The 288,358-nt window shown below is 39.8% G+C and overlaps 3 protein-coding genes across 8 annotated transcripts in view; 2 read left to right on the forward strand and 1 right to left on the reverse strand.

Moving 5' to 3' along the window:
- LOC111156558 (family with sequence similarity 13 member A) overlaps nucleotides 1-95,107 on the forward strand; it is a 335,168-nt gene extending 240,061 nt beyond the window's left edge. For 2 of the 3 annotated variants that reach the window (XM_022517539.1, XM_022517545.1), the window contains 17 exons: nucleotides 13,145-13,186; nucleotides 29,418-29,459; nucleotides 32,345-32,524; nucleotides 38,356-38,542; nucleotides 50,780-50,856; nucleotides 51,250-51,292; nucleotides 61,891-62,038; nucleotides 71,935-72,145; nucleotides 72,584-72,722; nucleotides 73,515-73,596; nucleotides 74,353-74,573; nucleotides 75,210-75,293; nucleotides 83,224-83,319; nucleotides 85,200-85,283; nucleotides 90,806-91,002; nucleotides 91,583-91,684; nucleotides 93,994-95,107. In XM_022517539.1, coding sequence (XP_022373247.1) covers nucleotides 13,145-13,186; nucleotides 29,418-29,459; nucleotides 32,345-32,524; nucleotides 38,356-38,542; nucleotides 50,780-50,856; nucleotides 51,250-51,292; nucleotides 61,891-62,038; nucleotides 71,935-72,145; nucleotides 72,584-72,722; nucleotides 73,515-73,596; nucleotides 74,353-74,573; nucleotides 75,210-75,293; nucleotides 83,224-83,319; nucleotides 85,200-85,283; nucleotides 90,806-91,002; nucleotides 91,583-91,684; nucleotides 93,994-94,120 — 2,062 coding nt within the window. In that variant the 3' untranslated portion in view covers nucleotides 94,121-95,107. The remainder of the gene's footprint in view (nucleotides 1-13,144; nucleotides 13,187-29,417; nucleotides 29,460-32,344; nucleotides 32,525-38,355; nucleotides 38,543-50,779; nucleotides 50,857-51,249; nucleotides 51,293-61,890; nucleotides 62,039-71,934; nucleotides 72,146-72,583; nucleotides 72,723-73,514; nucleotides 73,597-74,352; nucleotides 74,574-75,209; nucleotides 75,294-83,223; nucleotides 83,320-85,199; nucleotides 85,284-90,805; nucleotides 91,003-91,582; nucleotides 91,685-93,993) is intronic. The other variant, XM_022517554.1, reaches the window with a different exon arrangement.
- A 26,597-nt stretch (nucleotides 95,108-121,704) lies between these two features.
- LOC111153353 (HECT and RLD domain containing E3 ubiquitin protein ligase 3) lies at nucleotides 121,705-242,443 on the reverse strand. Of its 4 annotated transcripts, none has more exons than XM_022512340.1 (26): nucleotides 242,384-242,443; nucleotides 239,687-239,748; nucleotides 229,897-230,164; nucleotides 188,445-188,604; nucleotides 184,191-184,267; nucleotides 182,936-183,157; nucleotides 181,641-181,732; nucleotides 180,635-180,765; nucleotides 179,710-179,870; nucleotides 177,439-177,515; nucleotides 173,476-173,600; nucleotides 171,639-171,698; nucleotides 168,969-169,080; nucleotides 168,164-168,353; nucleotides 166,179-166,342; nucleotides 165,929-166,042; nucleotides 157,693-157,716; nucleotides 157,510-157,599; nucleotides 156,547-156,717; nucleotides 154,349-154,492; nucleotides 153,256-153,422; nucleotides 150,741-150,807; nucleotides 150,167-150,249; nucleotides 125,751-125,934; nucleotides 125,440-125,542; nucleotides 121,705-123,430 (listed from the first exon to the last, which is right to left on the reverse strand). In XM_022512340.1, exons 3-26 carry the CDS (start codon nucleotides 230,120-230,122, stop codon nucleotides 123,222-123,224), a joined length of 3,153 nt encoding a protein of 1,050 aa, XP_022368048.1. In that variant the 5' UTR covers nucleotides 230,123-230,164; nucleotides 239,687-239,748; nucleotides 242,384-242,443; the 3' UTR covers nucleotides 121,705-123,221. The 4 variants fall into 4 exon arrangements, with proteins under 4 accessions (XP_022368048.1, XP_022368057.1, XP_022368074.1 ...); XM_022512349.1 differs by lacking the exon at nucleotides 242,384-242,443 and adding an exon at nucleotides 241,438-241,467; XM_022512366.1 differs by lacking the exon at nucleotides 182,936-183,157 and having other exon boundaries at nucleotides 242,384-242,438.
- LOC111153376 (nucleosome assembly protein 1 like 5) lies at nucleotides 140,816-141,391 on the forward strand. Its single transcript, XM_022512372.1, has one exon. It carries the CDS (start codon nucleotides 140,816-140,818, stop codon nucleotides 141,389-141,391), a length of 576 nt encoding a protein of 191 aa, XP_022368080.1.
- Nucleotides 242,444-288,358: the final 45,915 nt, after the last annotated feature.

Raw genomic sequence — 288,358 nt, forward strand, 5'->3', positions numbered from 1 at the left:
CTAGATTAACTTTCCATTAGCCACTAACTCAGTTTATATCCACAACGAATGATGATGGAAGATGAAGTTAGGAACCCTAGTGATTAATTTAGATTCCTTTGGTTTTAATGCATTGGTATCTGCTTTCATGTGTTAGCATACTATTCTTTCCCTGGTTTACTTGTCAAAGTAGAAACTGAGATTAAGAACATTTATGTGAAAGTTTCTTGTTCATTACTCCATCTATCAGATTTTGGTATTCAATATATATTACTGATTCCTTCTTTTATGATGGCAAAATCCATCATAATTTCAAATTGCAATGGCTCTTTTGAGAAGACACAGAGCAACAGGGTTAATTAGCACGTATTAGGGACCCAACAGGGGAAAACTTCACTGAAACCTCTCATCAGCGGAATTCATCTGTTATTAGAATAACCTTTTGCAAACAAGAAAACTGGTAACATGGGGATGATGTGGGAGTTAACCAGGAAACACCCCAAGTAATGATGGTCCTGCTTGTGTATCTTCTATGTAGTGTTAGAGAGCCCTCTACTGCCTGTGGTGACACCACCAGTTAATTTATCTCTAAACCTGTATTATTACTAACTTGACACTTGGATAGCACTCCCAGCCTGCAAACCAACCCCCCGGCCCCATCCCCTACACAGAGACAGTCTAAGATGGAGTTAAAAGCTGCCCCACATCAAATCTGGGTTAACCCTTATGGGGTTGTGTATCTAAACTTAGACTTCACTAATCTAGTCTATATTGGAAGAAATAAGATCTCCGTGGGCTCTCTCTCATAGGACAGTTATAGTTTCCCTGGAGTCTACATATTTGCTAAGTACTCCAAATAAAGAAGATATTTTGAACTAAGATGAGAACATTTTTAAATTTTACGGAGATCACCCTGTCTAACCATGGAAAAAGTGGAGGTGTTGGGTATTCAGCACAAAGCAGTGGGGAAAGCAGTAGAAGGGTAGTAAACTTGCTATCATAAAAACGTACTCAGATATTGAGAGCTAGTTAGCCATATGAATTTGGTCAGGTCATTTTCTTCAGTCTATAAAATGAGATGATAATACGTGACATACTTATGGGGGCAATTTTAGAGTTAAAGAATATGATAGCTCTTTGTAAATGATAAACCTATTCAGACTTAAAGAGTAGTATATTGCTGGGACGCCTGGGTGGCTCAGTTGGTTAAGCAGCTGCCTTCGGCTCAGGTCATGATCCCAGCGTCCTGGGATCGAGTCCCACATCGGGCTCCTTGCTCATCAGGGAGCCTGCTTCTCCCTCTGCCTCTGCCTGCCATTCTGTCTGCCTGTGCTCGCTCGCTCTCCCTCTCTCTCTCTGACAAATAAATAAATAAAATCTTTAAAAAAAAAAAAAAAGTAGTATATTGCTTTTCTCTTGTGTTTTTTTTTTCTTGATTTTTATACTTGCAATGCCTTTCAATTCCTTGAATGCAAGACTGTTTAACACAGTGAAGGTGATGCTCTAGCATTACATTCCATTTCACTGGATGAATATTAGAAAGTGACCTAAAGAATGGTTTGTAGGAAGTGTCATTACAAAGTGTCATTAAAATTGGGGTGCCTCATGGCTCAGTAAGTTAAGTGCCTGACTCTTGATTTCAGCTCAGGTCATGATCTCAGGGTCATGAGATGGAGCCCCACGGCAGGCTCCATGCTCAGCAGGGAGTCTGCTGGAGATTTTCTCTGTCTCTCTCTCAAATAAATAAATCTTCGAGAGGAGACGAATGGTGGGGAAGTAGGAGGAGGCGCCCTTTCAACCTGTACCCTAAAGTGAGCTGATTACCTTTCAAATAAATAAATCTTTAAAAAAATACCATGGAATCAAATTTCTTGAAACTCTCAAAACCTTCTATCCTGCTTTTTTTCCTATGATAATTATATATTTATGTGATGATCAAAATGAATGGCCAAGAAATAGTTTGTACTATATAAAACTTTTTAAAAGGATTATTCTTTAAGAAGAACTGGAAATTAAACTTTTTTTGATAATAGCATTATTGAGATAAAATTCACCTGCATAGAGTATACAATTCAGTGATTTTTGGTATACTCATAAGGTTGTGCAACCATCACTACAAGCAATTTTAGAATATCTTCATTACCCAAAAGAAACCCTGTGTTCTTTAGCTGTCAAACCCTATTGTGGGCTGAATGTGTCCCCCAAAATTTACATGTTGAAGTTCTAATTTCTAATCTCCAGTGTGATGGAATTTAGAGGTGGGACTTTTGGGAGCTAATTGGGTTTGGATGAGGTCATAGAGGTGGCATTTCCATAACAGGATTGGTGTCCTTATAAAGAGATAAGGGGGCCAGAGTACTCACTCCTTCCCATCCCCCCCACCCACCATGGGGGGATATAGCAAGGACTTGGCAGCCTTGGGAATTCTTGGGAGAATTCTCACCAGAACCTGACTATGCTGGCACTGTAATCTTAGACTTGCCTTCTCTAGAACTGTGAGAAGTAAATGTTTCCATTGTTCAAGCTGCTCATCCGTAGTATCTTGTTAGAACAGCCCAAACTAACTAAAACAACTGTCAATCTCCCTATAATCCCCCTATCCCAACTCTAGGCAACCACTAATCCATTTCTGACTCTAAAGATTTGCCTCATCTGGACACTACATGATAACCCTTAGGCAGATGTGGAAACTGCTTTTACTTCTCGCGTAAGAATGGCATGTGAACGGGAAACAGCTGGGGAGGGATGGGGAAGGGAAGAGAGGGAGGGAGGAAGGAAGGAAGGAAGCAAACAAGCAAGCAAGGAAGGAAGGAGAAAACAGTACAAAGCCCAAGAAGTCGATTTTTTAAATTAAGATACCTAACTAAAGAAGGAAAAATACTGGGCAGTAGCGGAGAGCAGAGACACAGGATACATTTGATAAAAACCTTTAAGGTTTGGGGTCAAGAAATCATGTATCTTCTTATCAGCTGTAAGAACAAAAATCAGAAAAGTTGAATTCAATGGAAATTAAAACAACTGAACTGCCTTACTCAGATCATATTCAGTGAATTAAAATGCTAGAAAAAGTTAAGGGTTTCGAAAGAGCTTAAAGTGATACATCAGTATTTTGCTGTCTGCAAAATGATCATGGAAAGAAATATAACTTCGCCGTCTAGATTAAAATAGCCCCTGAAACCGAGATTAGGAACCAGCAGCCAGCCAGAGCAGACCATTGATACACTGTGTAGTATTTTTATCAGTGACTCTCCTTCATTTTCAGTTCGTTGACTTAGCAGAAACTCCAGGGTGCCTGGCCCGGGGGCCTCTCTGGCACACACCTGCTACATCCACAGTGCTGAGCTCCCTGCGTGCCACCTCCTGCCTTCGTACAGTGTCTTCTCTTTGTTAAGGAGTCCCCTGTCCATTCTCGTCCTCCTGGTAATGCCTCCGTGACCCTCAAAACTCATTCCCAGTGTCCCTCATGTCACCTAACCTGCCAGAGTGCTTGGCGCTTGAGTGTAAGGTCCGGAGCTCTGGCTTCCACACACTTGGATTTGAACCCCACCCGTACCTGGCTCTCCGGCCTCCCCCTGGTGAATTACCCTTTCTAAGACTTGTTTTGCTTATCTGAAAAAAATCCAGTTAGTGATACCTCTCTCAAAGGTGTCTTTGAGGGTCCACTAAGAAAATGTGTGTGAAGCTCTTAGCCCAAAGCCTTGACTTGTTATGCTGAGGCCTCAACGCATAGTAACTGTGTATCCTTTTCTCATAGTCATTACCAAATTTCAAGTTTCTGTCTCTCCCTATAAATTCTGTAAGGATTTAGGCCATATCTTACTAGCCTGTGTATCTGCAGCACCTCTCATTGGCTCTGATGCATGGTAGCTACTCAAAAAATGCTGAATGAGCCCTTGTATCTGGCAGAGGAGGTTCGTTAGAGGAAAGATCAGAGATAATTTGCATTGCTCTCTGCATATTTTTGTCTCCCTCGAGAAATCCACTTTCAGACTCTGGGGAATTAATATCTGTTAAATAAAAACTATATTAACAAACCATTAATAATTTTGTAATGGTAATTTTTTTTTTTTAAAGACTTCATTTGAGAGAGAAAGTGCACTAGCAGGGGGAGGCGGCAGGGGCAGAGGGAGAAGCAGACTCCCTGCTGAGCAGGAAGCCCGATGTAGGGCTCGATCCCAGGATCCTGGGATCATGATCTGAGCCAAAGGCAGACACTTAACCAACTGAGCCATCCAGGTGCCCTAACGGTAATTATTTTTTTTTTAAAGTTAGTAAAAATAACTTACTCTTTCCTTATTTCCTCCTGCATGTATCTTCATATCTTTTAAGTCTATTTAACTAAAGATTAGGAAATATTTTAACTTACTTATTCATGTTCTAAAAATATTTTTTCATCTACTAATATCAACTCCACCATAAAGAAAATGACTGTACATAGATTCTAAATTATTGCCTCCCGAAGGCAATCAGTGATACACATCACTTTTCTGAACAAGAATCTCAAAGACAAATGAAAGCTTCCAGCTGCCTTGAAAATAGCTTTGTGACTAAACCAAAAAGTTCTTTAAGCCCAAACAACCTTGGGGTTTGCAGTGAAGTGAAATAATGTTCTTTTCCTGCTCTCAAGCCAGAACAAACAGATAGAATGTGTGGCCAGGCCCTATTACCTTGCCTGAACACATCCGTTTCTGGGTTCCCTCTACACCACAGAAAGTACAGCGTTTACGTTACTGGCATAGTGGCAGAATTCCCACCTCAGTTGTGCTGCTGAAGAAAAGAAATTAATTTCTTGTTTTTAAGGATGGGAGAAAACCCATGGCATAGTTGTGATTTCACTAAGTTTTGAATAGAAGGGAATAGGATAACTTAAAATAATCAACATGCACATATCTGAAAATGCTCCTAGCTGGCCCAGTTAATTTTACAAATAAGAAACAGTGCTTGTTTTCAAAATAGTGGGTGCCTGGGTGGCTCAGTAGGTTAAAGCCTCTGCCTTTGACTCAGGTCATGATCCCAGGGTCCTGGGATCAAGCCCCATATCGGGCTCTCTGCTCAGCAGGGAGCCTGCTTCCCCCTCCTCTCTGCCTGCCTCTCTGCCTACTTGTGATCTCTGTCTGTCAAATAAATAAATAAAATCTTTTAAAAGAAAGAGTGCATGTTTTCAAAATATTATATCAAGCAGTAGCATTAGCACTCAGCAAAGTCTTGACGATGCTAATTTTACTCACCATTGACTGAGCACCTGGAGTGTTCTAGTACCCTGCTGGATGCTTGAGATGGTTCAAACATAAAGACATATTCAGGAGGTGAGGCACGCGTCTGAACTCACAAATTCTGGTGTTGTGTTGCTCACTTATAGCTATGAACAGTGTATCAGAGCCTGGAGGAAGAAGCATCGCCCTCTCCAGGGTGCCAGAGATGGCTTTCCAGATTAGATGACACTTGAGCTGCACGAAGAAATATTCACCAGGCCAAGAGAGGTGGAGGAAGCATTTAAGACAGAGGGAACAGCATGTACAAAGAGGAGGACTTACAAAAGTGTAGTGAGTGGTCTACAGGGGTATGCTAGATTAGGAGGGACCTTGTGTGCTAGACTCAGACTTTTGGTTTGTATCCCAAAGCCATGGGAAAGTGGCAGAGGCTTTTAAGTTAGGAGTGTGAAGCTGGTAGAGTATTAACAATAAACTGGTATGGGCGGCAGGGAATTATTTTGTTTTGGTTTTTTGTTTTTGTTTTTGTCTTGGTTTTTTGGTGGACGGGGGTAGAATAAGTACAATTTGGTGACTGACCAAATGTGGGACTAGGAATAAAGTTCTTTAAGGAGAGTCCGTTCTATGACTTCAACACATGTCTCCAGCCGAGACCCCCCACAAAGTGCAGTGTGAGCCTCCCGGCTGCATCAGGCAGTCAGCATGTAATTCTGCTTCACTCCGGACTTTCTGAGTGTAACGGGAGACACAACCGAAGATAAAGGAACCTCCCCCTCCCTGATGAGGAGCTCTTTCCTGACGGTGCACACCCTCCCCTCCATCCCTTCAAATATCTGAATGATGTTCATCAGAAGGGAATCCAGAGATGGAAGTAGTTAGGTCGATGGGAGTGAAGTAGAATGAGATGTTCATTTGTTCCCTCCCCGTCTGTTTTTTTACTCCAAAGACAGGACGCAGGCTGATAAAGAATGTCACAGTCATAAAACCGGGAAGAATCCAAAGAGACTATGTGTTCCTGAGTCAACCGGGAAAAGAATCTTTAAAAGAGACTTGGAGGTGCTTTGTCAACTTCCCCAAGGCTTTCTAGAACTATGTTGTCATGCCCACTACTGGATTTTTCTGGGACCGCTTCCTCTCTGCTTATCTGCCATCCAGACTAGACAAGTTCTGTACTTCTTTGGCCCAGAGCTGACTCTGGCAATGGGGCAAAGAAAGAGTGTTTTGTTTCCGTCCAGTGGGAACATAGATCTTAATTCAACAACATTCATTGAGCGTGCATTATATATATCAAGCAAGAGAGAAGTGTAGTTGGCACAGTGTTTTAGAACAGTGTTTTTCAGCTGTGGGTCATGACCTATTAGTAGTCATAAAATCAATGTAGCAGGTTGTGACCAGTATTTTATATAATTTTACATAATAAAATGTAACACAATAGAAAATATCCAAACAAGGGCACCTGGATGACTCAGTTGGTTAAGTGCCCAACTCTTGATCTTGGCTAAGATCTTGATCTCAGGGTTGTGAATTCGAATCCCCAGTGTTGGGCTCCAGGCTGGGCGTGGAGCCTACAAGAAAGAGAAAGAAAAGAAAAGGAAAGGAAAGGGATGGGAAAGGGAAAGGGAAGGAAGAGAGAAAAAGAGAGAGAGAAGGAAGGAAAGCAAGAGAGAGGAAGGAAGGAAGGAAGGAAAGAAGGAAGGAAGAAAGGAAAAAAGAAAAAGGAACTGTCCAAACAAAGGATAATTTCATAAATTTTATGTCCATTCTATGGGTATGAATAAAGATGTAAAATGTGTTTCTAACTGAAACATAGCCAAAAGTTTGTCTTTAAAAAAATTTTTTTAAATATTGTATCTGGACTACTTATTGAAGATAGTTCATTTGAATGGGAGTTTACTACAGTCCTGGAGATCAAATCCCCATGTGAATGTTAAAAATCAATTCTAGTCATAGCAGATCTATAAAGGAATTTTCACAGACAACCTTTTTGTAAGATGGAGACAACTTTGTTAGGGAGGTTCTTATTTCTGAATTTAGGGGAAAAAATTTTGGTAGATGTATTCATTTTCTAGGGCTGCTGTTGCAAACAGAGGGGCTTAAAACAACAGAAATTTATTGTCTCACTGTTCTGGAAGCCAGAAATCCCAAATCAGTGTGTTGGCAGGAGCATGTGCTCTCTTGAGGCTGTGGAGAAAGATCTGTTCCAGGCCTCCCTCCTGGCTTCTACGGGTTCCTTGGCTTGTGCAGACACAACTCTGTCTTCACACAGTGTTCTCCCCGTGTGCATGTCTATGTTTGTGTCCAAACTTCCTCTTTTTAGACGGGTGCCCATTATACTGAAATAGGGCCCACACTGATGATGTCTTTAACTTGATCCCCTCTGTGAAGACCTTTCCAAATCAGGTAACATGCTGAAACACTGAAGGTTAGGGCTTCCCCATATCTTTCTGAAGGGACACAATTGAACCCATAACCAATATATTCAGATTTCCACTAGGCGATCAAGAAAGTGGTAAAAACATTTTCCTGTCTTATTGAGAAAAAAGTTCTCAATTTTGCAAGCTTTTTGTTTGGTCTGTTTATTTTGCCTCAAAAATAATAGCTCTTAGTGTTGGCTAAATATTCATGTCCTGTGACTATTAACAGCTTCAGCTCTTTGCATTAACCCTTTGGTCAGGAAAACTGATTTGCTCTTATGCTTCAATAATTTGTTTTTATTTCTACTGGAGAAGTGTTGTGTTCTTAGTCATAGCATGCAAATAATACAACTAAACAAAACTTTTTTTTAATTTTTTTTTAAGATTTTATTTATTTATTTGACAGAGATTACAAGTAGGCAGAGAGGCAGGCAGAGAGAGAGGAGGAAGCAGGCTCCCTGCTGAGCAGAGAGCCTGATGCGGGGCTCGAGCCCAGGACCCTGGGATCATGACTTGAGCCGAAGGCAGAGGCTTTAACCCACTGAGCCACCCAGGCGCCCCCTAAACAAAACTTATAATACAGTATCCTACATCTACAGAAATACCTCCCAGAATTATAGCTGCAAACACTTAGCTATAAACCAGCCTGAAAGCATTTACAATTGTTTCCCAAGAAGAACAGGGAGATTGTTTTTCTTTTCCATATCCCTAAATGGGGCCAAACCAAAACTCTAAGCACACCAGCTGCTACATCACTCCCCTGTTGGAGTGGTCCATGGTTCATGTCTGGGACTGGGCATAAATTAAAAGCTCTCAAGGAAGTGTGGCACTTGAGGCTTCGCAGAGAAAGGAAGGAAGGGAAGAAAATGTGCTAATTTCACTCACCTCATCATTCTCTAAGAAAATTCTCAACATGAAGAAAAACCTTGAATTCCAGAGGGAAAAAATGCTTACTTAATACTTTTAATTGTATCCTTTTGCTCCCTCACTTTTTTGCTCTTTGTTTTGTGTTAGCTCCCCATGGATGGTTTTTCCTAGTTTCTTCCATGAATAGAATCCTTAGCATTTACCTGATTTTTTTTTAATTCTCCTCAGTACTCAAGGAGCACTTGCAAACTATTTCTTCTAGCTCAAATAACTTGAAAATTCAAACTGTGTAACTAAATATGCAGATGATGTTCATTTTTTTTCTTTTTCTGGTAGCCAGCCACAATGACCAATTAGAACATTGGACTCATTGGAACATTTATCAGAACAGTTCAAAAGGGAATTGGATGGAATGGTGATTTGATCCAGCTGTGGAAGGTCCCTTCTGAATACTACACTCTTAGGATTCTCCCAACAGTATTTGTTTTTTCTCAAACATAGAAAGCGCTACACATTTTGTGATATCCATTAGCTTGCTGTGTAATTAAATTGATAAGCATTATATCCCGTGCCTTCCAGTTAGAAATTAGTGCAACTCATGAAGAAACTAAGTCTAGGTGTGATTCATTTCTATGCATTTACCAGTATTAAGCCCTATAAATAAATTCTATTAGGACCCCACTAAAAACATTGTATCTGTTACTGCCCTTCTCAATTGTAGCTTCCTAGATTTGGACTGTTACTTGGGTCTATTTGATAAATGCTCTTCCCAGAGGCCATTGTTTTGAGAGCATATATGACCACATGCCTGAAGATGTTAAGCTCCTGATAATGATTGCCTGACATGCACAAATTGCCTGCCCAGATCTCTCAGTGTATGTTCAAATTTTTAAAAAGAGAGAAAAAAAAGATAAACTGATTGGTTGCTTAAATTTGGCCATTATTCAGAGTTAGCAAACAGGAAATAATTAAAACCTGGGGTTTATACTAGTAACCAAGGAGGAAATTGAATGTATTCCAAGTTAGTAGAGTTTGTCATTGACTTAATTTCATGACACACACTCGCTTTTTCATTCACAGTATTTGTGCTTATTTTAAAAAATTAAAAATGAGTCAGAATTCTCAATTTAAAATTTAGGCCAAAAATTATGACTAATTTAATGTCATTGCACATGCCATTAAATTAACATACATCCAGGAAGAGGAATACCTAACTTCTATAAATAGATACTTGGGGGTCTGTAACAATAGTAAAATATCCATTTTGTACAAATGTAGAAATGGTGACTTTTTTCTAAATGTAAATTTTGTGGAAAAGTTCATTTCTCAGTTCTATTTGGAAGAATTGTCCTTAGCCATTTCTTCTTAAAATTGCCTTTAAAATCAGTGCTTTTGGGGCACCTAGGTGGCTCCGTCATTACACGTTTACCTTTGGCTCACTCAGGTCATGATCCCAGGGTCCTGGAATCTAGCCCCGCATCCAGCTCCCTGCTCAGCAGGAAGCCTGCTTCTCCCTCTTCCACTCCCCCTGCTTATGTTCCCTCTCTCACTGTCTTTCTCTGTCAAATAAATAAGTAAATAAATAAATAAATAAATAAAAATCTTTTTAAAAAATAAATGATTAAAAAATAAATCAGTGCCTTAAATTGATTTTTAGAATTAGTTGACTTAATTTGAAGTTAGTGCTTCAGTTTTGTTTCAGTATTTTTTTTTAAAGATTTTATTTATTTATTTGACAGAGATCACAAGTAGGCAGAGAGGCAGGCAGAGAGAGAGGAGGAAGCAGGCTCCCTGCTGAGCAGAGAGACCGATGCGGGGCTCGATTCCAGGACCCTGGGATCATGACCTGAGCCGAAGGCAGAGGCTTAACCCACTGAGCCACCCAGGCACCCCTGTTTCAGAATTTATACCCTTGTCAAGTTACAAAAACCCAAGGAAAGCATACTTTGATATAAAGGAAAAGGAGAAATATGCAAATTAACTATCAAAATTGATTTATTTTCTTTTTCTTTTTGAATTCTATTGTTCTTCTTGAGTACTGTGCATGGGTCGGTGCCCTGTTGACTGCTGCTGATTTGAGTAAATCTACTACTGAGTCTGTTTTGTTTTATGTAAATTGCAGTATTTACACTTTCTTTTTGGGAACATGTAAAATTAGTCAAACTGCAGAGACATACCCAAATTAAGAATTTCTGATTTCATCTTTCACTGACAACTTTACCTTGTTTTCAGGCAGATACAGCCTGAAAAATACTTGCTTAAGATTAAAAACTTATGTTTCTATCAGGAGATACTCTTATACGGCCAGTACATTTTAATGAAACAGGCACTTTACACATGCTGCCCATCATCATATATCGTGAATGGACTAAGTTTGGTGAAGAGTCATTATAATCAGAAGCATGATATGGGGGATATAAACTCCACGAGATCTTGCTAAGGGCTGATGCCATGAAGACTGGCCATCACATCAATTTTCTTCACCTATTCACCTCCCCCCCCCATATTCTGATAGCTTAAGACTGAAGGGAAGATGGTAAATGACAGAAGTGGACTAACTTGTAATACAATAACTCACACATCACTGGCTGTGTGACCTGCACCTGTTAGGTGCCCCCTCTGAGCTTACTTACCTTGAGTTGAGGAACAAGTACCAGGAAGGGTTTTGATAAGGATTTACACGAGTTAATTAATGGGAACACCCAGTAAGTAGCACCTGGCTAATGAGTACATGTGTGAGGGAGAAAAGATGTAAGAGAATAAAGGATTGATTTTGATTGCCTCTGTTTGCTACAAAGAAATTTAGCACATGTACACAAAATAAACATTAGCCAAAACATACCAACAGCTGTGTTTAGAACTCTGCACCATCTAAATCATCTCCCAAAAGCACTTCTAAGTTCCAAAGAAACCAACCATATTGCTAATTGAATCTTCACTAAAGTACCCTTGTTAAATTTCATTAAAATGTGTTGCATGTTAGAGTTAAGGATCTGTTGTGGGCATAAAAATGTTTAGAACACTGCCCCTTTTATAACCCATAGAGGCAATGTTCCTATAATAATAAAACCGTTAGAGGTTCTTAGTTGCAGCCTTTTTGCATACTGTTGGTCATAATTAGTACTTTTTGACAGTGAATCCTTGATTAGGAAAGCCAAATCCAACATTTTTTATAGTTTGTTTTGTTCAGTGTTCTCAAGGAATTTTTTGAAACCACTGTGTAAGCTCCTTGTACCAGTTTTGCTTAAAGAGTTCCCCTCCTGTAATAGCCCTGCTCCCAGTGGACATTCCCCAAATGTCACTTCTAAGGCTTCAGCTGTGCAACCTGACTCTTCAGCTGTGTCCTCAGTCCCCCCACATTAGAGGCGATAACAAAGCTGATCCATCGTTTACCCACCACTTAGGAAGAATTGGCACAACTGGTTACAAGCGTTGAAGTCTTCGGCAACATGAACATTAGAACAGCTAAGCTATAATGAAATTGGAAACCAAAATCAGGCAAGAATGAAAAATAGTGTGTCATAGTTTATGTGCCATTTTCCAACTAAAATGTTAAGACCTTTTCAACTTCTTGGACAGGTGTGTTTGTGTGTATGTGTTTTACAATATAACCGTGTAGTGAGATTTTGCCAGTATAATATTACCAATGGAAGCAAACTTTCCTCTTTTCATCAGTGATCCTTTAGAAAATAAAAAATAAGCCAAGAGAGGGAAAACCGAAGTTATCTAGTTGCTTCCCCAAAGGTGGTGGACACCCCAGGTGGTGTATAAGATTAATCATGGGGTATAAGAAGAAATACTAGGTCTTCTTTTTGCCTTTATCTAATAGTTTATTTTTCTACTTTTATCTCTTTAATGATGTACGTAATTAGTAGAAATAGATACTTAGTCATATATTGAGGGGAGTGCTGTTTAAAAGTAAATTTTATGACTGTGTGATCACTTCAGCAGACACTAAGGGAAAGAGACTGATTCTTTGCTTTGAAGTCATTTATCAGAAGAAAAACATATGTTAAGGGAAAAAGTATTGTATATATCTTACATTTTTAAAAATACTTTTATATTAAGCTTCATATTGTTGTGTTTGAAGAACGTACACTATTGTGTTGGTTGAAGACTGTAAACTAGTTATATAATTTCAGTTATGTCCTTACACGTTATCCATACTCGTTAATACTTAGAGTAACTACAGAAGACACCGAGCCAGTGTTTGCTGATGCGGCTTTCATTGCTAGGGCATCATTCCTGAAGTGGTTCACCCTTAACAGGAATATTTTGTTGTCTGTTTCTTACTTTCATCATCATGGTAATGAGCTATAATTAACTTTATTGAGATAATTGAGTATGCAATCATTTTAAGGGTTTATGTATAATGTGTGGAACTTGGATGGGGCCTGTAGAAATAAAGTAGTAAAAAGCTTCTTTTTGAAAAAGTGATATGACTGACTTTTGCCTGAGGCTAATCTTGAGAGAAACCTCTCTTAATGGTCTCCCATGAAGAAGTAATTGACCTTGGCTAGGTCCAAGGTAAAGGATGTTTTACTAAGTTTACTCCATTGTGAGATTAGCTCTCATGTGTCAAAATAGAATTTCTGACAGGAAGAATAGAGTTTTAGTAAAATTGATATGTTAAAATATTAACAGAAATTAATACAAAATTTATTTTCCTTTTAGTTCACAGGAAGATGAAAGACCTATGTCACCTTTCTATTTGAGGTATTTATTTGATTTTTGTTGTTCTATTACAGGGAATGAAAGAGGGGTAGGGCTTCTTTGTGTTTATTTGCCCATTTTTATTCTTTTCAATAGAGTATTCTACACTGTGGCCAAACTAAGCTTATTGGAACCCTTCATAATATTCTTCATGCAGTGTTTTTCTTCTCTTTGGTTTAAGAAATCTTAAATTTAGTAGAGCTAAAAAGATTACAATAAGATATTTTAAATTCAGAAATGTCAAGGTACCTATTTTAATTTCAGAAATTGCCTAATGATTATGCTGTTACCTACATCTTAAAAACTTCTGTTCCATGCATAGATGAAGGTGGGGGAGGGGTGTGAGCACAAAGCTTCAACTATGTTAGATCATTTTCTATACAGTAGTGGATTGTGAAACTGAGTATTCACCAAGTTCGTGGAGTGTAGGGTTATTTTCTAAAGCTTATGAAGCCAGAAAAACAACTATTAAAACAGGTGAGTTTACAGAATTCAAAGTAGATGTTAAAACTCTTTCTGCAATTTTGAAATCTACTTTCTTTAAAAGATGTCAGGATTTGAGATACATAGTTTGTTTATTTCTAAATCTGATTTATGATAGTCCCAGAGTTAGAGTTAGGCTTTAATTCAACCAACAATAGTTCAGAAATGTGTCATAAGACTTTAGTCTTAGCCAAGTAACTGCTTTTCAGTACTGTTCTGCCCTTCAGCGACTCAAAGCATTTTGCATAATCACATTGTGGCAAAAGAGAGAACATCTGAGGTTTTAGTCTGAGACAACATGGTGGTCCAGTTGATTCACTTTGGTTTCCTGCCAACCAAATCAGCATATTTTGGTTTGTAGGCTACCTCAACTATACAGCTACTGTAAACACATGAGGATGTTGTTGCCGAGTACATGGTGACTCTGGTATTCATCATGTAAATACACACAGAAATATCAAACAAGTGGTTATCCTATATTAACGGAAATAAAGTTTTACATGGTACAGAAGACTACAGCACCAGATCATGCCAGCAAATGAGAACTGTCCTCTGTCTTATTTTTTTTTTAAGATTTTATTTATTTACTTGACACAGAGAGAGAGAACAAAAGTAGGCAGAGCAACAGGCAGAGAGAGGGGGGAAGCAGGCTCCCCACTGAGCACAGCCCGATGTGGGGCTCCATCCCAGGACCCTGAGATCATGACCTGAGCTGAAGGCAGAGGTTCAACCCACTGAGCCACCCCGGTCCCCCACCTCTGTCTTATTTTTATTCCTCTAGGTAATATTAGTCTATGTTTTACATGTACTGAATTTTGTCTTTTTAACAATTTTAAAAAGCTGATTGGGAAAAAAAGGGTTTATAAGTTTTAAGACCTTAAGAGACACATAATTGTGTTTTCTAATATGATGATTTTTTAAATTGTTTAAACTAATAATGTGTCTTGAAAAAGAAATTCTGTACTATAACACTTGGTAGAAGCTATTTGAGTCATAAAAACTAAAATCTTATGGAAGTAGTAAAAAACAATGAATATGCCTACTAACCCACATGTACAGGAGAGGTAAATTTGCAGAAAAAGGAAGTTACCAGCAGGCACTCCTTTGGAAATTTTAAATAAGTGGAGCTATTTCATAAATGAAAAAAAATAATTATTATTTGTCCTGAAATTAAAATCTCAAATATAGTTTCTTTTTCTGAATAACACTACATGGTAGTCTTAGAAATTATGTAAGAAGTAAATTGGTACAAGTTAATTTAACTTTTTTTTAATTATCTCCTTGACAAGAAGTAGGGAGAATCTTTTTGTTTTGTTTTGTTTTGTTTTCAAATTATTTGCATGACTGCTTTGAGATTAACTCTTCCTGGGTTATTCTAACGCACAGAATTTAAGTGGAAGAAAAAATACAGGATTGTTAACTATAATTAAAGTTCTTCCAGATTTTTGAACTAAAAACATAACATGTCCACTGACAGTTTAATTTATAAATTAGTGCACTTTTGCACTACCTCTAGTAAGAGCAAATGAGAGCCTAAATGTTTTAAATGTACTTATATTTCTGTGGTCTCTGTCTTCCATTCCTTTTTCTTCTACTTTATTAAGATTCCCTTCCTACAATTCTCAGAAAGGCCAGTTATTCCAAGACTCATGAATTTCATAACAATTTGTCAACATGATAAAAAACTAAATTGGCTCTTTTAAAATCTTTTAAAAAGATTTTAAAATCTTTTGCTGCGGCTTTGGAAAGTAAAAAGTGATTGGTAGTTGGAAAATGATATTTTTCCTGACTGGGAATATTGAATATTGAGTGCTATGTATTATATTTTGACAGCGTTGACTGGTCAAGGGTTTTTTGGGTTTTGATTTTGGGCTTTTTTGAGGTGGGGGGTGCCATTTAGACAGAGAGGAAAGGTCCAAACAAGAGATGAGACACATTGGTTGAGAAGTAGATCTAGCCACAGGCAGACAGGCAGAGGAGATGGGATGGGGCAGCTGGTCAGAGGTGGGATATTCAGAAGGTAGTTTATTCTGAAAGGTCCAGCATGAGGTAGAACAGCAAAACTCAGTGTCTGCAGGTCTGGGAGTGGGCAGTCTTCAGGAAGACTGGATCAACACAGAAGATAGATCACAGCAGGGCTCCGGTGTCCGAGGGAGGAGAAGAGATGATCCATAAAGGAAATCAGATACAGGACATCAGACAAGCATCCAGCTTTTGGAGTGGAGACAAGGTGCATTATTTATAATAAAGATAGAGTCTGTGTGGTAGAGGATAGAGATGGAGAGCAATGCAGAGAACTTACAGTGCACTAGTGGAGGTTCCAGGCCCTTTCTTTGGCTTGGGGAAGGCAGGTGGAATCCAGGAACCGGGAGCCACAGAGGCCATTGCAATCATTACCTTGCTCCACTTTTCACCTTGTAGAATTCCAGTTTCTGTGATTACGATTCTCTGTTACAAGCAGTCATGTCTGAACTACATGGCAGTCTACTATACATTTCAGTTGCCTTCAGTTTTTTCTGTAGTCAGGCAGGACATACACTCATATATTCTCATTCTAGATTAAATATCTGCTGTGGTAAGAACTCTGTCTTCTGTAATTTCAGCACTTCCCCACCCTAGCCTAACTCACCAGAACTATTTGTCCTTTTTTCTCCCCAAAGGAAAGAAACAGTAGCTACAAATCTGCACTTGCTGCCGTCTCAAGTGGCAGGATGCCTGCAGCTACAGTAGCTCAAAGAGCCAGTATCATTGTTCCCTCGATGCTCATTAGAGATTAGCACCCTGTTGAAGTGATTAAGGAAATGAAAGGGAAAAACAGGTTATACCAAACCCTTAGCAAGATTGCTACAGAAAAGACAAGAACCTGCAGACTTCAGGTGAAGAACATCCTTGGTGAGGATGTCCATACCCTGGGCTCTCATGGGCTCGGCTGGACTCCCAGAAAGGCACCTCTACCTCAATTGCTCAGATTAGCAGCTTGCTGTAGGTGTTCTGTGCCACGTCCAACCTGCTATTGTCTGAATTCTCTTGCCTGTCTTCCAGTCCGATCTGGCCAGGATCTGTTGCTAGTTCCACTTTTATTTGTCGGGGCCTTCACAGTCTGCAAACTCATATTTTGACTTCTGTGTTTATTTCCACTGGGACTGAGGCTCTTAATCTCTACTTTCTATTCCTCCATATCTCTGTCCTCTCCCGCCTCACCCATACTACCTTCACATTCCTTATGGCCGGGTTCAGGTCCTACCCTGATCCCATCCCAACCTGTCCTGTTCCATCCAACTTCTACGTTTGAATTCCTTTTTCTTAAAAAATTTCTGGATTATACATACAGTTTGTATACATGGATGATACATACAGCCTGTATATGAGGCCTGTCTCTGCCTGCACTTTATCAAAATCCTAAATGTGCTTTAGGGGCTACATACCTGTAACCAGTCTTATTCCTTGGCTCTAAACAGCTCACCTGGCCTCTGAGTGGTGGCTCCTTGCTCACCTAACACCTACCTTTTAGCCCCTGCCCTAATCTTCCTCTGCTTTTTCTTTCTTATTTTGTGCTCCATTAAAACTCTTAAATTGACCATCTTTATCAATTTCAGCCCTTGAAACCAGGAGTCATTAATTTGTGAAAGTCTTTTAATGGTAGATTTACATTGAAGAAAAATTTAGCTTTGGATAAATTGAGATTAAAGCATTACCTGACATTAGATGGGATCTGAAAACTATGTGAGACCACTCCTACCCTGATATGTAGAAAAGTTTTTGTAGAGCATTTATGAATAGCTCTTCGGGGATTACCTTTCCAAACAACTTGTGCTAGAATTTGTAGGTTTATGATTTTTTTTTTTTGGTCACGCTTTATCAAACGTTAATAGTTTCTTTTTCTTCTTAACTCTCTTGTATGTTTTCTTAATTATCATTTTGAGGTAAAAATCTCTCATCAGTTGGGATAGTTTAGAAAAGCGTAATATATCAGGCATTATATTTGTTGTTGAGTAACAAGTGCAATGAACAAGCAGGCTGTTTACTTGATTATCTACTTTTTTCCCACCCTAGATATTTGGGTGTCTTTAGACACAAATAACTATATATTAACATTATTTGTTTCCTTTGTCCTTTTTAACTAGAACAGTGTTTCTCAACTAAAGAAGCACAGCATCTCTGCCTTTGGAGCTCTTTTTGAGAGAGGGGCGGGAGGGTAAATACAAACAACAAAATATAAATAACATAAAATTTATCATTGTAACCATTTTTAATTATTTTTTGATATCAGTTCACCATCTTAACCATTTCTAAGTGCATTTCCACTAATGCGTGAATCCAATTGCTCCATGTTTTTCTTAACACTTGTTATATTCTGTTTTTTGATAACACCATCATTATGATACATACTTTGTATACTTTAAAGATGCTGGGATCTCACTGGCCAAGATTCTGAGCCCTGAGTGGTGTCGGGTGTCCATATTTTCAATAAGTATCATGAGATAGTCTTTTCTAGAATAAGTGCTGGGAAAATGGGATACCCACATGCAAAAGCATGGAGTTGGCCTCTCACCTAATATCCTATAGAAGAATTAACTTGAAACAGATCAAAGCCCCAAAGGTAAGAACTAAGCCTGTAAGAACTCTTAAAGGAAAACATCAGGCAAAAGATACACAACCCTGAATTTGGCAGCGATTTCTTAGCTATGACACCAAAGGCACAGGAAACAAAAAGTAGACAAATCGGACTTCATGAAATTTTTTAAAGTTTTACAGATCAAAAAAATAAAAGACTATCAACAGAAAGGAAAGGAAGAGTGGGGGGAAATATTTGCAAATCATTTATCTGATAAGGGATTAATATCCAGAATGTATAGAGAACTCCAAAAAATCAACAACAACAAAATGATTTTTAAAATGGGAAGATAATTTGAATAGACATTTCTCCAAAGAAGTTGTACAAATGGCCAATAAGCACATGAAAAGATGCTGAACATCAGTAATCATCAGGGAAATGCAAATTAAAACTATAATGAGGTATCACCTCACACCCATTAGGATGGCTGCTTTGAAAAATAAAAATAACAAGTGTTGGCAAAGAAGAAGGGAAATTGAAAACAGGGTCACAAGGTCCCAAAGAGATATTTGTACATCCATGTTCATAGCAACATTATTTGTAATAGTCATAGGGTGGTTGCAACCCAAGTGTCCATCAGTGGATAATGGATAAACAAAATGCAGTATATATACACAGTAGAGTCTTATTCAGACTAAAAAAGGAGGAAACTTCTGATAGACACAACATGGATGAACCTTGAGGACATTTATACCTAGAGAAATAAGGTAGGCACAAAAAGACATCTGTATGTTCCCCTTATGTGAAGGACAATGTAGTCAAATTCATAAAGTCACAAAGTAGAATGGTGGTTGCCAGAGGCTGGGGGAAAGAGAATTGAGAGTTACTGTTTAATAGGAATAGGGTTTCAGTTTTAGAAAATGAAAAGAGTTCTGGAGCTGAATGGAATGAGTTTACAGTGTGAATATACTCAGTGCCACTGAAGTGTACACTAAGAAATGGTTGAAATAGTGAACGTTATATGTGTTTTGCCACAAGAAATTTGAGGGGAGAAAAGTGTCATGTAAGAGATTTTAATGCATACCCCTAGCTGAAAACCACTAAACCAGACAACTACTGCAAGTACTATTTTATACCGCAGAATGGTTATAAATTTACATAATGTTCATCATATAATTCTCTAGGGATTCAATATTGAGTTCTTGATATCATATTTTTTTACTTAGTAAGAGACAAGTATAGATTCTGAGTTTTATTCTATCTGTTAATTAAAATATTAAGCATATTTGTTAGGCTATACTGATAAAGTATATAGATTTTTATGGTTTTTATGCTTCTCCTCATGTCTTTCTTCCGCATGATAAAGCAAAGGGAAAACTGACGGACCGGGAATGACACCTTTATGGCCATTCTATCTAGAGCTCTTGTTGTTTCATTCTTCAGCCTTCTTGCCTTCCTATAGATTTCTGTTTATAAGAACTTCAGGTCTGAATAAAATATAAACCTTTTATTTAAATAAGTAAAAGATCAGCTTTACCTAATGTAACTACCCCAGGCTTTCCATTTAAATTCTAATGATGATATCACAGACAAAAACTAGAGACAGCTTTGTAACAACAATAAACCCATGTATCAAAGGTCACATCACTGGGATAGGCTGAGAAATGTATTTTCACCTTACAGACTTCAGTTCCACGATCTAGACAATACAGATGACCACAAAGAGAGAATGAAGGGGATGGGGGTAGGGAACTAAGTTGGATTCCTTCCTTTGTCTACTGCACCAACCAGAAAAATGAGTGACATTCCCCCTACTGAACAGAAAGTTACTTTCTGAACCATTCAGAGCTGAGCTGCATATTCTTTTTCACCTCTCTGTCCCCCATTAGCTCTTTATGTCAACATCTATTCAAAGACTAGAACATTTAGTATACAAAACTATCCCCCTGGGATGTTCAGTTATAAAGCATTTGAGAAGAGGATAAAAAGGAAGGAAGATTACCGGACATAATGAGTGCTTTCAAGAGTACACTGTACAAAAACAAAGTACAAATTTATTCCTGATTCTCCAGCTTAATCAGAAAATTGGACCAAATAGCAAGTGCACCTATTTAAGCATCATAGATTGTTCTAGGGCAGACTCATATATTGGCCCTTAAAATCTAAATTCATGAGCGGGCATCTGCATACAGCCAAGGGATGATGAAATAAACAAGAACAATCTACCCACCCAGGTTTTGGTAATGACCTGCCTGAATTGATGGATTCTCCTCAAGAACCACAGAACACAAAGAGCTATTTGGAACTTATAAAGAGAAATTACAAACTAAGAAAAAGGATGACTAACCCTGAGGACTCAGTGTAAAAACAGATTTCAGAGAATTGCTTTTTACATGATTCAAAAGAAAACTTGAAAAGGAATATTACTAATCTTCTCCCAAAAATGCTTAAGGACATAACTAACCCTCTCTGAAACATTAAATGGGAACCTGCAAGGGCAGAATAGGTTTACAATTACAAGGCTAGAGACATAGAAGAATAGCTGAAAAGAGGAGGGAAAAGAGAGCCAAGAAATGTATTAGCAGAGATTTCAAAAACTATGTAGGAATCTGTAAAGAGCAGAAATTATTAAAAATAAATCAAGTACATGATGAGAAAGAAACTTGAGAAGCTCCTCCAGAATGAAGAGCAAATGATAAGAAAAAACTGATAGAAATAATGTTAGATATGAAGGTCAGAGATTAGAAAATCAACCTAAAAATTCTAATTCCAAGGAAAAAAACATACTAGTAGAAATAAAAGTAGAAATCAGGGCACTTGGGTGGCTCAGTGGGTTAAGCCTCTGCCTTTGGCTCAGGTCATGATCCCAGCGTCCTGGGATCGAGCCCCACATCGGGCTCTCTGCTCCGTGGAGAGCCTGCTTCCTCCTCTCTCTCTGCCTGCCTCTCTGCCTGCTTGTGATCTCTCACTGTCAAATAAATAAATAAAATGTTTAAAAAAAAAAAAGAAATCAAAGTTTATGTCCAGCTAATTGAGAGATGAATTTTATAAGAAATTTTTTAAATTAAATGGTAGAAACCGATTAGAATCCTAGGTGAAGGGACAAAGAAAGTAATAAAATTCTGTATCTTTTGTCTTGCATGGAAGGTAGGAGAATAGAAGCAGGAGTCAAGAGTTTTGAGGTTTTTTGTTTGTTTTAGGGGTTATTGTCTTAGTTTTAATAATTAGACATATATGAGTATAAGAAGCAACCACCAGTAGAAATTTAAATCTCTTCAGAATATAAGAGGAAAGACAGAAATCATACGAAAAGGAAGCTCCCACATTAGAAAACATAAAGCAAAGCAAAAGTGGAATAAATACATCAACTATGTCAATAAATATACATGGCCAAATTCTTTGATAAAAACTAAAATTACAAAACAAAACTTTAGCTATATTTTGCTCCAAAGAGCCATACCTGAAACAAAATGGCACAAAAAGGTTAATAATAAAAATCTAGAATTTATATCTGACAAATGCGAACAAAAAGAAAGCAGAGAGAGCAATATTAATACCAGGACAACTAAAGTTCATATTTGTGAAACAAGACAAACCTGGACTTAGTAAATTTAGTATGGGCTAAACACATAAAGGCTATAAATAAGCATGTGTAAAATAGCACAGCTTCAAATGATAGAAGTTTAAACTCTTAACAAGAGTAAACAGGCAAACACATTTGAAATATAGAACTTATACATCTAACTATATGTCTATAATAAAATTTACAAAATAAATAACACTGAGAATTTTATATAATCAATGAGATTTAAAATAAATGAGCATTACATACTAAACTTTGCACCCTTTAAGTAGTGCACAAGAATTCCTCCTACTTTCTAAAAAATTATTCAGCTGTATCTGGAAATTCTTGAAGAGTAGAAATTTTAGTGTTGCCTGGGTGGCTCAGTTAGTTAAGCATCTGCCTTTGGCTCAGGTTGTGATGCTGGGGTCCTGGGATCGAGCATCGGGCTCCCTGCTCAATGGGGAGTCGTCTTCTCCATTTCCCTCTGCCCTCCCCGCTTGTGCTCTCCCTCTCTCTTAAATGAATAAATCTTTTTTTAAAAAGTTGAAATTTTAGCAGTCATGTATTCTGACCATGGTGTAATTGATACCAAAAAATTTCCAATCACCCAATGAAAGCTCACCTAAAGGAGGAAAAAATTCAGAGAGGAAATAAAAACTAGTTCAGACTATTGATAAAAAAAAGGGGAAACATACATACCAAAATTTGTGGATCTAAGCTCTTTTTAAGTGGTGATTTCACCTTCTTAAGAATGAAAATAAATGAGCCACCCAATCAGAATTTAAAAACTATATAAAAGAAGAAAAGCAACCTCTTAGAAATTTAGAAGGTTTTGATAATAATAAGTGGAAAAGAGAGCAGAACTGATGTCTGAATCCAGAAAATTGTTCTTTGGGAATAAAAATGAAAATTATAAAATAGAAAAACCTCTGGTAAACTTAAAAAAAAAAAAGAACAAAACTAATAATCAGAACTGAAGTTTGTGGTGGAGGGATATAGTAGTTTTTAAAAGATTAAAGATTGTTCAGGGTGCCTGGATGGCTCAAGCTGTTGAGGGTCTGACTCTTGATTTCAGCTCAGGTCCTGATTTCAGGGTCATGAGATCAAACCCTTCATGAGGCTCCACACTAAACAGGGAGCTGCCTGAGATTTCTCTCTTCTTTCCCCTTTTTTCTCCCCTTCACTTACTCCCTCTTTCTCTCTCTCAAATAAATAAATAAGATATAGACCCTCAACTCTATGGTCGAATAATCTTCGACAAGGCAGGGAAAAATATCCAGTGGAAAAGACAGTCTCTTTAATAAATGGTGCCGGGAAAATTGGACACCTATGTATGGAAGAATGAAACTCTTATCTCTTACACCATGCACAAAGATAAACTCAAAATGGATGAAAGACCTCAGTGTGGGACAGGAATCCATCAAAATCCTAGAGAAGAACATAGGCAGTATCCCCTTTGACATTGGCCACTTCTTTCAAGACACGTCTCCAAAGGCAAAGGAATCAAATAAATAAATAAATTTTTAAAAAATAAAAGATTAAAGACTGCTTGATAGAATTTTATACTAATAAACGTGAAAATCTAGAAATAAAAAATTTTCTGGAATGTACATTTTGAAAAGAAAATTCCATTTGAACCCAAAAAAGTACTTTGAATAATCTGCTCTAAGAAAATAACTAGATGTATAGCCAAAGGTTTATATGAATAGCAGCATTATTTGAGAAGGATTGTGTCCTTATTGAAGCCAGATTACATGAGATAGAATCAGAACTGTGTAAACTTGAATGAGATATTAAACCTCTCTGAACCTCAACTTCCTCATCTTAAATGAGTATACATAGTGAATTATTTAATTTCATTCATAATTTTCCTTTACAAAGACCTTAGTCCAAAAACTAAAACTCTGAATTTCTTTTTTATGCAAAAACAGCTAAATATGTAAAACTGAAAACTCCATAATTAGGGACTGAACAAAAAGCTATACAAAAAGTGAGTATTTTGATATTTTAATAGGCTCTATTTAATTTGTTAGAAAATATTTGATAGATCATCAAAATGATTTTAATAGATCATCAAAATATTCTAGGAATGAAGAATAGTTTTTTTTCTTAAAAACAGTCCTAATATTTAAAGGAATATGAAGTGTGAGGTTTGAAAAGTTTGAGGATAAACATTTTCCTCCTACTAATATCCATGTAGTATGTTTTCAATTTATGTTCTAGTATTCTATGCATAGCATATGCTTTTTTTAATGCATAGTATATGCTTTAAAGCCAAACTCTTAGGTTTTTTAGATCCAAACTATCTATAACACTACCACAAAAAGGTAATACAATTTTTGTCAAAGTTTGAATACCTATAAATGCTCCATTAAATTTCTGTATATCATAATCATAGCTAAAAGTTAAAGTGAAGTAAATATTGAAAATCAGGGGTATTTCTTTGAATGTATGACATTGTCCATGGAAGACATGGTTTTAATGAAAAAGTTTTAATTAGAAATCTGTTATAACTGTAATAAATAACACTGGATTCATCTTATAATGTTGATGCTGCATATCAACTTTTAGTATTTTAAAATAATACTAAAAATATTCTGTTAAACAGAGAAATTAGGAGCTTCATGCTATTTTGATAATTAGCTACACGATCTTCATCTTTGCCCAAATTAAACATCACACAACTGTCTTTTAAATCCTGACTTATTTTTTTAAAATCTCACTAAATGTAAATATTCTAGAGGGGAAAAAAAGGGTAATTCTGTTCCTAACAGTTCCTATTGAAACAATAATACTTTACCACAATAATATTTATATACCACAGAAGAGAACATACTGAAGTAAGAGAATGTATAAAAAAAAGAGAACACAAGATGGGATTGGGAGGGAGACAAACCATAAGTGACTCTTAATCTCACAAAACAAACTGAGGGTTAATGGGGGGAGGGGAGTTGGGAGAGGGGGTGGGATTATGGACATTGGGGAGGGTATGTGCTATGGTGAGTGCTGTGAAGTGTGTAAACCTGGCGATTCACAGACCTGTACCCTTGGGGATAAAAATATATTATATGTTTATAAAAAATAACATTAAAAAAATATTTTTCTAAAAAAAAAAAAAAGAACACGTGCCTCTTCAAGATGTCGGATTTTAGTAGACTTGAAATTTCTTTCTTTTTATATGTAGATTTCTTTATTTCAAATTGAGAGTTCTAATTAAAGAATCACTTGTCAACAGGCATTCTGTGCATCTTATCACATGCAAATTTATAGACTAGTATTGTTGAGCGTGTGGGGCTTCCAGAAATGTAGTTTGGGTTTGGTTAATAGAGATGCAGACTAAATATATTTAAGTATACCGTAGAATATATCGCAGAGTAGGCTCAATCTGTTCTCAAAGACTGTACCAATAGTGAATGCAGCTGCGTCCTCACTCACAGGAGGCTTGGGTCATGAAGTTGACCCTAGCTCTGTAGTCTGCAGAGAGGCTTATCTTTTTTCAGTTTTGAATACTTGCTTTATCAACATTAGGAAATGATCTCTTCCATATTCAAGTGTTTATACTGCATAAGTAGGAAACTTTGTTATCAGATCAGTCAAGGGCTCTGAAAAAAATTCATTTCCCTTTGCTTTCTGCAGAGGATAAAAAGCAAGTTCCATTGTAGACGAAGGAAATCTGTATTTTTCACTTTAGCTTATTTGCTTATTGCCCTTTTGTCGTTTTTCTTAGAATTACCTTCATGAGTGAATTATAGCTATGGAAATAGCCTCTACTTCTGTCATTAAATATTCTTAGAAATCTTGCTATTGGTGGATTATTAAGCACATCCCACAGGAACTATACAGGTGGCTGGATACCTGACCAAAGCTATATTGGTATTTAATAAACCATAACTACGTCTGAAACTGTCATAATATGCAGTTATAACCTTTTGTAGTGATTCAAACTTTAGGGCAGTAAACTTTTAGAGCTAAAAGAAAACCACAGGGACCACTAGCCAAGTCTTTCATTTTCTGTGTGAAGAAACCCACCCAGAGCAGCCAGGCTAACCAGCAATCTGTAATTTCAGCTAATTAACTGCGGAGCGAAGACCAGAACTTCTCTTTTCTGATTCCCAATGGAACATGTTCTCTTCTCAGAATACTTTCTTTAGAGAAATTCTGCTTAAAAAACATGAAAATATGGACATGTTAAGTATACCAAAAATTGTAAAGGACTATTAAAGAAACGTAAAACTATAAATTATCATAAATTTGACCTAAGATCAACATTTTAACAAAATTGAATATGATTTAATTCCTTGCTTTTGTCATCAATCTGTTCATTTATTTTGCATTCTGAAAATGGCTCAGATAAGCCTCTGCCTTTAGCTCAGGTCATGATCCCATGGTCCTGGGATCAAGCCCCATGTCGGGCTCCCTGCTCATTGGGGAGTCTACTTCTCCCTCTCCCTCCACCCATCCTCCCCACTTGTGCTCTCTTTCTCTTTCTCAAATAAATAGATAAAATCTTTTTTAAAAAATTTAGATGGCTTAGGTCATTTTTCTTTAAGCTATGAGGAAATCTTGATGTGTTGCCTTTTATTCACTTATGCTAGCATAAATTTTCCAATGCATACCCTCATTACTTAGATTAGAATGTTTAAAAATAGCTATTGTGATATCTAAGTAATTGAAGTCTTGAAGACTCTTAGTTTCAGGGAATTACAGCTTTGCTAATCAGTGTCTTCCACAAATCAACAGCATCAGAATCACTGTAGAATTTGTTAAAAAGGCAGAATATCAGCTTCACCTTCCTGAGACCTAGAGGTGCTGAATCGGAGCCTGAGAGAACGAGATCCTGGATGGCTTAGATATGCTTTAGGATTTGAGAAGCACCAGCGTGGCGTTAGTTATCGCAGATCCCATTTCTACTTGAGGTCATTTTCTTGTCTCTTTCTTCCTCACCTTCTGTGTGTGTGTGTGTCCTGCCCCCTACCCCCCAAAAAAGAAACATAAAAATATCAGTGTGTGCTTTAATAAGCAAAAAGAAGTTCAGGTCAAAGTGTGTATAGAAGGGAAAAAAGGTGGGGCGCCTGGGTGGCTCAGTGGGTTAAAGCCTCTGCCTCCGGTTCAGGTCGTGATCCCAGGGTCCTGGGATCGAGCCCTGCATCAGGCTCTCTGCTCAGCAGGGAGCCTGCTTTCTCCTCTCTCTCTGTCTACTTGTGATCTCTCTCTCTGTCAAATAAATAAATAAAATCTTAAAAAAAAAAAAAGGGGGAGAAAAGGTGTACATCTACTCATTCTGAGACAGCGTGGAGGACTAACTGACTGCTTATATTTCTATGTCTTTGGAATATTTTTAGCATCTATCAGATCAACGTGTTCCCCTCTTCTGTGTCCCCCCAGAGCCATCATTCCCAATGGGCTCTGCTCCCCAAACTGAGGCTGTGTAACTACATTGAGAAGTGAAATACAGAAGTTAATTACACAGTGTTGACTTTACAGAGGGTGAGCCACAAAGCATCAAAAGCAGGGACTGCCTGTTCCAGTTAAGGACAGAGAAGAGCAAAGGATATATTATTGGTTGTGTAATCTGGGAACCACTGTGAATAACAGGCATTGTGAGGCAGATGAGAAAAATGGTTGTGATTAAAAGCAAAGTAAAATACCTAAGTCTAGGCCTCCATCTACAAAGATGATTCTAGTGAGTTTTTCTTCTACTGAGTGATGGATTGAATGGCTAGTGTAGTGATTAAGAGCTTAGACTCTGAGCTAAAACGTTCTTGGTTCAAATTCCAGCTCATCTACTTGGCTCTGTCACTGTGGGCAGGTTACTTAACCTCTAAACTCTTCAACTGAAAATTGAGAAAACAATAGTACCTACCCAAATGGGTTATTATAAATAGCAAACAGGAAAATATATGTACAAAATACTCGACATAGTGTCTGAAACATAGTAAGTACTCAGCATTAGAATGTATTTATTTTTTCATTTGCTTTCATTTATAAAGGTTTTTCTCATCAGTTTCCCTTGTGAACAGTAGCATTATTTTATGTGGATCTTCTGGGATTTGGCTGTGGTTTGTGGCCGGGACAAAGAGCTACCGCTCTTTTTCAAGGAAATTCTCTGGGCTGAAGAGTGAGTGTGTGCTGATCACCTCTGGTATAATGTGGTAGGCTGGGTCTGACGGTGGTGATAGTGGTGATAACAGTAGAGAGTATAATGAAAGAAAAAGAGAAATAGCATACTTGCCCTTGAAGCACTTAGATTCTGGGTGGAAAGAGATGAAATACCCATGTACGTGGAAGAAAAACCCAGCAGATAGATTAAAAAAAAAAAACTAAATATGTTCTTATGTTCAAAATTGCATGGTAGATACAAGGCTGTTTGGGGTGATTGGAAGGCAGCCATCAGCATCAGTCATTAACACCTGTCGCTTTCTTCAAGTGTTTTCTACAAAGAAGGAGGAGCAAAGGAAACTGTTGTATCTATTAGGGAAAACTATAGTGTGACAAGCATGGAAGATTTTCATTTGAACAGACTTTTGAATCTTGATTTAGAAGTTGACTAAGCGCTGGAGGGCAGACCGTGAGAAAATCTTGGTATTGATGCAGCTGAAATTGCTGCTGAACTCAATCTCATTGTGGTTATATGAACACAGGGGGCAGGCAAGAGTGCTTATCGCAGAGTGCTCTATAATTTCACTGTTCTGCTTTAGGCTGAATACTTTGTAATGCTTTTGAAGGAATTCAGGTTTTGGAGGAAACAGAAAAGTGGAGGAAGTTTATAAGTGTTCAATAAAGGGGCCGTAAATTAGGTGTTGAGATGAAACATAGCACTTGAAGGATTCTTCATCTCGAGGAACTCGGGAAGAAAGGTGGCTTAGAAATAGTTGTGTAGGGGCACCTGAGTGGCTCAGTCAGATAAGCGTCTGCCCTCCGGTCAGGTCATGATCTCAGGGTCCTGGGATCAAGCCCCAGGTCGGGCTCCCTGCTCAGTGGGGAGTCTGCTTCTCCCTCCACCCTTCCCCCTGCTTCTGTTCTCTCTCTCAAATAAATAAAATATTTTTTAAAGATACATTTAAAAAAGGAAAGAAATAGTTGTGTAGAACCCAGAGTTGCTTGCTTGTTCCCTGTCCCCTGTGGTTCCTGCTGCTATCTACCTGTTCTGAGCAGTTTTAGAAAGTTGCCTCTGGCTGCAGGTCTGGAGGGAGTGGACGAGGAGGGAATAGATTTGGGCTGGGGAGAACAGGGAATGGGTAGAGTTGGTAGCAGGAAGACAGTCAGTGGCATTGTAGTAATACTTTGAGTAAATGAAAAGACACTGAAGGAGCTCAAGGGCCAGTAGGGGGAGTAGAGATGGTTTTTAAAGGTCGCTTTGAAACAGTCCATCACGGATGTCTTTAAAATGGAAGGGGAGGGGGGGACACTGTTCAGGAGTAAACACTCAGTACTGACTCAGGAGTAAACACTTAGCATTCTCTAATTCCAGAAACAAGTGAAAGTCAGCGTCTGTCAGTGGATGGGTTAAACATTGTGCGTGGGTCACTGAGAGTCTAGCTAATACTTTCACTCTGGAATCCCCTTCAGATGTTTGGTGCACAGTCTCATGCTCTGTCTAATCTGACTTTCTTTGTGCTTCTTTCCCACAGCACGCATGTATCCCAAGTCAGCAATGTTTCAGCAACTGGAGAGTAAGTTATTTGGGTTTCCCTTTCCCACTTAGCAAACAGAAAAAAAAGCTACTCTAAAGGTGTATAGTATTGGACAATTAATACCGTAAGCAACCTATGATGATCTTTAAAACCACTGAGAGAAGAGGACTAAAGAAGGGTTCCTGTTTGAGCTTCTGTGTGGGTGTGTGACTAGAGACAGCCTAACAATTTGAACATACAAGATTTTTGTTTCAGTCAAAATAATGTCAGAGTCCATTAATGTTTACAAAATACGTGTCTGGAGAGAGATCTTTCAGTGGAGGATGCCATTAAAGGTTAAAGTAGTACAGTGTCTTTACTTCTTCCTTATTTTTAATCAACCTACATTTGTTGAATAACTGTGATATGCCAAGGGTAGCGTTAGGTGTGTAACGTCAAGTAAGCCTCCGGCTCTGCCTTCAGGGACTTTACCATCTAAAAGGGACACAGAATCAAAAGCAAATCAGTGACGTCAACAAGTCCTTTTTCCACAGGGCAGGGACAGTGCCCTACTGATGATGCCTGTCACGTGTCTCTTTCTTCCTAAGGCTACCAGCTGCACGTAGACTAAAACCTAAGCTTCAGTTACCTGCCCCTGCCTCCTTCTCTGACCACATTGCTCCTTAGGCTTCAGCCACGTGACATTCTGTTTCTGGAATAGGCCAACCTTCTATTTGCCCCAGAGCTCTTGCACTGTCTGTTTCTCAGCCTGGCCATTCATTTTCTTATCATTTACTTTTTTGTTCAAATGTCCTCTCTTCCAAGAAGCCTTCCCTGACTACCCACAGCCCTTCTCCAATTCCGTGCATCATTTTGGAGAAAATTTATCACTATCTGAAAGTTCATGATTTGTTTATTACCTGTCTTGCCTCATAGCGATGTAAGCTCCATAAACATGGGGACCTTGTTTGTCATTTTCATGGCTGTATCCCTAACACCTAGGAAAGTGCCTGGTGTATATTAGGCACTAAATAAATGTTTGTGAATAGTTTCTTGCTCAAAGATATTCCATCACACCCACCTCTCTTTCTTCCTTGCTGAGATGTAAATGGACCTTTTTAGGGCATCTTCCATCAACAGGGATCAAGAGGAAGTGGAGAAAAGGTGTGATAATGTAGAAGAGAGAATAATTTAAAGAAGCACTAAGTAGGGTGAATTTGGATCTAATAGAATGAATTGGGAGTTTTTTTTCTTCTTTGTTAGGTGAGGAAACAATGAGAGAGCTGGACCGACCTCTCTTAGCTCTGTGAATTTTAAAGAGATTCCAGAATTATACCGAGGCATATTATATATGTTCCTGCTTGTGTATTTCCTAATAGCTTTTACCTCTTATCTGTCTGTATAGTTTGGAAAAGGTGTGGGGATTGTTTGTATACGTTAATTCACTCACATTCCTATAGACCACTTTTAGGGAATCTTGAATCATTGGGATGTGGAGTTCTAAATATAAAAAAAACTCTCTTTTTTTAAAGATTCATTCATTCATTCATTTGTTGGAGGCAAAGGGGCAGAGGGAGAGGGAGAGAAAGTCTTAAGCAGACCCTTTGCTGAACACAGAGCAGGACTTGGGGCTCGATCTCACAACCGTGAGATCATAACGTGAGCCAAAACCAAGAGTTGGGCACTCCACTGCCCATCCACCCAGGCACCCCTAAATATAAAAGTTGTAATGTCTAAGTTAGACTATATTTGTTCATTGTCTTCAAGTAGTTTTAATGAGATTACCATGTGTCTGTTATTAAACTACATTTGGAAAATCTAAACTTCTTAAATTTTTTAAAACCCATCTGAACATTTTAAAAATAAATATGTGGTTCTTTTTAAAAATTTTAATACCTTTATTGAAGTCTAATTAATATGCAAAGAATTACACATACTTAATGTGTGTACAGTTTGATGAGTTTGGATGTGATCCTTTTTTCAAGTGCAGAAAATTATGATTTGAGGAGTATATGTTTAGAATTTTCCCTGCCAGCTTATCCAGAATTAAATAGTGTGGTGATAAAAGAATGGAGGGTACATATTGCATGGAGCACTGAGTGTGGTGCATAAACAATGAATTTTGGAACACTAAAAAAAAAATTAAATTAAATTTTTAAAAAAAAGAAGGCTTAGACACATTAAAAGATTATAGAGCTTTAAAAAGGATACCTTATCTAACTCACCATGCACTCTTTTCAGCCCCTGTGCTTAAGTATTTCCTCATGTTAGATGAAGTAAATCTACCCTGCCATCTTCAGTAACACATATTAGTAGCACATGTTTGTATGAATACAGCTTCAATTATTTACATCACAGTTTAATTGCATGGAGGTTTAGAAAGATTTTCCTGTTCTAAGTAGTCATTGTTCTGGTGAGGTGTTCCATTTTAATAGCATTATTGCCTGTATAATTTTATCTTAAAGGGATTCTAAATAGATAATAGGCATCATAAAATCATTTGTGCCAGTTTGCTTTGTAAACTATACTGCCTTCCTCTGCAGAGCTGGTATGAAATCTGACAGAACTCACCTTTGTAAGAATAGGTCTATTATTATTCTATGAGGAAAAAGTATTTCCTCGTTCTGCCTTATATTAAATGACCCTTGTTTCCTGAGTGCCTCTGATAAATGTTGTTAGGCTTGCTGTGAGCATTTCAGTCATCCTGGACCTACGAAGATGAGAAACACAGTGATCAAACTGGTAGAATTTGTCAGGTTTTTGGTTTTATTTTTAACACACGATACAGATATTTCGAGATGTCTCATATGCTGTCTTTGCTCATGAAGCTGTGGTAGATCTACCGTTGGAAATGCTGATATTCCAAAATTATGGATACAAGTTTTTAGAAGGCAATCACTGATAAATTTGATTGCCTGATGGACTCTGTGTTCTGCTTTCATTAGACTCTTGGAAAGAACCATCCGGTCAGCAGTAGAACAGCATCTTTTTGATGTTAACAGCTCTGGAGGCCAAAGTTCAGAGGATTCAGAATCAGGAACGTCATCAGCATCTCCGGCCCTGTCTGCCAGACAGCGCCACCGCCAGTCCAAAGAGCAGGATGAAGTCCGACGTGGCAGAGACCTGTGAGTTGGCATTAGAGCTTTATTTGCATTTTCTCCTCTCCTTTTAAAAATACGCACCTGAATTAGTCACCGTGTTATAGCCATTCCCATTTCAGTATTCAGGTTAAAACTATACAATTTCCTTTCGACTATTCTGCACTTCACGAACATTTGGAAACGTGTAAGGGACTAAATGAACATTTCAGTCGGGTCTGGATGTTTTGTGTTGTCTAGATGTGTGTTGTTGGAAGCCACCTCTGATTTAATACATTTCAGGGCTTCCTCATGGTTATCTTCTTTAGAGGGATGCTGAACCACTGCAGGAAAAAATTCCCATATGCCTGTCCAGAGGTCGTTTTGTTTTTTTTGTTTGTTTTTTTGTTTTTTTTAAGATTTATTTATTTATTTGAGAGAGAGAGAGCGTGTGTGCGTGTGTGTTGCGGGTGGGAGTGGGGGCTAGAGGAAGAGAGAAGCCCAAGCCGACTTCCTGCTGAGCAGAGATTCTGACAGGAGCAGAAACCAAGAGTCAGGTGCCCCGCTGACTGCACCCTGGCCCCAGCCACCACAGGGTGATTTCTTTCTTATTAGACAACATTCATTTGGTTGTTAAACTAGCTTATGAAATCAACAGATTTCCCTACTGTATTAGCCTGATGCAATACTAGAATATCACTGTAATACTCTAATAGTTGACTACACCTCAGTATCAGAATGGTGGAGCTTAAGCCTAATCAATCAGAAGAGGAAATGCTGGGGTGCCTGGGTGGCTCAGTGGGTTAAAGCCTCTGCCTTTGGCTCAGGTCATGATCCCAGAGTCCTGGGATCGAGCCCCACATGGGGCTTTCTGCTCAGCAGGGAGCCTTCTTTCTCCTCTCTCTCTGCCTGCTTCTCTGCCTACTTGTGATCTCCTGTCTGTCAAATAAATAAATAAAATCTTTAAAAAAAAAAAAGAAGAAGAGGAAATGCTCAAGTTCTTTATTATCATAATGACTAATTTTAAGCTTTCCCACAACGTGAATTTCAAGAATAGTATCATAAGGAACTTTAGTCTCCATTAGAGGATTTGATAAAATACAGATAAACAATTACTCTTCTGTATTTTTCAGTAGTCCTCATTTAAATGTCAAGGAAAATAAAGTTACATTCATTTATTTTTCCTGAAAGTTTTAAGTTTATTTTTATCTACTATAGCATTTAGTCTCTATAAAGTTACTGTTTTGAACTCCTTATGAAATGTCAAAGAGTAAATCAGATCCTAGTCCCCCCTCATTCCTTTTCACCTGGATTCATAATGCACATCAAAAATCTTAGGGGTGGGGGGGGAAGGAAACTTCTTTGTGCTTAAAGAAAGACGCCAAAGATAAGTGGTATAAACACACACCGTGTTGCATATCATGAAGCTGTTTAAGCGACATGCTAGCAAGTGTAATTTTAGAAATAAAGCAGTATCAGTGATATAGACCACTGACTTTTTAAGTGATCTAAGCAGCACTTTAAAAAAAAAAATTGCCTTGGGGCTGGTGGATAGGAGGGAGTGCTATAATATTACCTTCAGAAAATAGAAAAATTATAATACAGGAGGTGTTTACATTCAAAATTAGCTCCTGACTAAGCTTTACAGAAAATGTTTAGGAGTATAATTAGCCTATGTACTGCCTATATTGTGCTACACAGCAAGTACAAATTATTTAATACTGTTCTTATCCTCTGTCTCATTTTTTGCCAAATAGTATGTGGCAACACATTGCATTTTTAAAATATCCTTAGTGTGTCACGACATCATGCTTTCCACCCTCTTTGTTTGGACAGAGGGATAGCAAGCAGAGGTTGAAAGTGGTAGTAAGCACAAGAGAGAGAACAGAGCAGACGGTGGTACTGTTGATGGTGGGTGCATGGCGGCAGCAGGGAACAGCACAGTGGGGTAAGGTCCAAATGAACAGGCAGCAGAAAAATATGGAACATAGAGTAACCTTTCCTGCAGAATTCAGAGTTTCCCATGTCCGGGTATGTTTCTATTCTAAGTTCTCTTGATCATATTCTACTATCAATATCAGGAGAACAAAAGGAGACAAAAGAATGGTAGAAACCAACTAATCTAACAACCTGTGAAACTCTAAACTTCCCCTTTTTTTTTCTTCTCTTTTCTTCTTTTTTTTCTTCTTTTTTTCTTCCCTTTCTTCTTTTCACTGCTCATGCTGGTCACTCACTATGGTCAGACTAGAGTTGGACACTAAGTGAGTAAATCTCGGGCTGCAAACTGTGTGTGGCCTTGGTAACTTACAGTCTCACTGTTACTTTTTCCTTGGTACGTGGTCTGGACACTCAGAAGTTCCCTTCCTATGCTCCCTGTTGGCCTCAGCCTTCTAGGCATATGGTGTCTTCCTGACCTGACATGCTAGGTAATTAACACGCCTTGAAAGTCCTTTCTTTTCAACTCCCAGTCCACACTGAACTGCCTCTCTGAGCTCACCAGGTCTGTGGGGGAGCAAGGCCCTTATCTCTGAGGGCTCCAGACCTTACTACTTTTGTCCCCCTGAAGGTCCTCTCCAGTATGTCCCCAGGAGATATAATGACATATCACTGATTGTGCAGAAGTTGAGAATCATTATCATAGCCTATAGTAAGTATGTTTTTCCTAATATATACCTACATATAATTGATTCATTTATCAAAATTTTCATCAGGCTTTGCTTAAAAGGTTAAGCTAGGCTTTATTCTAGTCAAAATTGTTAACTGTATGGAATGGTTCAAAAGAGTTTTTAAAAATTAGAAATTTATTGTATTTTTGTCTATTATTGTGCCTCCTAACAACTTAAAGCTGCAACCAAGTAAAAAAATATATTCTTGAAGCCAATGATAACCATATTTCAGAGTAAGATTAAGGTCAGTGAAGTCTGTACTAAAGTAATCAGAGCAGAGTTTTGAAATAAGTACAGAAGATAGACTAAGACTATAAATATTTCATTTTAGTGCAAATGATTGATCAGGCTTATTATTTGCTATCATAAAGATATCAGAGTTTAAGCAATATATTCATTATGCAGAGGGGTTCAGTTTATTTATTAAAAAACTTGCCATCTGCCAGGTGCATGGAAATGATGACTCTTGGTGATGGGTATATTGAAATTCATTGTGATAGTGTCCCCTCTGTATGTGTGAAAATTTTATAATAAGTATTTTTCTTAAAAGCAAAGGGTAGTTAGGTGAAAATGGTTTCAGCTGTCCAAAATACAATAAACTGGAAATTTGTACATATTTGCTATATAAATACTATACTAAATTCCTACTGCAAAGTAAAAAAAGAAAAAAGAAAAAGAAAAAGAAAAAACAAAAACAATGCTGTATTAGAGGAATGGTAAATAGTTGAGTATAGCCAGAACATTAAGTGTGTCTGTAGGGGTGGGGAAGAAACTCTAGACAAAAGTGAGAGGCTCCAGAGATCTGAATTCATGTCAAATTTCAGTGATGTCAAGGGGCGCCTGGGTGGCTCAGTGGGTTAAAGCCTCTACCTTCGGCTCAGGTCATGATCTCAGGGTCCTGAGATCAAGCCCCGCATCGGGCTCCCTGCTCAGCAGGAAGCCTGCTTCTCCCCCTCTCACTCCCCCTGCTTCTGTTCCCTCTCTCACTATGTCTCTCTGTCGAATAAGAAGTAAAATCTTTAAAAAATATATTTTATCTATTTCTTTGTCAGAGAGTGAGTAAGCACAAGCAGGAAGAGTGGCAGGTAGAGGGAGGAGCAGGCTCCCTACTGGGCAAGGATCCTGATGGGGGACTCGATCCCAGGACCCTGGGATTATGACCTGAGCTGAAGGCAGCCAACCGACTGAGCTACCGAGGTGGCCCTCCTCCTCTTCTTATTAGAACACCAGGTCTGTTGGATTAGAGCACCCACCTTATGGCCTCATTGAGCCTAATTACCTCTGGAAAAGCTCTGTCTCCAAAAACAATCACATTAACAGATGGTAAGGGCTTCAGCAGAGGAATTCGGGGGGAAACACAATACTGTCATAATTGCTTTCAAACATAAACCCTCCCCATGAAAAATATTTTAATGGGATGTATACCGCAGGGGTTAGGAGAAGTATGAAGAGTGATAGACAGAATTTATATAGTAGAACAATTAATTTTGAAGTTGAGACCAAATTCATCCAGCCGTCCATAGAAAGGTGTCTTGAAGAGCGTCTGCACGAGTACGTATTAGTCCCTGTCTGCTCTTCCTTGTCCTTTTGTGATTTTATACTTGGGGTATTTCTAATATTTGTTGCATAAATCTTTTCTATAATTTCACTAAGTATATATTCTTACATTTAAAGTGTATAAAATAAGACTAAATTAAATATGGAGTGCTAAAAATCACCAAAGATAGTATAACTTTGAAAATATTAGGATCATATTTATTTCATAGTTTTGCCTCCATGATAAGCCCGTCTAAGACAGGATGTGAATTTAGATGGCAGAATAAATATTTAACATTGTATTTCATTTTTGTATATGGTTGAACCGATGGTAAAATATAGTCATCTGCTTTGCTTTTAGAGCTCATTTATTTCAAAATATAGCTATAAGTGTTTAGGGTGTTACCTTAACTCAGTCATACCATAAGGGAGAGACCTCATTCAGTTATACCTTGGCATGCCATTATGCTACCCTGATGGCTTAATTTGTCCTGTGATGTAGTAAAAAAACAAACAGTTTGCTAAGTAATTTAACTTTATGAAAACTCCTTCTTAAGGAAATGTTTAAAATACTCAACAATTTCAAGAATATTAAGTGAATTAAATTCTGTAGTTACGACATTCACATCTGCTTCTAAAACTAAGTCATGAACGGGGCACTGGGTGACTCAGTTGGTTAAGCCACTGCCTTCGGCTCAGGTCATGATCCTAGGGTCCAGGGATCAAGACCCACTTCGACTCCCTCTGCCTGCTGCTCCCGCTGCTTGTGCTCTCTCTCTCCCCCACCCCCACCCTGCCAAATAAATAAATGAAAACTTAAAAAAAAAAAACCACTAAGTCATGAAGGAACTCCAGTTAGTTTACATCCTAAAATTCCTTGTACTGGGACATAACAAATCCATACTTCAGTTAAAATGCTTTATATTCCACAGTTTTTATTAACTTATACTGTTTCTATCAAGATTATCAAATCCAGTCAGAGTTTGTTATTAATGCTTTTCTACTGTGCTAAATTGTCTTTATCATTTGGGAAAACAGTTTGTCCCATTCAAGAAAAAAAGACGTCATATTTCCTTTTCAGATTTTTCTCCACACATTGTATTATAAAATGCGTGTGTAGCAGGGCTCCTGGTGGCTCAGTCAGTTAAGCATGCAACTCTTGATTTCGGCTCAGGTCATGATCTCAGGGTAATGAAATGGAGTCCTGTGTCAAGCTCGCCACTTAGTAGGGAGTCTGCTTGAGATTCTCTCTCTCCCTCTGCCCCCTGCCCCCATGCACATGTGAGTTCTTTCTCTCCCAAATAAATAAATAAATCTTTAAAGTGTGTGTGTGTGTGTGTGTGTGTGTGTGTGTGTGTAATCTGTTAATAATAGGAAATTTTTTTGTAAGATTGCACTGTTCTCCTTGTTTGAATATAAATTACTTTGGGTACAACCTCAAAAGTTGTTCATTGGTAGAAACAGAGTCCTTGCCAGTTTGCCTCTAGGAATAATTTCTCTTGCAATGTGATTTATTTGGCACCAAGTGGTCTCAGGAGTAGCTCAGTGCTCAGATTTTTATCAAAGAGGCAAACTGGAATTTCTGGGCACTCTCCTGATTTCCCATGTGATGCAGTGACAGTGTCATTAAAATGTCCCTTTTACCTTTTAAAATTAAGCTTTTTTTTTTAATTGAAGGGGACTTATCAACAAAGAAAATATTCCTTCTGGGTTCAACAGCCTTGAAGATTGTATTTTGAATGCTCAGGAAGTGGAAAAATTGTATGAAAATACTTCTGGTTATATTGGAGAACGGGGCAAACCTAAACGTCAGAAATCAAGTTCCAAACTTTCTGAACTCAGTGAAAACCAAGATGGTCTTGTGGTGAGTAAAAATTCTATGAAATTTTTACTTGTAACCAATTAGGAAATACCACATCTCTTTTTCTTGCTTTGTAAAAAAAATAATAATTTTAATCGTGAGTTTCATAGAACTATAGGATATGAGTTGTGAATACCTCAGAGCTACTAAGTATACACACTTGTATTTCTTTTTAACAAATACAAAAATCAAAGCTGAGAAAGATTATGTTCTGCCAAAAGAAAAAGAGACAGCACACTTCGATTTCCATGTTACTCAAAGGATTTTTATCTCATTCTTTTGAGTATTTTTAAATTGTATTTTTGGAATATTGTCATTAAAGCATTTTTTATTTTCTCCCATTCTGTTCATCCTTTTATATATGATTATGTAAAAAAAATTAATGAACTTAAAGCCAGGTGAAAGAAAACTACACAGGGAAAAAGGATCAACTCCCTTTGTGTACAGAAATCTCTGTAGTCAGAAATTTAGTTCAGATCTATACTCTGCAAAGTATTTTCCTCCAAATTAATCAGAAACAAAAACAAAAAAGGTCAACCTCTTATAGAGTTACCTCAGACCTGAACCCTGGATCATTGATTTTGATATATAAGTTATTACAAGTAGTTTCTGACAATAAATATTTATTCACTTTAAATATTAGTATACATTATCCTTTTCTGTGTATTCTTCACTTTCTCTGAGAAGTGAGAACCAAAGCCTGTCTTCTTAGTTCCTTTAGTTTTAAAAAATTTAACAACAACAAAAACTAAAGATAAAATTTATAACATAACATGAGCTGGAATCCCCATAATAAAAATAGGTAATGCCCATTCTTACTGTTCAGTGTGTAAATACTCTGATCTAGTTTATCTCTGACAAGGTTTTAGCTCCATGTTGGGTTTTCTATACATTTAGTAAACTTATAAGCCATCTGTTTTCCATTGTCAATTTCAGAATACGCTTGGAGAAGATTCCCAGTTTTGCCCTAATAAAATCTACGTAAATGCAAATCCAGGGAAACATGTTAATTTCTTTTTTTCCCTCCAAATGTCCTTTATTTTTTTTTTAAGATTATTTATTTGTTTATTTATTTGAGAGAGAGCACAAGCAGGGAGAGTGGCAGGCAGAGGGAGAAGGAGAAATGGGCACCCCACTGAGTAGGCAGCCCATCGCAGGGCTCGGTCCCAGGGCCGTGGGATCATGACCTGAGCTGAAGTCAGACACTTAACCTACTGAGGCACCCAGATGCCCCTTTTCCTCCAAATGTCTTGATAATCTGTTTCTAGAAGTAAAGTAACCAGCTGGCAGAGACAGAAGCAATCACGCACTGCAGGCCCATGTCTGATACACTCCAAATAAGGAATGTAAGGTTTGGAACCATTGCACGCATTAAATATTTTTAACATTAACATAATTCTTATTGGGGGGAAAAGTAAATTTTTAAATAAAATAAATGGTGCTAATTTCATTAGCAGTTTATTTGGCTCACAATTTGCTTATCTGCCAAAGCGATTACGAGGACTAAAAATCCAACAGTTGACTTCTTTGGAAAGATGTGCTTCTCTATTTCAATCCCTTTTTACATGAACTTAATCCATTAATATTTTCTTCCCCACCAGGAATGGCATCTTAAATTAGATAGGTAGAAATAGCTAATAAAAGTGGAAAAGTACATTTATTCCTTAGAATATGTGTCCATAAAACTATGGACATATTCTTTGTTTAAAAATGTTTGGGTGGGAGAGCCTACTACTATCCAGTCTTTTTACGTGAAAGGATTTGCCCCCACCTTAGTTGCCAGTTTCCTCATTCCAGGATTGTGAATGTCACCTATTAACGTTAAGTGAGCCAAGTGGACCATGTCTTTGTTGCAATGAATAATTGAAAAACCTGCCAGCACAACTCAGGAGAAAAATTTCCTCATCTAAAGTGAGGGTGTTCTCTAAGAACTTTTCTAACTGTCATATTCCATAAATTTTTAAACCTAATCTTCACAGGTAACCACAAAGCAAAGAGCCAGGGAACATAACAAGTATTTAGACTACATCTTAAAAGTTAAGTTGGTGCATCTTAACTTGTCCTTTATGTTTAACGTCCTAATTTTACTTTTCCCAACTCTCCCCAACACCTTTTCTTACTCCATTTCAAGTTCTTTACACCCTGACTAAACATTTATTTCTGTAGTTGGGTCAGCCAGTGGGGGGGGTGGGGGGAATTATACGTAATTATATGCCTTTATGTGCCAAGAAATATTTCAGGTCCTGGAGATAAAGAATGAGAAAAATAGGCAGAGGTAGTTCTCCTCATGGAGTTTACATCCTACTAGATATATTAACAGACAATAATCAAGAATAAGTAAGTAGGGGCGCCTGGGTGGCTCAGTGGGTTAAAGCCTCTGCCTTCGGCTCAGGTCATGATCCCAGGGTCCTGGGATCGAGCCCCGCATCGGGCTCTCTGCTCAGCAGGGAGCCTGCTTCCTCCTCTCTCTCTGCCTGCTTCTCTGCCTACTTGTGATCTCTGTCTGTCAAATAAATAAATAAAATCTTAAAAAAAAAAAAGAATAAGTAAGTAAAACACAAAATATATTAGATACTGATAACTGCTAGGAAGAAACATAAATCAGAAAATAGGAATAGGAATCATGAGGGGGCAGGAGGTGGAATTTGAAATAGAGTGGTCTGGGAACACCTTCTAAGAATTTTACATTTGAGTGTAAAGATTTAGAGAAAGTAAGGAAGCAAGCTATACTATGATAGTAGGTTCAAAGGCCCTGAGACGGTCATTTTTCTGGAACATTCAAGAAACCACAAAGACCCCATTGTGATTGGAAGAGAGTAAGCAAAATTAAAGAGGTAATAGGAGAGGATGGGCAGATGAAGTAGTGCCTCATAGATCATTGTGAGAACTCTGCCTTCATTCTGGGTGAGATGAGAATCCATTTGAGGGTTCTAGGTAGAACAGTGATCTGGCTTACTGAAATTCGTTTACCTACTATGTTGAGCATAGACAGTAAGCACGCAGGGGCAGAAACAGGGAACCCAGTTAAGCAGCTATTGCAATAATTTAGATTTGAGATGATGATGGTTGGAACTAAGGTGATACCAGAGTCAGCATCCATTTCCTTGCAGGCTGTACGATGCACTATTCTAGGGGGCACTGTTCACACTGACTAAACTCCTTCTGGAGGGGTACGTTGCAGTCATCATGACATAGTGAAGATTCTGCATGTGTTTTGAAAGGAGAATTGACAAGAGTTTCCTGACATTACCTGTGTGGTATGAAAGTAATCAGGGAGTCAAAGATAACTCCAGGGTTTTTGGCCTGAGCAACTAGATTTGTGTTGCAAGTTTAACTGAGATAGAGAAGACAGAAGTTTGGGTTCAGTTTGGATATAAGATTAAGCTGCCCATTAGATATCCAAGAAGGCATATCAAGGAAGCAAGTGGATTTCTGGGCCGAGTTTAGGGAGGAAATCCTGGCTACAGATACAATGTGGGAGTCATCAGCAGATAGAGGATATTTAAAGTCAGTATACTGTGTGAGATGACCAAGGGAATGAGTGTAAACTGGAAAGAGAAGTTGACTCGGGGACTGTGAGCCCTGAGACACACCAACATTTGGAAGATGGGGAAATGAGAAGGTACCAGGGGAGGAGATTTACGAGACCCGCAAAGTAGAAGACAGAGAAGGTGAGTTAAGTGCCTTGGTAGCCAAGTGAACAGAGTGTCTCGGGGGCAAAAAGGTCAGATGATGGCTCAAGCAGAAGACTGAGAGTTTGACCATTGGGATTAGCAAACTGGAAGTCACTTAATAAAAGCAGTTTGGATGAAGAGATGGGAGCAAAAGCCATTTTCCAGAGAAAGTGAGGGGAGAGTAACTGAACACAATGACTAATAATTTCACACTGATCACACCAGCCCACAATACAACACAGGAGAATATGCTGTAGACCAAAAAAAGCATCTTACAGATTTGGCATCTCTAAAGTGGGAACCGTCTGGGTATGTTCCCCTTTGTACTTTCACCTCTCTAGACTGTCATGACAAGCAGAGACCAAGAGACTACAGATAATTCGGAGCTTAAAAATTGGGGGTAGTAAGTGACATTAGAGTGTTCTGCCTTATCTCTAATTATTGCCACAGTCCCAAACTTTTCTTCCCTTTTTAAACTCTTGGCTTATGCCTGTGCCCATCAGTCATTCTCAGAGGAAAACCTTATCTCCTGATTTATTTGGAAGAACTAAGATATACAGCTTGTGTTTCAGGAACTTCCCTCACTCCTGCTTCAAAATGTCTCCAGAACTCTACTCATTTTTTTTCCCACCTGCTCAAATAGTAACATGGTTTTTCTGATTTCTAAGGTTAACCTCTAAAATGAAGGGGTATCTTTGTAAATTCTACCTTCTACATCCATCTCTCCACCCCACACCCATGCACGTGTGCAAACATATACATACACTCACTCCTCCTTTTCACTGGCTTCCCCTTCATTGGCTCATTTCTGTTGGCCTAGAAAAAGGCTTCATCTCTAAAAGCTTTCTCTCCTGGGCACAATTTAATAGCTTAAATCAAAAGTCCTAAGTTAGTCATGCATCTTATCCAGTAATCGTACTTCTACCACTTGGTTCTACTTAAATATGTAAAAGACCATGGTATTAATTTGCTCACCACAAGGCCTTCTATAATCATGGAAAATTAGAAGCAATTTAAATGTTCAAAAGTGCGAGATAAGTTAAGCAACATTTGTGTGTCTGTTCAAAAAAATTAGGATTCTGAAGACTTTGTAATACATTAAAAACCATTGACAAGTTATATTTTAAGGGTTTTATATTTATTATCAATTTTAATCCTCCCAATAATCCAGAAGGTGGATTTATTTTTATTATAACTCTTATTCTAAACATGAGGAGAATGAGGGAGAGGAAAGTAAAGAACTTCTCCAAGGTCACACATAAGTGGTGGAGGTGGGGTTCCCCTATATCATCCCTCAATATTAAAAGTAGATTATAAAGCAATATACACAGTGCACGCATTCCTACATGTATACATATATGTGTGTATACATTACATAGGTATATGTGTGTGTGTATAAATTACATGTAAAAATCTTCATTCCCAGGAAAAAAGACTGCAAGGAAATGTGCTAAAGTGATTGTATGATGGTGGTAGTAGTGGTATTAGAAGCAACTGTTACTCCTTCCTCTGTTCTCCAAACGTTCTCCATATGACACTAATTCTATAATAAGCATTACATGCATTATATAAAAAAACAAAAACATAGTCTAGTAGCTCTCTTATTTATAAACGACATCTACTTAGGGGCATCTGGATGGCTCAGTTGGTTAAGTGTCCAACTCTTGGTTTTGGCTCAGGTCATGATCTTGGGGTTGTGAGACCGAGCCCCGTGTCAGGCTCTGTGCTCAGTGGGGAGTCCGCTGGAGATTTTCTCCCTCTCCCTCCTCCCCTGCCCCCCTCTCTTAGAGAAAGTCAACGTGCTGAAACCTAACTCATTGTCCCTCCTTGATCTCCTTTTCACCAGGAAAGCCATCTGATCTCATCCCGCCATCATTTTCTCAGCCCTTTACTAAGTCATTTCCTGGACTTGCCCCCAGTCCTTGAGGTGTCCTCCACCTTTTCAGTCTGTTGTCAACTTTAGTTGACTCTGCTTTAAAAATGTTATGAAGGTTCCCCTTGTCCCTTTGTATTGCCGTCACATCTCTGAGGCCCTTGTTATAACTGCCCTAGAACATCAAACAGCCACCCAGCACGTCTGCACACCTGCCCCCACTCCCAGCCCCACGCTACCTTACGTCAGCGAAACAGCCCTCTACCTAATGCAGCAATTTTCGGCCTTTGTTTTCAATCCTCTACAACTCAGCAAGAACTCCTGTCAAAAACTATCTGAGGTGACTCTCTGGATGGTATCAATATAATGTAAAAAAGCCCAACATTGTGGGCCACTGATTTAAAATTATTCATTCCTTCAATTACAACTAACTGTATGACGAGCACTCTTTTAGGAACCAATGACACATTGGTTATCAAAATGGACACACCCTCAGCCATCATGAGGTTTACATTCTTTATAGGATCAAATAAGAACCAAGAAAATCCTCAGATGGTGACACATGCTGTGGAGAGAAATGAAGCAGGCAGAGAAGACAGGAAGTGGTGGGAGGTGTAGGATTGATGTAGTACAGAGGATACTCGGGTCGGGCCTCGCTGAGAAGACTTGTGCAGGGACGTAAACGAGGTGAGGGGGTGAGCTGTCAGGAGGTTTGGGGAGAAGCTTTCTAGGCAGAGGGAGCAGCAGACTTAGCCTGTTGAGGATAAGCAAGGGGCTGCTGTGGTTAGAGCAGAGTTGAGGGTGATTTTAAGACATGAGGCCAGAGATGTAGCGAGGGTACTGATCCCTTTAGCCTTTGTAGCTATTTTTAGGTCTTTGGGATTTACCTTGAGTGAGATGAGGAGGCATAGAGGATCAGAGAGAAGAAAATCATTTTCTGATGTACCTTTTGAATTACTCTAGCAACTGCGTTAAGAATAGCCTGGGAGGATGGGGGAGAACAGCCCAGAGGTGGTAAGGGACGAGCAAACACTAAAGCAAAATAATTGACATAATCTAAGTGGGAGATGTTATCGATTTAGGCCAGGACAATGGCTGTGGAGGTGGTAAGGTCAGACATGGGTGTATTTTAAAGTAGAAACAAGAGGATTTTCTAATAGATTGGATGTGGGTGTGAAGAAAGAGGGGAGTGTCTCAGCTAGCTTTTCCAAAGGTCTCAGAGTCACCTTTGGAAAAGCTAGCTGGAAGGATGGAGAAAGCTATTGGAGGGGCAGATTCGGGGGGAAAAAATTAAAGTTCCATTGAAGTATGTTGAGCTCCAGATGTTTATTAGTAGAAAATCAAGTAGGCAGTTAGATACGTGAATCCAGAGTTCAAGGGAGAAATGAAATAAGTTTGGAAGTCTTTGGCACCAGGTGGCATTTAAAGCCTTGGGCTGGTCTGAGCTATGACAACATGTTGGGACATACCGACATTTAGTGGGTAGGCAGATGAGAAGGTATAAGCAGTAAAGATTAAGAAGGAGCAAATAGCAAACTTCAGTGCAAACATGTGGGCAAGAGCCTTATTAGATGTCAGTTAAGAGCACATCCAAAGAGATAAATAGGGATAGTGAGTGAATAGTAATTTCACATGTTTATAGCTGACCACATTTACCTTCATGGTGGATTTGGGTGGAAGAGAAAGGAAAACATCTAGTTAAATGGTACAAGAAAGAATCGGGAGAAATGAATTGGGTACTGCAGGTATGGAAAGTTTTTTTTAACAGGTTTGGCACTTTAGGGGTGAAGAAAAATGAAGCAGCAGCTGAAGATAAGGCAAGATCAGGAGAGGGGTTTTAAAGACAGTGACATGGGGGCACCTGGGTGGCTCAGTGGTTAAGCATCTGCCTTTGACTCAGGTCCTGATCTCAGGGTCCTGGGTTCAAACCCTGTGTCAGGTTCCCTGCTCAGCGGGGATTCGCTTCTCCCTCTCCCTCTATCCCGCAACACACACTCATGTTCTCTCTCTCTCAAATAATAAAATCTTAAAAAAAAAAAACAACAAAACAGTGATATGGCAAGATAAACCAAAAGAGGAGGGAATGATGTATAAGAGAAGGGGATCCATTGCAGGATCAATGTTCTTGAGTAATTGATAAGGGATGGAGCCTGGAGGAGGGGTGGAGTTTGATTATAACTTACTTTGATCTAAAGACCGTTTCTTCAGAAACTTGAATGGTTTGCCCAACTCCCTCGTTTACATTACACCAAAGGTCTGTCCCTATATTCTAACCACAAACCTACCCCTTCATCTAAGAAAAATAAATACTCTTCTAGCTTTTTAAGCTCACCACATTTATACACACATCTAGAATTTCTTTCCTTTGCATAGTATTGAATAGGGAAAGAAGGTGCTGACCACTTTGAATTTTATGTTTTGCCAATTAATGTTTAGCGTTATCATTCAGAAAGAACCTACCTTAGAAATAAAGATAATATTAACAGTGTAGCAAACTACAGTTGGAGCAGTAACCAAAACACAAAAGTCATGATGACAAGAACCAGTGTCTGGTTTACCTTTCCCCAATGCCCAGCCGAGTTCAGCACTCATCAAAAAAATGTGTTGAAAAAAAGGAGCACATGAATGGTTGTCATATTTTTTAGGGTAACTTGTGTAACAAGAAGCCCCAAAACGCAATGTCTTGAACACAGTAAATGTTCCTTCTCCCATAACAACCTAAAATAGAAGTTGAGGGCCAGAGAGAGGAGTAGAAGACTTGCTCTATGCCAGACCATGTTCCTCTCTGTCAACTTCAAGTAGCTTCCAATGAACGATGGTGGTTTTATCTCCTGTCCCACTCACAGAGAGCGTGAGTGTTGAGGAACGTGCCGGCTGGGGTAGCTTGATTGGCCAGACCTAGAAGCCACACACATTGCATTGTGCATCCTGTTGAAGAGTTAGTCACATGGCCATATCTCACTGCCAGAGAGACTGGCGAATGCATTGCTACTGGGCATGTAGCTACTTCATTTCTGTGGAAGGAAGAGAGATTTCAGTGGATAACTAGCAAGCTCTTCTATCCGCATCCTTGTATCATATCAGTAGTTCTTTTCAAATATGGATTAATTACCCAGTTGTTTTAAGCAGTAAAACATAAAATGTATGAAAGGGTATAAAAAGAAACTCATATGCACATTAAACCTTTGTTAATGAGAGTGTATCAAATATTCTCCTTCTCTTAGAGCTCAAGGTTAGAATAATGAACCTGTTTTGACTAGCAGTGTTCTCTGAGCCTTCAGACTGAACTGTTTGTATATGGAGGGGAAACATTTTTTTTTTCAGTGTCCTCTATAAAGGCTTTGTCAGCATTTTATGGTTTTAGAAGACAAATTTGTTTTTGCTCCAAGTGTTTTCAAAGGCTTCAGTGGTCAAATAGGTTTGAGCCCAGCTTTCAATGCCTCAACAGAGAGGGGGCCACGGGGAACAATTGAAAATAAATTCCACAGTCTAAAGCTAATTTTTTCAAGGATTTTGCTCTTTTTAGATTTGAGGTTATTTTTATATTTGAGGAGGGTGGTTCTTAAAATTCAGTCCCTTCTGACACCCAAAAACTGTCCAAATAAATTCTATCATAGCACATCTGTGTGTTTTGAAAGTCACTGGTAAGACTTAAATGAAGCAAGCTTTATCTGTTTTTTTTTTTCATGCAATTAAAGAAGCAGTTACATTAAATTATTCTTAAAGTCATGATCTGTTCTTTGCTATTTCTTAAAATTACCTATTAAAAAGATCCTGAGTTTAGAAGATCAGTTAAAGTAAAAATCAATGCAATAACATTTTTATAAGTTTTATTACTTTAACCTTTCATAAATGCAAACATTAATAAGCTACTCTTTTACCACACCTAGAGAAGTGTTTGGGACATAAAACAGTTCAAAACTTCCAAAAGACATCAAGTCTGTGTTTTCCACTAAGACAAGTACTATTACAGCTGCAGAACATTTGAGAGTCCAGTAGCATACTTCCCATACAGTGGAAGCCTCTGCGTTTCAGCTTTTCTTTTGACCTGTGCATTCCATTTTCCCCTTCTCCCATCTCAGTGAAGTGGGGGGAATTGCTGATCTCTTTGTCTTAATCTTCCCTCCCTAAACTTTAGGCAAAGAATGGAAGTTAGAATTTATCACTTGTTTTCCCCTAGTGGAAACGAACGGTACTTCTGTTACTGTATTCAGAGACCTTTACCACCCTTGTTTCATTCTGAAGAAAAATGAGATAGGCTGCCAGTTGTAACACGTTCTTGACATGTTCCTGTGTCCAAAAGGTATAGCGGCAACTGCCTTAGCGAAGGAACACTGTGTGCTTGCCTACTGCATTAGTGAGAGCAGCTCATGAATATTCAACAGTCTCCAATGTGTGGACAACATGAAAATTGGAATTATTATAAAGTAGAGAGGAATATGGAACAATATTGAAAGTCACCCTTTGTCTATTACATCCATAAAAAACAGATCCTTGGGGAGTTCTTAAACATAGGGATCAAACATTTTTTTAAAAAGTGGGTGGGGGAGGGAGTCCAAAGTTACTGCTTACTAGTTTTAACCCTGGAGATCAACCAGACTTTCTCACATTTTACAACTGCTTTTTGCAAAGTCTTCTACTGTATAACATAACTGTCTTTTTTTCTATAATTCTCAGAACCTATAAACATTTATATCTTGGTTCTTTTTGTATAGGGAAAAAATTTTACTGAAATATCTAAATTTATATAATACTACTGTGGTTTACTTTCTCTTCCCTCTTTCTGAATATTTCCTAGCCTTAAGGTGAAGATTTTTATTTATTCTGAAGTAGTCATTTGCGTATAATTAATTATGTATTTCATTGACACTGTTTTAAAAATGATCTGAGGGTAGAGGGTTGTGCTTCCCCAGGAATTCAGGTTTCAGAGCTTTAGAAAAAAACTAATGCTATTGCACTAGATCTTACACTAAAGTTTTTGATAATCTATTGAAGATCACCAGTGAGAACAAACACAGATTCTTTGTCATAGATATAACCCCCTTTATCAGGAAGATCACATTCAGGTAATAAGAGCAATTATGCTTTGGTTTAAGGAGGGCCATTTCAGAGAGGCCTCTTCTAACTCAAACTTTAGAGTTATAAAAATGTAAATATAATTGAATGTTGTCATAATTTTTATTTCTCAGATCCTTTCTAAAATGAACTGTGTAAATTATCTAAGTGTGTAAATTGATGTTTAGTAATGTCAGACACAGACGCTATCTGGAACATCGCCTTAACTGGAGAAATAGTAGTAAAATATCTTTTTAATGTACCAGGTATTATTCACGTTATTTACGTGCATTATTTCCTTTAATCTTCAAGGCCACCTATGTAATTATGTTTATTTTGCCATCTCCAGTTTCCAGATGTGGACATTGAGGGTCAAATAGGTTCATAGAGTTGGTAAATGATAGAGGTAGGATTCAGACCCAAACATCCCAACTCCAGAGGCACCATTCTATTATGTTGTGCTCTGTCTCCCTTTGTTTCTACTGTCTGATGGAGCCCAGGGTTTTAAACTTCCAGAATTCCAGATAAGTTAGCCAAACCAACATAAAAGGAAAACAATTCATTCATCTACCAAGCCAAAGATTAGTTTTCTACTCTAATTATGTGTTTATTTTGTGAGGATTTTTATATATGTCAACTTCACGGGAATATTGTGAAACTTAATCAGATTTACTTTGTAAAAGGTTTTTCACAATGGGAGGTTATAAATATGTAGATGAACACATGTTGCTTCAATATGTGTCATTCTGATGACATAGAATAGGTTGGTTGTGCTTAATGTCCTTTTAAGGCAGGTATGAATCTTTGAGTTAAGTGAAAATTGGGTTCAGATCTCTAAGGCAGCTCTTTTTTTTTTTTTTCAGTTTACTGAATATAAATGAGCTCTTGTTTGCTTTTTTGTAATATTCCTTCATGGGGTTGGCTTACTTATGCTATGCTCAGTCACCTGAATTGTATTCAGAAAGCATTGGCCATGTCAAAAAAACCTTACAGGTATGCCTCCTGATAAATGTTAAGCTCTCTTAGTGAGCCTGAAATACACACTATTCAAAGTAAGTTTCCTGTTTATATTTTTTCCATCCTAGCAAATAACACAAGGACTAATGTTAAATATCACAGAAAAAAGGTTCTTATATTAACACCATTTCTATTCATGGATAATTAGCAGTTTGGGTACACGCTACATGTTATCCCACATTATATTGGCAATTTATCCTGAAAATATATTAAATGAGCAATGAATGTTCCATTGGTTTCAGAAAGGATTCAAGGTCAGATTTCTTAGTTCTAATTCTAATTTTACCCTAATGTTCTGACAGTCTGGGTTTTGCTATGTTTGGCTGTAAGATATAGATGATACCTAACAAGGACATTATAGGATACAACGATGGTTTCCACAATGGTATCAGATATCTTCATTAAAGGGATGATAAAATTCACCATCCAATTCCATGCAAACAGCATATATGAAACTTTCATGATTTTACTAGTTTTAACAAAGATAGAAATATGAGAACTAGAATTCATTCATATCTGTATATTATCTGATTTTTCTATTTTAAATAAAGGAGGATGAGGATCTGCTATTGCTTATTTTTTACCATTCCTATTGGGTAACCATGATTTGTTTTGTTACAGAATATGGAAAGCCTCAATTCCACACCTTCTCGTGAGAGGGCTGGACCTGACAATGTTGAACTGATGTCTGATGAAAGGTAATTTTAGCATTTTCTCATCACATTGCTTATTAAGAGCATGAATAGCTTGCTTTTTTTTCTCACTTAATACAATGTGCATTTCAAGAACTAGAAAGAATTAAAGGTCTGTATGTTTACCAATAGTATTTTATAGCAAGGAAAATGCTTAGAATAGAAAATCTGCCATGGTGCTATTTAAGACAAATAACCCTACTCATGGTTGTGTTTCTAGTTTTGTTTTATTTTGACTTTTTGTCCTGTTTTGTTTTTGAATTTTACAAGAATTTAATTTAGAGACATTCAGCCTACTTTTTTTAAAGTAAATGAAGTCATAATTTCACTGGATGAAAAGCATTGTTCGAAAACTGACATTTTATGATATTTTGTTGTTGCTGTTGCTGTTGTTTATAGTAAAGAAGATGACGAAGACAGCGGACATACCCAGCATTTTGAGGTGAGTAGCTGACAAAATTGTGATCATAAAGGGGCTCTCCATACCTTCCTGAGAGCAAGCGTGAAGCACTATTAGCCTGTCAATACGGGATAATGACATTGTCAGACTGTGCTTGGTCAGAAAGGCAAGTGCTGAAATGGAAAGATTCCTTGAGAAATCATATTCTTTTTCTTTTTTTTTTTTTTTTTTTAATTTTATTTTTCATAAACATATAATATCTTTTTATCCCCAGGGGTACAGGTTTGTGAATCGCCAGGTTTACACACTTCACAGCACTCACCATAGCACATACCCTCCCCAATGTCCATAATCCCACCCCCCCAACCCCCCTCCCCCCATTAACCCTCAGTTTGTTTTGTGAGATTAAGAGTCACTTATGGTTTGTCTCCCTCCCAATCCCATCTTGTTTCATTTACTCTTCTCCTACCCCCTTAACCCCCCATGTTGCATCTCCTCTCCCTCATATCAGGGAGATCATATGATGTCTTTCTCCGATTGACTTAAGAGAAATCATATTCTTTTTGCTTTTAAATTCCTTTATTTTGCTTGCAAAGAGAAACTTCAGTAAGGTGGAGATTTCCTTTTAGATTATCCATAAAGCAAAACAAAAAGCCGTGATCTTCCATGTTTTTATGCATTTTTAAGTGATTGAAATAAATAGACAATGAATTTAGTGGATCTGTCACTGAGATTTATCTCATTAATTTTCAAATTAAGATAAACTCAGTGTGAGTTATTAAACCCCATTTGTTTTCTGAGTTTTGTCTCATTTTAAGTAAACCATGGCAAAAAACTATCTAACTCTCTTATGCTGTCTGTATCTTAAAATTCTGGTTATTTCCTGTCTTCCTCGCTCTCTGAGAGCATCGCCATGCTGACCCACGTGATTTCCCTTGTTCCCAACTCTGGCTTTCATTCGGTGTGCTCAACCCCATTTTTCATTCACATATGTGTATATAATCTACTTCCAGATGCCTCCAACTCCACTTTCGGTATTTTTATCAGTTTTTCCCTTGGGCAAGATTTAAAGCTTTTTTCAGCCTGTTCTTGAATTCTGACCCTTGAAATACAAGTTATATATAGAACTCTCCCTCTAACCCAGTGATTCCTAATCTTTATCAGACATCGTGCTAATGCACTGATGGAGTTAGCAGCATCTAGTGAGTCCTGCCCTGTACGTGTACTGGGCTAGGAGCTACGAGTCAGTAACAGCTGCAGTCCCTACCCCCTCTTGGAATTCTATAATCCAAGAGGTTAAGCATCTAAAAGCTGTGGACTCTCTTCTTAGAAAAACACACACTTGTGTACAATTTGGCATAAAATTGCTGGAAATGAATCGCCACCTCCCCACCGCTCCCTGCCAGTGCTGTGGACTCATCTTGTCCCCTCTCTTCAGTTCTTGTCCTGTCTACTTCTTCAGCCTCACCAGGTAATAGGAGGGGAATGCTTCCTCCTTCTGACTTCACAGCTGCTGAGCCTCGCTCTTCTTTCATCTCTTTTTCCCCACTCCTTTAGTTTCCTTCTTTGGGACCCAGGCAACCAGCTGGCATTTTTTTCCCTGACACCAGGTACCTGTTTTCAGAGCACAGTCTCCCCCATGATAAGCGTTGCTTTATTCTCCTTGTTGCATCCTTCTCTGCTCTTTTCCTCTGCTCACAGCAAGCACTTATTCATCGCGCCATTGAACGTGACTTTAAAGAAGATTGCCTTGCCAACCTCCCAGAGCGGTCCTCTCAGTTCCTCCCTTTTACGCCTGTGCTCCTTTATGAGATAAAAGGGTAAAGAGCAACCTTTGTGGATAGACTCCATAATATTATCTCATAAATTCCAAGTGGCTGATTTAGCCAAGTGGCTAAACCCCTGCTGAACTCAGTTTGCCTCGGTATGTTTGTGGACAGCTCCCATGGCAGTGGATGAATCATGGGGAAACAAATCTCAAATCCTGCTTGCATGTGCCAGGTCCTATTCTTACATGTGTCAGCCATGTGCAGATGCCAGTCAGCACCCAGCCTACTGCTGGCACCCCGTAAGCCTTCACTATTAATAATCGTGGTTGTCATCATACGTTTAGCTAGGAGCCAAATTTAGCAGTGAGTTAAAATTCAGCCTGAGCTCTCCGTGTCACCTTTCTTTTACAACTGCCCCAAAGGAGGAAAACAAGACATCACTCCACAAGATTGGGGTGATGCTTCAACTCTGGAAGACATGCGCTTCTTTCAATGAAGGAAATAGATGTTTGGTTATTAGTGACGGACTGTGAAAAAATCAGTTTTCCTTTTTTAAAGCCCTTTCCCTTGTTTATAGTGCGATGTCATTGTTTACTGTTGTATATGTGTAGCCCTTTCTAGAACTTATTGAACAACCTAAATATATTAGGTTAATCTGGTGTTAATCTGGTGTTCTGGTAATGCCACAATAATTCCTAAATTTCAGAGATGGAAAGTAAGTCTAGACTTCGGTTATCCCTCCTAGAATTCTGCCTAATCGGTATTTTATTTCACGTCTCCTATGGCATCAGAGTGAGAAGCCAGCGTTTACGTGCTCACCACGGATGGCTCTTTCCAGTGTCATTTTCCATAAAGACAGTTGGTCCTCATTAATACCATCCTTTAAAATTCTCCTTATATGCTCTTAGGTTCATGTAAGATTAAGGCCACAGATATCAGCCATTGAGGAAAAGTGGTCTTTCTTCTTTTGACTAGCATTTCCATGAGAATGTGGAACTCAGTCTCAGAGATGTTCCTTAGAGGGAAACACAGAGAGAGAGAGGCAGGTCATAGAATCTGCGGCTCAAATGCAAATGCAGGCACAACTGTGACTTTATTTCTGAAATAAGCATTTTGTGGCCATAGATATGTTTTCGTTTGAATGCATGTGTTGAAAAGTGAACATGGGTTTATCCCTTTGTTGCACATCTTTTTAATTTTTTTAATCACCTAATGGGAAATCTGCCTGAGATCTCAGATGGCCATTGGAAAAAAGTTAAGAATCCCTTAGAATGCCAAAACTTAAAAAGTATCATTTCCGTGGGTAGGTTTTCAAAAGGTGGGCATTTTATTTTATTTTTTTTTTTATTAACATATAATGTATTATTTGCCCCAAGGGTAAATGTTTGTGAATCAGCAGCCTTACACATTTCATAGCACTCAGCATAGCACATACTCTTCCCAATGTCCATAACCCTATCCCTACCCCCCACCCCCAGCAACCCTCAGTTTCGTGAGATTAAGATTCACTTATGGTTTATCTCCCTCCCGATCCCATCTTGTTTCATTTTCCCCTCCTTCCCCCCCCACCTCTCAAATTCCTCATATCAGGGACATCATATGCTAATTGTCTTTCTCTGATTGACTTATTTTGCTTAGCATAACACCCTCTAGTTCCATCTATGTCATTGCAAAATGCAAGATTTCATTTCTTTTGATGGCTGCATAGTATTCCATTATATATATCCATTATATATCTAGGCTCTTTCCATAGTTTGACTATTGTGGACATTGCTGCTATAATCATTGGGGTGCAGGTGCCCCTTCAGATCACTACGTTTGTATCTTTAGGGTAAATGCCCAGGAGTGCAATTGCTGGGTCATAGGGTAGCTCTATTTTCAACTTTTTGAGGAACCTCCATGCTGTTTTCCAGAGTGGCTGCACCAGCTTGCATTCCCACCAACAGTGTAGGAGGGTTCTCCTTTCTCCTCATCTTTGCCAACATTTGTCATTTCCTGACTTTTAATTTTAGCCACTCTGACTCGTTTGAGGTGATATCTCACTGTGATTTTGATTTGTATTTCCCTGATGCCGAGTGATGTTGAGCACCTTTTCATGTGTCTGTTGGCCATCTGGATGTCTTCTTTGCAGAAATGTTTGTTCATGTCTTCTGCCTATTTCTTGATTGGATTATTTGTTTTTTAGGTGGTGAGTTTGATAAATTCTTTATGGATTTTTGATATTAGCCTTTATCTGACATGTCATTTATTTGACATGTCATTTGTGAATACCTTCTCCCATCCTGTCAGTTGTCTTTTGGTTTTGTTGACTGTTTTAAAAGGGGGGCATTTTAATAAAATGTCCCTTTTGGGCTGTATGAAATGAACTAATGTAAGAAATAGCCTAGTGTACTATTCCCTAAACATGTTGGAGTCCAGTCATTGTTCTTTTGTTCCTTTTTAAACTCAGTGAATGTCTGGAAGCATCCAGAAGAAAGGTCGTCCTTAAAACTAACAATTTCTAGATTCCAAAAGATATCACTGAAAATACAGATTTTTTAAGTTCTGTTTACGATAGAGCTTAAATCTTATGCTTCAGTTTAATTCCTTCTGATAAGTTATTTTGTATTGTGGAAATATTTCATGCTTCTGTATGAAATCCAAAATATTTAAACTGTAACCTTATATCTAATCTTTTTATCAAGAAAGCAAAACCTGTAAGAACTATTGAGTGCTTAGAAGGGTATTACCTTATCTGGGGGAGGTCATTTTATGTCAGAAGTATAAGGTTAATGAAGTGTTAAATTCTTTTGCAATATTTTTACATTCTTTATGCTTTCTAAGCCTACTGCTTAGAAGAGCTTAGAAGCATACCTTTGATAACAAATAAGACATTCATAATAAACAAAAGACCATTTCCCTTTTCTATCCTGCTTCGAAACAAAAGTAAAAGAAGGGAGAGAGAGAAAGAAGACAAGGCTTTCCAATCAAGACTGAGCATTAATATTAATCATCAAGCATCTTAAGGCTTTTATTTGCCTTGAGCAGGTTTGAGGTAAATTCTGAAATATCCTGTCAGCAAGCATTTATGAAATGAATCACTGTGTTACTGCAACCTCTCTGTGTTCCATGGAAGCATTAGGATTTTGTTACTGGTTTTAATGTTAGAACCAGAATAATTTAAAAGCTCTGTTTTTGTTTGGATTCACTTCCCATTTCATCCAGTCTCTAAAGGCTACTGATGCTTTGGAATTCCCATGAATTTTGGAACTCTGTTATGTCCATTTTCCTCTGTTGTCAGGCCAAACAGTAAATGTTTATGGTTCCATGTGGTTCTTGTATTAACACTGTGTGGTTCCTTCCTGTGCAAACTGCATTACACAGTGCACTCTCTGGTATCGCTCCCGGCTCCAGTACTCTCCTAGGCTCCTTCTTTATATCCTGTGCAGGGAGGGGGAAGAGATGGAGCAAAAATTCACCAACTATTTGAAGTCCCGATAGGAGCAAGATCAATGAAGTCTGAGGATTGGAAAAGCCAGGTCCAGTTAGACAGGGGGGACAGGTCTTGACAAAAATCAGGTTAATAGACTAAGAGCGTTTCCTTGACCTGAACACAGGCTGTCACCTGAGGCCCCAGGCAGGGTGAGCTCTCTGAGTATTTGCTTCCTAGCAGCCTGCTTTTTTCTGTTATAACATGCGTGTCACAGGCACTTGTATGTTCGATGTCTTCCTTCCACACCTTGTTAATTTCTGTAATCCCATGTGTCCAATAAACACTTGCAGAGGAATGAATGTGGAAGGGAGGTACTCAATAATTGGAAATCACATTTTTTTTTCACAGTTACTATGGGCTAGCCATTGTTAGACATGTTTTTCATTTAATCTTCATAACAACTCTATGAAGTCTTACACTTACATGACAGAAAAAAAGCTTCAAAGAAAGGATGCCAAGAACAGAGAGGTTTTCACTGAAGATCTTGCAGCTGACCAACTGGTATGGAAACTCTCTGATTTGAAAACCCATCCCCTATCTGCCGTACCACATTGTCTCTCCTAAGAGCCGAGAATATGCAGTGTGTTTCTGTATGGTACATTTTCGACGGGGGTCTGGTGTGTGACCTCTTGGCCCAGGGATCTCTGAGCTGAAAACTGTGCAATTGCAGTAGTCCCCTGTTATCTGTGGTTTTACTTTCTGAGGTCTTAGTTACCCACAGTCAACCCTGGTCCAGAGGCAGATGATTGTCCTTCTGACATACCACCCGAAGGTCACCGTAGCCCAGTGCTGCGTCCTGATCATCCCCCTCACTTCATCTCATCCTGTTGGCATTTCATCATCTCACATCATCACAAGAAGCAGAAAGGCAAGAGAGAGAGACCACTTTCATATAACGTCTATTACAGTATCATTGTTCTATTTATTAGTAGCTACTGTTTATCTCACTATGCCTAACTTATCAATTAAACTTTACCATAGGTGCGTATGTATAGGAAAAAGCTGAGTGTCTCTAGGGTTCTGCCCTCTCCTCGGTTTCTGGCATCTACCAGGCATCTTGGAATGTAGCCCCCCCAGAGAAGGGGGACTGCTGTAATTCATTTACTCTGCATTTTCCCTGAAGACATAAAACATGTAAACAACAAAAATTGAAACCAGAAATATTCTGGTACTTGAGAATGTCTTTGACATTTAAACATGAACAATCTAGGAGAAGCGGCAGACAAGCAATAGACAAGGACAGTGCCATAGGATGAGCACGAGGACAGAGGGTGGGACAGTCTGGAGAGGTGGCCCACCCAGTCTAAGCTAACAACTGTTTGAGGGAAGAGTAGTTTCCATGCTGATGTATTGCTGCAGACCCTGAACAGCTTCACCGTGGGTGGCCATGCAGCAGCAGCCCTAGCTCCCATATGCACAGAAACCCTGGGCCCACACCAGCAGCCCACTCTGCATCCCCAGGAATGGCAACCACGTCAGGTGCTGGTGAGACCAGTGAGGCCAGAAATTCAGAACCAAGCCTACAGGAGCAGCAGGCCAGTGAAAGAGCAACCTCAGGAACTGATCACAGCACAGCAGGACGGAGGTGGGCACGCGTGTCTGAGCTCTGCAAGCTGGTGCAGTTTATGTAGGAGAGACCCTTCCCCTGCTATGTGGGAAATCAGGCCAGAAAGTCCAGAAGCTTATGGAGGTTAACATAGGCCTACGATGTGAGTGATACCCTGTTCTATGTGGCACATCCTAAACACCCTTAACACAGTGACTCCAGACACACTGATCTCTTTGCTGTTCCTTAAACACAATGACCATGCCTCAGGGCCTTTGCATTTGCTTTCCTTCTTCCTGGAATGCTCTTCCCATGGAAGGTTCACTCCCACATTTCCTTCTTATCTCTGCTTATATGTCACCTCATAAGAAAGGCCTTTCCTGACCACTGGATAGAAAATAGCAAACCATGACCCCCACCTCCATCACCTCTTTTACTCTGCTTTAGTTTTATCCATAGTCCCTGCCACTACCTGACATTTTTTTCTTTGCTTACTGTCACTTCCTGTAAGATTTGTTAGGACAGACTTTATTGTGTCCTCTGAAGTATCCCCAGTGTTTAGAAAATTGTCTGGCATGTGGTAGGTATGCAAAAATCATTAGCTGAATTAATGAATAAATATTATCTTTGTATCTCTTGCACACAGTGGCCCTGTAATAAGTATATATCGTGTGATATATATTATTATTGAATAAACTGATAGAGTTTCGACCTGATTCTCTTTGTTAGAGTAATAGGATCTTAGGGGTTGCCTGTTCCAGCCTCCTGCCCAGGGCAGTAATGTCTCCCTCTCCCACATGCCCGACTAGCCAACTTCATCTCAGCGCTGTGAAGGGCAGCTCACTAATTCACAAGGTGAATTGTTGTATTGCACCCCAATCAACTGTCCTTAGAACCCCACTGGGCATTCTTGAGCCTCTTCCACAAAATGTTAGCTCTCTCAGTGTAAGGAGCTTGCATGGCTCACAGAGCCCAGCACAGAGGGGTTGCGCCAACCCATGTTGTCGAAGGAACGAAGACATCTCTGCATTTTGGAGGGTAAAAAATTAATTTTCCAATTTCAGCTTTCTTTAAAATGGGTACTAATTCCAATGCAGAAAAAATTTTGTAACCTCAATTTCCTTTGTAATGGGTCTAATACAGATGTAGCAATCATGAACAGTACACGTTTTTACGTGTGTGTGTGTGTGTGTGTGTGTTTCAGCATTTTACATGTGTCATGTCAAGCACAGCAGGACTCTGAGTGCCCTGAGCAGACACAGGCATGGCAGGAAACAAAGCCAGTGTCTGGCATTGGGAAGGGACACAGGCTACCTACAGAACCCAATGCTTAGGCCTCTAGGTCTTCCCACCAGCATTCACTCCCATCTGTAAGGCTTCAGCCTGGAAAACACATTTCACCATTGTTACTCTGTTTCTAAAATCCTTCCATGGCTTTCCCTTACCAACTCCAGGCTAAAATCCAGACTTAGCCGAGCACACACGGCCTTTCTCAGTCCAGTGTCTGCTCACCCGACACCCTCATCACCTGCCGTCCCTCTGTCCTGTTCTCCCCTGCTGTGACCAGCGAACCCCAGGGGGCCTGTCTCTGCACCTGTTCCTCCTCCTCAACCCCTCTCACCCTGCCCCCAAAACAGAATTGCTTTTGCTGACTCATGACGGGAATCCCCAGTGGCTCGTTTCTCATCCTGCGCCAAGAACACCCCTCCTCGATGTAGCATGGTTCACCTCGAATGGCTGTGAAACGTCTCATCTCCAGCACCTCTCTCTGGCATTTGGAGATGTGCCAGTGCTTTCCTCATCTTCCCATGGTGCCTAGAAATGATGAAGAGACCAAGGGCCTCCTCTGTGTGTACCTTATGCTCCAGGCACCGTGCTAATGGCCTTGCATGCCTTTTCCCAGCTCTTCAAAGGAACCTTGCTAGATTGGAATTGTTCATGCCCATTTCCCAGATTAAGAAATGGAGGCTCAGCGAAGTGCAGCAGCTCAGCCAGAGCACCAAACACAGCAACTGTCAGCCATGCTGGTCCCTTGTGCGCAAGACCCGCGAACGTCCCCGTGTAGTGCAGTGTTGGAGGCCCACACACGCGCCTCGGGAACAGCGTGCCGTGCTTGCGTCACGGAATCATATTTCTCATAGTCTTCCTTTTTGTATGTCTCTAAGTGGAGTGAGTGTTAGAAATCTTTACTGAGAAGATGTTTATTTGCTGTATGCATATTCTAAGACACACACTCATGCACTCTACGTGACTTCATAGTTCTTAATGAGCTGAGGTCTGGATTTGGTCATTTCGCCCTGGTCCACTTAGGATTCAGCTCAAGGAACAAATAACTCTTATGGCATAAATGCAAAATCTGGTTTAACCCCAATAGACAAGCAGCATTTTGAAAGTGTCTTAAAACCCCAGATTTACCTGACGTTTCCATCTGACTTTAGTAGCTCATCAGAAACTGATGGATGGTATTTCATTTTATTCCCAATGTGGTGAAGAAAATAGCGGTCCTCATGTATCATTTTATGGAAATATAATAGTAAAAGCCCCTAGAATATTCCCTGGTGATATCAAAGTGGGTTGAACAGCTATTAAAAGTAGCTGGTAGTCTTAACAGTGCTTATTTTAAGCAGAAGAACATTTCTCATGCATTAATGGAATCATTTATGATTTCCACATGTTTGGGGTTCTTTTTTCTTTTATTATATTTGCTAAAATGAATTTCCAGTTATTCTCCAAGAAGATCTTTTGTACAGATCTGTGCTTCTTGAGAAAAATATTTGTAAGTAAATACTTGTGTTTATAATCTTAGGAGAGAAGGGAAAGGGACAGTGGCTGGGTTTATAAGATGCCAAAAGAGCAAAGAAAAAATGAACGAATTTCAATGTGAATTTTGTTTGCATAAAATCACGTAGCTAAAATAGCAGCTTTGGGAGAGAGTTTTCCCCTCCCCCAGTTATCCCTGCCTGGGAGTAGGTGCCCCCAAGGAGCAAAACCAAGTGTAGCCGAGTATTTAATATTCAGACTGGATGAATAGTAGGAAAACAAGTGACAGTTGGATATTTGTAAGATATAAATTATGCATTGCTGACTTGCCAGTTCTTGGCTTTTTACTCTTAAAAAAAAAAAAAAAAACCCGCTCCCTATGTAATTTTGGCTTATTTCCAGAGTCTGTCTTCCTTACGGCTAGCCCAGATGAGCCGCCAAACCCCTGCGCTGTTTGAATTTGCGCAACAATGCTTTAATACCCAGAGCTCCTCCGTAAATAGTCTGTCCTCCCCACACTTAGGGTGAAAACAACCACAGGAAATCTGGGAACGTGCAGCTAGCCCCGCTTAATTGTTCTAAGCCTCTGCCGGGGCCAACAGGAGAGCGTCCGTGTACACAGCCTCTGGGCCTTGCTGGACTGTTTACCTAAGGGGCAAAGAAGTCTGCACGCAGGAGACACCATATTGCTTCTCCAGCCTTAGCAACAGCAGTCTCGGGATTTTTGTTGTTGTTTACGGTCTGCAGAGCCCTACTCCTTTAAGGAAACACAAACTCCTTTCCCTCCTTCCCGGCCCCAATCAGTCACCATCAAGACCGTCAGCTGCCTGCAGTTACCAGGAGCAGCGGCTCTGAGAAACCCTCTTGCCTTTCTCGCAGAAGAAAAGTTAAAGGAGCACAGAGGGACGGTGGCGATTTGCATGCCAGTGGCCAGCTAGCATCCAGGGGCATCAGGCTATGATTTTGGTTTCTGTGCTGGGTGCAACCACCACCGCAGCCTGGGAGGTTTCCCCCAGAAAGAGTGGACTTGCTGCAGACATTTGTGGGTGTTGGTGAGCCGTAGCTACTCAGAGACGTTGTGCTGTCATTACAGACCCCCACGATGAAGATTCAGGAGCACCCGGGCGTACCTGACACCAAACTGCAGAGGACTCCAGATGCCGAAGACCAGCGGGAGAGCTTCGTCTCCCAAGTGCCTGAGCTCGACCTGACTGCATTGTGTGATGACAAGAGCTGGGAAGGTAGGATCATCGGCTGTTTGGATGATTTCATATCGGAAAAGCGTATATAAAGTAGCCTAAATGAGAGGGGCATCACCACATGGATCTATGAAAGCAAAGGGTATAGGACTAACTGCATTCCTAAATGACTGCAGATCCTTTCCCTGGCATGGGAATGTGTCTCATTAAATGTTGCCAGGAGTCATTGCAATCTAAGAAAGAAAATGCGCTTGCCCTCTATCGTAGTGTCACCTTGCAGCCTTCTTTATTTCTTAACTCCCCAGGAGTGCCGCTACCTGTGTGTGTTTCCCCTCTGGTAGCACTGAGCACAGGACTGAGCAAGCCGTGCACATTTAGGACTTCGGCTGGGAGCAGCTGCTCTTCCCGCCGCTACATGCCAACCCCCTGCCTCCTTCATTAAATCTCCCTCCCATTTTTTTCAAGAAAGATTCAGTTCGCTTTGCTTTTGTGATTGTCTTTATGGACAGAATTTTTTAAAAGCCATGTTAGCCAGCATAAGGGATTTGTCATCAAAGAGAACACTGTACAAAAAGTGCTTCCAATGGAAAGCCTGCAATAATGCAGTGTTGAAGGCTGGTTTTCCTAGAGATTTTTGGCAAAACGTTAGAAATGGACTTGTGAGGAAGAAGAGGGTGTCCTCATCTTGTCAAAACTGCATTTCAGGAAGGTGCTGGCAACGGTGCCGTCAAGCCGCACTTCCTTCCTTATCCATGTGTCTGCATCCAGACCTGTGTCGATGTGTATCCAGAATGCACGCCCGGCTGCCTCTGTATAGTGGGTGTGTTTGGAGGCTACAAAGAGGGAGAAATTGTGTGCCTGGTTTCAGAATAGCAGCACGACTTAACACAGTGACACAGAGAATCACAGCTACAAGAAATCACAGTCCTTTTCCGAAGCGCTTGGATTTCCTTGTGTTCTCCCTCACCCCTCTTTAAACCAGAAAGTACTTGTGATAGTGAGTTTAGATGAAGGAGCAAAAGACGATCTAAACAGACACAAGGTGAAAAATAGTAATCCCTCTGTGCTCCTTGCACCCAGGGCTTGGTGCAACAAAAATAGCTGGTTTTTTTGTTGTTGTTGTTTTTTTTTTTTTTTTTTAAATTCTAGTTCTCCCTCTTTGCAATTCAAGAAACATGTTCTAGCCCTTTACCATGTAATTAGGCAGTTGGGTGGGAGATTTTCTCAGACCTTCCCAGCTCATGATATGGTCACTAGAAAAAAATTGCAGGGTGTTTGTTTTGTTTCCTTTTTAATTTCAGTGGTACATCCCTGGGTAGTGTTTTATTGTTCTTCTTTTGTTTTATGTACTTTTGGGATATTCAGGTGTGTTTTAAATTCATTAAAAACAAATCCCCACCACCACCAAAAAAAGTCCCATAGTAGCTACTGTGGCCCAATAAACGAAAAAAGCAGTAGTCAAAACAAGTGCTGTATTTGGATTTCAGGAATAACAGTCTCCTCACATCAGTAACACAAAACTCTAGAAAAAAATTAGGATTTTTGGACGGAATTCAAATTAGCCACATTATCTTGGTATATTCAGTAAAGGGGCAGGGAGACTCTTCTAGTCCCCCTGAAATGGACTCAGTTTGATGATTTTTATCTTGATCAGTCATAAATTTGTGACCTCTTCCAGCATATGTGAAGAGGCCAGTATGAAAATTCCCACCGGTGTGGTTGGAAGTTAACTTTCCTTAAAACTGTTTTATTACTTAATGTAAAGAACTCTCTTCTAAATAATAATATAATAATAATAATAATTTGAAGGAACCAACTAGCTGGAATTTTAAAAAGCTTATCGGGGAAGAAATACAATAGGCTTGGAAATGCTAATTATGTTATCTATGTAATTTATGAAAGGACTTGTGTTAACTTTTGCCAATTACTGCGTTACTGAACTTGCATATCTTAAAAATCTACACAGATTCATTTCAAGGCCATTTTGATCATTTGGTTACCGCTTTCAGTAGCCCCTTTTTAACATATATTTATTTTAAACATTCATGGGATATTATTATAGTAAGTGTAGTCAAAATAAAGGAATTGTTGCATATAAAGGGTAGTTCAGATGAGAGCCATAAGTCCAATCACTAAAATACTACTCTTGTTTTATAGCCCCAATAAGAAACAAACAAGTTTAATGGTAGCTTCGCAGTAAGGAACCCACTTTGCACTAATTTAATCTGTGAAAGTGAAACCAAATATATAAATGGAAGTAATAGTTTACTCAAACCTTCTGAGCCAGAATCTGTCTGTAAGTCTCCCTTACCAGTCTCCAAGCCCCCATGTAGTGTTTGCTGGTCCGGTCCCCATCCCCACACCTCAGTTCACACTCTCATATCCAGGCAGAGTCATAGAATGTCAGGTGCGATGGTCCTCAGTGAGCAGCCTGCTGGCGCTAGCCTCAGCCCTGGGTGCTCCTGTGTGGTAGTGACATTCTCTGGCTTCTGGGGCGGATTGTGTCAAGGCAACAAAAAAGGAAATGAACCCGATGATTAGATTCCATAGCCTACATAGAGTGGAATCCTGTCAAAGTGAACGTAGGATCAGAGTCTAATCATGCTGGTTGGCAGATACATAATACATGCTTTTTTCTTTTTTTCTTTCTCTCTGTATGTAGCTATATATCAGGGCACATTTTTTGACCTATCCACATCGTATTATTATTTTATTACTGCCACTCTCCAAAATTAAATGAGTACACAAATCAAATGTACTTTTATTTGTTATGTAGAGCCCTTCAGAATTGCATAATTAGAATGTTCCTAATCAGCCAATTCATGTTGATTTGGAAGTATTTGTGGAAGTATTGAGGTTTAAGTACTCAGCTGTCCTGGTGAAGTTAAACTTAAAAGAACATTTTTTTTTTTTTTAAGATTTTACTTATTTGACAGAGATCACAAGTAGGCAGAGAGGCAGGCAGAGAGAGATAGGGGGAAGCAGGTTCCCCGCTGAGCAGAGAGCCCGATGTGGGCCTCCATCCCAGGACCCTAGGATCATGACCTGAGCCAAAGGCAGAGGCTTTAACCCACTGAGCCACCCAGGTGCCCCAAAAGAACATTTTTAAAGGGCTAAAATACTTTATGCTTCTTATTTATTACTTGCTACTTGTCAAAAATAACTTTGAAAATTCTCTGAAAGAATGATGAAAGAGCAAGGGATCTTAAAGACCTTTTGACTGGATGCTGCCATTATACAGATAAAAAAGCTGAGGCCAAAAAAAGAAAAATGATCATTCAGGATAATGAAATCTCCTGACTTCCTCTCTGATGCCTCTTTCTCAGCAATGCCAGTTTTGTGTCCTGGCAAGCAGTGGGCCATAATGGCTAAGACCAGGCACATCCTGGGTTCAAATCCCAGCTCTACTACTTCAGCAGCTTTGTGGACAAGTTAGTAAATGTGTTACAGTTTTGACCTCAGTTTCTCCATCTTTAAATAGGCATAACAGGGACACCTGGGTGGCTCAGTTGCTTGTGCATCTGCCTTCGGTTCAGATCATGATCTCAGGGTCCTGGGATTGAGTCCCACGTTGGGCTCCCTGCTTGGCTCGGAGTCTGCTTCTCCCTCTCACTCTGCCTCCTCCACCCTGCTCATGCTCTGTCTTTCTCAATAAATAATTTTTTTTTTTTTTAAAGATTTTATTTATCCATTTGACAGACAGAGATCACAAGTAGGCAGAGAGGCAGGCAGAGAGAGAGGAGGAAGCAGGCTCCCCGCCGAGCAGAGAGCCCGATGTGGGGCTCGATCCCAGGATCCTGGGATCATGACCTGAGCCGAAGGCAGAGGCTTTAACCCGCTGAGCCACCCAGGTGCCCCTATTTTTTTAAAATAAAAATAAATAGGCCTAACAACAGACAATATGAGTAAACAGATATTATAGTATTCACTTAGTAAGCTTGTTGTAAGAATTAAGTGAGCTAGTATTTGCAAAGTGCTTGGCACAGTACAGGCACCTAACAGGCACTACATGAGTGTTAGTTGATGTTATTACTGTCTTCCATAAATGTTTCCAAGTGTAGTTTCAGGAAAAACCATCCTAAGTTGGACTTCTTTGAAACCAGAGCCCAGATCTACCTAATGACAGTGGGTGGCTCTGAACACAGAGAAGGAGTCCATAATTACTGGGTCCTCCACTGCTGACCAAGGACAGATCTTACGAAACCAACCTCCCTGTGTGTGTGTGTGTGTGTGTGTGTGTGTGTGAGAGAGAGAGAGAGAGAGAGAGAGAGAATGAGACTCTAGATTAGGAAATGTCTCATTCAAAAAGACCTCAGCTGGGCCTCTAACAGGGACTCCAGTGCCCTGTCAGCTGTGGAAGGAATAGCAGACAGGTAACAGAGTCAATTAGTAACTGATTAAGCAACAGTACTTAAATGTGCAGATACACAGATCAAAGTTGACACAAATAGGGGTATTCTCATTAGGAAAGTCCTCAGCTCTAGCCTGTTTCACACATTTTATTAATGACTTGAATGGAGCAATTAAGGATCCACTTATTAAATTTGCAAATAGAGACAAAGCAGATAGAAAGATTAAATTGGGATTGACAAAGTTGACAACTAAGGTTTCTTCTAACTCTGAGAGTTTGTTTGCAAGATTAACTGAACAGTTTAATAGTACTACCACTGTTAAGTTTTGGAACACTAAGAAAATTTTAAAGATTTTTTTAAAAAATTTGACAGAGATCACAAATAGGCAAAGAGGCAGGCAGAGTGGTGGGGGCAGGAGAAGCAGGCTCCCCACTGAGCAGAGAGCCTGATGCGGGGCTTGATCTCAGGACCCTGAGATCATGACCTGAGCCAAAGACAGAGGCTTAACCCACTGAGCCACCCAGGTGCCCCAAGGAAATTTTTATAATAGGATTTCCCTCCCTATATGGGATTTACATCTTCCAGCGTCTGGGATGTGCCCATTCCTCCTTGCACCACCGAGGATCCACCTTGAAAGACGGAGGTATGATGTTGTGCCAGGGCGTAATGACTCTAAATAGCATGTAGTTGGAAATGAGAAGTGGAAAACATCAGCTCCTGTAATTCTAGCAGGTTTCTTCAATAAATCATCTTAGTAGCCAATTTTCTTTTGTATAGCAAATGGATCCAGCTGGCTAAGCAGAGAGTAGCTCTGTCGCGGTGACCACATTAATATTACTCAGACTATGTTTCTTCTTCCTGCAATGAATTTCCTTTATTTCTGTGTGTACTACAGTGTCTCAGCTGGAACTCCCCAGGACCTATTCTTTTCTATCACTTAGGTAGCATGGATATGGCTTTTATCTCTGTTACTTCTGACCTGCTGTGATGTCAGCTGTCCTGATGGATTAATTTTTCATAGAGAGACATGCCATATTTATGTCCAGCATTCTTTGTGACAAGACACGTGGCTGAAATCACAGAACTTAAGGAATTCTGGTCTGGATATAAAAACGCATTTCTTTTATGTGGTGTTTTAAGATGAAAATCTAATTTGAAACCTCTAATCTTTTCTGTTTTCCCTTTGAATACTTTCCTTGCAATATATTTGTCCATTTCGTTGCTCTAGAATTACTGATTAAAATATAAACTATTTTCCAGACTAGGCACTGGGAGTGGTCAGTGAATGCATCCTTGAAACTGAATCCCTAGGTCGGCAGTGCAATTGGGCATCCTGTCCGGTAGACACTGCTCTATTCAGTTCTTCCTTTTTTGTCTAGTTGAGTGTCAACTATCAAAACATGAGATCATTTTTTTTTTAGATCATTACAAACTAAAATGAAGAATAGTTGGCTTTTTTGATTTAGTTATATTGAACTATATATTATGTGTAATTTTATAAATTATAAGAGCCTTAAATTATAATTCAATAGAAAAAAAGGAAAGAGAGATCTTGCCATTTACAACAACATGGATGGGTCTAGAGGGTGTTATGCTAAGTGAAGTAAGTCAGACTGAGAAAGACAACTATCATGATTTTACTTACATGGAATTTAAGAAACAAACAAATGAACAAGGGAAAAAAAGAGACAAAAAATGGACTCTTACCTAGAAGCTGGTGGTTGTCGGGGGAGGGGGGGATGGGTGATATAGATAAAGGAAGTAAGAGTGCACTAATCTTGATGAACACTGAGTAATGCAAGGAATTCTTAAATATTATACACCTGAAACTAATATAACACTGTATATTAATTATATTTCAATAAAAAAGTGAATGAATTAATCCATGAAACTGAAAGAGAGAGAGAGAAGAGAAAAATGCAAGCATTTTATGTTGGATGGGTAAGAAACTTCACTCCTGTTCTACATGCATACTAATGATGCAACATAACCTTTTACTTTGTTAATTGAAATTCATAATGGTTTACATTTGTCATTTTTTAGTGAATTCATTTATGCTAACTATATCCTTTAAGAGAAAATGTCACCCATAAGCTAGAATTCAGCTGCGTATTTCGTATATAGCACTGGTGATGTTAAGAAAAGGGCATATTGGGTCTTCTTATCTATCATTCAAGTGAGCGGTGGGGAATGAGTCTGTGTTAATGCAAAGGAAATCTGATAAATGGCTCCACAAAGCATCAAACAAGCATAACTCAGTTCCATGATTAGTGTTGTATTGTTAATTCAGGATCACGGTACCTTTTTTAGTGGAGATCTGGTTGGAAAATGGTCACAGACACTCTCATTTTGTACACAGAGGACACATAACCGAAAACTGAAAGATCTCTTGTGATATTTCTAAAGAGATATTCTGCTAGGTTCAGACAAATGAAAGGATTTCAGGATCTAAGGTAACACCTTTTCAAACTAAACTGTTATGAGTAGAAATGTCAAACTAGCCAGCACACCCACATGCCAATATCAACATCAGACTTTGCTTTGCCTCTGCCCTCTGTCCCCCTGCACACCACCTTGGCCTCTCCGCCCCGGCCCCTTGTTTTGCTCCTTTGCCACTCTGCCCTGAGGTTATTGCTGGCTGCATCTTAACTCTTTCCCTGCCTGGCTCTGTTGATATTAGTCCTTAAGAAAATCACTGCTGTCTTAAGAATTATCATGAAATTAAAGATACAGTCTGGCCAGTTTCATAGTTCCATTTTCTGTAACTTAGCACTACACTTTTCTTATTTCTCTAGGGATTACTTTCTTCTACCCTCTCCTTCCCTCACTTCTCATCAGTTTTTTGCTCTTTTATGCCAGTAGTTTGGAGCTGCTCATATCTGAGCCCTAATGCTTACGAGGAGCCTTCTGCAGACTCTAGTGCAAGTGAGGGGCAACTTCTGGGCACCTCCAGATTTAGCCAGATACATCTACCAGAATGTTCCCTGCCACTTTTTGAGAGTAGTGGGGGAAAAAAAAATCTGTCTTTAACAATGCTTTCATACTTTTTAAAATAATTTATATTACCGTCTGAGCTCCCAGAGAACTTCATTCTCTTTAAATTATGAGAACCTATGGACCTCATTCTACATAAGGTCAATATTTTCTTACATTAATATGCCTACCTCCCCTACTGTGGGGTCTTCAAAAATTTCAGATAATCATCCCTGTGATTGGGGCATCTGGCATGTACTAAATTGAAGCACTGTCCTTCAAGTCAGGAGATTTCGTTTTTGTCCCAACTCTTGTCATTGATGAGATATTTGCTCTTAGAGTCTTCAGGTTTCAGTTTCCTTGTCTGTAATCTGTTGGGTTGAATCTGTGATTCTTAAACTTAAATGCATATAGGATCACTTGGGCAGATTTTAAAGTACTGGAGGTGGGGAGGTTGATATTTAACATTTAACTAATTTAACTCAATAATAGAATATTAATTATTAAGTATTAAATATTAATTAACATTTAAATAATTTCCGTTAGTTGAATAAGAGGTATTATGTTCGTGGAGGGGACATTTATGGTGCTTTGGATTGTGTGGAAACTATGCATTTTCTGTTCAAATGCTATTTTAATTTATTATGTTTAGAAAAAAAATCAGTTGACTTCAGTAATTCATCCTGCTTCAAGATTCAAACTGAGTAATGTAATACCATGTTGAATTTTAGCTGAAGAATTCTATGAGCATGTATGTTTCTGCTGTAAAAATGTAGTTACTATACGGCACTCAAGTACTATGTTAAATGATCCACTAACATTTTTGCTTGCCCCATGATTAGTGGAATGTATGTTATTGGGTAGGGTGAACTACAATTTCTTTCTAAGAACTAGATGAAGTACAACCATCCACTGACATCTGAATTTATACCTGTTGGATTCTGAGTGCACCCAAACACTCTATAAACCAGGTGAAGAAATTTAGCTTCCATGTTCTACTTCAGCTAAAACAGCTACATAAAACCTACTACACTTGAAGTCAGACAGACATTTCAGTTGCTTACCTCCAGTACTGAGCCTTGCTTTGGAAACTAAAAGATTTAGACCAAGTCACTGCCAGTTTTTTGCCTTCGCTGCATTTTGTACAGTTTTTATATTTTTTATATATTGTAAATAAAGACAACCAGCTTTTCCAGGTTCATAATTTATTGTACAAATTGAATATCACACCTCAATATTCTGTTTAGTTGGCTGGGGTGGGCGGGGGCATTAGAAGTTATGTGTATCTCCCTTCATGATGCTAACGTGCAGCTGGGGTTGAGAAATCACTAAATTAGATAGTGAATGGAGTTTCAACCAGCTCTAATGTTCTATGATTATGATATGATCTTTTTAAATAAAATACTGAACAAGCACTTGTTTAAGACCGTTTAGTAGATCTGATAAACACTTTGATAGCTGAAGGAACGAGTGTTGCTCTAGGAATCCCAGAATTTCCAAGCATGGCCGGATCCCAGCCTTGTGTAAGTCACACTAATCCCTAAGTATACTTAAAGCCTACCTTCTATTTAAATTCAGGGACTGCTACAAATAAAAACCTTACATCATCTGAGATCTATCTTTCAAATCTGATAGGATTTTTTTTTTTAATGCATACTGAGTTGGATCTTGAAGGAAAAAGAAATAAATACTACCCCATTCCCTCCAAAAATGACAAATCAGGATGTTGCATTGAGTGTATTTCTTTCTTTTTTTTTTTTTTTAAGATTTTATTTATTTATTTGACAGACAGAGATCGCAAGTAGTCAGAGAGGCAGTCAGAGAGAGAGGGGAAAGCAGGCTCCCTGCCGAGCAGAGAGCCCGATGTAGGGCTCTATCCCAGGACCCTGAGACCACGACCTGAGCCGAAGGCAGAGGCTTTAACTCACTGAGCCACCCAGGCGCCCCGAGTGTATTTTTTTCTTAAAGACTGTCTAAAATAATTTGTACAGACTTACCCTTTGTAAAGCATTCTTCTTTTTCTTTTTCTCTTTGACTAATTTATGTAAGCATCTTATGTTAACTGTAGTCTTGAGCAGCTTCTGAAATTTCAAGTGCAAAACACGCATCTTACACATGCTAATCCCAGCACTAAGCAGAAGCACATGAACAGCTTACTGAAAGCCCTAAATGGAAGGTGCAGACTCCTGGGTAAATGGGCTCTCACAAGACGAATGTGACTCCTCGGTTGTTCCAGTGAGGGACGTGCAGCTACGATGCCAAATGTCTCGCCCCCGGATGCCCATGCTTTGCTTCTCCCTCATGCCCTCACCTGGGAGAAAGTTCTTGTCCCTGACCAGGGAGGGAAGTTGGAAGCATGCAGTATTTGCTCTCCTTCTTTAAGGTCATTCCTCCAGGTGGCCCTAGTAACTTCTCTTTGGAAAGCAAGCAATGACATGGCTGTCAGATATATTGGTGATGCCAGCCGGGGCGTAGTGTCCTTCATCAGAACCTTAAATCTGAAATGCGAATTGTTCGCATTTAAATTCAGTGCCTCCTAAACCATTCAGAACGCTTGGGAAACAGTTATGCTTCCATGAGCAATTTTGACTTCTTCCCCTCTGTATTTTGCAGAGCCCATCCCTACCTTCTCATGGCAGCAGGAGAACGTGGACTCTGATGAAGCACGCCTCTCCCCGCAGGCCGGACCCCTGATTCGCCAGCTTCTGGATGAAGACAGTGACCCCATGCTCTCTCCTCGGTTCTACGCTTATGGGCAGAGCAGGCAATACCTGGATGACACGGAAGTGCCTCCTTCTCCCCCAAATTCCCATTCTTTCATGAGGTATGTTTTGTTGCCGGTAAGCCAGTCCGTCATCGCCCTAATGTTAGGAAGAATGGGAATGGTGTTGCAGGTCTGCAGAAGGACATATTGGGAATACTCCATCCTAGGACACGGGCTCTGTTGCTCTGTTTTTCAGTTGGCCCGACTAGAGCGCCACATACTGCATCTCCACTAAGCACTTTCTTTCCAGAGCTATCTAAAATTTAACTTTCAGTTCTGCAGTGCATATTTCAGTCCTCCCTTTGCTAATTGTAAATGTAAGCAAGAGAAACTTAGACCCGTTGATAGGTGGGACCTAGAGAGCTCAGGGTCACGAAATGAAATGGTAGTACACTTCCTTTTATTGGAGAGGATGGAGACTCCCTTCCCTCCATGCTGCATCCCCACCCCCCAAGCCCCTATGCAGGCAATGAGCACCCCACTCAATGTCCCTCACAGGCGCCGGAGCTCCTCTCTTGGGTCCTATGATGATGAGCGGGAGGACCTGACACCGGCCCAGCTCACGCGAAGGATTCAGAACCTTAAAAAGAAGATCCGAAAGTTCGAAGATAGATTTGAAGAGGAGAGGAAGTACAGAGTAAGTGTCTCCATGCAGGGTTGTCCTGTCCCCTCCCATCCCCTCCTGTCCCCTGACAGTACCCACATGCCAGCATATCAGCAACTTGGAAAAGTGACAAAAAGTTAAGGGAGATTTCTAGAAAGCCTCAAAACAAAAGGCGATAAAAACTGAATAGTAAACCCTGAGAAGCCCCAGACGTCATACATCAGCATTTTCCTTGAATTGGGTATTCTTTCAAATGATTTGGTGTTTTAGTTGACCTCTTATAAACTCTGCGAGAAGGAATGGGAAAGATCATTAAATGACTCTTTATTTTGGCTAAAACTTAGTTCAAAATGATCTTCTAAAATTTCATCGGTACTGACCTCATTCTTCTCTCAGCTCTAAGCATTGACCACAAGAGTGGCAGAAAGGCAGTTTATGTGGTGATCCCAGCGTAAAACGTACCCCCTCAGCTTTCCATTCTGTTAACCCAATAGCTTAAACCTTCTGACTCCTGAAACAGGACCATGGACTAAATAGAAGTACAGCATTTTGCCTATGAGGAATTCTTTGAAAGCATCAAAAATAACCAAATGTAAAGAAAGATAATGGAATTACATTTATGATGTTTGCTCTGATTGTTCATGATGAATTTTTTCCCAGTGGGACTTGACTTTCTCTTCCTCTTTAAAACGATCTGATCATGGGGCACCTGGGTGGCTCAATTGCCTTTGGCTCAGGTCATGAACCCAGGGTTCTGGGATTGACCCCCACGTTGGGCTCCCTGCCTGGTTCGTATACATTTACATTAGATTTTCCTTTTCTCAGCCTTCCCACAGTGACAAAGCAGCCAATCCAGAGGTTCTAAAATGGACAAATGACCTTGCCAAATTCCGGAAACAGCTTAAAGGTAGGTAAAGTTTTAGACCTCCGCCATGGTTTTCACTTGCAGAATTCACAGTATCACTGCATCCTGAGTGCCACTGCTGAAATAGTTCAGAAAAGACAAATTCCTTGACGCTGCTTCCCAGCCTTCTTGGTGTTCAGAGCACACCTTCCCCATATCTCACCATGGTCTCCATCACAGGACAACCCGGGTCAGCTAAGATGCAAATTCTGCGGCATTTCCCCATTTACCTAAATCATGACTTTTTATTTGCTCTGGTGTTAGGAGAAGACCTGTAAGCATGGAGGAACATAAAAAGGATTGGGTCCTTGTCCCTCCAAAGCATGCTGTCTCTTAGAAGATAGTCATATAAACAACCACATGAAAATAATTCCAAAATGACATCTGTAAGTTGTCCAGAGAAAGTTGGCCAGAGTGAGGTGCTGGATCAGTCGGTGCTATTCAACAGTGAGGGAGTAGGTATAGAAACATCTACCACGTTCTGAGAACAGCAAACCTGTGGGTGTGGCCAAAGCATGGATGTTACATGGCTAAGGCTTTCTTAGGAACTCGGGTTAGGGAAGCACTCCAGATAGTTCAAGAAGATGTTAGCATTTTCTCAGGTTTTACATAATAACCCAGGGATTTCAACTACTGTTATAATTAGATAGTTTCTAAAAAAAGGTGGGACTACATGGTTACTAACACCACAGAAAAACAACTGAGGTTCAGCAGATATCAATTCTCATATGTCACCACCCCCAAATGTTTTCAAACTAGAGTCCAAACTAAAGATATCAGAAGAGGACCTAACCCCCAGGATGCGGCAGCGAAGCAACACACTGCCCAAGAGTTTCGGTTCCCAGCTTGAGAAAGAAGACGAGAAGAAGCAAGAGCTCATTGATAAAGCCGTAAAGCCCAGCGTCGAGGCCACCCTGGAATCCATCCAGAGGAAGCTCCAGGAGAAGCGGGCAGAAAGCAGCCGTCCTGAGGACATTAAGGTGTGGGGATTCGGTGGAGACCCCAAGCCAACTGCTAGTCAACATGGTGGAAACATAGGGCCTGACACATGGGTCCCTGTGGGAAGAGGTTACACAGTGACGTCTGCTCAGACCTCCCACACCCTTGTCCCCCACACTCTTAGATGTCTGGAGAAGCAGATGGAGCAGTCCGAGAGTGTTTTCAGTGCTAGTACTTTGGTTTAGGACGACCCATTGAAAGCAGAACACTCTCATATAGAGATTGCAGAAAGAAGCCGTTGGGGTTCACAGACGGTTTGATGGCTCTGGAGTAGAAGGGCTGTAGATGACCCTTTGGGACTGTGTAACTTGTGACCGTAGTCATCGCTTGGGCTGTTAAGCTAAGCCCGATGTGCCTGACAGCCTCGCTTACCTCAGCATGCCTTTGCTGCCACATGGGAGCCACAGGTAGTTGACGATGGCTCTGCTCTGCTCTCTCTGTTGCCAGCAGAAAGCCAGGAAGAGCTAATTCCTAAGTGAGCTTTGAATAGAGCTCAGAGGAACAACTGTAGGAAGATTCTTTTTAACCTTCCTTGAGGAAATTTGTTGACCGAAAGAAGCCGGAGTGTTCATAAATGTTTCCCCAACTTTGATTTCTCTCTCCTTGTGTTTATTCAGGATATGACCAAAGACCAGATTGCCAACGAGAAAGTGGCCCTGCAGAAAGCTCTGTTATATTACGAAAGCATTCATGGGCGGCCGGTATGTGAATGGACTGGGTTTCCTGCTTGGGGCCAATTGTGTGGCTCTAGAAATGAATCTTCTATGTTCAGTATTTGATACGTGGGTTTTCCTCATGTTTAGGAGATGACTTCCTATTTTCAGCAGACCTAAGATCTCTGAAGGCTGAACTGAGGAGAGATTTCCCCTGTTGAACAGATGCTGAATTTGAGTTCCAAAGAAACACAAGATTGCAGCTAACATGTAGTCACTAGTGTTCTGCTTCAGAGGGACAGTGGTGGAGGGGGATGTAGGTTGTAGATGAGTACACAAAGCTCTAGAGACTTCTCTGTCCCTAGCTCTGCCCCCATAAGCTGTCAGACTCGAGACATTCTTGTCCCTAAAATGAAGGTGTTAAACTAGTATGATTTGCCCAAAAATTCAATCTCACTTCAGTGTAGCCGAGGCCAGTGTAGAGAACTTCTTCTGTAGAGAAGTTCCAAGCACCATCCTGAACCAGAAATGTGAGGAATCCAAAATATGACTTTGCCTTTTTCTAGCGACAGGAAGCACTGAGAGCCATTTGTTATAAAGTGTGGTTATTGCGTGCTCTTCATTAGTCCTGGGGGAGACAGTGGCACAGTAGGCCTCTCTGCTCTATTCCTTAAGAAACTCATAATCAGATATCCTTGTCAGTTCCTTTCGGTGACGTTCTGTGGAGAGTGCTGTCAAGAACCCAACAGAACAAGTTCTTAAGAGCAGCTTGTAAAGAAGCAGGAAGTTTATATTCCCAGAAGCATTTGTACACAGCCAAAATGCGGAGGTCTCTTCTCCAGTCCCAGCCCCGGCTATATAATGGAGATAGTATTTTCATGTAAAATATACTCTTTTGAATAAAGAAGCTTCCAGAATAATGCACCAGACTCTAAGATCTGTGAGGGCAGGAGTTCTGTGTCTTGTTCCTCTAAAGGGGCGCCTGATGTCAGCATCTAGCACAAACACCTGACACCATGTGCCCAATAAACTGTGGAATGCATCGTCTGTGGTATTTTTGGTTCTGAATGTATCAGGTTTAAATTAAAAAAAAAAAAAAAAACCCGTGGGGCTGCTGATGATTGATTTTACTGGCCTATCCCTAGAGTGGAAAAATACTGGTGCTCCAGGATAATGGTCATGTTTCAGGCCAAGTTTTGTTTTGGATTTTTTAAAGGCATTGAACCAAATAGTAAATGCACTGGAGCTTAAACATATTGTGAAACTTGTCCTTTTCTCCTGGAGGATTCAAAATTTGGAGAAGTAGAACTGAACTCCTTCTAGCAGAGAGGAGCCCCTTCTCCACTGTTGGCTCAGAGCCTTTTAAGTGTAGATCTCCTTGTGGCCACCAGGCAGGTGGGGAAGGAGGAGGGGACTTGTACACTTTCCATCTCCAGCATTTCTTCTTTTCCTCACGTGGGTTCACCTACGACATTGATAGACTTCTTTGCCTGAGGCCCCAAGATCTCTCAGCTGCTTCCTAGTCCCAAACTTTGGGGCTAGTTAGGGGGCTTGTATGCTGGGTATCTGTTGCTCTGAGTTGGACACTGGTCCTCTCAGTCTGCCTGGGCTGAGGGGATGTGCAGGGACTGGGATCAGCAGACCGAGAGTCAGATCCCAGTCCTGTTGAGCCAGCCCTGGAGCTCTAGGCTACTGAGGTAGGAGTCGAGTGCTTTGTCTGTACCGTAGCTGCCCCTCGTAGCTTGTCACGGACGGTTCAGACCTGTGCAGACACATTTACCCGTGGGCTGTCTGGCACTGAGGAAGTGGGCTGGGTGGCTTAGCAGGTGGCTCAGGGGTTCCCCAGTCAATAATGTTGTCATTTCTGCTACAAGTATATGTTCTGCTATCTGCGGCCTTCTTCTTATTAAGTGATGGACTGAGGAGAGAGAACATACCCTGTTTTAGTGCTCTTATCATTAGGAATATGAAATCTTAGTTCTTGGCCCTTCTCTGTTTTTCGCTTTTCTCTCATCATTCTTTTAGATGTTGGAAGGAGACCGTTTTGGGTCTGGATACTAACATCTCATCGGGCAGGGAACAAGTGCTCTAGAACTTTGAGTGGCATTCGTTGCTGGTTCATGGTCAGACTCTCTGCCTCCCTCTGGAACATGGTGCCCCAGCCTCCTCAGGAAAAACAGAGTTCATTTGATATCCGGCCAGTGTGAAAATCAAAGAGTAAACTTCTCATTCTTAGGTCTGTGGTGTTGCCATGGACCCTGAACTGTAAATACCATTTGGGCAACACTCTTCCTAAAAGAAAAATATGTGGGTTTTCAGAGCTAGCCTATCATTCCAAACGCCAGCGGGGTTTTTTTGGTTTTTGTTTGTTTGTTTGTTTTTAGAAAAGCAGGTGCTCAAAGCTCATGGGTTTTTGCTGAGTCTACAGATTCTGATTTGAAAGGACAATGACTGACTGTCAGAATCACAGGCCAAAAACAGTTGTGTGCTACTCTTGTACATTTTTTAAACAAGGCTGTTTGCTTTAACAGTACAGTCCACAGAGTGACACGTGAATGAGAAACAAAATACACTCAGTTACTCAAGGGCACATAAATCCCTACTAATTATTATGAATGCATGTCCTTTCAACACTTCAAGATCTCATCAGAAGACCATGTCACAGAAAGTACAACACATAACTGCAGGTCACTGTGGTACACATCGCTCCTTGATGAGAACCTAGAAGGAAGGCGTTGCTTCTCAGAGCTTCTGGTTTCCCCTTGAGTCTCTTTCTCATCAGTATATTTTATATTATGCTCTAATATCTTGGGAACTAACATGACACGAAACACACTCTGTTCAAATTTAAATGCAGACTCTGAAGTCTTATATATGTATACTGCCCTTTGTCTATCCGCTATTTGGGATGATCTGATCTTTGCCTAGTCAACTATTATTACCTGATAATAAAGAGGAGAGAGTTGTCTCTTTCTGAGTTGATGGGCCAAAATGCAGTAGTTATAAGAATGCATCTCATTTGTCTTCTCCTGCTAGTAGTTTTATGACTCAGTGGTACCCTCCACACACAAACTCAAGCCAGTTGTTTTACTCAGAAGAGTTTGAGGCTATATAGTTTCTCGTCTGTCTGTGGCATCATTTCTCACAAAGTGGTGCTTCTAGCCTCTGTTTATAGGTAGAGGTCTTGTGAGCTCAACCTAGGCAGAGCTCTGAGCCTGGAAGGCAGAATTCTCTATATTAAGAGAACAACTCGGTCAAACCCTCTTAGAGGAAAATGCTTCATCGTGACATTTTTAGTATGTCTTCACTGTGTTACGATCCTACTTTACTTCATATCTTATTTGTGAATGGAAAGAAAACAACTAGGAGTCCTTAAACCTGGGTTCTTGACCCAAATCTATTGCCTTGGGCAAGTCATTGCCCTCTCCAGGGCTTAGTTTCATCGTATGAAAAAATAAGGCTCTTCTAGCTCTGACGTTCCAGGGTTCTAATTCTGTCCTTATCTCCATATTAAAATCCTGAGTCATTTTCTCTTTCACCTGTGCGGCACACTGTCCCGGTAACAGAGCCTGAATGGGTGTTTCTGTAAGGAAGTTTTATTTAAGGCTAAGACAGAAACCATCACAAAAGATAAAGGCAGACAAATGCGGTTGTCTAATTGGGCCTTTTGTAATTGTGTCCAAGACTTTCCCCTGTTTAAATGTGGATTAACTATTGGGTGGTGTTCCCTTGGTACCTGGAAATATTATCTGAGACTTTATAGAGCAACCAAATAGAGTAGTAAGGGATCATTGAAGATTTCTTTAATCAAAAATGAAGACTGGGGCACCTGGGTGGCTCATCAGTTAAGCGTCCGACTCTTGATTTCGGGTCAGGTCATGATCTCAGGGTCCTAGGATTGAAGTCCATCTTGGGCTCTGTGCTCAGCATGGAGTCTGCCTGAGATTCTGTCTCTCCTTCTCCCCCTCCCCCCACTCGTGTGTTCTCTCCACATAGATAGATAGATTGATAGATAGATAAAATCTTTTTTTTTTTTTTTAAACAAAGACAGAATGGGAGGAGCTGCTTTTGCCCTTTAGAAGTTTCCATCTAGGTTTTTATGTTATTCTGATTTGTGCACAAAAATACATCTTAGTAATAACCCTATTCCCACACATTGGAAAGCCATTCAGAGCTCCCACCTAAATGAAAATTTAATAAAGGCTGAAGCAAGAGGAGTGAAAGTGTAATAGAAAATATGATGTATTACATGCTTGGCCTAAAGTCATTTCCAAGCAACTGTAGATCACAAAGATTTTCTAATCTGAATTCTGCAGTTTACCAATCAGGAAATCAAGGCTCAGAGAATTTTACTGGCTCTTCAAAGGCCTGTTTTTCATCAATAACAAAATCTCCAAGCAGCAAATGACTCAAGAATAAGAGATATCAACTTCCAGTTTTCCCATGGTCCATTTAATATCAGCTGACCCCTCCTTTGTTTTAACAGTTCAGTCATGGCCCTGCTTTGTTTATGGAACTATTGGCTAGATTTTGGCTCTACTAAAAAATCCAGTTCTGGGGCGCCTGGGTGGCTCAGTGGTTTAAAAATCCAGTTCTGATAATTGAATGTGATGTGGTTTTATGATTTAGCATCACCAAGCCTTTGGCTTCAGATACAGATCACGAAAATAATTCTGGTGTAAATCAAGTAGTATTAATTCTTTTAACTGCTCAAATTTAAAGATCTCTAATATTTCTGGTGTTTAGCACTTCTACCAAATGCCAGTGTTAATTTTGGTGGAAATAGGGTGGGACCAGAGTCAGAAACTGGACTTTATCAAATCACTCACAGGTGATTAGTTCCTGAGGGTCATCAATTTAAAACATGAACAATTCATAGAAAATCTAAATATCAGTGTCATAAGCCAAAGAATTGAGCCAATGATCCCCTTCATCTGCTCCAACTAGAAAATGTGAACAAAGAATTAGAGAGGAAACTGGCTTCTATCAGATTTGCCACATCTGGCTGGTTTTACCAGCAAAGTCTCCTCCTAAAATCCACACTCTGCTTCTACAGTCCAGAAATGTTTCTGCCAAGCAGCAAAGAATAGGATGCGAGTCCACAATGGGAGATGGTAGCTCCTTATTATTGTTATTTTTCCTAGGTCTTTTGTCCACTGAACTATCGATTGTTGATCTTGCACAGTATTTCACCACATGTCATGGGTTGACAGCTAGGATGTGCCTTAACCTCATCCACAACACATTTCCTGGATATACATTGTGTTTAAAAAGTGATTCCATGTGTCCCAGTCCTGAACTGTGTCGTTTCACACGTGAGATCGTACAGACCCCTCCGTTTCTACTCCTCGGACTTACCTGTGGCTGTTGTTGAACTGTCGTTGAAGTATAACGTAAATACAGAAAGAAGCTCAAAGTGTAAATATATGTCTTGATGCATTTTCACCAAATAAACGAGTCCAGGTAACCAGCATCCAGACCAAGAAACAAATGTTACCAGTCCTCCCCCAGGCCTGCTTCTTGTCCCCTTCCAGTCAATACCAAGACCTCCGTTCCACCAAGGAAAACCATTACCTTGACTCTAAAGCTTAACTTCTGTTTGCTTCTTTCTGAACTTACTAAGTGGACTCTTAGAGTACCCTCGTGCCAGTAGTATCTGGCTTATATTATGTGACTGTCTTTTTGTGGGGTCAGTGTATGATGTTGCCCGTAGCTGTGGCCCACTCATCCTCATTGCTGTGCAGTGTTCAGTTGGGGGAGCGTATCTGTTCTGTTGCTGGGCATGTGGGTGTTTTCCAGTTTGCAGTTATTATAAGTAGTGCTGCTGTGAACATTATTCTGTGTGTCTGTTGGTGAGCTTGAGGCCACACTTGGTGGTGGTGTTTTTTACCCTTAAAAGCAGAGCCAAGGACTCATATGTGCAACTTTAGCAGGCACTGCCAAATAGTGGTCCAGCATGCTCTGCTCTAAGCAGCAGTGAAGGAGATTTCCAGTCCTTCCGCATTCTCGCTGACCCTTGACACCATCTGTTGTCTCATGTTAGCCATTGCGGTGGGCGCGTCTAGTAGGAACACCTATCGTTTGATCCTCAGTCTTTCTGGTGTAAAATAACATCTGTGTTCCCTTTCATTTTGGATGGTCATCTTCTATGAAATGCCAGTTTTAAAACTCCTTTTGATATGGCAGCTAACAATAGGAAAATGCCATGTGCTTTTCAATATTGTGTTATTAGGAAGAAATAGAAAAGATTCTTATTGCTGTTCATAGAAAATAGTTCCACAAGATATTTCTGCCCAATGAGAGTGACCTATCCTGGCAGGTGAAGTTCGTCCAAAGATCACTTACTGTTGACCGCTTTGAGAAAGGCAGATAGAAAAGGTTAAAAAGGAATAATCCATTTGTGCATAACCCACGGTTGTCTTCAGAGCGGAAGGCCCAGCAGGCCCCTAATACCATTTGCTCTTCCTTACCTCTGTAACTCTTGCCTTATGTGTCCAGGGGAAATAAAGTGCAGAAGACAGACCACAAACTTGAAACAAAGAGGAAATACAGAAAGAAGGGATTTAAGTAATCTCTGTTGGCATTTAAGTAAAGAAGGGAAATGCATGCATACCTATACACTTGGCATACACATTTATGTTTGAAATAGTCTCTCACTTCACACATATTAATGGAATATTTCCATTATGTCAGGCACTGAGGTAGTTTCCAGGGATCCAGAAACACCTACTGTGCTCTCAGGGGGCTTATAGTCTCGAAGAAGAGACAGATGTGCCAACAGATAGTTACTGTAGAGTATAAAATGTGTCATCTGCTGGGTCTGCTGTAATAAAATACCATACACAACCACCTTATAAACAACAGAGATATATTTGTCATAGTCCTGGAGGCTGGAAAGGCCAAGAGCAAGGAACTGATAGATTCGGTGTCTGGTAAGGGCCCTTTCCTGGTTCACAGGCAGCCATTTTCTTGCTGTCCTCACATGACAGGAGGAGCCAGGGGACCTCCTGGGGTCTCTTTTACAAGGGCACTACTCATGTTCGTGGGGGCTCCACCCCCATGACCTTACCACCTCCCAAAGCCCCAGTGCCCAATAGCATCACATGGGGCACTAGGTTGGAGGGGACATGCACATTCCACACAAGCATGTGTGGGGTTACGCAGTGTACACAGGTTGCAGTAGGTGACACAGAGGTGTGTGAGCAGGTCTCTCAGAGTGGGGAAGGAGTGTTGGAAGAAGGCTGCATGGGGGAGGTGGCTCCTCTGCCAAACCAAGGAGCAGAGAGGAGGCCGTTCCAGGCTATAGGGAACTAGGCAAAGAGGGATGAGACACCCTGGTTTTTCTCTGGAGCTTGAGGTCTGACAGGAAGAAGAGGTAGCAAGTGATGACGGGCTTCTAGTACAACACCAGGGGGTTCGCCTGGTTCCTCCCCACTGCCTGTGGACACAGTCCCTTCTACGTCTGTGAGCGCTCTGCCGGATCTCAGGGCACTGGAGAGGAGACCATCCGTGCAGTCTATTGGCAGGTGTTTCTTGAAAACTACGGTTTGCCAGAATCTTGTCCTTAAAAACAAAAACAACTTCATGGAGGAGAAAGACCTGTAAAACAAAAGTAATAAAAACTGATCACAGAGCTGCACAGTTTAAGGATTATCATAGAAATACATGCTTTCTTCTTCCCTGGATCTGGAAAATTGTAAATCACTTTGAATAGTTTAAACAGGGAACCAATCATGGTCATAGCTTTGATTGAGGAAAAGCAATATGACGATGGAGTGATTTCCAAAGATCTGCCGCTGAAGTAGATATTTTAAACGTTCTCTGACTAAATACTACCACCCGTTTCCATGAGTTTTGCAAGAATGGGGAGAGTGGAGCTGAATCATCCGGATTTCCCTCAGGCCCAGAGCATGCTTGAGCCTCTGCTAGCCTGACTGTAGCGGAGGCAGCTTCTTAGCTCTGATGCTCTTGTTTTCAGGTAAGCAAGAACGAGCGTCAGGTCATGAAGCCACTGTACGACAGATACCGGCTGGTCAAGCAGATCCTGTCCCGAGCCAACACCATCCCCATCATTGTGAGTACGGCACCTTTCTGTGCTTGACCGCCTGCGGGGTGGGCCCTGGCTGTGGTGAGAGCGCCCCACCCTGCCTTCTCACTGAGGAGTGGGCTTTAATAGTTGAACCTGGCATGAATACTTACAGCCCATCCGCTTGGGGCATGAAGAATGTATCTAAGACTTCTGAGACTACGTTTGCCCAAATGAGCAAATCTGAAGCTGCTAGAATTTTGTTTTCTTCTGGGCAGCATGCTTTGACATAGCCATCCGTCTGACTGGTGCTGGGCTGACTTCCCACCCTTCCCTCAGAGACCGAGCGCCAGCAGGACGGGGCTGTGCTTTCCCCAGGACCCTCTAGTCCAGAGGCCTCTCCGGTCCCAAATCTTCTCTCTCCCTCCAAGAGAGGGATAGTCCCACTGGGAATTCTCTCCAGGGAGAAATCCTAAGGACCTCCAGAGAGCAGCTTCTTTGGGGAGGCTCTAGAGAAGCTGAGGTGGAACTAAAGGGAGGGAGGCTAGTACCTAGGCGGCTGCTGTCACCGGCCACCATCCTCTGACTGACACGCAACTACTTTTGGCCTCTGAATTTTTATTTTGTCCAGAGTAGGGAACAGCATCTTGTCTTCAGGCACTGGCCAGCTTGCCCTCCTTCCATATTTATTCCAGTATTCCCCCCATATTTCCACCCAGCTTGTGAGTGAACCTTACTGCCCTATCCATCTCCTGGGGCATCCTTTGCCTCTGGCCCAGTGCTCTCCTCCGGGAGTACAGGGGGCTTTCTCTGCTAACTTTTAAACTTTCTAATAAGCAGCCACAGCCTTGTTTTTATGTTGTTATTAAAATGGAGGCCATCTTAGCTGCTGCTCTTCAGTTCCTGCTTTAAATCTCCTTGTTTCTTTCTTTCTTTTTTTTTTCTTAAGATTTTCTTTTTGGGGTGCCTGGGTGGCTCAGTCAGTTAAGTGTCTGCCTTTGGCTTAGGTTATGATCCCAGAGTTCTGGGAATGAGCCCCATGTCAGGCTCCACGCTCAGTGGGAAGCCTGCTTCTCCCTCTCCCTCTGCAGCTCCCTCTGCTATTCCCTCTGCTTGTGCATGTACATGTTCTCTCTCTCTCTCTCAAATATATAAATAAAATCCTAAAAAAAAGAAAAAAAAGATTTTCTTTTTAAGCAATCTCTACACCTAACGTGGGGCTCAAACTCACAACCCTGAGATCAAGAGCCACATGCTCCACCTACTGAGCCAACCAGGCGCCCCTCCTTGTTCATTTCTAAGATAAGATCTTTGTATTACTTTTAACAGTGTATCTGTCCCTAGGCATGAGGGAGGATCCAGACTTCAGGCAGGTGTGTTAGAAGAAAACGACTTCTTTAGAAATTCTTCCCAGAATAAATTAGTGAACTAACCAACGAAAGGATTCGATCTAAGGACTCCTTTCCTTGTCCAGTCAGGAGCCCTGTGTGCCCTCAGCAGGTGTCTCTCAATAAGGAGAATGCACAGCAGGGAGGCTGTACAACATCTGAATCCCCTCAGCAGCCTATGTTGTGCTCGAAGCTTCTAACGGTTCCTGGGTTCTCATTCCTCTGTCATCAGGGAGGAGAGGGGAGGAGGAGCAGGCCAGCGTCTCTCCTCAGGCTTCTTCTGTGTTCAGTTAGCATGCTTGTGGGCTAGTCTTGCTGTCCTGTGGCCTCCTTGGCTTGGGGCTGTGGGCTCTGGGACGAAGCAGCGCCTCAGACAAGAATTTTGGTTGTCTCGGGTTTTCCTGGGACTGTTCGGCGGGCAGGGGTTAGGGTGTATAGTTCAAAGTCAGTGATGAATCCTAGTGACCCAGAGGAGGCAGAGGCCTGGAGGGCAAGGGAGAGGGGTTCGAAGTATAACCACCTTGTCCACACCTGTCGCAGGGATCCCCCTCCAGCAAGCGGAGAAGCCCTTTGCTGCAGCCAATTATCGAGGGCGAAACGGCTTCCTTCTTCAAGGAGATAAAGGTGAAGACATCTCCCAAACTGGCTTCCATTCTCTCCCTGCTTCCCCTCCTCCCGTGGATGAGGGGGAGGGTGGGGCGCAGCAGCAATGGGGCCCGCGGTGCTTGTGCTGTGCCTTCACAATCATCAGCTGCTCGTAACTAACCACCAGCAGCCCCCACCTTACTGATCCTAGGGCCAAGCTGATCTCCTTAGTTTCATCTCATCTCCCTGCTTTTTTGTACCTTGCTGTCATTTGTTTTGTTCTCATTTTGCTTTCAGGGATTGGGGGAGGGGGTTCCACAATATTTTTTGGTTTGTTTTCCTCTATTTGGAATGGATTTTCTGTATTCCAGAAACTTTTTCAATGAACTCACTGGGTAGCCTTCCTAAAAATCGTATTTACTGAGTTTCTAGAAAACCTAGAATTAACAAAGGCAATCTAGGTAGCACACGACAAAAAAAAAAACTATCATTTCGCAGACAGGTATCTTCCTTGCCTTTGCCCAATTTCCTGGTGCCGTCTCACCCACTCCTCCTGCCTTTTGCCTGGACCCTGGCACATGTAGTCCTCGGGATTCGGTTGATAATCTCCTGATCTGTGAATGCAGTGCCATCGCCAGCAGCCACTGGAATCTGTGCTCTGGTGTTTTTTACCCCAGGAGTAATTATGGGTTCTATACAGGTAATCCTCGTCCTCAGTGGCCCCTTTAGCTAGAATGGGAAGTAGACTCAGTGCCCCTAGGTCTCTGTGTCTCTGTCAGGACCTACCTGGCCTGGACCACAATCAGCGTCTTTTGCAGTTTTGTTTCTAGGTGACTTAACGAACTGGACTGCCTTCCATAGTGCTCTAGAAATGAAAAACCAGATTCTTTTTTTTTTTTTAAATCAGTGATTATTTGTTAGCAATTGGAGTTTCACTTGTCATATTCCTGGGAAAGTCCTAAGCCTGGGGTGGTCATTTTTCTACTGTAGTTAGAAATAGTATCCCAGAACCCAAGGGCCTCATTCCCACAAGGGACAACAGGTGAGAACCACTCCATTGTCCTGCCTGGTCCTCATCGTTATGACTGAGGTAAGGTACCAGAAGCTGCACAGTCTTTGATCTTATTTATTTTTTTCCCTTTTCTTTGTTCTTAGGGGCCTTCAGTATTTCATATACCTAATTATAAGGTATTAGGCAATGATTACACTCATTATTCATATTCTTTTACCTAGAATTCATTCTATAAAAATGCTCTAAACAAAACAATTAGGCAAATATGCTCTATTATATTTTTAAAATTGGAGCTATTTTCTTATAATAAGACTTGATGTTGATGAAAGAAGAAAAATTTTGTCTGGCTGGTAATTTCACATGAGAATGAAGTCACCATAATTGAAGAAATTTGGGCAATTTTGTGTATTGAAAATGAGCAATAGAACTGTTACTAGATAAAAATGTGTTCTTTAACACATCCAAAATATGATATTTAATAAATAATTGTCTCATTAAATGAATGGAAGATATATTAATGATGCACTTTTTAAAAGAGGGCATTCTTCCAAATCTTCTTGCTCAGCTCAGTTTATTTTTTTCACAAGTATATTTTGGCCATGGCTCTTCTTTTGGTCCACGTGGTGGTCAAAATTTCAGATAATTTTGCAATGCTTACATTGCTTTTGTAAATAGTGTTGTCTTTTAGTTCATTTTGTTCCAACTGGCCAGGCTTATTAGCATGTGTTTGGACTGTACTAAGTCTTGGCAATTCTAAGACAATTTAGAATTTGATGTGGGTTCAGATCAGAAGATTGTATCAAGGTGGTTTCCTTAAAAGCCACCCCTGGTTTTAAATGCTTATGGTAGGAAAACAGATGTATGTAAAGTAGAACCAGCCCAGTTTCTGAAGCCCTAGATCTTCCTAGATCCTAGAGATAGTCCAGTCAATTCTCCTATCCAACATAAGAATTTCCTTTAAAACTTACCTGACAGAATAGAGACACAATCTCTAAGAAGTGATTCTGTCCTCAAGCTTGGAAAATTTACGGCAATGGAGAAGGGCACTCATTCCATGGGCTAAGCATCAATAGTAACAAAAACTTATTTTATATCATATTATTAGTTGTATCATTATCAATATTAGAATACTAAGAGTCAATAATAATTATATGACATGCAGTTTCAGAATGTATAAGTTTGATAAGTATAAAGATAATTTAAAATTACAATATTCGTAGTTATTAATGTATTGCTTTCTACGTAATAGGCTGAGTGTTGCCTGTTGGAACAAGATGGGAGTGAGTGTAACTGCTGCTTCCTTGAGAGCCCTCCATACCTTTACTATCACCTGTCCTGTCCACTCTCACCCACCCACAGCCTGTGGAAGTTTTTTCTCCAAGTTCTCCTTACTATTCCTCATGCGATATTTGTCCCAGACCTTCCAGCAACCTCGTGGCTCTGCTCTAATCACACCAGTTTATCTCTGTCCCTCTGATACACTGATAGCCAGGACTGAACAGTGCTTTAGATAGGACTTCACCAGCGAGATAGATAGTGGACCAAGGACTATCTATTTACCTGGATGGTTGGGGCCCTTTGTTTGACTAGTCTATGCCTATGAGACTCTCAATGTGTTGTGAGTTCGTCGTTCTCTTTCTAGGGCAGCATGCGTCCAGCTTCCGCACTGTAGACATTTTGGGGCCAGATAGCTTGCTGTCATTGGGGGCTGGCCTCCGGCCACTAGATGCCAGTAGTGCCCAACAACCACCCCCTTCCCAGTTGTGACCAAAACTGTCCCCAGACCTTGCCAAAGGCCCACTAGGGTCAAAATCACCCCCAGGTGAGACCAATGCCCAAGGCCCCGTTTCACTGCTGATTGATACAATCCCTCGCTTCCCTTTCCATGGGTTGCTTGTCATCTATGTCCAACTTTTTTTTCTAACCTAAATTGTAGGACCTGGAGGTTTTTTTTGCCACATTTCTATTTCAGCCCCATGAAATTGATTAAATCTAGATTTTGTATTCCAACATGCCAAATATCCATCCCTTCTTTGTATTATCTATGCATTTTGTGAATATGCCTTTTGGGTCTTTTACCCAAGTGATTGATGAATATTGAGTAAGGCTGGGTCAGGTCAAGAACCTGCTATAGACTTCCCTTCAGATTCACATCACCATTGCATCATCACTCTGTACAGATTTTCACAATCAGCTTTCTTTTTTTTTTGTTTGTCTGAAAATTTTATTTTTTAAGTAATCTCTATACCGAACATGGAGCTTGAACTCACAACTCTGACACCAAGAGTCATATGTTCCACCAACTAAGCCAGCCAGGCACCCCATCAGCGTCCTTTCATAGATCAACTCACCTCATTAATTATTGAATTCCAGATATTATGCCATTCCTATCAAAAAAGGAAAAATGGTTAGTTTCCATCATTTGTTTTAAGGGAGCCATTGCTAGTCACTGTCGATCACAGACTCTTTTTTAGTTGTTCCTATATTATCTATGTGTTCATTCCTTCTAGGATCTACCCAATAGCCACAACAACTAGATGGTCATATAATTTCAAGATATAGTTTGTCATTTCTTTTTTTTCCTATGATTTTTTGCAGCTTGATGAGAATAGCTTTGTTAAGCCTCGTCTTTGAATACATGATTTCCCACTGTAGGCAAGACACATTTTCAAGTTTTTAAGTTCTCTTAAAACTTTGGGATATAGGGGCGCCTGGGTGGCTCAGTGGGTTAAGCCTCTGCCTTCAGCTCAGGTCATGATCCCAGGGTCCTGGGACCAAGCCCAGCATCGGGCTCTCTGTTCAGCAGGGAACCTGCTTCCCTTCCTCTCTCTCTGCCTGCCTCTCTGCCTACTTGTGATCTCTGTCTGTCAAATAAATAAATAAAAATTTTAAAAAAATAAATAAATAAAACTGGATTACTGGACTGTTTGACAGACATTAATTAAGCACTTACCATATGCAGGCATTGGCTAAGCTCTAAGCAGTGAATAGACAGACCCAAATCCCTGCCTCCTTGGAGGTTAGGGCCAGGTGGTTCCACCTGGCCTTCCTCCTGCCTGCCTCTCTGCCTACTTGTGATCTCTGTCTGTCAAGTACGTAAATAGGAGCCTCTGGACCAGGTGTGCCTTTTCAGGTACATACCTTATCTCAAACAATCCTTCTAAAAATTACAGAGGGTGGGAATTATTACTTCCTTTTACAAAAAAAAAAAAAAAAAAGAGCAAGAGAGAGAGAAACTTTTAAATTACTAATTTTAAAAGTCACTTTTATTCTATACATTTAAAAATGTCTTTAATATTTTCAGTTTTTAAAAATTAACCATGAGGCATTTACTCCAGCTGAAGAGATGGGAGATCTGAAGTCACAGCAGAGAGAATCTGGAAAAGCTACCTAGTTTTTACCAATTTTATCTTCATGCCTTCAGAGCAGTACTTTCGTCATAGTTTTGTACTGGTCCTTTTTTTGTTTTGTTTTTCCTGTCTTGTTTGTTTATTCACATGATTTCTCGTCAGAAGCACCATTGCAAACATAGCAACTTTATGGTAAGAAAACCCGCCACAGGCAGTTTGCATACTTGTACCTTGACTACCAATGGAACTGCCCCTGCTTCCTGAGATTAATTTGTTGCATTGGTGCTGGAGCCACTTGGCTTCACTGGAATAATTGATATTATACTTGCTATTGTTCATGTAGCTGTGCCCGAACCACTTTTTAAATTTTCCAGTTATTAGGATATTCTCATCTGCTCTGACTATATATTTTGGCAGTAAATTGCTTCTTTTAAAATCTTCCATTCAGACTGATATGATTTCATCCTTAGACTTAAATTGGCACTAAGAAACTCTAATTTGACTTGATTGTTTTTCTAATTCCATTACCAAGATAGAGAATATCGTACTTTTCTTAGAATCTTGGATGCTGGAAAATACAGCTGTGGCCCTTGGATGTTCCTTGAAAAAAAAAACTTAAGCGTGTTAGGATTCCAATCACGAGAACATAAATGTTTTGATCTCAAAACTTTCCTAAAACTCTGTGCATCAGAAACCACAAAATATTTTATAATCAGAACTCTTAAATAGAAACATTATATTGTTCCATTTCTGTAGATGTTGATAGCTTAATAAAAAATATTGTCCAAGGCCCACAACTAATGGAATCCCTAAAGCACTGATGGCTGGTGGTGGATTTTGTTATGTATTATCCCAGAGCTGGGGATTTTGAGATTCAGTTGATTTAGGGTATAAATTATAATGGTGGTTCCTTCATACCCTCAGTCTTGACAGCTGTTCATTGTGCTATATACCAATTTTTTCTATAGTGTTAGAGTTTTTTCCCCTACTGAGTAACTGTGTTTAGTGTTGGTGTTACTTACCGTGTTCATGTAGACTTTCAGCTATAGTTGGGTATAATGTATGTATGTGTTGCTAAATGTAGATACAGAAGAAACTGTATGGTGTCGGATAATTAAGTGACCGTTACATGATACTTACAATGCAAGAGTGCCAGGAAAAGTAACCGGGTTTTTATCGGGGTTGCTGTGCATCTCCAGGAAGAAGATGAGGGTTCGGAGGATGATAGTAACACGAAGCCAGACTTCACGGTCACTCTGAAGACTGATTTCAGTGCACGCTGCTTCCTGGACCAATTTGAAGATGATGCTGATGGGTTTATATCCCCAATGGATGATAAAATACCATCGAAGTGCAGCCAGGACACCGGGCTTTCAAATCTCCATGCTGCTTCAATGTAGGTCCTGTTGGCAATGCTGTTGAAATGTTGGGGTGAAAATACCATTCTTAAATATTTTAGCCTTTCTATTTAAATAAGTTGTCTGACAAAACACAAGTGATTTACGTGGGGGACATCTGCATGGTTAGAACAGTGAATCTTTTTTAGCTTCAGACTCCGTGTTCTCTGTTCTCCATCCCCTGTCCCTGGAGGGAGCACTGAGATCTCGCATGAGCAGCCAGGTCTCCCGATGGCACTGCACGGTTCTGTATTCCACAGCTCTTCATTTAACACGTACCAAGAGCCAATGTCATCTTTCTTTCAAAGCAAAATACAATAAAGTGCCATGGGATTCCACAAGACCTAAGGATTCATAAGCGGCAGGGACTTGACAGGAGCCCCAGGATCCGTACCTGTCAGGACGTTTGGCATGCAGAGGATGGAGGACCTCCATTTCTGCTGTCCCTCAGCTCCCCAACAGTTCTTGCATTTACATTCTTCCCCCCGGTCTCCACAGCCCCTATCGAGTTGCACATTCATTGTATTTATAACAATTCAGATTTAACCAAGTTTTCTTAAAATTTTCTGTCCTTCTCAGACCAGAACTCTTGGAACACCTTCAGGAAATGAGAGAAGAAAAGAAAAGGATTCGAAAGAAACTCCGTGATTTTGAAGACACTTTTTTCAGACAAAATGGAAGGTAGCACCTGTTTCCTCTCCCCTAACTCCTGCCCCTCTGCACACACACCCCTCCTTTCTTCCTGTCATATCTCTGCAGTATCTCCCAAGTGGGAAAGCCTCTGCATCCTGCCTGTAGCCTAGTCCTTTGGAGGTTCACTGTGGGAGGGGGAGGGCCGTGTGGTCCTTCAGCAAGAAATGCTCCTGGGTTAGTCTCCAAGACTGATGTAAATTCAGCTAACATTTACACAACCAACCTGTCACCTCAAATTCTAATCTCAAATGAGCAACTTGAAGCTACGTTTCCAATTGATAGCATTGCTTTTTGGTTTGGGTTTGGGGAGGGGAGGTGTTGTCTTAATAGGCTAAAAGGAGAAATAAGGAAAGGGCAACTTTTTAGGCTTATTTTAAAAAGCAAAGGTTTTTAAAGATCGTTGGGTTTGAATGAAAAACGTGCAAGAAGCAGTAAGTCCCCGAGACTGACAGGTACTGCCTTTCCCGAGTGAGTTTCAAGACATGAGGTAATCAGCCTTGTAGAACATCATCCTAAGGAATAGCACACCTGTTTGCAAGCGACCGCACACAGTGCATACCAGTTCACATCATGAGACGAGGGTAGGGCAGGGAAGAGATTTGCGTCTCTTACATTAAGTTTTAATACCTTAAGATGATTTCATTTTAATCTAAACTATTTAAATGGTGTAAATATAGTTTCTCTTTAAAAGATCCCCTTTCATGCTTCTCAAAAGTATTGAGGGAAAAAACCACCATAAACACTAACTTCACCATTGAAAATGTGTTGTATTCCAGTTTATTTCAGTTATTACATATATTTATTTTTTAGCATCCCTAATTTGGATCATATGGTGACTTTCTTAAGATTTATGAATTTTTATGCCTACATATTTGCTTTTCTTTCCCCATGCATTGTAGGCTATTTAGAAAATATCGATAGGCAGACAAAAGAAATAATACGCAAAAAAAGAAGAAGAAACCAAAGACAAACCAGGATTAATGTTTGTTCCATCCCATTCTTCTTTCTAAACATATTCTTGGTTTGTCTATCTTTTTTCCATGTAATTGCAGTTGCTTTATGCACAGCTATCTTGTACATGAGGAACTATATAAAATGATGTATAAACTTCACAAGTTTTAAGAAAGGATAGCTGATGGGAATTTATAATCATCATGCAAGGTAGGGGTTTTATTTTAAGTTTTTATTTATTTAAGTAATCTCTACACGAAACATGGGGCTCAAACTCATGACCCTGAGCTCAAGAGTCACGTGCTCTTCCAACGGAGTCCGCCAGGTGTCTCATCATACAAGTTTGAAACTCTGACTTCAGTCCTCATTAAATCTGGTTCCCTTATTTCATATCTGAGGAGAGGGAAGTCCCTTGAAGAGCAGGGTGAGGCCAACTATCAGATTGCTGTTCCCTTCACTGCCCTGTGCTGAGAAGCCATCTAGAACCCTTTACTTGAACAAGGCAGAGCATGAGTAAAATCAGTTTGTTTCTCAGTTCATTGAACCAAATTAAATAAGCCCCATGCTATCCCCTTTCCTGTATTTTCTCTTTAATAAGAAGAGAAGGAAGCCTGGTATTTGCATGTTTGACATCGCATTTCAAAGTGGAACGAGAAGTAGAATGGCACCACACAATGGTTGAGAACGTAGACAGTAGCACCTTTTCATCCCGACCTTGTAGGGCTCATACCAGACCATGGGGACAGAGTACATAGCACAGTGCTTGACCTGCAGTAAGCTCTCAGTTAATATTTGCACATATTAAAAAGTATGCATATGAAATTACTCAGTCACCTATAAGGGCTTATTAGTGTTAAGTGACCCAATTGCTGAATTCCAAGACTAATTTTATAATAAGTAGGATATTAACTATCTGTTTTTTAAGCCTATAAATTATGGGTATGCCAATTGCTAATTAGAAACTTAATGGTTCATTAAATGAAGTACATAAAAGTGAGAAGGCATTAAGTGTAAATAAAGGATTTCAGTCTACGGAGACTCCCAATGTGCATTCATGCATACCAGCAGCAGAGAGAAAAATTTTCTACAGTTTTTAGTCCTTCCCACCATTCTACAGGATGCCAGCTTAACTCAAAAAATTCATGTGCATGGTGCCTTCCGAGGGGAGCAATCTCTCACTGCTTGTGTAAACCCAGCTGCAGTCTTGATACCCAGGGACACTTGGGAACACCGATTCTACAGGTTGATAAACTGCAGATCCTACCTGACAATAAATCACCTGATGAACAGTAGATCTAGGAGGGACAGACAGTGATCCTCAGCCCCCTTTCCTTTGTTTCCACTAGAAATGTCCAGAAGGAAGACCGCACTCCCATGGCTGAAGAATACAGTGAATATAAGCACATAAAGGCAAAACTAAGGCTCTTGGAGGTGCTCATCAGCAAGAGAGACACTGATTCCAAGTCCATGTGAGGGGACAGCCCCAGCCCGCGCGGAGGGGCTACAGGAGCAAGCTGAGCTTGGCGCCCGCCTCCCCTAGTCAACAGCAGCTCTGCACAAACTGGAAGGCAGCCTTGGAGCTGGACCTGCAAAGCATGTAGCCCTTTGGCCTCCAGGCCTTTGGGATCAGTCCGTTTTCGCTGCCAGCCTCAGAAACTGCCTGGATGGAAGAAGGCAGCCTGCCTGGATTTAAGAATTTTGTAAGGAAAAGTCAAGATCCCCCAGGTGCACAGAGACATGAGGGGAAGATTTCCTAATGCTGGCAGTGACGAATCACTCCGTGGAGACACACTCGTCTACAGAGAACGTGCACAGTTCTTCCCTGGATAACTGAGGGACATGTCTACTGTGATAACAAGAAACAAAGCCCAGCTCAGGACTCCACTCTGAAGAGCGAACTCGCCGTGCGTGTCCATGTCCTCTTTGCACCTGGTAAAGTGGGAACGGGCGTCGGAGCCCTATTTGCTGCCTTGGCTATTCTCGTCAGCTTCCCACAGAGCTGTACCTCTACCCCTCGCGCAACTTGTTCCCCTTAGGTTCTCAGGTAGACGGAAGCCGCGTCTGCCCGGCACGGCGATGCAGTCGCCTGTTGGACGGTGTGTTGCTTCAGGACTTCTTCAGCTGACGAAGAATTTTGATCCCTGAGTAGGACTGGATCATCTGCAGAGGACAGAGGGAATATAGCTATATTCATGCTGATTTTTTAAATCAGGCAACAGGGTGAAGAGCCTCGAAAATTCCTTCCTGGACATAGATTGCACTTAATCAGTCTCAGATTTTCACATCCAACACTAAGCAAGGCCAGCATGCTACAGCATCCTCTTTGGGGCTTGGTTTCAATTTTGACTCTAGCCAAACCTAAAGGATCTTGCTTAATTCTTAGCTTAAGTATTGAGGATCATGAGAAAGAGAGAGAGTAAGAGCCTGTGTTCTAAGCCTTCTGAGTTCTTATCAGAGTTTAATGTGGGTTTTTTTTTTTTTAAGTAAACCTGCACTAAAATCCCCTCACCAAGGGGGTAAATGTAGCCCTCAGAACTCAGCCCAAGGCCGAATCTAAATCACACTATTTTCAAGATCATGTGTAAAGAGTAAAAGAATGGTGTGTGGTCACTTAGGATTATAATTTTTTCAGAGACTGTGTCACAAAGCTGTCTATATTAGACATTTGGGGAAGACCAGGGAATTTAAAACACCGAATTCTTCATCTCTTCACTGTGCTGATGTCACCTTGTGATTTTCACCTTCCATGTCTGCACCGAGGAAAGTGAATTCTGTCTCTGCCTGTCGGTCCAAGGCCTCCGTTTGCGCTCTGTGGGCTGGAGCACAGGTGTCCGCATACCAGCCGCCGGCTGCCGAGAGAAGGCACTTCGGCAGGATCGCCTGTTGAAGATAATGTCACAGGGGAGCAGGAGAGCAAGGCTGCTGCCCTCCTGTTGGCTTTGAGAGATACCTTCCTCAAGGGTACCATTGTGTTCGGTATGGTAAGAAGAAGAAAATAAAAATGTAAAACTCTACTGACCCGTCGTCAGTTTCAAAATGGGTTCTTGAGAAACTGGTCAGATTGTAGTGATAGCACTGTTTTCCATTGCTGAAGTGAGGTAGAAGCTGTCAGTTGACAATTGTTCTAAGTCGGGAGTAGGGGGAAAAGAATACCTTTATGTTTGCTCTTAAAAATAATCATATAGAAGCATGAGCTGTGTGTTGGAAGTGCCCTGTGTTAATCCACACATTTAAAGACGGTACATAATCTACAGATTTAAATGTACGTGAATCTATAGTTTGGTATTCTTTGCTCTACTGTTTACATTGCAGATCACTATAATTTCAAGGAGTTATATTATAAATAAAATTAAGCACTTTAGGACGTTTTCTATTTTTGAAATCTGAACATGAATCATTCACATGACCAAAAATTGTATTTTTTAAAAGAAATCCATGTCTAGTCTGTCCTTTTTGAGTAATTTTTCTCTTAAATAAGCTATAATACAAATCAAATCATTACCAGTTAACCTTTAAAGCACATCTGTTTAATAAGAGTATTGTTTTGAAAATACTAATATGCTACAGAATTTTAAAACATGCTATATATAAATGAGGAGCTACTAAATGTTTGAAATCTATTGTTTCTGCCGAAGGTAAATTAAATAAAAGATTTATCCAGGACTCCCCATTCAAATTTGTATGATTAAATAAAAGAAAACACCAAGTTACAGTCAAATAAATTGTGTATGGAATGTCATGTTTTCCTTTGTAATTTCTCCTCTATATTAATTTCATAGAAGGGCACCCAGATTAAGGGCGAAAAAGCCCTGTTTATACTCGATCCTATTTGAAGACATGGCGGTAGGTGACGGCTCTGCCAGAAATGCTGAGGCAAATTTGTTTCCACAGCAACCATTTCTGTAGCCCAGGGTCTCAAGGCTCTAGAGGCGTCGTCTTAATTGGCTTCATACAGAAGGCTCTGGACGGGGGTTTTTCCTTTGCTCTCTTGGGAATGTGTGTGTGTGTTTATTAGCACACGCCAACAAAAGAAATGTCAGGTGTTTTTTAATAACAACGATAAGTAAAAGTGAAGCATGAATAAACTTGATTGTATGATTGTAAGAATTAGAAATAGCAGAGGCTTGTCATTTTCACAAGCATTTGCTTTTTGTGTGTTCAGGAGTAAACATTGAAATGGATGTTTATGTTCTGTCGGTATGGTATCATTACTGCATTTCATCTCTGAATCATTCGGTTTGAATTTGCTCTTCAGACATGTATGTGCAAGGTTTAGGAGAAGGGCCTGCTTAGAAGTTTTTCAGATGGCTGCTTTGTCTTGTGCTAGTAGAAGCAAGCTCACACAACCTCAGTGATCTCCCTGAATTCAGGGGAAATTTCCATAGAAGACCAAACCAAATTTCATACTGGAGAACTGACTTGTTTTTCTTTTAATTCCTAGCCATAATGCATGGAGAGCTAAAAATTAGATTTCTTCCCTCTAGTTGCCAGTTTGAAGTCAAATCTTACCACTCATCGTATAGGCGGGGATCAGCCATGTTTCTATTTGTAACATTAGTGTAATTCTTGCTTCGTCTCATTCTGATGCAATGCTTGCGTGGTAGCTGAAGAGGCTGTCCCAGGTGTGGCATTTCTAGCCCAGGACAAGTGTCACAAGGCTGTGCTAGACTCATAAATATTGTACTGAGCTGTCCTGAGGCGAGCAGTCTTAGAGCCCCCTGAGGGCTGAGCATTTGTGAATGTGGTTGAGCTTGGAATTCCTAAAAAGGTGACTACTTAGGTTTATCAAAGGGGTCGCCATGGTATCGATTACATTGGTTCTTTCTAGAACTTCCTATTTCTCAGCAGACAGAACTGGGCCCAGTATACAGAACTGGTCCAATTTACAAGGAAAATCAGATTTTAGTTTGTTGATTCACCTTTTCAAAGAGATTCTTAATCTGATCGTGAAGATGCCACTTTTCTTAACCTTATTACTTTTGGTGCCATAAACTATCAACTGCTTTATGAAACGTTGGCTGTAGTCTAAATTCTATCTTGCATTCAAGAAGGATCTTCCCAACGCACTGCTTCCTGGAGGGTTTTTTTCACCCCTCGGTGGGAAGAGATGGTTTCTGCACTAAGACCAACACCTCCTTTACATTCTTTTTCAGTATCCACTTGGGTACATCCAAAGGGAGAGAGGACACTGTACTAAAGTATGAAGCCTTTAGGTGCAGCAGAACTCACAAAGTGCTTTCTTTCCTTTTATTCCCTTCTTTTATTTTTCCTCCACTTGACCCTCAAAATGACCTGAAGAGTACATTTTGCCATAAGAGTAGCTAAACGTATTTTCAAACATTTATTCAGATGGTGCATCCTAACACTTCACACGGTCAATGAGGCAAGCTCACAATGAGAGCGTGTGTGTGGCAGGCGCGGCCTCGTGGCGTTGGCCCTTGGCGGAGTAGGACCGTGCCCCTGGGGCATCTGCATTCCTCTGCTATATGATCCTTCATAATAGAAGTGTGGACATCGGCAGAGATCAGTTACAGATCTACACAAACGTGTGTGTAAAATGAAATATGTCCAGCTCCAAGTCACTATGGCTGAGATGTCACAATTCCATCTCTGGAGATGCTCGTCTGCCCGGAATCCGCCCTGTCGGGCTCCTGCACGTGGCTGGAGAAATCGGTGAGGCAGATCTGATTCTCAATCTGAAAGCACGTATACGTGCTGTCACGAAAATCTCCAAGAGTAGATATGATCTTCGTTAATAATATGGGCCCAGAACAATGTTTACATGAAATGTGAGCAGAACGTGTTTGAAATTACAGTTGTCCTTTTTTAAAATGTAAACCGAATGAAAAATGTTGTGCACACTTTTGTACATGACTGTATTTTGTATAAACTTAAATAAAATATTTTTAACTGTGACTGTTCCGGAATTTTTGACAGAGTCGGGAACCTTTGACTGAGCTTCCTGTGGGGTCTGACGTCTCCTTTGGGTAAGGAATCGTGGCTGTGCCGTGAGCCCCCGAGGAGCCTCATGAGGATTAAGTTTTATGCTGTCTCCAGAGAGGTCACTGGAAGGTGAAGCAAACTCATTACAAATTAAGTATGGTTGTGGTTCTAGGTAGAAAAACGGGTTTGTGCTCTAGGCTCAGCTGCCTTAAAACCAAACAATGCAAAGTAATCCATAGTGACAGAAAGTAGATGGTTGGCTTCGGGATGGAAGGATTAGAAAAAGGCACAAGGGAAGTGGATGCATACATTCACTGTTTAAATGAGCTGATGGGTTCACAGATGTATACATGTATGAAAACTAATTAAATGCTTAAAAAATGAAATGATTCTCAGAAAGGGCTAAGGGGTCCAGAGACAAAGGCATTAAGCCAAAAACAAAACAAAACAAAAACAAAAAATCTTGCTTATTTCCTAAGTCTCTGAGACCATTATAGTAAATACATTAGCGACTTAGGATTCTCAAGCTATTAAGGCCAGCAGAAAACTGTGACTCGGAAGATAAGGCACATCTCAGTCTGAAGGGAGCATCTCGCCCTCTGCTACCCCCTGCCACAGGCCAGGCCCTGCGCATGCGCGCCAGGAACGATCTCCAGGGTAAGGGCGCCAGAAGCCCCACCCCAGCTCTCAGCTCAGAACACGCCAGTGACTGTGCGTCAGGCCGGTACTCTTTAAACTGTACACGTTATGTAGGCTGTAAGTGACAAAAGCGAACATTAAAAATATAGAACCTGGGACGCCTGGGTGGCTCAGTTGGTTGGACGACTGCCTTCGGCTCAGGTCATGATCCCGGAGTCCCGGGATCGAGTCCCGCATCGGGCTCCCAGCTCCATGGGGAGTCTGCTTCTCCCTCTGACCTTCTCGCTCATGCTCTCTCTCACTGTCTCTCTCTCAAATAAATAAAATCTTTAAAAAAAAAATAAATAAAAAAAAAAATAAAAAAAAATAAAAATATAGAACCTGAAATTTTTTAAAAAAGGAAAAAGAAAGTCTTTGAGAAATCCTAGTGCTGACACCAGAATTCAAGCAGAGATCTGTCTTCGGGGGAACAAAGACCCAGGACTGCTGACGATGGTGCAGTGTAATACCATTCTGCCAAAACGGAGGCTCACTCTCAATAATTTCAACATTTGAAACACTGGGTCCAAAGTAGTGAAATGTAGGCGGAAGTGACAGGCAGCATTTAGTGATTCTCCCTCCATTTTCTTAAGTCATATTCTGATGTTGTCCCTATTAAGGACCAGAAAGCGATGCTGGCCACAAACACGGCAGGGGTCCTCCGAAGTCCTCCCTGCCCCACCCCCCACCCCCCAGCCCCAGAGCAAATGTTCTCACTCCTGTCTTGTAACAGTTTGCAATACCAGGACTACCCGAATGGGAATTCAGAATGGGGACCTAGGTGCGGGGGAGAGAGGCAGTCCCTTCCAATTCTTTCAATGGCCTCATTATTACCTCTTCTAGAAATAGATTCTGAATGGTGTAAGACAAAGTATATCACAGTTATCCCTAAGCTAGGTCAACTCATCAAGGCTGAATTTCATATTCTGTAAAACCCAAAAGTCAAAATTCCCAAATGCATTTTCAGAATCCTGGCTGGCAGGGAGACAAATGAGGTTTGGCAGGAACTGGGGTTGTTGACAGCTTGGTTCTCACTTTTCCTCTCCATCAACAAGGCTTCTCCCACAGGGTGGCTCCGTGTTGGGCGACATCTGCTCAGGAAATGGGGCCCAGTGCAAACCCCACCAAGAACAGAATCTCTAAGACCCCTCGGACCTCCAGGTCTCATTTGGGCCCATGTGTGTATGAAGTGTATGTTACTGTGTGTTTTAAAATTTGTGGTCTTTTAGATGTTTGTATTTTTCCTGACTGTCTCAAAAGCAATTCAAAGATGCTCAGAAATCCTTGTCACGTTTCCAGTTAGACAGCTTTGAGTACTCTCTTGGTAAGATATTTTGAGACATTGTGATTTTTCTGTAATTGTTACTTTTAAAAGAACTTAAAATTACTACACCAGATTAGATGGAGGGGAGGGCAGGGAGGGAGAGTACGAAGAACATACTGCTCTCTGGTGGCAGGGAGCCCTGCTTCTCAAACTCCACCATGTGTGTGTGGGAATGTGTAGGCATCTTGTGGTACAGTAGCCCCGGGGGCAGGGGCCGGAAGGTGCTCTGACATTCTGCCTTTTGGACAGGTTCCTGGGGCCGCCATGCTGCTGATCCAGAGGCCCTGCTTTGAGTAGAGGGTGCAGGCTGCATCCTGGGCATTTGTGGAAATGGGCACCTCCAAAAATCTTAGGTAAACAGAGCCTGCCACGTTGGACAACAGCAGTAGAGGCCAAATACTGCTGGATGCTGAAGGCTCAGACCACAGACTGCTTAGCTGTACAATCTGGATACATTACTCATTCTCCCCGTCTCTGTTTCTTTTTCTGAAAAATGGGAATAACCGTAGCAGTTTACAGGGTTATTATGGGAATTACTCGGATGCACATATAAGATAAGCATACAATAATTCTTCACTGAATATTGGTGGCGAGTTACTGAGACAAAGATTCCAACAAGACATTTTGAACCACTGCAAAAAAAAAATATTCCCCCCACACCCCCTCCTCACCTTCTGATTCCTTGTTTGTACTGAGTCATAAACAGAGTATACCTCCAGCACTTTAAGCATAAATTCATGCTAATGGGGTAAGAAAGATTTTATGGGAACACCAACCCATTCTCTTGAAAGGAAAATGAAAGTGTGACTTAATATTCCCAAACAAGTTGCATCAAAACTTCTGTGCAGCTTTCTCAGGAAAGATCTATGCTTGCTAAATTCCTTCCCTCACACAGCAGGGCAAACTGCTCTAATTCTACTCCCCAGAACATTTTGGGAGGTCCAAACCTGCTCAGACACATAAAAGGAATTTACTGTCTGAGATGGCAGTTGAGACCAAGGTGAGAATGCCAGATTCTTGTGAAGGAACAGAATAACCTTTGAACTGATTCTAGGACATTCTGTCCTGAAATTTCTGTCTCAGGGTGTATTTTTAAACAACTAAAACTGAAGCGTACTCTCAGGAGGAGTGCTGTTCCGAACAGGGCATGCTCTTAACCAGCACAGTAAACGTCATCAAGCTTGGGGTCCCCCACTCTCTCATCACCCCACACAGGGGCAGACTGAAGGTGCCCCTGCTTGGCGGTCCATCAGGCTGTGGATTCAAATGATTTTACTGTCTTGTTGAGTGAAGCCCTGTCCCCCATTACCTCAGAAATTCAGAAACTCCAAACAATGTGCCAGTGATTTGAACTTGAGAGTCCTTGAGCCTGCGGCACAAACATCTGAGCTGAGAACACCCAGGCACGAAAGGTCAGGAGACCCATTTTTAACAAGAAGCCTTTGGCAGTGGTAGGTTGGTCCTGCTGGAAACATGAGCCAACACCTAGTTGGCATTTACTGTTCACCTTCACCCTCAATAACTCTGGCCTTTTACGACATCATGGAGAATGGAGTTATTTCCGAATCTGATCTTGGGCTTGCCTTCTCTCCTAATCCTAGAGAAGAGGTGACCATGACAGACCAATCTGGTTTAATGTTTGCCATCATCTGAGTGTGTGTGTGTGTGTGTAATTCTTATTTAAATTTCTCAGTTCAACACCCATGGGAGCTGAATCAGTAATTACCAGAGAGCATGTATCCAACTCCCTTGGGATTAGGCCCAGGAAAATCAGCTTTTAAAAGATCTAAAGACCATGTGATTATACACCCTGCCAAGCATCCAGCCACTCTTGGAAGAAAAAAAGAAAAAAGAAAAATGCTGACATCTGAACTAATTTTCTCCATGCTACACATAACTCAGGAGTACACACTCCATTACTTTTGGAAGGACACAAAGTGCCAAAGCCTAGATCAGTCTATCAGTAGGAGAACCTGTTATTAACACAGGTCCAAAGAGTCTGCCCACAATCGGGTAAACACTGCCTCCAGCACCTATTCTGTTGCATATGCTGGTTTCTCACTGCATGGGTAAAGAACATTCCAGAAACCTAAACCCACACCTGACTGAGGGTGGGCAAGCAGCCCTACCTGATTTGAGCCAGGCTGGATTAGCACCCGAAAGCAGAGAGTTATGGTCAGAGACCAGCATTTCCCATGTCTTCACAGAACTCTGCTCTATGAGGTTAACTAATCGTTTTTGACCAAAACGGTTTTGGTTAGAAAGACATGGTGGTAGCTTCTATGTCACTTCTAACTGGAGAACTCCCTTGATGAGATCCACAAGAGAATTTTCACCTTTTCTGAAGACATCAGAACCTGTTCTTCCTTGCCACAAGCTCCTCTACTTTGTGAGATCCTGATCCCCAAGATAAGGCTGTAAGCAAAGCCCACCAATGGCTCCTATCAATGCTCCACAAAGGCATCTCTTAAAAATGGAGATATTCCCAAACCAGAAGACTCCTAACTCAAGCAACCTTGTATACTGACAAAGTTAAGGTTATCAAAGACAACGTGGCCATCATGTTCCCAGATCTTTTAGAGACCTAACAACTGGCTTCAAATCTGCTTGGTTCCATTTTTTTAAAAATATTTTTTATGTATTTATTTGACAGAGAGAGAGATAACAAGTAGGCAGAGAGGTAGGCAGAGAGAGAGGGGAAGCAGGCTCCCTGCCAAGCAGAGAGCCCGATGCGGGGCTTGATCCCAGGACCCTGGGATCATAACCTGAGCCGAAGGCAGAGGCCTTAACCTACTGAGCCACCCAGGTGCCCCTGCTTGGTTCCATTTTTAAGAGCCAAAGAAAACTGGAGACATCCAATGCTTGCATTTCTTTTCAAGAGGACATGATGAAATTATGCAGGTTAGCTTCGATTTTACTTTACTTTTTCTCTTATGCTTGACTCAAAACATAAAATATTCTGTTCATTGAATTTCACCTCAAATCTATTTTGGTATTCTGTCATATGCCCTCTCTATGTTCCACTTTTACCTCTATTGTCTGGCCATTTATGATTTGCCTATTTTTTCCCTTATTATTCCAGTTTTATTGGGATGTGATTGACATATAATGTTTTATAAGTTTAAGGTATACAACATGTTGATTTGATATACTTATAAAATAGTTCCCACCATAACTTTAATGCATGCATCATGTCACATAATTATTTCTCTTTTATAGTTTGAACATTTAAGCTCTATGCTCTTAGCAACTTTCAGGTATATAATACAGTATTATTATATAATACACCATGCTGTTCATTATAACTAGAAGTATGTACCCTTTGGCCAACATCTCTCCATTTCCTCTACCCACCCCACGCCACCCCCAGTCCTTGGTAACCACCATTCTACTCTCTGTTTCTATGGGCTTGGCTTTTTAAAATTAGTATCATTAGTTAATTTATAGTTAGAGAGCATGTTCATGAAAGGGGAAGGGCAGAAGGAGAGAGAAAAGCACCAGCAAGCTCCACACCCAACATGGAGCCCATTGCAGTGCTTGATCCCATGACACTGAAATTATGCCCAAGCAGAAATCAAGAGTTAGAGGCTCAACCAACTAAGCCACCCAAGGTATCCCAAACTTGGCTTTTTAGATTTAACATACAAGTGATACCATGTAGCATTTGTCTTTATCTGACTTATTTCACTTAGCATAATACTGACAAGTTTCTTTCATGTTGTTGAAGTGGCTGGATTTCCTTCTTTTTCATAGCTGAATAACCCATTGCATCTATATACCACAGCTTCTTTATCCATTTACCCATTGAAAGATACTTAGGTTGTTTCCAGATCTTGACTATTATAAATAATGCTAGAATGAACATGGAAGTTTAAATATCTCTTCCTGTTTTTATTTCCTTTGGGTATATACTCTGAAGTGGGATTGCTGATTTGTGTCATAGGTCTATTTTTTAATTCTTTGTGGAACCACCATATTGTTTTCCATAATACCAATTTACATTCCCACCAACAGAGCACATGTTTCCCATGTTTCCTCCAGATTCTCACCAATATTTCTCTTATCTTTTTGATGATAACCTTCCTAACAGGTATGAAATGTTACCTCCTTGGGGTTTTTATTTGGATTTCCCTGATATTTAAGTGCTGGCAGCCATGTTTTTATGTATCTGTGGCCTTTTGTATGTCTTATTTGAAAATGTCTATTCAGTTCCTCTGCCCATTTTTTAATTAGATTGTTTGGTATTTTTGTGCCTGAGTTATAGGAGTTCTTTCTGTATTTTGAATATTAATACCTTCTCAGACATATGATTTGCAAATATTTTCTCCCATTCTGTAGGTTGCCTATTTTGTTGGTGGTTTCCTTTGCTGTCCAGAAGCTTTTTAGTTTGATATAATCACTTACTAATTTTTACTTTTGTTGCTAGACTTTTGGTGTCATATTCAAAAATTATTGCCAAGACCAATGTCAAGGAGTTTTTTCCCTATGTTTTCTTCTAGGGGGTCTTACAATTTCAAGTCTTAGGTTTAAGTCTTTAAGCTATATAGAGTTAATTTTTATGAGTGGTGTAAGATAGGGGTCCAATTTCATTCTTCTGCATGTGGTCATCCAGTTTTCCCAACATCATTTATTAGAGACTTCTTCTCACTGAGTATTCTTGGCTCCCTGTCAAACATTAGTAGACTGTATATGCAAAGGTTTACTTCTGGACTCTTGTTTATGTTCCATTGGTCTATGTGTGTGTGTTTTATGCCAGTACCATACTGTGTTAATTACTATAGCTTTTTAGTATAGTTTAGAACAGGAAGTGTGATGCCTCCAAATCATTCTTCTTTATCAAGATTCCTTTTACTATTCTGGGTCTTTGGTGGTTCCACTCAAATTTTAGGGTTGTTTTTCTATTTCTGGGGGAAATGTCATTGGACTTTTGATAGGGATTGCATTGAATCTATAGATGGCTTGGGTAGTATGGACATTTTAACATATTAACTCTCCTGATGAACATAGAATATTTTTCCATTTCTTTGCATCTTTTTAAATTTTTCTCATCACAGTTTTGTGGTTTCAGTGTACAGTATAGAGATCTTTCACTCCTTTTATTCCTAAGTATGATTTTGATGCCATTATAATTGAGATTGTTTCTTTTTCAGATATTTCACTGTTAGTATATGAAACAACTGATTTATATTTGTTGATTTTGTATCTTATAACTTCATCTATCGATTAGTTCTAACTTTTTTTGGTAGCATCATTGGAATATTCTATCTATAAGATCATATCATCTGTAAAGAAAGGTAATTTTATTTACTTCCAATTTAGGTGTCTTTTATTCCTTTTCCCTCCATAACTGCTCTGGCCAGTACTATGTTGAAAGGGACCAATGAGAGTGGACACCCTTGATCTGTTCCTGATCTTAGAAGAAAAAGCTTTCAATCTCTAAACCTTTCAACATTGCATGTAATGCTAGCTGTAGGCATATCATATATGGTCTATATTATGTTGAGGTGTGTTCCTTCTAGTCCCAACTTGTTGACAGTCCCTATCATGAATTATCTTGTATTATTATATTCTTTTCTTGTATCGAGATGATCATATTATTTTTATCTTTCATTCTGTTAATTTGATGTATCACATTTATTGGTGGGCATATATTAAACCATCCTTGCATTCCAGGGATGGATCCTCTTGATCATGGTGTATGATCATTTTAATATGCTATTAAATTTGGTGTGCTAACATTTTCTTGAGAATTTTTGCATCTATATTCACCATAGATATTGGTCTATAGTTTACTTTCCTTGTAGTGTCCTTACCTGGCTTTGGATATAGGGTAATGCTAGCCTCAAAAAGTGAGTTTGGGAGTGTTCCCTCCTCTTCCATTTTTTTGGAAGAACTTGAGAAATATTGGCATTAATTTTTTTTTAAGTGTTTGGTAGAATTCATGAGTGAAACCATCTGGTCTTGGGCTTTTCTCATTGGGAGGCTTTTGACTACTGATTCAATCTCCTTCCTTGTTAATGGTCCGTTCAGATCTTCTATTTCTTCATGAGTCATTCTTTGTAGGTTTTATGTTTCTAAGAATTTATGAATTTCTTCTAGGTTATCCAATTTGCTGTATAATTGTTCATAATAGTCTCTTATGATCCTTTGTACTTTTGTGGTATCACTTGTAATGTCTCCTCTGTCATTTACATAGTTATTTGAGTCTTCTCTCTCTCTCTCTTTTCTTTTTTTAGTCTAGCTAGTCATTTGTCAATTTTATCTTTCAAAAACCCAGCTCTTAATTTCATTGATCTTTTCTATAGTTTTCCTGGTTTCTAATGCATTTATTTCTACTCTGACCTTTGTTATTTACTTCCTTCTGCTAACTTTGGGCTTACTTTATTCCTTTTCTACTTTCTTGAGGTGTAAAATTAGATTGTTAGAGATCCTTCCTTTATCTTTTATTTTAAGATTTTTTTAAATATTTTATTTATTTATTTATTTATTTAAGAGAGAGAGAGAGAGAGCACAAGCTGAGGGGAAAGGCAGAGGGAGAAGCAGGCTCCCTGCTGAGAAGAAAGCCCAACACAGGGCTCAATCTCAGGATCCTGGGATCATGACCTGAGCTGAAGGGAGGCATTTAACCAGCTGAGCCTCCCAGGTAATAAACCCCAAGACTTATTTATTTTAGAGAGAATGAGAGAGAGAGGAAGAGCACATGGGGGGCGGGTGCATAGCACATGGAGAGGGAGAAAGAGAATCCCAAGCAGGTTCCACATGCCCAGGTTAGAGGCTCGATCTCAAGCTCAACCCTGAGATCATGACCTGGCCCAAAATCAAGAGTCAAATGCTTAACTGACAGCCACCCAGATGCTCCTTGCGTTTTCTTAATGTAGATATTTATTGCTGTAAACTTTTCTTAAAACCACTTTTGCTGCATTCCATAGATTTTGGTATGTTGTGTTCCCATTGTTGTTTGATTCAGGTCTTTTTGAATTTCCCTCTTGATTTCTTCTTTAATTCATTGTTCAGGAGTACACTGTTTAATTTCCACATATTTAAAAATATTCCAGCTTTCTACCTGTTACTGATTTCTAGTTTCAAACCATTGTGTTGGAAAAGATACTTGGTATGATTTCATTCTTTTTAAACTTTAAACTTACTAAGACTTCTTTTGTGATCTGTCATGTGATCTTTCTTGGAGAATGTTCTGTATGCATTTGAGAAGAATGTGAATTTTGTTGTTGGAAAGAATGTTCTGTATATATGGGCCCATTTAGTCTAAAGTACATTTCAAGTCCAATTTTTCTTGATTTTCTGTCAAAATGATCTATCCGATTGTTAAAAGTGGAATATTGAAGTCCTCTACCGTCATTATACTGTTTTCTATTTCTCCCTTTAGATCTATTAGTATCTTCTCAATATATTCAGGTGCTCTGATGTTAGATGCATATATAATTATGATTGTTAGATTTTCTTGGTGAATTGACCTCTTTGTCATTGTACAACGATCTTCTTTGATTCTTGTTAATATTTTTGGCATAAAATCTATTTTGGTTGATATAAGTATAGCTACTCCTGCTCTTTCATTTTTCACTGGTGTTAATATCTTTTTCCATCCCTTCACTCTGAGCCTATGTTTGTCCTTAAAGTTGAAGTGAGTTTCTTGTAAGCAGCACTTGTTTGGGTCTTGTTTTTGTTTGTTTCCTTGTATGCTTGTTTTTTCATCCATCTAGCCACTCTATGTCTTTTGAGAATTCAGTACATTTCCAGGTAAGAACTTACTAAAGCAATCTTACTGTTTTCTGGCTGTTTTGAATTCCCCCTTTTTCTGACTTGCTACCTTCCTTTGTAAATTGATGACTTTTTCATAGTGGTATGCTTTCATTCCCTTTATCTTTTGTGAAGCTACTGATGGTTCTTACTCTATGGTTACTGTGAGAAATTTTAGAATTTATGTTAGAATAAATAAATAAATAAATAAATCTGGCCTAATCTCTTCATTTGTGAATGGGGACCCCAAGGCCCAGACATTTAAAATGACTTGACTATTTCCATTCAAAATTAAACATGGCAGGCTTTTTTGTCCCTTGAACTTAGCACTTATGTAAGCTATTGAATATTTGTTGAACATATTAATAGAAAGCTCCTGTTCTCTTTACCACCTTCAAGCCATTTATTAGGTCTGGTAAAACAATACAATGTAATTGATTTTAAAAACTTATTGAACATACTTTTGCTGCATTTCACACACTTTTGATATATATAAGTGGGTTAATAGCATCATTTGTTAAATTAACAAGTCTCATATATATTTTTAAAATATTTATTTATTTGGCAGAGGGAGAGAGCACAAGCAGGGGGAGGGGCAGACAGAGGAAGAAGCAGGCTTCCCACTGAGAAAGGAACCTGACACAGGACTTGATCCCAGGACCCTGGGATCATGACCTGAACTGAAGGCAAACCTCAACCAACTGAGCCACCCAGTTGTCCCTCAAGTATAATGTTTTTAAAAAGATTTTATTTTGACTTATTTTATAAGATTTTATTTATTTTGACTTATTTGTTATGACTTTATAGTTGGAAATTTGAACCTCTTGATCCCCTTCATCAATTTCACCCATTGCCCCAACCCTTTCCCCTTGGAAAACACCAGTTTTTTGGCCTGTATTTATGATTCTGTTTGTTTTTGTTTGTTTATTTGTTTTTTTAGATTTCACATATAACTTAAATCATATGGTGTTTATCTTATTTCACTTACCATAATACTCTCGAGAGCAAGAGAAAGAGAGAGCAGGGGGAAGGGCAGAGGGAGAGGGAGAATGAGAATCTCAAGCAGACTCCACACTTAGAGTGGAGCCTAGTGTGGGGCTCAACCTCACAACCCAGAGACCACAACTTGAGTAGAAATCAAGAGTCAGACACTCAACTGACTAAACAACCCAGGTGCCCCTAACAAGTCTCAGGTTTATCTTTAATTTCTCCTTTTCCTTTCAAGCTCCCATGCCTGTACTTCTCTCTCTCTTATTTTTTCTTTCCTTTTTATTTTCTTTTTCTTTGTTTTGTTGACTGTTTCCTTTGCTGTACAGAAGCTTTTGATCTTGATGAAGTCCCAAAAGTTCATTTTTGCTTTTGTTTCCTTTGCCTTTGGAGACATGTCTTGAAAGAAGTTGCTGTGGCCAGTGTCAAAGAGGTTACTGCCTATGTTGTCCTCTAGGATTTTGATAGATTCCTGCCTTACATTGAGGTCTTTTATCCATTTCGAGTTTATCTTTGGGTATGGTGTAAAAGAATGGTCACGTTTCATTCTTCTATATATAGCTGTCCAATTTTCCTAGCACCATTTATTGAAGAGACTGTCTTTTTTCCACTGTATATTTTTGCCTGCTTTGTTGAAGATTATTTGACCATAGAGTTGTGGGTCTATATCTGGGCTCTCTACTCTGTTCCACTGGTCTATGTATCTGTTTTTGTGCCAGTGCACAAAAACTGTTTTGGTGATCACAGTTTTGTAGTAAAGCTTGAAATCAGACAACATGATGCCCCCAGTTTTGTTTTTCTTTTTCAACATTTCCTTAGCAATTTGGGGTCTCTTCTGGTTCCATACAAATTTTAGGATTTTTTTGTTCCAGCACTTTGAAAAATGCCAGTGGAATTTTGATCAAGATGGCATTGAAAGTATACATTGCTCTAGGCAGTATAGACATTTTAACAATGTTTATTCTTCTGATCCATAGCATGGAATGCTTTTCCATCTTGTTGTGTCTTCAACTTCTTTCATGAATGTTCTGTAGTTCCTCAAGTACAGATCCTTTACCTTTTTGTTTGGTTTATTCCCAAGTATCTTGTGGTTATTGGTGCTATAGTAAATGGAATCAATTCTCTAATTTCCCTTTCCATATTTTCATTGTTCGTGTATAAGAAAGCAACTGATTTCTGTACATTGTACAAAATACATTTCCTATTTTGTATCCTGTTACATTACTGAATTGCTGTATGAGTTCTAGTAGTTTGGGGGTGTAGTCTTTTGGGTTTTCCATATAAAGTATCATGTCATCTGCAAAAAGAGAGAGTTTGACTTCTTCTTTGCCAATTTGAATACCTTTTATTTCTTTGTGTTGTCTGATTGCTGTTGCTAGGACTTCTAGTACTATGTTGAACAACAGTGGCAAGAGTGGGCATCCTTGTCGTGTTCCTTTTCTCAAAGAGAAGGCTGCCAGCTTTTCCCCATTGAGAATGCTATTTGCTGTGGGTTTTTCATAGATAGATTTTATGATAGAGGAATATTCCCCCTATCCCTATACTTTGAAGTGTTTTAATCAGGAATGGATGCTGTATCTTGTCAAATGCTTTTCCTGAATCAACTGAAAGGACCATGTGGTTCTTCTCTCTTCGTTTATTGATTTGTTCTATCACATTGATTGATTTGCGAATGTTGAACCACTCTTGCCTCCCAAGGATTAAGCCCACCTGGTCATGGTGGATAGTCTTTTTAATGTACGGTTGGATCCTATTAGCTAGGATCTTGTTGAGAATCTTAGCATCCATATTCGTCAGGGATATTGGTCTGAAATTCTCCTTTTTGGTGGGGTCTCTGCCTGGTTTGGGAATTAGTGTAATGCTGGCTTCATACAAAGAGTCTGGAAGTTTTCCTTCTGTTCCTATTTTTTGAAATAGCTTCAAGAGAATAGGTATTATTTCTTCTTTGAATGTTTGGTAGAATTCCCCAGAGAATCCATCAGGTCCTGGGCTCTTGTTTTTTGGGAGGTTTTTAATCACTGTTTCAGTCTCATTACTAGATATTGGTCTATTCGTGTTGTCAATTTCTTCCTGTTTCAGTCTCTGAAGTTTATAGGTTTTCAGGAATGCATTCATTTATTCTAGGTTCTTAACTTATTGGCATATAACTGTTGATAATAATTTCTGTTCCTTGGTGTTTGTCATGATCTCTCCCCTTTCTTTCATAATTTTATTAATTTGGGTCCTCTCTCTTTTCTTTTGGATTAGGTTGGCCAGTGGTTTATCGATCTTATTGATTCTTTCAAAAAACCACCTTCTAGTTTTGTTGATATGTTCTACTGTGTATCTAGTTTCTATCTCATTGATCTCTGTTCTGATCTTGATTATTTCCTTCTTGTGCGTGGGGTTGGCTTAATTTGTTCTTGGTTTTCCAGTTCTTTAAGGTGTAAAGAGAGCTGGTATATTCTGGATTTTTCAATTTTTTGAGTGAAGCTTGGATGGCTATATATTTCCCTCTTAGGACTGCCTTTGCCATATCCAATGGGTTTTGGACTGGTGTGTCTTCATTCTCATTGTTTTCCATGAATTGTTTAAGTTCTTCTTTGACCTCCTGGTTGATACAAACATTCTTAAGCAGGGTGGTCTTTAGCTTCCAAGTGTTTGAATTCCTTCCAAACTTTTTCTTGTGATTGAGTTCCAGTTTCAAAGCATTGTGGTCTGAGGTATACCGGGAATAATCTCAATCTTTTGGTATCAGTTGAGCCCTGATTTGTGACTCCAGTGTGTGGTCTATTCTGGAGAAAGTTCCATATGAGCTTCAGAAGAATGAGTGTTCTGTTGTTTTAGGGTAGAATGTTCTGTATATATCTATAATGTCCATCTGGCCCAATGTGTCATTCAAAGCTCTTGTTTATTTATTGATTTTCTGCTTGGATGATCTATTACCAAGAGTTATGTGTTTAGATCCCCTACTATTAATGTATTCACATCAGTATGACTTTTTATTTTGATTAACAGTAGGCTTATGTAGTTGGCTGCTCCCATACTGGGGGCATAAATATTTACAATTGTAAGATCTTCTTGGTGGATGGACCCTTTAAGAATGATGTAGTGTCCTTCTTTATCTCTCACTACAGTCTTTAGTTTAAAATCTAATTTATCTGAAATGAGAATCGCTATCCCAGCTTTCTTTTGAGGCCCATTGGCATGAAAGATGCTTCTCCATCACTTCACTTTCAGTCTGGATGTATCTTTAGGTTCCAAATTGGTCTCTTGTAGACAGCATATGGATGGGTACTGTCGTTTTATCCAATCTGCAACCCTGTGCCATTTTATGGGAGCATTTAGGCCATTCACGTTGTGAGTGTTTATTGAAAGATACATTTTTAGGACATCATGTTGCCTGTGAAGTTCTTGTTTCTATAGATCATCTCTGTAAATTTCTGGTCTGTGTCACTCTTGGGTTCTTTCTTCTTTTATAGAACCCCCCTTAATATTTCTTGTAGTGCTGGCTTGGTGGTCACATACTCTTTTAAACCTTGCCGGTCTTGGAAGCTCTTTATCTCTCCATCCATTTTGAATGTCAGCCTTGCTGGATAAAGTATTCTTGTCTGCATGTTCTTCTCAGTTAGTGTCCTGAATATGTCTTGCCAGCCCTTTCTGGCTTGCCAGGTTTCTGTGAACAGGTCTGACATTATTCTGATGGACCTTCCTCTGTAAGTAAGGAATCTCTTCTCCCAGCTGCCGTCAGATGCTCTTGTCTAAAATTATGATTCATGTGTTTCACAATTAAGTGCCTTGAGGTCTTTCTAGATTCATTGATCTTGGTGGGTGTTCTTTCTGCCTCTAGGACATGAAAGCTGGTTCCATTCCCCATATTAGGAAAATTTTCATCCAGTATTTGTTCAACTGTATCTTCTAGTCTTCTTTTTCCACCCCCTCAGGGATCCAAATAATTCTGATGTTGGAACATTTCATGGCATCATTTATTTCCCTAATTTTGTTTTCATGGCTTCTAAGCTGTGTGTTCCATGTCTTCTCCTGATTCTTTTTCTCTATCAGTTTGTCCTCTAGATCACTAATTCTATCTTCTGTCTCAGTTACCCTAGCTGTTAGAATATATGTTTTATTGCATGCATTTACCATCTCTAACCCTACAATGTAATCACAATATTATTGAACATATGCCTATGCAGTACTTGTCATCATTGTGACTTACTCTATAATTGGGAATTTGAACTTCTTGATCCCTTCAACAATTTCATCCATTGCTCCAAACCCCTCCCCTCTGGCAAGCACCAGTTTTTTTCTCTGTATTTATGATACTACTTGTTTTGGGTGGATTTTTTTAAATTTATTTTGTTTTTTTAAATGTCATATATCACTGAAATCATATGGTGTTTATCTTATTTCAGTTAGCATAATACCCTCTAGTTCCATCCATGATTTTGCAAATAGCAAGATCTTATTCTTTTTTTATATCTGATTAATATTCCATACACATACACACAAACACACCCCACATCTTCTTTATCCATCCACCTATCCGTGGACACTTAGGTTGCTTCTCTAACCTAACTATTGTAGATAATGATGGAGTAAACATGGGAGGGGGGCATATATCTATTCGAATTGGCGATTTCATTTTCTTTGGGTAAATACCCAGTAGTGGAATTACTGGATCATATGGTATTTCTATTTATTATTTTTTGAGGAACCTCCATACTGTCTCCCACAGTGGTTGTACCAATTTATATTTCCACCAACAGTGCACAAGGGTTCTCTTTTCTCCACATCCTCACCAACACTATTTTTTGTCTTTTTGATACTAACCATTCTGACAGATGTAAAGTCATATTTCTTTATGGTTTTGGTTTGTATTCCCTGATGATTAATGATAATGAGCATCTTTTCATTTGTCTGTTAGTCATATATGTCTTTTTGTAGAAAATGTCTATTTAGGTCCTCTACCCATTTTTCAATTTGATCAATCTTTTTTTTCTTTTACTTTTTGTGTTGAGTTATATTAATATTGGGCATTAACTCCTTATCAGATATATCATTTGCAAATATCCTTTTTTTTTAAGATTTTGTTTATTTACTTGACAGAGAGAGAGAGAGAGAGAGCATGCACAATTAGGTTGAGTGGCAGGTAGAGGGAGAGGAAGAAGCAGGCTCTCCACTGAGCAGGGAATCCAATGCAGGGCTCGATCCCTGGGACCATAACCTTGAGCTGAAGGGAGCTGCTTAACTGACTGAGCCACCCAGACTCCCCTGCAAATATCTTCTTTTATTCAGTAGGCTGCTCTTTCATTTTCTTCATGGTTCCTTCCCTGTGTAGAAGCTTTTTATTGTGGTATAGTCCTGATAGTTTTATTTTTGCTTTTCTCTCCCTTGCCTGAGGAGTCATATCTAGAAAAATGTTGCTAAGGCTGATGTGTAAGAGATTACTGCCCATGTTTTCTTTTAGTTTTCTGGTTTCATGTCTCACATTTAGGTCTTTAATTCATTTTATGTTTGTATATAAGAGAGTAGTCCAGTTTCACTCCTTTGCATGTAGCTGTCCAGTTTTCCCAACACCATTTATTTAAGAGATGGCCTTTCTCCATTATATATTCTTGCATCCTTTTTTATAGATTGACCATGTAAGTATGTTTTTTTTTTTTAAACTGTCATAACAAACTCACTGGATCTCTAGAAAATAACCAAAGATTTACAACAACCTAGTAAACGCTGAATCAAGAAAACAGCAACTTAAAAATGGTAGAGGAGCTTTGCGGAATTTTACTTGCCCTGGATTCATCCACTTCCCATGCTCAGTGATGGTCTTAAAGATGACAGCCTAAATTTCCAGTGTAGAACCTGATCCTTGGCTTCAGAGGGCACAGTGATCTTGTTCTCAACGAGTTGTGTTTAATTTTTGAATATAATTGATACACAGTGTTAACATTAGTTTCAGGTGTACAACATAGTGATTCAATTTTTCTACATCATGCTATATAAGTGTGGGTTTATTTCTGGGATCATTATTCTGCTCCATTATTTGTCTATTTTTGTAACAGTGTCATGCTGTTTTGATTGTAACATTTGTAGTGTATCTTAAAATCTGGGATTGTGATACCTCCAGCTTTGTTCTTTCTTAAGGTTGCTTTGACTATTTGGGGTCTTTTGTGGTTTCATATATTAATTCATTCTAACAATTCATTTGTCTACTTCTGTGAAAAGTACTATTGGTGTTTGGGTAGGGATTGCATAGAATCTGTAGATCACTTTGGGGTAATATGGATATTTTAACAATATTATCCCAATCCATGAGCATGGTATATCTTTCAATTTGTTTGTGTCATCTTTAATTTCAATGTTTTATAGTTTTCAGTATACAAGTCTTTCATCTCTGGTTAAATTTATTCTTAGGTATTTTATTTTTCTGGTGCAACTGTAAGTGAGATTGTTACCTTAATTTCTCTTTCTGCTACTTGGTTATTAAGTATATAGAAACAGCAACATATTCTAGTATATTAATTTGATATCATACAAGTTTACTGAATTCATTTATTCTAGCAGATTTTTGACAGAGTATTTAGTGTTTTCTATTGAGTGTGATGTTAACTGTGGGCTTGTCATATATGGCTTTATTATGTTCCCTTCAAACACAAATTCTCTTTGTAGAGAGTTTTTATCATAAATGGATGTTGAATTTTGTCAAATGCTTTTTCTGCATCTACTGAGATATTTTTATCCTTCATTTTGTTAATGTGATGTATCATGTTGATTGATTTGCAGATATTGAACCATCCTTGCATCCCTGAACAAATCCCATTTGTTCATGGTGAGTGATCCTTTTAATATATTGTTGAATGCAGTTTGATAAAATTTTGATTTTTTAAAAAGTTTTATTTATTTATTTGACAGAGAGAGAGAGACAGCGAAAGAGGGAACACAGCAGAGGGAGTGGGAGAGGGAGAAGCAGGCTTCCTGTGGAGCAGGGAGCCCGATGCTGGACCCAATCCCAGGACTCTGGGACCATGACCCAAGCCAAAGGCAGACGCTTAATGACTGAGCCACCCAGATGCCCCAAATTTTTATTTTTTTTACAGCTATGTTCACAAAGTAGGTTTTTGTTTGTTTTGCTGTGTCTTTAGTTTTGGTGTCAGGGTAATGCTGGCCTTTTAGAATAAATTTGGAAGCTTTCCTTCCTCTCTTATTTTTTGAACTAATTTGAGAAGAATAGGTATTAGCTCTTCTCCAAATGTTTGGTAGAATTCACTTGTAGAGAAATCTGGTCCTGGACTTTCTGTTGTTTTTTGATTACTAATTCAATTTCATTACTAGTAGGTGATCTGTTCAGATTTTCTATTTCTTCTTGATTCAGTTTTGGAAAATTGTGTGTTTCTAGGAATTCATCCATTTCTTCTTGGTTGTCCAATTTTTGGTATATAATTTTTCATATTGGTCCCTTACAATCCTTTGTATTTCTGTGGGGTCAGTATAACTTCCCACTCATTTCTGATTTTATTCAAGTCCTCTTTTTCTTAATGGGTCCAGCTAAAGGTTTATCAATTTTATCTTTCCAAAGAACTAGCTCTTGATTTCACTGATCTTTCTTCTTTCTTTCTTTCTCCATTTTTCTTTTTCTTTTTCTTTTTCTTTCTTTCTTTTTCTTTTCTTTTTTTTTTTTTTTCTTTTCTTTTTTTTTTTTTTTTTTTTTGGTCCCTATTTCATTTATTTTTCCTTTCACCTTTATTATTTCCTTCTTCCTACTAATTTTGGGCTTTGTTATTTTTCTTTCTTTTTGTGTAAAGTTGATTTGAGAGTTTCCTTGTTTCTTGAGATTTGAGATAGACCTGTACAACTGTAAACTTCCCTCTGAAAACTGTTTTCACTGTGTCCCAAAGATTTTGGACTATTTTGTTTTCATTTTCATTTGTTTCCATGTATTCTTTTTTAACTTCCTCTCTCTCTCCACCCTTTGGTTGTTTGGTAGCCTGTTGTTCAGCTTCCACATATTTGTAGGTTTTTTCTAGTTTTTTTTTTTTTTTTTTCCCTACTCGTAACTGATTTCTACTTTAATATTGTTGTGGTCAGAAAAGATCTTTGATATGATTTCAGTATTCTTAAATTTATTGAGATTGGTTTTGTCGCCTAACAACTGATCTATCCTGGAGAATGTTCCATGTGCACTTGAAAAGAATGTGTATTCTGCTGCTTTGGGATGGAATGTCCTATATTTCTTTTAACTTCATTTAGTCTAATATGTCATTCAAAGCCACTACTTCTTTATTGATTTTCTGTCTGGATGATCTATCTATTCATGTAAATCAGGTGTTAAAGTCCCCTATTATTATTGTATCACTGACAATTTCTTCCTTTATGTCTGTTAATATTTGCTTTACATATTTAGGGGCTCTGATGTTAAGTGCATAGATATCCATAACTGTTTTATATTCTCTCTTTGGATTGATCCATTTATCATTATGTAATGCTCTTCTTTGTTTCTTGTGAGTCTTTGTTGTTGTTTTTTGGTTTTTGGTTTTTTTTTTAAAGATTTTATTTATTTGACAGAGATCACAAGTAGGCAGAGAGGCAGGCAGAGAGAGAGGGGGAAACGGGCTCCCTGCTGTGAGCAGACAGCCCGATGCGGGGCTGGATCCCAGGACCCTGGGATCATGATCTGAGCTGAAGGCAGAGGCTTTAATCCACTGAGCCACCCAGGCGCCCCGTGAGTCTTTGTTTTAAAGTCTTTTTTTTTTTTTCTGATATAAATATGTCTTCACCTCCGTTTGCCTGGAATATCTTTTTCCATCCCTTTACTTTTAGTCTGTATGTGTCATTAAGTCTGAAACAAGGCCTTTGTAGGCAGCATATAGATGGGTCTTGTTTTTTATAAATCCCATTCAGTTACCCTACGTCTTTTGATTGGAGCATTTAGGCCATGTAATTATTGGTAGGTATGTAATTATTGCCATTTTATTAATTGTTTTCTCATTATTTTTGTAGTTTTTCTCTGCTCCTTCTCTTCCTTGTAATTGATGCCTCTCTTTAGTATTACACTTGGATTCCTTTCTCTTTATTTTTTGGTATATCTATTAGAGTTTGCCGGTATATTATTACCATGAGGTTCATAGAAAACCTCCTACATATACAGCAGTCTATATTAAGCTATCTTAAGTTGATGGTCACTTAAGTTTAAACAAATACTCAACTAGATTTTTACTACTTACATCCACACTTTATTTATAGGTCGTATTTTACATCTTTTTGTTTTGTGAGTCCCTAATTTCTTTTTTTTTTTTTTTTTTTTTTTTTTTTCCACAGAGAGAGATCACAAATAGATAAAGGGGGGGGGAGGGAGGGAGAGAGGGGGAAGCAGGCTCCCTGCCAAGCAGAGAGCCCGATGCGGGACTCGATCCCAGGACCCTGAGATCATGACCTGAGCCGAAGGCAGCAGCTTAACCCACTGAGCCACCCAGGCGCCCATGAGTCCCTAATTTCTTAAATGTCATTGATTTTACTACTTTTGTCTTTTAACCTTAACATTAGCTTTTTAAGTGATTGACTATAGTACCTATACTGCATGTTTGCTTTTACTCATAATTTTTTTGTTTTCACAGTTTTCTTCTAATTATGACCTTTTCTTTTTTACTTAAAGACTCCCTAGAACATTTCTAGTAATACTGGTTTAGTGGTGATGAACTCCTTTATCTGATGTAGGCCTGAGAAACTCCTTTTCCCTTCTTCAATTCTGACGAGAATGATCATCTTGTCATGTAGAATATTCTTGGTTGTAGTTTCTTCCTTTCAGCCCTTTCAATATATCACGCCACTTGCTTCTAGCTTGCAGTTTCCACTGAAAATAGCTGATAAACTCATGGGGTTTCCCTCGTACATAACTAGTTGTTTCTCTCGCTGCTTTAAAGAGTGTGTATTTAATTTTTGACATTTTTTTTTTTTTAAGATTTTATTTGACAGAGATCACAAGTAGGCAGAGAGGCAGGCAGAGAAAGAGGGGGACGCAGGCTCCCTGCTGAGCAGAGAGCCCGATGTGGGGCTCAATTCCAGGACCCTGAGATCATGATCTGAGCTGAAGGCAGAGGCTTAACCCACTGAGCCACCCAGGTGCCCCAATCTTTGACACTAATTAGAGTGTATCTTGGTGTGGATTTCCTTGGGTTCATCTTATTTGGGGTTCTCTGTGTTTCCTGGATGTATTTCCTTCCCAAGATGAGAGAAGTTTTCAGCTATTACTCAAGTAAGCTTTTTGCCTCCTTCTCTCTCCCCAATCCCCCTTCTCTTTCTGGGGATTCTATAATGTTCAGGTTGGTACACTTCAAACTATCATAGAGATCCGTTAACCCGTCCACTTTTGTTTTCTTTTTGATGTTCAGTTTGCATGCTTTCCATTACCCTTTCAGATTGCTGATCCATTCTTTGCATCCTCCATTCTATTGTTGATTCCCTCTGGTATATTTTTCACTTCAGTTATTATATTCTTCAATGATGATTGGTTCTCTTGTATAATTTCCATCTCTTTGTTGAAAGTCCACTCATCCATTCTTCTCTGAAGTCCAATAGCCATTGTTATGCCCATTACTTTGAACACTATCAGGTAGGTTGCTTATCTCTGTTTTATTTTTTTTTCTGAGGGTTTGTATTGTTTTTTCATTTGGAGCATATTCCTGTCTCATCTTGTTTGACTTTCTGTATTTCTATAAATTAGGCAGAACAGCAGCTTTTCCAAGACTTGAAGGAATGGCCTTGCATATGGTCAGCCCATGCCTGTTTACTTTGGTTAGCTGGCTAGAACTATAGCAGGTACAGGCTGGGGGCTCTAAGGCACTCAGCACTGGGGTAGTCCTGGTGGGATGGCTACAGCTGAAGTGGTCACAGGTGGGGAGGTGGGGGGTGGGGGAGGTTCTCAGGGCACTCTGCACAGGACACAACCAGAGCCAGAGTGGGTGAAGACTTGTGCAAAGGGCTCCCAGGGTACTCCACTTTGGGAGTACCTAGCTGTGATAACCAGAGCTGGGGTGTGCCAGGCTGGGAGATCTTGGCGGCACTCCTTCCCCAGGGGTTCTGGCAAAACAACTTGAGCCAAACAGGTTCAGTCTCAGGGTGTTCTGGGATGCTTTGCACCATGGTGAGAGAGGTGTAGCTACGGTGGGTGACATTCAGGGGTGTCCCAGCATATGCTGTACTGGGGCCACCTTGTGCAGGCTCCTTTAGGGGATGGCCCAGATCCTGCTTCCATCTGCACTATCAAGGTGGAGGAGAGATGTAATGTGGTACTCACCTGCCTCTCAGACCCCAGAGTGCATTCTGCAGCTCCCTCACTGGTAGAGCTCTAAGGCTGGTTCCTTTATATTCTAGTTGCTCTTGAAACCATGTTTTATTTTTTTTTCTGTGGCCCCAGAGTGGCTAGGGCTGATGTAGTCTAGGGATCCAGGGCTTGCTGAGGGCAGTGTGGTGGCTAGGGCACCCAGACTCTGCTCCTTTCTGTGCTATCAAGGTGGAGGGGGAACATAAACAGTGGCACTGCCTAGCTTCTCCAGCATCCCATTGTTTGGTGGACGGTTAGTTCCTTTATATTCTCGTTGCCCTTTTAAGCCACAGTTTTTCTGTCTCCCAGGACAGAAAAATCTGCTCATAGTCCCTTAGTAGTCTCCTCCCTCCCCATTGCAGTTCACAGTATTAGAATTGGGGGTTCTTGTTACCGTGTCTCCTGTCATTGTCTACGTGGTCCCTCCAACCCCTGTTGTGCAGGATTTGTTCCGTCAGCCCTCAGTTGTTTTTCAGAAGGAATTGCTATACAGATTGGCATAGACTTGTGTCCATGGAGGAAGAGAGATGAGGGTCTTCCTGTGCTATCATTTTGGATCCTCTTGCAATGCACTCTTCTACTGCTACATCTCTCACTGCTCTCAGAATGGGAAGGACTAATTCCTTCAAATGGACCTCCATCCAGTTTTCTTCTTAAACCAGTCTTAAGTCCTATCACTGCCTCCCACCCCCACCCCAAAGTTCTGAACATTTTGACAAATCCTGCGTGGCTACCAACTCAAGTTCCATTGCTTAGCCTGGTTCCTCAGCCCCAAAGCTACCTTCTTCCCCCTCCCCCAGTCTAATTTACCATTATTCTATTTCCCCTGATGCTCTCCAAATTGTTCCTGTCCTTCTCTAAATCCTTCCCCTCCACGTGAAATGCCTTTTCACCTATCACAACTTTCAGAAATCCCATCCACCCTTCAGGCTACCCTGACCCTGCTCCCTTCTCCATTTCCCTAGTGCTTGGTCTTACTTTCTTATGACTGGAACCAAATTTGACCTTTTATTATTTGAGTAGATAATTCTTCTACTGAAAGCAAGCTACCCATTCTGCAAATACAATAAGAAATAAGTTAAAACACCAAATTTATTGCATAATATTGAACTATATGCACACACATAGAAAATAAACATTTCATATAACTGTATATCTTTTTTTAATCTTGTATTATAAAGACTGAAAAAACTACCAATTTCGCAATTGAAATAAGTTTTAAAAACAAAAAAAAAAAAAAAGCAAAAATCTACATCCTTCATTGAGATCTAATGCTGTATCACGGTTCATAAATACTTCATTTTATATAAATAAGTCTTTCCTCTAGTGACTAGGAATTTAAAATTAGGCTGACATGGATTCTTTGATCATGTAGAATTTTCTTATCCCATGATGAAGTAGGTTGAGCATGTCGTTATTTTTGATATATATATTTGCTCTAAACACAATCCCCCCCTGAAATCCCACTGTAAACAAACGTTTCAAATGCAATAAACAAAAGTCCCATAGTAAAGAATGTCCTTAAGTGTTAGCAATTAGGGAAAAGGAAAAAAAAATAGAAATTTTGCAATTTAAATAGAAATTAAAAAAATAGACTGCATGCATCCACTAAAAGGACAGGAAGGGAGCATTAAGTCAGGAAACAATGGGATGAAGTGAGTAAGAGAGAAAGGGAAGGAGAGGAAGGAAAGAGAAAGAGGCAGAGGGCATAATTTGACAGGGAAAGAGAACAAGAAATTTATTAATTCTACTTTCCTTGGAGAAGATACTCTTAAAAAAAGTAATGCAACTTGCTCCAAAAGCCAGATAACTGAAGGAGTAGGGGTCTATCACCTCACCTTATTGTCGAAGGGACTTGGCTGAACAACAAAACAAAATTCAGCTCAGCTACAATGCTGAGCTGCTCTGCACATCTCTAAGCAGGTCCAGGAATAGGCAGAGCCAGGTAGAGGCTGCTAGTCCCTCAACAACTTCTTTTTAAAGCAAGATCTGTTCATAAAGGCTCCCATGAATTCTCAAAAGAGTTCAGCCAAAATAATGAAATAAGGGACCCAGATTCAGCTTGCGGGACTTGGGACTTTCTGAAGTAGTCCTTGCCTCCTTAGTCCTTAGAGCAGGGCTGCAACAAGACAGGAGCATGTCCAAGTCTGCAGAGAGAGGAGCTGTTCTTCTGCACGTGCAGTTGAGAAAGTGTGCATCAGTCAAAATCATTCTTGCAGAGGAATGAGAGGGACAGGAAGCACTGTGAGGTAACAGCAGGGCTAGAGAGACATTTGGGAAATGAGAGGTTAAAAACCCACTGCCATTTTTTCCAGCAGAGTGCAACATATTCACAAGTGCAAGGAACACTACTAGGTAATTTGGCTTAAAAACAAAAATGCCAATTTTCCACCCCCATCCCCAACCCCTGATTTTTCAGAAAGGTTGCTTCCTGTTCACAAGCCCAGAAACACATCAACCAGGTTCAGGATTCAAAAGTCCCAACCCATTCAGACAATAAAAAAATAGAACTCCCTTCCCCATGGTTTTCTGTATGGGTCTCCATGTGGACACTGAGGAAGGGAGGGATATCTGGGGCACACTGTGGAGCCTCAAGCCAAACTAAACCCTTCATAGTTGTCAAGGGCCTGGGTCAGCCGTGCTCTCAGGATCTCTTTGCTACTGTATTTGGGGAGATCAAGAAGGTTGTAGCAAGTGTGGGCCACGGGCAGGTACTCCTCGCCGCTGGCTGTGGACTGGATGACAATCTGCAGGCTCGCCATGCCGTAGATGGGAATGCGATCGCTGCCGGTCAGGAACACTGAGGAGAAAGGGAAAGGGCATTACCAGCTACGCAGCCCAGGAGCTGCTCTCTGCAGCCCCGCACAGAAAGGAGAGGATGGCATGACACCCTGTGGCTTGCATGAGAAGTACACTTCTAGGTGCCAATATGGATGGCATGAATATTCACCTACGCTTGTTCTTACAAAGCAAGAGATTGACTGCATTTCAATCCTGGGGGGGGGGGGGGCGGGTTATATGGATAAAAATTCTGTTTTTCATTAGTTCATTTCAGACCCTGATTATATACACATGGACCCAAATCATCCATCTAAATGAAAGATGCCCTAAAATGCCCTCAAATTAAAAATGGCCTCAAATGTATGTCCTCATAAATGTTAGGAGCTTTCACAAAATCAGAGAGGAAAGGAATTCCTGACATAGGTAAAGAGCTGATCTCAGAGGGAAGCCAGGAAGAAGACCATCATCTATGGGACTTCAAAGTCTCCTGTGGCCAAGGGTCTAGTGTGTATACGCCTCCTGAACTAGGGAATAGCCATTTGGTATCTGTTTGCTCCTTTTCCTAAATTTCTTAAACCAAAAGAGCAACAATGATGTTATATTAGACATTTCACTCTTGTAACACACTGTGACTTGGAAAAAAAAAAAAAAAAGAGAGAGAGAGAGAGAGAAAGAGGCCAACGCAGCTGTCTTTCCATGTTTTCTAGCAATATATAACCTCAGAGTTAAATTGCTGGAATTACTACAAACAAGTCATTGGTTAAGGAGCACTTTCAAAAAACCTATTACCTGAGGCTGTGGTATTAAACATTGTTGCCAATATCTACAGAGTTACTAAAAATTTCCACAAGTCTAATGATCTCTGAACAGAAAAAACTCTTTTAAGAAATCTCCATGGCTACGCTCCTCTTGGTTATTAGAGCCCTACAAGCTCCTTAACCTGTCATTTGACAAACCTTAACCTGTCATTTAACTTATAGGCCACTGTTCATAAGAGCCAATGGAACTAAGGAGAGGAGAAGCAGGGCTTTTTTTTTAAGCATTCTTGTATGAGCCTGCCCTCTTCCCCCCACTTCCTCTCATCCTCACTCGGTGGGAGCAGTAGAATCTGGGGGTACATCTTGCATTAATATTAAGATATGCTCATGCTTATAAAGCAAAAGGGACTTCCTTTCAAAGCATGTTGTTTTATTTTATATAAACAAAAACTGTATACTACTCACTAGCAAATTTCTGACCCCGATTATATACAGACACAAAGATTACAACTATTTTTGAAAGGCTGAATGTGTTGACATAAATTGGGCTTCATTCTCCTTTCCAAATGTATTACCCTTCTCAAATGTCCCCTAGCCAGTCACAAAGGACCATATCTTGTATGATTCCATTTATGTGAGATGTCCCAAACAGGCACATCCACAGAGCCAGAAAACAGATGGTAAGGGGGGCCGGGTGGGGTGACAGGTCAGGAGGAAATGGGGAATGACTGCTACTGAGTTCAAGGTATCTTTCTGAGGTGATGAACATGTTCTACAAATTGCTGACAGGATCAAATCTCTGTGAATATACTAAAAAATCACTGAATTATACACTTTAATTGGGTCGACTGTGTGCTCTGTGGATCATATCTCAATAAAGCTATTGTAAATCCTATCTCCCCAGTTACATCTGTAGGAGACACTGCAACATTTTCAAAAGCCTAGAGAGATAAGGGAAGTTAATCGAATTAGATTCTATCAACGTGATATTTCATAATACTCACATATAAGATAACTAATATTTTAAAAGCAACTGAAAATCAGCAAAATGCTTCTTTTCTTTCTTTCATGCAATACATCCTATTAGGCAACAAATAAGGAAGTACCACCTATGTTTGCCTGAGGTCTCATTAAGACAAGAAGTGGAAATATACTTCCCTCACTTACTCTTTTTCATTTACAAGACCTTGACCTGTGGGGTAGATCACCCTCCCACCACAGGCAACACTAACGCGTGGACAAGCACGGGGTTAACATGACTGATACTTACAGAGAAACTTCTTCTTCTTTTCCAATGGAAACTCATGAAATGTTTCCCAAAATAGTTTCACAGTGGGATGTGTGGCTGAGTAATCACCCTTGTAGATGGCAGTCTGCCCAAAAGAGACAAAGAAGAAGAATATTATAGAGGACATACATTTGTGCACCATTTGCAGTGGAGAGGAGGAAATAACCACCGAGATTAGGAGGCCTCCAATGCCCCCTCAACCACAGACCACCTGGAAAGAGACCAGGCTCTGGGCCCACGTGGCAGGCCACAGCTGCTTCCTTGGAGGTAAAGACAGTACTGTCCATACTCACCTCTTCGAGTTCCTGCCAGTTGTAGTTGCTGTTCCCCACCATCATAGCCCGCAGCTCAGAAGGCTGGAAGAGCTCAAGCACCTTGCCACCACACACCTTCAGGAAGCCACTGGAGAAGGCTGTGTACCATTCGTGAACTGAGATTTGGAAGACGTAATTCACGTAAGCATCCACGAACTCCTGCCTGCCAGAAGCCCAAAGAAACAGAATATGGTTAGCCCGAAATCTTGTAGAAGTTCTGGGGTGGAGAGAGATGAAAACTGGGATTTCATCAAACTCTCACACCAGGAGGCATCCCGGAGGTTACCAGCCAGCCCGAGGATTCCTCCAGTGTCTCAGGTGATCCGGGGGCAGGGAAGACTGGCGGGAAGTGGGGGAGGCCAGGAAGGTGGAACCATTTTACCTGAGGAGCTCGTTTTCATCTTGCTTACTGTCCTCCTTAAAATTTAGTTTGGAAAAAAAATACAGACTTTTTCTGCTTTAAAGAAAAAGTCTGAGATAACGATTCTAGGCTGCTTCCCTTCTCTTCAGAAATGAGCAAAGTTAAACCATGTGCTACTGGAATCCTCACCTATTCTAAAAGGTAATTTCCTAACTCCTTTCTGGAAAGGACTGTCTTATACAATGGGCTCCAGCTCATTAATAATCAGTCAAATGCAAATTAAGACAGTGATTTCCTGCAAGTCGGACTCACAGCAAGCCAGCTTCCTGGGCTGCTTACTGTAGATAAGGGGCTGGTTTCCTGGGCACGTGTCTGCAGGCTGCAGGTCAGAGTTCTATTTGTATACACAATCTGGCCATCGTCGGTATGCATTCAGTCTCCCCTAGTGGGAAATGTCAACTGTGAACTGAGATGTAAACATCTGGGAGAATAAGTTGCCAACATTTGGAAAAAGCTGAAACTGTAAATACCCTTTAACTGAGCTACTCCCCTACCAGGGGGCAGCCCAGAGAGAGTGCACAAGACAAATACACAGATGTTCACCGCAGCATTTTCTTGTAATATAGAGAATTGGAAGACACAAAACTAAATATCCATTAATATGAGAATGGACCAAAAAAAAGATGGTATGGTCATAAGATAGGAACCATAAAGCACAGCATTTTGATGGAGTTAACTAGGCCATATTTATCCAAATGAACAGAATCTCAAGATCAGTGTTTGAGTGAAACCCAAGTTTTTGATTGTTAAGTACACTATGACAGCATTTACATAAGTTGTTTTTTTAACATTTTTCTTTCCCTGCCATCAGTCCCGTCTTGAATCAATTAACTGCATCAGATGCAACCAAAGGACCAACTACTGACTGCTCAGTTAGTGGGATGGCACCACTCAGTGTTTTTTTTTTTTTTTTTTAACATTTGCAACAATACTAACTATAAGAGGTGGTGGCTCTGCTACTTACATCTTATGACCCTTGAGTAAATTATTTAATCTCTGTGCCTCAATCCCTTCATCTGTAAAATGGGAAAAATAAGAGTATATAACCCAAGGAACTGTTACAAAAAATAATGAGTTAATACATGTAAAGTTCTTAGAACCAAGGCTGCTTTGTAAATATTAGCAATGATTATTATATGGTTTAAGGCTATAAGATCTTGTTTATTATAAGTGTGAAATTATATATATGCTGTACGTAAGAAATGTGGGGTAATTTTTTAAAGTAAAAGCTATAATTAATTGGTCTTAATACACACATTATAAACATTTTACGGGAAATCGACTGACGATCAACTTCATCAGTGTTTTGCCAGTGTGAGAAAGGAAGGTGAAAGAGCGGGAAGGGAGTGACAGGATGTGCAGGAATCTCGGTCATTGTTTTATTACAAAATCTGAAGCAAACACCGTTTACTCTGGTTCATAGATACAAAGATGTCTGTCAGTTTAGCCTGTACCTTTCTGTATTTTTAAAATTTTTTCCTAAAAATTAAAACAATCTGACATTATGAAGACAGATTCCTTTCTACTTATCCTTCACTGTAGTATCGTGCTTCATACAACTACCCTTGAACGTCTTGGGTTTCCTCCAAGCAAACACTTCTTCCAGGACCACCATCCCTAACTAGCCACCAGGCATGTCATACAGCAGAGCAGTGAAGCAGACAGGGATTCAGATCCAGGCTCTGCCATGTCCTCTATGCTAACTACTAAGCCTCTCTTTTCTCATCTTTAAAATGGGGTGAATGTTCAGTTTTTTAAAATAAAAGCTACTAACACAGAAAGATTATTACACATCTTTACCACAGATTCTCAAAGTTTCTCACACCGCATCTGATGGACTACTTTCTCAAAACCCACTGGCTAAAACTAAGAGGACTTTCCTGGTACAACTGCCTCAGAGAATCACCATCAACACGATTTTTTTTTATTATAGATGGTGATGGTTAATTTTATGTGTCAACTTGCCTAGGCTACAGTAATCAGTTAACTTAGTCAAACACCAGTCAAGACAGTGCTGTGAAGGTATTTTTTAGATAGGATTAACATCTGTATCAGGAGATGTTGAGTAAAGCCGATCAGTCTTAATGAAGTGGGGGGCCCTCATCCAATCAGCTGAAGGCCTCAAAAGCCTGAGGTCCTCCACACCCTCTGAAGAGGAAAGATTCTGGCATCTACACTGCAGCCTCCATTCCTGCCAGAATTTTCAGACTACCAGCCTGCCAGCGAGCCTCACAATCACATGGGCAAATACCCAAGGATCGGTCTCTTTGTCCGTCTTTCTTTTCTCTATATATGTATGTATATACACACATATATGTGGCCTTGGAGCTGGGGCTGCACTGTTTTCCTGCCTACAGACTCTACCAGAAGCACCAGCCCTTCCTGAGCCTCCAGCCCGCCTGCCTTTGCACTAGAACTACAACCACTAGCTCTCCCGGTCTGCAGCCTGCTCACTGCAGCTCCCGGGCCTTGTCTGCCCACCCGTATGTACATGAAGTGTGCACACACTGCTCCCTACTGGTTCTGGTTCTCTGGAGAAGCCTGATATATCATTCAGATATCATCTAAATTGGGTATGGGTGAGCCTGGGAGTTTGATTAATCCTGAGGTAAAATTCTTCCACAGCTGTGAACCTGCATGGGGTGTGTGTGTGTGTGTGTGTGTGTGTGTGTGTGTGTGTAACTGTGTAAGTGTATATGCAAGTATATACATCTCCCACTGGCTCTGTTTCTCTGGAGAAGCCTAATACAGATTTTCATACCAGGAAGTGGGTACTATAATAGCAACTACCTATAAATGTAGAATGACTGTGGAATTGGGTAACGGGTAGAGGCTGTCAGAGTTTTGAGGCAGTTGATAGAAAAAGCCTAAACTGGGCGCCTGGGTGGCTCAGTGGGTTAAAGCCTCTGCCTTCGGCTCAGGTCATGATCCCAGAGTCCTGGGATCGAGCCCCGCATCGGGCTCTCTGCTCGGCGGGGAGCCTGCTTCCTCCTCTCTCTCTCTGCCTGCCTCTCTGCCTACTTGTGATTTCTGTCTGTCAAATAAATAAATAAAATCTTTAAAAAAAAAAAAAAAAAAAAAAAAAGAAAAAGCCTAAACTGCCTTGAAGAGACAGTTGATAGAAATGGCAAAGGAGATCCTGGTGAAGGCTGAGAATGAAAAGAGGAGAGCTGTAGAGAAAGCTTTTGTTGTCGGAAAATAAACATGCATCATAAGCAGAATTTGGCAAGAAATATGGATATTAAAATGCTTCTGGTGATGTCACAGATGGAAATGGGGAATATGTTATTTATTGGAAATTAGAAGAAAGGCAATCTTGTCATAAAGTGGCAATAAAGTCATAAACTTGGCCAAATTATGTTCTAGTGTTTTGGAGAATTTAAGCGATAAACCTGGATATTTGACTCAGGAGGTTGCCTAGCAAAGTACTGAAGGTGTGTGGTCTGGTTTCTTTGTACTGCTCAGAGTAAAATGAAAGAGGAAAGGGATAAATTGAAGGAGGAATTGTTAAGCAGAAAGGAATTAGAACTTCAAGGTTTGGAAAATTCTTAAGCCTGTCCAGATAACACCGTCTGGAAACAGGGCCAAGGGCATGGCTGAACCATGATTTGAAGAGATCAAGCATGTAGATTCAGGAATCCTACCAATCATCTCAGCAGAAGCTAGGAGTAGAAATGCGGTTATCCGAGAAAGATTTGTGGAGAACCCTCTTGTCTGATGACTTGGACCCCCAAGAACTGCCTGAGAAGCCAACAAAGTTATTTTTTTTTAAATTCAAGAATAGAAACACTGCCAGTTTGCACCAAAGAAGCAGAGCTGGACAAAATGAAGGAAGGCTACTGGACTCTGGGAGTCTACTGGTATGAAATGAGCCTACAGAACCAAATGGTTGCAAACGGGTGTTAGCTTTTAAGAAAAGGGAAAAATGGCCCCAAAGGCAAATCAGAGTCCAGTGAGCCTATCACTGCTGCCATGGGCATGGGTGGAGGAACCAGCCAGTAACTTCCCCTCCCGGAGCAAGATCGCCAGCCCAGTGGGCCAGAAGACACAGCCTAGACCTAAAGAGGATTATTCTCCAAGCCTCAAAATTTAGTGAAATATTCCCTGCTAGGTTTAAGACTTGCTTGGGACCTATGACCTCTTTTCTCCTGAAGTCTCCCTTTTAATAGGGAATGTCCATCCTATGCCTATGCCCATGATCGTATTTGTAAACAGATAAACTGTCTGGCTTCACAGCTGTAGAAGGATTGTACCTCAGGATTAATCAAACTCTGAGTCTCACCCATACCTGATTCAGATGATATTCACATGATATATTAGCCAAGGTTCTCCAGAGAAACAGAACCAGTAGGTGTATGTGCGTGTGTGTGCACATACATGTATATAAATGTGGGCAGACAAACTCTGAGATCTACAGTCAGCAAGCTGCAGAGCCAGGAGAGCCAATGGTGTCATTCTACTAGTGCAAAGGCAGGCAGGCTTGAGACTCAGGAAGGGTTGATGCTCCTGTTATAGTGTGTAGGGAGGAAAACACTGAGGTCCCAGCTTAAAGGCAGTCAGACAGGAGGACTACCTCTTACTCAGCCTTTTTGTTTTGTTCAGGGCTTCAACTGATGAGACCCACGCACACAAGGGACAGCAATCTGCTTTACTCAATTTCCCATTCAAATGTTAACCTCATCCACAGACACCCTAACAGACATAACCAGAGTAATATCCAACCAAATATCTGGGTACCCCATAGCCCAGCCAAGCTGACAACTAAAATTAAGCATCATGAATGAGACTTTGGACTTAGAGCTGATGCTGGAATAGGTTAAGACTTTGGGGGATGTTGGAATAGGGTGACTATATTTTATAGGTGAGAAGGACATGACTTTTGGGGATTGGAGGATAGAGTGTTATGAGTTGAACTGTGTCCCCCTAAAATTCATATATTGAAGTTCTAACCCCAGTACCTCAAAAGGTGACCTTATTTAGATACAGGATCTTTACAGAGGTAATCAAGTTAATATTAGGTCATCAGGCCGAGCCCTAATCCAACATGACTGGTGACCTTATAAGAAGGGAAAATTTGGACACAGAAACATGCACAGAGGGAAGACAATGCAAAGAGAGAAAAGGAGAAGATGGCCATCTGCAAGCCAAGGAGGGAAGCCTCAGAAGTAATCAACCTTACCAACACTTTGTTCTTGAATGGACACAAGAAATCATTAAGCCACTTACTGTGTGGAACATTGTTACATCAGCCCTAGCAAACTCATACAGAGACTCTAATCTCTATATGTCAATCACTATTGCTCTCAACACATTCTTTTCTTTTATATTGATCATTAACAGTTACAGAGTATATTAGGTGCTAGTCACAGCAATAAATTCTTAGATACACACTATCTTGGTAAATATGCAAAACTACGTTTGAGTGAATTGTATGAGAATTATGTCCCAATAAAAATAAATACACAAATTTTAAGACAACAGCTTTTTGAGACCAGAGATAAATTTTCAATTATTTTCCATTTCAAAAATTTTCAAGTAAATTGTCATTATTCCAATTTCAGAACTGAATCCAAGACAAACAGAAGCCAGATGTCTGAATACAGGTCTGTGCTCCCAATCACTTCACCTAAGTACCCTCTCTTTGTCCTGCCTTGATTCTTCCATTTCTAGTGTGACAGCTACATGCGAAATTACAATATGCAGAGATCAAGGTTTCACAACATGATAGCTCATTTACATTATTCACAATTCTGTGTTAACAGCAGTCCCAATTATATACTAGAGTCCATAAAGCCCACAAAATGAGACGTTTTAAATGAGGTGACATATTTTTTTTTTGCCTATATACAGTTTTATTTTGCTTAATCAAGAGAAGTTTTTCATTTAAAACTCCATTTTGTTGGAAGAGTATGAAAACTACCTTCAGGTTTTCCAAAGCCTAATTTAAGAGATATCTGTTAAGTGCCAAAAAGTCCTAAGATAAAATTTGACATACTGAAAATAACAGTAATGAAAAGATGATGGTGACATCCAACCATTAAAAAGATTGTCATTTCTTTTCCCATTTTTCTATTTCCCAGATTTAAACCTTCAGCACAAACTAAGCAGTACGCACCTTGTTACAGAATTTCTTTCCCATAATTGATCACTTATTTTTTTAATATAGTTTCTTTTTTTAACTGTGATTTTTTAAATTAACATATAATGTATAAAATGAGGTGACATTTTAAAACACATAAATTTGTAAGAGCAAGTACTATATCCATTGCCAATGGTTTTTAAAAGTCTGAATTCAAACTACAGTAAGGGTCTTTGAAAAAGTTTGCTAAGCTGATCCTGAAATTAGTATAGAAAGGTGAAATAACTAGAAGAGCCAAAACAATTTTTAAAAAAGAAATTACCTAATCTCATGACTTATTATAAAGTTACAGTTGTCAAGTGTAGTGTTGGTGAAAGGACAGACATATAAATCAATGCAACAGAATCAGAAAGCCCAGAAATAAACTCACACAAATATGCTCACTTAATTCTCAACAACTTTGCAAAAGCAATTCAACAGATAGTGTTTTCAATAAACAGTGCTGGATCAACACAATACCATATGCAAAGGGTATAATATCCATACGCCTCACACCATTATAAAAGCTAACTCAATAAGGACCATGGTCTAAAACTTAAAGTTATAAAACTTCTAGAAGAAAACATAGGGTGCTCACTTTGGCAGCACATGATACAGAGAAGATTAGCATGGCCCCTGTGCAAAGATGACACACAAATTTGTGAAGCATCCCATATTTTTCTTTCAATAGTTACTCTGATTGTAAATGTGCTAAATGCTCCAATCAAAAGACACAGGGTATCAGGTTAGATAAGAAAGCAAGACCCATTGATATTCTGTCTACAAGAGACTCCTTTTAAACCCAAAAGCACCTCCAGGTTGAAATGAGGGGGGTGGAGAACAATTTATCATGCTAAAAGACATCAAAAGGAAGCTGGAGTAGCAATCCTTATATCAGAAAAAGTAGGTTTTAAACCATAGACTAACAGAGATGAAGAGGGATACTAAATCATATTTAAAGGGTCTATCCAACAAGGAAATCTAACAATTGTAAATATTTATGCTCCTAACTTGGGAGCAGCCATATAAACCAATTAATAACAAAATTTAAGAAACACATTAATAATAATAATACAATAATATTTGGGGACTTTAACACCCCCCTCACTGCAATGGACAGATCATCTAAGCAGAAGATCAACAAGGAAACAAGGGCTTTGAATGACACACTGGACCAGATGGACTTCACAGATATATTCAGAGCATTCCATCCTAAAGCAAAAGAATACACATTCTTCTCTAATGCATATGGAATATTCTCCAGACAGATCACATGTGGGTCACAAATCAAGTCTCAACTGGTACCCAAAGACTGGGATCATTCCTTGCATATTTTCAGACCACAAAGCTTTGAAACTTGGACTCAATCACAAGAAAAAAGCTGGAAGGAACTCAAATACTTGGAGGCTAGAGAGCATCCTACTAAAGAATGAATGGGTCAACCAGGAAATTAAAGAAGAATTTAAAAAATTCATGGAAACAAATGAAAATGAAAACACAACTGTTCAAAACCTTTGGGACACAGCAAAGGTAGGCCTCAGAGGGAGATACATAACAATACAAGCCTTTCTCAAGAAACAAGAAATACAGAACGCAACCATACCTAAAGGAGCTGGAGAAAGAACAGCAAAAAGGCCCAAACCCAGCAGGAGATGAGAATTAATAAAGATTAGAGCAGAAATCAAAGAACTAGACACCAAAAGAACAGAAGAACAGATCAACAAAACTAGGAGCTAGTTCTTTGAAAGAACCAATAAGATCGATAAACCCTTGGCCAGATTTATCAAAAAGAAAAGAGAAAAGACGCAAATAAATAAAATCATGAATGAAAGAGGAGCGATCACAACCAACACCAAAGAAATACCAACAATTTTAAGAACATATTATGAGCAACTGTATGCCAACAAATTAGGCAATCTGAAAGAAATGGATGCAGTCCTACCAAACTGAAACAGGCAGAAACAGAAAACCTGAACAATTGCATAACCAGCAAAGAAATTGAAGCAGTAATCAAAAATCTCCCAACAAACAAGAGTCCAGGGCCAGGTGGCTTCCAAGGGGAATTCTACCAAACATTTAAAGAAAAATTAGTACCTATTCTCTGAAGCTGTTTCAAAAAATAGAAATGGAAAGAAAACTTCCAAACTCTTTCTATGAGGCCAGCATTACCTTCCTCCCAAAACCAGACAAAGACCCCACCAAAAAGGAGAATTATAGAGCAATATCCCTGATGAACATGGATGTAAAAATTCTCACCAAGATACTAGCCAATAGGATCCAACAGCACATTAAAAGGATTATTCACCACGACCAAGTCAGATTTATTCCTGGGCTGCAAGGGAAGTCAACCTTCACAAATCAATCAATGTGATATATCACATTAATAAAAGAAAGGACAAGAACCATATGATCCTCTCAATAGATGCAGAAAAAGCATTTGACAAAGTACAGTACCCTTTCTTGATTAAAATTCTGCACAGCATAGGGAAAGAAGGAACATACCCTCAGTATCATAAAAGCCATATATGAAAAGCCCACAGTGAAAATCATTCTCAACAGGGAAAAACTGAGAGCTTTTCCCCTAAGGTCAGGAACATGGCAGGAATGTCCACTATCACTACTGTTGTTCAACGTAGTACTAGAAGTCCTAGCCTCAGCAATCAGACAACAAAAAGAAATAAAAGCCATTCAAATTGGCAAAGAATTCAAACTGTCATTCTTCACAGATGACCTGATCTCTATGTGGAAAACCCAAAAGACACCATCCCAAAATTGCTACAACTCATACAGGAATTCAGCAAAGTGGTAGGATACCAAATCAATGCACAGAAATCAGTTGCATTTTTATACACTAACAATGAGACAGAAGAAAGCGAAATTAAGGAATTGACCCCATTTTATAGTTGCACCAAAAAGCGTAAGATACCCAGAAATAAACCTAACCAAAGAGGCAAAGAATCTCTATTCTGAAAACTATAAAACACTCATGAAAGAAACCGAGAAAGATACAAAGAAATGGAAAAATGTTCCATGCTCATGGATTAGAAGAACAAATATTGTGAAAATGTCTATGCTTCCCAGAACAATCTATAGGATCAATGCAATCCCTTCAAAATGCCATCAATATTTTTCTTAGAGCTGGAACAAATAATCCTAGAATTTGCATGGAACCAGAAAAGACCTGGAATAGCCAAAGGAATGTTGAAGAAGAAAAAAACCAAAGCTGGTGGCATCACAACACCAGACTTCAAGCTCTATTACAAAGCTGTAATCATCAAGACAGTATGATACTGGCACAAAAACAGACACATAGATCAATAGAACAGAATAGAGAGCCCAGAAATGGACCCTCAACTCTATGGTCCAAAAATCTTCAACAAAGCAGGAAGGAATATCCAATGGAAAACAGTCTCTTCAACAAATTGTATTGGGAAAATTGGACAGCCACATGCAGAAGGATGAAATGAATCATTTTCTTATACCATATACAAAAGTAAATTCAAAATGGATGAAAGACCTAAATGTGATATAGGAAACCAATAAAATCCTAGAAGAGAACACAGGAAGCAACCTCTGTGACCTTGGCTACAGCAGCTTCTGTCTAGACATGTCTCCAAAGGCAAGGAAAACAAAGGCAAAATGAGGCACTGGGACTTCTCAAGATAAAAAGCTTTTGCACAGCAAAGCAAAAGAAACAGTTGACAAGACCAAAAGACAACTGACAGAACGGGAGACAATTTTTGCAAGTGTTTGCTCAGATAAAGGGTTAGTATCCAAAATCTGTAGAGAACTTATCAAACTCAACACCCAAAGAACAAATAATCCAATCAAGAAATGGGCAGAAGACATGAACAGACATTTCTTCAAAGAAAACATCCAAATAGCCAACAGAAAAAATGCTCAACACAACTCAGCATCACCAGGGAAATACAAAATAAAACCACAACAAGATGCCACCACACGCCACTCAGAATGGCTAAAATTAACAACACCAGAAACAACAAATGTTGGAAAGGGGAAACCTCTTACACTGCTGGTAGGAATGCAGTGGTGTTGCAGCCACTCTGTAAAACAGTATAGCAGTTCCTCTAAAAGTTCAAAATAGAGCTACCCTATGACCCAGTAATTGCAGTACAAGGCATATACCCCAAAGATACAAATATAGTGATCCAAAGACACACCTGCACCCCAATGTTTATAGCAGCAATGTTCACAATAGCCAAACTATGGAAAGAGCTCATGTGTCCATCAACAGATGGATAGATTAAGAAGATGTGGGATACACACACACACACACAATGGAATACTACTCAGCCATCAAGAAAATGAAATCTTGCCATTTACAACAATGTGGATGGAACTAGGGGTGTTATGCTAACCAAAATAAGTCAATCAGAGGATGCCAATTATCATATGATTTCACTCATACGTGGAATTTAAGAAACAAAACAGAAGAGCACAGAGGAAGGGAGGGAAAAATAAAATAAGCTGAAATCAGACAGGGAGACAAACCATAAGAGACTCTTAATCATAGGAAACAAACTGAGGGTTGCTGGAGGGAAGGGAGGTGGGGGGATGGGGTAACAGATTGATGGGCATTAAGTAGGGCATGTGATATAAAGAGCACTGGGTGTTATATGCAATGATGAATCACTGAAGCCTACCTCTGAAACTTCTAATACATTATATGTTAATTAACTGAATTTAAACAAAAAATAAAAGAAAGAGGGATGCCTGTGTGGCTCAGTCCACTAAAGGGCTGCCTCAGGTCATGATCCCAAGGATCCTGGGATCAAGCCCTGCATCGGGCTCCCTGCTCAGCAGAGAGCCTGCTTCTCCCTCTCCCTCTGCCCACCACTCTACTTGTGTGCGTGCTCTCTCTCTCTCCTTCTGTCAAATAAATAAAATCTATTAAAAAAAAAAGAAAGAAAGAAAACATAGGAACAAATCTTTACGGTCTTGGATTTAGCAAAGATCTCTTAAACATGACACCAAAAACCCAATCCATAAAAGAAAAAAAAATTATCAAAATTTTAAATTTCTGTTTTTTTAAGAAAAAGACAGCCATAGACTAGAAGAAAGTATTTCACAAGGACTTATATCTAGAATATATAAAACCAATTAAAAATAAGAAAACAAAAAAACTCAGAAAGTGGGCAAAAGATATCAACTGACACTGCATCAAAGAACATCTATGAATGACACATACATACATTGGCAGATACTCTACATCATTAGCCATTAAGGTTACCACACACACCTATTAGATTGGAGGGGTGAGGGGAGAAGCCCAATGATACCAAATGCTGTTGACAATGTAGAGTAATTTAACTCATACCCTGTGGTGTGAAAGCAAAATGGTATAGTCACTTTGGAAAACTGTGGAACTTTCTTAAAAAGTTAAATATACATTTACCATATGACCAAACAGGTCTACTTCTAGGTACATAACCAGGAGAAATAAAAACTTATATTCACTGTAGCATTTTTTGGTAATCACAAAAAATGAGAAACAACTAAAGGGGAATATTACTCAGTAATGAAAAGGAACAAACTACTAGTGTACACAACATCATGGATGAATCTCAAATGCATTATGCCATGTGAAAAAGGCCAGACTCAAAACTCTACACATATACGCTTCCGTTTCTGGACATTCTGGAAAAAAAAAATTTTAGAGATGGGCCCGTGATCACCAGGGCTGGACTGTAAGGGAAGGCCTATGAAGGTGTTTTTTGGGATGATGTTACTGTTCTACATCTCAATTAGTGTAGTGTTTACATCACTGTATTTGCCAAAGCAAAGTGAATTTTATTACACATCAATTAATACAATTAAATTATCTTTTTATTATACAAAAAATATATCTATTATATTGTGAATTATATCTCAAAAGAACAGAACATTTGAAAAAAGTAGCCTGCTTAACACTAAATTTTAAGTTTTTTAAAGACAGCAACATAAACATCCTGAAAGATGAACGCATCCTATTTGTTTCAAGCAAGTCAAATATGTCAAATGGATTTTATTAAAATTTGGGCTGTCACAACCTCTACACTATAGGCATTAGAAAGCCCCATTTCTGCCTCTGATTCTGCCAATCAAGTAATACATATGGTAACAAAATATTTATTTCGCTTTATTTTTCTGCTTCTAAGTTCCTTATCTTTAAAATGTCAAAAACATTCCTAACCTCAAGGTACCTGCAACCATCAAGAGATGATAAATGGAATAGACAGGCTAGGAGTGCTAACAAGACGGACTCCATCTTCGGCCCTCCATCTGTTCATGTTTGCTGTGACCACTCTTGGTGCTACATGTTTTAGGGCCCTTGGAAATTAATATATATATACCCTAGAATTCCCCACCAAGGCCCAGACTGGGGAGGCCTGCTTTGGCCTCCCATGAATCTGTTAGAGGTAAAATGGTCTTTCCCCTTCCTAATGCACTGCTAGTATCACAAGATCAAATTAAAGCTTAGCTAGCACTTAGTTGCCTGCAAGCCCTTTGAGGTGTATGTAAACCCTTCAGTCTCACCACAGTGCCCTTCTGTGCATCTCCTCACTCCAGAATCTGGGCACGAAGGTCTGGATTTTGTGGAGAGTAACTCTGCAACTACCATGGCTTGTCCTCTGCCTGATCCCCCTACCAGTAAGTCACCCTGTATAAAACCCTGTGTCAACTGTTTGAAGTAGTCTGCTTCATTTTCTGATCTCAACGTGCCTTCTTAGTTTGGGAGATCACCTTCTAACAATCGGTGATATCTAGAATATGTATAGTGTCAGCCAACTAAATAGAGATGTGTTATCACATTATATTCCGGCAGAGCTAAAACTAAAATACCAGTCTTAACAATAAAACCCAGTCGCTATAAATGGTAACAGAAAAGGGAAAGTAAATTATCTGCAGCAGAATTAAGAAAGTAAAATAGAAAACAAGAATCACAAATACATAAACAAAAAAACCTAGAATGTTTGCTATTTGGAATATATCAGGCATTTTGTAAATGGTTCCTTTCTTTGGGGAAGGGCACTAAAATGTCCTTTTAAAAGGGAATATTATTGCAGGTTATTCTTGCATATTAATGAATGTCGTTTGTAAAAAAAAAAAAACACTGAAACACATTAAGTGCTTGCTATGTGTCAGCACTAAGTGCTTTACATATTATTAGATAATTTAATATTCTTAAAAACCATAAGATAACACCAAATGTACTTGGGGAAGTAATTTCTTAACATTCATATGCTTGATGGAAGAGCTTCAGCAAGTCCCAATATAGTGAAAGACAAACATTTGAATCAATAACACTGAATTTGAAAACATTCCTAAGGAATCCCTGGAAGGATCATGTCTTCTTCCATACCTAAAATATAAGCCCTCATCCTTATTCAAGAAGCTATCATTGGGTCTTACAAGCAAGATAAGGAAGTAAAATAAAACGAGGACTCACTTTGCTATTAAAGGAGGAGATTTCTCTTTTTTTAAGACCTTTTTCTTTTTCTTTCTTTTTTAAATGTTCTCAGATACAAATCACCAGCAAGACCACAAAGCAGATGCTGAACTGTGGAGTGCCTTGGAGGCCCATGTCTGTGAGCACACAGGAGTGTCTCTGTGTCCCCAGTGAACAGCGCTCCATGCTTTAACATGGAGAAGACACGGCCCTTGCCCTGGACCCCAGGCATTAGAAGGACTTGCTTTTCTTCCGCCTGCCTCCAGCTTTATTCCTGTCCACAGGCCAAAGATTCTGAGGGACCTTCTAAAACATACTCCAGAATACCAAGGGTCCTGAGATTTCCTATCCAAATGGCTCCAAAACTGCTCTGAGGTCCTTCTTGCTAAGAGAGCTTAGCCCGCATACATATGCCGCTAAGCCAAGGAATGACCAACGAGGGCTGCTGAGTGGGCATGTGGACCTACAAGCGGCCCTCTCCACACATGTGCACCCAGCTCTCCCATGCCCTCGCTTTCTGGAAAGGAATTCGCAGGAATCGGAGAGGTGACAAAGCCGACTCCACAAGAGTAAGGCAGCGACACCAGACCAACGCCTGCATGGGTCATGCAGACAAAGGCCAAGACAGATGCACTGACCGCTGTACAGAAGGACCGGAGTGGGCTAGAGGAGCAAACTGAAAAAGGCTGAGGCCATCCGAGCAGTTCCTAAGAAGGGGCCTTGCACACCTGCTGCCATTCCCAGCCCAGCTTTATGGACAGGTATGTGGGCGGATGGGGGGCAGGGTATCCAAGACACCGGTTTTGACGTCAGCTGCAGTGCTAGGGAGATGGCAGGGTAGCAACAGGGGGAAGCTGGCGCAGTGTGGGGGGCAAGGCCGTCAGCTGATTGCAGGGAGCCAGTCAAGGGCTGGCGAGAAAAGGGCGGGGCCACGGCCGACGTCACTGCCGCGGCCGACGTCACCGCCACTTGCCGCATCCGCAAGATCTCTCTGGTGCAGCTCGGGTGCAGGTCTCTGCGGGAGCCACCCTAGACCTCTGCAGCTTCCCCGTATCATGGCTGACTCGGAAAACCAGGGGCCCGCGGAGCCAAGCCAGGCGGCAGCGGCGGCAGCGGAGGCGGCCGCGGCGGCAGAGGAGGTAATGGCGGAAGGCGGTGCGCAGGGGGGAGACTCTGACAGCGCGGCTGGTGACTCCGACAGCGCGGCGGGTCAGACCGTGGAGGAGCCCCAGACCCCCGCGGAGAATGCACCAAAGCCTAAAAATGACTTTATCGAGAGCCTGCCTAATTCGGTGAAATGCCGAGTCCTGGCCCTCAAAAAGCTGCAGAAGCGATGCGATAAGATAGAAGCCAAATTTGATAAGGAATTTCAGGCTCTGGAAAAAAAGTATAACGACATCTATAAGCCCCTACTTGCCAAGATCCAGGAGCTCACCGGTGAGATGGAGGGGTGTGCATGGACCTTGGAGGGGGAGGAGGAGGACGATGACGAGGAAGAGTACGAGGATGAGGAAGAGGGGGAGGAGGAGGAGGAGGAGGAGGAGGAAGCTGCGGCAGAGGCTGCTGCGGAGGCGGCGGCGGCCAAAGATGAGGGTCCCCACTCTGCAGTGCCTCATGACGCCAAGAAATAAGCGGGGGCAGAGATTGAGGAGGAGAATGACGACGAAAACAAAATCACTATTTTTTTCCCCCAATATTGGTGGACTTAATAAGGCTCAGGTTTGGGACCAAAATACAATGTAAATCAATTCTGGTGTTCCTACCTAAAATTATAGTAAATTGAAGCAATCAGATCCTGGCCAGCCCGTTTCAAATTTTTCATTTTGAACACAATAAATATATCAAAATGTGTTGAAGAAAACAAGTTATATTAAAAATGATTTTTTTCATGATCTCTTCTGCACGGACTGCAATTGAGAGTTATTAAGGGTGTCAAGTAGATGTGAAGTAAAGAATGTCACTTTGAAACCTATTCATTCCACTGTCATCACACTACACACAGAACACCCAGACCAAGACTGAACATGTTCTCAACGCTTAACTCTTCAGTTTCTTTAGTCCGGACATTTTCCAGTGCAGAAAAAACAGAACCCAGAAGAATTTCATCTTTAAGACTTTGCTTTTGTAACCTATCAGCTTTACACTTTGGAGAAGAGTGATGGAATCCTGGAAGCCTGTGATGGAGATCATGACAGTACTGTTTAATGAGGCCTGGAAGACTGCCACTTCAAATTCTAAAGAATGTTCTGAATATTTGAGTTTAGACAAGCAACATGGTTCTGAGAAGGAGGGTGTATAACCTGTATAATACTGTCAACATATGTGTTCGTTATTTACAGTCTCATGTTTATGTGTTTTCTTGGTAGTGTCTATTTACAAAGGTGTAAAAACAAACAAAAAACAAATGTTTAAGTATTAAATCCCTTTACCTAGCATTCTAGAAATATTAATTTACTTGAAAAGATGTAGAATGTAGCAAATCCTGTAAAGCATGTATTCAGTGTTATGTAGTTTGATCCTTGTGAAGTCGTCTTTGTCATGTAGCTTTTAGAATGTAGCTGTGAAAATTATCAGAACTCTTCAATGAAGCTAATGTTTGGAAAAAATAAATACTTGAAGAACCAATCCAAGTGTGTGTCCCCACCCCCAGCTCAGAAGTAGAAGGGTTTAAGTTTGCTTGTATTAGCTGTGCCTTCATTATTTTGCTATGTAAATGTGACATATTAAATTAAAAAATGGTGCATATTCAAATTGTACTGATTGAGGACAGACTGGTATACAGTTAAGGATTTTCAGGAAGGACACATTAAATGTAAAGACTCTTAGCTTCTTTGTGGGTTTTGAATTTTGTGTGACTCAGTGATCTATAAAGAAACATAAAGTTGTTTACCACTGTAGTGTTAATAAAACAGTATTTTCAAAAAACAAAAGGACTCAAATACTCTGCCTTCTTGCAATTAAATCCCAGCTCTGTCCCTATAAGCAATGAACCTTAGGCAATTCAGTTGGTCTGTTTCAGTTTCTCCTTCTATAAAAGGGAAAGTAACAGCCCCTTCCTCACAATTATGGCGAACAGGTCAGTTAATACACAAAGTACAGGATAGTGTCTGACACACAGTGCTCAAGAAATTTCAGCTATTATTTTATTATTTTTTTATTACATGAAACAAAGATACTGATTGGAAATTCAATCCTCCTTCCCTTCCCAGGTACAAAAGAGGGGGGATGGACATCATTATATTCTTAAGTTTATGATTCCTCATCAGAGAAGAATGTCATCTTTAATTTAGGAACAGGAAATTCAATAACCTAGCTCATTTTGGTTTCCTCAGTATAAAATCAGATTTTGATTTCCTCCCAGAAGAGATAAAAGACTTTCAATGTGATATTATGCATATCCAAAAAAAGGCTACTTCAAGTTTATACCTGGGCATCCTGAATGAAGCAAAAGAATTTAAAATTAAAGACCCCACCCTTAAAAATTAAAAACTCAGACGCATTTTCTTCCATTTCTCTTAAGGGTTAAAATTATGCAGAAGTGAAATTATGCTGCTTCACCTTAAGGACCAGCCGGCAGTGCCGACCTGCTGCTTACTCTAATAGCAGAGTTAGACCCTAATGTACTATTAATCATCATTGGGGCCAGGCAACCAAAAGGGAAAATCAAAATAACGTATTACATAAGAAGTCAATGATTATCGTAATCATAGGATTATCTTCATGGAAGCAAAAACTAATAGAATTCAATATTTCTTATCTCTAGGAATAAGAGACTCCTTTAATATCCTTCTAGGTCTATCTAGTAAAGAAGCAAAAATGAATAAAACAAATAAGGTGTGTAATTATTAGGGAAACATTTTTTTGCAGGCAGATAATTATATATAGAAAACCCAAGAGAATCAACTGAAAATTATTGAATAAATCTGAGCATCTGACCAGTTGCCAGATAAATATACAAAAACCATTAACTATTTCTAGGTACCAATAATGGTCAAAACACATGGAAAGACTTTGACAATAGAAATAAGAAATCAAAATATTAAAAAACCTCTAATAAAAAATATGTGTAATCTATGTGAAAAGGAAAAACAAAATCAGAAATTAAAACAGGCCTTTGGATGGTAAGACTAAATACCACAAAAGTGTTAATTCTTCCCAAATTAACCTTTAATTTATCACACTTCAAATCAAAACCCAAACTGGATATAACTAATCTAATGTCCCCCTGTAAGAATAGCTAAGGAAACTAGCAATATGGGAATAATTCAGATTTCTACCTTAGAATACAGACCTCCCCCCACCTGAAATTTCTTTAAGTGAAGAGAGTACATTATGTATTTATCAATTACTGGATAGGGAAAGGCTGAGATTGGTGATATAAGACCAAAAGAAATAATCAACAGACAGGACAACACAGAAATTAATACATTACAGAGATTTAAACACAAGCACCCCACATTTTCAAAAGCAAACAACTGGAAATATAATTTACAATAAATAACAAATGGCAAAGGGTTTAGTGGTCTTAATAAAGAGTTCCCACAAACCATATGAAAATCATTTAGTCCCAATACAGAAAGACATAAAGGATACCAACAGACTACTTTAAAAACAAGAAATACTATAGCCCTGTCTAGGGCAGAAAGACATGTCCTGAGAGGGCATCACTAGGGCTCGGTGAGGTCTGGGAACACAGGCATTCCCAGCCGAGTGCTCTGACCAGCCATCTTCCTTCCACTTAGGGCAAGTCTTTAACTGTGGGGTTTTCTAGCTACCAATCACACCACTGTTGGCCACATTTCCCAGGACACGGGGATGCTTATGGATGCCCTTCACAATGTCAGGCCGTCTCCACTGTTTCCTAACTGGCTTGATCTTTACCTCTGTTTCCTGCCCTGCTTATGTGATTGTTCCTCAGGCAGCCATAAAACCTGCATGTTAACATCTAACAGGATACCCTGCCTTCAAGGTGGGTCAAACACTATCACTCAGTGTTAATCCATTAGATGCTCAAATTTGTCAGCAATGTACAAAATAACTGGCGGGAAGAAGAGCAGTATGCATTACACAATCAGTTCGGTCTCTGAGAGCATTACACAGGAAAGTGTCGCATCCCGACGCTCACTGCCAAAGCATGACACAGCAGTTCTCCCTGCCTGAGAGTTCACACTCAAGGCAGACACAGACACATTTGCACATGCATACACAGGTACACAAGCACTTTTTATTGAAGAGAAATTCACAGAACATAAAATTAACCATTTAAATGAACAATTCAGTGGCATTTAGTACATTCACAATATTGTCCATTTCTATCTAATTCACAGAAAAATGCACCAAAGCTGTGTAGAATATGCAAAGTAGCCGAGGTGTGTAAGAAATGCAAAATTTTACAAGTGCAACAGAATTTATTACTTGTTTTCTTTAAGAGAATACTTAGTGCTTATAAGGATTAGGTAAAATGAGTACTCTCATACACTGATGATAATATGCAAGTTGATATATAATTCATTAGTGAAATCAATTCAGCAACAACATCTATCAACCAATTGAAAATGACATACACTAATTCAATTTCACCCTTGGGATCTTATTAAAAAGCAATTTTAAAGGCAAAGCAAGCTTTAGACAAAAGATACTTGACAGGTCTTACTAAAAATAAAGGAAGAGGGGAGAGAAACAAAAGAGAACTTAGAAGCCAAATACCCCGGAGCGAGAGAGTAGAACACACACGTCCACATGGCAGACTGTGTAGTCATTAATAAGGGTGTCCCTGAGGGCTTTGTAATAACATGGTAAATATAAGGGCTGTCTCAAGCAAAGTTTAAAAATTCAGACATATAATTTTATACATTCACAGTATATTTTTAACTGTGCCAATCTTGTTTTTTAAAAACCCCATAGCGTGCCTGAAAGGAAAACTGCAAACTTCTAAGTCATGTCTCTTCCTGGGTTGGGGAGGGGACTCAAGTCCTGGTCTTAGCCTTGAAGGGGCAGGTGCGGACCTTCACGGAGCACAAGCTCTCATCTCACTCCCAATGCCTGGCTTTGAATCCTACACTTCTAGCTATGTCACCCTGAACAAGTAAGTTATGCCTCTCTGTGGCCCAGTTTCTGCATCTGTAAAGTGGGGAGGATTACATGTGAAGTACTTAGACAAATGTAAGCACTCAAGAAATGTGACTGGCATTTTAGTCATCTGCCATCCTAAAACAGCCCAATGCAAATACGAGACAGATCTTAAAGATTATACCAATAGATTATCTCAAGACATCAACTCACGTCTGTCAGCAGTCCTAACTTCAGGAGATCTTAAGGAACCAGGTATCTGTCATGTAGGATTTTTTCCTCAGGTTCTCACTATGGAATCTGGGTGCCCTTTGGAGCACTTACGTTAAGCCTCGCACTCCTTACTGGATGATCTTTTTTCTTTTTTAAGGTACTTTTCTTCTTCTTTTTTTTTTTAAGATTTTATTTATTTGACAGAAAGGGAGATCACAAGTAGGCAGAGAGGCAGGCAGAGTGAGAGGGGGAAGCAGGCTCCCCGCTGAGCAGAGAGCCCGATGTGGGGCTCCATCTCAAGACCCTGAGATCATGACCTGAACAGAAGGCAGTGGCTTAAACCACTGAGCCACTGAGGTGCCCCACTGGGTGATCTTTTTACTGTTTTTCCATCCCTTTCTTAACATGGGAGAAATGGGAGAACACATCAATTTTATTTAATTTGACTACATTAAATTAAGGTCAATTTGGGGAAACCTAGAATGACACGTGGATTTTTCATTAATAGTAATAACACCATGTTAGAGAGGATGAGAAGTACTTAACCATGAGGAGTCGTTATTCAGAAGTGATTACCAGCTGTGGCAAGAGCTGGCTATGATGCAGCCCCCAGCCATCACCTATGGATGTTCTTTTACTTGGATGCTTGTAACTCATTTGACTATCTGCAGCTCTTGTTCAAGGATAGGATGCAATCTTAAGACCAAATGAAATATAATAAATTATGGATAAAGAATTGCTATCTTTCTGGCATTTTCCTCTAGGGCAGTGGTGACAGCAAATACCTTACTGTTAACTCAGCAAATAACTTTCTGTTAAGATGCTGCTTATTGTTAAGCAGTATCTGTATATTCAACTGCCTACAAGTTAAAATCCAGCAGGCATTATTCTTATCTTTCTTTCATCAAGTTTTCTTAAAAAAAAAAAAAGATTTTAGTTATTTATTTGACAAAGGGAGACACAGAAAGAGAGGGAACATAAACAGGGGGAGTGGAAGGGGCACCTGAGTGGCTCAGTGGGTTAAGCCTCTGCCTTAGGCTCAGGTCATGGTCCCAGGGTCCTGGGATAGAGCCCCACATCGGGCTCTCTGCTCAGCAAGGAGCCCGCTTCCCCCTCTCTCTGCCTACTTGTGATCTCTGTCTGCCAAATAAATAAATAAAATCTTAAAAAAAAAAAAAAAAAACAGGGAGAGTGGGAGAGGAAGAAGCAGACCCAATGCAGGACTCAATCCCAGGACCCTGGGATCATGACCTGAGCTGAAGAAAAACGCTTAACCAAAGGAGTCACCCAGGCACCTCTCATCTAGTTTTCTTAGACCCATCTAAGAAATACCCAAAAAGGACCCCCACCCCCAGTGACAAGATTATGACATATACTAGACAAAAGGGAAAAGGAGCTGCAATGATTCATCTTTCACAGTTGTATGCAACATTTCTTACCAGGATCTCAGTAAGCTTTGCTGATAAGATTTTTGCTTTTGCAGCATAAAAGAAAAAGAAGAGAGATTCACTTATATCTTCCTAGTCGTCCTTCATCATGACAGTGATACTAAACAATGTGGCAGTAACCACACGAGGTTCTCAGAAGCTTCTCCAGTAGATAACTGTGTGACAGAAATAAGGTCTGCCTCCTGTCACAAGTACAAAGGCATGCACAACAGTGCCGAAAACAGCATGGATGAGTTCACTGTGTGCTCAACGAGTGCTAGTGACCCAGAAAAGTCAAAACATAAACTTCACCAAAGATAGAAGCTGTTCCACATGCTAATCTCAAACACAGAGTGCTGGCAATCAAAACGGGAGCCCGCTACCCTCTGCCTGGCAAGTTTTAAAACTACAACACTCTCTATTGTACAAAGACTTGAAAACTTTTGAAGCTACTTTTTGGAAGTCATGGTAATAAAGGAGCTTCATAATACAAGTTAAAGAATGATGGGGGCTCCCTTCTCTTTATTCTCTTGTATTTAAGTGCTGCCTTTCTTTTAAGGAAACTGTGTGTCATCAGAACATCCTTACTGAAAATGTGTTGTAGGAGCAGCCCCGAAGTCAATTAGTGGCCAACAACTGCAAAGTAAGAGAAAAGGAGCCCACATGTTTTTAAAGATTTATTTATTTATTGGGGAGAGAGAGAAAGCACACACACATACACACACACACCCCACACACATGAGAAGAGGAGAGAGAAACTTGAGCAGACTCTGTGCTGAGCACAGAGCCCAACACAGGGCTCGATCTCATGACTCTGAGATCACAACCCAAGCCAAAACCAAGAGTCAGACACTCAGCTGACTGTGCCACCCAAGCATTCCCCTAACACGCCTTTTAAACAAAAGCATGCTCTTCCACACTGATTCCGAGCACCACTTGGGGTTAAGTACTGTCCATGAATGTGCAGCAGCAGATGGAGTCAGCAGCAGATATAAACAGTGGAGAAGGAAAAGAAGATAAGAAAACAATGTCTGCCAGGAACCAACTTCTATCCCATAACTCCTGAGCTCACAAACAGTGGCTTCTTACTACCTGCTGAATGAAGTCTAAAATTCTCTATTTACCAAAGACTTCTACAATGTAACCCCCAAGGCTAAACGAGTGTGGGTCCTCCAAATGAAGCTCCCCCTGGCAGAGCCCCCAACCAGTACCCACACCCCACACACACACTCAATCACTGTTCTCTCCCTGATATAACAACCAAGATTTAGCCATCACTCTATGGAGAGGCTTTCACTGTTCACTGTGGTCTCTGTCACTACTTTCTGTTTTCCAACAGGTAGGTAGGTTTCGCAACCTAACTCTATGCCATATCTGACCTCCTGGGTCTACGTGTCCAAGCTGCTATCCCTGAACTCTTCGGATTCACCCCCCCCAATTCAGTCTATTTCACTTTTGAAGTACGGTTGCACATGACAACAGCTTACACCCTAAGAAGACCGTGTTTTATCTCAGTATTCCTGAACACGTTATCTCCCAACTATTCAGTCAATTCAACTGATGATTCAAAGAAATATCTATTGAATAAGGAGAGGCAGTGAGAGTGATAGGGAAGGAGAAGCAGAGACAGGAAGAGAAAAACTCAGACCCAGAAAGAGAGAGGGAAAAAAGCAGAGACAAAAAGTACTCTAAGGGAAATACTTTTATAAAGATAAGAAAGAGTTGTAAGTCCTAAGAACTGCTTCAAGTGCAGACTACATCACAAAGGGCCTTCGCCTGCACTGGGTCACTGTTCGACCCAGTGTACCAAACACACAGAGCTCTCTGAGGACTCACCACCATATAAAGACATTCTGAATGTTCCCTTCCTTGGGCCACAGGCCTAGCCCTTTGTCAGCTTCCACAAAATCATGCACACGTTATCTTGTCTGAAACTTGATGCAAAAGCTCAGATACCTTTTGAAAACTAAAGGCAGATATGTACATATATACTTGATAAAACAATCATCAAAACTACAAGAGAAATCTTCTGTGCCAAAAATCCACTCTATGATCCACCATACATTTCCCCACTCTAAAAAATACCATCAGACTATAAGGAATATATAAGCCTGTTCTTATGTGAAAAAATAAATAGATCATTTACTGTGAACAAAGTACCAATGTTATTCAGATAAAGACAGGACGATACATTTAGCTCCAAGGGATTCTTTTTTTTTTTTTTTTTTCTCCAAGAGATTCTTATTAGGGCTTGACTGAAACATCTGCTTGACACAAAACTAACCTCTTTATTAGGTTCCTAGAATCAAGGTAATTCCATCATCTGAAGCCATTTTTGTTGGGCACTTACTTTCCACAAAGCTGAGGCTCCCTGCATAGTCTGGAAGGTTTACATGACAAAGAGGGTTACTGAATGTTACATTAGACCTCACAGTCTTCAGGTTGTCTTTTTAAAAATGTGCAAGGATGCAGGAAGAGGTCTGTCCATTTTTCTAGATCTGCAACAGTCATCTCCTGAATCTAGGCCTAGTGTTTCCTCTAATATGAAAAATTAATTACAATCTACAAATTCTTGCTCTCTTACCCTTGCCCTCCTCTGCAGCAGGGATTAAGATTTAACATCAATCTTGGTCTTAAAAGTATAAGTGCAGAGAAATAAAGTAGCAACATCTGCAAGGGTCTGGGGTCAGGACTAACCTGTTATCCTTGCACACAGTTACTTTGTCTCCCCCAGGTATCAGCTTCTTCTGTTCAACCACTCCATAGCTTTCTCGACAAATCTATATATAAGGAGGAAAAAAGAGATGTTTCAATTCTGTTTACCACCTATCTTTCTAGACTCCAAATGATTGAGAGAAGCTTTAGGAACAAATGTAGCTTAATTACTACTTCTTACATAGGAAATTCTTGGGAAAAGAGAACCTGATTCAGAAAACATTACCACCTTACAAGATATCCTGTGTTTTAAGACATGCAGCTGCCAATAAATGCAATCAAAGAGAAAATGATATGAACTCTAGAAATCTATGTATCAAAAGTAAAGAGGACTAATATTTCATAATGTTAAGTTCACAGATGAATCATTCATTCATTTATTCAAGAAATTTACTTAACTCCTTTAACAATCAAGACACTATAACTAAAATAAAATTTCTTCAGAGAATTCCCTGAATTTATTCTTTGATTTGAAAAACAACTGTATGTTCATTACGACTTGTGAGCATGATGAAAGGGAATGCCAAAATCAGAAGGAAACTGTGGAAATCCTTACCGTGAAATTGAGACAGAAAGTCTCCTCAATATCTTCCCCAGCGTAATCTAAAAGTTCTTGAAGACTCCTAATCACAGAATAGAGAGAAAAGAAAGGAAAAGAGAGGCAAGTTAGACATTGTAATAATGTTTCTACTTTAGTTATATATCCAGAATCCGTGTAAGGAAAATCTAAAAGAAGATTCTAGGATAAACATAAATCCAGACTGACAGAAAATTGTTTATACCTTAAAAAGAAATATGACAAGGGCACCTGGGTGGCTCAGTTGGGTCAGTATCCAACGCTTTGTTTTGGCTCAGGTCATGATCTCAGGGTCATGAGATCAAGCCCACACCAGTCTCCACACTTAGCATGGAATCTGCTTTTCCCTCTCCTTCTGCTCCTCCCCCTGCTCTCTTCACCCCTGCTCTAAAATAAATACATAAGATATTAAAAAGGGGGGAAAAAGTATGGCAGTAGACTTGTAAGACATTTGTTAATTATACTCTTCCCACTGCCAAGACTTACTAGATTTATGAAGAAGTTCAGATAGATTTATATCTGACACACTGGTGTTCTTTTAACTGTGGTATTGCTTGGAAGTCAAAATATGAGGACACGGTACTCCAGTGGCCCTACAGAATGTCTTCACCCACATGTATCAGAATAATCCTCCCATCATAAGAAAGCCACAAAGTCACCTCTATCCACTTAGGAATCTTAACTGGCTGACTTGTTAATACAAGGGGCTCTGTAGGGTAAAGATACTCTATTGCCTGCCATACTAAAGAACACAAACAGGCACTCTGAAAATAAGAATATGTTTATACCAACAATGATCATATCCTAGCTTTCAAGAGAATACCTTCTTTTTTTTTTTTTTTAAGATTTTATTTATTTGACAGACAGAGATCACAAGTAGGCAGAGAGGCAGGCAGAGAGAGAGAGGAAGGGAAGCAGGCTCCCCGCCGAGCAGAGAGGCTGATGTGGGGCTCGATCCCAGGACCCTGAGATCCTGACCTGAGCTGATGGCAGAGGCTTAACCCACTGAGCCACCCAGGCGCCCCCAAGAGAATACCTTCTTGTAAGCAGACCTCATTCACACTTTCTTCTTCAGTGAGCTCCGGGTCCAGTTTCATCAAGAGTTTCCCAGGAAGAAAACTCTTAGCATGGAATTTAAATCCACTACCGGTTAAACCAGCCAGAATCATTACTTCAAAAATATCCTCAGCCAGGCTGGCAAAGGGGAATCACACACACTTCAACCACTCTCTGGCTTTCTTCAGTCACCCCGAAAATTAACACTGCCAGAGTCTCATCTGCTGTTTTCCAATATTCCTTCTAAACATTCTCTCTTCTGTGTCCCCACCCCTCCCATCCTTCCTGGTTTTTCAGTATTGGTGTCCTACACAGGTGGTGTGGCTCTCCCTTCCAGAAGGGACATCAGAAATGGCCCTTTCTCTATCTCCATCTTAATATTGGTACTCTTTCTCCATAAAAAGGGCTACTGCTTCCTATTGAAGCCAAAAGGATTATACTGTTTACAGAAATCCAAGGGTATGGTGTTTTTTATATATCTGATGCCACCTAAAATCAAGGCAGAAAAACTCAGAATCAAAGGGGTTTTCAGAGCCAGAAAGAGAATAACATAAAAATATGGCTCCACTACTCTGGAAAACAGTCTGGCAGTTCCTCAAAAAACTAAACCCAGAGCTACCATATGGCCCCAGCCATCCCACTCCTAGGTATCCACCCAAGAGGAATGAAGACTTACATCCACACAAAAACCTGTGCAAGATTGTCCACAGTAGCATTATCCACACCAGCCGAAAAGGGGAACAACTAATGAACGGATGAACACAGTGTCATCCATATCTGCTCAATGGATTATTATTTGGCAACAAAGAGAAATTCATTACTGACACATGTTGCAACACAGATGAACCCTGAAAACATGCTGCCTCAAAGAAGCCAGACACAAAAGACCAGGTGTTGTATGATTCCATTTATATGAAATATACAGACTAGGCAAGTCTACACAGAAAGGAGATCAGTTGTTGCCTAGGGCTTGCGGATGAGGGGACTGGGAATGACAACTAAGGAGTACCAGGTTTCATTTTCGGACAATAAAAATCTTCTAAAATTGTGGTGATAGCTACATAACTCTGAACATACTAGAAGTCATTGAATTGTAGACTTCAAGTAGGTGGATTGTATGGTATGTGAATTATATCTCAATCAAAATTTTTTAAAATACTCCCTTTTTAGTACTTTCTCCCTCTGTATTTCCAGACCATGAGAGTCTCCACTCCTTGTTTTTGTTCAGGACAAGGAAGAGTGAGATTTTTTTGTACCCCTGGGCACCCACAGCCTCCCTTTTCCTTTGCCCCCTCTGCTAAAGGCAATGTCTCAAGTGAGTAGCAGCCCATCTACATTGTTAAGAGTCTAGCCATATGGTCTGATAATGTGGTATTTTCAACCCTGAATCCCTGTGCCACAGGCAGCCAGAGAAGCTCCCCATCTTTCAGCTTCGTACCTTCCTTCAGTGGGTGAGAGTTCCTTTAGGTCTTCCAAGCCAGGCTTTACGTTCAGTAACTTCTTGTAGAGAGCCAACGGGAAATGGAGATCAACCACAGTGGAGTTGTAGATGGCTAGTCCACAGGTTATGCCAATCAAGTGGAACCAGTTGTGCTCTACAAAACACTTTTCAGTATGTATGCAAATGTGTTAAAAATTTTAAAAAAGGAATGCACTGCTTGCAGCCCTCAAAACACTGCCATTTACCTCAGAATATCTTCCGTATAAAATAAAGACCTCATTAATTCTTAATTATCTTCTGAGCCAGAGAAACACCCTGCAATACCACCAAAACCCATAACCTAGACGAAGTCAAGCAGTTACGGCTCATCTAGCGACACAGAGAAGAGCATATAATCTTCTAGAGCAAGGCTGTCCAACAGGACTTTCTGCACTAACGGGAACAGTCTATGCTATGCTGTGCCATCATCCCCCAGCCCAGTAGCAGCTACAACTGAGCACCTGACATGTGGCTAGCACAATTTTGGAAATAAATCTTCAATATTATTTAATTTTAACTAAGTAAAATTTAAATTTAAATACCTACATGCAGCTAATGGCTGCTTTTTTAGAACAGTGCAGCTCTAGGAAGAAAACTCCACTGGAAAAAAAGAACTAAATTACAGTCTGCTTAAAATTAGATGCCATTTGAAGCTTAACTCTCCTACTGAATTTTCAAAAATAACATGTGTGCCTGTATTTGTGTAAGTGTTCACACACATACCACATTATTAAAGTAAGACGTACCTGACTATCACTTTCCACATGTCATAAAACTCACTTCTTTATCACAGTGTTCATATTTTTACCCTTCAAAGAATAACAAAACCTGGATCTTACCTACCAGAAAGAGAAATGGGAGGTGGGGGGGGGGTGACAAAATACATGGGATCTTGTCAATGAGTTAAAAATGAAGATGAGCTACATTATTCAGACTTGGAATTATCTTTGTTATGCTCCCCTTTATAAAGTCAGAAGTCAGGGGACTGGTCTGACCACAAAAAGAAAGTCTAACACAATCCTTCCATTTAACTGCAATATCACTAACTTACCGTATCTGAAAACCACAAAAGATTTGAATCCTGATAGTAGGTAAACATTCCGTAGATAGGATTCAAAAGTTCTTTTAACAGTAAAAGAAAGAACTCCTTTGTGACACCACCAGCATCCACTGCTTCTTCACCATCAAAGATTACCTTAAAATAATGAAAGTAAAATTAATACTTCAGGGAAATCTTTGATGTTTAATCTTTTTTTTTTTTTTCAAACTCTCCAAAGTCAGGACAAAGGAAGAAATATATAACAGAGAATACACTGATGCAATGAAAACTGCAAGGTGTACTTGCTGATTATTAACAAAGCACTTACAGACCCACAGAATTTCTACTAGTACTCCAAGGGATACAAAGGAAGTCAGAAGTTTACCATATGTCCATGGAAAGTTTACCATCTATTTCGGGGAGTAAGGCAAACAAAATAATCAATTGGAGAATAAGTTTTTTTCTTTTTTTTTTTCTTGAAGATTTTATTTATTTGAGAGAAAGAGAGGGCATGAGCAGGGGTGGGTGGGGGAAGAGGAAGAAGCAGACTCCCCACTGGGCAGGGAGCCCCATGTGGGACTCAATCCCAGGACCCCGGGATCATGACCTGAGCCAAAGGCAGATGCTTAACCAACTGAGCCACCCAGGCACCCCTATATTTTATTTTCCAAGAGTCAAATACATTGAGAGGTAAATGTTCTGGCGCATAGAGAAAAGCAATGATTAAACTGAGTAAAGGAACACTTTCCGGAAGAAATCTCTCTCAGTGGGGCTCTTGAAGGAACTGATGCATATGAAGGAAGGAGAACATCCTAAGGAGGTAGACTTGGGTTCTGTAAGGGGCTATAACCAGACCTATAGAGGGCATCCTGGCCCCATAAGATTCATCACAGTGACAGCTACAGCAAACCAACAAATGAGATTTATTCCAAGTCTGTTACATGCCAGTATTTAAACTCTATTATCCTAATCAGAACAGCCTCATGTGTAGACACTAATATTATCAGCCCCATTTTACCGTAAGGGCTCAGACACAGCAAAAAAATAGCATTAGAAAAAGTGTATCGTTGTGTCTGAGTTCCACATTGCTGAGAGCAAGACAGGAGCAAATGTGAGGATATACACTAGGATTTCGATTGTGCAGATGTCACCAGGAGACTTAGAAGAGTCTCATCAGAATTACTGATTGAAAACAGGGGTCAAAGGGAGGCCCCCTCTCTTTGCGATATAAAAAATCTAGCCCAGAAGTTCCAGGGAGAACTCCCAGGCAGATGAAGGAGACTGATGCCACTCATGGGATGTTCTGGAAAGGGTGACAATAGCGGGGAGATCGTCAGTTTCCTATTTAAACTACCTTTTGGAAACTAGAGTTTACAACAGGAATGGCAACAGAGATCTGGAAATCATCTGAAGGGAAAGATAAAAGGCTTTAAAAAAACCACTTCAGATAATTCATTAAACATTAATCGAACACCTATTAGGTATCAAGCATTGTGCTAAGCCCTGGGAATACAGTAAGTAGTAACGCAAACATGCACAGTCTATGAGGAGAGAAAAAGTTTTTAATTCAGTAATTTCTGGGTACTAAGAGTACCTATCATGATCAGTCAACAGCCTCCCAGACAATTTCACTACCTTTCCATTCTACTTTTTTCCTTCTTTCTCTTTTCTTTCTCCCCCATCCGGGCCTTGGTGGGGAATTCTAAGGTATGTATATTAATTTCCAAGGGCCCTGAAACATGTAGTACTAAGAGTGGTCACTGAGCAAACATGAACAGATGGAGGGCTGAAGATGGAGTCCATCTTGTTAGCACTCCTAGCCCGTCTATTCTATTTACCATCTCTTTCTCTTCAATATTTGACAACCAAAACCTTCCTAGATGCTGACTGGAGAGTTTCACCTAGTTGAAGCTTTAGTCTTGCTCTTGCTTGCTTGTTTCTGGAGAGCTGGAGATGGTACGCCCAAGAGAGCGGACAAAGAAAGCCCTATAATCCCTCAAGTGATCCACTGGCATTCTCATCTGATGTTATGTTGAGATGTTTTGCTCGACGATTTGACAGAAGGAGGTGATCAAATTCTTGTAAAACGGATGAAAGAAATCATGAATGGCTATACTCCACAATTTTAATAATAAGACCTCTGCTGTTTCTTCAACATTATTTAATGAAAACCCTGGAAGACATTTAGAGGAATAAAATGAAAGGCTCACTTTGAGAGGCTTTTTCAGGTCAATATCAGAATGAATGCTCAGCTCTCTTAAGGCATCTCCAACGAGATTGTTCCTGCGAACATGAAGGACGAGGAAGGGGCTTCTGGCCAGCAGAGGCTCCAAGGTGAGAAGCATGAAGACATTCTGCAGATTAGCTCCATTGACTGCCACCTGGAACAGCACACCCAAGAACACAATTACAGAGAGAGCAAGAAATGGACAGACGGAGAGAGAGAGGGATGAACGAAGGGATATACCCACCAACAATAAGAATGGGTAGATTTGGATTATTAATTCACCAATGTCTTAGTAAGCTTATCAAAACCAATTATATTTTATAATAGAAGAGTGTATTTAAAATAAATTAAATCTCTGTAACTTCAGTTTTTATTCAATAAAGAATTACCAAGCTCCTTTTAATTATTGCCCTAGCTCTACACCAGGGCAGCAAACTATGTACTGCAGACCAAACCGAGCCTGTTCACTGTTTTTGTATAGCTCTTGAAATAACAATGTTTTTTCATTTTTAAATGATTGGGGGGGAAATGGGGGGAAAAAAACTTCACATGTAAAAATTATATAAAATTCAAATTTCAGTGTACAGAAAATTGTATTAGAAAAATGTCATGCTCATTCATCTACTTACTGTCAATCACTGCTTTCCATGTTACAACACGAAATAGCTGAATAGTTGAGATAGACTACATGGCCCACAAAGACTAAAATATTTACTATATGGCTCTTCATGAAAATGCTTGCCCACCCCAGATCCAGGTAAACATGCATTCATGCACAGGTGTTACATTCAACATAAAATTGCTGAAAAAATTTATAGTAGTTCTAAAAAGTTATAAGGAAAGTTACAAGCTAAACAGACTCTTTCCTGTTAGTAAAAGTTACAATGGAATGCTTAGGATGAAGAGAACACAGTAAGAAGAGGAAATCATTTTTAAAATGTGATACCTGCATCTGTAGTTCAGCATCGGTTTGTAACATTTTGGTCTTGGCTTGGGCATCAAAGATGAAAGGGTAGGAACAAAGTGTGACAGTATCCTAGAATAAAACATATTATTGGCAAATATTACAGTGTTCCACAGAGAATACTGCTGGAAAAATATAGAATTAAATGAAAAATGGATGATTTACCTGTATTATAGATGGTCTAGCCTTCTGTATAAAGAAAAATAAAAAGTCTCTTACTTGGATTGCAAAACCTGAAATTTCTACCCCCTGCAAATATAAAATATAAATAACAAAACATATAACCAATCTCTGCCCAGGCAGAGAGCGAACGCCATTTGAATGGCTAACTGGATTTTTGATGGAACAGACCAGATGTTTTGATGGGTACAGACTAAGAAAAAAATATTAAAACAATTCTAAAAAATTTTAAAGGACCTTTAAAGACCATTTCACTGAATCCATAGTTTACAGCATTAACAGAATGTTCTTTTATATGAAATCAAATTCCAAAATAGGACCTTTACAACCTTGACTTCAGATATTAATTTTTCTGGGTAAAATGGATGATGCAGACTGCATTTTATTTGGTGTCATATTTCATCTTCTTACACACACACACACACACACACTTTACGACTAGGAGAAATAAATATTTAGAAACCTGTCCCTGACTCAGCACTTAGACTAGTGCTTGGCCTGTAGAAGATAGTCCATCAATATGTGAATAAATCTAAATAAAATTCTGAGGATGGGAATAACAATAAATAATAAAAATCACAAATGAAACATATCTACAAGGTTTGTTACCATTTACCAAGAAAAAAAAAATGTTTTTTTCTGGAAGTTGTTAGGTTATGTAACAAACATTATTGATTGATTTCATAGAAACAAAAACATCAACAATATACATTCTGTTGATCAGCACTATTTCTCAAACAGAAAACTGCAGACTTACTCTCAGAGATCTGAGAGTGCTCTATGACTTTTTAAAAATTCTGTGAGTTCTTGGGGCACCTGGATGGCTCAGTGGGTTAAAGCCCCTGCCTTTGGCTCAGGTCATGATCCCAGGGTGCTGGGATCGAGCCCCATATCTGGCTCTCTGATCAGCAGGGAGCCTGCTGTCCCCTCTCTCTCTGCCTGCCTCTCTGCCTACTTGTGATCTATCAAATCAATAAATAAAATCTTAAAAAAAAAATTCTGTGAGTTCTTTAAAATAATATCCTAAACAAAATTCATGAAAACGCATTCTGAACAACCTCCTTATGATGATTTCCATTTATTTTAATGATTGCCCTGGTGTCACACTATATATGCTTAATTGTCCAAAGATAAAGAAAAAGAAGAAAAGCAGCCTTCCTCTGTAAGTGATGCATTTGCGCCCAGGAAAAGGCCAGGAGCAGTCTTGGCCCACTGCATGAAAGAATGTTTAATAGCTTCTGAAAAGAGAATAGAGCTGAGTCATCCCAGGGCCGGCAGGCTGCGGGAATTCAGGCACCAAGGCCTGACAGCCGGCAGTTCCTCCCCACAATGCAGTGGGTTTCAATAAGATGTTTTTGCTGTCACATTTCATCATAAGGCTAATCTGCATTTTACTGATTTTAGAGTTTTGTCTGAATTTAATTTATAGATTTGGTTGGCTCTATAATTGTTAAAGGCTACTAAATAAGAAGGGTTTAACTACCTCCTTTTGTGTTTGTGTATATTTCGATGAAATCATTTAATAGCAATTTTCACTAAAATCCATCCATTTTCATTAAAATTATCCTATATATAGGAGCCTATATAAAGGTTCCTTTAGAGATCTTGGAACATTTCTCTAGACTAAGAAACCCTAACTGTGAGTGGATTCCAGTCCAGTGAGACAAGGTAAGGAATCATGCATATATAATCCAGATTAATTTGGCTCATTCTCACACCTACATTTCTAATTATTTGGAATTTAGGAATTGAAATCACTAAAAAAATAAAAGGGAAAAAAGGCCACATACCATAAAACAGCCCTTCACAAAGTGACCTTCTAGTCTAGGTACCTGAAAAAGGTAGAAGCATCCTAGGGAAGTGGGTTTAAAAGCAGTGGCAAATTTGCAATGACATGGATGGAACTAGAGGGTATTATGCTTAGCGAAATAAGTCAATCGGAGAAAGACAACTATCATATGATCTCCCTGATATAAGGAAGTGGAGATGCAGCGTGGGGGGATTGGGGGGTAGGAGAAGAATAAATGAAACAAGATGGGATCGGGAGGGAGACAAACCATAAGAGACTCTTAATCTCACAAAACAAACTGAGGGGGGCCAGGGGAGGGGGGTAGGGAGAGGGTGGTTGGGGTTATGGACATTGGGGAGGGTATGTGCTATGGTGAGTGCTGTGAAGTGTGTAAACCTGGCGATTCACAGACCTGTACCCCTGGGGCTAATAATACATTACGTTTATAAAAAAATTTAATAATTAAAAAAAAAGCGGTGGCAATATTCAGAATTACGTGTTATTTGCTTATTCTCAAGGGACAAAAAAGATCTTTAATGTGTGTTGGTCTATAAAGCAAGATAAAGTTTTGAATACTTCAAATGTAAAAGTGACTGGGAGAGAAGTGACCAGAGTGACCATAAGAACGGCTGCGGGCATTACAGCATTGAAGCAGACCGAGTCTTCTTAAATACTGGTATTTTTGCTGGCCGGTACAGTTATTTCAGACCTCAGCTGGCAGGTCTGTCTGAAGGTCCCAGCCTACTCCAGGCCCTTGGTCCCAGCCCACTCCAGGCCCACTGCTGTTCTCGGACCATCTGCTGCCCTCTTGCTGCAAGTCCCAGCACGAGCCCACCAAGGCCTTCTCCAACATCTACCTCCTCAGTCCTAGTCCCTCCCACAGCCCCTCACCTGACCTCTTCACCCCTGCAAGAGCCCAGTTTGGGAAGTAGGCAGATGTCTCTTCTGCAGGAGGGGAGGAGTTAAATGGAGGGCAAGGTCACCACCCTCTCCTGGTGCGGTATTGGGGTTTGGTTTGCTGCCTCCCAAGAAATCCAGAACTGTCTTGGTTAGGAGCAAGAGCCAAGGCCAGAGAGCTGATGGTCTGTGAGACTCTCCCACAGCCAGGGGAGGACCACAGTGCCAGCTCTAAAGAAGGCAAAGGAAGGCTATTCGGTCAAAAGAAGGAACAGAACCGTATGGTCTACTTCTTTAAAAAATTTTTAAAGATTTACCCATTTATTCTAGAGAGTTAGAGAGAGAGAGCACAAGTGCCAGCATGGGGGAGGGGAAGAGGGAGAGAGAATCTCAAGCAGACTCCCTGCTTAGCACAGAGCCAGCCACGGAGTTCGAAGACCCAAGAGCATGACATAAGCCGAAATCAAGAGCCAGCCACCTGACCGACTGAGCCACCCAGGCATCCCTATGAAGGTCTGTTTATACATAAAAGGTCTATAATTTTTTATAAGTCTATGGGTTTTTGAATCTGAAATACAATCATTTAATTTCACTGATTTTTATTCTGTGAAGCTATTTTAGAAATGCTGTTAGTCCTGGCATTTCTGTATTACAGGAAATGAATGTTCAAATAGCAGCGTTAGGATTTTGCTCTACGGATGTTCTCCCTAACATAGGCAGGAGCGTGAGCGTGAACTGGTAAGATACACGACCCTCTCGGAGAGGAGGCTGCTTGTCCTGGGCCATCCACTGCCCCAGAATGAGTGTGACAAACATAAAAGTAGCAAAGTACTGGTAACGGATCATACTTCAAGTGCTCCTGCTTGAGACAGGATTAGACTGTGACTTTATTTCATTTTCAAAAGTATATTAAACAGAAGCATGGAATAAGTACATGGTGCAGAAGTGGGGAATTGGGAATACCCTTTTCTCCTTTTTTAAATTCCAAGTCCACATTTCCTAAGCGTGGCTGTGGCTGGCTGCGGACAGGAGGTATTGTACAAACACCTGCAGCACGGGGAGAAGACACAGCTCACTCAGTGCCTTAGGGCCTGCCACCCGGCATTCCTGTCCCCACCACAGACAATTCTGGCTTCCCTGTATCACAGCTTGATGCTGAATGAACAAGTGACCTTGTCTCGCCCGTGCACAACACAGTACCTAGAGCTGGACCGCTGCCCCATGTGACACAACCAGCAAGATGTCAAGTCAGTTCTCGTGTTTACTTGGGAAGCATTTACTTTGTCGCTCACTTTCTCCCTCACGCTGCCCTCTAGGGGAGCCCGCGAAGCCACTTGTTCTATGTGCTCTTTGGTTTTCAAGTGTAGAAGACGGCAGTTTATGAACTGCAAGAACCAAACCACTACCACCTCTTCTTTAAAATGAGCGAAAATCAGGGCGCCTGGGCAGCTCCGTTGGTTAAGTCTCAGGGTCCTGAAATGGAGCCCCTTATCAGGCTCCACACTCAGCACGGAGTCCACTTGTCCCTCTCCCTCTGCTCCTTCCTCTGCTCTCTCTCTCCCTCTCTCTCTGGAATAAATTAAAATAAATCTTTAAAATGAGCAAAAATCAGCCACTCTAGAATGTTCCTTTTGTGCTCCATTGCCCTTTCCACACAAGAGTAACACAGCTTTGTAACACCTTTTTTCACTGCTTCCTCTGCACTGACTACCCCAAAGAGGCAACCACCACGTGCTACACGTCTGCATCCCCAGTGACCAGCAGCTCACGACACACCATAGGTGCCCCAGAGCTGCTTACTGAAAACTAGTCAGTGAGGGTTTATTATATGCCACACACTGAGCACTCTGCCAAATAAAACCTTTCCATGCTTTCTCCAGCTAATTCTCCCTAGACCATTGTAATTCTCATTTACAAACAAGGACACCAGGACTGTAGGAATTAAGCAACTTGCCTAAGGAGACAGAGCTGATATGCCACCTTTGAGATCTGAACCCAGTTCTTTTTGACTAGAGCATGTGCTCTAATTATACACTGGACTGCCTTGGCTACTACCACGCTAAAACATTTGACACACAACGCCATTTATTGTGGTGTACACACACACATGCATGCACACACACATACACACACACAGGAATATTATCCAGCCATAAAAAAGGAAATCCTGCCATTTGCAAAAACATGCGTGAACCTGAAGGGCATTATGCCAAGTAAAATGAGCCAGACAGAGAAAGACAAATACTACAGGGCATCACCTCTACGTGGAATCTAAAAGAAAGCCAGAGTTGCTCACTTAAGTACTGTCATTCACAGACTGCTATCATGATCAACTACATTTCTAACACCAGCAACTTCTTTTTCGGTGGCAAAGAGAACTAGGGTTCATTCGAAGTATTTTAGTCAAGATCTAATCACAGAAAGGGTAGATTAAAGTCAGAAGAATTGGCTTTTATGAAGCTAGCTAAATTGCTTAAACAATTGGAAAAACTGTTTAACTTCTGTGGGCCTCCAATTCCTTACCAAGGAACAAAAGAGCCTAAATAGGGGCGTCTAGGTGGCTCAGTGGGTTAAAGCCTCTGCCTTCGGCTCAGGTCATGATCCTGGGGTCCTGGGATGGAGCCCCAAATCGGGCTCTCTACTCTGTGGGGAGCCTGCTTCCTCCTCTCTCTCTGCCTGCCTCTCTGCCTACTTGTGATCTCTGTCAAATAAATAAATAAAATCTTTAAAAAAAAACAAACATGTAACTGGGTGATGGACACTGGGGAGGGATGTGTTGTAATGAGCACTGGGTAATAAGACTGATCAATCACAGCCTTATACCCCTGACACAAATACCACAGTATATGTTATTTGTATGTTAATTAATTGAATTTAAATTTTAAAAATACATTATTGTCTCTAGCACTGATCATCTCTTATTTGACAAACCAAATAATCTTCTACGTTAAATAAACCTCTTCATACACCTTGCTATTAGAGACCATTACTGACCTCCAAAAACACTACAGGGAAAATACTGTCTCAACTTTGGTGATGGATCTGTTCGACCAGCAAGGACTCACATCCAATATATCTGCTGCACACGACTTCACTAAGTAAAGTGACCACATCTTCATTCTGTTTCCTGATATAACTCCAATTTACACACACGCCACAGAGGGGAGGTCGGTCCTCAACACCCTGGCAGAGATCCCAGGCCAGTGTGCAATCAAACTGGGCACTCCTTGCCAAGTCATGGTGGCAGGCAGGAATCCGCAGTCCCATGGGCAGCACCTCTAACATACAGTGACAGCTAGGTCAGGGATAGGTGACATTGTCACACCCGTAATTCCAAATCAGAAGAGGCCTGCAGGGTTCAGGTGCCAACATGAGACGACTGAAGTAAGCTACCTATTAGAAGATGGTAATTAGCAAATGATCCTTTCCTTAATGTCAAAATTGAGGGGCAGTAGGGATTGTGGCACGTAGAAACCTCGTCTAAAGAGCCACTGTTGAACTCCAGCCCATCCGGGAGGATGGGCTATGCTGCCAAATATTCCAAGTTTCAAGAAAAGCTAGAAGTTCATTTTAAGCATCTTGCCTTTTCTGTAGTAAAAGACACCTAACATAAAGTTTGTCATCTTTACCATTTTTAGGTGTACAATTCAGTAGTGCTGACTATGTTCACATTATTACACGGCAGATCTCCAGAACTTTTTCCTCTTCCAAAACTGAAGTTCTATAGCTACTAAACAACTCTCCATTTCCCTTCCCTCAGGCCCCAGCCACCACCATCCTACTTGCTGCTCCTACCAGTGTGATTACTTTAGATACCTTGATTTTTAAAATGTTGGCCAACTCATCCCAATCAAAATTCCACCAGCATTTTTCAAAGTGCTGGAACAAACAATCCTAAATTTGTAGGGAACCAGAGGAGACCTCAAATTGCTAAGGAAATGTTGAAAAAGAAAAGCAAAACTGAGGGCATCACATTGCCTGATTTCAAGCTTTACTACAAAGCTGTGATCACCAAGACAGCATGGTACTGGCACAAAAAGAGAACATAGACCAGTAGAACAGAATAGAGAGCCCAGATATGGACCCTCAACTCTATGGTCAAATAATCTTTGACAAAGCAGGAAAAAATATACAGTGGAAAAAAGACAGTCTCTTCAAAAAATGGTGCTGGGAAAATTGGACAGCTATGTGTAGAAGAATGAAACTCGACCATTCTCTTACACTGTACCCAAAGATAAACTCAAAATGGATAAAAGACCTCAACGTGAGGGAGGAATCCATCAGAATCCTAGAGGAGAACATAGGCAGTAACCTCTTTGACCTCAACCACAGCAACTTCTTTCAAGATATGTCTCCAGGGGCACCTGGGTGGCTCAGTGGGTTAAGCATCTGTCTTTGGCACCCACTCTCTGCCTTCCTCTCTACCTACTCGTGTTTGCTCTCTCTCTGTCAAATAAATAAATAAAATCTTTAAAAAATAAAAAAAAGACATGTCTCCAAAGGCAAAGGAAACAAGCGAAAATGAACTTTTGGGACTTCATCAAGATCAAAAGCTTCTGCACAGCAAAGAAAATAGTCAACAAAACAAAGAGGCAACCCAACAAGTGTTGGAGAGAATGTAGAGAAAGGGGAACCCTCTTACACTGTTGGTAGGAATGCAAGTTGATGCAGCCACTTTGGAAAACAGTGTGGAGATTCCTTAATAAATTAAAAACAGAGCTACCCTATGACCCTGCAATCGCACTACTGGGTATTTACCCCAGAGATACAGATGTAGTGAAAAGAAGGGCCATCTGTACCCCAATGTTCATAGCAGCAATAGCCACAATTGCCAAACTGTGGAAAGAGCCAAGATGCCCTTCAATGGACGAATGGATAAGGAAGATGTGGTCCATATACACTATGGAGTATTATGTCTCCATCAGAAAGGATGAATACCCAACTTTTGTATCAACATGGATGGGACTGGAAGAGATTATTTTGAGTGAATAAGGCCAGCAGAGAGAGTCAATTATCATATGGTTTCACTTACTTGTGGAGCATAAGGAATAACACAGAGGACATTGGGAGATGGAGAGGAGAAGTGAGTTGGGGGAAATCGGAGGGGGAAACAAACCATGAGAGACTCTGGATTCTGAGAAACAAACTGAGGGTTTTGGAGGGGAGGGGGTGAGGGTATTAAGGAGGGCACATATTGCATGGAGCACTGGGTGTGGTGCTTGTCAGTGGAACACTGACAAAATAAAATAAAATAAAATAAAATCTTAAAAAATAATAAAAAATAAAATAAATAAAATGTTGGCCAACTAATTAAGATTTGAACCATTCTGGCTGGCTACCCATTTATGACTCCTTACTGACCACTTATGATTTCTCAGAGCACTTCAAAAGTTTCGAATGCCAAGCCAGCCAAAACACTGTGACATTAATACCAAAGTCAGGGACAAATCTGGGGCTCAGATGTGCTCTTCTTGCCCATATTTGTACTCTGAGAAAAGACTAAAGCTTTAAGATCTGCTTTACATGAATTCTTACCATGCCGGCTTGATGCAAGAACCACATGAGGTAGTCTTCCTGAATGTCCACAAGACTGGAAATCTCAGGAATGTAAAATGTATCATGCTCCACATGCTTCACTTTGAGATTTACCTGATGAGGAATGAAATAAGGAAAATTAAAACCAAGACAAAGTCAAAGAGGGCTTTCCATGGACCTCCTCAGTTGTAGGACATTTGAGCCTACCATCTACTCAGCCCTCTCCCCACAGGCTCCTCACTGTGCTCACCTTATATAACTTCTCTAGGAGCTTGAGAGCTGCTGTAATATAATTGTTAAACAGTACAGGAATTAAGAATGTCTTTCTTCCTCTCAGTAGATAAACGACCGCACCTTTATAGAGATTTACCAGCTTCATGAAATATTTTGGGCATACCTGAGACCACCAGTTATCTTTAGAAAGAAAGAAAGAAAAGACATATTTCAGCATGTATCCTTGATCGAGTGTTTATGTCTTCTGCCTACTAGCTAAAAACCGCTCCAGCTAGAAAATGAACATTAGTCTAAAATATGGTTTCCCAAAGCTGACTTTAAAAAGAATCCATTAAAGCATTTCTGGAGAGAGCAGGAGCTACACAAGAATCCCTCGAGCTTTTTGTGTAATGCTTGATCTGATTTTTTTTTCCCCCTTCAAGACCCATTCAGAGAGCTAAGCTAGAAATTCAGTTCCAAAGGTCCATATGGACAAGATGCTGAGGCACCTGTTGTGGGCAGGAGCATTCACATCTCCTCATTCTTGCTGTCCCCCTCACCTCAGCCTCCACCTACATGCTGTGCCAGGGATGCAAAGGACCACACGCCCCTGAATACAGGGCAATCACACCCTCCCTTCAAGGGGGATGTTAGTGGAAAACTAATATTTCTGTTTCTCCCCAAACCGTGCTTTCTCATAACCAGACAAGAAGGCTCAAGCATTGATTTCTACATCGTCAGAAGTGAATTCAGCCACATTGAAATACTTAGCAGATGAAATGATAGGATGTCTGTTATTTTTAAAAAATATTGCAGCAAAAATATAAAGGTGGTGGTAGGGGGAATACAGAAAACAGAAAGGGCAAAATACTGATAATCATGAATCTTTGTGTGAATGGGTACCTGCATTGTTTTCCATACACTTTGGGATATTCTTTTAAATTTAAATTTCTTTAATTAGCAGTTAAAAATAAGGGTAAAACTGAACAACTCTGATCTCTCTGCATGGCCCTACCTAGAAAAAAAAAAAAAAAAAAAAAAACGAAACCCAAAACTTAAACGTCAGGTAATGTTCCTTCGGAGATCGCCATCCTCTACCTCACAGTCTACTAGAATACCTGAAAAAATACGCCCCGCGGGGCTTCGATCTTAAAAAAGCAAAATGAAGGACTAACATATTCCTAGTGCTTTCATTATTATTTCTGTTTTAAATCTTCTGCAAAGGTGGAAGCAATATGGAAAAGCCGGGATTCCATCCTCAGGAACACAGGTCTCTTTACTCATGGGGAGACACACTCAAGTAACATCCTAGTCCACATGGAACGCAGAAGTTACTGAGTTGCAATGAACACCTGAAAAAAAATTTACCAGAAAAAAAAATAAATAAATAAAAGGGAAAAGCCAGGTGACAGACTTTCTGCACTTGATTAACAAAAACATCTCAGGCACTACTCCCATGAGAGACACTCTCCAATTCACTGAGGAACGGAAGGTTCTTATCTCAGCAAAGTGTCCGTGGCCTGCAAAAATCAGTGTGGACTCAACTGTCCTAAAAAAGAAAAACAGAACAAACATTGGGTAAGTCTCCACTAGGTCATTTTCTTCCTCTCCTCTTCTGGAGACCTGTGCATCACACCAAACTGTTCATTTCACTCCCACCCCCTAAATTAGGTAAGGGAGAAAGTGCAACAGAGGGACAATAATTTTTGAGATGCTATTAACGACTAGCAAAGGTAGGAGGTGAAAAAGGTAGTTTAAAGTTGGATAATCTAACCTTGTGAATATTTAAAAATCAAGATTAATCTGGCATGAATCATCTCAAATACCGTAAATAATGGTTCAATTTGCTCATCGTGCAAATATGGCCAGTTAGAGGACAGCAGCAAAGAAAGGTAAGATCTGAATGGTAAGCATATTAAATGGCAACAAAGAGATTCTCGGATCTCAGTCCACTGAGAGCCAGTGGTCACACCAATAAAATAAAAAGTACAAAACCACTGGTATTGAGTTTCGCAAATTCACCTAATACTTTGCTGGGGTTTGTATCCAGCCGCAGAATGGCCATGGCCAGGGGAATGGTCAGCGTTATGTAATACTTGGAATCCTGGAGCAGGGGGAACTCCGGTAGTATTAAATAGATTCTCATGGCTTCAACATCTGGTGGTGAACTCGACAACTGAGGAATTAGGCAACTTTCAAAGCTGTTCAAGATCTGCATGAGAGAAGAGAATACTGAGAAATTCTAACGTGCCTGAGATCTAGTTACCTTACCTCTAAATCCATAAGGTATTCGATATCTCAACTCCCATTCACTCAGTATATGCACCGGGGCACTCAAGAGACACATCAGTGGAACGAAAAGCCAAAGATCCCCACCCCTGCAGACCTTACTCTGGGAGGGCATTTGCTTAGAAAGAATTAAGCTAAGAAGAAAGTCAAAGGTAGGTCAAATTCCCAAAGTAAATATTTTAGAGTTAAGATTTATACAAGATTTTTGCCTTTTTATCTTACTCTTTGTTTCTCTTGAAAGTTGAAGTACTACAAAATGGGATTGGGAGGGAGACAAACCATAAGAGACTCTTAATCTCACAAAACAAACTGAGGGTTGCCGGGGTAAGGCAGGTAGGGAGAGCGTGGTTGGGTTATGGACATTGGGGAGGGTATGTGAGTGCTGTGAGATGTGTAAGCCTGATGATACACAGACCTGTACCCCTGGGGCAAATAATATATTATATGTTAATAAAAATAATTTTAAAGAAGAAAGTTGAATCACTGCAATGCAAAAATGCATTTTTTAAAAAATACACTGTAAATGTAAGGAACTTACCTGTTCTAGAATCATGGAGTGTTGAGAGCTCATTAATTTTTCAAATAACACTCTCGTTGAGTTCAGGTCAATCCCAGGGATTTTGGGACTTGTTTTAAAATGTTCATCAATTCTAAACAAAAATTTTAAAAGTGTGTAATAAAAGAAAACAAAGCAAACACTCTGATAGGAATTAGAAATGGGAAACAAAATAGTCTGTCCCTACTGATTGGATTTAAAGTTGACCTAGCAGACAAGCTGCATAAAAATACTACACTTCAGGGGTGCCTGGGTGGCTCAGTCGTTAAACATCTGCCTTCCGCTCAGGTCATGATCCCAGGGTCCTGGGATTGAGACCTGCATCAGGCTCCCTGCTCGGCAGGAGGCTTGCTTCTCCCTCTCCCACTCCCCCTGCTCCTGTTCCCTCTCTTGCTGTGTCTCTCTCTGTCAAATAAATAGAATCTTAAAAAAAAAAAAAACAAAAAACTACATTTCAAGAAAGCCCAACAGAATCAAGCTCTGGAAACCCTTTGTCAAGATAATCTTAAAATTTTCAAGTTTTTTTTCTTTCCATTCAAAATACAAGCAAGGATCATCATTTCCATTTGAGGCTATCTTGAAATTTATAAGTGGAGTGTTATTTCCCTTATTTACTCTTGAATTTTTGCCTTTTTCTTTACTTTTGGTACACTGACCTAGAGATAGATGCTGTACTGAGGGGCAAAACACACCCCCTGTGCAAACTGGCCCACTCATCAACAAATGGCTGGCAGAACAAACCTTCTTTAAAGCTTTTCTCAGTAATTTTTTTAAAAAAGCAGATCTACAACAAATACAAAGTTAGTGTCTCTCTGAATTTACACAGGGGATACAATTACATACACCCAAGGACTAATTTCACCACTATTGTTTTTCTAACTTCCTAGCAACTAATCATTTTTTTCTAACCTTAAATAAAATCTTGGCCTTTTAGAGACTTTTAGAGAATATCTCTTAAATTCCTACTCTTGAACATTACCACATCTATTAATTACAAAAGAACTCTGCATTTGCAAAAGAGGCTACTGTTTATGAGTAATGGACACATTCAAACAGTTTTAACACCATCTGACAGCAATGCTGTAATTTATAAAAACATAAGTAGAGTTTCTAACATTAAAAAAATCATAATTATATGTACTGAAACGTAAATGGTCAAATAAAGAGATGCTTGGGCTTTGTTTGTTGGGTCTTTTGTTATTTTTACTCTAAAAATAAATCTACCCCAAACACAGAAATGAATTCTGGTGTCCTTTATGTAACCTTCCATATGCTTTGAGGTATCTTCTGCCATGCTGTTAGGAAAAGACAAAATATTTTATCTATTTTATCTAAATGTATTTATGCTTTGTAAAAATGGTCTTCACTTTAATTGGTTTTCTGTGAGGCATTCTGCATAAACTACATAAGCAGGACTCCTGAAATAGCACAGCTGTCAGTTAAAAAAAAAAAAAAAAAAGAGAGAGAGAGAGAGAGACTTCAGCCACATCTCTATGGAATTTACGAAATTAAAGATGAATAGCCTGACAAATCTGACTAAGGGCCGTTCCAAACCTTCATAAAACCTAACCTTCTAGAACAAGGTTTCTCAGCCTTGGTGCTATTGACTTTTGGGGCCAAATAATTCCTTGTTGGATGGATAGGATTGTGAGGTGCTTTGCAACACCCTTGGTTTTTACCCACTGGATGCCAGTAGTATTACCCCCCACCATTGGAACAACCAAAAAATGTCACCAGACATTGCTAAATGTCCCCTTGGTTGAAAACCACAGTCCTAAAAGACCAACACCAGCACAATCCAGGATACTTTTTCCTGGAGGAAAAGGCTAAATATTAAGTCTGAAATAAACTGGAAGAGCTCATTTCAGCCACCCTAATGATATAAGTATATGACCTGGCAATCTCTAGCTGAAACTAAAGAGAGTTTCTGAATTGACCTCTGGCAACCCAGGTAGGGACATAAATTTTTGGTGGGGGATGGAGTGGGATTCACACACACAACTGAATTCTAAATCTTCTTGGGATTTCATTCACCTGGTCACTGGCAAAAAAGGACTAGAGATGATCAGGACTCGGGATCGCCAGAGTTCAAAGAGCTCTGCTGCATGAGGTTCCCAAGGGGTATATTTGCAGAAGGGATAAGGCCAAGCAAGGAAATGCCATTTACTACTTGGAAATCCAGCCCAAATGGCACATCCTGTTGAGCTAAGCTAGACCTAAGTCCAAGGAGCTCCTAGAGCTTCCTTGGAACATCCCCCTAAGCTCTTTTTGAGAAGAGTAAAACCTTTGGGAAAGCAATCCAATGAAACTGAGATTACTTGAAGAATTAAGGATTTAAAAACAAATATGGTACACATGTTGGGGGTAACATTTTAGAATGCCCTAAGAAATCCTGCTGTTGATTACATCAACTCTCTCTGAGATAGTCTCGCTCTTTGCTAATCTTTGCCAACCAGGCATGAATCAGCATTGCCCTTCCTGACATCCTCTCGTTCATCATTATTAGGCATTCCAATTTTTGCACAAATCATCAGCCTATCCACTGAATTAAGGCCAACCACCATCAAAGAGAACAGAAGTCTTTCATGGCCTTTGCTGAGTAAGTATTTGCATCACATGTGGGTATTTTTTTTAAGATTCTAAATCACTTACTTTTTTTCAAGAAAACTTCCATTCCAACAGGCTGCGGAAGATAAGATCTGAACAACACCACTGCTCAGAAAGAAAAAGGTGGGCAAGCCTTTAATAATCACAAAGAAATAGTTATTCAAGCCTCAACAACAGGTTAGTCATCTAGTCCAGGATTTCATTAACAGCAGCTTTCCTACCCAGATGAATCCCTGGAAAATGTACACTTGCTGTGGAGAAACACTGTGTCTCAAAATGGACAAGTACTTAAATTTTCCATAAGTCGTATTAAAATCAAAAGTACCAAAGCTACTGAAAGAATGACTCTTGCACTAATAATCATCTTGAACATCCTTCCACCATCAACCATCTAAGATATTCCCCAGCTCATCTCCAAACATATAATCACAAAAGAAAAACTCAGCTGTTATCTCCCAAACACAGAAATTGTCTTTGCAAAATAATAAATGAACAACCATTTCCTTCTATCGTGTTTCCTACCTGAGAAAGAAATTGAAAATAAGTGAAAATGAGTGTTTATCCCTATTACCTATATAACAGAGGTTCTGGGAAAACAGCTAGTTTCTGAGGGCCCAGAAAAAAGCTGTGTGTGAAGAGTCCTGGACCCTCTCAGTTAGTATATGGAAAAGGGAAGAAATACAACAAAAACATGGTTAAGGAGGGGGTTGCGGTAATTGCTGGTAATGAGAGAATCTGGGTCAAGAAAGTTCTCTAGAGATTACTTCCTCCATCCCCTCATTTGATAAATAAGAAAACTTAGAATGAGTCAACTGTCAAGGTCCCAGCAAAGGGGAAGCCACCTGCCCCTACCTGGATGAGTCTTGTCCCCTTCCCTTACCCCTACATCCTAAATTCCCCATCAGAGCCACTTAGAGAAACTCTGAGGACATGAGCTACTGGAGGGCATCCCCAATGATCCCTTGGTACACCCCAAAGTTTAGGGCCCTGGTCATTTGCCCTACTATACTCTATGTCACAAAGCAAGATGTATTATACCCATTTCAGTGTATACCACTGAGTACACAGAGTGTGATTCATTCATTTATTAGATTCTGCAGAAAAATGAAAATGCTAAGGAAAGTCAATGAAAATTCATAAAAATGTGCAGGACAAAATTCTCCTTTAAAATAAACTTGATCAGGGGCACCTGGATGGCTCAGTGGGTTAAGCCTCTGCCTTCAGCTCAGGTCGTGATCCCAGGGTCCTGGGATCGAGCCCCACATTGGGCTCTCTGCTCAGCAGGGAGCCTGCTTCCCCCTCTCTCTCCACCTGCTTCTCTGCCTATTTATGATCTCTCTTTCTGTCAAATAAATAAATAAATAAAAATCTTTAAAAAACAGTAATAAAATAAAATAAACTTGGTCAAAGGCTTTGATCCTTTTCACTTTATTTTCTCAACTTGACATTAAAGTGCCATCTCAGCTAATCATTTTCAATGTAAAAATGCTACATATTATTCAAGATTAGGTAAGAAAGCAGCTGACTTACTTTTGGGTTGCTTTGGGTTAAACAGATGAAGAAACTCTTGGGGGTAAACAACCATAACCCTGAGCTTTTTTTTAGCAGAAAGGCCAACTCACCTTCATCAGTCAGGATTTTTAAGATCTGAACAAGGTAAGTTTAAGGGACACACTCTGAGAGAATGGGGGAACAATCTATTATGTTATCTGGGCCTAAGGACACTAAATCCTCAAGAAATATGTGGCAAAAAAAAAGATTCCCTAAAATAAAAAATTCCATGTATATTTACAACCTTAATATGGAAGTAAGAGAAATTACTAAGCTAGAACATTCCAATATACCCTGGAAAAAAATAAAATGAAAACAAGCAGCCACATACTTGATTGTATTTGCATTATTGTGTTCTGAGAGTTTTTGTCTCCAAACTGCTATGGTTTCATCATTTATTAAACTGGTGTAATGTGCTTGGTTCATCGTCCTGAAGTCAACGGCAGGGGAAGAATTCTAGAGGATTAAATAAAACAGTAAAAAAGAGAAATTATGTAGGATGGATCTTTTCTCTTTCTGCTGACATATTCTCCATTTTGGGTTTCACAGGAGCTGGGGTACACTGCCCACATACCCCTCTTCACTCCCTCGCCACTGCAGGTGTCAGCTCCAGACAGTTCCCGGCTGGGCTGCTCTCCACATTTCGAATTTCTGAATGCATTTCGAATTTCTGAAGTTCCGGGGCTAATGGTTCACCCCTTCAACATCCGGTGGCAGGGAGAAGTGGAGTACAAAGGCCTAGCCCCCTCCCATCTACTCAGGACTGGGGAAGAGCCCACCTGACCTCAGAGCTCCTAAGGAGAATGGCTGAGGCCTCTGTTACACTGACCTGCAGTCTCTCCCTCTGCTCAACCCCACCTCCTTCATCCCCAAATAGATGCCCTTCTAGCCCACACCACCCCAAAAAACTTTCTCAACATAAATCTCAGTCTCAGAGACTATTCACCAGAGAAACAAGCCCAATATGGCTTTTCCACACTTCTTTCCCCTCTGCTTTGAATCACTGTAACCTCAAGGTTTTTAAGGTAGTAATCATTTGCCATAACTATTCACCCAACTCCATATATAAATATATATATAATGATATAAATATATCATTAAAAAGTTGTTATAATGTACAGTATAATCTATGAAAGCTTAATGCCTCTCAATTTCTTGTTCCAGGTATACAGTTAAACATTTATAAGAAAGCTAGCAGAAAGGACATGTAAATAATGGCCTTAAAAATTCCCAGTGCTACACAGCATTTTATATCCTTTATTCAGAGAGATCTAAAAAAATAAAATAAAAAAATAAGCACTTTTATTTTCTAAAATGTATCTTATTCAACTGATATTTCCCAAATCCTGTTCCTGATACAGAACTAAGAAAAAGTTGAAAGTGCTTTATACCCCCATAACTGTCACTAGAAAAATGAGAAACAATTATATTAAACCATTCATCCATCAATTCATAAGATGATTGGTTTTTTTCTTCTTTGTACTGACATAAAAAGACAACTTCCATGTTTGAGTTATGGACATTAGGGAGGGTATGTGCTATGATGTGAAGCGTGTAAACTGACGATTCACAGACCTGTATCCCTGGGGCTAATAATACCTTATATCTTAATAAAGAATTAAAAAATTAAAAAAAAAGACAACTTCCAAAGTAAATTTTCTTGGTTACGTCCCCTAGTTTTGAGTTAAGATATCATAATAAGGGGAAAGAAAGAGCACATGTAACAAGTAACAAAGTGGAAACGTTTGCCGACGTTTCTGATCATCTGGGTTTGATCATCACTTTACTAAAATGGCCACAGACAGTTATGTGAGAACAAAAGTCACGTTGAATGACACAGAGGAAAATCACAAGATAAAGTGGACACTTGAAAACAGACAAGCAAGACTGCCCCTTCACCCTGGTCTTAAAACTACTGTTGCCTACTTTTTAATTACTCTCCCCATTCACAGGGAAGCTGAACAAACTCTAACACATACTTACTATAAAATAAATATGGAACTATTTTCTCACTCTTCATCATACGTCCAATAAACTATAGGTGACTTGATGAAGTATAATCTCAGAATCACTTAAAGACCCAAGAAAAGGTTATCAATCTCTGTGCCTTCTAATTATATACAGGCCAAAAAAAATTTGATCTAGGGCGTTTCCCAACTTTGGATCACCAGAGCTTTCAAAATCTTGATGGCTAAGTCACACTCTAGACCAACTAAATCAGAGTCTCGAGAGACATCAGTGTTTTTTTAAAATCCCCTAGGTGATTTCAATGGGCAACCAAGGTTGAGAATAACCGTTGGGAAAAGAAAATTATGTCACCTAGGCTGGTTCGCAGGCATATGAGCGTAAACACGCACACACAAGCACACCTAACATCCTAAGCACATCCCCTCTTCAAGCCTATGCAGCAAACAACATGAAAGGAAAAGGAGGCACTATGCCCGGCCCTCACTACATTGCCAAGACGTGGAATCCAATGTAGCAAAGCAGTATCCGTACGCACCTCCCCCCTTCCCCTCTTCTACCTGAGACCCGGCATTAGCGGAAGGAGTTGCATTTATAAAAATGGAGCCTGTCACAATACAGACGCTTTCTCTTAGGTCGTTAAGTGATTCTTCAGGTGTTATAGTAACGCAGTAAACACGTGATTTTCTCAGTCTCTGTGTCTAAACTGTCTGTTTCACAGTGTCTAAGTAAACATGTACAGCCTCCACTTTTAAAGAGAAAGAGTAACACCTTCCTAAGGGATAGTCTACTTTTAGTTTCTTTTTTGTTATCTTACATTTTTAATGCAGACCACTTTTACTAGTTGTTTAACCTTTCACTGTCCTATTTCTCTAATATGACATTATTTTATATCCTTTTCATCAATGTTTTGTTTTCCAGTCCCAATGGTGCTAACTGCAATACATTTTAAAAACAACCCCTTAGATCAGATCTCATATTTATAAAAGTATAAAACTGAGTTTTACATTGGCTTTCATAGGAAAATTTAAATTGGATAATATTATTCAAGTCAATTTCTTAGGGAAATGAATGCTTCAAACTCTACTTATCGACAAAAGTTACTATCCTACAGAGATTCAGTGCTTTTCATATTTCATTTCACTGGCATTTTGAAGAAACGCAAAATAATCCCTATTTTCCTCAAGATTTCTCTGTGAAGCACTGAAGCTGGGCCTAAAATAGGTCTAAAGCAGCAGTTCCAAATCACCCCAGATGGCAGCACTAAACAGAACCTTCTCCAGGCTCCTGACCTGGAAAATATCTAGTTGTCAGTTTCCACTGTCCAACCTGCAGCCTCAGGCTCCAGCACAACCTCGTCTACCAAATCACGGACTTTCACTGACTAGAAGGCAAGAATATTGTGTATTTAAAGATGGCAAAGTATCAGACGAATGGGGAGAATTTCCAGGACTCAAAGGGGCCGCCGGTCTCCACAGTTCCTATTTTCTTCCCAACCAATTCTGACTCCTCTATCATCACAAACAGCTCTTCCCTGCTGTTCCATGAGAGGGTAAGGATCCATGCACGATATATAGTAGGTCCTCCCTACAAGCTGGTTGAATAAAATCCAGTGGGGGAGGGGAGGAGAGGGGAAGGGCGGGGAGGGGAGGGGAGGGTACCCAAAAGCAAGGAAGGGAGTGGAGGGCTGAAAACAGAACTGTGTCCCAGGTTTCAGAATGACTTCCCTTGTCCAGGAGGAGGGGAGGGATTATTGCTCTGTCACAGATTATTACCTGGACCATATTCTCCTCTACCTGCAATGCTGAAAGATACTGAAACACCATTCTTCCTGACTTACCCACTAGAGTGACGCAGGACACAATGTGAAATTTTAGTGTGGTGTTATGAGCAGATTACAAATAATAAAGGATATCTGAATATTGCATCATCTCTTTCATATTTAGCATATACTCAATCACATCAAACAAACCCACTAAGTTCTCAAGTACCCATCATTTGTTGCTACCTAATAGGGAAGAAAGGGAAAGTCAAATAATGCCAAAGTATAAATTCTCTAGGCCTCCTTAAATATCTTTTGGAACAAATGTAGACATAAACAAATGATTTTAAATTATAAATTAGAACTCTATGATTAAAATACCAGGAAAATCACTGGCACTCAAGGAAGCAAAATGGAAAGAACATCTTCAAGATCAGTTGGTTTACCTTAATAAGATAAAATTGGTAGCAACAAAGAGTAATATTGCTCTCATGTAATTATTTATTAAAATAAATACTGGTTCACCATTATTCCACCCCCAAAATAATAGTCGAAAGAATTTTTTACCTCATATTTGGAGCAAAGTACAAAAGTTTGGTCTCCTCCAGAGAAGATCTGTTTAACAATATGGTATTTAAAGCGATCTGTCAAAAAAATTTTTTCAAGAGCATATTTTTCAGTAATTAAGCTTTTTCCTTGATCCCCTTTCCTAATACTCTAAAATATGCTTCAGACTGCTTTCCTATCCATTTTATTTATGTCAAGGAAGAAACCTTCTCTCCTGGCTCTGTGCCCAAAACTATTTCTACTTCAATTAAAAATAAATGTACAAAATGGTATTCTCCCCTCCAACTTTACCCCAACCCCTCCCCAACAGCAAGCTAATCCTGATATTGTTTCCATTTTTCATTCTAATCTTTCCAGCCACTGATGTGCAGTTTAAAATGGTCACTAGAGGCGCCTGGGCGGCTCAGTCATTAAGCTTCTGCCTTCAGCTCGGGTCATGATCCCAGGATCCTGGGATCCAGCTCTGCATGGGGCTCCCTCTCGGCAGGAAGCCTGCTTTTCCCTCTCTCCCTGCTTGTGTTTCCTCTCTTGCTGTCTCTCTCTGTCAAATGAATAAATAAAATCTTAAAAAATGAATAAATAAAAGTCACTGATATCAACAGTAACACGTCTAAGAAACAATCAACTGTCTGGGTGTGCTGTTCTCCAGACCCTCCAGGACGACGCCTGTCCTCCAAGGACCTCCATTTCCTACTCCCTGCTTTATCTCCCATCACGCTGTATTCACAGTGACCCTCCAACACCGCCAACATTGCTTTCATTCCCAATATACCGCACTCTCCCCTGTCTCTACATCTTTTCCTTCCACCACCCTCAGTGTACACTGTACTTTCCACCATGGTGCCTCCTACAGCACGGCTGCCATGGTGCTTCTGTGCTACTCACCACTGCCCGCTCTCTCACAGTCCTCTACCTGGCTAACTCCAAATCAGGCTTTAAGACACAGCTCAAACTTCCTCTAACCGGAATACTCCTAGATGCCCTCCTCTGTGCTCCCACACTCCCATGAAGGGTCCTAAACCACAGCATTTACATGATGAATTGAAATTTACCTACTTACATTATAAAATCATTTTGGCATACATCCAAACACAAATTTATGATCACACAAGTCAGGTTCTAATCAAACTTCAAAAAGTTGTGATTTCAAATTAACCTATACAATACCTGAGTTTATGAAATTGCTTTTTTTTTTTTTCTTAAATACATGCATTCCCAGCATGTCTACGACGCCTTGGTGTAAAAGAAATTCTCAAATGGCAGAGGACACCTAGCCATTCTTTCACTTTGGGGAACATCATCAAAACCAAATCTTATTTATTTTGTATTTTGAGTTCCACTGCATTTTTATATGCTCATATATTCATTCCATAAATCTTTCTTGACTGAGAAGTCTGTGCCAGGCCTTGTGCTGTATACAAGTTTTACAAAGAAGACTCAGTCCCCTGCACTTAAGTTTCTTATAATCTAGTAGGAAACTTATGGTAGTTATTGTTTAAAAAAAATCCTAATCAAGGCATAAGTCACTTTATAGTCTTCAAAATCAAGTTATTATTAAATCACACTTCCTTTTAATGACTCTCCAGCTTCTTGTCAGCTGCTGGATTCATTATTTCAAGTCATTCATACTGAGTGACTGCCTTATTTTGATTTCCAATGAAATGGACGCTGTGCTATTTAACTATTTTTTAAGAGAAGAAACAATGGCATAAAAAGAAATCATGTCATGTTATGACCAGAATAGCAAAAGCAAAAGGAAACTAACAGCACAAGCATTGAGCACAGGCTCTAGAGTGAGGCAGACCTAGTTTTAATTCCTGCCCCCAAAATCTCTGTGATGTTGGACAAGTTACTTAACCTCCTTAAGACTCAATTTCCCCATCTACAACATGAAATAATAACCACTAATTCTTAAGGTTGTTTTCAGTGCTTAGCATAAGTAAGTAATAGAGCTTGGTTACATAAACATTAACTTTTATTAACAGCAATAATAACAAATAAAATTTATATACCACTACCAAAGTCCCCAGGGCCAAAATAACATTTTTTTTTTTTTGCTTACTCTCAATTGAGAGCTCTAGGATCTCAATTATAGACCCTCATGCATAGTAACTACTCAAATAACTGTTGATTAATGTTAAAAAAAAAAAAAAAAGCTCTCATACTCATTTCCTCCAAAAGTCTTCAAGGTAGAATATAGATATATGCTCTATAAACAATATTTTGTTATCATTTAAAATACCATTACATTCCAATGAAAATTGCTCTTACCGGCTCTGGCTGAAAGCTGGCCACTATGAGCGGCCCAGTACCCTTTCACAGGGGATGGGCACTTAACGTTACAAGTGTGCCCTGTTCCTAATTGACCTCTTGCTCCACAACCAAATGCATAGATTAGTCCAGAAGAAGGCACGAAGGCTAGGGTGTGTTGTCTGGGGAAAAATAAATTCACGTATCAGCATAGTTTCCACTGCTAGTGATATACACTGAGACTGACTTTCAGCCCCCACACACGAGCACAGCACTGCCTCTGGGTACCCCCTAGAAATGCCACCCCACACTGACTTCTGACTGTTTTTGCAGTGGCTGGCTCTCCATTATCTCTGAGACTCTAAGCAATGAGCAAGATGGCAGCACTTGGAAAAGGCTGAATGACCAACTGCATCAGGCCTTTGAGATGACAGGGAAGAAGCAGGGTAGACCAGGAAAAATTTCCAAGAAGTTCTTTGAGGCTCTCTCACTTTCCTTTCTTCATGTCTCCCTCCCTGCTAATCTTTATCCCAAAATAAGTCTCATGTCCCCACCCTGCTCCACTCATCTAAAACCTATCTTTGCCATACTCTACTCAGATCGGACTTTCTCCAAACTTTCACTGTAGGCTGTGTACGCAGCCAAGATCTCTTAAAATGCTGGTGGTTAGAGGGGCGCCTGGGCGGCTTGGTCAGTTAAGCCTTGGCCTTCAGCTTAGGTCATGATACCAGGGGTCCTGGGATTGAGCTCTACATCTGGGCTCCAGGCTTCAGGCTCAGCGGAGAGTCTGCTTCTCCTTCTGCCCCTCCCCCCTGCTCTCTCTCTCTCAGATAAAATCTTTAAAAAAAATGTTAATTATTAGGTCTAACCACATGCTCTGTCATTACAAAGACAAGATTCATTTCAAGGTCTTAACAGACACTAGGAAGCTCTTCAGGGCACTCACCTGCCACAAGCAATCTGCGTTACTTCACTGCCCATCAGCTCCAGAACTCTTCTTGGATTAACCTCATCATTCATGGAATCATGTCCAAGTTGTCCACAGGAACCCGCACCAAAGGTAAACACACCTCCACTCTAACAAGGGAAAACATGACATGACTACGTTGTATCTCTGAGTTTTGAGTACGCCCCTCGAAAAGCCTCTGTACACAAGATTCATATCACAACAGTGTGTACAAGAACACAACACTCACTTGATCCTTCACTTGATCTTTCACCAAAATGCCTTCTTTGCAATGTTCATTAAATAGAAAAGTAAATTAAAAAAAAAAAAAAGAAATTAAGAACTACATGTTTATGGACCAAAGACAGCACTGCTCAAGGGACCATGTGCCATCTGTAAATTTCCAAAGCACAATGATGTGCTAGGAAGCAAAACAAAATGAGGGGAAAAAGGGATAGGTGAAATGAGATTTTGCACAATCATTCATATGTAAGAAATTAAATGCTCCACAACCCATTGGTAAGTTAGCTACCTTTTTTTTAATTAATTTTTTTACAAACATATAATGTATTTTTAGCCCAGAGGGCACAGGTCTGTGAATCGCCAGGTTTACACACTTCATAGCACTCACCACAGTTAGCTACTCTTGAACAGCTGTGCTTGAACAAATGTTAAAGCATTTTACTAAAGTGAATCTTTAACAGTATTTGTTCAACATAAAAATACATTTTCGTTCTCTCTATATGTGATAGTTTTAGAAAAAAGAGGTTGATAATTTTAAGACATGAAGTACATTGCTCTGTATTTTTCACATATTTAAATGGTTTTAGAGGAACACAGAATGTTGCTATATACTATACTTTAAGGTTATTTATACTGAACTGTTTTTAAACACCATCACTACTCTAAAAGATACTATCAAAACGAATTGAGTAACAATCCTCATCTGTGCCATACCCAACGCCAAAGCATCACAGAACAAACCCAAACACTCTGAGTCCCTTACCTTTGTGAGGACTGCTGTGTGTTCTTCTCCACAACTAATATAGACGACTTTCTGTGTTCGTAAGAGTTTCACATGGCAAGGAGACTCTCGATCTACAATAAGAGAAAAATCAGAACGTCACTCCCATTAGTTTTGAGATGAAACGTACACAACTATCTTAGCGTGACTTTTGGGTCCTCCTGGATCCTTGACACATACTCAGCTTCCTGCCTGCACATCCACTTGAGTATCTAATGGACGCCTCGCTCTGAACACATCTAAAACCTAATGCATGGTTTCCCCACACTCCCCAATGCTGTCCACTCGCCAGCCCCCAACACACACACACACACACACACACACACACACACACACACACAATTTTCCTCATTCCATAAATGGCAACTTCATCCTCCCACTTTTCCTCTCTTTCCTTCAAACACATACCCAACGATGAGCAAAACCAACTGGTCCCACCTTCACAGTATATTCATAACCGACTTCATTCCCACTGCCTCCAAACTGGTCTTCCAGCTTCCCTGGGGCCTATGCTCGCCAAAGTTAAATTGGATCTGTCTTCTCCTCAAAACATTCACTGTGTTCCCCTTTCACTGACGGAAGCCAAACTTCTTCCTTTGCCTTCCATGGACCCACATCATCGTGCCTATACTACCTCTCTGAGTGGCTCTGCTGTTCTTCCCCTCGCTCATTCCCCTCTTGAACACACCACCTATCTTCCCACAGTACAGACTCCACACACCCCGCTCTCTGTGACTGAAACGTTCTTTTTTTTTTTTTTTTTAAAGATTTTATTTATTTATTTGACAGATCATAAGTAGGCAGAGAGGCAGGCAGAGAGAAATAAGGAAGCAGGCTATATATTCCTATATCGAGCAGAGAGCCTGATGTGGGGCTCGATCCCAGGATCGTGGGATCATGACCTGAGCTGAAGGCAGAGGCTTTAACCCACTGAGCCACCAGGTGCCCCTGACTGAAACGCTCTTTGCCCAGATAGCTACATGTCCCCTTTCTCCCTCCTGACCTCCTTCAGGCTCTGTTCTAACATCTTATCAAAAAGGCCCTCTCTGGAAACCTTATATAAAACAGGACACCGTCCTCTCAAACACATCTGACATACTATACTTCCACCCACCAGCATGCAGTCTCCACGAAGTCGAGCGTATCATCTGTTCTGTTCACTGCTGCACCCTTAGAACCTAACATGGGGCCAGCACCCAGCAGATTCTCAAGAAGCATGTGTTAAACTGATGAAAGTATTTTTGAACTAAAGAGATACATACAAAGACTTTACTTACCTTCTTCATCACTGAGCCCTAGCTGCCCTGCATTGTTCATCCCCCAGCCAAAAACTGCTCCTGAGAGAGACAGGGCAAAGCTGTGAGCTCCTCCTGCAGCCACCTGAGCCAGGGGGATGCCCTCCAGGGACCTCACCCTCTGTGGGCTGGCTTGGGAGGGGAACTCCTTTCCCAGGCCCAGTTGCCCGTGGCTGTTCTTTCCCCATGTGAAGAACTGACCATCTGAAATAAAGACAGGGTGACTGGTATTACCAGACATGATACAAGTTCTTTTCACAAAAATAACCTCGTAAGAACAACCTATTTGCCCAGGAGAATCATTTGTTAGTTGCTCCCCTTCAACCTACCAAACCCTCCTGAGAGCAAGGGACAGAGACACTTCATGCTATGAAGACTGCCAAAACCTGGGGCACCTGGGTGGCTCAGTGGTTTAAAGCCTCTACCTTCAACTCAGGTCATATCTCGGGGTTCTGGGATCGAGCCCCTCGTCTGGCTCTCTGCTCAGCAGGGAGCCTGCTTCCTCCTCTCTCTCTGCCTGCCTCTCTGCCTACGTGTGATCTCTCTGTCAAATAAATAAATAAAATCTTTAAAAAAAAAAAAAAAAGGACTGCCAAACCAAAACTCCCATTTGTCATTACAACAGAGAGATAAATTGAGTCTTACTGCCCTTCAAAGGCTATTAACATTTATATAAAGGAAAGAGAAATTTAAATGTGTAAGCCAGTTTAGTTGTGACTAGGCCAGTTACCGGGCTTAGATCCACTAAGGGAACTGAACTAATTCTAACACCAAGATCATGAACCCCAGGACTCAGGAGGTCCAGGCTTTGAGCTGGACTATCTCACAGAGCATCAAGCATGGCATGTTGGTACAGATTTCCCCTCAAATTTATTCTAACATGGAATACGGTATTATTTGTGAACTTAGATTTCCCTAATTCCCTCCCTCCTTTTCACTTATTTGGGAGCTTGAGAGTGACTATAGCTAAGAAAAACCAATCTTCCATATGTTCAAGAACACTGAGGTTCAGTCCTGCCTCCTTTTCATCCTTCCCTGAGAGAGCAATGATGACCACCTCCTTCACTGTCCACACCCCAAAAAAGGTATGAGCTGCACAAAGGCTATCTGAGAAACACCACTGTCCAACAGGACCAGTGTGTTAAAGGGGTCCAGTTAGATAACATCACACACAAATGCAAAGAGAAATGGTTCCCAAATTAACATAACATTAGCATGTATTTCAATGTTATATTACCAGCTGCAAGAGCCAAGCAATGCCAGTTGCCACAGGAAACTTGTAATATCATCTGCTGGTTCAGCTTCTGTATTAACCTAAAACAGAAAAGGCTTTCTTCTTAAGAAGGCATTCCCAAACAGTGACGAGAAATATTCCCAACAGTGGTAATAAATAACACCTTTCCTAAAAGACTTTTTAAAATTAAATGCATAATCTTACAAGATATAATTCTATTAGATCTTCCACTAACTTCCTACTTCTTGGGCAGTTACAAACAAACAAAACAAACAAAACAAACAAAAAAACAAAAAAACAAAACAAGACAAAAAAACACATCTGCACTTAATCCCATTACCACACTCTTGTTAATTCCAACCTTGTCATCTCCAGTCAAGGGAAAAGTGGAATAAGCTATAGAAGAGAGATCCCTGGGAATGTGGCTGCTGTCTATATGGTTTTCAAAATGAGGGCAATGCAATGATCCAGCAATCCCACTTCCATGAATACATCTAAAAGAACTGAAAGCAGGGTCCCAAAGAGATATCTGTACACCCATGTTCAGAATAGAATTATTCACAGTGCCCAAAAGGTAGAAGCAACTAAAGTGTCCATCAACAAATGAATGGAAAAACAAAATGTGCTGTATTCATACAAGGGAATGTTAAATCAACCTTCAAAAGAATGGAAATTCTGCATATGCTGCAGTATAGGTGAAACTCAAGAACATTATGCTAGGTGATATAACCCAGTAACAAAAAGGCAAATACTGGGCGCCTGGGTGGCTCAGTGGGTTAAAGCCTCTGCCTTCTGCTCAAGTCATGATCTCGGGGTCCCGGAATTGAGCCCCGCATCAGGCTCTCTGCTCAGCAGGGAGCCTGCTTCCCTTCCTCTCTCTCTGCCTGCCTCTCTGCCTACTTGTGATCTCTGTCTGCCAAATAAATAAATAAAATCCTAAAAAAAAAAGGGCAAATACTTTATGAATGCACTTATGAAAGATACCCAGAGTAGTCAGATTCATACACATCAAGTCTGATGCTGCTTGCCAGTGGCTGGGAGAGAAGTGGAGAGCTGTTATTTAAGGGGTACCGACTAATTTTTGCAAGATAAATTTTTGCAATTTCTGGAGATTGTTTACACAACTACATAAGTAGACTTAACACTACTGAACTATGCATTTAAAAATGGGTAAGATGCAAAATCCCATGTGATGTGTATTTTACCACAATTTTTTTTATCACAATTTTTAAAAAATAAGGACCAAACTCAAATTCCCTAGGATGGTAAGAGGAAGATCGTAGACTCCTTTTCAAATCCTGCTCTTCTGCTTGCTCATGTGAAAGACACGGACAAGAACAGCACTTGTTTCATAGGATTGTGGTAAAAAACAAATGGAAAAAGTCCATGTAACGGTGCTCAGTGCTGGCCCACAGATTTGGGCACCTGGGAATATCTCCTGCTCTCTAATGTAACAGCCTGCAAGTTGCCACCATCCTCTTCATTAAGTCTATGTTGTGGGAACAGAGGAGCCAGAGGGCCGTCCTCTCGGGAGAGGGGCATCTTAGAAGACAGAGGCCAGTGGGAGAGCAGATTATTTCGACTGACAAGCAGGTATTACTTTTGTTACTGTTTTCTTTTCTCACATACAAAAAGCTTATGAAACAGAACTCACATATAAATTTAGTATCTAATAGAACCCAACTATTTTTTATTGACTCACATGCAGTCGTAGGAAATAATACAGAGAGCGCCCTTTTACACTTTGCCCGGTTTTCCCCAGGGGTGACATTTTCTGAGACTAGAATAATAAGATCATAACCAGGACACTAACATTAATACAATCTACAAATCTTATCCACACTTCTGCAGTTTTATTCGTACTCAATTCTGTGTATTAATTTTACCATCTGTGTAGGTTCATGTATCCACCACAACAGTCAAGGTACTGAGCAGCTGAACACCGTAAGGATTCCTCCTGCTAAACTCTTATAACCACTACTCCCCTCCCCTATCCTTAGCCTCTGACAACTACTAATTCACCCACCATTTCTTAAATTCTGTCATTTCAAAAATGTTATATAAATAAAATCATATAGTAGGTGACCTTTTGGGATTGGTTTTTTTGCCTCTCAGGATAATTCCCTGGACATTCATCCAAGTTATACAGGTATCAATAGTCTGTAGAACCCAACTCCTTTTTAAAACTGGAAAATGCACTACTGCCTAGGGGACCTATGTTTCAGAAATTTCATGCAGTAACAGCCCTTTTTCTCCTGGCCAGTTTTCACTCAAATTCCCCACAATTCTCCCTTTATGGGTTGACTGCTAGCCTTGTCACAAACGTCATAATTGGTTACAAAAAGGAAGCAGCTCTAAAGACCAAGAAACAATAGGGAAATTGAAGCCTTGAGGTAGAGAGGAGGGATATGTAAAGAGTGCAAGCATGGGATGTGTTTTACCTATGCATGTCATTCTCTCCTCTCAGTAACTTCATAAGGTACATGATACAACACTCCACTTTCAACTGAAGAAATCAAGGCTTAGATAAGTTAAAGAACTTGCCCGAGGTCACTCACCTAATTAATAATAGTACCAGTATTAGAGTGTGAGGGCAGTTTGACTTCAAAGTTATGTTACTTTCTACAAGACTAGAGTATGAATTAAGAAATTTATTTCAATTAAGTTACAACATAAAATTATACACAGACCAAAGCCTCAGAAGTCATCCATAATTTAGACATGGCTATTGAAAATTAAACTGCTACTATAACACAGGTTACTTCGTTTTTAGAAATGAAATGTCGTTAAAAATCTTTAAATCTCTGGTCATCAACAAGTGAAATATTTTTGTCATTTACATTATAAATCTTTTCCTTAATATTTACATAATTTCATTAAAATATATATAGTGCCCTTTTTTTTCTTATTGCCACTCTCTCTCTCTTCACCAAAATTCAACTAATTTTTGGAAAAATGAATCCAAGATATTACCTGTTCTAAGTCAGGAAATGAATCAAATCACGCTTACCTCCATGTTCCTCTTTTCCTTAAAACAGCTTTTGATTAAAGTGACAAAAATCTAAGAAGGGCAGAAAAGGAAGAGGAAGAAGAGTATTTTGTCCTTTAAAGGGGACAATAATCGGGCTGGGGTGGAGAGGCCACTTATTACACAGCCTTATAACAAATAATAAATGTGCTGGACACCCTTGACAATGGTGATGCAAAAATGCATAATCCAGGTCTCATCATCAAAAGTTCCCAGCTTTGTATGACAAATAGTCATTAAATAAACAGTTACAGAGAATGTGCAAGTATGACAGTAGGGGTGTGCTCTATGTTTGTCATATAAAAGAACAGGAATAAAGTGATGGAAATAAGCAAGTTGCCTCTCTGATCACTAAGAACCCTCCACAAACTGAGAGTCCACCCCCTAAGGAGAGCATCTGGAAGTAACTTCAGTATTTCGAATATTTACTTAGTGGTGAAGCATCTGTTGGATACTTTATTAAATCATCTAAGATCTGGAAATAAAGTAAATATTTAAGTCTTAAAACCACTGTATTAGGGGCACCTGGGTGGCTCAGTGGGTTAAGCCCCGGCCTTCAGCTCAGGTCATGGTCTCAGGGTCCTGGGATCAAGCCCCAGCATCAGGCTCTCTGCTCAGTAGGGAACCTGCTTCCCCCTCTCTCTCTCTGCCTGCCTCTCTACCTACTTGTGATCTCTGTCAAATAAATAAATAAAATCTTTAAAAAAAACAACAACACTGTATTAGTATTTTTGTGTAAAAAAAATTTTTTTTGTACATTTGGTATTTTAGCTGTTCATAATGCTCATGAAGGCTAATATTAGAAAACGGGTCAACCTTTTGATCTGAGTTTAGAGTCCTTAATTGAGTGACTGATTTAGTTCTATAATTTTAAGTTAAAGGTTAGTAAGTGCAGCAGGAGAAAAGATGCTTTTTTTATTCAAACATTTATTGAATTCCAAACACGATGCTAACAACTAGGTTACTGGAATAAATAAAGTACAATTCCTGAACAACTCACATTTTTTTTAACTGGAGACAGACACTTCTATAAATATTTACAGTTTTGTAACAAGTGCTATAAAGTATAAGGCACAGGAGTGGCACCAAAAAAACAATAACAACAACAAAAAAACAGCAATTAAAGAAAGAAAGCAGAACCAAAGCAGAGACTCACAAAGCAACAGCAGGAAAGAGTATTTATAAAACTGACTTCTGAAAACTCAGATTCCCGTCTGTGACCTTCTTACCTGGGCACTGCCACCGAGTCTTCAGTTGTCATGAGTCCTAGTTGACCGTCACTCCCTGCGCCCCAAGAAAACAGCTGGCCCCGGTCACTGAGGGCCAGACTGTGAGACTCGCCACATGCCACATGGACAATGTGCTGATCTGCCAAAGCTCCAATTTGCTCTGAAAGAGACCAAACCAAGGAGGAAGATGTAGAGCCTAGAAACAGGAATCACACAAGATTTTCTTACACAGCATTATCCTTCTAGGCAGTTTTGTTTTTCAAAAAGAAGCACTAAATCTGAGTATTTATAGAGATGATAAATTTCATACATTTCTACAAGTTATCAGTTCAGATCCCTGCTTCACTGGGTAGCATATATGCCTGTAGCAGCACATACATCTCAGATGTTCTGCCATGGGACTGGTTTCTCTTCAGAGAGAAGCCTGAAGGTTTACTATCTGGAGATACTGAACCAGAGAGGCCTGGAGGTGAGTGAGAATGAGGCATATTACTTAAAGTAGTGGGACTGAGTGAAATTCTACCTGGGAACAATAAGACTCGTTTCCCAGAGCCTTCCCTCCCTAATCCAGAAAATACCTTTTTCCCCAACATTCCAGAACACAGCCTCATACATACCGAGCAGAGAAAACAGAGGATTTCTCTAAGAAAAAAGGCCCAAAAGAGAAGATCCACAGATACTGACATCTGTGGGTCCTCCAAGGAAATGTCCAGCTTCCTCTGAGTTAACAAGCTTTGCCCTCACACAGCTCCACTCACGTTTTAGAACCACACTCTTAAACATAAAGCTTTGGCAAGGATAATTACATATGAGGAAAATGTTAACATGAAAGAAAAAGAAAAAAAAAAACAGAAAATGAACTCAGAAGATAAGGATCATGCTGGGAGCAGAAAAAAAATTTAAGTTGTTAAAGAAATAGAAGATAAGGACCATTCAAACATTTGAGGAACAAAAATCGCCTTAGGAAATGAAAATATGGCAGCATAAATTAAAGACAAAAACCCTTCAAAAGCAGAATGGGAAATAAGAATTTAAGAAATTCCCACAACTATATGGTCAACGAATCTTCAACAAAACAGGAAAGCATATCCAATAGAAAAAGGCAGTCTCTTCAACGAATGGTCTTGGGAAAACTGGACAGCAACATGCAAAAGAATGAAACTGGACCATTTCCTTACACCACACACAAAAATAAATTCAAAATGGAAGAAAGACATAAATGTGAGACTGGAAACCATCAAAATCTTAGAGGAGAACACAGGCAGCAATCACTTTGACCTTGGCCAGAGCAACTTCTTACTAGACATGTCTCTAAGGGCAAGGGAAACAAAAGCATAAATGAACTATTAGGACTTAATCAAAATAAAAACTGTCTGCACGGGGAGCCTGGGTGGCTCAGTGGGTTAAGCCTCTGCTTAGGTCATGATCTCAGGGTTCAGTGGGTTAAACCTCTGCTCAGGTCATGATCTCAGGGTTCTGAGATGGAGCCCTGTATCAGGCTCTCTGCTCGGCAGGGAGCCTGTTTCCCCCTCTCTCTCTGCCTGCCTCTCTGCCTATTTGTGATCTCTCTCTCTGACAAATAAATAAATAAAATCTTAAAAAAACAAACAAACAAACAAACAAACATCTGCACAATGAAGGAAACAATCAACAAAACTAAAAGGCAACCTATAGAATGGGAGAAGATATTTGTAAAGGACATACTGACAAGGGGTTAGTATCCAAAATCTTTAAATGACTTATCAAACTCAACATCCCAAAACCAAATAATCCAGTTAAGAAATGGACAGAAGACGTGAATAGGTAGAGAAGACAACCAGATGGCTAAGAGACACATGAAAAGATGCTCAACATCACTCATCATCAGGGAAATACAAATCAAAACCACGATGAGATAACACCTCCCACCTGTCAGAATGGCTAAAATTAACAACACAAGAAACAACAGGTGTTGGTGAAAATGCTGAGAAAGGGAAACCCTATTACACTGTTGGTGGGAATGGAAACTGGTGCAGCCAACTCTGGAAAACAGTATGGAGTTTCCTCAAAAAGTTAAAAAGAGAGCTACCCTATTATCCAGCAATTGCACTACTAGGTATTTACCCAAAGGATACAAAAATATAGATTCGAAGGGTTACATGCACCCTGATGTTTACAGCAGCATTATCAACAATACCCAAACTTCGGAGAGATGGCCATCAACTGATAAATGGATAAAGAATAAGTGGTATACACATACAATGGAGTATTACTCAGCCTTCAAAAAAATGAAATCTTGCCATTTGCAATGATATGGGTAAAACTAGAGTGTATAATCCTAAGTGAAGTCAGTCAGTCGGAGAAAGACAAATACCATGTCATCTCACTCATATGTGGAATTTAAGAAAGAAAACGGATGAAGATATGGGAAGGGGGAGAAAAGGAGAAGGGGAAACAAACCGTAAGAGACTTAACGAGAGAACTGAGGGTTGATGGAGGGAGGTGGGTGGGGAATGGATATTAAAGAGGGCACTTGTTGTGATGAGCCCTGGGTGTTGTATGTAAGTGATGAATCACTACTTCTACTCCAGAAACCAATATTGCACTGTATGTTAACTAACTAAAATTTAAATTAAAAAAAAAAAGAATTGAAGAAATTTTCCAAGAAATAGAACAAAAAGACAAAGAGCAAAATGGGGTTTATTTCAAAAGGTCCCATAATGGAAAAATAAGAACTCCATAAAGAAAATGGGGAAAACACAAGGTAAAACATTTCAAAGAAGAAACACAAGAAAAGTTCTCAGTAGAACTTAAATTTCACATTGATAGGACCTATGAAGGACTCGGGATAATGACTGATGAAAGACCTACTTCAGAGGACTTCATCTTGAAATTCTAGAACACCAAAAAAGACAAAAGCTTCTAGAAAGGAAAACAGTTTATACACAACAGAACAGGGATCAGAATGGCATTAGATTTCTCAGAAGCAATACTGAAAACTAGAAGATAATGGAGCAATGCCTTCACAGTTCTGAAGGAAAATGACTTCCAACAGAGAATTCTATACCTAACTAACCATGAATCAAATGTGAGGAGAGAGGGGAAAAGGAATCATTTTCAGGCATGTAAAGCTCTCAAAATATTTTACCTCCAAAGCTGCCTCTCTCAGAAAGTTACCATAAGATAATGCCTCCTAAACAAAGGAAGATTCAGAATCCAAGAAACAGAAATCTTACATAAGAAGAGGTGAAGAACATTTCCAAAACAGCTATATGTAGGAAGCCCATGAGGCAAAGTTGAAGGAATGTCTCCAAGGTGAAAAGTGAAATACAATCCGATGAGTTTTATATTGTTACAACTTTTACAATTCTGTCAGAAAATACAGAGGTTACAATGCAAAAGAAAAAAAAAAAAGATAATTAGCTCCAGAAAACACATAAGATGTTTTATAGGAAATAAAGGCAATCATTGAACACAGAACCAAAATAACGAAATAAATATAATTTGCATAATCAAAAATTTAATTGTCAATTGATTTAAGCAATCAATTATTGGGGAAAGGATGAGTATCTAGGGGTGAGAAAGAGGAATGAGTAGGTGGAGAATATAAAGGAATGCTAAACTTCCCCAGCGTCTCTACACTACGTCCAATACTAAAAAAAAATCAATAAACAGCATTATAAGCATGTCATTTAGAAAAGGTAAATATTAAAAGAAAGAGCTAAAATTGTTGACAGAAATGGTCTCTGCTACTGAGACTGCAGGTGAGGCAGTGAGCTTTTGTTTGACCTAAGATAGCTGGTATAAATTTATTACTTGGAAACAAAAAAATTTTTTTTAATTAAGTAACTGAAAATATGCTCATGTCAGAGAAATCTAAAGATGTTCTAATTCCTATAGTTCCCATTGCCCTACTTCTTTAACCTCTACTCACTACTGAGCCCTACAACCCAACTCAGCTTTGCCTCCCGCACTAGAAACAGTCCTGTCTTTATTTTGGAATAAGGTAAGAAACTCCTACCAAAATACCTCGGGTGATTCAGACTCTACTTCTCTGATCAAATATCCACCTTGTACCACAGTTCCAGGATTTGGGCAGCTTTTACAGCCTCCTGGGCCTGGGTACCTGGCCTGACACGTCAGCCATGACTGAGGCCTGTCCCCTAATACCTGACTTCCCATGCCAACCATTAGCCTTTCCTGCCTGGATGTTAACATTCAGCCTCACATGACACTAGTAAGTTTCTCCACTGTCTGGCAGGACACTCTCCCTGATCTGCCACCATTTTCTTGCCTCAAAACCTGTCAATACCATCCCTTTTGATCTTGTTTACCACAGCTGAACAGCCTCAAAAAGGGCATGTCTACTTTCCAAGTACCATTTACTCCCAATCTGGTCAAACCTAAGACAAACCAATTCCCACCCCACCACGTATTAGCCATCCAAACAGACATCAAGCCGCTGCTGCCACAAGACCTGCGGCCCCAAAGGCAACATTCCATCAGGGAAAGATGCGTGAAGAATCAAACCAGTGACTGCACCAGTGGAACTTGTTTTACTTCTTCTAGCCAGAAAATTAAGCTCATCAGATTCAGACTGGGGATCTGTTACAGTGAAATCATAATCCCTCTTGTAGAACCCACTCCCTAGGTCAGGCCAATGTGGGAATGAATGCTTCATCGACGACTCTCCCTAAACACCCCCCTGCTCCAGTGGGGGGGCACGCTCAGACTACAGTGCACATTTTCACACGCAGTCTCTCTGGTTCATTCTGTCAAGACTCTATGCTATATTTTGCAGATCATGACAGAATCTCAACCCACACATTAAAATAATTAAACACACTGAAGAAATATTTGGCATTTTTTGAGGATAAAAGTATATTTTCTCTCTGATCCTCTCATAGCAACCCTTTCAAGTCTTTAACAGTCTTTAGCAATGTTCTCAACTCGGAATGCGCCAAGATAATCGGGCAGACGGGAGGCAAATGCAGGGTGCTGCTTAGAGCAAGTCAGCAGTTCAGGTGGACTTACATTATTATGATGATTTCTACTTGACTTCTGAACCCACCGAATTTTTAATGTATTTTCGGGTTAACAGTGAATTGGGCATTGAACCGTCGAAGGATGGTAAGAGAGAAGGATGGTATGAGCCTAGAGGGTATATGCATGGTGCCAACACTTAATCCTGCAACAACCCTGTGAGGCAGGGTTGTAATTAGCCCCATCTCAGAAGACATATGTACTTTGGCCAAGATTCACAACTAATGAGTGGAGGAACTAGAACTGGATCTCAGGTCCTTCTGACTTCAGAACCCATTGTACCCACTAGGCTGTATTATATTCTGTCACGGAAAAATATTAGACAGTTATGAAACTGGTAAAAGTTAACAGTGAAGTGATTAGCCTACATAGGAAAAATGGGAAATGAACTCTTTCTCCTCATTGTTCAGATGAGAAATATAGTCAGTAGTTTGCAGTTTGGACGGAAAGCAAAGAGAATATGCAAAATTAGTGCTCAATATTTGCTCCTAAATTTTTAACTAATAAAACAATAATAAATTAAATGTCAGCAGTTGGTATGGCTAAAGGGATTAAACTCTCATTACTCAAATGTCTCTTTTCTGAGTTTCCCCAAACTGTTTACCCAAAGATTGCACTTTTAAGAATAGAAAACAAAAGCAGGGCCATCCTGTGAGAAATTTTGTGCTTTGCCCTGCCATCCTATGGATTCTGAGTCCTCACATTCACCCAACCCCCGTTCCTGTTTCCCACTGAACTCGCCCTAGTGCACATCCTGCCTCTTCTGCTACATTTGCTATCCCCTGATAGTGTCCCCCAGCACTACCAACCCATTCTGAGGGGTGCAACTGACTTTCACTGAAGCTCTGGGATGAGGGAAATAAACACTAGCTCAGCAAACCACTCAAAATAAAACATAATCCAAATTCTCCTGCAGATCCCCAAAAAAGAATTTCCTAGATTCTCCTCCTGGAGTCCCCTGTCTTCCCGTAACATGACTAGGCTCTCTCTCCATTGTTTGCTTCTCTGTTTTGTCCTAAGCCATATTCTAACTACTTTTGTAATTATTCTCATCTAAACATTTGGGAGAGGGGGAATCTGGGCTATGCTCAGTGAAATCTCAACTCCGTAATACAGCTCACACTTTAAAGTGATTTCCTAGCCCCCCAATAAAAGAGATCTCTCCACAACAGGAATTATGTCCTGTTTCTGAGCCAAGACACTCAAACCAGAGTCAGTTTTTCAAAAACAAATTTTTTTATTCATCGTACAGTAAAACTGATCTTTTATTATGTACAAGTCTATGATTTTAGACATATGTCACAAAGAAGATATGGAACAGTTCTATCACTCAAAAAAAAAATCCCTTGGTCACACACTCTCCTCATCCTTAACTCCTGGCAACCACGAATCTGTTTTCTAGTGCTATAATTTTGTATTTTCAATACTGCCACATAATGGAATCCTATAGTTTCTAACCTTTCAAGACTGGATTCTTTCACTCAATGTAATGCCTGGAAGACTCATCCAGGCTGTGGCACGTATCTTATAGTGTGTTCCTTTTTATTTTATTTTATTTTTTTTAAATTTTATTTTTTATAAACCTATAATATAGTGTGTTCCTTTTTATTAGGGAGTAATACTCCACTGTATTATGGATGTACCACAAAGCATAGTTAGCAAAATTACAGAGAGGCGATAAACATTTCTGTACAGGTTACTGTGTGAGAATAAGTTTTCATTTCTCTGAAATAAATGCCCAGGAGTATTTTAAGCTTCCTAGATTATTATTTTTGAAGTCAAGTTCTTATATATAGCATACGATTGGGTATTTTTTAAAAATCTAATATAAGATCTGTATTTTGATTGTTTTGTTTAGACTATATTTAATAAAAACATTGATATATTTGGATTTTTGACCTACATGCCAGCACAGGAATGGGGGGGGGGAGGCAAAGGCAGAGGGAGAAGCAGGCTCCTGCTAAGCAGGGAGTCCGTCATGGGGCTCAATCCCAGAACCCTGAGATCATGACCTGAGCTGATGGCAGATGCTTAACCAACTGAGCCACTCAGGTGCCCCTTTCCTGGGTTTCATATGCTGAGTGATTTGGGATAGTACCATAAACATTTTGAGTATTAGAAGACTCTAGCTCTTATTTAAATCTTCTGGAGAATGTTGACAGCTGTGTTGTAGTTTTCAAAGCTTCTGCACTGCCATTCACATTTGTGCCCTGCGTGCACCACAAAGAGGCCAGTCTGGAATGTGAGTGGTGGTCTGTGTGTTAGTTCGGTTCTTAGTGTCATTTATATGCTAAGTAGGATAAGATCCACACATAAACAGCTCAGGGATGAGCCCAGCAGTTCACAGATGACTATATGCAGTTGCTTTCCCAAGGTCCTCCTTCCCTGAAATCTGTGAAATCAGCCCAACATGTTCACGTTTCCTGGGGCTCCTTTGCTGCTCTCTAGCCTATATACTGAACTTCCACAGCTGTGCCTGCCTCTGGGCCAAATGGCAGGAGGACCGGAGGGGGGACATGGGAAACTACATGGCAATCCAGTGGTACTTTGAATTCTCGCCTTCTTTCCCAATCCCCCCACCATCATTTGCTCTTTAGAGCCCTCAAATAGCTACTCCATGCCTTCTGTCCAGGTTTCACAATTGCTTTCAGCAGGAGAGAGAGAAAAGAGTATGCTTACCCCATCCTTCCTGAAACTGGAAACCCAGAGCCAGAATTTTAAAATAACATTTTTTTTTCTGTACATGTGGGCCTTTTTGTTTTGTTTTGTTTTATATTTTAGTTAATCAGGAAAAGTCCACAACTTGGCTAAATTAAAACAAAAAACAAAAAACAAAAAAAAACAAAAAAAAAACAACCCAAAGGCACAGCTCTCCCACAAATGCTCCAACTAAAATTACATTTAACCTTCCTCTACAGTGAAGTGCTGGATTCCTGGAGACAGGCAGCATCTCTGAGCGGCTGATACTCCATTTAAATTATCCAGGAATATCAAATGTTTATGTGCTTAATCCTATGTATGACTGTCCAAGTTCAAACAACCATTAAACCAAATCTTTGCAACTGAAGAATGAGAAAAAAAGATAAGGTATAATAGAGTTCAGAGTAGTATTTCTCAGTTCAGAGACAGGTGACTTTATCTTGGGCTTTAGCGTTCATATACAACCCTCTCCGCCAAAACAATGACTACAACGACGACGATGACGACGATGATGATGAAACCACTTACACACTATGAAGAATGCTTCTGAGAATATTTTCTTCCCAAAGCCATAAATTTCCAATTACCATGTATGCTTTCAGATGCAATAAACCAGATACACTAAGGCTCCTAGAACATATGGAGACCTGTCACAGGCAATGGGAGGGGAGAAGACGGTGTTCGTGAGTCACTGGCACTACCACTAGTCAGAATAAGATCAGCTGCAGTGACTCAGTTATTTTCAGGAACGCAGAACTGTCAATCATGGCATAATCTGATGCTTTAAAAGGATTTTAATAGAGGGGCATGGCTCTGGTTCAAGATGGCCAGGTAGAAAGACCGTGAACTCACTTCCTCCACAGAACACACCAAAGCCACACCTATTTATAGAGCAATTCCTTCTGAAGAAGAACCAAGGGCTGACTCAACAGCTTCAGCACATCAGAAGATAGACCACACAGAGAATAGCAAGAAAGAGAGGAAACAGTAACAAAGGGACCCACCACCCCAACACTGTGAATTGCAGTGGGGATGGATAGTCCCCGAATAGAGGGACCGTGGGCAGACTTGTCTACCATGGGGCAGAGGAAAAAAGCCTCGGTTTAAAAGACCAACTAGGACATAAAAGATCCAGCTCTAGAACTGCACCAAATGGTGGGAGAACTGCTGGAACTCTCTCTCCAGGTCTGAGGGATGGGAGAGCCCGTGGTTTACATTCCTCTTCCACCTTGAAAGCGTGGATGAGAACAAGGTCCGGTCACCCTGAGTAGCCTAATGCCTCAGCAAGCCCCAGGCCCCTAACCCACACCAGCCCCAGCCATCCCACTAAGGTGGCCTCAGCATACAACACCATGACACCCCTGATCAGTGCTCACTATAGCTCCAGCCAGTGCACCAAGGGAACACAGGCACAAAGTACCTTAGGATACCCCAGGCCTGCACCAGTTTGGCCTCAGATGACTAAGGTGCATCAGGGGATGCACACTGCTCCAACATCCTGGCTTTGGCTAGCTTTGGCTCTGGTCACCCCACACCTACCACATGGAATACCCCCAGAATCCCAGGTCATGCCTGCCTCTGTTCCAGCTGCCCTACCAGGGCACCCTTTGCATGGAATGACTCAGGAGCCCATAGCCCATACCCCACCTTGTCTCCAGTCACCCCACCAGGATGTCCCCTGTATAGAGTGCCCTGGAATATCTTGGCCCACACAACCTTGGCTCCAGTTGCCCCACCCCCTATGCCCCCTATTCTGGGCACCCCAGAACCCCCTAGCTTACACCCACTTCAGCTTTAGCAAGTCCTGCCAGGGCAACTTCTATACAGAAAGACACAGGACAACACAATCACACCCAATTCAGCTCTGACCATCCCACTAGGGCAGCCCCAGCACAGAGTGCCCTTGGACTGCAAGCCCATGCCACCCACAGTTTCAGTAGACAAGCAAAGTCACCAGGCACACACAGTCTACACAGGGCTGACCATACACAAGGCTATTCCTTCAAGGCAGAAGTAGCGGTTCTGCCTAACCCATATAAACAAACACAAAAGTGAAGCAAAATGAGGAGACAGAGGAATATACTCCAAATGAAAGAACAAAACAAAAACCTTAGACAAAGAACAAAATGGAGATAAGCAACATGCCTGATAAAGAGTTTAAAGTAATGGTCATAAAGATGCTCACTGGACTAGAGAGGAAAATGTAAGAATACACTGAGAACTTCAACAAAGAGATAAAAAATATAAAAAAGAACGAATAAGAGCTGAAGAATACAATAACTGAAATGAAAAGTACACTAAAGGGAATCCACAGATGAGTAGATAGAGAAGAGAGCAGTGACCTGGAAGACAGAGAAATCAAAAGCATCCAAGTGGAATAACAACAAAAAGTATTTTTAAAAAATGAGGAGGAGTGGAGGGTGGGGAGCATGTTCCTGGCTGGCTCAGATGGTAAAGCATACAAATCTCAATTATGGGGTTGTGAGTTTGAGCCCCACACTGGGTGTAGAATTTACTTTTTAAAAAGTGGCTACTTAATGAAGCTGAAGTTCTACTAACATACTATTTGTTCATTATAACAACTCCTCTGATACTATCATTAGCTGCAGGGAAAATAATGAAAACCATCACCATTAACCAAGTTTGGTCTCTCTATATTCATATACAATTAAACTGTTACTTTAAAAAAATAATAAATGCAGATATGTTCAAGAAAATTTTAAAAAATACATGGAAACAATGAAAATGAAGATACAAATCCCAAAATCTTTGGGATGCTCTCAAAACAACTCTAAGAGGGAAATACAGCAATGCAGGACTACCTCAAGAAACAAGAAAAATCTCAAATAAACAATGTAACACTACACCTAAAGCAACTAGAAAAAGAAGAATAAACAAAAGCCGAGGGCAGGAGAAAGAAGAAAATAATAAAGATAAGAGCAGAAATATAGGAAATAGAGACCCAAAAAAAACAAAACAAAAAAACAGAAAAGATCAATGAAATCAAGAAGTGGTTCTTTAAAAAGATAAAGATATACCTTTTTCCCAACTCATCAAGAAAAGAAAAGAGAGAGAAAGAAGACTCAACTAAATAAAATCAGTAAAAAAAAGAGACATTATAGATACACAAAACATTGTATGAGACTACTATGAAACATATGTATCAAGAAATTGGACAACCTAGAACAGATGAATTTCTAGAAACACACAATCTTCCAAAACCAAACCAGGAAGAAATAGAAAATCTGAATATACTAACTGCTGGCAACAAAAGCTGTCTGGCAATCAAAAGACTCCCCCAAAACCAAAGTCCAAGAACAGATGGATTCACAGGTGAATTCCACCAAACATTTAAGGAATTAATACCTATTCTCAATCTATACAAAAAACAAAAGGGGAAGGAAAGCTCCCAAACTCATTCTAAGGGGCCAGCATCACCCTGATACCAAAGCCATATGGATACTACAAAAGAAAACTATAAGACAATATTCCTGATAAAAACAAATGCAAAAATCCTCAACAAAACATTAGCAAACTGCATTCAACAACATATTTAAAAGGATCATTCATCTCAATCAAGTAGGATTTATTCCAGGGATACAATGATGCTTCAATATGCACACATCAATCAATGTGATACACCACATCAACAAAGTGAGGGATAAAAATCATATGATCGTTGGGCCGCTTGAGTGGCTCTGTCAGTTAAGTATCTGCCTTTGCTCAGGTCATGATCTCAGGGTCCTAGGATGAAGCACCCCATCGGTGCTCAGTGAGGAGCCTGCTTCTCCCTCTCCCTCTGCATGCTGTTCCCCCTACTTGTGCTCTCTGTCAAATAAATGAATAAAATCTTTTTAAAGAATCAAATGATCATCTCAATAGATGCAGAAAATGCATTTGACAAAATTCAACATCTGTTCATGATAAAAACTCTCAACAAACTGTGTTTCCAGGGCACATACCTCAACATAATAAAAGCCATATATGAAAAAACCACAGCCAACATACTCAATGGTGAAAAACTGAGAGCTTTTCCTCTAAGATCAGAAACAAGACAAGGATGTCAACTCTTGCCACTTTTATTCAACATAGTACTAGCAGTCCTAGCCACAGCAATCAGACAAGAAAAAGAAATAAAAGACATCCAAATTGATAAGAAGTTAAACTATCACTACTTACAGATAACATGATACTAATACACAGAAAACCCTAAAGACTCCCCTTGAAGTAATATATAAATTCAGGAGAGCTGTGGGATATAAAATTAATACACAGAAATTGGTTGCATTTCTATACACTAAAACAAAGGTAGCAAAAAGAGAAATTAAAACAATTCCATTTAAAATTGCACAAAAAATAATAAAACATCTAAGAATAAATTTAACCAAGGAAGGAAAAGACCTATATTCTGAAAACTATAAAATAATGATGAAAGAAATTTAAAATGACACAAACAACTGGGAATATATTCCATGTTTATGAATTGGAAGAATACTGTTAAAATGTCCATACTACATAAAGCAATCTATAGTTTTGATGCAATTCCTATCAAAATACCAACAGCATTTTCCACAGAACTAGAATTTTTATGGAACCACAGAAGATCCCAAGTAGCCAAAGGAATCTTGAGAAGGAAGAACAAAGCTAGAGGTATCACAATCCCAAATTTCAAGATACTACAAAGCTGTAGTAGTAACCAAAACAATTTGGTACTGGCCCAAAAAACAGATACTTAGGTCAACAGAACAGAACAGAGAACCCAGAAATAAACCCATGCTTATATGGGGTCAATTTAATCAAAAGAGGCAAGAATACACAATGGGGAAAACACGGTCTCTTCAATAAATGGTGCTGGGAAAATGGGACAATATTCAAAGAATGAAAACAGACCACTTTCTTACACCACACACAAAAAGAAACTGAAAATGGATTAAAAACCTGAATATAAGACCTGAAACCATAAAACTCCTAGTAGAAAACATAATTTCTTTGACATTGGCTTTAGTAACATTTTTCTAAATATGTCTCCTAAAGACAAGGTAAACAAAATAAAAAATAAACTATTGGGACTACACCAAAATAAAAAGCTTTTGCACAGCAAAGGGAACCATCAATGAAACAACAAGCAATCTACTGACTGGAAGAAGATATTTGCAAGTGATATATCCAGTAAGGGGTTAATATCCAAAATATATAAAGAACTTATACAACTTAGTATCAAAAAATAAATAATCTGATTTAACATGGGCAGAGGACCTGAATAGATATTTTTCCAAAAAAGACCTACAGATGCAAACACACACATGAAAAAATGCTCAATATCACCAATCATCAGGAAAATGCAAACCAAAACCACAATAAGATATCACCTTACAGGGGTGCCTGGGTGGCTCAGTCGTTAAGTGTCTGCCTTTGTCTCAGGTCATGATCCCAGGGTCCTGTGATCGAGCCCCAAGGAAGACTGCTTCTCCCTCTCCTACTTCCCCTGCTTGTGTTCCCTCTCTTACTACTTCTCTCTCTCTGTGAAATAAATAAAAAAAATCTTAAAAAAAAAAAAAGATATCACCTTATACCTTCAGAATAGCTAGTATCAGTAAGACAAGAAAGAACAACATTGGTGAGGATGTGGAGAAAAAGGAACACTTGTGCACAGTAGGAATGTAAACTGGTGCGGCCATTATGGTAAAAAGTATACAGTTTCCTCAAAAAATTAAAAATAGAAATTCTGTATGATCCAATCATTCTACTACTATGTATTTACCCAAAGAAAACAAAAACACTGATAAGATAGACACATCCCACAGCATTATTTCCAAGAACCAACTACGGAAGCAATCCAAGTATCCACTAACAGATGAATGGATAAAGAAGATGTGGTATACAGGTACTGGGGAATACTACTGAGCCATCAAAAATGACATCCTGCCATCTGCGACAACACTGATGGACCTAGAGCGCACAATGCTAAGTGAAATAAGTCAGACAAAGACAAATACCATACAATTTCACTTACATGTGGAATCTAAAAAAATAATAATAAAAAAAATAAAACCAAAAAACAGAGATAAACCCATAAACAGAGAAAACAAACTGGTGGTTGCCAGAGGCAAGGGGTAGAAGGATGGGAAATGGATGAAGGGGAATGGGAAATAACAGGCTCCCAGTTATAGAATGAATAAATCATGGGAATAAAACGTTTTGTATTTGTACAACTGTATCCTAAAGGAATAGTGAACACTGCATTACTATTAACAGAAAAAAATTAGAAGTGAATTGGTATTTGAATAGAAATATGCAGTCATTAAAAAGGCTGATACAGATCAGTATAAACAATCATCATAAAAATACTCATGAGACATTAAATGGAAAAGAAGGGTTACAAAGAAGTAATATGATATGACTACATTTTTAAAAATTACATTTATGTTTTAAATACTGGAAGGATATATTTCAGACCAATAACTGTTTTTTGTTCAGGGTGATAGAATTAAAGAGTATTTTTTATTTGCTTTTTTATAGGTATTTAAATTGTGAGCAATATACATACACTACTTACGTAGTATGAAAAAAAAGTTAAAGTTTTTTAAACTCCTAACCACTTCCCTGTCCTAGTCACTTTCTTTTTCAACAATTCAAATCCTTTCCCTTTAATGTGACTTAACAATAGGAGACCATTTCCAAGCTTGCAGGTTATTTTTCCAATTCTAGACTGTGTGCTACCTTATAAACAATAAATGTAAAAATGTATAATCATAATGTAAGATAAAATGCTCCTGGAGGGGCTTCCTAAAGATACTTAATCCCACTGATTTTCATAGATTTGGATAAAATTTTATCACAGCAGGTGAAACATCTCTGTATTGAGATCCATCTACTTTATATTTAAATTGGCAGTCTTCTGTCCATTTTTTCTTAAACACATCTGTGTAAAAACTCCAATCAAAGGTAGACTGCGCTGATGTGAAGACACAACTATATGCTGTCTTTAAAACACCCACTTCCAGGGTGCCTGGGTGTCTCAGTGGGTTAAGCCACTGCCTTCGGCTCAGGTCATGATCCCAGGGGCCTGGGATTGAGCCCTGCATCGGGCTCTCTGCTCAGTAGGGAGACTGCTCCCTCCTCTCTCTCTGCCTGTCTCTCTGCCTGCTTGTGATCTCTGTCTGTCAAATAAATAAATAAAATCTTAAAAAAAATACAAATAAAAACACCCACTTCAAACATAAAGACACAGAAAAATGAGAAGTAAATGGATGGGGAAAAATACATCATACTAACACTAATCAAAAGAAAGCTGAAGCTACTATATTCATATCAGGTAAGGTAGACTTCAAAGCAGTGAATACTTTATCAGGGATAAAGACTGACATTTCATGACATTAAAAGGAACAATTCATCAAGAACCTAATAATCTTCAATGTGTATATACCTAATAACACAGTTCCAAAATATCTGTATCAAAACTTAGCAAAAAGAATAAGCAAGTAAACAATGATAGTTAAAGATATAAACATTATATTCTCACTACTGCGTAGAACAGGCAGACACAAAATCAGTAAGTATATAGACTACTGAACAACACTATCAGCCAACTTGACCTAATTGATATTTATAAAACACTCTACACATCAACAGCAAAATACACATTCTTTCCAACTGCACACAGAACATTCACCAAAATAGACCATATTTGGGGCTATAATACAAATCTAAATAATTTTAAGAGGCCTGGAATCATACAAAATACGTACTCTGAGCATAGAGTATTAAACTAGAAATCATTAAATGAAAAATGTCAGTAAAATATCCATGTATTTGTATATTAAACTACATACTCTAAATAACTCATAGGTCAAAAAAGAAATCGTAAGGGAAATTATTACAAAGTATTTTGAATACTACATAAGAACAGATCCAGTGAAAATTTGTAGAATACTACTAAATAAAGTGAAGCTTAAAAGGAAATTTTTAGCATGAAATGCTTATTAGAAAAGAATTTTTTTAAAAGATTTTTTGACAGAGAGAGAGAGAGATCACAAGCAGGCAGAGAGAGAGGGAGAAGCAGGCTCCTTGCAGAGCAGAGAGCCTGGTGTGAGGCTCAATCCCAGGACCCTGAGATCATGACCTGAGCCAAAGGCAGAGGCTTAACCCACTGAGACACCCAAGCGCCTCAAGAAAAGAATTTAAATGACAAACCAGTGATTTAAATTCTTACATTAAGAAACTGGAAAAAAACAGTACATTAAGCACAAAGTAAGTAGAAGAAAGAAAATATTAACAGTACAAACCAATAAAATAGAAAACAAAAAAAGAAAAATCATTGAATCCAAAAACTTCCTCTTTAAAATTATCAGTAAAATTGACTAAGCTCTACCTAGTCTAATCAGGAAACAAAGAGACAATACACAAGTTATCTATATCAGAAAAACAGGTCTTCCAGACATGAAAAGAATAACAGGAATATTATGAAAACGTGACAATATAAGTGAAGTAAACAAATTCCCTGAAAGACACAAGCTATGAAAACTCACCTAAGACAAAATAGGTAATCTGACTACCCCTGTATCTTTTTTAATTTAAATTGTAACTAAAAATGCTCCCCAAAGAAATCTCTAGGCTCAGATGGCTTCAGTCATGATTCTAGAAACCATTTAAAGAACAAATAATAACCTGCAATAAGCCTATATAAAATACACACAAACTCTTCCAGAAAACTAAAGTGAACACGTCCCAACTCATTGTATGAGGCTGGCATTACCAATAGAACAAAACCAAAGACAGTAAAAGAAAAGAAAATCAATAATCCTCATGAATGCTGACACACAAACCTTGCCAAATTTTTAGAAATCAAAATATGTCAAAGTCATCAAGTGAGATTTATCCCAGGAATGCAAATTCAATTTGTTTAAAAGATTTTTTTTTTTTAATTTAACAGAGAGAGAGAGAGAGAGAGAGAATACAAGGAGGCAGAGGGAGAGGGAGAAGCAGGCTCCCCACGGAGCAGGGAGCCCCATGCAGGGCTCGATACTGGGATCATGACCCGAGCCGAAGGAAGACACTTAACCAACTGAGCCTCCCAGGCGCCACTGCAAGTTCAATTTAACATACAAAAACAATTCATACAATTTATCACTCAGCAGACTAAAAATGAAAATCCATAACCACCTCAATAGGTTCAAAATAGCATTTCACACAATTCAACACTCAGACTTAAAAAAAAAAAATCAGTAAGTGTATCAGGCATCTTTCACAACTTGATAAAAGGAATCCAAGAAAAACCCACTGCTAACAAAACACGTAATGATGAAAATGAATGCCTTCCCTCTAAGATCAGGAACAAGGCAAGGATATCTACTTTTACCACTTCTATTCATCACTGTACTAGAGTTCACTCAGTAAAATAAGGAAGAAAGATGAAAGAAAACACATAGGAAGGAAGAAATAAAAGGAAGGAAGGATGGATGGAAGGAAGAAAACTGACTCGTAGACAACACTATCATTTATGTAGAAATTCATAAGGAAGCCACAAAAAATGCTACCAGAATTGTTAAGAGAGTTTAACAAGGTGATTCAAGATCAATTACAGAAAATTAACCATATTTCTATATAATACCAAAGAAATTAAAAATTAAATTGTTTTAAAAATACCATGTATAATAAAATCAAATATATGAAGTACTTAGAAACAAAATATGTACAAAGCCTATTCACTGGGAAGTACAATATATTGCTAAGGAAATTAAAGACCAGAAAATGGAGGCATGTACCATGTTCATGAGTCAAATGATTCGATATTGTTAAAATGTCAATCTCAGGGGCAACTGGGTGGTTCACGTCATGATCCCAGGGTTCTAGGATCAAGCCCCATGTCGGGCTCCCTGCTCAGCAGGGAGTCTGCTTCTCCCTCTCCTCCCTGCTTGTGCTCTCTCTCGCTATCTCTGTCTCTCTCCCTCAAATATATAAAATCTTTTAAAAAGAAAAAAAACAGTCAATCTCCCCAAATTGGTCTAGTGATTCAAAGTAATCCCAATGAAAATCCCAGAAGTCTTTTTAATAAAAACTGAAATGCTGATTCTCAAATTTATATGCAAAGCCAAGGACCCAGAATAGCCAAAATATTCTTTTTTTAATTTTTTATTTAAATTCAATTTAAGTAATATATAGTGTATTATCAGTTTCAGAGTTACAGTTCAGTGACTCATCAGTTGCATACAACACCCAGCACTCATTCCATCATGTGCCATCCTTAATGTCCATCACCCAGTTACCCCATCCACCCACCCACCTCCCCTCTAGCAACCCTCAGTTTGTTCCCTATAATTAAGGGTCCCTTACAGTTTGCCGCCTTCTCTGTTTTTGTCTTGTTTTATTTTTCCTTCCCTTCCTCTATGTTAATCTGTTTTGCTTCTTAAATTCCACATATGAGGGACGCCCATGCGGCTCAGTTGGTTGAGCATCTGCCTTCGGCTCAACTCATGATCCCAGGTTCCTGGAATCTAGTCCCACATCAGGCTCCTTGCTGGGCGGGGAGGCTGCTTCTCCCTCTGCCTGCCACTCCCCCTGCTGCTGCTCTCTCCCTCACTCACTCTGTCTCACTCTCTGACAAATAAATAAATAAAATCTTGAAAAAAAGCCCACATATGAGTGAAATCATACGGTATTTATCTTTCTCTGACTGGCTTATTTTGAGAATAGCCAAAATAGTCTGAAAAAGAAAAACAAAGTCAGAGGATTTAGACTATCTGCACTACATACTTTCAAAATTTACTACAGAGCTACAGTGATCGACATAGTGTAGTACTGATTAAAGGTAGATAAGTAGATTAACAGAACAGAATGTCTAGAGATAGACCAGTACACACCTGGCCAACTAATTTCCAAAGGTGTCAGGGTAATTCAGTGGGAGCTAAAGTCTTTTTTTCAACAATGGTGCTGAAAATGGATATCCATATGCAAAAAATGAACTTTGACCATTATATCACAAACACACAAAATGTCAAATTGAAGATGACAGATGTAAATAAGACCTAAACTATAATGTTTGATGAAGAAAACTTAGGAGAAAAATCACTGTAATCTTGGGTTAGGTAAAATTCTTACAACACAAAAAACATGAATCCTAAAAGTAAAAACTGATAATTGAATTTCATCAAAATAAAAATTTTTGTTTTTTGGAAAAGTGAAGTCTTTCGGTTTTGGGTTTGTTTTTTTTTTTTTCTCTTCTAAAGACACTGTCAAAAAAAAATGAAAAGGAAAACCACAGATTGGGGTATTTGCAAAATATTTGATAAAAATCTTATACCCTGAATATACAGATAACTATCATATCTCAAGACTAAGATAAGCAGTGGAATGCCTGACTGGCTCAGTCAGAAGAGGAAATGACTCTGGATCTCAGGACTATGAGTTTGAGCCCCACACTGGGTGTAGAGATTCTTAAAAATAAAATTTATTTCAAAAAAAGAGATTAAGATAAGCACTTTGATTTCTTTTTTGATGGGCAACATACTTGAATATATACTTTGCTAAAAATAAGGTACATTATTAAGATATATTATTTCTTGTGCTAAAATAAGCATGTGAAAAGTTGCTCAAAATCATTAGTCATTAGTGAAATGCACATTAAAACCACAATGAGATTCTATTGCACACCAATTTGAATGGCTAAAATTAAAAATATAGACAATATCAAGTGATGGTGAGGATGGGGAGCAACTAGAACTCTAATGAACTGCTGGCAAACTTAAAACAGTACTATCACTGTGGAAGTCTGGCAGGTTCTCAGAGTTACCATATAAACCAGCTCCTAGGAATTTACCCAAGAAAAACCAAAATACATTGTCTACCCAAAAAATCGTACTCAGATATTCTTAGCAGTTTTGCTCAAAACAGCCCAAATTTAGGGGAAAAAAATGTCCATTAACTGATAAATGGATAATGTGATAGATCTATAAAGTGGAATACTGTTCAGCAATAAAAACCCTATAAACTACTAACATATGCAATAATATATGAATCTCAAAAGCATTAATCTAAAAAGCCAGACACAAAAGATTATATATGATTCCACTAATATAAAATCTTAGAAAAGTCAAAACTATAACAACAAAAAGCAGATGTAGGGAAAAAACTGGAAGCACAAGAAAGGTTTTGGGATAAAAGAAATGTTCTCTATCATGATTATGGTGGCCATCTTTTTCTCTATGACTGTTAAGACCCATTAAATTACACACTTAGGGGGCGCCTGGGTGGCTCAGTGGGTTAAGCCTCTGCCTTCAGCTCAGGTCATGATCCCAGGGCCCTGGGATTGAGCCCCACATCGGGCTCTCTGCTCAGCAGGGAGCCTGCCTCTACCTCTCTCTCTGCCTGCCTCTCTGCCTACTTGTGATCTCTGTCTGTCAAATAAATAAAATCTTTTTAAAAAATTTTTAAAAAATGATTCTATATAGAGATCAAAAAACAAATAAGATATGGGGTTTTCCCCCCAATTTTTATTTAAATTCTAGTTCACACACAGTACAAAACTGCTTTCAGGAGCAGAATTTAGTGATTCATCACTTACTTAGTGCTCATCATAACAAGTGCCTTCTTTAATGCCCATCATCATCTAGCCTATCCCCCACCCACCTCCCTCCATCAACCCTCTGTTTGTTCTCTATCTTTAAGAGTCTTTTATGGTTAAGAGACTCTTAATCTTAGGAAACAAACCGAGGGTGGCTGGAGAGGAGTTGGGCGGGATGATGGGGTGGCTGGATGATGGACAGTGGGGACAGTATGTGTTGTGGTAGGTGGGTGTTGTTTAAGACTAATGAATTACAGACCTGTACTCCTGAAACAAATAATAGCTTATATGTTAAATAAAAAGAAGGGGAAAAAAAGAAAATTATCCAATTACTTAATGATCTGTTTAAACCTAAAAATTTATAAATACATATGTATTTGTTTTGATCAAGCCCTCCCCCCAAAAAATAGTTTGTTTCCCTCTCTTCCCCCCCCCCATATGTTAACCTGTTTTGTTTCATAAATCTACCTGAGTGAAGTCACACGGTATTTGTCTCTGACTTACTTCACTTAGCATTATACACTAGCTTCACCCAGGTCATTGCTAATGGCAAGATTTTATTCTTTTTGATGGCTGAATAATACTCCATTGTGTATATACACCACATCTTTATTCTTTATTTTTTATCCATTCATCAGTCAATGGACATTTGGGCTCTCTTCATAGTCTGGCTATTGTTTTTTTTTTTTTTTTTAAGATTTTATTTATTTATTTGACAGAGATCACAAGTAGGCAGAGAGGCAGGCAGAGAGAGAGAGAAGGAAGCAGGCTCCCCGCTGAGTAGAGAGCCCGATGTGGGGCTCGATCCCAGGACTCTGGGATCATGACCTGAGCCGAAGGCAGAGGCTTTAACCCACTGAGCCACCCAGGCACCCCCATAGTCTGGCTATTGTTGGTACAGCTTCTATAAACATTGGGGTACATGCATCCCTTCAAATCAGTACTTTGTATCCTTTGGGTAAATACCTAGTAGTGCAATTGCAGGTAGTTCTCTTTTTAACTTTTTGAGGAAACTCCATACTGTTCTCCAGAGCAGCTGCACCAGCTCGTATTCCCACCAACAATGCAAGAGGGTTCCCTTTCTTCACATCCTAACCAACATCTATTGTTTTCTGTGTTGTTAATTTTACCCATTCTGACTGGTGTGAGGTGGTATCTCATCATGGTTTTGATTTGCATGTCCCTGATACCAAGGGATGCTGAGCATCTTTTCATGTGTCTTTCAGCCATCTGGTTGTCTTCTTTGGAAAAATATCTATTCATCTCTTCTGTTCATTTCTTAACTGGATTACGTGGTTTTGGGGTGTTGAGTTTATTAAGTTCTTTACCAATTTTGGATACTAACCCCTTATCAGATACATCATTTGCAAATATCTTTGCTCATCCCAAAGGCTGCCTTTTAGTTTTATTGCTTCCTTCGGTGTGCAGAAACTTTTTTTTTAAGATTTTACTTACTTGAGAGAGAGAGACGGCATGAGTGGTGGGGGTGAGGGGCAGAGGGAAAAGCAGACAGAGAAACAGACTCCCCACTGAGCAGGGATCCTGACATGGGGCTTAGTCACAGGGCCATGAGATCATGACTTGACCCAAAGGCAGACGCTTAACCATATGAGCCACCCAGGCACTCCTGCCAGAAACTTTTTACCTTGATGAACTCCCAATAATACATTTTTGCTTTGTTTTCCCTTGCCTCCAGTAATGTGTTTAATAAGAATTGCTATAGCCAAAGTCACAGAGGCCACTGTGTTCTCCTCTGGGATTTTGATGGAGTCCTGTCTCACATTTAGGTCTTTCATCCATTTTGAATTTATTTTTGTGTATGATGTAAGAAAGTGGTCCAGTTTCATTCCTCTGCATGTTGCTGTCCAGTTTTCCCAACACCATTGGGAAGCTGTCAAGATATGGTTCTGAACTCAAGTTCCCTCTAACTGAAGAGCAAACAAGGCAGGCAAACTCGTGTTACAGCACCACATGCAGGGGGCAAAAGACAGCCCACGGGACAGGCATCTAATCCAGCCTGCACATGAGGGAGAGAGAGGAGAGGCTGCTACTTTTTCTTTTAAAGATTTTATTTATTTGACAGAGAGAGCAAGAGAGCATAAGCAGGAAGAGAGGAGGAGGAGGGAGAAGGAGAAGAAGGCTCCACACTGAGCAGGAAGCCTGATGGGGGGCTCGATTCCAGGACCCCAGAATCATGCCCTGACAAAGGCAGAGGCTTAACTGACTGAACCACCCAGGCACCACAGAGAGGATTCTTGGAAGAGGGAACATCCAAGATGTGTCCTGAGTGATAAATGCCTGGTTATTTATTCACCCACCCACCCAGCCATCCATTCATCCACCCATCATGACTCAAAATCTCTAACAGGAGACAGACTCAAAGATTATATATTATAGTGAGGTAAATCCAATGACAAAATTGTGTACATCATATAATGAGGACAAAGAATGAGTAATCAAACCAGCCTGAGAGGGCCCAGAACAGCTTCCTTAGAGTCAATACTCAAAAAGGGAGACTTTTCTCTGAATGCATAAACCTGGGTCCATCCTAGCCACTTGAATCAGCAAATTTAGGAAGAACACATATTGTGTGTGTGTGTGTGTGTGTGTGTGTGTGTGTGTGTGTGTGTGTGTTTTAATTGTCCAAACAATTCTAATGTTAAGACTGCAATGAAAAGCTTCACGACCCTGGATTTGGCATTTGGATTTCTTGGCTATGACACCAAAGGCACAGGCAAAAAAAAAAAAAAAAAGAAAACAGAAAGGTGAACTGGACTTCATGAGAATAAAATATATATATATATGCATCAAAAGACTCTTTTCAACAGAATAAAAAGGCAACCCACAGAATGGGAGAAAATCTTTCAACTTGCCTATCTGATAAAGAGAATAATATCCAGAATATATAGAAAACTCCTAAGACTTAACAACAAAAAAGACAAACAACCCAATTCAAAAAGCAGAAACAACTTGAACACACATTTCTCCAAAGATACTTAAATGGCCCATGAGCACATGAAAAGATGCTCAACACTGCCACTCATTAGGGAAGTACACATCAAAATTATAATGAGATACCACCTCACACCCATTAGGATGGCTACTATCAGAAAAACAAAAATAACAAATGTTGATGAGCATGGGGAGAAACTGGAAGCCCTGTGCACTGTGCATGGGAATGTAAAATGGTGCAGCCCCTATGGAAAACAGGATGGGGGTTCCTTGAAAGATTAAAAATAGAATTACCAGATGATACAGCAATTCCACTCCCGGGCATATGCCCAAAAGATCTGAAAGCAGGGTCTCAAAAAGACATTTGTATACCCCAGTTCTTAGAAGTACTATTCACAATACCTAAAACATGGAAGCAATCAAAGCATCCACTAACAGAGGAATGGATGATGAAATGCAGTAGATCACAGTATGGAATATCTCTCAGCCTTGAAAAGGAAGGAACTTCTGACACATGCTACAACACGGACAAAACTTGAGGCAATGAAATAAGAATGAAATAAGGCTAAATGAAATAAGACAATCACAAAAAGACAAACACTGTACGATTCCACTTAAATGAAATAGTTTAAAGTATTCAAAAATCAGAGCTCAGAATGGTGGCTGCCAGGGGCCTGAGGGAAGAGGGACATGGAACGAGACTGTTTCAGTTCTCAGATGGAAAGAGAATTTTAGAAACAGATGATGGTAATGGTAGCATAACATTTATAAATGCATTTAATACCACTGCACTGTACACTTAAAAACAGTTAGGATAGTGAATTTTACGTTATATGCATTTTGCCACACAAAACACTGCATTGATTCTGAACCTGTTATGCACAGGGAGCACCCATTATATCATTAGTACTAAAATTTCTAGCACTTATTCCCTGCTTCCTATGTACCAGGGACTCTTGAGGTAGGCACTCTTATGGACAGACCCAATTTTTAAAAAGTCTCTCACAGCCTCATACTCTGCTAACAAGAACGTAAAATGGTGCACTTTGGAAAAGTAGTCAGCAATTCCTCAACAAAGTTAAACCTAGTTAACCCTGTGACCAAACAATTCCACTCCCAGGTATGAAAACATATATCCACACAAAAACTTGTACACAGATGTCCATAGCAGCATTATTAATAATATCCTAAAATCCCATCAATAGACCACACAGAGACTAAATGTGGGATATCTATACAATGAAATATTGTCAACAAAAGAAATTAAAATATATGCTATAAATCTTAAAATTAAAATCAGCCAGTCACAGAAGACCACATACTGTGTGATTTCATTTATAGAAAATGTCCAGAATAGGCAAATCTGTGAAGGCCAAAAGTAGATTAGCAGTTGCCCAAGGCCAGTGGCTGGAGCATGGAGAAAAGTTAGATGACTGCTAATGGTGGTGAGGTCTCTTTTGGGGTGATGAAATGTTCTAGAACTGATTGTGGTGATGGTTGCATAACTTTGTGAATATACTAAAAACCACTGAACTGTATACCTTAACTGGATAAATTATATGGTATGTGAATTATATCCCAATAAAGCTATTATTAAAAACAAAGATGTCTCAGGGTAGAGGATGGGTCCAAGCCTAAGTCAGCAGTCTGTCACTGCAATGCAAGTATAATTATCTAGCACAGAGGTGACCATGTGATTTCTCATTCTGGAATACTTAGAGTTTTAAGATAGAAAAGAAACTCAATATATATTTGGGTGAGGGAACTAAAGACCTGTAGGATATCAATACTCAATATATTTGGGTCCCCCACACCAACGATAGACAGTTGACCCCTAAATACCATAGGTTTGAAGTACATGGGCCCACTCACATGTGGATTTTCTTTGACCAATACAGTGTGGTAGTATACATGTATTTTCTCTCCCTTATGATTTTCTTAACGATATTCTCTTTTCTCTAGCCTACTTTATTCTAAGAATACAGTACATAATACTTATACAACACACACGTTAATCGATGGTTTATGTTATTAGTAACGCTTACAGTCAACAGTAGGTTATGAATAGTTAAGTTTTGGGGAAGGCAAAAGTTATACACAGATTTTTGACTGCACAAGGTCGGCACCCCCAACCCAGGTTGTTCAAGAGTCAACTGTACTTACAGCTGATTTTATAAACATCTCCCCCAAAGGAAATCAGGCAAGTCTCCTACAGGAGTGCAGGCAGTCTTTCTAGGAGTACCCTCCTTTCTCACAGCTTCACCCCTGTAGATATGGAGATTACTGCAAGCTAACAAGCAAATGCCTGACAGCTGAAGCTGTATAAGCCTATCTAGAAATAAATTCCACGGAGGAGTCACAGGAAGGAAAAATCAAAGGGACATCATTTTTTTCCCAGTAAAGTTGTGACGTGACTTCTTCAGGGAGCTGCAGTGAGCTTTCCTGATTTGAAGAGTAACTGTCAGACGATATTAGAGTATGTACAACATAAGGATGTGATATTTATATATACCGTGGGAAGATCACCGCAATAAGTCTAGGTAACATCCATCACCATACTTAATTACAATTTTTTTTTCTTGTTATGAGAGTTTTCAAGACTTACTCTTAGCAACTTTCAAATATACAATATTATCTGCTAAAGTCATTACGCTATATATCACATCCTCGGAACTTATTTTCTAAGCGGAAGTTTGCACCTTTTGACCACCTTCTCCTGTTTCACCCACTCCTGCCCCTGGCAACCACTAATCTGATCTCTGCACTTCTGAGCTTGAGTTTTTCCTTTCTCTCTCTTTTTTTTTTTTTGGATCTACACATAAGAGCTTATACAGCATTTGTCTTTCTCTGACTTATTTGGCTTGATTTCACTTGTACAAAAAGGGATTTTATATTCCTTAATTAGCAATTTGTTTCTTTCTACAATATAATCACTCATTTATTCAAGAAATAATTACTGAAGGCTGCACTTACAGATGCCAGACACTATTCTAGGTATTGGGAGACACAAACAGCCTCGATCCTCATGAAGCTTAAACAAATATAAGAGAGAGACAAGACAGAGAGAAAGCAGTATATGAGATAGGCCTACACTGTGAAGAAAAGTAAAGTGGGGAAGGGAAACAGGAGGTGCTGGGAGTTGGTAGGGCACGGGGAGAAACTCACAGGATAGTGAAGTGAGGGAGGTGGGTTCAGGGATGGCTTCAAGGTTTTTGACCTGACAACTGGAACTGCTATTTACAAAAATTGAGAAAGTAAGGTGGGGAACAGGCTTGAGGGGAAAAATCAGGTTTGGCTTTGGGATCTGTTAAATTTAAGATGCCAATTACACATCCAAGTGGAGACTTAAATGGACACCAAGTCTGGAATTTGGTGAAAATGAGGCTGGAAATAATTTGTGGGTCTGTGGGTCAATGGTATAAAGATGGCACCTAAAGCTTGAACTTGTGACTGTCCATTATATTTCTGCAACCTCTTCCCTCGAGTATGAGAAAGCCGTTTCCATTACTCTGCCGCTAAGAGACTGCTACAGTAAGCATCCTTAGAAATAGTTCTTTCTGCTATAGATTAGCATTTTTATTTGTGTAAGGAAGCTTAAAAATAGAACTGCTTATTCAAAAGGTATAAACATTTTAAATTTTACTAAACACAGCGAGCTGATTTACAAAAAGACTGCAGCAGCCCACACTCTCTCAACTGGCACAGGATAGCACCCATTTTCCAATACTGGTGAGCAGTGGATATTACTCTGAAATTTCTTGCCAATCATATGGATGAAAAAAAATGGTATCTCATTTTAATCTTCATTTCCCTGAACATATCTGCATCTATTCATTGGCTATTTGTAAGTGCTTCTCTGTAAAATGTCCATTTTATGACAGGGTTGCTTATTTTTTTCTTAACAATTTGAAGATGCTCTGTTATATTTGAGATATGAAACTTTCATCTGGCAATTTGTGGCATGATTACTCCCAGTCTAGATTCACCTTTCGGTTTTGTTCATGAATGCCTTACATCACAGAAAAAAAATTTAATTTCATGCAAATCTGCCAATCATTTCCTTTATGGTTTCTGGACCACCTGTCTCACTTTAGAACCCCCAATTCTAAACACATCCCCCTAAGTTTTGTCTATCATTTTCATAGTTTTACTTTTTACATTTACGTCCTTCATACATCTAGAAGTTACTTTTGACTAAGGAAGGAGCTAGGGGGTCTAGGTCTATTTGCAGATAAACAGCCAACTATATCAACACCACTTATTTAGTAAACTATCCTTTCCCACTGAAATGCTCTGGTATCATATGTCCGACTCACCTGGGCAGCCACGCAATCTTGACCAAAAATAAATTCTGCATAAAAGTGTAAAGTGCCCTCATCCTTAATATAAACATGCAAATTACACAAGACTGAGACATACAAAATTCCAAGTCAAGAATTCCATAAGGGAAGAGGAACAACAGAAGCGAAGGACGACCGACGGCTTCTTCTAGATTTGTGGCTCTGGTCTGGTCATGATGACAACCAGTCCAGGGCTAGGGACAGAGAGGAGGCACTTAAACTAGAACTGAGAAGAATTCATTTGAGTCTTGGGCTCCCTCCAGTCTTTCCTGTCCCAGAGCTTTCACTGGTTGGTTTCATCCACATACACTGAAGCCTGATACCACTACCACTCCCAACACTGACACTTGAGGGTCAGTCCTAAGAAGGTCTCTAGACAGCTCTGTTTAGCTGAAACACTGCCAAAGTCAATGGCACATTTAAACTGTGGACAAATTTGAAATAGTGTTTTTCTGACCCTAAACATCCAAATCAAGGCTGGTAAATGCTAATTCATAAAGTGATTTACCAAAAGGATGGGCAATGAAGAAATGGACTAGGAGTTTGGTTTTTTCTTGAGCTTATACAATGAATGACAAGAGAAAGAAATTCTATGGGTCCAATGGTCCTGCCCAATCCCAGGTGAAGTGTACTGGCACTCTCCCCACCTTCAACCTGTGCTCCTGATGCACGTGTGTATGTGTGTGTGTGAGAGAGAGAGAGAGACAGAGACAGAGACATAGAGAGACAGAACAGTGGGGGAAAAAGAAATATCACTTACTACTCTCTGGGGCCTGGCCCACCCCTTCCTACTCCTAATCACCTTATGTCAGTTTAGAAATATAAAAAGTAGCTATTTGCGAAAGCTTTACAAAGCCTATAGATGAGTCCTCTTCGATATAAGAAGGCAGCCAATGCTTTATGACAAGCTAGAATGTAAAGAGAGAGGCATCCAGTCGATCTGAATTATATGCAGTGACCAAAAGGACAGCATAAAATACCCAGAAAATGTATATTCATATACTGTTCACCACTAATGTCTCCACGTGGAAATACTAATTACCAAAGCTTCAGTGCTTCAGAAATGATCTTCAATGAAGAACAAAGAACGGAAAGATGGGAAAAGCATGGCCTAACACTCATAATGACACCACACAAGAACTTCCAACTCCCCACGAATGACTAGCCGGTTTGGGGCATCTCTACCATGTGCCACCCCACGGTAAACAAACAAAAACATTCCATAATTACCTCAGCATTCTTTCCTCCAGGTGAAGAAAAAGAGCGGTTCACTTGTGCCTCCTGCTGAGCTCAGCATGACTGCGAGCTCCACTTTTCCTATCTTTCCTTTCTCTTCTCCTGGTGGCCAATATTCTTACTTTCAGCTGGGCTAGAGGAGACCTACAGCGGCCCATCAGCAAGCAGCCCACGACTCCTTAAAAGAAACCAGGGAAGTTGTGTCTAAGGCCATAATGAGCCCCACACTCCCCTGCTACTTTGACTTTTATGCCCCGTTGCCTCTGCGTAGAGGCAGAACGGAGAACTTGCCGTCTCCTTCAGCTCAATCTATTCAACCATGATCAGCACTATCCATACAGCACTAGGCCAATTCAACCGATCAGTGAAAAAGTCTTCTTGCGTGATAAAGGACATTAAACACAAATCCATGCCAAGTGGGAAACAGATTCTTTAAATGGTTAAGAATTCTCTGTAAGCTCTCATTAATATGACTTTGAAAAGAGGTTTTAAAAAAAAATAAAAGGTTGAAATTGGTGCAGCCACTATGGAAAATGGTACGGAGGCACCTCAAAAAAATTAAAAACAAAAATTTTATTCATTTCACTAGTGGGTATTTACCCAAAGAAAGCAAGAACACTAATTAGAAAAGCCATATGCTCCCCTTTGTGTCCTGTAGCATTATTTACAATAGCCAAGATGTGAAAGCACCCCAGTGTCCATCGATAGATAAATGGATAAAGAAGATGTGGTGTATACACATATAGTAAAATATTACTCAGCCGTAAGAATGAGATCTTGCCATTTATGACAACACGGATGGACCTAGAGGGTATTATACTAAGTGAAATAATTCAGAGAAAGACAAATATGATTTCATTTATATGTGGAATCTAAAAAAACAAATGAATAAACAAGAAAAAACAAAAAAACAGAAACAGATCCATAAATACAGAGAACTGGTGGTTGCCAGAGGGAAGGGGGGTGGGGACGGTGGGCAAAATGGGAGAAGGGGAGTAGGCAGTATAAGTTTCCAGTTACAGAATGAATAAGTCACGGCGATGAAAAGTACAGCACAAGAAATATAGTCACTGTTAGTGTAGTCACCTTAAGGGGGAAAAAAAGAGCCTTATAACTCTCTTCCTATAGCAACATGTACAACTCCCCAAATAGTTGACAGCTGAGATGCTATTGTGACTAGACCTCATGGAAAGATCTCACTCTCGAATTTTAATGAAGTAAATCATATTCCTTTGAAAGTCTGAGTCCACTGCAAATGTTTTCATTTCAATAGCTGATAGAGTATCAACGGAGAAAAATATCACAAGAAAGAAAATTAAACCTTCCATACAACAGGCTAATGATGGCATCCAAAAAACAACATATTGGCAAAGCAGACCCTTGCTGATAGAGCACTTGGGGATAAATGCAGGCTCTAAATCAGACCCAAAAAATCTTAAACCACATCAGTGAGCTAGAGAATTGGCAAGGAGCATAACTCTGCATCACTACAATATTCCACTCCCATCTATCCACCCCTTCCATATACATAAACTCATACCTATACATTCTGGTTTTTAAAAAAACAAACAAACAACGGGGCACCTGGGTGGCTCAGTGGGTTAAGGCCTCTGCCTTCGGCTCAGGTCATGATCTCAGGGTCCTGGGATCGAGCCCCACATCGGGCTTTCTGCTTGGCGGGGTGCCTGCTTCCTCCTCTCTCTCTGCCTGCCTCTCTGCCTACTTGTGATCTTTGTCTGTCAAATAAATAAATAAAATCTTTAAAAAAAAACACACACACACACACAAAAAAAAACCCCTGTCACTGGAAAGTATTTGTATCAATCCTATTAACAAATGGATATTCACAGTCACCTGGAAATGTACTTACCCCTGGGGTAAGGTGTGGTGGTAAGGGCTGGGAGGTATGGGAAAGGGTATACTTTAGTGTTTGCATTACTTCATGATTTTAAATTAGGTTGACGAATGCCTGATTCATGGCCCAGATGATACTACTTGCTAAAGGCACTGTTCTCAGGACACTCATGATCTTGGCAGTCTTTCCAAAAATGGGTTAAATTGGGGGCGCCTGGGTGACTCAGTTGGTTATAACCTTCTCCCTTCAGCTCAGGTCATGATCCCAGGGTCCAGGGATGGAGTCCTGCATCATGGGATCAGGCTCCCTGTGGGGAGCCTGCTTCTCCCTCTGCCCCTCCCTCTGCGTGTTTCCTCTCTCTCTCTCACAAATAAATAAAAATCTTTAAAAAAAAAAAATGGGTTAAACTGATAAAGTTTACTGAGCTGAAGTAGCCGAGTCTATTGTAGCTCCCTTTAGAGAAGTTCTGCTGTGTGACACTAAATCCAATGTTAGTTCTGTGAAGCCTCATAAATGGAACTATTGATCATTCAAGTCACTCTTTTATCCTCCATCCTTTAAATTCTGTGATCTTCTTTAAATAAAGATCATTCTGATCTTTACTGACCTAACCCCAGAAATCTCTCAGAATCCATACAGAACACAGCAACATAACAAAATAGTAAAACCTATGAGACCTGTATTTATTTAACACATTTCCTACCCTATGTACCCACCATGCTGGGCTTAGCACCTAAATACAAAACTAAGACACTCTTAAGAAATACACAATTCCGGGGCACCTGGGTGGCTCAGTGGGTTAAGCCTCTGCCTTTGGCTCAGGTCATGATCCCAGGGTCCTGGGATTGAGCCCCGCATTGCGCGCTCTGCTCAGCGGGGAGGCTGCTCCCCCTTCTCTCTCTGCCTGCCTCTCTGCCTGCTTGTGATCTCTCTCTGTGAAATAAATAAAATCTTTAAAAAAAAAAAAAAAAAAAGAAAGAAATACCCAATTCCGTGTCATATACTAAACACCACCAAATCATTGCCTCATAATGACAGCCATCAATTTTTTTTAAAGATTTTATTTATTTATTTGACAGAGATAGATCACAAGTAGGAAGAGAGGCAGGCAGAGAGAGAGAGAGAGGGAAATAGGCTCCCTGCTGAGCAGAGAGCCCGATGCGGGACTCGATCCCAGGAAACCTGAGATCACGACATGAGCCGAAGGCAGCGGCTTAACCCACTGAGCCACCCAGGCGCCCCGACAGCCATCAATTTTGTTCAGAGCCAATGTTAAGGTGTTGCTGTTGATTTCATAAAAGGAACTACAGATGAGAATATGAGCAAAAGGAAGATGCCATGATTCCACTTTAAGGTGTCAAAGAGCCTAGACTGCACACAATATGAAATTGGCCTTGTGGAAGATGCTGTGTGTTGCTTCCCCATTAGCCATCACCCACTTTCTCCTTGCACTAGAACCTTTAGGGTTGCTGGGCTCCTCGCCAGTCCTAGGAGATGACACTTGACTATGCCAGACTGATAGTTCCTATTTCACTAACTCAGGCACACCAGTGACTGGTCTATGGTAGGCCCATGCCCCAGGCCAGGCCCATGAGACAAGGGAGGGTGTATGCAAGGGGGTTCCTAGGCAAGGTTTTCCCCATTTTTGAAAGGTGACACAAAAGAAAACTCCCCTTCCCGTCTGCCTTTGAATACAGCTGTGTGAGAATGTGATGCCTGGAACTGCGGCAGTCACCTAATGACCATGAAGGGAAAAGCCCAAGGAAGAAGGAAAACAGACTGAAAATGGCAGAACAAAAAGACGGCAGGCACCTGCAAGCCCGACAGTGTCCTTATGCTAATTTAACCAATCCTAGAACCTTCTATAAAGAGAGCCTACATTTTATTCATTGCTCCTGCAGAAATGTAGCTTAGTATTCTGCTACTTGCAGCTGAAAGCATCCTGGCCATACACACACACCCATTTAAAAAAAAAAAAAAAAAAAAAAAAAAAAAAAAGCCAGGGTCAGACAGGTTCAGACTCCAAAGCGATTTCTTCTTAGGCAATCGCAGAACACAGAAAGGAAAACCACTTACTTTCTTTCAGATCATTTGGATCCCTGCTCAAAGATCTACCTCCATCAAAGCGAACAAGAAGCCTAAAGTAATCACACACAGAATTCAGGTGGGCTCAGCATAAATCGGCTGCAGCCTATTTTCCGGAACTGTGGCAAGATCAGATCACCTGGCTAGCTGTTGCCAAACCACTTCTAGTCCTCTAGGAGCATCACACAGTAAGCCTTAGTGTACTGTAATGTCCACAGTGGCCTAATTCACTTCACTTCCCTTTGCAATTTTGGACCAGAATGCTGGAGGCAATGTTAACCATGGCATAAAGAGAACATGTATGTATGTATGTATGTCCATATGTGGATAACCCATTTTTACACAGTGCCCAATATATATGCAAGGTATTTTTCTTGGGACCTAAAGTAAAAGACCCCAAAAAGTTGAAATAAAGACTACCCTTGAAAACTCAAAATACAAAAATTAGCATAATGTGTGTAGGTTCTCTTAATGACCCTGGTTTATAGCATCTTCCTCCCCTGTATGCATAGACCATTTATCAAATCCTATAGTGATTACTAAAAAAGTAATCAAAGTACTCATTTTTAGGTATATATATGTAATGAATTTATTAATTTAATATGCTAGAATAATAAGATCAAAAACATTGTAGGGAAAGATGTTACCACAAACTACTACAACTACTGAGAGCACCTCAGTCCTAACTTCAGGCCAGGCATTATTCCAAACACCTGAGATAAACTTATTAAATCCTGACAAAATCCTAATATGTAAATATTATTATCCATGTTTTATGACTAAGAAAACTGGGACACAGAGACGTTAAGCGACTTTCCCAGAATCATACAACCAGTGACTGGCAAAGCCAGGATTACAATATTAAAGTCTGGCCCAGAGTCCATGTTCTTACTCATTAGACTGCCTCCCATAATTAGCTAACACTCCAAATTAAAATCACTCACAATAACAATTTCAATTGCTATGAGTCATCTAATAATTGTAAAGAAATTGCAAGACATGTCTTAAAACAAGTGAAAAACTAATACAAAATCCACAAGGACAGGAGACAGTGTATCTGCTGGAGAATTACCAAAGATGTCAACATTACATGCTATGGAAGGGTATTTACTCAGATTCCAGTAGCTCCTGAAGAACTGTAAAATACCAGCTAAATAAACATATAGCATCCAGACTGATAAATTTCCCAAAAACACTCTACCTATCCTAGACCCATCAAGCTCACAGACCACCAAGGTATACCAGAGATCATCAAAATGACAAAATTGTTACTGCAACACAAAAATTCAGAAGCAAAGGCTGGGCTTACCCACTAATGTCATGGAAAATTCCTGGAGAATGACACTATTCTGAAAACTGCCCCTTCTCTGACGGCTAGATTTCCCTCCTCCCACAAGCTCACAAACATAAGATAAACTCGAACTTTGTATGTGCGTGGTTGTAAAAGATGGCATCCGTGAGAAATGTGAATGCAGCACTGTGGGTGACCTGACTCAGACCTGACTCTTCACTACAACTCCCATTTGGACACACTTAGGACCCTGGTCATTTGCTCCACACACAGTGAACGGGATCATGTAATCTTTACGGGAACAACAGGAACACATTTTACATCCCCACCTAGCCTGTAAACTCCCAAAGGGTAGGATCTGCACTAAATGCAGTGTGTTCTTAAATAAATAAATAAATAAATAGATAGATAGATAGATAGATAAAATGCAGTGTGTTCTGACAGTAACGGCAACAAATGAGGAACCTAGTAGTCTCGTCACTCAGTAAATATCAGCTGAATCAATGACTGCATGATAAGAAGTAATTCAAGGAAATAAAGGAACGAAGAACAAGAGGCAAACTGCAAGGCAAAATAAAATATATCAGCCTGAGATATGAATGATCGTGTGTGTTTTTCCCCCAGATATCTGGCAGTCAAAAGAGCATAAAAGAACTGGCTGGCAGTCACCTGATGGTTTTAAAGATGAAAAAAGGGAATTAATTGTTTCTCTATACCTTTAATCAAAACACCCTGAGTATATCTGGCATTTAACCAGTAAATGCAAGTACACAAGCTTCTTGGCAGCCCAGTTTATACCCTTTTGTTTCTTTTGTAAGGAATGAGGGGAGATTAAAAGTAAACAAGAGAAACAGTTTAAGAATAAAATTCTATTGTTTTCTTCCAAGCAGCCAGCAAAATTCTATGACTACTAAAACCAAACTGTCAGCACCCAAGCAAAACTGAAACTCAACTCCCTTTCCTGTTCTCCTTTACTATACCTGGGATGATATAATACTGACCTACTTTATAGAACTATAATGAGGATTAATCAGCTTAAAAATGTCAAGCTCATCCAGAGGAAGAGAGATTATAATACCTATAGTTAACCACTTCTAAATTAACAAATGAACTCAATCTCTTTTATCACAATGCAAACCACTGTTAGTTAAAAGTAACACTGCAAATTTTAAAAGTCACAAATAACACCTCACATTAAAGAATATGCCGAGGTGCCCGGGTGACTCAGTCGGTTAAGGAGCTGCCTTGGGGCTCAGGTCATGATCCCAGGGTCCTGGGATAGAGACCCCCATCAGCCTCCCTGCTCAGCGAGGAGCCTGCTTCTCCCTCTACCTTCTGCTCCCCCTGCTTGTGTGCTCACGCTCTGTCAAACAATTAAAATTTTAAAAATCTTAAAAAATAAAGAATATGCTCATTAATAAGTACGTATTTTCTAAAACTTTCGGGTATCTTTAAAGAAAGTAGGCTGACAAAAAAAAAAAAAAAGAGAGAAAGAAAGAAAATGAAACTAGGCTGAGTACAGACAGGAAAAAGTAAATTTTGATGACCTACCCCAGAAAATAAAATTATTGAATGACATTGGCTCCTGAGTTCCAGGCCTCTGAACTAGAAAGCTGTCCACTCAGCTAAAAGGAAGTCACCACATCCCATAGGGTTTGATTACTCCCATCGCCATCGTCATCATCATCATCATCAGAAAGGTTTTCGCAGCCTCCTGGACCACCTGCCACCCCTAATGAGAAAGGGATGGGGTTCCTAACAGGACAGTGTTGAGACAGGAACATTTCCTATGGCACCTTCTGCCTTTTGTTTCTGAGTCATGCCCAAAGAAACAGGCACTTCAGTAATGGGAAGTCATTACAGGGTGGCTTCCCTTTCCTTTCAGCTCAGCTAGTTTGCTTTTCCCCAAAAGCTGATTAACATGACTGAGTTACCATGTCCTTCAGATGCCCGAAAGGAACTTGATACGCTAGTTGAAAGTGTTACTTCTACCAGGGTTAGCAACAACCACAGCTCTGGGAATTGACGCTTTTGAGATATTCTGCTTTATAAACCTCATTTATCAAACAGCGGGAGAGCTGTTACATAGGGGAATGGGCATTATGGAAATGCTTAGGTTGAATACAAAATGTGAATGTGAATTGGATTAAATTACCTGCAAGGAAATAAAAGGAACCAATCCTAGACAGGAATCAAACCCGGTTGCACAGAAATGTTAAAGTCTGCTTATAAATGGTTACCTTTGAGGTCTCCTATGAAAAGGCTTCCCAGAATGTCAATGCAGAATTTGATAAATTTAACATCGTGAAGTTAGATGAAATAATTGCACCTACCACAGTTCTTGCCTACTCAAAACAGAAAGAAAGGTTGGAAGAGGTTTACATAAATGCAGATATCCCGAATAACATAAGGATTAGCTGAAGCTAAAATCCCAGTATGAAAAACCTGAGTATGCATGGGGAGAGGAGACCTGTGGGTTTGGCTGAAGAATACAGTGCTGAGAATGTGGCTGGGTGGGAATAAGAGAAGCAGGGTAAACAAAGGTAAAATTCTTGAATTTTTCTCCTATGGGCAAGCAGTTTCTATTTTAGTTCAAAAAATACTTCAAGATGTGCTTAATGTTCAGTTATAGTTTAGTCACTTTACTTACAAAACTATCATAATTTGGGGGAAAAAACTCATATTTTGCTTGCTTTCTTAAGAAGGGGGGAAAATTAAAAATTTAAAAAGAAGGGGAGGCACATAAGTGTTCCTATAATTCTGTGACTCTATATTGTCAGAAATTAGGAGATGAATTCATGGGCAAAAACATGAGGAAATTAGTAATAATCTCACAATGCCCTCATCACTGAAACTATCCCTGATTTGGGAGGAGAGGTAAGGTTGATAATCACCTTACCTCTAATAATTGTGATAATTGTGATGCGGAGAATGAAGGAGAGAAAAGTCATACAGAACATACAGAACAGTTATAATCCAACTGGTTTTTGTTTTGTTTCGTTTTTTAAGTGGGACACTGAGTTTAGATGGGACGTTGAAATTCTGCCCATAGAAAATGCTTCTGGGAATCACAGGGCTCTTTGCCTTTGGCCAAAGCACAAATGAATGCGTCACAGAGACAGCTAAGCTAGAAGCCCCGGCTGCCCAACGCACTGGGAAAATCTCAGACCTTCATATCCAGGAGTTTCAGGATTTGCTGTGTCCTTGAATTGCCCTCTCTCCATCACACACGGAGACACACACGAAGTTGGTCACACAAGTACCAAGAAGTAAGAGAAATGAGACAACAAGAAAAGCACAGTAGCCTCAGGAACAGCAAAAGCAATAGGTAACTATTACATGTTCTCAAGGAGAAAAAAAAAGAAACCCTTTAAAATCACTGTGGAGGGGTGCCTGGGTGGCTCAGTGGGTTAGGCCTCTGCCTTTGGCTCGGGTCATGATCTCAGGGTCCTGGGATCAAGCCCCACATCGGGCTCTCTGCTCAGCAGGGAGCCTGCTTCCCCCTCTCTCTCTGCCTGCTGCTCTACTTGTGATCTCTCTCTCCCTCTGTCAAATAAATAAAAAAATCTTAAAAAAAAAAAAAAATCACTGTGGAGTACTTTAGACCACTGCTGTGTCACAGGTCTAGGATTCCTCCTCGAAAAATGAGTTTGTGTCCCTTGCAACCGTGCCAATTAGAGACAGTGTGTACAAGCTGATCCACCAGCAGGACAGACTCAAGGCGCATGGTTTTTTTTTTTTTTTTTTTTAAGATTTAATTTCTTTATCCAACACAGAGACACACAGGGAGGGAGAGGCAGGCTTCCCACCGAGCAGGGAGCCCGATGTGGGGGCTTGATGTGGGGCCTGATCCTAGGACCCTGGGATCATGACCTGAGCCCAAGGCAGACACTTAACAACTAAGCCACCCAGGTGCCCCTCAAGGAACATGTTCTGACAGAAGAGTCTCATCCCGTCATCCCAGTGCGTCCCCTACCCCATCTTCTTCCAACCTTCCTTCCCCCTCCCTCTCTTTAATCCTTAACCCTACAAAGTCCTTTGGTCTGGGCAATGGTGTGGAATTGAAATCACAAACCCACCCACTGTCCCCAGAAGTGTCCTGAGAAAGTGGTCTTCTATCAAGTTCCCTCCCCAAACAGCATGGAGATTCCTTGGCAGTAGCATTTCTGCGGGCCGGGGCCAGCAGTAGCTGCCTGAAAAGGGTCTGTCACTGACTTCCCCCTCTCTGCCTAGTGGCTCTCCAGGTCACAGTTCTCAATAAACACATGGAGAAAATAAGCTCATTCTCTTTTTTCCAGTCATTAAAAATAAACCCAAACAGTGCCCAATTTAGAACACACCTACCAATGAAAAAAAGTTAAAAGAGAGGGAGGTGCCCACCCACATAATCTTTCCATTCAAAGAGGAACTATTCCACAGCTGCTATGGAGTTTATAATTAACAGACAAGCTTAACCAACAACAGAAGTTTCTGGAATCTACTGTAATTTACACTAGGGCCTTGCTTATTACAAATTTAGATTACAAGCATGGGCTGGATTCTGTGGCTGAATCCAAAAGCCTTCTCCACGCACTTCTAGCTCAAGTCTCTTGGAATCACTCAGCCTTGCCTACAGGGAGTGGCTACAGGCTTAGGCACTGGCCTGACCCAGTGTGCAGGCAAGAGCAGGGACTGCTCCTGCTCACTCACTCCCAGAGCCCATAGACCACCCACCGCCAGCTTCACAGAGCTGACAGGAGGCTCCTCCGGAACAATGTCGCAGTGCACTGAGATGCATTCACCATGGTGCCTCCCACGGGTCCTTGCGATCATTGGACTGTAAGCTTTTTGTTTCCTTTCTAACCAGCCACCCCAGGTCGGATCCTCTCACCCCAGGTTCTAAGACAAAGGTGGGGTGGGGGAGGCCGCCAAAGAGGGCAGAGTCACAGAGCAGACAGACAGGAGTAGGGAGCAAGGCAGCCTTCACAGGCCACTGGTAGCTTTGCTGAGTCGTCTTTACCATTTCAATCTACTCCGTCAAGAGCTACATTACAACAGGGAGTCAGTCTCCTTTTACAGGAAAGGGAACTGAGCTCAGAAACGCAGTCAGAGACGGTTAACACCTACACCAGCTTTGCCTGACTCCAGAGTCCACCCTAACTGCGTCATCTCTGCAGTCCTGGAAAGATCTCCTCCTGGTCCCCAAAATCCTCCCTCCGAGGCTGGCCATGGTGAGGACAAACCCTTCGAGGGTCGTTGGTATAAAATGGGCCTTAAATGCCTCTAAGTCCTGGCTGAACATTCGCATTCCCACAGGAAGAAGTGAGCTGTTGGACTGTGACTTGCCATTAATCCCTCTCCAGGCATTAATGGTTAGATTCCAGCTCTCACTTGGGGAAAGAGCAAGAATAGGAACTTCGTGTGAGTTTTAATAGAAGGAAGGGAGAGAAGGCCTTAGTTTTTACTCTTTTCCAAAAAGAAAACCATTTTTAGAAATCAAAAAACTTTCCCACATATTATTCTTTTATGTTCATTGGTAAAACACATAATGGATAGGAATTATTAATTCAATTAAGAATTGGCAGCACCATTATCGAATTTTTATTTTAATGAATAACAGAATCTAATAGCATTTGAAAACCGGTAGTATCAGGTACATTATACATATAAAGGTGTACAAACATACGGCCCATGCTACAAACTCCTTCCTTGAAATCCTAAGAGCCCAGGGCCCATAAAGCCCTGACAGAACATTGAGATTTGCTCCAGGTGAGTAGGCCTGATGGGATGTCTTAGGGAGGGCTCCAAAGAGGGAACCTTGAGGCAAAGAATGGGGAAGGAGCCCACAAATCATACTTCACATACTTCATAATTTTGCTTAAGATTAGCCCTCCGGGGGTGCCCAAGTGGCTCAGTCATTAAGCGTCTGCCTTCAGCTCAGGTCGTGATCCCGGGGTCCTGGGATGGAGCCCTGCATCAGGCTTCCTGCTCAGCAGGGAACCTGCTTCTCCCTCTCCCACTCCCCCAACTTGTGTTCCCTCTCTGGCTCTCTCTCTCTCTGCCAAATAAATAAATAAAATCTTAAAAAAAAAAAAAGCCCTACAGCCCTTTATCCAATGGTTAAATTATTAATTTATAAATTAATACTGACATTTGGGCAGGTGAACTATGGAACACAGCCACTTGCTATGGGAGGGAATAAATATGAGAAAGGAGGGAGACAATGTGTCATGGAAAAAATTGAGCTCATCCTGATGCCAAACTGACCTTCCTAGATAAACATGAAAGGGTAAAATTATCTAGAAAAAAAACATGAAAAAATTTTAGTTCATCCTGATGCCAAACTGACCCTCCTAGACAAACACAAAAGAGTAAAATTATCTAGAAAAAAAAAATCAAGGCTGTTCTTTAATGAAGCTTCTGTACCTTCACTTGATTTGGATTGAATAAAAAAGATAACAAGTAACAACAAAATGACACACACCCACATTAGTGTAAAAAACACAAATGGCCACACCTGAACACACTTCCTTATCATTTCTCACCAAAGGGAGACCCATTTAAACATCATCACCACCCCTTCCAAAATCCAAGACTGAGAAGTACCTCATAAATTCTTCCTACATCTATACTGAAGGTCAAACTCACACAGAAAAAGTGGTAAGAAAATAAACTGAAATCACTGGACAGACCCTATATGTACAGCCCTTTTCACCTTCCATCACCATCTTGCCACACTATTCAACATTCCCTCAACAAGGATGGCACCTTGACAGCTATGCCTTTAAAAAAAAAAAAAAGTCACAGGGTACACTCAGGTGTGAGCAATAACTGGGTGTTCCTGCCAAACGCATACATACTCACACACTTGCTGAAGTCCAACTGTGCCTCTTACTTGACCCCCGAAGGCAGAATGGGTCCTGCTCCCCGGCTCCTTCCAGCATAGTCTTCAACTTACCTCACACATCCTTCCACGGGGAATTCCTACAGCCACACCATCACCACCTCCCATTCACCTATCTCTTCATACCCAGCACAGTGCTCATCCCACAATGCTACCCAAAAGTGTGTTGCCAAAAACTGGTAAGTGAATACGCAATCAGGGAAAACGTTTCTGATGTTGACTGTGAGGGTTACAAATCCACAAAATGATCATACTGTCGTAGCATTCGATTACTGGGGAAAATCCTTCTCTAACTCTGAACTAACTCATCAACCTCCCTCCCCTGGCCAATGATATTACATACGTTATCTAATAAGACAAAAAAGGATATCTCACAAAAAGACTTGATTTGAACACAAAAGTTCCAAACAGTAAGGGATCCCTGCACCAGGGAGGTGCAGGTAATCTACTCCATAGGTGATCTTCAACCTGCTCTCCTCCTTTCCTCAGCCTTTCTCACCAATCATGGAGGCGGACTAGGTATGCTCACCTGGCTTATTTCCTTCCCTCTCGTGGCCCAGCTGCCCCTTGGTGTTCAAACCGCAGGTGTAAACTTCCCCATCCTCCAGCAGGAACACGGAGTGGTTTCCTCCACAGGCCACTTCCTTGACGCTTCTATCGGATATGAATCCACACACCTGTGGCTCTGCCACAATCCCCTGCAGGTTGGTACTGATCCCAGGTTGGCCCAGAGACCAATATCCCCAACATAACATTGTTCTGATCCTTCAGGCAGTCATGTAGCCTAGAAGAGAGTTCTGTAAAAAAAAGGTTAAAGAAAAAAACAGGTCAGAGAAAATCACTTTTAAGTAATAAATATAATCATTTAAAAAAAAACAACACTCCTCTTAATACTCTTCAGATACCTTGCATCTCAAAATAATACATATTCATATCATGGAAAATATTTACAGTAATGATGCTATTTTTGTGTTTCAGTAGGAGTTTAAAAAAACATTTCTAAACAAATTTTGTTTGTATAAATGAATAGTGAACACAGACCGAATGTGACTTTTAGATCGCTGATAAGAAACTCCGAGTACAGGAGACTCGCTAAAACAATATTTGCAAACCATTATGGCAATAAGTCTGGAAATTACCCTACTAACTTCATCTTGTCATTTCACCGTGCCCCTTTTGAGTTTTCTGCTTATTTCATGTTTTGAAATTTTTTGAACTAATTAACTCCTTTAGGTTAGCTTGGATAGTAATAATTCACCACTTGAAACAAAAACAAAAAATGAAGAAAAAAATATTATCTTCTCTGTGGTTTCTTCTTATTCATCCTTGTGGCTCTGAGTCAAGCTTCACTTCTTACCTAAAAGCCTCTAGGGGTCATTCCAGCCACAGGTGGCCTGCATCCCTCTGACACAACTACTGTCTTGCCTTGATTGGAGGCTTTCTCTATATCTTAACTCTTCAGCCAGATTTTAACTCCCTTCATTAGGGACCCCAGTATAAGAGACCTCTTTGCTTTAGCAGCTACTCAATCAACTTTTGGCTGATCGTTGCTGACTCCAGTCCAAAGTTTCCCCACCTTTTAGAAATTTATACTTCCCTTTCAATACAAACAAAACCAAAATCTCATTGCTCTCTACCAGTTCACACTCACTAGAATGGCTATAATCAAAAGGACAGATAATAACAAATGTTGGTGAGGATGTGGAGAAACCAGAGACTTCTAGGTTGCTGGGAGGAACGTAAAAAATTTGCTGGTCCTTTGGAGAATATTCTGGCACTTTGTCAAAAGCCTAAATATATAGCTATCATATGATCTGGCAATTTCACTCCTAGGTGTATAGCCAAGAGAATTGCAAACATATGTCCACACAAGAACTTGCACAGAAGGGGCACCTGGGTGGCTCAGTCAGTAAAACGTCTGACTTTGGCTCAGGTCATGATCTCAGGTTCCTGAGACTGAGTCCAGTGTCAGGCTCCCTGCTCAGCAGGGAGTCTGCTTGATTCTCCACCACTCCCCTTGCTTCAGGCTCACGTGCACGCATGCTCTTTTTTGCTCTCTCTCAAATAAATCTTAAAAAAACAAACAAACAAAAAAAAAACTAGTATACAAGTGTTCATAGCAGCATTACTCGTAATACCAAAAGGCAAGAATAAACCCAAATACCTATCAATTGAGGAATGGATCAACAAAATGGGGCACTTGCATACAAGAGAATATTATTTGGCTACCTATAGTAACGTTATCTGACTTATTCTTTGAACTCCTAAGGCTTTCAGGAAAGGTATGAAAACTCAAAATAAAATATAAAACTGAATCTCAAGATGCTTTCTTAACCACAAAGTTCTGTTTCTTCCCAAGATTTTTATTCCTTGTCTAGACTCTCAAACTAAAAGGACATTCAGCTTGTTATTCTTTGAGTTAATTACAAAGGGACATAAGATGAAACACAAGCTGGGGCAGAGGGGTAGGATATACATGTTAAAAGACCAGCAAAATCACATAATCTTTTCATAATTTAATTTTCCCAACTAACTTCTCTCATCATTTTTAATGTTTCATGAATTCACCTTATCCCACCTACCAATAATTACATAAGCAGCATCATAGAGCTTACTACACAACATTCGCTGTGCTAATAAGCATTTTATATTATTTCATCCTCACAACAACCGTGTGCCATAAGTACTATTTTTAGCTTCATTTTCAGGTAAAGCAAGCCTCAGAGAGACTGAGAAGCATGCCCAAGGTCACACAGCTAGAAGGCGCCAGAACCAGGCTACGAATCTAGGCCTGATGCCAATGTCCACAGTCTTACCCACTGGGCTGCACTGCTACCCAAGCAGATTTTCCAGTCACCTACAGGGGCAAGGACACAAAAATTACTTGCAGAACGACTAACTGTCGTCAGGATACAATTCAGGATGCCCTGCAAAGTTGAAAGTAAAGTTGCCCTCTGAGAGTGAAACTAGTCAGAATTAAGAGATAATGGCTGAGATTGGGCAGCTGTAGCATTAAGCCATCCCCTTAACCAGCTAAGTACAAAGAGTGCATCTAAAAATATGACATCAAGAAGCTATTATTGTATGTCTGCAAGAAGATCTACAAACAATGCTCACAGCAGCTTTATTCATACTAAACAAAAATGGCAGAAACCCAAATGTCCATCAACAGGAAGCTGGATAAACAGATTGTAGTATATTCATACAAGGAACACCACTCATCAAAAAGGGAAGGCACATGGCTGAAAACCACTTAACCTAAAAGAAAGCTGCAACTCAATGTGATGCAATCTTTCTGAATAACAAAGGTTTAAAAATTATTCCTCAAGGGTGTTATCAACTGCTTTTTCTTACCCAAGTCCCTCTTCACCTAGTAACAAAAATTCACTACTCTCTTGCACAAAGATAAGATTGGCCAAGCCAATCAAAGAACACCACTCCAGGGGCATGAGGCTGGCTCACTCAGTTAAGTGGCTGCTGCTGGCTCAGGTCATGATCCCGGGATCCTGGGATTGAGCTTCTCCCTGCTTCTCCCTCCCTCTCTGCTGCTCCCTCTGCTTGTTCGTGTTCTCTGTCAAATAAATAAATGAATAAAATGTTTTTTAAAAAAACCAGGGGTGCCTGGGTGGCTCAGTGGGTTGGGCCTCTGCCTTTGGCCTGGGTCATGGTCTTAGGGTCCTGGGATAGAGCCCCGCATCGGGCTCTCTGCTCAGCAGGGAGCCTGCTTCCCCGCCCCCCCGCCCCCTGCCTGCCTCTCTGCCTACTTGTGATCTCTCTCTCTCTGTTTCAAATAAATAAATAAAATCTTTTTTTTAGATTTTATTTATTTGTTTCAAATAAATAAATAAAATCTTTTTTTTTAAGATTTTATTTATTTATTTGACAGACAGAGATCTGGTCCCCTGCCACACGAGGATGCCTTTGAGACATTACGACTCTCCCAGCCAGAGTTTCAAACACAAGAGACAGAATGAGTCCCAGTACTGTTCCTTAGCGGGGGATCCCCCCTTGCCTGGTACCAAGACCACCCCCTTCCCTCTTCCTAGCTACAGCTGTTCTTCGTTATTCGTGGACTCCATGCACATGAATCTACCTACTCACTCAACGTATTTGTAATCCACGAGCAATACTTGAAGCATCTCTGCAGCCATTCTCAGATCGGGGCAGAGAGGAGAAAAATCTGAGTCACCCAGGCGCACGTTCCCAGCCGAAGTCGAACAAGAGGACGCTCTACCTTCTCGTTTCAACTCTCATACTGTAAAGATGTGGTCTTTCTGCTATCTATTTCGTGCCACACTTTTCAGATTTTTATAGATTTTTTGGTGATTTTGCTATTTAGAATGCCCCCAAGCACAGCACTGGAGCTGCCCAGTGTTCCTAAGTCCAAGAAGGCTGTGCTGTAGCTCAGAGAGAAAACACATGGGTTAGATGAGCTTCCCTCGAGCTTGAGGGACACTGTTATCAGCTGTGAGTTCAATGATACTCCATCAAGCGTGGGATGTATCTAAGGAAAGGAAGAAGGAATTCACTGATCTATACACGTAGTGGCTGCGGAAAGTGCTACTGTAACACATACAGTGCACATGGAAGCCACAGGGAAGATGGAAAAGTAGCTGAATCTGGGGATTCATGAGATGAGCAGCATGCGTGGCGGACAGCACTGCTGGCAGGCTAGGGGCCAAAGAAAACACCGTCACGTTACCAAGGATCTGAAAAATGCTAAAAACTCTCTTGGCTAGTGTTTTGTCATAAAGAAATATTGTCTACAATTGATCATTTGTAAATATATATATAATTTGTAAATGTTTATATATATATATAGATAGATAGATCACTTGTATACAAACTGATCATTTGTAAAAAAAAAAAAAAAAGAAGAAAAAAATATATATAAATAACCTAGGTGCCTAAACAGAAATACACAAAAAAACACACACAAAATGAGGTTATACATGGACCCACTAAGCAGAGGCTCTTAGCAGGAACCTCACTTACCCCATATCTCTAGAGAAGCCGTAGCTCAGTACTCATGAATTCAGTGTTTGCAGCGGCTTTATGGAAAGTAACTACCACAAACAACAAAAATCAACGGTAGATAATGGAATCTCCCTTTTTTGTTTATTTAAGATTTGTTCAAATTGGGGTGCCTGGGTGGCTCAGTCATTGGGCGTCTGCCTTCACCTAAGGTCATGGTCCCAGGGTCCTGGGATGGGGCCGCATCAGGCTCCCCACTCAGCGGGGAGCCTGCTTCTCCCTCTCCCACTCCTCCTGCTTGTATTCCCTCTCTAGCCGTGTCTCTCTCTATCAAATAAATAAATTAAAAAAAAAAAAAGATTTGTTCAATTTAGATTTCTGTCATTTGAAATTTTAAAAAGTCCTGACCAATAATATTAATAATTACATTATTAATAACAGTAGGTAAGACTTAATTTGAGCTGACTCTGAGTCTGGCACTTTTGCTCTGGGCTTCACAGATATTAACTTATTTCATCTTCTGTGAGGTAGGTGCTACTATTATCATGTTTAACTTATAAATGAAAAGAAGGGGAACCAAAAAAACAAAACAAAACAAAAGGATAAAGGTAAAGAAAAAGAAAAAAAAAGAGAATGAAGGGTCTTGACTAATTCACACAACTAGGCAATGGCAGAGTTAGGACTTAAGCCCAGAGTCTATGCTCATGACCATTATGTCATCTAATAAGGAACCTAGAAAATAAGGAAGCAGCCAAGGGGTCAGAACTTCCCAATGTCTCCAGCACCATGCAGAGAGAAAGGGTACCATTACCTGTCAAGCTATGTGAAATGCTACGTAATCACTGCCCAAGAGTGAAGGTGGGTAGATCGGACTCCATAACGTTAGTCATTAAATTCACCCAGCCACTCGTCTTACGTAGATTGGTTTCCAAGGCAGCTTCCACTATGGGGAAAGAACACCGTGACCAGCTGACCCAAGTGTCCCAGTCTTCCTGGCATTCTACTCCTCATTATCAATTTGGCATCCTGGATGTATTAGCTTCTTGTAAGTTTGTTTGGCATGAGTCGGTCCTTGAGAGTCAGCTGAACTCTCGGTGCTTTGGCCAGCTGCAAGCCTGAGGAAGCCGCCCGACGTATGGCCTCATCCTGATTTAACTACCGTTTATTTCAAAAAAGACAACTAGAACTGTTATTCAAGAAAACATCAAAAATCCTCCCCACCTGAGTTACAGTAATGGAATTTTCAAGTAGTCAAATAACAACTACTTACTAGGAGTAACAAATGAGGAACCACAAATAAAATGTATTCCCATGAATGGATTAAAAATCCTAATTAGAAATGTGATCTAGGTCATCATGAAGCTCTGCCAAAACTATAGCAGGAGGCACTAAAATCATCTAGCTTTCAGGGGAGAAATTCAGGGCGGTGCAGAGACCAGCCGTTAAATATCGCTTTCACTTAAAACTACACTCTGGAAGAACCCGCAAATCTAGTAGCGACTGGCATCCGTGAATTTAAGGTCTAGTTTCAGCAGTGTTCCTCATCACTTGCCATTTTGCTCTCCCAGGTCCTCCCACCTATTTTTCCTCACTCACGTCTCTCCCTTGCTCCTGGAGGAGTGGAATCTTCTCCCTCCTTCCAGAACACACAGTTACGAGCAGTGCTGCAGAAGAATCCGGGACTGCACTCTGGCTGGGCACCTACGCCAGCCACTGCAGTCCCAGCCCCTCCTTTTCCTGCCTTATCTCCCGGTCACAAAGCAAAAGGAAGGAAGATGTTCTGTTCCGTCTATGTCACACCTGGTACTTTTCCCAGCCCTTCTCCTCATCTATTTTTGGTAAAAGATTCAGGATAATCTCAGCAGGGTTTAAGGGTCAAAAGGACTAAGGTTCAAGCCTGAGTTAACCACATGCTAGCCGTGAAGCCTTGGGGAAGATATTTAGCCACTGTTTCCTGTTTCCTGTCTCTAAAATGGGGAGAAGAGCGCTTAGCATGATGCCCAACACACAGGACTAAGCGAGCGGTAAATGTCAACTGCTGTACCTGTACCTCCCCGAGACCCTCAGCAAACAGGACAGCCCCCAGAAGAGGCTGGGGGTATGACTCCTTTCATCCTCCCCGTGGTTAGCATTAGCTGTGTTCCACCAAATCGTGCTACAGCAAAGCAGCACAAACCACCATCTGTCATAACTTTGATGAAGGGGATTCCAGGTTGCTAGGAGAAAGTTTTTTGCATGTCTTTTCTTTCAAATTCTGGGTGGGGGGTGGGGTGGGAGTAGATAAAGCTCTTTTTATTAGTCCTAGTAAGTTGAGTGCTAAAAGATAAGCTGTAATTCCTAAACTTTGTCTTATGAATCAAACCAGGCACACAGCAGCCCAATGACTGATTCTTATTCCTTGTCTGAAAGTCACTGAAACCTAAATGACACTTGGGCAGGACTTCTAATCTCATTTATAATAGGGATAAGCGTTGTTTCAAATAAGCTTAGAAGACATTACCTGCATGATGTATGGGGAAAAGGGGGCTCTTTTTCAACAGCAGGCAAAGGCAATGCCCAAGGCTTTAGTGCTCTGCAGGCCCTCCCCAAATCCAAGCTTGAAATAAATCTGGAGTCAAAATTCAAATGCAGAATTAACTCCAGTAACAAAGGAGATTTATTATTCTGATGACACGCTATATTGTTAAAAATGTTGCTACCAGACAGAAATGGCACAGAAAGCAGGAGGAGTTTTCAATCATGAGAATTTGCTCCTTGCTGCTTTCTCTCTCTCCTTCACTTCTGCTGGACTTTGGTTCTCTATTTTAGGCAGCACAGGAACTGTTTCTAGCCCTCCCCAGATGATGCCATTACAGGTGGGACCTTCTTCACTAGCCGGTGCTGGGCTCTATAAAACTAGAAGAACGAGCTCTCTGCTGTCTGTGTAAACTGTGGGCTGCCTTCAAAAGACACTTGACCAGCCTGGCAAGAACTGAAAAGTCTGACAGTGCCAAGTCAAAAATATGGAGCAACCAGGGCTCTTACACACAGCCGGTGGGAGTGTAAATTGACATAAACACTTTGGAAAACAAGTTGGCATTATCCAGTGGAAGTGAAGATGTAGAGAGCCCACAGCAAGGCAGTTTCACTCCCACACATATGACCAGCACAGTCCAACTTACCAAGGACCTATGCGGCTCCTGCACCATGCTGAGAACTGGAGATAGAAAGATGAGTGAGAACTGCAAACTGAACTTTCAGCAAAGATGGAAATGTTACACACCTGCACTGTCCAGTAAGGCAGCCACTGGCTACACACGGCCGCTAAACACTTGAAATGTGGCTAATGCACTTCAGGGACTGAAATTACCTGAAATTACTTTTAATTTTAATCCAAGTCATATATAGCTAGTGGCGACCTTATTGTACAATAAAGCAAGGACCCCATGGCCAGGTACCTTAAGATATATGCACAAGGATGTACAGGTCAGCACTGCTTGAAACAGGTAAAACAAAGACAACCCAAATGTCCATCAATCAGGAAACGGAAACCCTGTGGCACAGCAGTCAAAAATAAATGCACTCTACAACCACCACTGAAGCTAACCTTGAAAGCAATGTTGAGGGGGAAAAAAGGTTACACAAGTATAATAAGTATTTGTAGATAAAAATATTAGTGGTGGCAAAGCTTTGAAGAAAAGCAAAAAACAAAAACAAGACAAAAAAAAAAAACTAAAATATACAAGGTAATGATTTTGGAGCCAAGAGAGTTGGAGGGTACAGAGTATAAGGAGCACGATGGGAGCTTCGATAGCATGGCTGATGTTCTGCTTCTGTTCTTTTATTGTTGCCTCTTAGCACATATATTACATATACTGTCTTGTGCCTACAATTACTTCACAGTAAAAGAAACTGGAAAGTACTATGGAGGTACTGTTGCTGCTTCCTGCATCTCATCCACCACTCCTCCCCCTGTGCGTAGGCTGGGAGCTTCTCCATGGCGGAGATAGGTTTCACTCATCTCTGTGTCTCCAGTTCTCAGCAAAGTGCAGGAGCCCAGCAGCTGCTTGCTAAGGATCCTAGTGACCTGAACCCAGATCAGAGAAAACCAGCACTCCCACAATGTAAGTTTGTTAACAGTTTTGTTCGCCAGGTTATACTAGAGAAACATTCCCTATGCAGTAACAAAAAAATAATACTGTATTTCCTGCATTCTAAAATGCACCCTCCTAACCATGTTTTAGCAGATCTGAAAGCAGAATGCCTTCTACAATCGAAGATTCTACGATCATTACAGGGTAGTGGTTCTCAGTACCCCCAGCACGCTAGAACTCAGGAACATAAGCTCTGGGAAGGAAGGACTGAGCCTCTTTTGTTCATTTCCCAATCCTCAGAGAAGTGTCTGCCACACTGTTAGGGGCTCAATAAACAGTTGCTAAATAAAGAAAAATAGTTACTATTACTGCAAGCCTACTATGTATCTGAATCTTGCTAGAAACTTCACACAGATTATTTAGTTTGCCCTTTACAGTAACCTCAAGGCTTAGCAAGGTCAAGTGCCCAAAACATTACATGTAAATAAGTAGTTGAAATAGAAACTTAGTAAGTGGCAAAGGCAGGATTCATATCCAGACTCCAAAGTCCATGCTCTTAAACGTGACACGATACCATCTCACAAACAAAATGAAGCCAAGTTCTACCCCTTCACCACTTTCGGAAAATAAATGTTTAAAGAAAACTGCCTACAGTTAGTGAGCTTATGTTAGCTGAATCACTGGCCATCTTTATAGGAAAACAGAACCTATGTTAGCCAGAGATGGGGGAGAGGCAAGGGAAACAATCTCATAGACAGACAGACTTTCCTCCATATCCACCCTTATAATAATATTAATCCAATTACTGATTCACACACAGAAACACAGGGCTCCGACACCGGTAAGTACTATTTCCAAATGCAGTAAATGTCTAAAGAGAACAGAGTTATATTATCAAAGAGATCATCTTATTAAAAACACCTTCAAAGTCCATTTGATCCAACCTCTAGGCAAAAGACTTCATTCCTAACCTCATTTTAATGGCAGCTGAAACCTTCCGAGGCCAAATGATTTTGGTCCTCTGAGAAGTGAGTGGCTGAAGCAGAGACCAGAAACTAGGTCTCCTACTTCCTGGGCTCACCTTGTTCTCTTCACTACATCACAGCAGAGGGACGTCATTAAGGATTTGTTAAGGTCCCTTTCTAGGAGCTATACTAACCTGAGTCCTTTACATAGTTTATCTTGTTTAATCCTCTTGTCAATTCTGTGAGTCAGATATTATCTCCACGTACAAGAGGAGGAAACTGGATTCAGAGAAATTAGGTAACTCACCACAGGTAACACCCTTGGCATTCAGACTAGAAGCCAAAATAGTTTTCCCTCACTTCCAAGACCTGCAAGTTCAAAAAAATCATAATTAACATTAGCACAGTGCTACAAAGTGCTTTCATGTTATTGAAAAGAAAATGAGAAGTAAGCTGCTGAAAATAAGAACATCTTTATATTTATGCAAACTTAAATATTCCCCAATAACTGCACCTTAAAAACTGGAGTTTGGTTAAATACCAAAATAAGGTAATCTCTAACCAACTCCAAAGATGTCACCTTTAAAAGTGAACTTGAGGGGCGCCTGGATGGCTCAGTGGGTTAAGCCACTGCCTTCCATTCAGGTCATGATCCCAGGATCCTGGGATCGAGTCCTGCATCAGGGTCTCTGCTCAGCAGGGAGCCTGCTTCTCCCCCTCCCTCTCTCTACCTACCTCTCTGCCTACTTGTGATCTCTGTCAAATAAATAAATAAAATCTTAAAAAAAAAAAAAGTGAACTTGAGACACAGATAGCACCTTAGAAAATTACTGGCATTTGTAGTAAATATAAAGGGAAAATTACATTATTTTTAAATCTCCCATTTCCGTTAAAAAGAGAAAATTTTGAAAAATAATTCAATTTTGTCTCTGTTCCTCCATTTTTTCCATGTACCACACACATTATAGCTTATTTTGCCAGAACTGTTTTGAAGACTTTCTCTTTCATTCCTGTCATCACCACATCCTCTTTCATGCAAAACAAGATGAGACTGTCTGAGAGGCACCTTAAATCTCCCAAAAGAAAAAGTGGTCCATAATTTTAATGTATTATCATCACTTTATTTCTATCTTCTTATGTAGAAAATCCCATCCAATTTGGAGAATATTACTTTTATTTCTGAAACTGCAGCAAAACTATCTTGTATCTCCAGGAGAAGTGCAACTCTCACATTTTAAAAAATCTTTTTAATTCTTATGCAAATCTTAAGAAATTTAAATTAGTTACTCAGAACGAAATGCTATAACCAACAACTCCCCACACCATTGGGAACATTTTAGAATCTCTGTTTCTTTTTTCAAAAATAAAAACCCAACTACTTACAGAACAAGTAAAACTGTATGCTAATGGACCGTTTCTTTTTTACATGCTGAAGGAGGAGTTCTGCCAGAGAGGCTGTGAGCCTTCCTCCTTGATTCCTGCATACCTTCTCCAGAAGGTTTCTAGCCTTGGTGTGGTAAGACATTAATGTGTAATTCATCTATTTTGCTTTAAAAGGAGGTTAAACATATTACTCCCCTTTTCTGATTTATAATGGCATTCCCTGGCCCCGGGATAAAATAAAGTACAAGAAGAGTGAGCTTCACAGTAATCTGCCTACTAAAACAAGACCTCTCTCTCCAGAGTCACTGCATTTTAAAAGACTGCCAATCCTCATTTTATTTCACTTTTCTTTCTTCTCAGTCTGGAGTTAAAAATCAGCTCACTTGATGTTATCAGATCATCAAATGAAAGGGTCTAGAAATAGCCTCCTATTTGTGGAAGGAGCCAGAAGACATACAAAAATGGAAGAGAGCTCTCGAATCGTCTTTGCTAAAACATTCCGTGTGTAACGAATGCAAGCAAAATCCTGGAAGGCTCGCTTAGCTATGAATCCAAGGTATTTCCTAACGGGGCTGATTTAAAAGCTAAAGAACAATGTAATCAGAAAACGGACAAAAACCGTGACAGACCAAAAGCAAAGTTCAAATACACATTCCCCGGGGCTGCGGTGCATACCCAGAGTCACTGCACCGTTGCCTCAGGTGCTGCTCTACCGCGCTCGCGGGCTCGTCTGTTTCAGGTCACACACGCTCGTCCCTGTCAATTGTCCCGTTTGCCCACTCCACACGTTTACACAGGACTCCAAGTGCCACCTGCCCCCGAACGTCCCAGCTCCTGACACCCCCGCGTCCGTCCACGCACTTACGTGTCCGCACACACACACGCACACACACGTGTCCACACACACCCTCGCCCCGGCTCCGCCCCGCAGGCGGACTCGGGCGAAGCGAGCCGGGTACGGCCTCCGCCGGGTGGGTGGTGCCGGGCGCCGCAGCCCCGCCGGCGCTGTCAGCTCGGACTCCGAGCCCCGCGTCCTCAGTGCAAACTCCTCGCGGCCGCCGGGGCTCCCCCCAAACGCGGAGGCCTCGCCGGCTCCCTTTACGCCGGGAAACGTCCGTGTCCCTCACCGCGAGGGTGTCACCGGAGCCCCGGCATTCAAATGGGGACAGGCGAGGAGGAAGGGGAGGATCCTCTTTTTGACTTTCTGCGTCGCAATTCCTCCTGGTCTGCACGCAGCCGAGTTGGGGTGGGGGGCGCTCCCATTTCTAAGGCTGCTTCCGGCCTTTCTGGGCGCGGGGGCTCTTTCGGTCCCAGGGCAAGCCCCGAGAACGCCGGGGAGGCGCGCGCGAAGCCGAAGGGCACCTAGCGCGCCCGGCCCGGCGCAGCCCCGCCGCCCGCCTCCTGCGCCCCGCAGGCGCTGCAGCCACCGCGCCCCGACCTCCCCGCGCGCGCGGCTCCGGGTCGTCGCGGGGAGCGCCCTGCAGCCGCAGCAGCCCCAGCAGCCCCGGCAGTCCCTCCAGGAGCAGCGCGCTGACAGCCCTGCCGGGCGGAACGCGGCGGTCGCGCGCATGCAGCGCCGCGCTGACTTCTTCCAGGGAACCCCAGCCCCCGACCCGCGTACCTCGGCGGCAGCCGAACCGCCGCTCGGGATTCCGACTGTGACAGCCCCTCCGGCCCGGCTCGGGGTTTCTCCGTTTTCGGCGTCACAATAATAAGGAAGTTTCCCCGCAAGCCTGAGGGCGGCGGAATGCGCTGGGAGAGTGACTTCCCTCCCGGCCAATGGGGGCCCTTCTGGGGCGGATGGGCACCAATGGCGGCCGCGGCGACGCCGGAGGCGGGGCGGTGAGATCCGCGGGCAGGAGGCGGGGAGAGGCCCAGGCCGGGGAGGGAGGCGGGGGCAGCCCGAGGTGACAGAACCCGCGGGCCCCGCGAAGGGACAGCGGCGCGGGCGTGTGTCGGCCAGGAGCCGGCCGGCAGACCCAGAGCGCGCGCGCCGGAATGGGATTGCTTTTCACCGACGGGGAAGCGAGCGGGACTGATCAGCGGTCGGTTTTTCAGGTTCTGGGTTCTGGGTCTTAATATTTATGCAGAGGTGACCGAAAGCCTTGAGCATGGGAGGAAAATCTAGAGGGTGACAACCGAGGGTGAGTTATGAAGCGTTTTATCCCGCAGTGGAGCAGTCTTCTGTTTCATACCTCTCGGGAGGACTGGAGGAGGCGCGGAGCCTTTGAAACGCGGGGCTGCGCGGTGGGAGAGACGCGGGAAGGAAGTAGGGTGCAGAGGCCCGCACCGCCTGGGCCGTCCAGGAGAGTTGGGGGTCGAACAGGAGAACGGTGCTGCAGGAGCAAGCGGGGCTTGGGAGGCTGCAGAGTGGGGGCTGGCGGGGCATGAAGAGAAGTCACTGAGTAGATCTTAAATCATCTGAAAGACACCATGTGGCTTCTTTAGTGGATAAAGAAATCTGTCCTCCCCTACTTTCCCTGGCACTGAATCTCAGAGCTTTCTTCTCCTCCCCAAGGTCACAGTGCTGTCAGAGTTCCCGTGGTCCTTGTCCTTTTGAAGTAAACGTTCTCACAGACACGGCTTCATGTATCTGTTGTCCCCCCCCCACTCCGTCCCTTGAATTTGAAGCACAGAAGCAGAACACACTGGGGAAGTACCACTCTAACCCCAAAGAATGGCTTTCCTAGTGGATGAATTTCTGTAACCTGTCATTTGAACTGGGAAGGAGGCCAGATTCTTCCCAAGGACGTTCAAATCAGGTCAAGTCTGCAATTACCTGTTCTGGAAATCTAATAGATTCACCAAGCCAAAAAAAAAAAAAGTTTTGAGGCGTGGGGATGGGTCAATCTTGGCTGACCTAGGAACTCTCAATGAAATAAAGCAGGTTGTCAAATGCTCCTGGGACAAGAAAGATAAGAAAAGCAAAATCTCAAATTATCAGGTAGCTAAGGTCATCTGAGAAAATTTCAGCCTTTGAAGTTTGAATCACACTGGACACCTTTAGAAACAGTGGGGACAATATTAGCAAGATTCCCTTATACAGTTTCACAGAAATCTAGATATCCTACAAAGACATAATCCCAGTTAAGAGATGGTACCACAAAAAGGAACTGGGGAAATAGCCAGAGAGGAGTCATGGTAGGAAGGGAGGTTTCCCATGGTTGAGAAGGAGAGAGCAAGATTCTGTGTGATTCATGTGATTCATGTGATTCATGCCAGGAGCCGGCCGGCAGACCCAGACTGTAATCAGTCAGCATTTAGGTCAATATATTTGTCCCATGGCTTAAGTGTTTTCATAAGCAATTTCATCTTAAGGAAGAAGTTGGTTATCAAAGACTCAAGCCTGGAGGTGGGATTTAAGTATGTACAAACCGGAGTACTGTAAGCTTCCTTACCAAATAAACATCCAGAACCCTAGGAAATTACTTACATGTAGAATGATCAGTGAAGATACTTGGAGTACTTCATTTTATTTTCTTAATTGAACCAACATAAAATGCCTATTTCCTTAATAAGCATGTCCTGCTCCGTTTACCAAAATGGCTTTGAATGGCCACAGCACCAACAATAGTCTTTCTTTTTTTTTTTTTTTTAGGATTTTTAAAAATTATTTTTATTAACATATAATGTATTATTTGCCCCAGGGGTACAGGTCTGTGAATCATCAGGCTTACACATTTCACAGCACTCACCATAGCACATACCCTCCCCAATGTCCATAACCCAGCCACCCTCTCCCTACACCCCACCCCCCAGCAGCCCTCAGTTTGTGAGATTAAGAGTCTCTTATGATTTGTCTCCCTCCGGATCCCATCTTGTTCATTTTTTCCTTCCCTACCCACCAAACTCCCACCCTACCTCTCAAATTCCTCATATCAGAGAGATCATATGATTGTTGTCTTTCTCTGATTAACTTACTTCGCTAAGCATAATACCCTCTAGTTCCATCCATGTCGTTGCAAATGACAAGATTTCATTTTTTTGATGGCTGCATAGTATTCCATTGTGTATCTATACCACATCTTCTTTATCCATTCATCTGTTGATGGACATCTAGGTTCTTTCCATAGTTTAGCTATTGTGGACATTGTTGCTATAAACATTCGAGTGCATGTGCCCCTTCAAATCACTACATTTGTATCTTTAGGGTAAATACCTGGTAGTGCGATTGCTGGGTCATAGGGAGGCTCTATTTAAACTTTTTGAGGAACCTCCATGCTGTTTTCCAGAGTGGCTGCACCAGCTCACATTCCCACCAACAGTGTAGGAGGGTTCCCCTTTCTCTGCATCCTCGCCAGCATCTGTCGTTTCCTGACTTGTTCATTTTAGCAGTCCTGACTGAGCACCAACAATAGTCTTAATAACATATTTAAACTGGTTTGAGAGACCATACTTTACTTTTTCTTTGCATTTCTATAGCTCCATCTTCCATCCATTTCTTTCTGACTTCCCATATGTTCCCCCAACAAATATACTGTATACTGAGTGTCTACTGTAATACCAGCTCCTGCAGATATCTTGGTGAGGAAAATGGCACAGTTTCTGTTGCCTTCAAGGGGGAGGCAAACATTAACCACCTCATTGCACCAAGGAGTACATAGTTGCTAACTAAGATAAATGTTATGGAAAGAAAACATTCATGTTAAATATAAAAGATTTAACCTAAAAAACAACTGTAAACAAAATTGACTTCCGGTTAATGCTATGTACACTAACGTATTTAGGAGGAAGTATACTGATATCTGCAAGTTATTTTGAAAAGATGGATTGAAGGCTGGATAGAGAGATGGATAGCTAGATATACATGTAATAAATCCAGTAGCCCAAAATGTTAATTATAGACTCTCATGGTAGGTAGATGGGTGGGGTTTTTGGAATTCCTGGGTGGCTCAGTTGGTTAAATAACTGCCTTCAACTCAGGTCATGTTTGGGATGGAGCCCCATATGGGGCTCCCTGCTCAGTGGGGAGCCTGCTTCTCCCTCTCCCGTTCCCCCTGCTTGGGTTCCCTCTCTCACTATCTATCTCTGTCAAATAAATAAATAAAATCTTTTTAAAAATTTTTTACAATAACAAGTGTTGGAAAACAAAAAATAAATAAGAGATGTGATAAATTGTAACTGTAACCTTTGACAGGCAGAAGGGATCATGTAGTCCAGCTCTAGCCCTGGACAGATGAGGAATCCCCAGTGACAAGGGGATGATACCCAGTGCTGCTACACCTCCACCTGAACAGATACCCATTCGCACCATTTTTTACAGCTCACTTTTTGAAATGCTTGTGCCTATTTCAAATTGAAAGAAATTCTCAGTACAATAGGAATACTGTTTAATGATGATTGTTTTCTGTGTTTAACTTACTTACCTGGCAGACAAACATGAACTTGGTAAACTTAGAGACAGATCAGACTTGTGGGGAAAAAATAGGTTGGCCACAACATTCTGTCTTTCAGGTATACTTTTGAAAAGATAAGTGTCTTCACCTCTGGGAAAGGAAACCAATGATTATTTGACAGATAGTATGTGCATACTCTGTAAAGCTACATAATGACAAAGGTGTTTCTTGGTCCCTCCACTGCCCAAAATACTCATTTTGTCCATGTAGTCAATATTCAAAGGAAAAATTCATTCTTAAACATTTTTTACATGTTTTCACTGTTTTTTGTTGCTTAATACAGTTTACCCAAGAAGCCCATATATGCCCAGGCTACATTATCTAAGCTTATTGAAAACTGTCCTATAACATACAGCATTGATTTATTACTGTGAAAAATAACTTGGAAGAAAAATATCATGGTAAATCAATATTGCCATCAATCAAATAATTATTAGATATTTAGTCAATGTCTTCTATATATATTGCTGGATAAGAAGCATTATTCCTCACTGCAAAGAGCTTACAGGCTTTATGACTATTCCTTTGTGTTTCTTGAAACTATTCATAGTTTAATTTTGCATTTTTTTTAAATCAGTCCATTTGGATGAAGCACAAACACCTTACCTTAAATATTAGAAACTCAGTAATATCATATAGGCTAATATCAATTAATGTTACAAAAAAACATTGGATGATTGAGATTTCCTAAGAAAGCCTTTAGGGTGAGCTTTAGTTTGTCCCTGAAGACCCATGCAATAAAGTCTTTAGGAAGTGACATCTTTCATGAAAATTTCTCTTCTTACAAGGTCCCAAAACTTGTACCCTTGGAAGTGGCATCCAACCTAGCACTAGGACTGCACTGACAAAATAAGACCTTGGGGGATTACAGCAAAAAGCATGTCTATTGCTGTGTAGCTGCAGAGTGTGCAGATTTTAACTGCCAAAAATCAGGCAATTGTTTTACCCTTCTAGATGCAAAAAAAAAAAAAAAAAAAAAAAAAAAAATCTCCAGAAGTTCACTTGTGTCAAATCAAAATAAAATCATCAAAATGAAAAACCCCTTTTCTTTGAAGTTAAAGATGAAATCTGGGTCAAATGAGCTAAAGTGACCCTATGGAATTATAAAGGGGCATGCATAAAACAGTATTAGACAGCTTTATAACTTGGCCATAAATTCAAGGAACACAGGTGAATATGCATAATAAATGGTTTCTTGCTCTACCGTTATGATACATCATATGTTCCATGACATTACCTGATACACTGTGTTATCCCTTGGGGCAATGCATAGTTCGGGTTGCATTGAGTGTGATGCAGTAAATTCATTTTCCTCAATCCTAGCAGAAGCATATTTAATGTGTTGTCTCAGTTGACTTCTCTCATTTTTACTAAATAAACTTTGGGGCACCTGGGTGGCTCAGTTGGCTAAGTGTTTACCTTTGGCTTGGGTGGTGATCCCAGAGTCCTGGGATTGAGCCCCAAGCTGGGCTCCCTATTCGGCAGGGAGTCTGCTTCTCCCTCTGCCTCTGCCCCTGCCCTTTAGTGCTAGCTGTCTCTGTTTCTGTCTCTCTCAAGTAAATAAAATCTTTAAAAATAAATAAATGGGGGCGCCTGGGTGGCTCAGTGGGTTAAAGCCTCTGCCTTCATCTCAGGTCATGATCCCCGGGTTCTGGGATTGAGCCCCACATCAAGCTCTTTGCTCAGCAGGGAGCCTGCTTCCCGCCTCTCTCTCTGCCTGCCTCTCTGCCTACTTGTGATCTCTGTCGGTCAAATAAATAATAAATAAATAAATAATTTTTAAAAATAAATAAATGAACCTATATCTTTACCATACTCCAGAAGAAGCAAGTAATCAGAGGGGGTTCTATCTGTAAAGTTGTAATATAATATAACAATAAGAATCTGTAAAAAAATAAAATAGTATCGTGTTTCCAAACTTTATGGCTACCCGTTATATAAAGGGGAACTGATAATTGGTATTTAACTTTCCATTGGTCTCCAGCATTTGTCTTCATCCCACATGTAGGTAAAAGCCCAGTGAAGTCAACCATTATATTTGCTTTTAAATTGTTGACTAACAAATTGTTCTTACCTTACAGATATTTAAGATACTATAGAATCATCTTATAGATACTATGGCTATTTCTGTTTCCCTCTTTCCATTGGCTTTTGAAAGCCTGGAACAAAATGTATGTCCCATCTGTACAGAAGCTTACTGCATACATTTTGAGAAGTAACCTCAATTCAAGATTCATTGTAACTTTTCTATGACATATTCCCATTGTACTCATTTTCTTACCTACTTAAAGAAAAACAAACTTGCTTTTCTCTTCACAAAGGTAATATTCACTACAGAAGATATGTAAAGTATATATAAGGAAAGAATAAAATAAAAATGATCAGTCCATCTACCACCTTTTTTTAGTTCTTATTATTTTGTCCTTTCCCCACACATATATACATTTCTAAAAGTGGCTCATTTTCTACATTTCACACAATGATTTCTGAATTTAACAATATATTTAACATCTTCAAGAGAATTAAATAGTATTCTACAACATCATTTTAAATTGTATGTAAATTACATATACCTACAAAATGAATATACTGTAATTTAACCAATTTCTTATTGTGTATTCATTTTCCATTCTTTGCCATTATAAGCAGTAGTGCAAACGTAGCTACACATAGTGAATATAACTAAATATTTGCCCTTGCCTTTGATTATTTCCTTAAGAAAAATTCCTAAGAGAATAATCGCTAGGTCAGGAAGAATGCAGAGTCTTAAGGCTTTATAGAATATTGCCAATATTCCCTAACAAAAGATGGTACCAGCTAAATACACATACAATGTCTAAGTAGCCCTTGTCCAACCCCCTTACCAATAATGGGGTTGTTTTGGTTTGGTTTTCATTTTATTGTTTTTATTAATAAGTCACCTTATGTCTTGACTAGAATATGTGGATTAACAAGATTTAATCTTGTTAATTAAAAGAATTATACTTGACTAGAATTTTAAATAATTAAAATTAAAACAAAAAAATTCTAATAAAATAAAAAGCCACATAGCCCACATCTGAAAATCAGCTTAGGTACGATGTTTCTAAACATGAACATCAAAAATCACTTAAATGCATAAAAATCTATGAGTAGGGTTGTTGGTCCTTTCTAAAATTGTTTAATGTCATGTGACTCCTCAATCTTCCCACACACCTTCCAGAAATAAAAGGTTCCAGGAAGGAAGTTCTGTACAAACTTAGACTGTTGTTAATCATATTCTTATTCACACACACGCACATACCAATAACAATCAGTTGATGGTTCGCCAAGTTCCACAGAAAAATAAAAAGCAGAGAAAGTGGGGCACGTGGGTGGCTCAGTCAGTTAAGCAGTGGACTCTTGATTTCGGCTCAGATCATGATCTCAGGGTCGTGAGATCGAGATTGAGTTCTCTGTCAGTCTCATGCTGAGCATGGAGCCTGCTTAAGATTCTCTCTCTCCGTCTCCATCTGCCCCTCTCTACCCAACAAATAAGTAAATCTTAAAAAAAAGGGGGGGGGACGAAGTATCAGAATTTATTTCATCCATCAATAGAATGGTAGCCAAAGAAGGCACTTTATTGTGCATTTCTCAAAAAGAAAACGTAGTGTCATGACTTGTAATAATCCATTGTGGTTCAGTCACCTTTGTCATCAGTCACCTTATGTGTACCAGTGTGTCCCAGGCTTTATAGAAGAAAATGACCAGGACGCCTGGGTGGCTCAGTTGGTTAAGCAGCTGCCTTCGGCTCAGTTCATGATCCTGAGGTCCTGGGATCAAGTCCCGCATAGGCCTACTTGCTCAGAAGGGAGCCTGCTTCCTCCTCTCTCTCTGCCTGCTTCTCTGCCTGCTTGTGTGTACTCTCTCTGACAAATAAATAAAAAATCTTAAAAAAAAAAAAAAAGAAGAAGAAGAAGAAAATGACCTTATTGACCAACCATCAGATAAGCATGTACTTCGAGTTCTTTCATAGCCTTCAGAAGTAGATTTGTACTATTCCATCCAAGTTCTTGCCTGGTTCCCTTTTTGAGTAACTGGATAAAATTTCAACGTAGATATATGGCTATCAGCCTAGAACCAGAGAGAACCACCTGACCAGTACCTGGAAAGAAACATGCATGCTGGATGTTATGCATTATGTTCTGATGGATTGTACTGATGGACCCTGTACTTAGGGTAAGTAGCTTGGAAGGTGTAGTGAATTAAATAGTTTCTCCCAAAATCCATGTCTACCTGGAACTTCAGAATGTGAATTATTTGGAAGAGGGTCTTCACAGATGTAATTAGTTTCATTAAAATGAGATAGATCATAAAATGAGAATTAGGAAGATTCTAAATCCAATAACCAATGTCCTTTTTTTTTTTTTTTAAAAAAGATTTTATTTATTTAACTGACAGAGATCACAGGTGGAGAGGCAGGTGGCGGCGGGGGGGTGGGGTGGGGTGGGAAGCAGGCTGCCCACTGACCAGAGAGCCCGATGTGGGGCTCGATCCCAGGCCTGAGATCACGACCTGAGCCAAAGGCAGAGGCTTAACCCACTGAGCCACCTAGGCACCGAACTAATGTCCTTTTAAGAAAGCCATGTGGGGGCTCAGATGGTTGAGCATCTGCCTTTGGCTCAGGTCATGATCTCCAGGTCCTGGAATCAAGCCCCATGTTGGGCTCCTGGCTCAGCAGGGAGTCTGCTTTTTCCTCTCCCTCTGCCTCTCCCTCTACTTGTGCTCTCTCAGTCTCTGTCTCTGTATCTCTCTCAAATGAATAAATTTTTTTAAAATCCTTTAAAAAAAATAGCCATGTGAATACACAGAGACAAATAAGAAAAACATCATATGAAAATAGAGATTGGAGTGATGGGTATCTCCCAGCCAAGAAATGCCAAGTAACCACCAGAAGCAAGAAGAGAGGCATAGAGAGTAGATTCTCCCTCAGAACCTCCTGAGGGCATCAAACTGCCAACACCTTGATTTTGGACTTCAGCCTCCAGAATTGTGAGAGAATACATTTCTGTTGTTTTAAGCCACCCAGTATGTGGTACAGAGGTAGGTACATTGCTGCAAAAAGTATAATAGGCTTTTAATGCAGTAGCTGTGGCATCTGTGACCAGGGTGATTGCCAGGATTGACTTAGAGATCTGGCATCTTAGCCGAGAGTTCCCTTTCCCTGAGAGCTCTGTATGTGTCCTTCCCAAAGTATCAATGCAATCAAAAAGAATGACATTTGCAAACTGACAAAGTCTATTCTCAATCAAGATATACAGGGAGTTATACTCCCTGGCTAGATCTTTCCAATAAACATTGACATCCTTTTGCAAGCGAATGTAGGTTAGCCAAGTCCATTTTACAAAGTATACTTTCTCCACCTGGTATTTTATTTTATTTTTTTAAAGATTTTATTTATTCACTCGACAGACGAGCTCACAGGTAGGCAGAGAGGCAGGCAGAGAGAGAGAGAGGTGGAAGCAGGCTCCCCGATGAGCAGAGAGCCCAATGCAGGGCTCAATCCCAGGACCCTGGGATCATGACCTGAGCTGAAGGCAGAGGCTTAACCCACTGAGCCATCCAGATGCCCCATCCACCTGGTATTTTATTATAGTAGCAGTAAACCCAGAGTTCCATATTAATTTCATCCAGAAAACATATAAATTATGTAAGATTGCATGTATATAAGACTTGACCTTGAAATTCTAGTCTTTTCAAAGACAAATCATGTTTTCCTTGATCTTACAGCAGAACGGGTACCCTTTATGAATGAGTGTAACATAGAAGCTGGGAAATATTTAAATTTATTTTATTTATCCCACAATGTAAGACTTTGTTAAAGTGAAATTTCATGTCAGTGGAGGACCCAAGAAAATCAGTCATAACCGTAGGAAACTCCATCAAGCCCATTCCCTTGTAGACCTTTTTTTTTTAAGATTTTATTTATTTATTTGACAGACAGAGATCGCGAGTAGGCAGAGAGGCAGGCAGAGAGAGAGAGAAGGAAGCAGGCTTCCTGCTGAGCAGAGAGCCTGATGCGGGGCTTGATCCCAGGACCCTGGGATCATGACCTGAGCTGAAGGCAGAGGCTTTAACCCACTGAGCCACCCAGGTGCCCCCCTTGTAGAACTTTTTAATGATTTTTCATAGTATTTTTAAAGGAAATCTTGACAATCATTTTTATTTTTTAAAAAGACAACATTAGGGGCACCTGGGTGGCTCAGTGGGTTAAGCCTCTGCCTTCGGCTCAGGTCATGACCTCAGGGTCCTGGGATCCGAGCCCGGCATCAGGCTCTCTGCTCAGCGGGGAGCCTGCTTCCCCCTCTCTCTCTGCCTGCCTCAATGCCTGTTTGTGATCTCTCTCTCTCTGTCAAATAAATAAATAAAATCTTTTTTTTTAAATAAATAAATAACAAGCCAACATTATGTTGTTTTGGTTTTTTTTTTTTTTTTTTTTTTACAATTTTATTTATTCATTTGACACAGAGAGAGGGTACACACAAGCAGGGGGAGCAGCAGAGGGAGAGGGAGAAGCAGGCTCTCTGTTGAGCAAGGAGCACAATGCAGGCTTGATCCCATGACCTTGATGGACCAGAGCCAAAGGCAGACACTTAACCAACTGAGCTATCCAGGTGCCCCAGGTGAGAATTACATTGTAAAACAAAATACAAACTGTTTTGATCCATACAGAGGTCAAAAAAGAGTTACTTAAATAAATTGTTTATTTAGGGGTGCCTGGGTGGCTCAGTGGGTTGAGCCTCTGCCTTCGGCTCAGGTCATGATCTCAGGGTCCTGGGATTGAGTCCCACATCGGGCTCTCTGCTTGGCGGGGAGCCTGCTTCCCCCTCTCTCTCTCTGCCTGCCTTTCTGCCTACTTGTGATCTCTCTCTCTCTCTCTCTCTCTCTCTCGTCAAATAAATAAATAAATAAATATCTTTAAAAATTGTTTATTGCTTATTATTTTATTTATTTATTGTTATTTATTGTTTAATAAATATTTATAGTATAATAATATAATTTATTGTTTATTTATTGTTTAGGGAAGAAATTCTGACCCCAGGTCAGCCTCTGAAGCATTCAGTGGACTTGGCTATGCTGAATCTAAGCTATGCTGAGAAGGATCTCTTAGTATACAGAACAGACATCAAATTTAACCACAGAGACATTTTACTTAGGAGATCAACTAAGCAACTCCATGATTTATATCACTGAAAAAAAAAAATAAAAAACAAAACAGTGGCTGTTAATTAGAAGCTCCCTAAGCTTTCCATACCTTATCTATTCTTTGAAGAGATTGCCAATGATAATATATCAAGTTATTTTAATATCCACTTTGTGGAGATAATAGTGTTTGTAATATTGAGAAAAGTCCTTTGAGAAATATAGATGAAATATTTGGTAAAACACCAAAACACAATTTTTTAAAGAACACATTGTCAGCAAATAAAAGAACTGTTAAGAGAATGGGCTCTGCAGCCTCTTTGCAAACTGGGTCTAGAAACACAAAAAGTCCTGCTGTAAGGGTCTAGTATGGGAAAAGAGGAGCAGGAATTCGTGGTATCAATCTACAGCAAAAAAGAAATGAATATGGAGTTTCCATGTTGCCCTTTCTGCTGCTTCTTCCCCTTTGCCCTTCCTCCTCCACCTTCTGGTACCCCACGCCATTAGCGCATGATTCTAAGCTTTCGTTTTCAATCTTCTACCCTTTCGAGAATCTGATGGCATTACATGTTGTCTCCACAAAAATAGTGCATTTGCTCACATAATTATGAATACCATTCTAAGAGTTTTTATGGACTCTTTCCATCTAGGGATGGACCTATGTACTCCTCATCCTCTTCATTATGAACCTTTGCCTTAACTGCTTACCAGATCTAAGAATCAGATAAGCTCATATGTCTTAAATGCAATAAGGCTTAATATTTGGCTATTCTCTCCTAGAAGGAATTTCAAATCTAGGATAATGTCCCCATCTCAAGATCCTTAATCACATTTGCAAAGTCCCTTTTACCATATAAGAGAACATATTTACAGGTTCCAGAGATTAGGATGCAGACATCTTTGGGGAACCATTATTCAGCCTACCACACTCTACATCACCTCTTCCTCAACCCTAGTTTTGGTTCTTATCTGTACCCCTGGACTACTTCAACATTTCCCTAACTGGCTTTTGTGACCTCAGCCTCTCTCCCAATTCCTTGGCCATTCTGTATATGAGCCAAGTTTTAATGAATATTTGTCATTATCTTGAATGGCCAAAATGCTGACCTTAACATACCTTGGCCCAGAACTGCTCTCTCCTGTCAAACTGATCATAATGTCCCCCTATCTACACAAACCAAGGATATTCCTATATTTGTTCAGATCACACCTCCTCTCACCTCTAAAATTCTCCCATTATGCTAGAGTCTGACATGAGTCCCACTTCTTCCATGAAACCCTCTGGAGGTCCAACCCACAATTTGACTTCCTATAGCACTTTTTGTGAACATGATGTCCCTAGCATTTATTACATGCTATTTGTGTGTCTCCACCAGTTTCCCACCATACGAACTTAGAGAAGTCAATTTCCATTCTCGTGCCTCTGTTTCCCTATCTATAAAACTGATATTTGTATTCTCATCATAGGAATGTTCTGATCTTTCAATGTAATAACAATGCACTTAAAATGCTCAGCATACAGCACTTAATAAATGTTAACTCCCCTTCCTTTTTCTTCTATTTACTTTCTTTAGCATATGAGCCATATTAAAAATTCTTTCAGGGAAGGGACTATTTCTTATGCATTAAAATATACCATATACATTGTAAGATCAATAGGTACATCTTTTATCACTATTACTGTCGATGACAATAATTATCATATAAGAGATGATTCCAATAATGTTTCAGAATCCAATTTGGTCCTTCCCACTTTCTATTTCCCATTCTGGAGTACAAATGAACACCTTCTCTTCCATCAAACTATTTACATTTCTATTAAGATATTTAGAGAATATTTATACTTGATTAACTATGGAAACACCTAAGGGTAATGGCTGGCAAATAGCGGATCTTGATCAAGTATTGGCACAAAGAATTAATCTGTGGTCAAGAAGCTGCCTGTTGCATTGCTTTCTTTACTTCTGAGTTATCATTTGAAAAAGGAAGAGGATGAGGTGCCTGGGTGGCTCAGTGGGTTAAGCCACTGCCTTTGGCTTAGGTCAAGATTTCAGAGTCCTGGGATCGAGCCCCGAGCCCCGCGTCAGGCTCTCTGCTCAGCAGGGAGCCTGCTTCCTGCCTCTCTGTCTACTTGTGATCTCTCTCTCTGTCAAATAAATAAATAAAATCTTTTTTAAAAAATTTTTTAAATAAAGAAAAAGGAAGAAGTTGTATTTGATTAACCTCACAGCCCTTTGAATCTCTAAAATCCACTATTCCTATAATCCTGTGAATAGAGTAAGAAGCTACTTTGACCAAGATATAACCCTTTCTTATGTTTATTTTTTCTCTCCAAGATTTTATTTAAATTCAAATTAGTTAACATATAGTGTAGTATTAGTTTCAGGAGTAGACTATAGTGATTCATCACTTACAAAAATACCCCAGTGCATCACAAGTGCCCTCCTTAATGTCTATCACCCTTTTAACCATCCCACACTTCCCCTCTGGCAACCCTCACTTTGTTCTCTATCATTAAGAGTCTCTTACAGTTTGCCTCCCTCTCTGTTTTTATCTCATTTTATTTTTCCTTCTCTTCCCCTATGTTTATCTGGTTTGTTTCTTAAATTTCACAGATGAGTGAAATCATACAGTACTTGTCTTTCTCTGACTGACTTATTTCACTTAGCATAATATACTGTAGTTCCATCCACATCATTGCAAATAGAAAGATTTCATTCTTTTTGATGGCTGAGTAATATTCCATTGTATATGTATACCACATCTTCTTTATCCATTCATCAGTCAGTGGACATTTGGGATCTCTCCATAGTTTGCCTATTGTTGCTAATGTTGCTATAAACATTGGGGTGCATGTGCCCCTTTGAATCAGTATTTTTTATCCTTAGGATAAATACCTAGTATTGCAGTTGCTAGATCATAAGGTAGTTCTCTTTTTAACTTTTTGATGAACCTGCACACTGTTTTACAGAGTGGCTGCACCAGTTGCATTCCCACCAACGGTGTAACAGTGTTCCCCTTTCTCTCCACCCTCGCCTAGACCTATTGTTTCCCATGTTGTTAATTTTAGCCATTCTGACAGGTGTGAGGTGGTATCTCATCATGGTTTTGATTTGTATTTCTCTGATGATGAGTGATGTTGAGCATTTTTTCAATGGTCTGTGGACCATCTGAACATCTTATTTGGAAAAATGTCTATTCATGTCTCTGCCCATTTCTTAACTGGATTATTTGTTTTTTAGGTGTTGAGGTTCATAAGTTCTTCATATATTTTGGATACCAAATCTTTATCAGAGATATCATTTGCAAATATCTTCTCCCATTTTGAATGTTGTCTTTTAGTTTTGTTGTTTATTTCCTTCACTTTGCAGAAGTTTTTTTTATCTTGAGGAAGTCCTAATAGTTCATTTTTGTTTTTGTTTCCCTTGTTTCCAGAGATGTATCTAGTAAGAAGTTGCTACAGCTGAAGTCAAAGTGGTTGCTGCCTGTGTTCTCCTCTAAGACGTTGGTAGATTCCTATCTCACATTTATGTCTTTCATCCATTTTGGATTTTTTTGTGTATGATGTAAAAAAGTGGTCCAGTTTCATTCTTCTGCATGTGGCTGTCCAATTTTTCTAACACCATTTGTTGAAGAAACTGTCTTTTTTCTACTGGATATTCTTTCCTGCTTTGTTGAAGATTAGTTGACAGTATAGTTGAGGGTCCATTTCCCGGTTCTCTATTCTGTTCCATTGATCTGTGTGTCTGTTTTTGTGTCAGTACTAGACTGTCTTGATGATTATAGCTTTGTAATACAGTTTGAAGTCTGTAATTATGATGCTGCCAGATTTGTTTTTTTTTTTTTTTTTCAGCATTTCTTTGGCTATTCAGGGTATTTTCTGGTTCCACACAAATTTTAGAATTGTTTGTTCTAGCTCTAAAAATGTGTTGGTGTTGTTATTTGATAGGGATTTCTCTGAATGTGTAGATTGCTTTGAGTAGTATAGACATTTTAACAATATTGGTTCTTCCAAGCCATGAGCGTGGAATGTTTTTCTATTTCTTTGTGTCGTTTTCAATTTCATAAGTGTTCTATAGTTTTCAGAGTACAGATCTTTTACCTCTTGGGTGGGTTTATTCCTAGGCATCTTATGGTTTCTGGTGCAATCATAAATGGTATAGATTCTCTGATTTCTCTTTCTGCTACTGTTGGTATATGGAAATGCAACAGGTTTCTGTACATTGATCTTATATCCTGTGACTTTGCTGAATTCATGTATTGGTTCTAGCAGTTTTTTGGTGGACTTTTTTGGGTTTTCTACATAGAGTATCATGTCATCTGCAAAGACTGAAAGTTTGACTTCTTCCTTGCTGATTTGGATGCCTTTTATTTCTTTTTGTTGTCTGACTGCTGAGGCTAGGGCCCTTTCTTACCTTTAAATCATTTCCTCAAACACTGCTCTCACTTTGGTATCACCATTCTACAGGGCCAATTTATGATAACATGTCTGTTTATGGAGACAGAAAAGTCTATTCCACTTACTGCTAGATATGATTAGGTCTACAGCTATTACTTAAATAGCTATTACCTGAAACTATCTTCAGTATTAAAACCCTACTTTATACATGCATAAAGTATCCTTTATTCTAAGGCAAAAATTTTCTAAATCAACATATATATGTAGCACTCACATAAATATTCACTTGATTGAAGATAATATCATAAAAAAACTTTTAGAAACAAATGTATAATGGGAGTTGAAAAAGGAAGATGTAATTAATATGATCTTTGGCCAGAAACACCTGGAACTAAGTCAACAACCTCTCCCCTTAAGGTCCACAAGGAAAGATGCAAATAAAAATAAGCATTTTGTTAAAAAAAAACAAAACAGAAGCCACAACAAACAAACACATTTGCTATTAGATAAGGCTTTAATGCCAGACTTCAATGCAGAACTTTAGGGAATAGTCAGAAGCTTGGTGAACAAGTGCCTTTGCCTAAGCTTATTATTTCCTGTGTCCTCTATTTCTGCCCCAACACTCACATCCAAGTCTTAGATCTTCCTATTCTAATGCCACTACAATCTTATTTATGCATCGACCATAAGACTCTACTCTGAGAAAGCATGACTCAATTAATGTCCTTTAACTTTACCAATCCAAAGCAAACAAACAAACAAAAACTTTACCAATCCATAGCAACTCCTCCTCCTTAGAGGAGAGAAGAAATTGCCACAGCCAACTCGAGGAATTCCGCCTTTACACCATATAGCAAATAAATTCCAGAGAAGTTTAAGAAACAACAAAAACTTCAGAAAAAAAAAATAATAAGTGATTTCTTACAAAACTTTGTGGAGAAGAAAGGCTCTAAGCATGGTACCATGAAACAAAATGGAAAAGATTAATGGGCTTTATTACTTGAAACTTAGAACAGAAAATTAAACCCGAAAAAAGTTAAAAGGCAACATTTTACTAGGAAAATATCTGTTCTGTGTATGACAAAGGCTTTTACAATAAGAAATAAGAAAATAAGATAAGATAATAAGAAATAAGAAAAAATACTCTAAGAAATAGCAGAAGTCTTGATGAGGTAAAACGCACACACACATTAATGGGGAGACCTATCCAGCATTTTCAGGGAATCATTCCCTGAAGAGAAAACATTTAAGATTAAGTCTTAAGGATGTGAGGAGTTGCCAGGCTGGGAAAGATCATCCCTGGCAGAGGGAACAGCATGTGTCAAAGTTCTGAGTCTAAGAAGAGCTCTTCCTTGTCCAAGTCCTGAAAGGATTGCCAGCTCGCCAGAGTGGCAGGAGCAGAGTGGGCAGAAGTGTTAAACAGATCACCCGTTCCTGGATAGATGGCAAGAGATGGAAGGGTGGGAATGCAAGTTGGTGCAGCCACTTTGGAAAACGGTGTGGAGGTTCCTCAAAACATTAAAAATAGAGCTACCCTATGACCTGGCAATTGCACTACTGGGTATTTACCCCAAAGATACAGATGTAGTGAAAAGAAGGGCCATATGCACCCCAATGTTCATAGCAGCAATGTCCACAATAGCCAAACAGTAGAAAGAGCTGAGATGCCCTTCAGCAGGCAAATGGATAAAGAAGATATGGTCCATATACACAATGGAATATTAATCAGCCATCAGAAAGGATGAATACCCAACTTCAGCATCAACATGGACGGGACTGGAGGAGATTATGCTGAGTGAAACAAAGTCAAGCAGAGAAAGTCAATTCAATGGTTTCACTTACTTATGGAATATAAGGAATAGCATGGAGGACATTAAGAGAAGAAAGGGGAAAATGGGGGGGGCAAAATCAGAGGGGGAGATGAACCATGAGAGACTGTGGACTCCAAGAAACAAACTGATGGTTTTAGAGGGGAGAGGGGTGGGGGAATGGATTGGACCAGTGATGGGTATTAAGGAGGGCACGTACTTCATGGAGCACTGGGTGTTATATGTAAACAATGAATCTTGGAACACTGCATCAGAAACTAATGGCATAGTGTATGGTGACTAACATAACATAATAAAAAATAAGAATAATTAAACAAAAAGGGGGATGGAAAGGGAGGAATAGCAGACCCTGAAAGACGAGTTAGGAAATCATCAAGGCTATTACAGTAATCCAGGCTCTAAATCGTAGTGGCTTGGGTTCAGATCATGACAACGAGATGAAAAGAAGTGAATATCACCAAGATCTATTTTGGAGGAAGAAGAGAAGGGAGTGGGAGCGGGGGTTTGAGAGAGAGGAAACCAAAGAAAAGTCCTAGATTTCTGGCTAAAGCTGCTGGTTGGATAGTAATGCCCTTTCCTAAGATGAAGCAGATTGAAAGAGGTACAGGTTTTAGAATGTAAATCAGGAGGATAAGATCCTTGAGGGGGCATCTGTGTTTAAACTTTGCTTAGCAGTATACATCCAGCACACAGCACACTGGCTGACACAATGAATACTACTTGAATTGGGTTTGTCCATCCTGTGACATCCTGATAATTCACCACTTATAAGAGGGGTTCGGTGAATGTAAGGGAAATATTAAATGGATATGGGATATACATAATTCAAAAGATTCACGTTTTGGGGCATCTGGGTGGCTCAGTCAATTGAGCAACTGATTCTTGATTTCGGCTCAGGTCATGATCTCAGGGTCATGAGATGGAGCCCCAAATCAGGCTCCAAGCTCAGAGGGAAGTCTGTTTGGGATTCTCTCTCCCTTCCTCTGCCCCTCCCCCCAATCAAACTCTCTGTCTCTCTAAAATAAATAATAAATCTTAAAAAAAATTAAAAGATTCACATTTCAAATTTATGAATAAAGTGACAGTGATAAGTTAATGCCTTCCACATAAATGAGCCTTATATAAAGCAAATTTTTACAGAATATTTTATGTAAATATTTATGTACAGAATATTTTATGTACCAATTCATTCTGTGAATTGGTACTTTAGGAAGAAAAAAGTCATAAGAACTTCAATGTAGATGAGGGCTTTTTATTATTATTTGAGGTTATTAAATTCTATTGTTTTAGAGACTTGACTCTTAAAGGCACTGTAGCCTCACGCTGCTGGCTTTTAGTAGACAGGGGAGCAAACAGGAGAGCAAATGACATCACCTTTGTGTCAGCCGCTGGTGCTTGTCGAATTAGACAGGGTAAAGAGGAGCCCTCAAATGACAGTGAGACCAAATAAGTATTCAGCTTTTAAACTCTGAGGGCCACATGGTGTTTAGCATAATCACATTGACATGCGATTTGCATGTCCCAACTCTCTAGAATACAGATTATGCATTGTGTGAAAAGGAGAAATCCTATACAAAAGGATCTTCATTGGTGTTCTACCAAAGGTATCTAGACTTCAATACTTTTCAACAGGTGATTGGCATCTAGTGTCCTTACTATTCCAATAAAGCCTTTTTAGAAGTTGGCACCAGCTATTGTTGAAAATCAAATCTGATCAGAGACTTCAAACTGAGTTAAATTTATCTAGATCTGAAGTTTTATATCTTGTCTAAGTAAGATGTGAAACAAAAACAAACAAAAATTCTCCAGGATACCCAAGCAAAATATTTTTTAAAAATATTATGGAGATTGAGGCACCTGGGTGGCTCAGTCGTTTAAGCATCCAATTCTTGATTTCAGCTCTGGTCATAATCTCAGGGTTATGAGATTTGATTCAATTTGACTTAAAAGTGGACCCCTGCCTTACCTTTTAGTGTCTCCATTTCTTCAGTTGTGAAGTGGAGATGGTAAGAGTACCTACCTCATAGGGTGGTCTCAGTTTAGATGAGATAATGTGGTGAAACTCTTGGAATTGTGCTCAGCAGGGAGCCTGCTTGGGATTCTCTCCCTCTCCCTTTCTCTCTCAACCCCTCTCCCTGCTCACCTGTTTCTCTCTCTCTCTCAAATAAATAGATAACTCTTTAAAAAAAATTTCTGGAAGTATTAAAAACAATTGTTAATTCCACACAATCTAGCAATTCCACTTCTGGGTATACACCCAAAAGAGTTGAAACCAAGGTCTCAGAAAGATATTTGTACACAATGTTCATAGCAGCACTATTCACAATAGCCAAAAAGTAAAAGTAAACCGTGTCCATCAATCGATGACTGGATAAAAAGACGTGATCTATATGTACAATGGAATATGATAAAGCCTTAAAAATGAAGGAAATGGTATAACATCGATGAGCTTTGAACACATTATATTAAGTGAAATAAGCCAGCTATTAAAAAAGGCAAATATTGTATAATTTCATTTTACGAGGTACCTATATCATACAAACTGGTCAAATTCATGGAGACAGAAAGTGGAATGGTCACTGCCAGGGAGAATTGGAGAGTTAGTATTTAATGGAAACAGAGTTTTAATTTGGGAAGAAAAAAACGTTCTAAAGATAAGTAGTGGGGATGGTTGCACACGTCAAGTGACTATATTTCCCTCTACTGAGCTGTACATTTTTAAATGGTTAAAATGGTAAATTTTATTGTATGTGTATTTTATCACAATTAAGTACAATAATTGTGATTACTACTTTAAAGAGTAAGTGGTCTGTCATATGAGCGATTTTATCCTGTAGGAGGGGATAAGACACATGGAGGGTGGAGGGAGGTGGGACTAGGGAAACCTGCAATCCGCCTGCTTCCGAAGGTGGTGCCCGCCCACTCGGGGCATGGGAGGAAGAGAACATGAGAGAGGGGCTTCTACAACTGCTTTCAAATAGGAAGGAGCATTCCATTTCCGGCAGCATAGGCACAGGATCCGTCAACTATTTTCATTTTTCAATTTTGTTGTGCTGCTTCAAGGGTGGTGGAAATTCTTTTTAGATCCTGTCAATAGACTCTGAAACCCTACCATTTTTGGAAGGGGAGTTTGAAGTTTTCATCTTTTCTGGAACATCATGGGTTTGTTGTTGACAGCAAGGAAAAGCTGTAACAGCTGCAGGTCAGGTGGCCTTTGAAATTATAACTTTCTTGGGGCACCTGGGTGGCTCAGTCCGCTATGCATCCGCCTTCGGCTCGGGTCATGATCCCAGTGTCCTGGGATGGAGCCCCTCATTGGGCTCCCTGCTCTGCGGGGAAGCCTGCTTCTCCTTTTCCCTCTCCCACTCCCCCTGCTTGTGTTCCGGCCCTTGCTTTCTCTGTGTGTCAAATATATAAATAAAATCTCTTTAAAAAAAAAAAAAGATTAAAATCATTACTTTCTCTTTATTCCTGCTGATTTGTTTTGGAAAGGGCAGATTACAGCACGAAACTCTCCTTTATGGCTATCAGTGAATCTGTTGGGAGGATTTTCCTTTTCCCAGATTCACAGAGTTGTTAGATTTCAAATCAGTCTAAAGACGTGGGGGTGAAAGGAAGCCCCGAGCTCTTTGGGTCTCCATCCTATCACCCTATCCCAGAATTCCAGAAGTCAGAATTTCATGGTTCAAGGGGCCCTAGTGATACTACCTGGTGGCAGTGAAAATAGATAATTACATCATACAAATTTCTAACATCAGGTTTAAACTCCTCAACTAAAAATGCATCTGATCAAGAGATCAAGCTTTATAAAAACTGAAAGTAGCTGGATTATAAACCTAATGAGCTTTATGCTCCGTGTGCACATAAAGAATGTTTTTAATGACTGATGAGTAAGCTACGTTTTTATTTTCCTTCTAAAATGGCCATGGATTTCCTTTTTCTAGTGAACACCGATCTTGAATACACACAAATGCTAAAACCCAGCTGCTTCTCTTTGCCACCAAAAGCAGTCTTAATTAGTTTTTATAACATACATATCTTTCATTCTAGTAAAGCGCAATCCTCAACAAATTCTGTTTTGATTAAAATCCAGTGAATGCTTTTCCTGTTCTTTTCCTCCCTATACAGTCTTGTCCCATACTTTTTGCATCTGATACCCAAGAGAAAGTATCTCCAGAATATAATTTTCAGATAACAGAATCAAATTACCAACTCTATCTTGAATGTAGAATCTATGATTAAAATTTCCCCATTTATGTAACTTTATAGGCTTCGTGAAGGGGAAAAAAACTGCACTTATATCAGTTTTACATACTGATAAATACATTTTTAGGGGCAACCTGGCTGTCTCAGTTGGTGGAGCGTGAGGCTCTTGATCTCAGGGTTGTGAGTTGGAACCCCACTTTGGGTGTAGAGATTACTTGAAAATAAAATCTTGAAAAGAATTTTTAGTTAGAGATGGCTTAAGGCCTTATTCATTAACAGCAACCAAGGGAACAAGGGCCATCAGTCCAAATTTCTGAGTGCTTATTCCTTAGTAGAGTATAAATTTACATCATCAGGAAAACTACATTGTCAAAGCTGATTATTTTGGAGGATTTATTTTTTGGTACTGTATTGTATTACCTAAATTGAGTGTGTCTAAACTGAAAATCCTCAACACTTTTTGGCCACGTTTGAAAGTCAGTTGTATTAGTTTGCTAGGGCTGCCACGACAAATTACCATAGACTGGTGGTTGAAACAATAGAACTTTGTTTTCACACAGTTCTGGAGCTTAGAAGTCTGGGATTAAGGTATCAGCAGGATTGGTTTATTCTGAGGTCTCTCTCCTTATCTTATAGATGACTACCTTCTCTCCATCTTCACATGGTCTTTTCCTTCTGTATGTCTCCATCCTAATTTCCTCTTCTTATGAAAACACTAATAATATTGGATTAGGGCCCACCCAACCTCATTTTAATTAATTACCTCTAGAAAGAGCCTATCTCCAAATATAGTCACATTCTGAGGTGATAGAGATTGGGGCCTCAACATATGAATTTTGGAGGGACACAGTTGAGCATATAACATGGCCAAAAATTCAGAAACAGCAAAATTAAAACCACCAGATCAATAAATAGTATTTAATAAGACTTTACCGTGCATGTAAGGACAGTTCTAGAACTGGGAGCTTTCAAATTTAAAACTAATATGAAGCCCAGGTTACAGGATGTTACAGGATGGCTTAGAAAGTGAAAATCAGGAAGTTGTTTAACCTTTACAATGATTGGCTATTACAGTGGGGGGTTTCCACAGGGCAGGGAATTGGTTAAAAGTGATTACCTTATACTGTTTTTAGGAAAATGACAATTCTTCTATGATAACAGAGGTCTTTGCAAGAAATTATCTAAGTTAGTTATTATTTGTGTCCATGAAATAAGTTATATTTAGTTTTGCTTATAGAGTTTACATGGTTTTATCACCCAGAGAATTTGCAAGTCTGGTCTCCGTTTTGTATTTAATTTTAACATCAATTCATAGACTTCCCATGTTTTTCATTTGGTTTAGGTGGAATAAAATAGTCAGAAAATTTACAGAAAAATTACATCTAAATGATATTCAAACTGGAGTCAGATTACAGCACAAGTATAGGTTACTTGAAGATTCCAAAATGCTTATCATTAAGGATGGCAGATTTTTGGACCAACAAATCTCAAAAGCCTGAGGATATCAAAGGACTATTAGGAATAATGGGGTCCCAGGTATAATATAAATCAAATTCTTACATGTGTAAAGCCTCTGGTTAGATATACCTGAGACTCTGTACCTGAACCTCCAGTTCACACACCACTTTGGGAAGGTGAGGTGTAGAAACAGGAGTGTTAAAAAAAATAAATAAAGTAGAGAGAAGCACACAGTATACTCTACAAAGACATGTTCCCACCCACTCAGAATTAAATTAGGGGGGCAGCATGATAACCAATAGACCAACCAAAGGAGAAAACTGAAGTAGAAGTCCTCAACAGACACATGGACAGTCCTACATGAGCAGAAGCTGTCCAATTCCCAAACACAAGCAACTAGGATGCTGGGGAATGCCACCAGGTCCGTACACTTCAAGATCCTTCTCCTGGCCAGATACAAAGACCTGGAAGAACAGAAGTATATGGTCTGGAGAGCAGAGGATCAACGTTCAAGGCACACACACAATGACTTTCATGGGTCCTTTGGATATGTGACTGCATCCAGTGGGGGCAAATTAATAATAAGTCCAAATGGTATCCTTAAGGAGCAAAGTTAAACGATATAAACTGCATGGAGACATGGTGACAAGTGGCCAAATTCTGGGGTGAAAATTAAATTAGTATGCCACGTATCAAATAGTTAGTTTCCTATTATGTGCCAGGGGCTAATGCCACAAATTACCAATCACCCATAAGGAATCAGTTGGAACATAAAATACTGAGTTCGGTTCTCATCTCAATAGTCTCTATCACATAGAATCTCTCAATGAAAATGTTTAAAGAAATAAATGAATGATCAGCATAGCACAATAGAAAAGCCATGGACACTAGATACTTAGAGATGAGAGTTCAAATCCTAGTTCTACAACTAACGCAGCTGTGCCGACATTTCCTTACTGGTTAGGTGGGAATTATAATATCAACCCTACATTTATGCTAAGGATGAAATGAGCTACTGTCTTTTAAAGGGTCTAACATAAAGGTCCTAGCATAGGGGCTCTGAATTATTAGTTCCCTTTCCTCTCTTTTCTTTCTCTGCCATTGACTACCTCAATAAAACATCTGATTTAAACTGATGCATGAAAGAATGAATTTATCTAGAGAAACAAAAGTCCTGATGGTGTGCATTTTTAATTATTAAAACAGGTAAATCAAGCACTTTGGGGCTTAAAGAATTGCTCATTTTCTTCAGTGAAGATGAGTTTTTCAGAGGCAGTGACATACATGGGAGAATGGAGTAAAGACTCACTGGAATGAGAGGAGAATAGAAAAGGGGAGTCTTGGGATGCATAGGTAGCTCAGTTGGTTAAGTGTCTGCCTTTGGCTCAGGTCATGATCCCAGCGTCCTGGGATCAAGTCCCATATCAGGCTCCTTGCTCTGCAGGGAGCCTGCTTCTCCCTCTGCCTCTGCCTGTCACTCTGCCTGCCTGTACTCTATCTCTCTGACAAATAAATAAATAAAGTCTTAAAAAAAAAAAAAAGAAAGAAAGAAAAGGGGAGTCTTGTGACTGAGACTTTCAATTTCAAAAAGCTTAACTCATGCTTGGGAACTTGGCCTCTCACAATCCACTGTGTAATTTATAGGCAGTAAAGCAGAATGGAAAGAGAATGGACTAGGGAAGCCGAGGGTGGGAGTTGGCATCTGGCCATGTGTGATCTTGGATATATTATTTAACTTCTTTGAGACTCAGTTTCCCAATTTATAAGTTGGAGATAATAATACTTGCTGGCAAGGTTGTTGTGAGAATTATGAGAAAACTCATAATAACAGACACAGTTCATCATATTCAAGAAATAAATAAAACCTGAACTGGGGGACCTTGAACCACTGACTATCACTGAGAAATTTCACTGAGATGATGGAGGGAGAACACTATAAAAAAATGAAAGGAGTAGATGATGATTCACAATTAAGCTCATTGTAAAGAAAGCTTTCTAGAGGTGCCTGGATGGCTCAGTCAGTTAAGCATCCAACTTGTGATTTCAGCTCATGTCATGATCTCAGAGTCATGAGATCCAGTCCCTCGCTGGGCTCTGTGCTAGGCACGAAGTCTGCTTGAGATTCTCTCCCTCTGTGCACACCCTGCTTGCTCTCTCATATAAAAATAAATAAAATATTTTTTTAAGTTTTCTATATCTACATATCTCTGTTCATGACTATTAGCCACGCTGTAATTGAATAAGTAAAATAAATACAATATGGAATAACTGGTTATATTCTTTGCAAGAATCATCAATAACATCCCCCTCTGACCTCCAGGCCTTTGTGCACACTGTAGATTTTGTTCCCAACACTTTTCTCCTTCTTCTGTCAATGCTTAACTTCTCATCCTCACAGTGTTGGCATAAATGTCACTTCATCATGGAAGCTTTCCTTGCCTTACCCCAGAGAAATTTACAAATCTTGTTACACTCTTAACTTCCTCATTTGTAACTTTCCACACTTGACTGAAATAAAACATTCATTCTCTGAGGGACTACAAATGCCTAGAAAACCAAGTTGGTATCCGTCTTGCTTAATGTCATATCCAAGTACCTGGATACATCTAAGCCTTCGATATTTTTTTTTAACCGTGGCACGGATAAACATAAATTCTTGAGTGGAAGTCATTATATTATTGTCATTAGACTTAGTATTTACTGTTTAGTATCATATTGTAGTAGTTGTCAGTCATAGTTGATTTCTCCCTATTTTAAAGCAGCACAAAATCCCATTTGCAGGGTGCTCTGGCCCGGTTCTGTGCACTAGGTTGGAACTTTGAACCCACCAATGGGAAAATTACTTCTAATTCAAAGTTTTTGGATTCTATGATTGTTTGAATTCCAGGTGATAAGAACCAGCCTTCCAATACTTAAATCACTCCAAGATAGTCAACTAGGAGCAGCGAAGCCATATTATTTCAGAATTATGATGAGGACATTACAATAGTTCTTTAAAGGTAAAATGGCATTGGAGAAATGGAAGACAGAGGTTTGTTCCTTCCAGTGATAACCGGCTGATGCTAAACCATTTGGACTCCTTTTTGCCATTTTCCTCATCTCTTCCCATGGCCTACATTTCAAGATGGCCAGTTGGTGTAAGCAGTCTGTAACCACGAGAAAAGTGAAACCAGCTAGGCTCCATGGAGCATAACTTACTACCTTACCCGAAACTGCAACCATCTACCAATAAACTCACTCAACAAACCACATGACATGATGCTATAGTATCGTTCATAGCAGGGCTGTGAACTGTACCCTTAAACATTAATTGCATCTCCTTAAATGTCAATGTTATTTGTTTGTTTGTTTGTTTAAACAAACAAATAGCTTCCACACTCAGGGTGGACCCCAACAAGGGGCTTGAGCTCACCACCCTGAGATCAAGACCTGGGATGAGAGCAAGAATTGGAAGCTTAACTGACTGAGCCACCTAGACACTCCCCAATGTTATTATTAAAGAGAGATTGGTACTAAAAACAAAACCAAGAATATGTTGGTATCCTGAAAGAATTACTGAGGTTTTCCAAACCATATCACTTGCAATCTAGGAGCAGAGATTGTATTTTCAGGAAGGTGTTCTTCATTCATTCTACAAACCTCAATGTCTAGAACTGTGGAAACAGTCAAACAGCTAAAATGACTGGGATTCAGAAGTTACCATTCATAAAACCTAGGAAGGGTAAGAGAAGAGACATCTTCTATGTAATTTGGATTTTTAAAATAATAATCATCTTTAAAATGTATTTTAAAATATATGTTGAAGTCCTAACCCCTCAGTATCTGTGAATGTGACCTTATTCAGAAATAGGGTCCTTGTAGATGATCAAGTTAAGATGAAGTCATTGGGTGGGATCCTAATCCAACATTACTGTGTACTGATAAAAGAGACAATTGGGATACGGAGACATGTAAAAAAGGGAAGACAACAGGAGGACTCAAGGAGAATGCCATCCATGAGCCAAGGAATGCTTAAGGCTACTAGAGATTAGGTAAGAGGCATAGAACAAGTTCTACTTTACATCCCTCAGGAGGAACAAAATCTGCAAAACCTTGATCTCAGACTTCCAGTCTCTAGACCTGTGAGACAATAAATTTCTGTTGTTTAAGGTACCCACTATGTTGTACCTTATTACAGTAGCCCTAGGAAACAAAAACAAGCACTCTAGACAAAAAAGCATTAATTCTATGATATTAATGAGTCAGTAATAAATAAATACTATATTTATTACTATATAAATGCTATATTTATTATTATATAAATATTTTATAGAACCATGAAGCAATTGGACAATTTAATAAGTTGCTTGTAGATCTGTGTCCAAAATATAGGTTTCATATATATATATATATATATATATATATATATTTAAAGATTTTATTTATTTGACAGAGAGATCACAAGTAGGCAGAGAGACAGGCAGAGAGAGAGAGAGAAGGAAGCAGACTCCTCGCTGAGCAGAGAGCCCGATGTGGGGCTCAATCCCAGGACCCTGAGATCATGACCTGAGCCGAAGACAGAGCCTTAACCCACTAAGCCACCCAGGCGCCCCCTCGTATATTTTTTAATATATATATTTATTTATTTATTTGAGAGATAGAGAGAGGGAGATAGATAGCGTGAATGTGGGAGTGGGAGGAGAAGCAGAGGGAGAGAGAGTCATCCTAAGCCGACTCTGCACTGAGCACAGAGCCCAACACAGGGCTTAGCCTCAAAACCCTGAGATCATGACCTGAGCAGAAACCAAGAGTCGGTTGCTTAATCAACTGTGCTACCCAGAGGCCCCAATTCAGGTCTCATATTAATGAATAAAAAATAACTAGAAACATAAAAATAGAATACTAGGCCATTATATTTAATAAGATGGAAATCAATACCACTTTATTTTAGTTGAACAAGAATTCATAACTTTGTATCCCATTATGTATCCCAAAAAGTCAACCAAAGTAAATAGCAGTTCACATTTCAAAAGAAAAACATTTACTTTGAAATACTGCTATGGATTTTCTGAACAAGCATCCTTTTTTAAAAAGATTTATTTACTTATTTTAGAGAAAGAAAAAGAGAGAAAGAATGCAAGCAGGTGGAGGGGGAGAGGGAGAAAGAGAATCTCAAGCAGACTCCCCAGTAAGTATGACCCCGACTGTGGCTCAGTCCCATAACCCTAAGATCATGACCCCTGCTGAAATCAAGAGCCAGTTGCTCAACCCCTGAGCCACCCACGTGCCCCCAAGCATCGTCTTCTAATAGAGACTGTCAACTCCTAGCAAAGAAAATTTCCTATTTGAATTTGGTGTGGAAATCGCGTGATCATTATTGAGAAATCAAAACAAAACCTTATTAGTGATATTATTAAGTAGAAACACAACAGATTAGAAGTTAAGTCACAGTAATTGTCACTGACCTCCTATTACACTCGCAGAGGGATCAAAAGGCAAGGCAGTCACTGGAAGTCATTCTTTTGCTAATGCCGTTTAAGATTTTTGTGCTTGATCTGAAATAGTGGAATAGCAAGCAGGCTTATTTGGTTTGTAGTTATAACTAGGTTGAAAAGGGTTACTAATGTTTTGAATAAAGAAAATTCAAAGTGACTGATAAACAGATGGTCAGAAGAAGTCTAACAGGAATAATTTTGAGACTGTACAGCTAAGGAAAACAAAATCAAGTGTAGCAATATAGCATATTAGCTGAAACACAGCCAGGATGCAAAAAGTCTCTTGGAATGAATACAAATATGACACTTTTGTTCTGAGCCAGTTGCTTAACTGAAAGCCATTAAGAGTTCTTAGATCAACAAAGCAATTATCATTGGAAAATGAAGAAGTAAATAAAATTCCACTGTAATATATTGAGTTGTATCAAATATGTCCTTCATTTGCATGGTCAACAGATGTTGACCGATCAGCAACTGGACAAATGAACAGGACAAAATCCCTGTCGGTGGAGAACTGTCCCAGAGAAAGAGTAGAAAAGAAAGCATTATGATACAGTGGGTGTGGGGACAAGAGCACTAGCAGAGACAGCCAAGTATGCAAAGGAATGAAGGCTGGAGATCAAGAGTGCCTGCCGAACATGGGCTGCACCTGGTATGAGTCATGGTGGATGACAAGACTAGAAGGGGTGACAAGAACGCTATCCTGAACGCCTTTAGATGCTTTGCTAAAGAGTTGGAACTTACTCTTTTTCCCCCGTTTATTGAGATATAATTGAGGTATAACACTGTGTAACTTTAAGGTATACAATGTATCTATTTGATACATGTATATATTACAAAATGGCTACCACCATAGCATTAGCTCATACCTTCATGACAGCACGTAATTACCGTTTCTTTGTTTGTGGTGAGGACATTTAAGATTTACTTTTTTTTTTTTAAGATTTTATTTATTTATTTGACAGAAGGAGACAGATCACAAGCAGGCAGAAACAGGCAGAGAGAGAGGGGGAAGCAGGCTCCCCACGGAGCAGGGAGCCTGATGCAGGGCTCGATCCCAGGACCCTGAGCTCGTGATCTGAGCCAAAGGCAGAGACTTAACCCACTGAGCTACCCAAGCGCCCTAAGATTTACTCTTAATAAGCTTTCAAATATATAATACAGCATAGTTATCGATAATCACATTGCTGTACATGACATCCTCAGAACCTGTTCATCGTCCAACTGGAAGTTTGTCTTCTTTGACCAACATTTCCCTCTCCAACACTGTCCCCCTCAACCCCCATCCACAGGCCCTGGTAACCACCAGGGTCTGTTTCTATGAGTTTGGCTTTTTTAGGCTTCATTCTTAACATAATGAAGAGGCAGAGATGATTTTAAGTCGTTCGGTGAAATCATCAGTCTATGTATTTTAAAAATATATAAAGTAGTGACAGTATGAAGAGTGAATCATCACTGGGAAGGACTAAACACAGTGGTGACAGAGGTTGTGTTGGGATTCCAAGTGAGCAACAGGGACTAAGTTAAGATGATGACAGTGGAGACTGAAGGGAGGACTTAGATGAGAGATGTTAAGGAAGCAGGTTTGACTGCACATTTGAGCACTTAGTGAGTCCACGCTATGAGCCAGGCACTGCACCAACACTAAGTAAATAGAAAGGAAATAAACAGCCCTTGTATTTAAGTAACTCCTTGTCCAGTGACAGATGCAAGCAGTTTAACCAATTACAGGTCAATACAGAGAGCGTTATGATAGCAGTATGAGTGGGTGGCTCTGGTTGCCCAGAGAAGATGTGATTAACTCAGACTGGGGAAAGAAAGAGAAAGAAGAAGGGTAAGAAGGGGAGGGGAAAGAAATGAACCTGGAAGAGCTACATAGAGGGAAAGGAGTGATGTAACATCATTCTGCAAAACTGCAAATAGCTTGCTGCGTGTGAACAGAAGGTACATGAGAACATGCGGTGAGAAACAAGGCTCGAGAAACCCAAATGGGAATAAAAAGGGCTTGTGCCATACAGAGGAGTGGAAAATTAATTCTGAAGGCTGCAGGGCACCATCGAAGAAATTTAGGCAGGCATTTAACTTGACCTAATTGGTGTTTTACAAAGATAGCTATGGTGGCAGGATGGAGGCTGGTTTATAGAAGGATGAGCAAGCAAGATCAGTCATGAGGTTGAACTGAGTGCAAGTGAGGGTCTAAGTCAAGGCCAGGATAAAGAAGGAGAACTTACAGGATTTGTGACTGACCTGAGGCAGAGGTTTGCAAGAAGGTGGTAGTTGAAGGATGCCTGTTCCACAGCTCTTACCGCAGTGATTATTCTCACCTAACAGGCACTCAGAAATGTTGATTGCATGTAGCCAAATTGCTTATTTCCTTTGAAAGTGTTTGTCTCAACCAACTCATCTTCCAAAACAAGTGTATTTGCAATTGATGTTGCAAAAAAGTGTGGTTTAGAACTCCTAGGGTTTACTATCATTTTATTTGTGTTTTAATCCATAATTGCAAATGTTTGCACAAACTTTTGGACAGTTAGAGTGCTAAATTCAAAATTATCGCTTTTCACAATTACACTTGTGGTTTAGGAATTCTAGGGCATCTCCTGTAATACAATTACTGCTACCTGGATTGCTTCATTTTTCAATAAGTAATATTGGAGGGGTGCCTGGGTGGCTCAGTCAGTTAAGTGTCCAACTTTTGATTTTGGCTTAGGTCATGATCTCAGGGTCCGGGATCAAGCCCCGCTAGGGGCGCTGCACCCACCGGGGAGTCTGTTTCTCCCTCTGCCCCTCCCCCTGCTCATGCTCTAGCTCGCGCGCGTGCGCTCTCTCTCTCTCTCTCTCTTTCTCTCGCTCAAATAAATAAAATCTTGAAAAAAAAAAAAAGAATATTGGAGAATGGCAAGATGTTTGAAAATCTAGAAAGATATTATGTATCGGGGTACCTGGGTGGCTCAGTCAGAGTCTGCTTGTCCCTCTCCTGCTTCTCCTCTCCCTGGCTTCCCCCTGATCAAATAAATAAATAAAATCTTCTTTAAAAAAGAGAAAGATACTATGCATCATGCCAAGGAGTTGTGTGGAAAGCTAGCATCAACAAAGAATGAACAACCACAATTCTTTTCCATACTTTTAGAGCTTCCAATAGAATCAGTTTCAAAGCTCCTAACCCCTACCTGAGTCTGACTCTGAACTCCTGTTCTGACCCATCTCCCCAAATTTGATCCAATTATAAATATAAATTGGAAACTTCTGTTCATAGGCACTATATATAACTTGTCAGGCTACTCTATTCTCCCACCTAGATAAGCTTACAAACTAAGAATCTTCTCACCAGACCTTAACAAGCCACTAATTTGCTGTACGGTAACATTTACTATACTTTTTCTCTCTTCTTTTTCTCATCATATCAAACTTAACTAAGGAATATATTAGTCTCTGATGATGATGGGATTTATCTGCATCCTGACTTAAGCAACCATAATCACACCAGAATGATAAGTAAATTTAAATTCATTTTGGGCTATATGAAAAATTCTTCCTGCCCACTTGAAATGTCTTGCTAGTAAAATATGACGATTTTATTCTTAATAAATATACTAAATATCATTCTTTTTTTCTTTTTTTAAAGATTTTATTTATTTATTTGAGAGAGAGAGAGAATGAGAGAGAGAAAGCATGAGAAGAGAGGAGTCAGCGGGAGAAGAGGCTCCCAGGGAGCCTGCATGTGGGACTCGATCCCCGGACTCCAGGATCATGACCTGAGCCAAAGGCAGTTGCTTAACCAACTGAGCCACCCAGGTGCCCTTCATTCTTTTTTTCTCAAGAGCATTTTATGTCAAACTCTATTACAATGATGAATAATTAGCATATAAAAACATAACACCATAATTTCATGAGTTTAATCAAGTCCCTACTTGTGGCACACTCAATGGCCCCTTGAAAGCAAACCCTGCATGTTAAAAAACCATGTGTTTTGACATGTCTCAAACTGCCTCATAATAACTTGCATATGTGTGGTCAATTTTGCATGTGAACTTGATTGGGCTAACAGATGCCCAGATGGCTGGTAAACATTCTGGCGTGCCTGTAAGGATGTTTCTGGAAGACATTTGCATTTGAATTGGTAGACTAAGTGAAGAGTCACCATCTTGGTTTTTTACCCATCACTAACATGGATAAAAATCACCCCATTCCCTTTGAGGACCTGAATAGAACACAAAGGCAGGGAAAGGGAGAATTTGTTCTCTTTGCATGAACTAAGACATCAATTCTTCTGGTTCTCAGCCTTTAGACTAGGACTGAATTATCCCACCAGCTTTCTGGTTCTCCAGCTTGCAGATGGCAGATTATGGGACTTCTCGAAGTATATTTGCATGAACCAATTCATATAATAAATCTTTTATATATCTATATCTCTATATTTATATCTTATTGGCTCAGTTTCTCCGGAGAACACTCATTAATATAATATGCAATCATAAATATGAATGACAAGAGTTATTTTGAAGGACTCACACCTGCAGGAAAATGCAAAACTTCCATGTTTTTATACTCCACTACAATTCAGTGAACTCAATTAATTAAATTGTTGAATCCATACTCTGAAAATATAGGTTTATAGCATATTATTACAGTACTAAAATTCGCCTTGTGGTAATTGTTTTATTTAGTTCAATTCTAGATCCTGTGTTTGGCTTTCCATGACTATTAGCTTGAAGAAGCCTAGAAACTAACACCCTAGCCAAAAACCACCATCCAAAAGCAGTACATTTTAGTATATTTGCTATAATTAACAAGGCATGATTACTGGGCCAATAAATGGAATGTAAGCCCCATACCTCAATTACCATAAATCTGATGATACCCTTGAAGCTAGGCCTTATCTTTTTCCCAACTACCTGCCAAGGTATCTCATTAACTTCTCGTACACTCCTCTAACATATAAAAAGTTGCCCCCATCTCAATGACAGATAAATTCTTCCCATCATTAACTCTTCCTATCTTTAATTAGCAAAGTCCTTTATTTGGCAGCTGAGAAGGATTAATCCAATTTAACTGGAAAAATTATAGCCTACACCTCAATTGTTCACCAAGACTAAATAGTCATTATTGTTTAAAGACCAACTGTAATTAATCTCAATCATTTTATTTACCTCGTCTTCACAATTACTTTATTCTTCATCTAAAACCATATGCTAGCTGCCAAGACACAGCCTCTTACCATTTATATAGTCTGCAATTCATAATGTCACCATAACATTTTAAACCCTTAAGAGATGTTTGCCATTAACAAGGTTTCTTCCCAAATGCCTTATCCTTGAATAATTTATCAAGCACAGTATTGTCATTTTAATAATCTCATTATTACCACCTTAGCAAATATTTCTCCTGGATAGGAATTATTTAGTCAGTACTAAACACATTTCTAACAACTAACAGCAAAAACATTAGGCAACATGGATTGCTTATGGGCAAGGACCTTAAGGTTCTTCTATTTTCCTTCTTCATTATTTTCATAGATTTCATACTTTACTATCCATTCTCTTTTCCCATGTCTTTCTCTTTAGAGTTCAGTTCACTTGAGAAAAAAAAAATTGTCAAATGTAATTAACTTATCCTGAGTCTTTCAGCTATTTCGTTTATTTACTAGCAATAAAGACTTTAAAGTTAGCTCATGTGAAGGAATAAGAAGACTAGGATTACATGGGATTCCAAGAACGAGGGCCAAAGAAGACTGGTTTTGAATTTAAGCTCATTCTAGAAACCTGAGATGTGAGAGTTCAAGAATTTTCCCTCTACTATTCAGCTATTTGTGTTACTTAGTTGTAGCCTATGCACCCACTTATTTCTGTCCTGCTTTAATAACTATTTCTGCTTATTTATAATTTCTATTTAAAAAAATAATTTTAGCTTATACATGATCTATTATGGCCTGCCAACCTGATTCTGTTCCCACCTAAATTTTCAGCTAGAATTTGCACCAGTAATCGACAAATTCTTCCCTTTGTTTCTTAAGTTCAGTCATGAGAAAGAGTATTCACTTGATGAAAATAATGTTTCTGAATCTGGCTTCAGAGGGTGAAGATAACGATCTCACCTAAGGATTAGCTGTTCTTAGGTTAGATGGTTATTCCAGTCCAATAAAGGGGATTGGAAGGTGGGGAAGGAAGGAACATAGCACAGTATCAAATATGGCTGCTCAGACAGTGGGGTTCAATGGTGGGTCACTTTCCTCAGTGGAGATTACAGACAGGGCAAGAACAAAGATGAAGATGTTCAATAGTTACATAGTAGACAACAAGAAGTAACCCTATTCTTTGCTTAATGTTTCTCTCAATTTTACCAAGTTCTGTTCTACTAATATATTTAGGTAATCCAACTGTGTAAGAGAAGAATGTGACAATTATAAATTCTTTACAGGGTTCCTGGGTGGCTCAGTCCATTAAGTGTCTGCCTTCGGCTCTGGTCATGAACTCAGGTCCTGAAATCGAGCCCCACATCATGCTCCCTGCTTGCTGGGAACCTCCTTCTCCCTCTCCTCTGTGCTTGTGGTCTCTCTCACCACCTCTCTCTCTCTCTCAAATAAATAAATCAAAATTTAAAAAAAAAGATTGTTTATAGCACCTACAAAACACCCATAGCGAACATAATACTTAATGGTGAAAGTCTGAATTTCCCCACCTAAGATCAGGAACAAAGGATATCTGCCCCTGCCACTTCTATTCAACATTGTGCTAGAGGTTCTGGAAAGGGAAATTAGGCAATAAAGTAAAGTAAAAGGCATCCAGATTAGAAATGAAGTAGTATTAAAAAAAAAAAAAAGAAATGAAGTAGTACAAGTATCTCTATTTGCAGATGTTATAATCTTATATACAGAAAATCCTAAGGAATCTAGTGAAAAACAAACTACTAAAATTATAAATAAGTTCTGCAAGGTTGTACAATATAAGACTCATATAAAAATCAATTATAGGGGTACCTGGGTGGCTCAGTCAGGTAAGCGTCTACCTCCAGCTCAGGTCATGATCTCAGGGTCCTGGGATCCAGCACCGTATCAGGCTCTCTGCTCCATGGGAAGCTTGCTTCTCCCTCTCCCTCTGCCTGCTGCTCGCCGGCTTGTACTCTCTCTCTCCCTGTCAAACGAATACATAAAATCTTTAAAAATAAACAAATAAGAATCAATTATGTCTAAATGTCTAAATTATGTAATATTATGTCTAAATGTCTATAGTAGCTTTATGTTTCCCTAACAAACTGAAAATTAAGGAGAAGTTTCACTTGTAATAGCATCAAAAGGAATAAAATACTTAGGAATAAATGTAACAAAAAGTGTGAAACTCATACTCTGAGAGCTACAAGTCATTTAAAAAAAATTTTAAAGGCCTAAAAAAAAAAATAGAATGACATCCTATGTCCATGGATCAGAAGACTTTATATTATAAAGATAGCAATACTCCTTAGCAAAAAATCCAACTGGCTTCTTTGGAGAAATTGACAAGTTAATCCTAAAATTCATATGGAATTTCAAGGGATCCAGAGTAGCCAAAATAATGTCTTGAAAATGAACACAATTGGAGGACTCATAGTCCCCAATTTTAAAACTTACTACAAAGCTACAAGTAATCAAGACAGTGTGGTACTGGCATATCCATCAATGCAATAGAATTGAGAGTCCAGAAATAAACCCTCACATTTATAGTCAGTTGATTTTCAACCAAGGTCCAAAGACGATACATTAAGGGTATAGAATAGTCTTTTCAACAAATGGTGCTGGGATAACTATATATTTGCTTCCAAATGATTAAAAGTAGACTCTACCTCACACCATATAAAAAATTTAACAAAATTGTTCTAAGATCTAAAGGTAAGATCTACAATTATGAAAGTCATAGAAGAAAACATAGGTATAAATCTCTGTGAATTTGGATTAGGCAATAGTTTCTCAGAGCAAAACAGAAAAGCCACAAACAAAGAAAAATAGAAAAACTTTGTGCTTCAAAGGACACCACCAAAAAGTGAAAAGACAATGAAAAGATTGAGAGAAAATATTTGCAAATCATATATTTCACAGGAGATTTGTATGCAGAATATAAAACTCTTACAACTCAATAATAAAAAGACAAAGAACACAATTGAAAAATGTCTAAAGGAGCTGAGCAGACATTTCTCCAAAGAAGATACGCAAATGGTCAATAAACATACACATAAATGGCCATAAACAAACAAACAAACAAAAAGATGCTCAGTATCATTAGCTATTAGGGAAATGTAAGTCAAAACCACATGGAATTACTACACCACACCCACTAAAATGACTATAATCAGAAAGACTTATAACAAGTTCTAGCAAGGATGTGGAAAATGAAACTCTCAAACATTGCTGCTAAGAATCTAAAATAGTGGGGTCACCTAGATGGCTCAGTCTGTAGAGTGTGCAACTCTTAATCTCCAGGTTATGAGTTCAAGCCCCATGTTGTGTATAGATATTATGTAAACGTGTTTTTTAAAAAAAACTTTAAAAAGGACTGTAATGTGGTACATCTGTTTTGAAACAATCTGCAAGTTCCTCTAAAAGTCAAATACAGAGTTATCATATAGCCTAACAATTCTACTCCTAGGTACATACACAAATAAAATAAGAACACATGTAAAGGTATACAAAAATTTAGCACATGTTCATAACAGCATTATTCATAGCCAAAACTTGGAAACAATCCAATGTCTATCAACCAATGAATGGATAAATAAATGTGGTATGTCCATAGAATTGGATATTATTTGGCAATAAAGAGGAATGAAGTACTGATTTACATGCTACAACATGGATGGACCTAGAAAACATTATGCTAAATTGAAGAAACCAGTCACAAAAACTATCTATTGTACTATTCCATTTATAGGAAATATCCAGAATAGGCAAATCTGTAGAGATAGAAAGTGTATTAGTGGTTGCCTAGGGCCAGGGGTGGGATAGGAGTGAGGAAATGAAGAGTAACTCCTAATAGGTACAGGGTTTCTCCTCAAAATGATGAAAATGTTTCAAAATTGATCTTGGTGATGGGTGTGCAGCTCTGTGAATATACTAAAAACCATTGAATTGTACACTTTAAATGTGTAAACTGTATATACATGAATTTATCTCAATAAAGCTGTCACTCGGGGCACCTGGGTGGCTCAGTGGGTTAAAGCCTCTGCCTTCGGCTCAGGTCATGATCCCAGGGTCCTGGAATCGAGCCCCGCATCAGGCTCTCTGCTCAGCAGGGAGCCTGTTTCCTTCCCTCTCTCTCTGTCTGCCTCTCTGCCTACTTGTAATCTCTGTCTGTCAAAATAAATAAATAAATAAGTAATCTTTAAAAAAAAAAAAAAGCTGTTACTCTCACACCTGTCAGAATGGCTAAAATTAACAACATAAGAAACAAGTGTTGGCAATGATGTGGAGAAAGGGGAACCCTCTTGCATAGTTGGTGGGAATGCAAATTGGTACAACCACTCTGGAGAACAGTACAGAAGCTCCACAAAAAGTTAAAAAAAGAACTACCCTATTATCCAGCAATTACACAACTAGGTATTTACACAAAGAATACAAAAATACAGATTTGAAGGGGTATATGCACCCTGATTTTTACAGTAGCATGATCAACAATAGCCAAACTATAGACAGAATCCAAATGTCCATTGACTGATGAATGGATAAAGAAGAGTGATATATATATATATGTATCTATATATATCTAGAGAGATATATACATGTGTGTGTGTATATATGTATATATACACACACACATATATATATGATGGAATATTACTCAGCCATGAAAAAGAATGAAATCTTGGGGCACCTGGCTGGCTCAGTCAGTTAAGCATCTGACTTTGGCTCAGATCATGATCTCAGGGTCCTGGAATTGAGTCCCATGTGGGACTCTCTGCTCAGCGGGAAGTCTGCTAGTCCCTCTCCCTTTTCCTCTGTCCCTCACACCACTCATGCTCTCTCTGTCTCTCTCTCAGATAAGAAAATAAAATCTTTTTTAAAAAATGAAATTTTGGGGCGCCTGGGTGGCTCAGTGGGTTAAGCCTCTGCCTTCGGCTCAGGTCATGATCTCAGGGTCCTGGGATCGAGTCCGCATTGGGCTCTCTGCTTGGCAGGGAGCCTGCTTCCTCCTCTCTCCCTCTGCCTGCCTCTCTGCCTACTTATGATCTCGCTCTGTCAAATAAATAAATAAAATCTTTAAAAAAAAAAAATGAAATCTTGCCATGTGCAACAATGTGGATGGAGCTAGAGTGTATTATGCTACATGAGCTAAGTCAGTCAAAGAAAGTCAAATACCAAATGATCTCACTCACATGTAGAATTTAAGAAAGAAAACAGATGAACATATTGGAAGAGGGGAAAAAGGGAGAGACTGAAACATACCATAAAACACCCTTAAGGATAGAGAACAAACAGAAGGTTGATGGAGGGAAGTGGGTGGGGATTGGACTAGATGTCCGAGGGTATTAAAGAGGGCACTTTTGTGATGAGTACTGGGTGTTATATGAAAGTGATGAATCACTGAATTCCACTCCAGAAATCAATACTGCACTGTATGTTAACTAAATTTTAAATAAAAATAAAGAAAGAAAGCCATTACTGAAAGTTACAAGTATACATTCCTTTGATATTGGTTCATATGATACAGTAACTAGATACTTGTTATAATTTTTAACCAAAAAATTATAACACAATTCTTACACCACTATTCTAACAAAGAATACAAAATTAGAACTAGAATTTCACTAGACCAGCGACTACTTTCTGACAAATAGGACCAGCCAGTTTAATAAAGATGTCATCTATTTCATTATTAAACATAGGTGTTATCTGAACTATTATATTTTATATTATTTATATTATATCATATTATATGACAAGTTTGGAATAAGAGAGACCGAGAAAAGTAAAGAAACTATCAAAACATGGTTTCTTCAACGTCTGTTGTGTAATTCCAATTCTAGGCCCAGCAAAAGTTTGAAAAAATACCCCTAGCATAGGAATTACATTATATATCATGGAGGAACACGACAATTATTGCAGAATTACTATTTCAACAACAGCAAGGTCCAAAAACTATTTGTGAAACTCTGTGACAAAGTCTATGTAAATAACATCAAATTCATCTGGGATTAACAATGTCAAGGGTGTTTCCATTTTTACAACACACAAAAGCCAACAACAATGATCTGAATAATGAAGTCTTGTGATTTTTCAAATCAGGTTCTATGATGCATGGGAGGACTAGAAAAGTATATAAAAGAATCATTATTACTGGCTGATGGTGACATAAATATTACCAGATCTGGTAGTCACAAGTATTTCCAGTTCTCTTTCTTCCTAACATTTAGATAGTACTCCCCCACCCAACTGAAGTTAGACATAGAGTTGTGACGTTTTTGGCCAATACTGTTTGAGTATAAGTGGAATGTGTGTACTTTCTTAGGTTCCTTTCCTTTTCTCAAAGTAACCAGTAACATCTTCGCTGGTAAAAAGAGAGCAATAAGGACAGCACGGAGAAGAGACCCCAATCAATCTATAACTGTTATGGGTTAGGGTTAACTACACAAACTTGCAGTATCCCTAGTTCAAAAGTGATTAAAATATTGCTACTCTCATGTGTTTTAACCTAACAGCATGAACACAAAATAAACTCATTATTCCAAGCCACTGATATTTGAGAGTTGTTTTCAGTCTACTATAATTAAGCATATCTTAACTGATTGTTTCCCAAAGGGCAAGGAAGTCCCTTCTAAAATATTTGGTCATTATTCACATTTATACCACTATTAAGAAGAAATGAGATATGGAAAGTACTTTAGGGCGCCTGGGTGGCTCAGTGGGTTAAGCCTCTGCCTTCAGCTCAGGTCATGATCTCAGGGTGCTGGGATCAAGTCCCATATTGGGCTGTCTGCTCAGCAGGGAGCCTGCTTCCTTCTCTCTCTATCTCTCTCTCTCTCTCTCTCTCTCTGCCTACTTGTGATCTCTCTCTGTCAAATAAATAAAAAAATAAAATCTTTTTTAAAAAATTTTAAAAAAAGAAAGTACTTGAATTACTACACAGTTACACAAGGAGAACTCTATATTACGCTTTAGAATTTTTCCTGAAAAAATATATTTTTTTAAGTTTTTAAGTTTTGTTTTTTTTTAAAGTTCAGACTATAAAAGTTCTTTATGGTCAAGTTACCTTCAAGTATATACAAAGAGAAAACAGGGGCGCCTGGGTGGCTCAGTGGGTTAAGCCTCTGCCTTCAGCTCAGATATGGTCTCAGGGTCCTAGGATTGAGCCCCGCATCAGACTCTCTGCTCAGGGGGGAAGCCTGCTTCACCCTCTCTCTCTCTGCCTGCCTCTCTGCCTACTTGTGATTTCTCTCTCTGTCAAATAAAGAAATAAATCTTTAAAGAGAGAAAACAGATATTTTCCTTGGAGCCATCATTACTTTAAAAATGAATGTTTCTCATATATAATTCCCTCATAATTGAGAATTTTGTAAATGGCTTCCTTTTAAAAATTAAACACATTTAAATATGTATTACAAAGTCTATTAAGAGACTTTAAGATGTTTGATCACTTTCTTTTAAATCCTGTATAGCTGAAGTATTTTTTACCAAGCCAGTGGAACCAGAAGAGAGGAAGAGCAGTGTTAGGGGTTGAATTGTGTCCCTCCAAATTAATATGTTGAGATCCCAGCCCCTAGTACCTCAGAAAGTGACTATATATTTTGAGATGGAGCCTTTAAAGAGGTAAATAATGTAGAATGAGATCATATAGGTGGGCCCTATCCAACAGGACTAATGTTATTATAAGAAGCAGAGACTAGGAAATAGATACACACACAAGAAAGACCATGTGAAGACACGGAGAAAGATGGCTATCAAACAAAATTGCCAAAAACTGTCACAAGAGACAAAGGTCATCATATAATAATAAAGGGGTCAATTTCTCAAGAGGATGCATCTAACATTGGAACACCAATATTTATAAAGCAAATGTTAACAGAATTGAAGGAAGAAATAGTAACAGTAGGGGACTTCAATCCCATTTTCATCAGTGGATAAATCATCAAGACATGATTAATAAGGAAACAGCAAACTTGAGCAACACTGTAGAACCAAGAGCCATATGTGGAACATTTCATCCAACAGTAGCAGTATGCACATTCTTTTCAAACACACATAGATCATTATCCAAAACAGACCAAATATTAGGTTATGATACAAATCTTAACAAATTTAAGTATCAAAAGATACCATACGAATTATCTTTTCTGAATACAATGGTATGAAACTAGAAGTCTATAACTAAAGGAAAATTAGAAATTCATAAATATGTAGAAATTACACTCCTGAATAACCAATGGGTCAAAGAAGACATCAAAAGGGTAATCAAAAGTACTTGAAACAAACAAAAATAAGCACAAAGCATACCAAAATTTACAGTATGCAGCAAAAGCAGGTCTAAAGGGGACATTTATAGTGCTAACGGCCTACATCTAAAAAAAAAGAGGGGCTTCTAGGTGGCTCAGTTAGTTAAGTGTCTGACTCTTAATCTCAGCTCAGTTCTCAATCTCAGGGTCTTGAGTTCAAGCCCCACATTGGGCCCCATGCTCAGCACGGAACCTACTTTAAAAAAAAATAAAAATAATAAAAAATAAAATATAATAAAAAATTAAAATCTCAAATAAACAACTAACTTTACACTTCAAGGAACTAGAAAAAGTACAAACTTCGCAGAAGGAAGACAATAATAAAGATCAAAGCAGAAATAATGAACAGAGATAAAATAGACAAGATCAATGAGGGGCATCTGGGTGGCTCAGTCAGTTGGCGGCTGGCCTTTGATTTTGACTCAGGTCATGATCTCAGGGTCATGGGGACTGAGCCCCGCATCGGCCCAGAGTCTGCTTGTCCCTTACTCTCTGCTCCTCCTCATGCTCGCTCACTTACACGCTCTCTCAAAGTAATGAATAATAAAATTTTTTAAAAAATCAATGAAACTAGGGTTGGTTTTTTGAAAAGATAAACAAAATTGAGAAACCTTTACCTAGATTAATAAAAAAAAAATAGAGAAAACGCATATAAATAAAACTGTAAATGAAAGAAGAGTCATTACATTTAATACCACAGAAATACAAACGATCGGGACGTCTGGGTGGCTCAGTCGGTTAAGCCTCTGCCTTCAGCTCAGGTCATGATCCCAGAATCTTGGGATCAAGTCCCGCATTGGGCTCCATGCTCAGTGGAGAGACTGCTTCTCCCTCTGCCTCTGCAGCACCCCCTTCTCCCCCTGCTTGTGTTCTCTCTCACTCTCCCTCTCTCTCTGACAAATAAATAAATAAAATCTTAAAAAAACAAAAAAGAAATACAAACGATCATAAGAGACTACCATGAACAATTATATGCCAACAAATTAGATAACTTACAAGAAAAAGCTTAACTCCTAGAAATGTAACCTACCAATATTGAATCATAAAGAAATTTTTAAAAATATGAATAGAATAATAAGTAAGGAGATTTAATCAGTAATCAACTCCCCCTTAATAAAAAGTACAGAACGTAATGGCCTCACTGGTGACTTCTACAGGTATTTAGAGAAATTTAATGCCAACCCTTCTCAAACTCTTCCAAAAAATTGAAGGGAACACTTTAGAAGTCAAGTAATAAGGCCACCATTACCCTGAGATCAAAGCCAAACAAGGACACTACAAAAAAGAAAATTACAGGCCGATATCCCTGATGAATATAGATGCAAAAATCTTCAACAAAACACTACCAAACTGAATTCAGGAGCACATTAAGAGGATCACACACCATGATCAAGTGGGATTTATCCTTTGGATACAAGGATGATTCAACATATGCAAATCAATAAATGTGAGACATGATATTAACAGAATGAAGGATAAAAATCATATGATCGTTTCAATAGATGCAAAAAAAGCATTTGACAAAGTGCAACAACCATTCGATAAAAAACTAAACAAAGTGGGTTTAGAGGGAACATACCTCAGCATAACAAAGGCCATATATGAAAAACCCACAGCTAACATCATACTCAATGGCAAAAAGCTGAAATTTTTTCCTCAAAGATGAGAAACAAGACAAGGATGTCCACTCTCACCACTTCTGTTTAACATGGTGCTAGAAGTCCTAGCCAGAGCAGATAGGCAAGAAAAAGAAATCAAAGGCATTCAAATCTGAAAGAAAGAAGTGAAATGGTCTCTGTCAAAGACATGACCTTATCTACAAAAAAATCCTAGGGGCACCTGGGTGGCTCAGTGGGTTAAGCCTCTGCCTTCAGTTCAGGTCATGGTCTCAGGGTCCTGGGATCGAGCCCCGCATCGGGCTCCCTGCTCAGCGGGGAGCCTGCATCCCCCCCTCTCTATCTGCCTGCCTCTCTGCCTACTTGTGATTTCTTTCTGTCAAATAAATAAATAAAATATTAAAAAGAAAAAAGAAACCCTAAAGTCTCCACCAAAAAACTATTAGCACAGATAAATAAACAAATGTAGAAAAGCTGCAGGACACAAAATCAATATACAAAAGTCAATTGCACTTTTATGCACTAATAACAAACTATTCAAAAAAGAAATTAAGAAAACAATCCCATTTGCAATAGCATGCAAAAATAATTAAATACTTGGGAATAAATTTAACCAAAAAGATGAAAGATCAGTACACTGAAAACTATGAAACACTGGTGAAAGAAACCAAAGAAGACAGAAATAAATGGAAAGACACCCCATGTTCATAGATTAGAAGAATTAATATTGTTAAAATGTCCACTAATATCCAAAGAGATCTACAGACACAATGTAATTCCTATTCAAATTCCAGAGCTATTTTTCACAAATTAAAAAAAAAAATCCTAAAATTCATAGGTGACAAAAGTCCTCAAGTAGCCTGAGTATTTTTGAGCAACAGGAACAAACTTGAGGTTCTCACATCCTGATTTCAAACTATATTACAGAGCTATAGTAATCCATACAGTATGGTACCAGTATAAAGATAGACATAAAGGATAATGAAACAGAATAGGGGGCCCAGAATAAATCTACACATTTATGGTCAATTGATCTTCCATAAAGATCTCAAGAACACTCGAAGGGGAAAGGTAGTCTCTTCCATAAATAGTATTGAGAAAACTGGGTATCCACATGCAGAAGAATGAAATTGGAGCCTATCTCACAACATAATACAAAAATTGACTCAAGATGGATTAAAGACTTCAATGTTTACCTGAAACTGTAAGACAACTAGAAGAAAAGAGGGAAAATATTTCTTGACTTGGTCTGGGAAATGACTTTTTTAATATGACCCCAAAGGCATTGGCAACAAAAACAAAAGTACATAGAGAGATTGCATCAAACTAAAAAGTTTCTCACAGCAAGGAAAACAATCAGCAAGTAAAAAAAACCCTATGAAATGAGAGAAAACACTTGCAAACTATACATCTGATAAAGGGTTAATATCCAAAATATAGAAGGAACTCAAACAACTCAAAGCAGGAAAGCAAATAACCCAATTTTAAAATGGGCCAAGTACTTGAATAGACAGTACTCAAAAGAAGGCATACAGGCACCTGGGTGGCTCAGTGGGTTAAGCCTCTGCCTTCGGCTCGGGTCATGATCCTCGGGTCCTGGGATGGAGTCCCACATCGGGCTCTCTTCTTAAAAAAAAATTGAAAAATAAATAAAAATAAAAATAAAAAAAGAAGGCATACAAATGGCCAACAGATATATGAAAAAACCCTCAACATCACTAGTTACCAAGGAAATGCAAATCAAAACCGAGAGATAGCACCTCACATATGTTGAAATGGGTATTAAGGCTAAAAGATAATAAGCATTGGTGAGGATATGCAAAAAAAGGAACCCTCATATACCTTTTGTGGGAATGTGAACTGGTACATCCATTTTGGAAAACAGTATGGAAGTCCCTCAAAAAAATAGAACTAGAACTACCATAGGATCCAGTAATCCTACTTCTAGGTACATATCCAAAGGAAATGAAATCAGGATCTCAAAGAGATATCGGCACTCCCATGTTCACTGCAGCTAATTCAGAATAGCCAAGATATGGAATCAATCTAAGTGTCCATCAAGAAGTGAATAAATAAAGAGAATGTGAGCTAGATACATACATACGATACATATGTGTATATGTATCGTGTATATATATGTACATAAAATGAAATACTATTTGGTCTTTAAAAAAATTAAGGAAATCCCATCATTTGTGACAGGAATGAACGTGGAAGACATTACACTAAGTGAAATAAGCTGGACACAGAAAACCAAATACTGCATGATCTCATGTGGAATCTAAAACCATATAATTCATGGAAACAGAGTAGAGTGGTGGTTGTCAGGGCTAGGATAGGGAGTGGGGTGGGAGAAATGGAGAGATGTTGATCAAAGTGTACAAAGTTTCAGTTATGCAAGATAAGTAAGTTTTGTAGATCTAGTATAAGCATGGTGACTATAGTTAATAATACTGTACTTGAAATTTGGTAAGAGAGTACATCTTAAGTATTCTCGCTATACACACACAAAAAATGTGAGGTGATGGATACTTTAATTAGCTTGATAGTAGTAATTGTTTCATAATGTATATGTATATCAAAACATCACATTATATACCTTAAA

This window comes from Enhydra lutris, unplaced genomic scaffold, assembly GCF_002288905.1.
Source record: "Enhydra lutris kenyoni isolate GAN:26980312 unplaced genomic scaffold, ASM228890v2 scaffoldscaffold3, whole genome shotgun sequence".
Classification (NCBI taxonomy): Eukaryota; Metazoa; Chordata; class Mammalia; order Carnivora; family Mustelidae; genus Enhydra; species Enhydra lutris.

Bases quoted from the DNA above. Each gene is read 5' to 3' on its own strand.
- LOC111153376 (XM_022512372.1), top strand. From the start codon at position 140,816: ATGGCTGACTCGGAAAACCAGGGGCCCGCGGAGCCAAGCCAGGCGGCA.
- LOC111153353 (XM_022512340.1), bottom strand. From the start codon at position 230,122: ATGTTATGTTGGGGATATTGGTCTCTGGGCCAACCTGGGATCAGTACC. The intron at 188,605-229,896 runs GTGAGCATACCT...GGTCTCTTTCAG, and splicing joins GAGGGAAGGAAATAAGCCAG to AGCAAATTGGAGCTTTGGCA. The intron at 150,250-150,740 runs GTAAGGATTTCC...CCTTATATATAG, and splicing joins CTTTCTGTCTCAATTTCACG to ATTTGTCGAGAAAGCTATGG.